The 288358-nt window shown below is 34.4% G+C and overlaps 3 protein-coding genes, 1 non-coding gene and 1 pseudogene across 23 annotated transcripts; 3 read left to right on the forward strand and 2 right to left on the reverse strand.

The window, feature by feature from the left end:
• The first annotated feature begins 28930 nt into the window (after positions 1–28930).
• Positions 28931–41885, forward strand: Usp1 (ubiquitin specific peptidase 1). 3 transcript variants are annotated; one of them, XM_078026398.1, is made up of 9 exons: positions 28931–29156; positions 31936–32174; positions 33572–33692; positions 34349–34453; positions 35149–35309; positions 36238–36929; positions 37623–37793; positions 38752–38953; positions 40401–41885. In XM_078026398.1, the coding sequence occupies exons 2-9, from the start codon at positions 32005–32007 to the stop codon at positions 41134–41136; spliced, it is 2358 nt and encodes a 785-aa protein (XP_077882524.1). In that variant the 5' UTR covers positions 28931–29156; positions 31936–32004; the 3' UTR covers positions 41137–41885. The 3 variants fall into 3 exon arrangements, with proteins under 3 accessions (XP_077882524.1, XP_077882523.1, XP_077882525.1); XM_078026397.1 differs by lacking the exon at positions 28931–29156 and adding an exon at positions 29215–30038; XM_078026399.1 differs by lacking the exons at positions 28931–29156; positions 31936–32174 and adding an exon at positions 29216–30038.
• A 2055-nt stretch (positions 41886–43940) lies between these two features.
• On the reverse strand, positions 43941–236104 carry Dock7 (dedicator of cytokinesis 7). Of its 18 annotated transcripts, none has more exons than XM_040288764.2 (51): positions 235726–236089; positions 218928–219033; positions 217579–217754; positions 217332–217400; positions 214416–214545; positions 214121–214333; positions 213551–213636; positions 208779–208845; positions 207781–207930; positions 197376–197456; positions 196522–196687; positions 192302–192444; positions 188756–188849; positions 187566–187728; positions 153936–154053; positions 150664–150734; positions 146696–146834; positions 145718–145819; positions 134711–134797; positions 130136–130367; positions 127554–127718; positions 126448–126617; positions 120238–120330; positions 118961–119050; positions 118592–118627; positions 117911–118006; positions 116062–116202; positions 115858–115971; positions 113815–113985; positions 112043–112182; positions 106082–106251; positions 104215–104369; positions 93547–93729; positions 93312–93447; positions 90291–90387; positions 87812–87908; positions 85507–85641; positions 84542–84694; positions 80197–80355; positions 79443–79543; positions 77933–78125; positions 76160–76303; positions 73406–73537; positions 71646–71660; positions 64026–64151; positions 62411–62500; positions 62031–62267; positions 61547–61690; positions 60130–60236; positions 47632–47799; positions 43941–44392 (listed from the first exon to the last, which is right to left on the reverse strand). In XM_040288764.2, exons 1-51 carry the CDS (start codon positions 235761–235763, stop codon positions 44347–44349), a joined length of 6435 nt encoding a protein of 2144 aa, XP_040144698.1. In that variant the 5' UTR covers positions 235764–236089; the 3' UTR covers positions 43941–44346. The 18 variants fall into 18 exon arrangements, 17 of the variants coding, with proteins under 17 accessions (XP_040144698.1, XP_040144695.1, XP_040144697.1 ...); XM_040288761.2 differs by having other exon boundaries at positions 43941–44394; positions 93285–93447; positions 235726–236088; XM_040288763.2 differs by lacking the exon at positions 71646–71660 and having other exon boundaries at positions 93285–93447; positions 235726–236090.
• On the reverse strand, positions 53086–57213 carry LOC110599424 (centrosomal protein of 83 kDa pseudogene; annotated as a pseudogene).
• Positions 124164–124237, forward strand: Trnag-ccc (transfer RNA glycine (anticodon CCC)). Its single transcript has one exon. It is a non-coding gene; the product is annotated as a tRNA-Gly (tRNA).
• On the forward strand, positions 168591–176814 carry Angptl3 (angiopoietin like 3). Its single transcript, XM_005337706.4, has 7 exons — positions 168591–169144; positions 169783–169893; positions 171922–172036; positions 173330–173443; positions 173850–173945; positions 175981–176247; positions 176587–176814. The coding sequence occupies exons 1-7, from the start codon at positions 168650–168652 to the stop codon at positions 176769–176771; spliced, it is 1383 nt and encodes a 460-aa protein (XP_005337763.2). The 5' UTR covers positions 168591–168649; the 3' UTR covers positions 176772–176814.
• Positions 236105–288358: the final 52254 nt, after the last annotated feature.

The raw sequence follows: 288358 nt of genomic DNA on the forward strand, positions 1-288358 counted from the left end.
GAACTTGGGGAAATATGCTTTAGCATCTCCAAGTTACTCCGAAATAGTTTAAAGACCAGTCAATGCTATGATGTGAGCGCCACCTACTGCTGGGAAACTTAAAAGCACATCTCTTGGTCCTAGTGGAAAGTTATCCTGCTGATGGATGAACCTTAGATGACAGTAATTTCCAGTTAACTAATTAAAAGCCTGAAACTTTAAAAGCTTTATTAATTTTTCTTTTCAACCTTTAACTTGTTGATTAGATAATTGGTCAAATACCTTCCTGTTTTCCCTTTTAAGTAGAAAGTTATGTGTCTTTCAACTATTTAAGAAATTTTAAGTCTTACAATCAAAGTTATTTTATATGTCATTTTGACGTTTTTAAGTAGTTGTCACTTCTAAGACATGTTTTGGGGGCTTGCATTTATGGGCTAGCACATATAATTTGAATTCAGTCTTCATTGATCACTTTTTTTATGCCAGGCACCAGAAACTGGGGGAACAGAATGTTTTAAAATTATCTCAATATGGGTCAAAAATATATTTAAAAGGGGGTTGGCATGTGGCTCAGTGGTAGGGCACTCATCTAGGGCATTCAAGGTGCTGGATTTGATCCTCAACGCCACAATAAAAATAAATAAATAAATAAATGTATTGTGTCCAACTAAAAAAATGTATTAAAATGTAAATGTCCTGGGGCTGGGGTTGTGGCTTAGCAGTAGAGCACTCGCCTAGCATGTGCAAGGCACTGGGTTCCATCCTCAGCACAACATTAATTAATTAATTAAAGGTATTGTGTCCAACTATAACAAAAAATATTTTTAAAAAACGTAAAGTGTGAAGGAAGATTTTTAAATTTGGGGAATTCTGCAGAAGTGACTTTTGAACTACAGAATGTCAAAACAGATAAGATCTTATCATTTGTCCATTCACTTAGTGCCCACAATATGCCCAAAGACAAATCACAGAGGGTTCATTTTCTAAAGGAGCTCACAGCCTAGTTTGGGAGGCAGATATATAAACAAATTATTTTGTCTAAAATCAGAGAATAAAATTTGTTAATTGAAATATAAATATAAACATCTAGAGTCCCAGATACCCACAAAAAACTCAACAACCAGTATAAAGGACTATCATAGGAGAAAGTACCATGTGAACCGGTCATGCAAAGATGGCATGACCTCATCTTCAGGGAGTCCTTCTGCTGGAGTACTAGTTCCTCAAGGATGAAACTTGGTCTTTTGCAGCCTCTCTACCAGGTGGTACAGAGGAATAAAATTTTATTTTGCCTCACAGTTTCAGAGGTTCAGTCCATGGTTGGCCTGTTTCTTCACTCTGGGTCGGAGGGGAGACAGAATACCATGGTGAAAGGAGAAAGAAGGGCCACACCATTGATGGACCATCATTCTGCCTACCACAAGGACACTCAACCTCAAAAATATTTTCTTTATTCTCCTTCTCCATCTTCTTCTTTTTTGGTACCAGGGATTGAATCCAGGAACGCTTAACCACTGGGCCACATCCCCAGCTCCCTTGTATATTTTATTTAGATACAGGGTCCCACTGAGTTACTTAGGACTTGCTAAGTTGCTGAGGCGGACTTTGAATTTGTGATCCTCCTGCCTTAGCCTCCTAAACCTTTGGGATTCTTAGCCCCTGGAAGGGGGAGGGGGAGGGAGGGAGGGAGGGAGGGAGGGAGGAGGAGGAGGAGAAGGAGGAGGAGGAGGAGGAGGAGGAGGAGGAGGAGATGACAAAAAGCAATAGAACTAGACCAGTAAGGATTTCAAATATTGAAATTATTGGCTAAAACAAATTTAAAGTGAGAATTTTAACCTTTTTAAATAAGTGAAAGATGAAATTTAAAACATGCACAAGGAGCAAATGATCAACAAGAACATGCAGATAGATTAAAACATATAACTTTAAGAAACCAAAAATATCACAAAAGAAATGAAAAAATGCTAGGTTGAATAACAAACTAGATGTAACTAAAGAGACAATTAATGAAATGGAAGATAGATTTGAAGAGAAAATGCAGATGCAGATCAAATGTATGAAAAATATAAAGAAAATTTAAGAGATATGGAAGGTAGTGTTAGGAAAAATTATTAGGTGTAGTTTTTAATTTCTACATTACAGGTGACAGTATTGCCAAATATTTTTCTGCTATACTACTCTACTAGACTCTATTTGCTATTAGTTTTAAGCCATTAGGTTTTGCTCCCCAAAACCTAATGGCTTAAAACTAAAATCATGTTATTTGTTCACTAGTCTGTAGATCAAGAATGTGACTAGAGCTTCTCTGGGTAGTTTTTTAGTCTGCATGGCATTTTCTGGGGTACCTTATGAAACTATAGCCAGATAGTGACTAGGGCTAAAGTATCCAAGACAGCTTCACTCACACATCTTGGCACTTTGTATCCAACACAGCTTCACTCACATATCTTGGCACTCTAGTATTTAAGTCACTTTGGCAGTGGTGACTTAAATACTAGAATCTCTCCATCTTTCTGAATGATTTTCTTTTCTTTTTTTTTAAAGCATTCTCTTTTTTAACGTTTATTTTATTTTATTTTTTAAATTTATTTTTATGTGGTGCTGAGGATCAAACCCAGTGTCTCACACATGCTAGGCAAGTGCTCTATCACTGAGCCACAACCCCAGCCCCTCTGAATGGTTTTCTTAATATACTTAATTTTGGGGTCTCTTTAACAGTGGCTTAACCCCAAGGGAGAGTGTTTAAACAATAAAGAAGGAAACTGCAAGTCTCTTAAAGCCAATTTTGGAAATTACAAAGCATTACTTCTACTATATTCTGTCAGGAAAAACAGGTCACAAGATCAGACCAGAGTCAAGAAGAGAGGAGGCAGAACCCAGAGAAACTACTCAGGGTTTTGTTTTGTTTTCCACACCATTTTTCCTCCCCCAAAATTACTCAGGATTTTAAATGGAACTTTACAAGCTGATTCCTAAGTTTATATGGATGGGTAAAGGCAAAAATTATACAAGAGTAAAACCAGGATATAAGGCCTTGCACTATCAAATATAAAGATTTATTATAACACTATAGAAACTGTATAGGTAATACAACACAAAATCTAGAAACAGACTTATATCTGTAAACTAAATATATGACAGAGGAGTACAACAGGTTCCTGAGGTAAGGCTGGCACACTTTTTTATCCATATGGTAATGTTGGAAGGTGGTGAAACCTTAAAAAGACAGAGACTGTTGGGAGGTGATCATGTCCTTCCCAAGAACTGCCCTCAAAATAGATTAAGGTAGTTTTTTGGAGATGCCAGTTGTTCTTGTGAGTGAGTTGTTATTAAAAAAAAAAAAAAAAACAAAAAAAAACAAAAAAACAAGCTTGTCCTTTCCCTGCTGTCTGGTTTCCTTTCTGGCCATGGGATTTCTCCCTGTCACACATGCTGTGGCCATGATGCCATCCATCATGTGGTGACGCAGTCAAGGGGGCTCTTACCAGAGGTTGAACCCAATCTTGGGTTTTCAGCCTCCTTTTTTTTTCTTACCTTAAAAAAAAATTTGTTCTGATTAGTTACATGACAGTAGAATGCATTTTGACATGTCATACATATATGGAGTATAACTTCTCATTCTTCTGGTTGTACACGATGTAGAGTTACACAGTCACATAATCATATACGCACATAGAATAATAATGTCTGATTCATTCTACTATCCTTCCTACCCTCCGGGACCCTCGTCTCCCTTCACTCCTAATGCAAAGTACCTCTATTTTTCCCCAGCCCACTCCCCCCCACACCTTATTGTGAATTAGCATCCACATATCAGAGAAAACATTTGGCCTTTGGTTTTTTGGGATTGGCTTATTTCCCTTAGCATGATTTTCTCCAGTTCCATCCATTTACCCGCAAATGCCATAATTTCATTCTTCTTTTAAGGCTTCATAATATTCTGTTGTGTATATATACCACATTTTCTTTATCCATTCATCTGTTGGAGGGCATCTAGTTTGGTTTCATAGTTAGGCTCTTCTGAATTGAGCTGTTGTAAACATTAAATGGCTGTGTCACTGTAGTATGCTGATTTTAAATCCTTTGGGTATAAACTGAGGAGTGGGATAGTAAGTGGTTCAAATGGTGGTTCCATTCCAAGTTTTCTGAGGAATCTCCACACTGCTTTCCAGAGTGGTTGCACCAATTTTCAGTACCACCAGTGGTGTATGAGTGTACCTTTTCTGCACATCTTAACCAACATTTATTGTTGCTTGTATTCTTGATAATTGCCATTTTTACCAGAGTAACATAAAATCTTAGAGCAGTTTTGATTTGCATTTCTCTAATTGCTAGAGATGTTAACATTTTTTCATATACTTGTTGATTGATTCTATTTCTTCTCCTATGAAGTGCCAGTTCAGTTCCTTAGCCTATTTGTTGATTGATTGGGTTATTTGGGTTTTTTTGGTGTTGAGATTTTTGAGTTTTTTATATATTCTGGAGATTAATACTCTGTCTGAGGGGCATGTGGTTAAGATTTTCTCCCATTCTGTAGGCTCTCTCTTCATTTATTGATTGTTTCCTTTGTTCCACCTCCTTTTCTTCATGAAATACCCAACATCAGGTATTCTGTTACAGCAACAGAAAACTTACATTTATGTTTTATATATTCTGTCATATTTCTCAAATAGTTCATAATGAATTAACGTATTTAAAAAGCTGACTAAAAGGGTAAGGAAGAAGTGAAGGACACACAAATGACTGCCATTTGTACTCACATATAAATATATGAGTACATTTTTAAAAAATTCTGAATCTTTTGTTCTGCCATTTTTTCCTCTTCTGTGGAATTCTAACTTTTCAAGCAAACTCTAACAAAATCTGTGTTACCTAGACTTTTTCTAGATCTGTTTGAAAGGCCTGAAAATGGAACATGAAGGCTTTCAAATAAATATGCCTGCTTGGTGACAAATCTTGTGGATGCTTATATCAGTTTATCTCACATTCACATGAAAGATTAGAGTGAAACGATCTCAAAACTAGACCTATATTGTGACTTTCTCACTTAAAAATGTGTCTGTCTTTCCTCTAGGAATAAGGAAATTTTGATTATGTGGATGTTCTCAGATCTAATATTTTCTGTTCTTTATTTAGTCATTGCTGAAACTTTGGCCAAATTAAAAAGCTGCCCAGCAGATTTTAACAAACAGTGTGTGAAGCCTGATTTATTTATTTTAAACTATTAATTTTGTTTTAGTTGTAGATGGACACAATACCTTTATTCGTTTATTTGTATGTGATGCTGAAGATTGAACCCAGTGCCTCACACTTGCAAGTCAAGTGCTCAACCACTAAGTTAACAACCCCAGCCCCTGAAGCCTGATTTATTTTAACAACTTGAGGTCCCTTTATTTGGAGTTGCTTTGCTTAATAGATGGAAAGTAACTTGGAATGTCCAACATTGATGACAAAATCCACAGACCCTCAGAAGTCCGTTCTGTGGACCTTCCACAGACAGCAGCCTGCTGGCCTTGCTCTGGTCTAGGATCATGCCACTTGCTGTAGGATCTGCTAGACTAACTTACAGGTAAGAAAAGCTAATAATGGTATTTAGACTTAAGGAAAAACATGGAATAAGATATAGCCACTTCTAACTAGGCAGGTCTTGAAGCAGTAGGCTCACAACTGCAGAGTCAACAGGCAACTTTTTTTTAAAATACTTTTTATGGCTAATATTCCATTGTGTAAATATACTACATTTTCTTTATCCATTCATCTGTTGAAGAGCACCTAGTTTGGCTCCATAGCTTAGCTATTGTGAATTGATCTATTATAAACATTGATGTGGCTGCATACAGTGGTAGTATGCTGATTTTAAAACTTCTGAATGTGTACTGAGGAGAAGGATAACTGGGTCATATGGTGATTCCATTCCTAGTTTTTGGAGGAATCTGCATACTGGTTTTCAGAGTGATTGCACTAATTTGCAATTTCACACATCAATGAATCTTCCCCCCCACACACACATCCTTGCTCACATTTATTATTATTGTATTCTTAATAATTGCCATTTTGGTTGATATGAGATGATATCTCAGTGTAGTTTAATTTTCATTTTTTAGTTGCTGGAGATATTGAACATTTTTTCATATATTTGTTGACCATTAATATCTCTTCTTTTTGAAAAAGTGTCTATTTAGTGCATTTGCCCATTTATTGATTTTTTTTTTTTTTTTTGGTGTTAAGCTTTCCAAGTTCCTTTTATATCCTGGAAATTAACATCTTATCTGAGGTGCGAGTGGCAAAGATTTTCTTTGATTCTATAGGCTCTCTCTTCATGCTCTTGTTTGTTTCCTTTGCTGTGAAGACTTTTAGTTTGATGCCATCCCATTTATTGATTCTTGATTTTTCTTCTTGCACTTTAGGAGTCTAATTGAGGAATTCTGTTCCTAAGCTGACATATTCAAGTGTTAGGCCTACATTTTCTTCAAGATGTGGGTTTTTTGTTTTTTTTTTTTTTTGCCTAATACCTAGGTCTTTGATCCACTATGAGTTGAGTTTTATGCAGGGTGAGAGACAGGTATTAAATTTCATTCTGCTACATATGGATTTCCAGTTTTCCCAGTACCATTTTATTGAAGAGATTATCTTTTCTACAATGTATGTTTATGGCACCTTTGTCTAGTATGAGATAACTGTTTTTATGCAGGTTTGTCTCTGTGTCTTCTATTCTGTTCCATTGGTTTTCATGTCTGTTTTTGCCAATATCATGCTATTTTTATTATTATAGCTCTATAGCATAATTTAAGGTCTGGGGTATTATGATGTCCCCTGCTTCACTTTTCTCACTAAGGATTGCTTTGGCTATTCTGGGCCTCTTATTTTTCCAAATGAATTTCAAGACTGCCTTTTCTATTTCTATAAAGAATATCATTGGAATTTTAATAGGAATCACATTAAATCTATAAGTGATTTTGGTAGTATGGCCATTTTGACAGTATTAATTCTGCTTATGGGAAACTTTTTTGGGGGGGTTCTGGGGATTGAACTCAGGGGCACTTGACTACTGAGCCACATCCCCAGTCCTATTTTGTATTTTTTATTTTAGAGGCAGGGTCTCACTGAGTTTCTTAGCACCTTGCGTTTGCTGAAACTGACTTTGAACACATGATTCCCCTGCCTCAGCCTCCTGAGTAGCTGGGATTACAGGTGTGCTCTACCATGCCCAGCATAGTAAGTTAATAAGTTGTTTTAATGTATGTTAATAAGTTGTTTATTTTTAAAGACATAATTGAAGAATCATTACCTAAAAGCCATGTAAATTGCACAAATGTTTTGCAAACCAATTGAGTTTTTAAAAGGTATTTGAATTTTCTCAAGATTTTAAAATAATTGTTTAGCAAAGATACTTTCTGAGCAGATGAATAAAATCCTTAATCAAAAACACAAATTTTCCATTGAGAAAAGGTAGAAAAACAAATTACTTTAAAATATCTGTGTGAATGAATAAACAGATGAAAACATGTTTTGTGTATAAACCTGAAGAAATTCTTTTATTGATATTTTGATACATTGTGATAAATCAATAAAGCTAAGGTGGTATTATGAATTAAATAATTTTAGCTAATCATCTTGGTTTTTTTTTAATTTTTGTTTTTATGATGCTGGGTTCAAACCAGAGCATGATACAGGCATTTTTATAGGCAAACTGAGATGCATTCTCAGCCCTATATGTGCTTATAAAAAAAAAAACTAACTTAAATGCTTAAAAAAAATGACAACATACAGACCCAAAAAATGGTGTAACACGCTTTCTAAAATTTAATAACTCTTAACCCTCACCTCCTACCCACTAAATATCTCATCCTACACCTCACCCCTAGTTCTTTGTACACCATCAGAAACTGTAAGACCCTTTTGCAAACCTACTGTTTATATTGTAGATAATAATTGAACTCAACATTTCTGTATATGGTGACAAAATTGTAAATGTCTTAATAGCAGATATTTGGTTTAAGGTTGTATATTGTTTGTATTGGAATCTGTTCACATTGTTCTTCCCCTTAAAGGATAGGTATTGGAAACCTGCAGGGATGCTATAAGCCTATAGGGTAAACACTGCAATGCCTCGGATCCACAGTGCTAAAAGAGAAGACATACAGACAACATGAAAAAACAAGTTAAGAAAGTGCCCCCAACAAACCAAGATGTTACATTATTAGGATCCATGGCTAGCATAACAGAAGAAATTACAGAGAAGGAGTTTGGGATGTACATAATTAAAATGTTCTGGGAATTAAAGGATAATATAAGAAAACAAACACAGGAAGCAAAAGATTACTTCAATAAGGAAATACAGGTTCTGAGAACAAACAAACAAACAGAAATCTTTGAAATGAAAGAACCAATAAACCAAATTACAAGCTCAATAGAAAACATCACCAATAGATTAGATCACTTGGAAGACAAGACCTCAGACAGTGAAGGCAAAATATATATAATCTTGAAAAGAATGTTGGCCACACAGTGAAGATGGTAAGAAACCATGAGCAGAACATTCAAGAATTATAGGATAACATAAAAAAAAAAACAAATTTAAGAGTTATTGGGAGAGAGAAAGGCATAGAGTTCCAAACCAAAATATCTACCCCCTAAATATCTCATCCTACACCTCACCCCTAGTTCTTTATACACCATCAGAAACTGTAAGACCCTTTTGCAAACCTACTGTTTATATTGTAGATAATAATTGAACTCAACATTTCTGTATATGGTGACAAAACTGTAAATGTCTTAATAGCAGATATTTGGATCCACAAATGAAATGAAATAATATCAGAAATCTATTCAATGAAATAATATCAGAAAATTTTCCAAACATGAAGAATAAATTGGAAAATCAAATACAAGAGGCTTACAGGACACTAAATGATCACCACAGATCCACAATAAGCCACATTATAATATAAAAATAGATACTACCCTGCATTCTATCAGATAATAAAGGAATAAAATTAGAAATCAATGATGAAATAAAAAATAGAAGCTATTCCAACACCTAGAGACTAAATAATATGCTTTTGAATGAACAATGGGTTGCAAAAGACATCAAAGAAGAGATTAAAAAAAACTCTTAGAGGTAAATGAGAACACTGATACAGCATATTGAAATCTCTGGAACACTATGAAGACAGTACTAAGAGGAAAGTTCATTGCATGGAATTCACTCCTTAAAAGAAGAAAAAGTCAACAAACAAATGACCTATCATTACATCTCAATGAAATCTCTAATGAAAATGCCTAACATGCAGAATAAAGAGAGAATTGCATCTCTAATGAAAATGTCTAGCATACAGAATAAGGAGAGAATTTTAAAAGCCACAAGAGAAAGGAATCAGATTACATATAGGGGAAAAACAATTAAGATATCTTCAGATTTTTCAACCCAGACTCTGAAAGCTAGAAGATCTTGGAACAACATATACCAAGCTCTGAAAGAAAATGGATGCCAACCAAGAGTCTTATATCCAGCAAAATTAAGTTTTAGATTTGATGACAAAATAAAAACCTTCCATGATAAACAAAAGTTAAAACATCCTCTTCAAAATATTCCATGAGGAGAAACAAAAAAAAATGACAATGAAAATCAGCAAAGGGAGGGATTACATCAAAGGAAATACTAATAAAAAGAGAAACCAAGTCAAGTTAAATACCTAAAATAAACAAGTATGACCAGGAGTACAAATCATGTCTTAATAATAACCCTAAATGTTAATGGCCTAAACTCATCAATCAAAAGACATAGACTGGCAGATTGGATTTAAAAAGACCCAAGAATATGCTGCCTCCAAGAGACTCATCTCATAGGAAAAGCCCTCCACAGACTGAAGATGAAACATACCATTCACATGAACTGTGGAAACAAACAGGGGTTTCCATCTTCCTATCAAATAAAGTAGACTTCAAGTCAAAGTTAAGCAAAAGGGATAAAGAAGGACATTTCACACTGCTTAAGGGAATCATTCAACAAGACATAACAATTTTAAACATATATGTCCCAAACAATGAAGCATCTACATTCATCAAACAAACTCTTCTCAAGTTCAAGAGTTAAATAGACCACAACCCAATAATTCTTGGTGACTTTAACACACCTCTTTCACCACTGGATAGATCTTCCAAAAAAGTTAAACAAAGAAACTATACACAACTCAATAATACAATCATTAACTATATAGAATATTTCATCCATCAACAGTGAATATACTTTCTTCTCAGCAGCACATGGATCCTTCTCTAAAATAGACCATATATTATGTCATAAAGCAACACTTAGCAAATACAAAAAAGTAGAGATACTACCTTGATTCTATCAAATCATAATGGAATTAAATTAGAAATCAATGATAAAATAAAAAATAGAAGCTATTCCAACACCTGGAGACTAAATAATATGCTATTGAATGAACAACGGGTTGCAAAAGACATCAAAGAAGAGATTAAAAAACTCTTAGAGGTAAATGAGAACACTGATACAACATATTGAAATCTCTGGGACACTATGAAGGCAGTACTAAGAGGAAAGTTTATTGCATGGAGTTCATTCCTTAAAAGAATAAAAAGTCAACAAATAAATTACCTATCATTACATCTCAAAGCCCTAGAAAAAAAAGAACAAATCAACACCAAAAGCAGTAGAAGACAGGAAATAATTAAAATCAGAGCTGAAATCACTGAAATTGAAACAAAATAAACAATTGAAAAAAATGACAAAACAAAAAGTTGGTTCTTTGTTTTTTTATTTATTTTTATTTTTTTAAAAAAAGCTGGACTGAAGAAGAGAGAGAGAGAGAGAGAGAGAGAGAGAGAGAGAGAGAGAGAGAGAATGAGAGAATTTTAATATTTATTTTTTATTTTTCCGCCGGCAAATATTTGTTTGTATGTGGTGCTGAGGATCGAACCCGGGCCGCACGCATGCCAGGCGAGCACGCTACCGCTTGAGCCACATCCCCAGCCCAAAAGTTGGTTCTTTGAAAAAAGAAATAAAATTGATAAACCCTTAACCATGCTAATAAAGAGAAGGAGAGAGAAAACTGAAACATCCATGATGAAAAAGGAAATATCACGACAGACAATACAGAAATGCAGAAGGTAATTAGAAATTATTTTGAAAATTTATACTCCAATAAAATAGAAAATATCAAAGGCATCAACAAATTTCTAGAGTCATATGATTTGCCTAAACTGAATCAGGATTATATATACAAGTTAAACAGCTCAATTTCAAGCAATGAAATAGAAGATGCCATCAGAAGTCTACCAATCCAAGAAAAGCCCAGGACCAAATTGATACACAGTTGAGTTCTACAAGACCTTCACAGAAGAACTAATTCCAATACTCCTCAAATTATTTCATGAAATATAAAAAGAGGAAACACTTCAAACTCATTCTATGAGGCCAATATCATCCTGATTCCAAAACCAGACAAAGAAAGAAAACTTCAGACTAATATCTCTAATAAACATAGATGCTAAAATTTTGACAAATTGAATACAAAAATATATCAAAAAGACAGTGTGCCATGATCAAGAGGGGTTCATCCAGGGATGCAAGTTGGTTCAACATATGGAAATCAATAAATGTAATTCATCACATCAATGACTTAAAAATAAGAATCATATGATCATCTCAGTAGATGAAGAAAAAGAATTCGACAAAATACAGCACCTTATGTTCAAAACACTAGAAAAACTAGGGATAACAGGAATATATCTCAACATTATAAAAGCTATCAATGTTAAGCCCCAGGCCAACATCATTCTAAAATGAAGAAAAATTGAAATCATTCCCCCTAAAAACTGTAACAAGACAGGGATGCCCTCTCTCACCACTTCTACTTAATATAGTTCTTGAAACTCTAGTCAGAGTACTTAGATAGATGAAAAAATTTAAAGGGATACAAATAGGAAAACAAAAACTCAAGTTATCATTATTTGCTGACAATATGATTCTATACCTAGAAGATCAAGAATATTCCACCAGAAAACTTTTAGAACTAATAAATGAATTCAGCAAAGTAGCAGGATATAAAACCAATACCCGTAAATAGAGGGCATTTCTGTACATCAGTTACAAATCCTCTGAAAGAGAAACTAGGAAAGCTATCTAATTACAATACCCTCAAAAACAAAACAAACAAAAAACACTTGGGAATCAGCTTAATGAAAGAGGTGAAAGACGTCTACAGTGAAAATTACAGAATGCTAAAAAATTAAAATTAAAAATTAAAGAAGACCTTAGAAGATGGAAAGATCTCCCTTGTTCTTGGATAGGCAGAATTAATATTGTCCAAATGACCATACTACCAAAAGCACTATACAGATTTAATGCAATTCCAATCAAAATCCCAATGACATACATCATAGAAACAGAAAAAGCAGTTAAATAGCTAAAGCAACCCTTAGCAAGAAGAGTGAAGTAGATGGCATCACTCTACCAGACCTTAAACTATACTTCAGAGCAATAGTAACAAAAATAGCACTGTATTGGCACCAAAATAGACTTGTTGACAATGGTACAGAATAGAGGACACAGAGACAAACCCACACAAATACAGTTATCTCATATTAGACAAAGGTGCCAAAAACATGTATTGGAGAAAGGATAGCCTCTTCAATAAACGGTGCTGAGAAAAACTGGAAATGTGCAACAAAATGAAATTAAGCCCCTGTCTCTCAAAATGCACAAAACTCAACTCAAAGTGGATTCAAGGACCTAGGAATTAAACCCTGCACCTAATAGAGGAAAAAGTAGGCTCAAATCTTCATCATGTCAGATTAGGCCCCAACTTTCTTAATAAGACTCTGATAGCATAAGAAGTAAAATCAAGAATCAATAAATGGGATGTATTCAAACTAAAAAGCTTCTTCTCAGCAAAAGAAACAATCAGTGAGGTGAATAGAGAGCTACAGAATGGGAGCAAATTTTTACCACATGCACATCAGATAGAGCACTAATCTCTAGAATATATAAAGAACACAAAAATCTTAATACCAAAAAAACAGATAACTGAATCAATAAATAAGCCAAGGAACTAAATAAATACCTCTCAGAAGATCATATGAAAAAATGTTCAACATCTCTAGAAATTAGAGAAATGCAAATCAAAACTACTCTAAGATTTCATCTCACTCCAGTCAGAATGGCAACTATTAAGAATATAAACAACAATAAGTGTTGGCAAGGATGTGAGGAGAAAGGCACATTCATACATTGTATGTGGGACTGCAAATTGGTACAGCCAATCTGCCGCAGTCTGGCTGGGCACAATTCAGGAGCCACTTATCAAAAGAAACGAACTTTATTTTTAGAACCACACACGCCAAACAAAACAGCTCTTCAGGAAAAACCTTCAGAGCCCAACTGCCACCACTGGCTTCCCACAAGCCTCTCCACCTCCCCCACTCCTCCTGCTCTTGAGGCCAATTGGCTGGGTTGCATGGGCGGAGCCAAAAAATCCTCCAATGAGCAGCTCCATAGTCTGAAAGGGCAGGGAAACAGCCCAATGAGCATCACCGCAGAGGAGCCAATCAGTTGGCAGCTAGAGGTTGCTAGGGCCACTGTGAGCCAATCATCAGCTGGAAGTTTGCTGGCAGCTGGAAGTTTGCTGGGGCCCCTTCGGCTGTGGCTCTCAACATCTCCCCCTCTCTGGTTAAACAACAAGCATGTGGCTTAGGAACTGTGCCTGCCTTAGGTTGTCCAATAGTCCATATGGTCCTTACCCGTTATCAGATGAGCTGACCTCAAGGCATCAGCCTCCTGTCTTAGGTTGGTACCACTGCAATCAGATCTTACCCGTCACTGACTACCGGTCCAGTATACAGCCACACCTTTGGATAGGTCTTTGTACCAGCGGGGGGGTGAGGTTCTTTGCCTCACCTCTGTTGGCCCCCAAATTTTAGCTGAACGACTATGACAAGCAGAAGGGAGGAAGACACACCAAGCCAATTGATGGCTCCTTTTGGAAAAATTGTACCACCGATGACATCATCAGCAAAAATACCCCAACACTACCACAAGTCGCTGCACCAACAGATAGTTCACAATGCATACAGGTGAGTTCACAATGCATACAAGTTAAGTAAGTAAGTTTGTAAGTGTGGCATAACATTCTAGCAATGTGTTTTTATCTTTATGTGCTAATAATACAACATCCATATAGTGAAATATTTGTAGTTCAGGATTTTGATTTCTAAGTGGCTGGATTACTTTGTTAACATAAATTTGACACATAGTTGGGCTGTTAGCCATCCCTTGAGGGAGTACTTTCCATTCATATCTCTGATCAGGACCCTCATGATTTAGTGCAGGGATAGTAAATGCAAAATGTGGACTATCCTCAGGATGAACTGGAATTGAAAAAAAAAAACAATCTTTAATATCTACAACTAAAACATACCAGGTTTTTGGGAAAGCAGACAATTGAGGAATCCCCGATTGAGCAGGTCCCATAATAACCATCTCATTACTAATGGCTCTTAAATCTTGCAATAATCTCCATTTACCAGATTTCTTTTTGATGACAAAAATGGGAGTATTATGGGGAGATACAGAAGGTTGTATATGTCATTCTGCTAATTGTTGTTTGACCAGGTCATGGGCTGCTTGTATCTTTTATTTAGTCAGGGGCCACTGAGGAACCCATACTGGTCTTTCTGATTTCCAAGTAATTTTTATTATCTCAGTGGCCCTTTCTGAAAATCCAACCCATGTCTATCCATTCCTTGATCTATTTGTAATGGTGCTGCTATACCTTGTTCTTGTTTTTCTAATCTTTTTCCTTTCCTAAAACCTTGTCTAGTCATAATAGTGGGTGCATTTTGGTTGATGTTATTTGTTAATGTCAAACCTAATTGATCTAGGACATCTTGTCCCCATAAATTTATGGGAAGATGATCCAATACATATGGCTGTATAGTTCCTTCACATCCTTCAGGATCCTTCCAATCTAATACCATTGCACTTCTATGGGGATTAGTCACCACTCCTAGGCCTCGAAGCGTTTGAGTGGCTTGTTGTAATGGCCAATGTTTTGGCCATTCTTGATGAGAGATGATGCTAGGGTCTACACCTGTATGCAGTAGCCCATTAAATTCATGTCCTTGAGTATTTAGTTTTAGCATGGGGTGAGAATCTAAATTTAAAGAAAGCATAGCCCAATCTACACCTGTGGAGCCTAATCCCTTGGAACCTCTTTCTACAGTATGACTGGAAAATTTATCATGTAGGCTGGGTGTTATTAGTAACTGTGCTATTCTATCTCCTGGTGAAATTATTGATATACCCTTTGGAGAACTGGCTATAATTTTTATTTCACCTTCATAATCGGGATCAATTACCCCAGGACTTATCATAAGTCCTTTTAGAGTGGACGAGCTGCGTCCCAATAATAAGCCTACTGTTCCTTTTGGAAGAGGTCCTTTTACCCCTGTGGGAATGATTTGAACTCCCATCTCTGGAGTTAGTACTGATCTGGCAGAGATGCAGATGTCCAACCCTGTGCTCCCTCTGGTTTGTCTGATGAGGGATCTAATGGACAATGTGTCCTGGACACTACCCTGATGGGGTTGTTGGGTTCCTCCAGTGCTCCGTAGATTTGTGGTTTTGGGCCCTGGAGCATTGGGCCCCCCTGTCCATTTTTTGGCAATGGAGCCCGATGCCTTTCTCCACGATATCATGGATAAACATGATATCCTTGTTCGCTTTTTGATAATGGAGTACCCTCTATGGTGGTTTGAGAATGGCATTCATTAGCCCAATGTCTCCCTCTACAGCATCATGGGCAAATACTCGGTATTCTACTCCTTTGATACCTAGTTTTGTTAAACCCTCCTCCTATGGGGCAATTCCTTTTAAAATGTCCTGTTTGTTCACAATTGTAGCATCTTCTTGGCCTGGCATCTAAAGCCTGTTTTACTGCAGCTGCCACGATTTGCCCTTGTTCATTAATGTCTCTGGCATCTAAAGCCTGTTTTACTGCAGCTGCCACGACTTGCTCTTGTTCGTTAAGGTCTCTACATAATTTAATATATGTGTTTAAATCTTCATGTTTCCATGGTCTAATGACTTCTCTGCACCAACGATTCGCTTGCTCATAAGCCAGTTGTTTTATTAATGGCATTGCTTGTTCTGTATTCCCAAAAACTCTGGTAGCTGTTTGAATAAGCCTATCTACAAATTCAGCATAAGGTTCATTAGCTCCTTGTATTACCTTAGATAATTGACCTTGTAAACCTCCATGTCCTTGTAAAGTCTTCCATGCTCTAACCGCCTCTGCAGCAATTTGTGCGTATACGCCAGGATCATATGCAATTTGTTGCTGCTGATCCTCATAAGGTCCCTTTCCTAACAACATATCTAGATTTCTCTGAGGACAACCAGCTGCTGCATTTCACCTAGCCGTCTCCTTGCAAAATTCCTCACTGGCAACCTTCCATAACAGGTATTGACCTCCATTTAGCACAGCTTTACACATATTAGCCCAATCTGCTGGCATCATGTTCAAGTTAATGGATTCAACCATGCTTATAGTGAAGGGTGCTTGAGGACCATAGGTTGTTACAGCCTCTTTTAGCTGCTTCACTGTTTTGAAATTTAAAGCATGGTGAATTCGCTGCCCTCCTGCCTCAAATACAGAGCATGTTAATAGTTGAGATCCTGTCTCAGGATCCCAACTATCAACTGCGGGGGTTGGGGGCCTCCCAGCATATGGAGGTGACGCTGTTGGTTGGACACTTATGTCCTCTGGTGATAGAAAGGTGTTAGTAGCAGTCTCCTGTTGTAATTTTTCCCCTGATGGCTTTTTCTGCTCTAAGCTTTCTTCCTCTATCTGACTAGCTTGATTTTCTCTTTTACTTGATTCTTTTCCTCTTTCTAATTAACTTGAGAGACCTTCTCTTTTACTTGAATCAATATGTCTTCTCCTTCCTCTACCTTTGTCTGAACTGAAGGTTTTGGACTAAGCAAACCAGATACCAACGCCCACAATGTCAATGTGCCAACTGGCAGAGTTCCTGGGATTTTCTTTTCTATTCTTTTTAAATCTTCACCATGATGGTTCCATTGTGATATATTTAACAACTCCTCCTTAAAAAGCCATGGGATACATTTTTGTATTGTATCAACGTATGCCCTGACTGCTCTTGATTTTACTGGGATGCCTCCTTCCTCTAACAATTTACTTAACACTCTTTCGATTTGTTTTTTACTAATTTCTGATCCCATATTTCTACTATAATACAACCCAACAAGATAACACCAAACAAAACCAAGACAGAATGAAATAAAAATGGAATCACACAAAATCATTATATCAGCCTTTCTATCCTCCTGAAATGTCCATCCGTCCTTTCTCCCTATCTGTTCCTCAGACGCAAATATTTTTTCCTCAGATGCGAGCGGTTTTTCTTCGTCTCACTCATCTCCAGGGACAGGCAACTTAAAACAAAAGTGAAACAAAACAAAAGAAAAATCTTAAAATGGCTACCCATCCTCTCACCCTGCCCTCAGGGGCGAGCAGTTTACCTTATCACTTACCCTCAGTCATTCCCTGTGCGGCCCACCAAATGCCGCAGTCTGGCTGGGCACAATTCAGGAGCCACTTATCAAAAGAAACGAACTTTATTTTTAGAACCACACACGCCAAATAAAAGAGCTCCTCAGGAAAAACCTTCAGAGCCCATCTGCCACCACCAGCTTCCCACAAGCCTCTCCACCTCCCCCACTCCTCCTGCTCTTGAGGCCAATTGGCTGGGTCGCATGGGCGGAACCAAAAAATCCCCCAATGAGCAGCTCCATGGTCTGAAAGGGCAGGGAAACAGCCCAATGAGCATCACCGCAGAGGAGCCAATCAGTTGGCAGCTAGAGGTTGCTGGGGCCATTGTGAGCCAATCATCAGCTGGCAGCTGGAAGTTTGCTAGCAGCTGGAAGTTTGCTGGGGCCCCTTCAGCTGTGGCTCTCAACACCAATCTAGAAAGCAGTATGGAGATTCCTTGGAAAACTTGGACTGGAACCACCATTTTACTCATCTATCCCACTCTTTGGTTTATACCCAAAGGACTTAAAAACAGCATGCTACAGTGACACAGCCATATCAATGTTTATAGCAGCACAATTGATAATAGCTAAATTGTGGAACAAACCCAGATGCCCTTCAGTAGATGAATGGATAGAAAAACATTGGTATATATACACAATGGAATTTTACTCAGCATTAAAAGAGAATAAAATCATGGCATTTTCAGGTGAATGGATGGAGCTGGAGAATATAATGCTAAATGAAGTAAGCCAATCCCCAAAAACCAAATGCTGAATATTTTCTTTGATATGAGAATTCTGATCCATAATGGGTGGGGAGCAGAGCATTGGAGAAATGGAGGCACTTTAAATAGGGCAAAGGGGAGAGAGGGTAAGGAAGGGGGCAGGAGGGGTAGGAAAGATGGTGGAATGAGATGAGATGGACATCATTACCCCAAATACATGTATGAGGGCACAAATGGTGTGACTCTACTTTGTGTACAATGAGACATGAAAATTTGTGCTCTATATGGGTACTATGAATTAAAATGCATTATGCTGTCATATATAACTAACTAGAATAAATAAATACCTTTTAAAAATAGTGTAATAATAAGATGCCTTTGCATGGGCATGTGCACACATGAACACATGCCTGTGATAACACATACACAGTTCCTCCATGTCTGTCCATCTGTTCTTTCTTTCTTTCTTTCTTTCTTTCTTTCTTTCTTTCTTTCTTTCTTTCTTTCTTTCTTTCTTTCTTTCCTTTTTGGCTTGGGGTGCTGTATTTTATTATTTTTAATTTTTTTCTTTTTATTGGTGCATTTTAATTATACATAACAGTGGAATTTGTTGGTACATATTGGCATATTCACATATATAATTATTCGTGTGAATTATACTGATATAAATATATATCACTATAGTATGCTGACTTTAATTCTTTAGGATAAATGCCAAGGAATGGTCCTATGGTGGTTCCATTTCTTAGTCTTTTGAGGAACCTCCACTTTCATTTTCATAATGGTTGTACTAATTTACAATCCCACCAAGAGCATAAAAGTGTTCCTTTCCCCACATCCTTTCCAGTATTTATATAACAGTATAATTTGGCCCCAGAATTTCCCTTTTCCCTTTCCTCCTCCCTACCCCTAGTTCCCATCCTCTTCTCTACTGGTCTTTCTTATATTTCTATAAGACCCCCTACTTTTCCTTTTTTTTTTTTTTTTTTGTCTCTAGCTTCCACATGGGAGAAAACATATGACCCTTACTTCTTGAGTTTGGTTTATTTCACTTAGCATGATGTTCTCTGATTCCATACATTTACCCACAAATGACATAATTTTATTATTCTTTATGACCAAATAAAACTTAATAGTATATATGCCACATTTTCTTTATCCATTCACCCATTGATAGATACCTAGCCTGGATCCATAATTCGGCTACTGTGAATTATAAATATAATATCCCTATATAGGGTATAAATATATATCTCTATTGTATACTGGCTTTAATTCTTTAGGTTAAATGCCAAAGAATGGGTCCTATGGTGGTTCTATTTCTTAGTCTTTGAGGAACCTCCACTTTCATTTTCATAGTGGTTGTACTAATTTACAATTGTTATTTGTATTCTTGATAGTTTGATCCTCAGCACCACATAAAAATAAATAACATAAAGGGATATATATATATATATATATACACACATACATATATATACACATACACACACATATTAAAAAACATGATTGACATTTTTTAAAAAGGCTGTCATTTTTGCCAATGTATGTTTTAGCACCTTTGTCAAAGGTCAGATGATTTTGTGGGTTTGCCTCTGTATCTTCTATTCTGTACCCTTCTTGGTCTATGTGTCTTTTTTTTTTTTTTATGCCAGTACCATGCAGGGGTTTTTTTTGTTTTTTATTTGTTTTAGTTGTCAATGGACCTTTATTTTATTTATTTATAAGTGGTGCTGAGAATTGAATCCAGTGCCTCACACATGCTGGGCAAATGTTCTACCACTGAACCACAGCCCTAGTCCTTCATACTCTATCGTATAATTTAAAGTTAGGTATTGTGAGGCTCCTGTCATTGCTTTTTTGGCTTAGAATTGCTTTGGATTTTCTGGGTCCTTTATTCTTTTTTTTTTTTTTTTTTTTTTACTTTTTGGTACCAGGGATAGAACTCAGGAGCACTCTACCACTGTGCCACATCCCCAGCCCTATTTTGAATTTTGTTTAGAGACAGGGTCTCAATGAGTTGCTTAGTACCTCGCTGTTGCTGAAGCTGGCTTTGAACTTGCAATCCTCCTGCGATCCTTCTGCTTCAGCCTCCCAAGCTGCTTGGATTACAGGCATGCACCAGCATGCTGGCTCTTTTATTCTTTCAAATGGATTTTAGGGCTAGTTTTTTCTAGTTCTGTAAAGAACATCATTGATATTTTCTTGGGGACTGCATTGAATCTGTAGATCATTTTTGGTACTATGGCCATTTTAGCAATATTTGTCTATCCATGAACATGGGAGGTCTTTCCATCTGTTAGTGTCTTCTTCAATTTCTTTCTTCAGTGTTCTATAATTTTTATTGTAGAGGTTTTTCACCTCATTGATTTGATTTATTCCTAAGTGGCTTTTTTAAAAAAAAAATTATTGTGAATGGAATTATTTTCCTGATTTCTTTTTCAACAAATTCATTATTAGTGTATGACAAAGCTATTGATTTTTGTATTTTGATTTTGTGTACTGTCTTACATGCCTCTTAAGTGAAGGGGGGAAAAAAGTGTCATTTTGAAACCTGATCCCAGAGACCCTGGTTTCTGAACTGAAAATAAGGTAGTTAAGCCACTTCATTTCCTTTTTTGATAGAAAAGGGAGAATCATATATTTCTTCTTTTTTGTCTTAGTTGTAAATTTTATGAATCCAAATATTTTATATTAAGTGTTTAAGTTCAAAGTTAATAAAAATATATGATATAATAAATTGAGGAAAGTTAACATTTCTTACTGGAAATTTCTTCAGTGCAACAAGTGAAATTTAAAAAGAAAATCTGTTGGTAAAATTAAGCTTTTAAAAATGAATTTTAGGGGCTGGGGATGTGGCTCAAGCGGTAGCGTGGCTCCAAAGATGTGCAACTCTGCATAAGACTTGTCACACAAGGACTCTGGGCTTGGCTGTGGGAATTGCTTTGACCAAAGGGACAGTACAGTAATATGATGACGGAGGGACAGGCTTGTTATATCCTTGTACAGTGGAACTTGCCCTCTTGGAGTGCCACTGCCCTCCTCACTTGGAGAAGCCTGATGTGGCATCTTGGAGGTGGAGGGACCACAGGGAGAGAGAAGCTCAGGGGTCCATCTAAGCCTGACACGGCAGCCCATGTGGGGTGTCTAAGGAGACCAGCAGAAGAGCCTTGTGGCAAAATTGTAGAATCATAAAGTATAAATTGTTATTTAAGTTTTGAACCTACACCAAACCTAAGGTATTTTCCAGGAAGAAGGAAAACTACATCATAATGGTCGCAAAAGCTCCACATTAGAGCTCACCATATTCTTATAACAGTTATTCACTTTGTGCTTTGAATATAGCTCTTGCTGCTCTGCCACTGCAACTTATTGTCTAAATGGATACGTTTCTTTCTCTTTCTCTTTCCCTTCTCCTCCCCTATCTCAGGGGAAATGGGATTATTTTTCTCCCCATTTTAAGTACATTTATCTGTCCTTAAGTACACACCCACCACAGGAATGAAGTAATCAATGAAGAAATAACCAAACTCCCTAATTAACAAGTGAATTTCAACTCCAACAGAGAAACCAAAGTATACAACCTTTGAATCATCTCTTCAAAAGCCCCCTGTTCCTGCTGATGGGCAGAGTCACAGCCTTTGGGCCTGGAATCACCTGTGTTTCTCCTTTGTTAGAAAAGCAATAAGCTTTCTTTTTCCTTTTGCTCAAAACTGTGTCTTCATATTGGTTGGCATTAGGGACAAGGACAAAGCTTTTGGCAACAATATGGGATATTCAAGTTGGTGAGAAAGTACTTTTAAGGATGGACCTGAAATTTGAAATTTGCCAGAAGGAAAGATGCTTTCACAATGTTAACAGAATCCAGAAATTAGTTTACAAGAAGTTCCCACAAGTTAAATTGTGACTTTTTTTTTTTTGCTTCAAAAAGGAAATAAAGATTATACTTAATTAAAACAAGTTAAGGTTGTAAAAAGCCAAGAGTCTGTATTGCTACTCAAAAGAAAATAAGAACTTGGTTCCTTATCAAATACCTAGTATTTATGAAAGTAAATTTTATTCAGAGAAGAAAAACAATACTGTTGTCAGTTTAATTGTAGATCTCTTTCAGGAAGGGTTAAACATACAAAGGATGAGAGAAACTTAATGGCATAAGAAAGGCAAAACTCTCTTCCTATGAACTATAAATAGGCCCAGGAGACTTCCTGCTACCCCCTCACCGGACATTCATCCCACTAAATTGTTAACAAACATTAAGAAGTGGGGCAAAGAATTCCTTTCATAACCTTGAGAGGTCCTCCTACCTGACCCTGGGGCTTGAGACTAAAAATGTAAAATTTGAGACTAGGAATTTAAAATCCTGATACCAGGTAGATTTTTTTTTACCTTTCAAATAGACTTTGATTTGTGAAAGTATGTTTTTTGTTTAGTTAACTGGACAGTGGCTTAGCCTGCTGTTTTGAAGTTGTTTGTCTTTATTAAAAATGCTGGAAGGTCAAAGGCTCTAATATCAAATTTTCCCTTAATTTACACCTAGAAGGTCAGAAGGGTCACCCAATTCAAAATAATCCTATTCCTACTAAGCCTATTTGCTCTGTCATTTCCCAGGAAATGAAATAAGAAAACACAGAGGGGATTTCCCTCCTCTTTTCAAAGTCATATATGAACATGATTTAAAGGGTTATGGGGTTCCAACAAGGATTCCCATTCTCCAAAGCAGCCATTTTCAATTTTTGACTGATTCTTTGGTATTTACTTCCACGTATCTAAATAATGTATTTGTATTTCTGCTTCCTGATTTTTTAGTCATTATCTGTTGACTTCCTAATATGGAAGATGAGGATTTACCTGTCTTTTGTATATTACTGTGCACTTTGATCACAACATATACTTTCTTTTCTTTAAATCTCCCAATACAGTTATACCAAAATTTGCCCATTCTGCCACTCAGGAGGAAGTCATTGATGTAATAGATCAATATGATGCACTATAGGATATCCAGTAGGTCTCCTCAGGCTATTTAGGACTGAAGGTGGGAATTTGGTTAACATTGCCCTGGGACCGGATTGTCAATGTGTCCTTCTGTTTGTTTCCTGGGAATTCCAACTGATTCTGATCCTTTCTTATGATTGGGATAGAAAAGAATGTATTCACCAAAATCAGTGATGCTTTACCAAATATCTGAGGCTGTATTAATCTACTCTGGTAAATGCACCACATCTGGTCAGGCAGCTGCAATCAGGTCCACTAATAGTTTGAACTTGCAGTGATCTACGGTCATCCTTCAGGGTCCATCTATTTTTTGCAGGGCCAGATGGTGAGTTAAATGAGGCTATGATGGGAATCAGCAGCTGTTCCCTTTAATTCATAAGGGTGACACTAATTCCTGTCCTTCCCTCCTGAGATATCATTTTATTTTCTTGATTTAATGGAGTGAGTGTTTGTGTTCCTCCTGAATTCATATGCAGAAGCCCAACACTGGGTGCGATGATATTTGGAGGTGGAGTCTCTGGGAGATAATCAGTTTTCTGTGATACCTTAGTCCACTTGGGCTGCTATAACAGAATATCATAGACTGGGTGGCTTCTGTTGTCTGTAACAGAAATTGGTTTCCTAATGTTTCTTGAGGCTGGGAAGTTCAAGATCAAGGCATCATCAGATTCTATATCTGATGAGGGCCAGCTTCCTAATTCTAAGATGGCTACCTTCTTATTGCAAAGGCCTTCTCTGAGGTTATCTTTTGTAATGGCAACTAAAGCCATTCCTAATCACAAACCAAGGATTCTACCTCCAAATATTATCACATTGGGGACTAGGGTTCAGTGAATTTGGGGTAATAAAAACAGTAGAGCAAGTGAGTTCATGAGGAATGGAATTCCATAATCCAATTTGTATTGTTATAGGAAGAGGAAGAGAGACCTGAGTTCCCTCTCTGTACGCACATGCACTGAGAAAAGACCCCGTGAGAACACAGTGAAAAGGTGGCAGTCTGCAAGCTAGAAAGAGACCTCACCAGAAACGGAATCTGTGAATATCTTGATCTTGGATTCCTTGGCTTCCAGAACTAAAAAATAAGTGTCTGTTAATTAAGCCATCAAGTCTATGGTATTTTGTAATAGCAAAGTGAGCTAAGACATTGTACCATGTTTGGCTGGGGAGGGGAGGCAGTTTCAAAGGCTTCTACTTGGCCTTCCCCATCATAATACCTTTGTATTCCATAGGCAAGGTTCTAATGGGTTTACATCAATTGTCAAATAGGTCAACCCCATTATACATTTGGAGAGTGGGAAAATGACCACTGAATGGGGCTCAGAACCAGGAGACTTACTGAGCTAGACTTACTGAGACTTACTTGCCATGACTCCATTTATTAACTGGTCCGTGTATGTTCCCATTTTAACATCGGGTCATGATGATGCTTCTGGTCTTTGGATATTTATGTCAATTCAGACCCTGTGGCTTCCAGTTCTTACAAATGTCTGGATATGCCAATTTCCCCAGGGTAAAATTATCCAAGTAAATAGCCAAAGATGCCTTTTGGAAAGGACAAGGAAAATCATTACTATTCATACTTACTGAGGTGGGGCAGGAAATCTTTCTCCTGGGGACCTCTTCAGCCTGTGGGTTCCAGGTCTACAAACTGACTCAGGTCTGGAAACTAAGGAATCATGACTTTATTGGGTGATAGTCTTTAGACATCTTGGTCATATATTCTCAATTTTTTTCCTACTTGCACAATTAGGATTTTGTTGGTTGCCTATTTTGCCCCTAAGAATACCATATTCTAGCAGCTAGTTTGTGGGTCAGAATCCCTTAATAGGTCATTATAATTGTGACTCCCTGGCTTCTGGTAATTAAGTACTACCTCTTGACTATCTGTTGTTTTGGGCTCCTATTATTCTCATTGTTATTAGCTAGTCTAGGTTGGCCAGGCCTGTTACCATCAGCCATGATTTAACTTATTAGCAATGCTCATGTCCTTTGTATCAGTGCATTCCTTATGGCCTTGGTAAATGATGTGTCTCTGTTCCTTCCCTCAAAACATAAAGATCATACCTTTCTGGGGGCACATAATATATCCATTCAAGCACACCAACTTCCTTGAACTTTCAATCTCCTCTTGTCCCATTTGCCTGCCATAGCACTTCTGTTATTTCAGTTTCATTCAGTGTGATTCATTGCTTTTTCCATGAGTCTAGGAGCCATTGTAGTAGTGAGCTCACACCAGTTCTTAGAGGTCCTTGCCAAGATGTTAAGTCTTTTTTTGTTAAAAAAAAAAATATTGTTGGGCTGGGGATGTGGCTCAAGCGGTAGCACGCTCGCCTGGCATGCGTGCAGCCCGGGTTCAATCCTCAGCACCACATACCAACAAAGATGTTGTGTCCGCCGAGAACTAAAAAAAATTTAAAAAAAAATTCTCTCTCTAAAAAAAAAAATATTGTTTAGTTGTCAATGGATCTTCATTTTATTTATTTATATGTGGTGCTGAGAATTGAACCCAGTGCCTCACACATGCTAGGCAGGTTGCCTATTTTGCCCCTAAGGATACCATAAGCTCTACCACTGAGCCACAACCCCAGCACCCCACCTGCCATCCACCATTAAGTCTTATATTTGAGAACATTCCCAATGCAACAGAATTTTCCCTGTCCAATTTTATGTTCTTGTTTTATTGATCAAGCATCTTCTGAATCCAGGCATATATACACTCCTTGAGCTCCTGTTGTTACATGCTAGCTAGGTCTTGCATCTTCTTTGGGTAGTTTATCATCAGGACAGCATCTTCCCAACTAGATTGTGCTTTACCTCTAATTATAGGGACTACTGGGCAGACGGCTAGGTGGGATGTGGAAGTGGCGTTGTTGGAGTAGAGTAGAACATGTTCTGCTTCCAAGTAGAACCTTTGCAATATCTCCCAGTATGACAAAATGATAGCTCCTAGTAGGTAGGGATGAGGCACAATGCAGGCACCAGAGGAGCCTGGGGTTTCAAATATTTTAGGAGCACCACCCATATGGCCTCTCTCAATCTGTCAGGATGCTAAGTTTTCTCAACCATGACCCTGAATCATTGGCTTAACAGACTACTATTTTAGTCTTGACCACTAAAATTCTGGTCTGGTGCTCAACTTTCTTCCCTGCAGTTGAGAGCCTCTTTGTGTGCAAAAAGGAGATATTCTGGCTTTCAAATCTGACTTTCATTTGCTTACTAGCAATCCTTAGCTGTTCATTACTGACCGCAGTTTAGTAATAGCTATCTAACTAATCATCCTTACAGTCCCTACTTCTACCATATGTCTTAATTGCCTTGATACATTATGCCTGCTAGTATATTCTCTTTCACCTGCTACATTATCCTAATTGGACCATCACCTTGTGCCAGGGGCTGGCTATACTTCATCTACTACTGGGAAGTAGACCAAAATTTAGGGATTCAGTTTCCCAAATCCTTTTTATTGCCTGTTATTCCAACCAATCCTGGTACAAACTCTTGCAGGTAGACTTCCTTGGAAGCAGACACCAGACAGAGCCTGGTGTACAAGATGTGAAAGGGAGAAGAAACAGAATGAGGAAGATGAAGTCAAATTTCAATAGGGCCAACAAAGTTTTGTCCAACCTGGCAAAAAGCTCTGGAGGGAATATTGCTCCCCAGGGGTGTCCAGTGATGGGTCATAATGGCTAAGCCTTTATATCCTAGCCCTGCTCTCTCATTCATAGCCGACTTTCCTAGAAAGGGGATAACTTTAGGAAAGGGTGCTGTCTGCAGCTGAAGTAGACCCTGAGGAAGTTTACAACTGGAAGTATTCTCTGTAGTTTGGAGAAAGTTCTTCCTTGAAAAGGGATTTGGGGCAGCACATCTTCATATAACCACAAGTGGCAAATCGATATCCAGTGCATTCTTTGTGTGAGGAACCAAAGATGTACTTACTCCATTTTTCACCTTCTGGGGAAATTTTCACCAGCAGAGTTTTTTTTTTTTTTTTTTTTAATCTGGTAAGGAAAAGCATAGCAGAGAATGCTATCTGTCCTCTAATATCCGTTCTATTCTTCTTTAATATTATAACTCATTTTTTGTTGTTGTTATTCTTTTTTGTTACTGGGAATTGAACTCAAGGCCTCACTCATGCTAAGAAAAGCACTCAACCACTGAGCTGCGCCTCCAGCCCTTTTAAATTTTTGAGACTAGGATCTCAGTACGTTGCCCAGGCTGGCTTCAAACTTGTGATCTTCCAGCCTCAGCCTCCTAACTGAGATTATAAGTGAACACCTTTGTGCTTGGCTTGATCTTTACTTGGTATGTAGCCATGCAAAGTAAAATTTTCAACTGAACCTTGATTGATATTGTAAATTGTACAAGGAGGGGTAGTGGTTTCAAAGGGATCTCAAAGAAAGAGGAAACTACAACTGGTTATTCATCTGGATAGTCTGAAAATAGCAATAATTGTTAGTACTAGAAAACAAGGCACTGCCAGTCTATGATAGACAATAGTAACTGAGAGATCTATAATTATATTTTCTATCTTTGTCTTTTTGAATTACCTGTTGGCTCAATTTGGATCCTGATCTTTTTGGATATCTGTTTTATGTAAAATAAGCATCTTGCTCTTAATACATCTAAGTACAATGGCCACTTCTTCTTCGGAGTTTACTCAGATCCAAACATTTTAGCAAAGACCAAGCACTCTCTAGCTTAGTTGTTGGGGTTGTCATCGAAAGTACAGTCTAAGCATCACAGGTAGCCACTTTACAAATTCTGCCACTCCTCTGCTCAGAACCATCTACTGATTCATCTCCTTAGCCTGCTTATAGCCCTGCCTAGGACACTAATCGCAATCTCTCAAGATCTTCTCACCCAGGCTACACCCTAAGCTTCCAGGTCTCCCTATTTCCCAAAATACCAAGCACATCACGTTACAAGGAACTTGCGGTTTCCTCAGATTTCCAAGTTTCACTTCTCTTTCATTCAACACTCTGCTGCATGTCAACTCAGAGGTCTTTCCTAGTTTTCACATCTAACGCACTATATTTTTATCTTTCCCTTTTGTTATTTCATATCGTTTTAGTTAACGTCTGTCTCCTCCCTAAAGCTCTTTTATAGCAGGGAATGTATTTCATTCACGTAGTGTGCCTAGCACCTTGAAATTATGTCTGGCACAAATAGTAGGCGCCTAAAAAACACTTAGTGGATTTGGACTGAATCGATTAACCACAACTACTTGAGTTGTGAGGTTACCTCACCAAGGAAGCTTGCAAACAAAGGGAAGCAAAAACCAGATAAGTCATGCTTTTCAGCTTTTGAGTCCTTAGTACCAGCTCGCGGCGGAACCCTTGGAAGTTACCGCAGTGGGAACTGGGACTACTGTCTAGTGCGGCCGCAAAGGACAGGGCAAACAGAAAACAAGAAGCGAAGGGGCTTGAGGAAGGAGCTTCAGCTCTACAATATTCGACTGAGAATCTGTTGTTATTCATGGCAGAAGCCTGTTTTTATTGAAGGGCTCTCGGGCTGCCATTCCGAACAGAAAGGCCAGGCGCAGAGGAGCAAGCAACCCGTCAGCCATTTTCCGAAATCCGTCTCCCTGGTAACCCCGCCCGAGTGCGTACGCAAGAAAGGGAGGCGGGGCCTGCCGTGAGGGCCTCACTCCGGAAGCCGCACCCGTCGTGGCGTCCCACCGTCCAGGCTTAACAAAACGCACAGCAAGATTTTAACAGTCCGCAGCGAAAGCGCGCACTCGAGCGCCAATGAGAGCGGAAGGAGAGGAACGGCTCTGGAGGAACACTATGTATGCCCAACAATGATTGGCTGGAGCCCTCCTTTCTTCTTTTTTGGTATTGGCCCGGCTTCCTTCTCCACCCATCCAATTGGCTTTTATCTAGGTACTTCTGATTGGCTTCTCCTGGCGGTGGTGGCGGGGGGGACAAGGTTTTGGGATTGTTCATCATGGATTGGCGCATTTGAGCGCCGGGGGTGAGGAGCGGGGGCTCCTTCTAGAGGAAAGGGCCCATCCCATCTTCTCTCTGTCCTGTCTCCCGACCCGTACGCTTTCCCATCCACTCGCGCGCACGAATGGTTAAAAAAAAAAAAAAAAAAAAAGGGCGTGAGGCTCGAGCCCGCCAGCCAGGCCTCCAGTACCTAGCGCGCGCCCACAGCGAGGACCCGCGCGAGCTGCCCGTGATTGTGCCTGCGCTGTTTGAAACTGCAGAACCCGTTAGGATCTTCGGGGAACTACCGTTCCAGCTGGTTCCGGAGCCCGTACGTGCCAGGGCCGAGTGGCGGTCGCGAGACGGCTCTTGCCTTTCGCGTCTCTGCAGCGTGGAGACTAGAACCGGCATTTTCGAAGGACGCCACCTTCAATCGCAGCGCTGGCGCGGGCGGAGGCTAAAACACGGGGGTCCTGAGACTAAGGAAAACGCGCCAAGTTCCCCTCGGTGGAGGAGTGGGAGAGACCCTAGCGGTTCAGGCGCTCTGTGAGCGCGACCACCGCTTGTTGCGCTCCTAGCCATCCCGGGCGGGCGCAGCGGGCGCCACTCCGGGGATGTAGTGGGTGGTGCGCTAGGCAGGAGTGAGCGGCGGCGGCCCGCGTTCCCGCTCTGAGCTGATGGTCACTCCCCCGCGGGAGGGCGATCCGCGATCCGATCTGGTTTTCCTTGGGTCGGGGACCCGGCGTCTCAGGCAAGAACTCACCTGTGGTACCCACACTCATCTCGGCTGGACTCAGCGGCGTCACCGCCGCGGACCTCGCTTAGGGCCATGGCCGGGTAAGAGGGCCTGGGGCAGAGGGGCGCGGAGGCAAGTTCGCGGGCGCCGGAGAGGGGCTGCCGGGAAGACGCGGGGCCGTTTTGGTTCTGTGCTTTGGCCCAGCTGCGGGCCGAGCCTTCTTTGCCCCGGGGGGCGCCCCCTTTTGCAGCCGCAGGGGACTCGGGGATGCAGGTGCGGGCTGGGGGTATGTAGGCCAACTCCGCGGGCAGGGAGGCCGGGAGCGGCGGGGCGGGCTGGAGAGCCCCCGGCCAGTCTCCCTCCCACTGTGCCGGGGAGGTGTCTGGGGGGCACGAAGACTGCCTGGGCTCTGCAGGCTTTGCAGTTTCCTTTCTGTTCTGTAGAGAGGTGCAGGTTAGGGAGGAGAAATGTTTGCATTCATGTTGTCTTGTGTCGGTAATTGCGAAATTTTACCGCGCATTTTCTTAACTTACAGTTTTCTCAGAAGTCTGTAGAACGCCACGTGTCTTAAAGCATTGGCAAAGATGTTCTTAGTTACTTTACGTTTTTTCTTGAAAAATAGGAGTCGTGTCATTATTCAAAACTAATAGGACTGAGATTCACACTGTCATTGGGTCAAGAATGTTTAATGTTGGATTCCTTGTTTTCTGTGAAGTTTGTGTTACAGGAGAAACGTTTCTTGAGTAACAGACCTCCACTTATAAGGAAATGAGAGCATAAAATATGGCACCTAGTAAAATGTTGTATAATTGGTAATGTTAAATGTTTGGTCATTGCTTTGGGGGTCCAGGAGGATTTGAATTGAGATTACTATCCGCTGTTTCAGTTGTTGGATCATTTTTTTTCTTCTCTAAGTTTGGTTTCTCTTGTCACTTAGGGAATTCACTTTCTGTCATTTATTGGAATTGTCGGGGAAAAACCTTATAAGAGGAGAATACTTAGAATACTGAAATTTTTAGTGCAGACTGGCTTTTCATTTATCAGAAACATAAAATGGTCAGGAGAGTAAATAGAATTGGAGACAGGATGGGGAAATTGGCCAACTTTCCAGTTCTTCCTCAGTTGGGTCTCAAAATTGGTTTCACTGCCAAGTTGAGTGAGTTTCTAGATTAGTCAATTGAGTGAAATGTTTAAGGATGGAATTTGAGTGAATTTTGCATAGTTAATTTTACTATTGTTTTTACATTTGAAATTGGTTGCTGAGGTTTTGGGGTCTTAAGTAATTGTAATATTCTATAGTCACGTAATTTCCCCTAGATGTCCTAATGGAAAATACGACTGATGTATAAAATAGCTACCACAAATATTGCCATATTTTCATCATAAAGTTTTACTTTAAAATGGTAGAAAGCTTGCAAAAAGCAAATTACTATCTTCTTGCCTACTCAAAGCAGTTTTTTAGAAGTTTGGAAAACGAATAGGATATTGTGGTTTTTAGATATAATTGAACACCATATGCCTTTCTTTATGAGTTTTGAGACTTTATTCCCCTTTATAATAATAAAGGACTTCTTTCTGTCTGCTACTGTGATTTTCCTGTCCTCCTCCCTTCTTAGCTTCTTACTTCAGTTAGAGATGGCAATTGCTAAGTCAACATTTGAATTAATAAGTTATGATGAAAATTCGAATTTTTACTCCTTAATTCTACTACTTTACTGTAGGTCTAATAAATGGAAAATTTTGTAGTTTGGCCCTCAATCTATGGCAGGCTAGTAAAGGTTTAGCATCACATTTTTTAAAAACAAAGTTAAGAACAATGTGGCATACTCCCTTCATTTAAGCAATAAATATTGCATTTGGTTATCAAATAATTTCCTAGATTATTTGAAAGTTCTAATTTGTTACCATTTCCTTGGTAAATATGTTGTCACAATTGATGATTCGGTTGCCTACACTAATAATGGAGAACTAATGAAACCTTTTCTTTGTGATTAACAGATATAATTGGTGATTACAACTGCCCTCTATAAATTAATTCTTGTCAACTCCTTGGGATTTGAAAAGAAAATGCCTGGTGTCATACCCAGTGAAAGTAATGGGCTTTCAAGAGGTAGTCCATCCAAGAAAAACAGACTTTCTTTGAAATTTTTTCAGAAAAAGGAAACTAAGAGAGCCTTAGATTTCACAGATTCTCAAGAAAATGAAGAAAAAGCTTCTGAATATAGAGGATCAGAAATGTATGTGTCTTATAAGTATTATTTCTGTATTTTTAAAATTCTGAATCAGTGTAGAAGGGAGCATTGAACTTGGGTTAATACCTCCTGAGTGATCTGGTAGTAATAGTAGGGAAAAAATATACATATTCGTATGCTTTTAGGAAGACAAAGTCTAGCAGCATGTAGTAGGAACAGAGCAAAGCTGGTGGTTCCCCACAGGGATCACACCACAGTATAAATTTATTAACATTGTCTTGAGCCATTTAGGATAATTTGGAGAAATGTTAATTGACTAAATTCTCTATTTTAGAGTTTACACTTGATTATTTTTTGTTGTAAGGATTAAAAAAGGTGTTTTTGTTTTTTGTGGTGTTCAAAAGACAACAGTTGTCTGTTATTTAAACTCTGTAGTCATGTAGGTGTGCAGTCATAACTAATCATACCTGCTGGAGGCATACAGCTGTAATTGATATTTAAAATGTACCTAAAAATAAATGTTTTTATGGAAATTCTTTAGTGACTGGCAAGAAATCAGAACAAAATGGAATACTTTATTCCATGTTGCTCTATTCTAGCTCCTTATTCAACATATAGGCACTCTGCTGGGTGATTAAAGTCTATTTGGTCCCATGTACAATTTCCTAGTATCTAGCAGTTATCCATTGAGTTTGTGAACCTTTTGCTTATCAGCATTCATACTTATGAATACTTTGAGGTGCTCTTGTAATAATTTGGCTGTAAGGTTCACAAAAATACTAGGGAACCCACTGTTAAAGTGATGTAAAAACATGATAGACATTAATTAATACTGGGGATTGAACCCAGGGGCCCTCTACTACAATGCTACAGCCCTATCATTTTTTACTTTTTTGAGATGGGGGTCTCCCTAAATTACCCAAGCTGGCCATGAACTTGCAATCCTTCTGCCTCAGCTCCCCAACTCCCTGGGTATTGCAGGAGTGTGCCATGATGCCTGGTACGAACAATTTATTTTTAAGTGAGGGATAAATTCTCTTCATAGGCTTTTCTACTTAATCTTTATTAATAGAACCTTAATGCAGCCTCCTAAATACTTTTTAGTCAGTTTATCCCAAGTTCATATTCAGAATTAAACTACTTAATTGAAACATTACACTAAGTTAAAAAAAAAATCACAGTACCAGTTCTGCAGTTTTTTTACTCTGAAAAATGGGACAAACATCCTCCTAAGGGAATTATTTTGTAGTTTGTTGAGTGTAATAATGATTATTCTGGGTATATGGCAATTTTTGAGTGTAGATTTCTTAAGGTGTCATCTCACTAAAATCATTCAGATTATAACTCTTTTGAGAACAGGAAAATCTAGGGAAGCAATATTTCCATTTTGTTTCTTTAAGATGCTGCTTCATTATGTCTTTCCTCCCCTCTATACTTAATAGTGATCAAGTTGTTCCTGCAGCACAGTCCTCACCTATAAACTGTGAGAAGAGAGAAAATTTGTTACCATTTGTGGGACTGAATAATCTTGGCAATACTTGTTATCTTAATAGTATACTTCAGGTAACTATAATTTTGTTATATACTAAATATTAATAGGCAAAAATGATGTAACAATGTTTCTAAGGATTTCAAGTTATTGGAAGACTTTAATTATGCAGTCCTTGCCTTTATTGGAAGTAAACTATAATAATGGGCTAAAATAATAATGACTCCTAAATTGCAGATTATTAAACTTCTTTTGGGGTGAGAGGAAAATGATATATTAAGTAAAGGTGCAAAAGAAAAATTGAGTAGACTTTGATTAAGTGGAAGTAGCCAAACCTTTAATTTCTCTGCTTGATTCCTGGTATTGTGATATCTCACACCTTGAAACAGTATTGTTTTATATCTTTGTAATGTTACATGTTGGTACTGTCTGCTAAAGGCTTAGTGCTTAATGCCCAAGAGCTATTAATGAAACAGAGTACAAGTTTTTAAAAATATATATTTATATTTTTGTAGTTATAGATGGAAAGAATGTCTTTATTTTATTTATTTTTATGCGGTGCTAAGATCAAACCCAGTGCTTCACAAGAAAAGTTTTAACAAAAAGTTTAATCTTAGAATTTTAGGTAATACTTATTAAAAGTGCCCTACAAAAAACATGGTAATACTTTAATGATTTTAGGAATATTGTTGTTTGTTTATAACACTTGGACAATTTCACTTTTTTATAGGTATTATATTTTTGTCCTGGTTTTAAATCTGGAGTGAAGCACTTATTTAATATTATTTCAAGGAAGAAGGAAGCTCTAAAGGATGAAGCCAATCAAAAAGATAAGGTAAGAAAAAAAAAACCCAGCAAAAGTAATATAAAAAGAAAAATGTAAATTCACTTGTTTACAAGTAGAAAGGTAAAGATTTTTTAAGAGGATTGGAGAGGAGAGTGACAGATTCTCAATAACTAAATGAAAATTGGAATTCTCAATATTGTTCTGTATTCTGTCGGAAAGGCTGTGTTTATCATTCGGGTGAGGTGAATTACCAGATTATCTCCCTATACAGAGTATTTTCTCCATTCCTCTCATTTATTGTTTTATCAAACCTGTCATTTGTATACCACCATCACAGATTTGTCATACTCATGCCACTTATTGTTTATCCATTGTGTTTTTGAAATTTTAGTTGTTTTTTTTGGCTGGGGGGAGGGGGTGGTGGTGCCTGGAATCAAACCCATGGCTTTGTACATGTTAAGCACTCTACTACTGAGTTACACCCCGTATCCTGAACTTTTAATATTTAAGTAAATGTTTAAATAAGTCTTTGGCTAATTAAAATTATTATCCATATAGAAAGTAGCTAAAAATAACATCTTGAAATTACAAAAAAAAATTATTTTTTATACCCAGTAAAATTAGTGCTATAATGTAATTAAGTTTAGAAAAGCTTGTGTATTTAGTGAGACTAGTCAAGGAAGGAAGGTACTTAATTTGTTCATAAATGAAAATATTGGTTTGTGTGGTTTTTTCCTTGACAGGGAAATTGCAAAGAAGATTCTTTGGCAAGTTATGAACTTATATGCAGTTTACAGTCCTTAATCATTTCAGTAGAACAGCTTCAGGCTAGTTTTCTCTTAAATCCAGAGAAATATACTGATGAACTTGCTACACAGCCAAGGCGACTGCTTAACACACTCAGGTAGGTATAGCTTATAATTTTACAATTATAATTTAGCTCGTTTCTTTCTTTTGGGGAGAATGGTACATGAGCAGTGTAGGAATAAAGGGCAAGGAAAATTGAAACTCCAGATCCATGGTACTTGAAAATCCCAGAAACTCTCATAATTTGGGGGGATAAATTTGGTACTAAATTTATTAGATTTGAATTTGTATGAGGCTGTTTATTGTCTGTTCATGTTTATCACTCATATGAACATTCAAATGGTTTCATAATTGTAGGGTATTGCCCCATATCATGTTGATTATATATATTTTGCTTATGTGCCATGTTGTCTTTTGAATTCACAAACACATGTGATCCTAAGGATTTCAGACTAGGAATTATAGGTCTATATTAAAAATGTGTCATATGTATAAATTGTAAGTTCCAAATATTTTATGTGCCTAAAAAAGAACTATTGGTTAACTGGATTAGATTACTTCCCAGTGTTGTGTTAAAACGTGAAACCATATATAAAACTATTATTTTAACAAATTTTTTAATATTGTAGGTCTTTAAAAATTCATCGACTCAATTTTGAAATTGATATAGGTAAATCACATTGTTTTGCCTTTGTTAAGAGGCATTGTAGAAGGGTAGCAAGAGCAGATTTGAATCCTGATTTTTTCATCTTAACTGTGTGTGACTTGGGCAAATTACTTAACCTCTCCACACAGTTTCCATATCATTAGTGGTGGTAATAGGACCTACCTCTAGGAGATATTGTGAGGACTATATATACACATAATATCAAAAGCATTTACAATAAAATTTGGTTTGTGATAGGTTTCATATTAGCTGAATAAGTATCTTAGATTTTCCAAATGAAGTAATTTATAGAAATATTTGTTTTTATATATTACATCTTCACAACTAGAGTAGATGAAATGGACATTTTTATTTATAGGGAACTCAACCCTATGTATGAAGGATATCTACAGCATGATGCACAGGAAGTACTACAGTGTATTTTGGGAAATATTCAAGAAACATGCCAACTTCTAAAAAAAGAAGAAGTAAAAAATGTGGCAGAATTATCTACTAAGGTAGAAGAAAAACCTCATCAAAAAGTGGAAATGAGTGGGATTAGCAGCATGGAGACTGATGGTATGAGGAATTCTGAAGACCATAAAGAAAAACTCCCAAAAGGGAATGGAAAAAGAAAGAGTGACACAGAATTTGGTAACACAAAGAAAAAAGTTAAAGTTTCTAAGGAACACCAGTCATTGGAAGAGAATCAGAGACAAACGAGGTCAAAAAGAAAAGCTACTGGTGATACATTAGAGATTCCTCCTAAAATGATCCCCAAGTGTGTTTCTGAAAATGAGAGTACAAGACTCTCACAAAGGAAATCAAGAGTTAAAATAAATTGGTTGAAGTCTGCAACTAAGCAACCCAGCATTCTTTCAAAATTCTGTAGTCTGGGAAAAATAACAACAAACCAAGGATCCAAAGGACAGTCTAAAGAAAATGAATATGATCTTGAGGAGGACTTGGGGAAGTGTGAAATTGATAATACAACTAATGGTTGTGGACTTGAATCTCCAGGAAATAATGTTAAACCTGTAAATGTTAATGAAGTTAAGTCCATAAACAAAGGTCAGTATAATTCTTAGACTTTGATAGGTAGGAGTCTTAATAGCTGCAGAAATAGAAATCTTCTCTAGATAAACATACAATATAATACATGTGGCTAGAATTTTTGTTTTGTTTGAGAAAGTAATTAACACAGTGTGAACTGTGGTATTTTAAGCACTGTGCTTAGATTAAGTGTGGTGTGTGTATAATATATATGTAATGTCATTAATTATTAGGGTAAATGTTAATTTATGGTTTATAAACTAGGAAAGTCCAATACATTTTAATGGAGACTATATTTTTCTTTTATCTATGTAGATGTAAGGTCATAAGGGAAATAATGAGTAGTTATGCCATTCTTGAACTAGGTTTTCACTTGGTTTTGTCCATATGTACATATCTCAGGGAAAATGCATAGTGTTGATGTGGTTGATGGCACCAAAGTGCCATACATATTCTGGGCTCATTCTATAAGGAGGTGTCTCTGGAAAACAAGTTCAAAAATAACTGACTTTAAAGATAATAGAAATTCATAATTAAAACAAGCTTTATAGGGACTTTACACTTTATCAACAAGGTATCTCTTAATGCTAATAAACACATGAAAAATGGGGCTTTTATTCATGATATAATTTATTTCAGTGAAAAATTGGTTATTTGGACTATTGAAAAACTAATTTGTATAGACGTATATTTTCATTTTTTTTATTTCAGGTGCAGAGCAAATTGGTTTTGAGCTAGTGGAGAAATTATTTCAAGGTCAGCTTGTATTAAGGACTCGTTGTTTGGAATGTGAAAGTTTAACAGAAAGAAGAGAAGATTTTCAGGACATCAGCGTGCCAGTACAAGAAGATGAACTTTCCAAAGTAGAGGAGAATTCTGAAAGTAAGCAAAATTAGTCTCATTGGACCATGGAATAATATAGTTTTCTTTAACAATACAGTTTTAGTGTCCTTGGTCTACTGTATAGCTTTTCTTTTTGGCACTGGAGATTGAACCTGGGAGAGCTTTACCAGTGAATCACATTCCCAGCCCATTTTATTTTTTGACACAGGGTCTTGCCAAACTGCTAATTTGCTGAGGCTGGTCTTGAACTTGCCAACCTCCTGTTTTAGCTTCCCAAGTTGCTGGGATTGTAGGCATGCACCATTGTGCCTAGCTACCCTTTCTACTTACTTAGTTTCACTTGTGTAAAGTATGTTAGAATGGAAAAATGAAGTGCTTATTTAATAAAAGTTAATTTTGGGGATCTTGATCTTTCAAAGCTACCTGTAAATTTTTTTTTAAATTTTTAGTTATAGATGGAACAATACCTTTATTTTGTTTATTTAGTTTTATACGGTGCTGGGGATTGAACCCAGGGTCTCACACATACTAGGCAATCGCTCTACTGTGAGCTACAACCCCATCCCCCTTACCTGGTAATTTTTAACACCATTGAAATCATTGTGTGTCTAGTACAAACTATAAAATGGAGATGTCATGCAAAATAATGAGATTGTTTTACTGAAAATTGGCTATTAGACTCATCTCTTAACAGTGAGACAGACTAGTTTTTGCTGTGTGTATCACATAAGTATTTTTGGCTGACCAATTATAATATTATACTATTTAAAAGATATTTATACAGAGCTGGGATTGTAGCTCCATGGTAGAGTACTTGTTTGGCACATCTGAAGATATGTGTGCTACTAAAGGTGATTTTCTGAAAGTAAAAGAAATCTCTTTAGTTATTTGGAAATGGGGTAGTCAGTTGAAACTGAATGCTAATTTTGCATGTGGAACTTTAATTTTTGAATATCGTATTTGTAAATGAAAGGATTCTTTTCTTTTTCCCTAATAGTTTCTCCAGAGCCAAAAACAGAAATGAAGACCTTGAGATGGGCAATTTCACAGTTTGCTTCAGTGGAGAGGATTGTAGGAGAAGATAAATATTTCTGTGAAAATTGCCATCATTACACTGAAGCCGAAAGAAGTCTTTTGTTTGACAAAATGCCTGAAGTCATAACTATTCATCTGAAGTGTTTTGCTGCTAGTGGCTTGGAGTGAGTATTGTAAATAAAAGCTACAGATGAAGAAAAGCTGCTATAGAGAAGAAAGGAATTAACTTGTAAAGATTGCTTTATTAAAAAGTTCTCTTTAGCTGGGTGTGGTGGCGCAGACAGCGGCTCAGGAGGCAAGGAAAGGCAGATAGTGAGTTCAAAGCCAGCCTCAGCAAAAGCGAAGTGCTAAGCAACTCGAGACCCTGTCTTTAAAGAAAATAAAAAACAGGAGTGAAGATGTGGTCAGTGGTCAAGTGCTCCTGAGTTCAATTCCTGGTACCGCCCCACCCCTAAAAATGTTCTCTTTAAACAGTTTCCTTGTAAAACGCATCAGTTTAAATCCTTTTGGTATGAACACATGTTCTGTTTAGTATGATTTCTATATATATCTTTTTCATATTCATTGTGTAGATGCTAGTTGCAGAATTCAATTTTAGTAGAATCTGATTAAAGCAGAAAAGAAATCTGAATACATTGAGATTTTTTTGAAGGGTAGAAAGGCAAAATTCTGTTTTTAAAGGTAAGCTAAGAAATCAAACTAGTCTTTGAAAAAGATGAGAAATTTTCTTCACTTGAGAATTTAAATGTATAAAAGCTGTTGAAGATAACTATAAAAACTAATTGCATTTTGGATAGTCTTTTTTCTGACATATATGTCATTGCTGATTTCATTTCTTTCCACATTAATGGGTTCTTTGAAAATGACATGAGCTTCCCAATAGCTTGCTCGATTGCATGTTTCTTCTCTCGCATGCACACTATACACAGACATACACATTATTATAAGACGGCATATTCTTTCTTCTTTTTTTTTAGTAGAGCCGGGGATTGAACACAGGGCTTTGTGCATGTGAAGCAAGCATTCTATTGACTGAGCTATATCCCCAGCCCTCAGTGGGCATTTTCTTTGCTACAGTGCTATTTTATTTTTGTTCCCAATCTTGATAAGGGCATATTAAAATAACTAAAATGTAAAGGATTTTTAGTCTCAAAAACTCAGTTTTTTGATTTGGTTTTGTTTTTGGTACTGAGGATTGAATCTAGGCGTGCTTTGCCACTGAGCCACATACCCCCCCTTTTTTATTGGGAGACAGGGTCTTTTGCTGTTAAGTTGCTTAGGGCCTCTGTCCCAAGTAGCTGAGTTCACAGATATGCACCACCACACCTGGCAAACGTTCAGTGGTGTACTTAGGAAAATAAAGATAATGAAAAATTATACATATCCTCCACAAAATACCTGAATATTAGCAATTATTTTAACATTATATGGATATACTATAAATTTTATTCACAATTGAAGTCTTGTTTTTCTGCCTTTTCATTTATTCATCTTAGGCACTACATCTTGAAGGGTTTATTCAGACTTTTACTTGATTTTACATTGGGTATAAAATTTTGAATTTAAAATGGAATTACATGAGACCTTATTTCTTTTTTTTTTTCCCCAAAGGTTTGATTGTTATGGTGGTGGACTTTCCAAGATCAACACTCCTTTATTGACACCTCTTAAATTGTCACTAGAAGAATGGAGCACAAAGCCAACTAATGACAGCTATGGATTATTTGCAGTTGTGATGCATAGTGGAATTACCATTAGTAGTGGGCATTACACAGCTTCTGTTAAAGTCACTGACCTTAATAGTTTAGAACTAGATAAGGGAAATTTTGTGGTTGACCAAACGTGTGAAATAGGGAAGCCAGAACCAATGAATGAGGAGGAAGCAAGGGATGCAGTTGAAAATTATGATGATGAAGAAGTGTTGATTAGAGTTGGTGGAAATACACAGCCAAGTAAAGTTTTGAACAAAAAAAATGTAGAAGCTATTGGACTTCTTGGAGGACAAAAGAGCAAAGCAGATTATGAGCTATACAACAAAACATCTAATCCTGATAAGGTTGCCAGTACAGCATTTGCTGAAAGTAGAAATTCTGAGTCTAACAATACTAATGGGACCCATGAATCTGATAGAAACAAGGAATCCAGTGACCAAACAGGCATTAACATTAGTGGATTTGAGAACAAAATTTCATATGTAGTGCAAAGCTTAAAGGAATATGAAGGGAAGTGGTTGCTTTTTGATGATTCTGAAGTGAAAGTTACTGAAGAGAAGGACTTTTTGAATTCTCTTTCCCCTTCTACATCTCCTACATCTACTCCTTACTTGCTATTTTATAAGAAATTATAGAGTGAGTGTATTTTCCTTGTATATATATTAAACAGACCTGGACAAACATTGGTAAAGTCAATTACATCAGAGTCTAGCTTATCTTTTGAAGCTATTGGATATTATTGGTCTCTCTAGGTTTTTATATAAATAGTGAAATTTGAAATACTGAAAACCATGTTAATTTTTAGAATTCATTTTCCTTAGAGACTAGTGATGCATTAGCTTCTGGGAACAAACTTGTATAGGTTCTTAATTGAATTATATGAAATGGGAAGCATTTAAACACTTGGATTTACACCAATCTTTTGTGTTTGCTTTTAAAAATAAAGTGCTTGTATTTGTATTCTCCATATTTTGGAGTAATTATCTACATGATGTTTATAGCTCTGTGGTTTTTCACTTAAACAGAATCTCATTCAGTACATTTAGTTTTATAACAGGAAGCCAAATCTTTGGTGGGCTGTATCAAGAGGCACAAAGTCTAGAATGTGTATTTACAATGGTCTACATTTTGTGCCTTGAATCACTTTGAAAAGTGTCTCAGAAAACCTAGACAGTCCTCTGTATCTTCATAAGAATTTTATATGTATTTATGAAGATGATTCTGTATTCTAGTAAATCTTTTTGGGCATGGACTAATTTGTATCTCTTCATACTCATATTCTGCACGATGTGTATATAGTACATCAAACTTAGAGGTGTGACCTTAAATTTAACTTTTTTTTAAATACTGGGAGGTCAATAAAATTTAAACTGCTTAACAACTATGTATACAAATGCTCAAATTTTTTTACTTGAACAGAATAAATTGTGTGTGTGTCTGGAGAGAGAGAACAAACATGCATGTTACCTTTAATAATATTCAGTATTTTCTGTCAGTGGACATGAAGAATATCTGAGAAACTGCTTGGTCCGGCCTGGTTATCATACTTAAAAGAGGTTTATAAGAAAAATTTGTCACGTCTTAGTTGCCCTTTAAACTAGACATTTAATGGAATCCAAAATGAGACATATATTTTGGGCACACATAAAAACCTAGGTTAAACTATAATTTTAAATACTGTATACTAAATCAATAAATGGTTAATTATCATATGATTTGTTAAAGGACATTTTTGGTAATAAGATTTTGATTTTGAATCTATAAATGCTATTGGAATAACATCCTATTTCAACAAATAAGAATACCTGGTCAACAAAAAGAAGACAGTTATATTTCCCTACAAGATTCTGTGATGTGATAAAAATAAAGTTGTGCTTCTCCTGCTTTCTATATTCAGAATCACCGATGGAACTTTATAAACAGCTTTTGTGCACTATCTGTAAGATTCTGGTGGAGTAGATCAGGATAGCAACTGGGCCTGGAATAACTCAAAAGATAGCCAATGTTGAGAACTAGTACAGATTCCTGATGTGAAAGTGTCTGCATTTTAAGAAAACACGTAAGAAATTAAGTATTCTGTGTCATACCAAAGTTTGAGTAAAAGGAAGCTTCTGTATTGACTCAGAGTAGTTGGTATTGCAAGACAACAAAACCATAATTATAGAAACCTTGAAGTCTTCAATATAGTATTTCAGACTTGTGTGAAACAGTCCAAACATGTAAGAGAATTGACCCTAGGAGTTAATTAATATGAGAAATGGCTTAGGTGATACTTAATATCCTTATATCTACCCTCTTTCATCCCCAAAGAACAGGAAGACTGTCATTTTTGTGGGTGAGTTTCAATTCTTATTGCCTTTCCTTATTCATTTAGCTCCATTTTCCCCTAATAGATTTCTTTTATTTGCAGTGCTGGAGATTGAACCTAGGGCCTTGCCCATGCTAAGCAAGTGCTATACCACTCAGCCCCCAACCCCAAATAAATATTTGAAGTTATGCCTATCTGAAAATTTTTTTTTGATTCAGTCTTTGAGTTGATGCAGATAAGAATTAAGGATAATTGCCCACTGAATTAAGTTTGAGGGGGAAGATAAACCATCACCTACATATATCAACTAGAGAATGAAGTCATGGTACTAATTCTAATCAGTTCTTACGGGATTCATGTAACTGACCTGTACATCAAAAGCGTTATTTCAAGGGTCCATTCTATAATAATAATACACAAAAACCCTTCCAGAAATCATGACTATATACTGTTTTGAGAAAATGAAAGTAATTAAAATAATATTTTCTGTATTATTTTTTCATAAGAAGTTATGATTTTAAGTGATTTAATTTTGACTAAAGTAGCTAATTTTAACTTTTTAACATGCTTTGTAAAATCTGCAAGTGTCAAAAAGTAAATGACTTCTCATTTAATTGGTAGATTAAAAGGAATAAACTCCAGCTCTGTGTTACCCTTCATGGTGACATAGCTTTAAAACAGATTCCTAATTTATTGGCTTATGTCATTAAAAACTGATGACTGGCCTGTTTAATCTGAAACAAATCATACATTTTAATTGCGGAGAGTCATGAAGTTCATACTAATAACAAAATTGTCATAAAGACCAAGCTGTTGTCATCAGTACTAGCTGTTTCAGTATTTTAATCCTTTATAGACAAGAATTTTATCAGATGAAGTCATTTTTTAATTCTAAATTTCTTTTTTAGGGTATCTAAAATGGATACCCTAAATTGGAAACCAGTTTAAAACTTCATATAAAGCAGTTACCAGTAACTACTACCTTCACCCATTAACACATTTAATTAATGCCTCTTTGGGCCTATAAAGTGACTGCCAATTTTGATTTTAATTTTGCTAGTTTTGAAGCCAGTTAACTTTTCTCTGCCTCTTTCAATAAAGAAAAATTTTCAAAGTCCCACTCATTAAAAATTAGTGTAAACATTCACATATTTAATAGTACCTTTAAAATAAGCATTACTACATTTAAAATGGTTCCAAAATGAATCTATAAATGGTAATATAAATTAAAAAATACGAACTTAAAGTAAATAAATTTAACATTAGCTATGGTATAAATAATGGTAAATCTATAGTGTACCTTTTCGAGTCATTAAAATAGCTTTAAAAAAAGATAACAGTATGTTACCAGAATGTCAGAAACCATAGCCACGATTCTCAAACTTTACAATCTACACTTGGTACCATTTTGGCATTCTTCAATGAGTAAATTAATAATTTCCAGAATTACATCCCAAGTCCTAGTTTTCAAAAGATCTTAACTTCTTTTCATAATGTTGAATACATGGCTCTTTTCAAATGAATAAAACAAGTGCGTTTATTTTAGAGATCCATTTTGCGAAGGCTCATTCGACTGAAGGAATCTCTGGGAAAAAAATAAGAAGACAGTTATAAAAGAACAAAATAAATGTGCCATACTCAAAAAACAAATTTTGTGTGTATACCTTTTAAGATGTTTTACATACTCCTCCCCACCACTGCCAGAGTAATCTCAAAATTTTTGTCACCAGTTATACTGACTTTTGTTCACATACTCTGCCTTATATGTTCTGGGTAACAAATTTCTCCAGAAGTGAATTACAGTAACCAGTTTACCAGGTCTATTGATCATTTATTTATTTGTCTAGTAGGTGCTGCAGATATTGTGATAAAAAAAGGACAATTAGGGACAATGGGAGATTTCAGGAAAAGACCTGGGATTAGAAAATGGCAAAAAAGCAGGTGTTTCTTGAAAATATTAAAAATTTTAAGAATTTTGTCTTAGATAATTTTATATTCTTAGATTACTGAAGACCCCAGGAATCTTTATATGGCTTATATATTGAAAAATTTTATTATTTTATAAAACAACCAATTACATGTTACTATAAATATAGCACTGTTTATTAAATAACTTGCAAGAGATTGTAGAAGAATAGCACTCTTACATATTTCATGTGTGGCTTAATAGAAGGTCTAGATTTTCATATCTGCTTCTGTATTCAGTCTTAAAATATCACATCTCATGTTATATCTGAAAACTCTACCGTGCCCTTGTGATAATGAGAGTGAAAAGGCAAACAATATTTGGTATCAAGATGAAACAAGTTTTGATTTCAGAAACCTTGAAAAGGGCCTTAGGGACTCCCCATGGGTCTTAGATCACCTTTGGGAATCTTAGGCCCCATAGGCCTTACTGCAAAATAACATTCCGTATTTTATAAATCAACAAAAATTAAAATTCTTTTTCCCCAAAAATTCTGAAGTTGAGATAGAAAGGGATGATATTCTTGAAATAACCTCTTGGTGTATTTTTCTTTACCCTTAAGTTGGTTTCTTTTGCTATTAAGGTTAAGCAGGAGGAACCTTATATCTCTTAAGAAAGGAGAGGGCAGGTATAAAGAGATGACATTCAGCTCTGAATCTCAAAGCTTGTTTTTTTTTTCAGTTCCAGAGAAAACATTATTGAAATCTGGTTACTGTTCATCAAGAAAAGGTTTTTTCTAAATGCCAAAAAGTTGCCTGTAAATATTAAGAACTAAAGCTGAGAAGATGGCATAAAGTAGATCACAGAGAAGGGCAAACTCAGGATATGGTATAATGGAGTTTCCTTCAGATAAGAACACAGCCTTTCCAAGGAAAGGAGCTATAGAGAGCGGAAGGAACTGACACTAGGATTAGGCAACTGCTTGACTATCTTGGGGACACAGCACTCTCACCCTCTGGGACCTTTGACTTGGTGGGTAGGACTGGTGTAGGGAAGTGGAGGCAGCAAGAAGGAAGAAGTTCCAAACTAAAGGTAAAACCATTGGGAATTTTGAAAGGAAACTACCTCCTAGAATGTTTCACATCAGAATAGATAATGGAAGCAAGACTTTTTTGTCTGCATGGTAGGGGTACGAGGGATTGAACGCAAGGGCATTCAACCACTGAGTCACATGCCCAAGCCCTATTTTGTATTTTATTTAGAGACAGTCTGAGTTGCTTAGGGACTTGCTTTTGCTGAGGCTGGCTTTGAACTCATGATCCTCCTGCCTTAGCCTCCAGAGCTGCTGGGATTACAGGCATGTGCCAACATGCCTGGTGCAAAACATGTTTTGTCAGAGGATCTAAAATGGGCCCTCTGGGCTCTACTCCTGTAGCTTGTAGAAGAGACTTGAGATAATGTACTTGCTCCCTTGGGGGACATAATATACAGCAGGCACTTGGTAGACTTTTGAATTAATGTGAGAGTAGATTTTTTTTTTTCCCCACTGCTCTTTTAAGTAGAAAAGTAGACCACTAAAAAACAACTAATTTAATGAACCTTTTTTTTTGGTACACAGGAGCACTTTACCATTGAGCTACATCCCCAGCCTTTTTGGGGGGAGTGTGTGGGAGGGGTGGGTACTGGGGATTGAAGCCAGGGCTCTCAAACACTGATCCACATACCCAGCCAACCTTGTTTTACTTAGAGACAGGCTGAGTGCTTAGGGCCTCACTAAATTGGTGAGGCTGGCTTTGAAATTATGATCCTCCTGCCTCAGTCTCTAGAGCCACTGGGATTACAGGTGTGTGCCACTGCACCTGGCTCATTTTTTTTTTTAATTTTCCCAATATGTGGTGCTAAGAATCAAACCCAGTTCTTCACACATGCTAGGCAAGCTCTACCACTGAGCCACAATCCCAGTCCCTCGTGTGTATGTATGTGTGTGTGCACAAGCACCCTGAGGCTATCCTCAAAGTTGAGATCACTGAGATTATAGGCATGTGCTAGCCAGTTTAACTTTTTTATTGCAGTTTAGAATACTCTGATCTAAATTGCTTTCATACAAGTAGCTTTGAACAATCTTCTAAATGTTAATTTATTGGACAACAACAATGTAATACTCTTTTACTCAAAGAAAAGGGTGGTAAAATATCAGTGCCACAATAATTCAACAATTGCATGTAAATTTGAGTTCAAACTATAAAAATTGCAGTTTGTTTTTCTCTGTTTTTGTGCCCTTTTCAGAATTCAGGGGCTAAAAGCAAAATGCCACGCACTGTCCCAGGAACTTTGTAATGCCATTTAGTCTCCACCACAACCTTTTCAAAGTAAATACTATCTTATCACATAAGAAGAGAAATCTAAAAACCAGACTAAATTACCTGTTCAACTAGAATTAGGATTCAATTGTAGAAAGTTCTAAGTTATTTCCATTTCTAATTTGGAGAAAAATACTGAAGTCTTTTTGATACTCATTGGGGTTATTTGTTTTAATACATTTCTAGAATATTATGTACTATTTACTGTCACAGGTGAAGGAAAATGAACGCTTTGTTCTTGATACATTTCTCACAAAAGTACCAGAAAGTGTGACCCTACATTTAAGGAACAGTTTTAGGAGGCTACATGAATGAATGCTGTCCTAGTTAGCATGAATGCGCGAATTACAGGAAGGAAAGTGACTTTATCTTACAGATAAAGTGACTTTATCTTATATTAAGGTATAGGTGATAAAAGGTTTATATTATTTGAACGAGTTAGGTTTCAGGGGGCACAATATCTGAAACCATGTAAGTAAAGTTAACACTAATTCATTATTAAAACAATTCAGATTGTATTTTCCTGAAGAGCTTCAAAACAAGAAAATAAGCATACCTGTGGCAAGTGACAGGCAATACTGCCTTGTACAACTGAGGAATCTTTCTGTTTATCAGTGGCTGTAGAGCCTCTTTAAGGCGATGATAGTTTCTCTCCAGTTCCCTTTGATACTCTTTTTGATCTGGTCCAATTAGGCTCTTATTTTTTCTTAAGGCATCCTCACACCTAAGAGAAAAGGCATGTTATCAAAAGATTTCTTCTGGCATAGTTTGTAGACTTGGTGACACACATATATCTATATCTATCTGTCTATATATATATATATATATATATATATATATATATATATATATATATATAACTATATTAACTATGATAAGGATATTCAGCTTTTCAGCTGAATGTTAATAATCTTTTTATGCTTTAGGTTTAAACAGATAATCAAGTGAATTCCATTAAATCTAACAAACACTTCCAGTTTTCATTAAATTGAAATTTATATATTTTTAATGTTAAATCTGAAGGCATCCTTTTCATATCACTAATAGACTAGAAACTGTTTAAGGAATGTAATCAAATTATGTGGCACCAATGGCATTACTTGTCAACTGTGTTCAAATAAATGTTTTCTAAAATGAACAGATCTGGATGACAATCTTTTATCTAACTTACTCATACACCTAAGAAAAACCTCTGGATCCTGATAAAGAAATAAATTATAATTGAAAAACAATATATACATATCCACACTTGTAGGATGCAGCTAAAGCAATGCTTAGAGGAAAATGTATAGCCTTAAATGTGTATATTAGAAAATAATTTTATTTTCTAAATAATAAAATAATAAAATTGAAAAGTCAGAACTTACAAAGAACAGATTATAAGGGGGGAAATAATAAAATTTGAAAACATGACAGAGTATCAAAAATAGGAGAAGTTAGAAGTCAAGTGCATTATAGTAGTCCCAGTTACTTGGGAGGCTGGACAGGATTAATTAAGCCAAGGATTTAGAGCCAGCCAGGAACCTCATCTTAAAAAACAAAACAAAACAAAAAAAAAAAAAACAGCAATAAAAAAGGGAAAAATTAGTTATTTGGAAAAACCCAAACAACAGACTAAACTTTATCAAGATTAAATGAGGGAAGATCAAATATTTCCTACTAGAAATTTAAAATGGAATATAAAAAAATCAAATATAGCAAATATCTAAACAGCCTTGAAGGATACAATGTACAATTTAATGCAAAAGATTTTTCTAGATAAATATAACAATTATTTTTTAAAAATGTGAATAACCCTAAATCAGTTAAGTCACAAATCTATACACAAAAACACTAAAATGAAAATTTTACTAAGCACTCTAGAGACAAGTAATGTAATTATTCCAGAGTAAAATAAACTTTCAAAGGGGAAAAAAGAACTATTCCTGAGAGGGTTCTCAACTAATTTTTTCAAAGCTAGGATACCAAAACCTAATGAAGACTAAGGAAAAAAATTCTTATTCAATACTACCCATAAGTATGATTATAAAACCTGCAAAGATAGTAACAGGAAACTGTTCTACCTATGTATTAAAAACACACATGCACATATACCATGACCAAGTTGTTTATCTGTAATAAATGGAAGATTAACAATAAGAAATCAATACATGTAACTCACACCACTAAAAGATCAAAGGAGATGCAGAAAAAGTATTTGAAAAAAAAATTTAAAACTTGTCATACTAAACCTAATTAAAACCTTAACCCAGGTGCTGGCATTGTAGCTCAGTGGTAGAGTGCTTGCCTAGCATGTTTGAGGTACTGGGTGTGATTCTCATCACCACAGCTAAACAAATAAAGGTCCATTGACAACTTAAAATATATATATATATATATATATATATAAATATATATATAAATATTATATATATTTATATATATATGTATATAAATGCCCTTCACCTAATTAAAATATCTACAAAAAACCCCTATATTCAATGGTGAAAACATTTCTTTTTAGATCAGGTGTAAGGAAATGATGTCTTCTATTCCTATACAGTATAGCACTGGAGGCTCTAATTATTACTATAAGAAAAAGATTCTACAGATAAATTATTAAAATTAACAAGTGAGTTTTATAAGGTTCTCAAGTAAAATATAAATGAATCAACTGTATTTCTGTATATCAGCAAATGAAATTATTTTAAGTTATTAACAAAAGCATAGAAGTATTAAATACTAAAGGATAAATCAAAAGATGTACAACACCTCTAAACAGAAATTTTAAATAATATTAAGAAAGCATTCAAATTATTCAAAATAAAGAAAATGGAGAAATACATGATATTCATGGATTCACGTCAATAAAGATGTTAATTCTCTTCCAATTGATGAATACATTCAGGCTATTTTGTTTTTTGGATGCGGGGGGAACAAACTGATTCTAAAATTTAAAATTTATATTAAAAAACCCCCAGGACTGGAGTTGTGGCTCAGTGGTAGAGCATTTGCCTGGCACAGGTGAAGCTCTGGGTTCAATCCTCAGCATCGCATATAAATAAATAAAATAAAAGATCCATTTACAACTAAAAACATTTTTAAAAAAGCCCTCAAATAGTCCTTGAACAAAACAAGGTGAGAGGAACTGTTGTACCAGATACCAAAACTTACTATAGAGCTGATATCATTAGCGTAGCATTGGTTAAGAAATGTAAGAGAATAAAGATCCAAGAAACTGATGCATACAAACGGGCAGTTAATTTTTAATTGAGATGATACTGAGAGCAATGGAGAAAAGGCAATCTTTCAAATAGTAATGCTGGGCAACTAAAATTCACTAAGGAAAAGAAACCTGACAGCATATTAAAGAAACAGTACTGAGATCACTAACTGTTAACAGTATGGAGAAAAATCAAACTGATCCCTACCTTGAACCATACCAAAAAAAAAAAAAAAAGGATTCTTTAGAAAACTAATTTTAAAACTTTTTTTTTACCTAATTAGTTCATCTTATTTTTATGTTCTCAAAGGGTTGTCACAATATATTGTAGATATTGAAACTTTCTTTTAATGCTTTGTCGTTAGGATGATCCTAAAAATTTTGATACTTGTGCAATGCAGCACTCAGCTAGTATCAAAAAATTAAAAGGTTATTTTTTGCCCACCCTTTGTTTAACCTATATTTTAATTTTAGAAATACCACCATGCTTTTATTAATTTTTAAATTTTAGTAGAAAAATATTTATTTTAAAATTATGTGTACATAGCTTTTAGAAAAAAAGAATTCAAGAAGGGCATATTTAAGGCAATATGACAAAAATTCAACAAAGTAAAACTAATTTAAAGCTTTATTTCCTAATTAGTTCCTCTTATTCTTATGTTCTTAAAGGGTTGTCACAATATGTTATAAATATCTCTGAAACTTTCTTTTAATGCTTCATCATTTAGGATGATTCTAAAAACTTTGATACTTGTGCAATGCAGCACATAGCTAGTACTTTTTTCTTTTAAATATTTTTTTAGTTGTTGATGGACTTTATTGTATTCATTTATTTATATGTGGTGCTGAGAATTGAACTCAGTGCCTCATACATGTGAAACAAGCACTCTACCACTGAGCCACAAACCCAGCCCAGTAGTATCTTTTCTTGAAGCATATTAAAATATTTTTTGCCAACAGACAGCCTACAGAAAGGGAGACAATCATTACCACCAGCACCTCAGAGCATTAAACTCTAGGATATATAATAACTCAAAAAACTTAACACCAACACAAACAAACAAAAAACCCCCCAAATAATTCAATCAATAAATGAGATAAGGAACTGAAAGGCACTTCACAGAAGAAGAAATGCAAATGGTCAACAAATATATGAAAAAATGTTCAATATCTCTAATAATTAAGAGAAATGCATATTAAAACTACACTGAGATTCCATCTCCAGTCAGAATGGCAATTTTCAAGAATACAAGTAATGATAAATGCTGGGGAGAACATGGGAAAAGAGGTTCACTTTGCTGGTAGGGCTGCAAACTGGTACAACCATTATAGAAAGGAGCAAGGAGAGTTCTCAGAAAACTTGGAATGGAACCACCATTTGAACCAGTTATCCCACTCCTTGGTTTATACCCAAAGGATTTAAAATCAGCATATTAGAGTGATGCAATCATTTCAATGTTTATAGCGGCTCAATTTACAATAGCCAAACTAAGGAACCAACCTAGGTGCCCTTCAGCATATGAATGGATAAAGAAACTAGTATATATACACAATGGAATATTACTCAGCCTTAAAGAAGAATGAAATTATGGCATTTGCTGGAAAATGAATGGAAGTGGAGAATATCATGCTAAGTGAAATAAGTGAGTCCCCAAAATTCAAAGGCAGAATATTCTCTCTTGATTTGCAATGAGGGGAAAGCTAGTTCATTGGAGACAAAGGAGAATGAAGGGAAAGGAGGGGGGACTGGAATAGAAAAAAAGACAGTAGAATGAATCAGACATATCTTTTCTATCTTTACATATAAATATAGAACTAATGTAACTCCACCTCATATACAACCACAATAATGAAATCCTAATTGGAACAAGTCATACTTATTCTATGTACATACAATATGTCAAAATATACCCTCCTAATATTTATCCAGAAAGAATCAAAAAATATTTTGGCCAAAAATAATAAAATATCAATGACACTGCGTTAAAACTTCATGCTTTACTTAGCCTCTTTATTTTACCCCTTTTGATCTATCTGAATTTTATCCAAGAATATCATTCCCCAGGAGATCCAAGTTCCTCTAGTTGTTCTCTTAGTGTTGTTTCTAGTTCTTCTAGTAGAGACAGTTCCCTTTAATGCTGTTCCTCCTTGTGAGGAAGAAAGAACAGTGCCATGCCTGGAACCATGGCTGATGACTGAACACTAACAGATTCTGTAGGAGGCATGTTAGGAACCCAGAACAGACTGCAAAATTCATTGTCTTTTCTGTATGTCAATTAGTCTGTTGGAGCCTTGTGTATTCTTCAAGTGAAACATCTTGTCTACTTAACATCTGATTTTCTTATTCTAATTCTTCTTTCTTTGCCTTCAAGACTTCCACTTTCTCCTGTAGTCTCTTTAATTTTTTCAAAAAAATATTTACTTTTTAGTTATAGATGGGTACAATATTTTAATTTTATATTTATGTGGTGCTGGGATCGAACCCAACGCCTCATGCATGCTAGGCAAGCACTCTTTCACTGAGCCATACCCCAGCACCTTCAATTTGTTTTGATAAAGAGATTTTCTCTTTTTCTGAGCAACTGCAGCTCACTGTAGTTTCACTTTAGCTTGACTATACTTTTCTTCTCTCATGAAGCTCACACTTTTCTTCTTTACATATAAATACACAACTAATGTAACTCCACCTCATATACAACCACAACAATGGAATCCTAATTGGAACAAGTTATACCTATTCTATGTACTTACAATATGTCATTTGTTCTTCTTCCAATGTCTTTTCAACATCTAGTTTTACTTTTTCAATTTGGTTTCTTAAATTTTGGCATTTGTGTTTTAATCTCCCCATCATTTTCTTCAGCATTTGGTTTAAATTCAGCAAGTCATTCTGACTGTGCCAGTGAGTCACCTGGATATGCAAACTACTGATTTGCTATTTCTGAGAATTTTCATCTCTTTTCTTCCTCTGCATTTCCAATATTCTTCCTTGGCAGCTAGTACTTTACATATTAATTCATGATCCTTCTCTACCAAAGCACTTCCTGGTGTTCAAAGGCTGATTTGAGAATTTCACTGTAATGCATCCAGTGCACTTTGATCTTATCCCTTTCTCTTTCTAGCTCACTCTTAACTCTTCTAACTCCAGTTTAATTCTGTTAATTCTAGTTTGTTTGAATGTTTAAGCTGCTTTACCTTACTAGTCAATGTATTTATTTCTCTGTCAACTTTAGGCAATTTACTGACTTAAAGAAGTATTTTGTTTATTGCTCGATTATAGCCCCTTTTCCCAATGTTTAGCTTATAGCTTAACTATTTTTCAGCTTCCAGGGGTCCTACTATAGTGTGCAGCTCCTCCAACTGTTGCACTTGTATTCACCTGAGCACCAGAATTCTCTTTTGCAGAAAAGTCCTTAATTCTAATATTTCCGCCTCTAAAACTTAATTTCTGTGTCAAATGGACTTTTTCTAGTTCAAGTTGCTCCATTCATTTGCTTTCACTTGTGAGATCAATACTAAACAGCTGGTTAGACTGTTCTTTATCTTTCCCTAGTCTTGCAATCTCTGATTCATATTTTTCTTCTTCTGAAATATAGACAAATTCTTCCTTCTTGTGTTCAAATTCTGACTTGAAAACGTGTGTTCACAGCAAAGCTTCTTACATTCAGCTCTACACTCTTCCACTCCTTCATCCAGATTCCCCAAATATTCTCAATGTTGGAGTTTTTAGTTCTTGTTGTCTTTGGGCTCTTAACAATAACAATTTTGGGGGAGTTAATGCGGGTGTGTCCAACTCTCAGAGTCTGATAAGTAATTTTATGAAGTTTACATTGTAACTTTTCATCGATTAACATTTTTTGAAACTCAGATACAGAACTCCACCAGGTGGAAAAAGTGTTGGAAATAGTGTCTACCTTGGTAAGTAAGCTTATAATCATGTAAAAATAAGTTGGGTCTTTCTTATTGTTTTATGTTTTGTTTTTTTTTTCCCCTAGGAGTATTTCCCATTTATTTCTTTATAAGGCAGAACGGCAGAATCTCAAGAGGCCAAATTATACCAGACTCACATAAGGGCCATTCTACAGTTGCACATGAAAATTAATGATGATGGTTAATTTTTCCAGGGCTGGCGGAAGCTTTGGGGCTGATCCAACCCTCCAACTCGGGACAGATCCCCATGCCCTTGTGTAGGCTGCAGAACTGGAGGACAGTTGAGCCAGACGCTTAGAATCCCAACTCAGAGAAATCTGAGTCTCCCAGGAGAGCCCTGAGGGTGCAAATGGTGCCCCCCAAAGCCCTGTTCTTTCTTGGTAGACCTGCCTCCTCAAGGCTGCAGGGTGGCCCAGATGCCACCTCAGCCCACTATCCCCCCTCTAACTTTTAGAAGTCAAAAAGCACAGTTATTACTACAAAGAAAATAATTTCTTCAACATGACACACAATTATAAAGGAAAAGACTAAATCACCTAACCACATAAAATTTAAGAACAAACTAAAAAGCAACAGGCCCCAAGTTCAGAGTAGATACTTGTGATCTTAAAAATGATAAAGCATTACATACCCAGAATACTCTGAGAAGTTAGTAAGGAAAAGATTCCAAGAATAAAGTGGCAAGACTTGGGCATACAACTTTACAGAAGATGAAAAGTGAAATTGCTGAGCAGTCAACCAGAAATTCAACCTCTCAGGTTATCATGAAGTTCGTATTTAATCCACAATCACATCTCATTTCACATCCACCAGATTTGGAGAAATTAAAATGATGGACAATACCAAGTAATGGTAAGGATGTACAACAATACAAACTTTCATACTACTGGTAGTCGTGGATTATATACTTTGGGGAAAATGTGGCATCAACTGGTTGAAGATGGACCTATGAATCAGCGATATGACTCTTAGGTATAAATCCTAGAAAATCTCTTATACAAGTATGTCTAGAAATAGCTATGGGAATATTTGAGTAATATTTTTTTTAACTAGAAACAAAATCAAAAGAACAAAAACAAACCAACCAGGGCTGTGGTTGTAGCTCAGTGGTAGAGCACTTGCCTAGCACGTGTAAGGCACTGGTTTTGATCCTCAGCACCACATTAAATAAATAAAATGAAGGTATTGTGTCCATCTACAACTAAAAATAAAATTTAAAACAACAACAACAACAACAACACAAAACAAACAAGCCTGAGGGTCTGGCTCAATGACCAAAATATTCATTAAAAGAATAAATTGTGGGGCTGGGACTAGAGCTCAGTGGCAGAGCGCTTGCCCACATGTGTGAGGCACTGGGTTCAATCCTCAGCACCACAAAAAAATAAACAAAAATAAAGGTATTGTACTCACTTAAAAAAAATAAATTGTGGTATATTCATCCAATGAAGTATATAAAAATTAAAGTAACACTTATAAATAGCTCACAAAAACTAAAAACAGCAAGTTATTAAGACTATACATATTGAACATTTACATAAAGTTAAAAGGATGCTAAAAAATGAAAAAATAGTTAAAAAGATGTAAAACAAAATAATATATTACTTAGGGATATATTCATTTCTGATAAAACTACAGAGACAAGAAAACAAATGATAAATGAGAAAATTCAGGATACTGGTCATCTTCAAAGGCAGAGAGGGAGATAAGTCAGAGAAGGCTACATGAGGAAGGGATCTCAAAGTAATAATAATACTCAATATCTTAAGCCTGTACATGACTTTTTTCTTACTTTTTTTTTTTTTTTGGGTATGTGTGATACTGGAATTGAACCCAGGGGTGCTTAACCACTGAACCACAGGATTCTCATTATTCCCAGATTCCCAGACCCTTATTTGTGTTTTATTTTGAGACAGGGTCTCACTGAGTTGCTTAGGGCCTTGCTAAGTTGCTGAGGCTGGCTTTGAACTCAAGATTTTTCTGCCTCAGCCTACGGGGCCACTGGGATTAGTATTCTTTAACAGCAAATTGTTACAAATATTATTTTCAATCTATTCAAGATTTAATGAAAAAAAGTTTTAAAAGACAAAACCCCAAAACATAAAAAGTTAAACACATGGAAAAATGTTTATTGTTTTTAGTAATAAAGCAAACTAAAGTACCACTTAAAACTGATTAACAAAAGACAATGTATTTATGTAGCATGACTTAAAAGCAAGGTATGCATACAGCTGCTTTCCTGGCACTGTTAATATTGAGAAACTTGAAATATACTATATATTAAGTGTCAATAAAAATGTTCATATACTTTGGCTTAGTAATTTCACAACAGAAAATTTTTAAAGTGTTTTATTTTTACTTGTACACTTTAATTCTCTTAACTCTCTGAGGTAGGTTCTTTACTCCCATTTTACAAAAAAGGAAATTAAGATAAAGGGATTAACTAACTTGTCTGAACTTACATGGGAGGAAGGTGGAAAAACTGAAAAACCATGATAGAAATTTTAATTCATTTCGGTGAGGTGGTGCATGTCTGTAATCCCAGTGTCTCAGGAAGCTGAGGCAGAAGGATCCCAAGGTCAAAGCCAGCCTCAAGCAACTTAGTGACCCTAAGCAACTTAGTGAGAACCTGTCTCAAAATAAAAAATAATCGGCTGGGAAAATAGCTCAGCTGGTAGAGTGCTTGCCTCACATCACAAGGTCATGGGTTCAATCCCCACCCCCATTTAAAAAAAAAATAAAAGTGCAACAAAATGAAAAATAAAAGGGCTGGGAATGGGGCTCAAGGGTCAAGTGCCCCTGGGTTCAAAAAAGAAAAATTTAAGGGGCTGAGATTATGGTCAGTGGTAGAGTACTTGCCTGGCACTTATGAGGCAATGGGTTCAATCCTCAGTGCCACATAAAAATAAATAAATAAAATAAATTTATTTGAGAAAAAGAAAGAAAATTTTTAAAATTCAACAGTTTTAACAAAAAAAGATGCTTTATAGTACTATTTCACATTCAGCAAATTCAACTTAAAAAATAGGAACATACAAATTGAGAAAATACTATAACCATTAGGATAATAATATTAACTAACTAAGTATTTAAGATTGTATGTATACTATGATTTAATTATGTTAAAACATATATGCATATTGGTATAAAAATCAATGGTAAAATGGAAAAATGTGATTTGGGTCATAAATTCTTTGTAAAGTCTATTTGTAGTTTTTTTTTCTACTTTTTTTTTTTTTAGTTTACAAGAAAACATTTTCTCAACAGGTAAAATAACACTTAAGGAGACCTGTTGACTACAAGAATTCATTACTGTAAAATAAATATATACAAAAAGACATTTGTTTAAAACTGTAGTTGTGTTAAAATTTTCCAAACCAATAGCAAAGACAAAAGGTATCTCTTACTAAATGTCCACCACTTAATGAAGTATGTATTGTTCCTTGCTCACAAAGACAGTGGAATTTATTTTGATATTGTTTTAAAGCCCCAAATAATAAATTCTATAAGTGGGAAAGAAGTTTATCATCACAGGTCATATGTTCTGTTAATCAATTCTATATGAACATCTATACTAATTGTCATGTTAAAGAATTAACATCAAACTCAAAAGCTTCTGCACAGTAAAAGAAATAATCAACAGAGTAAAGAGACAACCTACAGAATGGAACGATATATTTGCAAACTATACATCTGACATGGAGTTAATATCTGGAATTTGTAAGAAATTTAAAAAATTCAGTAGCAAACAAATAAACCTGATTTTAAAATGGGAAATAGACCTAAATACTTATCTCAAAAAATACATTAATGATTAATGTCATTAATCACAAGGAAATGCAAATCAAGACCAAAATGAGATATTATCCCAGTAACAACGGCTATTATCACAAAAACAAAAGATAATAAGTGCTGGCAAGAATGTGGAGAAAAGGGAACCCTGTACTGCTGGTAGGAATGGAAATTAGTAAAGCCTTTATAGAAAACTGTACGAATGTTATTCAAAATTTAAAAATAGAATTGTGATTCAGAAATCTTGCTACTGGATATATATCCAAAGGAAATGAAATAAGTTTGTTAAAGAGACATCTGCACTCCCATGTTCACTGCAGCACTATTCACAATGGCCAAGAAACAGAAACAATGTAAGTTGGTCCATCAACTGACAGAGAAAGAAAATGTGGTACATATATACACGATACAATGCTATTTAGCCATAAAAAAAAATAAAGTCCTATTATTGTGTTAAGATGAAACAAAGTGGAAATCATTATGTTAAGTAAAATAAGTTAGGCACTGAAGGACAAGTACCACGTGATCTCATTTATGTGCGATCTAAAAATGTTGATCTCACAGAAGTTGAGAGTAAGAATGACAGCTACCAGAGGCTGGGGAGAAGACTGGGGAGGGATGAACAGGGAGAGATTGATCAAAGGGTACTAAGTTGTAGTTAAATAGGAGTAAGAAACTCTGGTGTGTTACTGCATAGTAGAGTGACTAAAGATAATGTTAATGTGCTGTGTATGTCAAAAAGTCAGAAGAGAGGATTTTGATTGTTTTCACCAGAAAGAATGATGAATACTTGAGGAAAGTGATGTCCTGAGAAAGTTTATCCTAACATTGCACAATGTATACATGTACCAAAACATCACTTGGTACCCATAGATACATATAATTTTAATTTTTTATGTATCAGTTAAAAATAAATTTAAGTTAAAAAATCATACTATAAAATCTCATTTAATTGTTCCCTTTTCTGTGATCACAGTGTTAATAAAGCAAGAATTATCAGTTGATAAATGACTATTTTCCCCTATTATTTCAAAATTTAATATTTACAAATGTCTATTTATTATGTGCCAAGTATCAGCCTATAAAGATTTTATTTGTGCAGAGAGTTAGGATTGCATGGCTGAGCCTGCTGTCCTTAGGAAGGCCTGATTACAAAATTGGTCCTCCATTAGCCTTTGAGAATTTGGATTTCAGGATTCTCATTATTCTCAGAAGATAAAAATGGCTCACTGTACCAAAACTGCTCATATAAATAGTATGAATTATGTTGAAAATATTTTTTTATTCTGGAGGTCTGGAATTTTGGTACACATTCAGGGAATTGGATATTGGAAAGTGACGTTCTCAATAAAAACGTCTGGCACCATGTCTCTAATGGGGTTCCTTGGTAGACAATATTTCATGCATGTTGTCACAACTTATTGCAGAGGAATTAGGCATACCTTATGCTACTCCACTGACAGAAGACTCTTTGAAGTCTGTACCTGGTTTCCTGCAGATTTCACTACATACTTAGTGGACATAACTTTTGTATCTTTTCAGTGCAATAAATCACAGCAACCAGTACAACTGTGCCAAGTCCTCAGAGTCCACCTGGCAAATCACTGAAACTAGGGGGTGAGCTTGTATTGGTTCATCAAACTTGTACAACCTCCCTATGATAGGTAGGTATCTTTGTTCTTACTTTGTAGACTTCTTGAAAAAGTGAGTATCGTAGAGGTAGGTTAAGTGACCCAGACATACACTGATAAAGTCAGGATGTGAATATTAATTTTTGGCATCCAAGTTTCTTGTTTTAACTTCCATAAGGGAAGGGAAACAAAAACTCACATATTGAAGATTCATAATAAATAGAAGCTTTCAAGTTAGTCTAATAATAGTTTCAAGTTAAAAAATTTCCTAAGCCTTGGCTTCTCCAATCTGTAAAATAAAAAACTATGGCATTACAGAGTATGGGTGTATGCACTGGGAATATACACTATTAAAGAACAATAAACTTTACACAGATTATTTCTCATTGTGAACCACTACTCTATATGTTTTCTCTTTTTAATAGTTAAGACCCTTATATCAAAATGTGGTATTAGACATTCTCAATTTGAAGATCTTTATAGAAGCAGCCTTGAATACCTTTTAGTAAAATCTTTAAAGCAGAGTCGCAGTTTATTATGATGTCTGAACAGCTTTGGGTCGCTGGGTATTTCAGACAGGAAAACCTGAGCAACTTCCAGAGGGCCCTGCAAAATAAGAAATAAAACAGAATAATTTTAACAAAAAAAGATTAATTAGTTGAACAAATATGAAAATCAATCATTTGTGGTGAGAAAAAAGTTATAAAGATGAAGATATTCTATTTAGTGTTTTCAAGGTGTGATTTCAGGCATTTAAATTCTAAATAAGAAATAAAAATCACAGAGACAGAATTTATCCAAATTATTTTAGCACTGAGAATGGTTTCACTTAAGCTTAATGCATGTATGTTTATGCCTTTATTAAAACTCTTCAGAGACAGACTTTCAGATTTTCCTAATTTTATATCTACATTCTTGCCTACTAACTTTTTAGTTCATTATTCAAAGAAACTGAGTAGGAGCTCAAGGACTATTGTGTTGATTGATGCAGTCAGCCCTGGGTTTTCTTTCTTTAATTTATCCTGCATACACAAGTTCTCAAACTACTATCTCCCAATCCACTGATTATTAGACATAATTTTGCCAAGACAGCTTCCCCCAGCATTCCAAAGGTATTCCCGACACTATAAGTTAAATAAGATGATCCTTTGTGAATAAGTTAGATAACTTGGTGGTAAAGCCTCAAAATCATGAACATTTTTTGGGGATATAAGCCTTACAGTGTTTATTTCCATTTCAGAACAGTATTTTTGGCTTTATTCCTTTAATACAAAAAGTAGTTAAGATATAAGCTTTTCTGGATTTTTCTATTCCTTAAGACTGGGCAATGATTAAAATCATTACTAGCAAGAGAATCTGAGAAAACCAACTACAAGGAAGATGGGGATGGCTTCTAAAAGGCATATGACAAAATAACCATCATATCTTGTATTCATGTATTATTAAAATTATACATTATTTTTATATAAAATTATACAAAGTGATTCCATATCATTTATTTCATGCCCAGAACCCACTATCAAGGAGATCTGGAGAAGATGATATCAGCAAGAATCTAAGATGGTAAAGGTATCATGTACATGTGTATACGACTCTGAAAATGAGTCCTCCTTTTTAGATAACATTCCTTTAGTACAAGCTTTTTGAAGAAAGGTATTTTAAGTGACTCAGTTCTTTCTTAAAAGAGTTTGTAAGAATGGAAAAATAATAAGGTAGAGAAGGCAGGTGTGAAAACAACAACTGAGATTACAACTTGTGCTTCACTTTGTCTTCATTTATATTTCAATGTCTTTTGTAATCATTTTCAACACAACATTCTTTCCAGTTGATTTAGTATATATTGATGATTTTGTAAAATAATGAAATTAATCTAAGTCTTATAACTAAAATCACATAGCAGTAGCAAAAGCACTAACCTGATTCACTGTTGTGCCAACAGATCCCTGGAGTACCATCTGAAGCATCTTGGGGTCTGCTGGATCCTGATGTGTTGCAAATGCCAACTCCTGTGTCTTTTTCTGCATGTCTTCTATAGCAACTTCAATTGGTGTTAAGATGATCTGAGTAAAACAGCAACTGTTAGATCATTGTACTGATCAAAAACTATTTAATGAGCTTCGTATAACCAATTAAAATTAGAAAAAAAGTGGACCAATTATAAACTTTCATGTAATAGTGAAGTTCCAAACTTAAAAAAAAAAAACCTTTTAAAGCATAAACTGAGGATGAATTAATTAATTAAAAAGGGAAAAATGAAAGACTGGAAAATGGGTGAAGTTCTAGTGTGTTACTATTATGTGAAGGACGGTACATACCTTCTGTTGCATCCACATTATTATATGACATGACTAGACAATATTTCACTCATTATTTTATTATTTTCCCCATTTACGGACTTACCTCTTCTTTGTGAGTAACATTGACTCTTGTTTTAATATAAGGGAAGGCATGAGAAGTAGTTAAAATGGTCTTTCGTTTGAATTGTTCATGAAGTTCTCCATGGGCTCGACCATCTAAAGTGAAGGGTGTACAGTACATAAAACGACGAAGATTATAATTTTTGTCAAAATATGTGATTCTGTCCTTCATCTCATATGTGTCAAAGTATGGCTCCACGTAGGTAATTTGAATGTATGCCTAGAAAAGGAAAAAGTCCTTCATTCACTGTTAAATCATTTAGAATCTCAAGTAAAATTGCATAGTTTTTTTGCAAAAGCTAAAAGTACATATGTAGGCTTCAAAGATAAGCCTATGTGTCATTGTAGTCTAATCAATCATACCTTGTTAGGATCTAATTTACACTTGTCTACAGGATTAGAGTCCTTGATTACTTCAACCACATCTTCTCCAAATCTTTCTCCATAAAATCCCTAAAATAAAAAAAGGGAAACCTGAGCAAAATCGGGGGATTTAGTAAGTTAATTATTACAAATAATTACTTATTTGAATATTTACTTAATATTCCCATCCATGCACTTTAACAAAAATAAGAGAAAAATAACAACTTTATCCAATAAAAATACAGGATTCCACAAGGGGTTCTTGTGGAAACAAAAATGGAATGGAGTGAAAGGAGGACAAAAAAAACTCATTACCTTTGATGTATAGGATTTTACTTTTAGAGAGCTTGTTGTGGCATGATTTCTTACATACTATGGTTTAATTAATAAGCATTTACTTTTATGAATGATTTAAAGTAGCATTCCATAATTTTCAAATAAAAATATTGACCTGTTGAAGTTTTTACAGATTTAGATTTTGAAAAAGCAATCCTGGGCCAAGAAAAGTGACTTTTTCCCCATGATGGAAGCAGCATGGGCAATGGATGGAGCTATTCAGAAGGGAAAACTAAATCTGAGTGGGCAAAGACACTCCCACCCCTTCCTCCAAAGACAATTTTTTGATTAAGCTTGGAAATCAATATTTTTCAAGACTGACCTAGCTCTTGAAAAATAAAATGTCACAGATTGAGCCAGTTTTATGAAAGTTGAGCCCAGCAAAATCACCAGTAAGAACTTAACATTCAAGAATTAATATCAGGGCTGGGGATGTAGCGCATCAGTAGAATGCTTGCCTATCATGAGTTAGGCTCTAGGTTCAATCGCCAGAAATGGGGTTGGGGAGAAAGACGCAAGGGGTGCATCATCAGCTGAGAATAAAATCAATCCTAAAGTTCTTCTTCTCAAACTGCCCATGAGTACAGACCACCTGGAGATCTGTTAAAATGCCAATTCTGATTCAGAAAGCCTGTGTCGGGGTCTGAGATTCTATAATTCAGATAATGTCACAGGTGATACTAAGCTTCTTATCTATGGGCCACATTTTGAGTAAAAAGACTACAGAAAGGTAGGAAAGAATAATTTTAACAAAAATGATTGATTAGCTGAACAAATATGAAAATCAATCATTTGTGGTGAGAAAAAAGTTATAAAGATGAAGAGATTCTATTTAGTGTTTTCAAGGTGTGATTTCAGGCATTTAAATTCTAAAGATGTGCCACTGAAAACAGGTTAAGCCAGAGATAATGCACTTGGGTGAGAAATTTCCTTGGGTTCTGCTTTTAGTTCCATTATCGGATGCTACTTAACTTCTTGTCTTTTTCCACAAAATGTGGATAATGCATACATTTCTCCATAGGGCACAGCAATTCCAAAGGATATAGGGTTTCTAAAATATGTGTGAAAATGGAGCTTCAAAAAAAAAGTTAATAATATTGTTTTACTGTTGCCATAAAATATCTGAAGGATTTGAAAATATTAAAAATCCTTATACTCTGTAAGAGTGTTTATTTGGCAGGAGCCAGCTTATTTTAGGGATTAAACCTGGATCTGAAAATAGATTTACTAAGAAGAATACAAACTAAAGATGACATTTTATAACCACCACAGCATTCACCTCCAATCTGTGAGATATCTCTGCAAGTTTGGTTATTGCAGGCTCCTTGTAAACAAATTCCTGTTCATCCAAATCCCCGAACTTGGTTCCATAAAAACCAACACGAAAATAGGTGCCAAACATCCGCTTACCATCCTAGGTTTAGGAAAATGAAGAAACTTTAATATAATCTTTTTATTTTTCACATTCTGCTTATATTACTATCAAAACATTGCAAAATGTTTTACTTAAAAATATAAATATTTTTATTATTTTTCAAATGAAGGTAGACCAACATAAACAGTCTTTTTTTCATTTTTTTCTCACAAAAATTATGCAAGTAGGGCTTTTATCAACTGACTAAATCACATATGGTATATTTTTTCAGAGTTTGTTAAAGCTATAACATTGGTCAGGTGTTTTTTTTTTTTTTAAGTCCATATAATCAAAATAAATCCTTACTGCAAGAAAAGATGCTTGGTATAATATGAACTGTGTCTTAACTGTTCTATTATTTGAGTATATTAAAGGTACATTGAAAAACAACACTAACATACTTTCAAATTAGCATTAATGCCTTTACATAACTCTTTACATGTATAAAAATGAGAAAACTTAGGAGCCATATAGTGGACAGTCAGTAAAATGTCGAGGCTTTCAAGAAGCAGTAAAGCAAAAAATCTGCTATCAGTATCCCTCCACTGATAAAAAGTATTTATATGTGGAAGAGTAACTAAAGATAAAACAGAAAGAAAATCTGTAAATGAAATAAAAAATTTTTTGAGATGAGGTTATTGTAAATCCCCCAAACCACTCACTGCATGCATTAATCATATATTGACACCTCTTAAACAAGCACATTTGAAGATAAATATTTGGAAGCTTTCCATGCTATTTTTATAATTCAGACACAAAGCTATTTCTGAAGGATTTTATGGCAGCTCCTATATACACAACAACACATTAAATATTTATACTACTCTGAATTCTCTTTAAGCCTAAATTTATTTTATGTTTATTTTTCCTATACAGTAAAGACTAGAGTTTATAAAGGTAAGTTACAAATGTTATGGGTAATTAAGCAAAATAGAAAATTCTGACACTTAAGTTGATAGTTTCATAAAACCAAGGGAAGGGAGAATACAGTGACTTAAAATATCCCTATATCTTTATTCAAATAAGTATAGTTGTAAAGATAAATGTTTCTGGAGATAAAGAAACTTGAGGTTTCTAATCAAAAACATTTCTTCACAATTTATTTCAAAATTTAATAGACATAATATTAACTGACTTCTATAGCAAATAAAGTCTCTAGGTATAGTAAATGAATTAAAACAAAATTCTATAGAAAGGACAGTAGAATTAATTGGACATAACTTTCCTATCCTTGTATTTGAATACACATGACCAGGGTAACTCTGCATCATGCACAATCACAAGAATAGGATCCTCAATGGAATAAGTTCTACTCCATGTATGTACAGTATGCCAAAATACACTCTACTGTCATAAATGTCTAAAAAGAACAAATAAAAAATAGACCTACCCCCCCAATTTTTTTAAAAACCCACCAAAATACTGATTAAGACCATTAGTACACCAATGGAACAATATAATATTAGTAATTTGACAAAATTAAGAAGGCATTGAATGGGAAATAAAGGCATCTGAATAAAATCACTTAAAAGTTTGTGATTGTTATTTTTAAAATAAGTCTCATACATAAATAATATACCTATACAAAACCAAAAATATTAAAATACTATTATTCTAGCTATACTACTGAGAGGTTTCTAGTTTAAAATACTATTTCAACTCTTCAATATTGTGGCCCTGTAAACATTTGAGATTGGTAATCTGGACTTATTTCCCTTACCTAAACCTTCCAGTTCTCAATTGATCTTCATATGACAGGAATCACAATCCTGTTTGCATGTTATTAGTTTTTCAATGCTACCTTTAAAATATGGTATCCTAGAAATAGACACAATATTGTAGATGTGACCTGACTAGTGAAGATATCAGTAGGATCACTGCCTTCCTAAATCTGGACATTGAATTTTATTCATACAGCATTATGATTTGTATATGAAGTGTCCTCTAAAGGGTTATGTGTTGGAGGCTTAGTCCCAAATGCAGCAGTGTTCAGAGGTAGGGCTTCGGTGGAGGTGACTGGATCATGAGGGATCTGACCTCTTATGGAGAAGTGGTAGAAATTGTAAGGTGGGGCCTAGTTGGAGGAAGTAGGTCACTCCTGCTTCTTAAGAGTCCCCCAATCTCTTGCTCAAGAGAATAAAAAATGTATTCAAATCATTACAATATAAAGCAGTATATGCTACAGCAAAAAGTGCTATGAAGGGAGGAAAGATTAATCTTGTTAGAGCCAAGTCACAAATAAGGTTTTAGTCATAGACTGGGTTCTTGACTCAAAAGAATTGATCAAATGGAGGGGGAAGGGAAGGAAGTGACATTTTAGTAGAAAGAGTGGGAGGAAAAGAGAGGCAGAGTCATAAAACAGAACATACATGAGAGAAGTTATTAATTCATCCATTCAAGCATTTATTGTGTGCTTACTATGTGTCAGCAAACTGTTCTAGATACTTATGATAAATCAGTGAACAAAAGAGACGAAGGAGGTAGGGTAGGCCACATCAAGAAGGTGACATCTGAGGGCAGTCTGAGAGTTATTCACAGGGATCTCAGGAGGAAGTACATACCAAGCAGAGGAAAAGCCAGTGCAAAGTCCCTGAGACAAGAGTCGACCTAGTGCATGTGAAGAACAGGAAGGTGAAGAATGTGGCTAGAGCAGAGTGAGTAAGGGTGAAAGCAGGAGATGATAAAGTCAGAGAAGTAACTATAAGGAGTACTGGAATTTAAAATGAATGTGTGTATGTGTGCGTGCATGTGTATACATGAGTTGGGCAAGACATATCAAGGGTTGAGGCTACAGAAAAACAAACACTATGAGTTTGGATAACTTTAGTTTCAATTTAGAAAGAGTCCTCTACCATGAAACCACTGGCCCTATCCAGTTAACAAAAGCATAATCATAGCTTCACCTTTAGGAAAGACATCACTTCATTTTTATTTCTTCAGTTTTGGGCCATAGGATGATCCCTGTTTCTGTTTTTTTTTTTTTTTAATTTACTTTCCTATAATATAGCCTATGTTTTTCTAGAATGATCTTCCTTTACTTCTATGAATTCTTTCTGAATTTCCCATCACTCCCATACTATGGCTCATTCTTATTCAGCAGTTCTACTTAACTGCTTTCACAGTTTTCTGGGAGGTGAAACTATGCCCCAGACAAAGAAATTCATCTGCCATGTCTCTAAATGATTAAAATCTCTTATGGCAAATCTATCTTCAATCAGTTCTAGTTTTATCTTTATAATGAAAGAGTTCTGTTGGGCTAGTTGTATATTTCCACAAGGATATCACTTCTAATCTCTTTTAGTCTCACCCAGTTGCTTTCCACTATGCTTCCTTTAAGTTAACTGATTTCCATATAGGTATACCAGTTTTTCACACAATGGTAATATCTCTTCCTATTAGATCTATTCCTATTAAAGTACATTTATCACTTCCTTCTAGTTATAGATCTCAACTCGGGAACATAATAAATCGTAGATTTTATTATTCTAAATCTTATTAAGATTTCAAGTAACACTAATAATACTAATGATGATTTAAAAATCATAGTAACAACAAAAATAATGATACTCAACATTTTTCAAATACTTACTCTGTTCTAGATACCTACTGTGTTCTAGACACTGGCTAACTATTTCATATGTATCATATCAATTCTTATTAGAACTCTAAGAGATTGGTACACTTATTGGTACTCTTTACATATGAGACAAAAGTAATTTTCTCTAGATCACATTTTTATTAAGTGGTGGAGCTGGGAGTTAAACCCAATATACTTGACACTTAAATCCAAGTTCTTGATTAAGCTATGTTCCTTATATTCTATATACCAATAAAAACTTTAAGTATGACCTTTGAACTATCATCCTCTTCTCTGATGTTTTCCTTGATAATTCCTGTGAGTTTTCTTGAGTAATTCACTTGAGAATTACCACCCTGTGTTTTATCTTTTTCTGTTCTTTACTGTAATTGTTTTGTCATATTTGCATATCCTTCCTATGTACTCCAGCATAAAATTCAAGTTGGCTTACCTGTCAAACATATTCTTCTAAGATATACCTTACTCCATTACTTAATCAGAAATTTAGTTTTGCCCATTATATATCCCAGTCCAGAAAAAAATAAGTCATGCTTAATATCTACATATTAAACATTTGCTGTCTATATCTTTTTCTTCCACAAAAATAGCATAAGGGGCAGAACAAAATCAGCAGTATAGTATCTCTCATCAGGGGCTCAGTAATGGTCTATATCAATTATCAGGGATGCATCAACTACTAGAAAGTATCTCCTCTTAGAGACAGTAAGATTCTTCCCACTTACTGTGTTTTCCTTAAATGTCTCCATATTTAACTTCACCTTCCTGAGGTACTCAATTGATGGTTTATACCTACATTAGCCTTTTTTTTCCTTGTTGTCACATTTTCCCACTCAGCTGCCTAAAAATACTTGTTTTATATTCCATCCTCTCAACTTAATCTCCTTCTTTCAGTGTACATTTCCTTCCCTTCTGTCAATATAATCAGCTGTTTTTAATTCTGCTCCACTTTTTATTTACTTGGATGAGTTACTTTTTCTCACTCAGGTTTAGAGCAGATTAAAGACTATAAAATTACAGAAGCCATTAGATCAGATCTATGGTCTATCTCTGAGCACATAAAAACCAAATATTGACTCATTTATGTTCATCCAACCCACTACCACTAATAAAAGAGTTAAAACATAGTCATTCTGGATGTTTCAATCTCAAAATTTCAGTAACCAACATTTCTCTGTTGATACAGTAGAGAGTTTAGCTTAATAAAGCTAATACCATCTTTCTAGCCTTTCTGAAGACTATAAGATGTATCTACAAAAGCAAGATATTCTCTTAAAAGAAATATGTTGTAATCTTTAAAAATAAAATGAAGGGTCATGTGATAATGTTATTAGAATTTGGGGTGGATTTTTTTTTAAAGTGTGAACTTTATTGATCACTATTTGGCAAATGGACAAATATAACTTTTGAAAATAAACATGCACACAAAATATTAAACAGTTATAAAATTCTCATAAAGAGATTCAATATTTTTCTTTCTTCTAAAAGTAAAAAAAAATACATCCCAAGAAAGAAATGATTCATCTCCTATAATTTCAAGAAAAATAAAAGGCCTTGTGGAAAAAGTGAACATTAAAGAATCATTAAGGAATGGAAACTGGCAGAGTAGAAAACAGCCACACAATTCCTTGAGGGGTCTGATTTGTTATTTTGAATGGTAAATACTTCACTGAATTGTTAAATATCACAACTCTTATCTCTTTTTCTCCCCATCCCAAAAGTTTGCCAAGTCCAACAATCTGTACAAAACAAAGGAGCATAATGAAAAATGAAACACAGTGCTAATATATAAACCCAGAGGGCTTTTTTCTGTAAATTAGGAGTGAGTTATCAATTTAAAAAGTCTTCCTACAAGGTATAATTTATCCTTATTGGATTTCAATTCATGAAAGTTCTATAAGAACATTAAGAAATTAGCTTGAAATCATAGTTTTTAGGAAAAAAAATGAAATTAATGAGGTTTTCACAAAGTCATAAAGAAAAATATTCACAACATAGGAACTTACCACAATAGACAATAGTAAAAGTAGGGAGTAGGGTCAGCAACCAGGGGCAAGAGAGAAGAGAAAACAGAAAGCATTTTAATTAGGGAAATTTCAAAATAATTAAGCAGCAAATGGTAGCAAACACATTCTTTTTAAAAATGCAAGCATCCATTTAAGTTTTACAAGGGAAATGCAAAAAACAAACGTGCAACAAATTTAGAAGCTACAAAGCTAAAGGTCCAGTAAAAAGTAGTGACAAAAATACAAACAAGAAAATAAATAAAGTCTGTGCGACTTTTACCATGCAATAAACATTATGAAAGAATGGTATTAATGTCATAACCAGTGAAAATAATACCTTTCAGGGGTCGATTTAACATCAAGCAGACTAGTAATAAACTGCTCAGAGGTTTCAATGTATTACTATAATTTTCGTTATACAATAATTTTCATCATAGGCCTAATTTTCAGCCAATTCTACTACATGTTAGACTATCCATAAGGAACTTTATCTTTCACAGATAACCATTGGCTCTTAACTGAACCAATGAAATGAATGATTATATCTCAGGTATTAATAAAGTAATATACATTTAATCTAGAGAATTAAAGTAGATGTAAAGGTTCTGGCTTCACCTAAAGAAAGGCAAAAGGTGGGGACTATTTCAGAAATAGAAGAAAACACTGTCATAACATTCATTCCTAAGGTTTTCTATTTGGGTTCCAAAACAGATATTGCAATGCAAAACCAAACAGAGAAGTCTAAGCTGTTGAGTCAACATAAACCTGACTACAAAGTGAGAGGCAAAGCAGAGAGCTTTATAAATATACCTAGCTTTAAATGGCTGGGGTTATAGCTCAGTTGGCAGAGTGCTTGCCTCTCATGTACCGGTCCCTAGGTTCAATTCCCAGCACTGCCAACACTCAAACACACACACTCACACTCACACTCACACCCCTAGACTTAAATAAACCTGATTTATATTACCTAGTTTTACCTTAGCAAAATAAATTAGGGCATAATTTACAGAATTCTTTCCTTTTCAGAAAGATATAAAACAACAGTTATCATTTTTTTTCCTGAAAATTTCCAGGTAAGATTTGGTTTACACATAACTTTTTACAAGCCTAATATATAAAAGGAAGTACATATAGTTTTTAACATTATCAGAATATGAGATCAAATTAAATTTCAAGTTCTATCTATCTTTTTATCCCTCTCATCACAAACTTTAAACAACAAAAGTGAATTTCTTTCCTCAAGAGGGCTTAAACTCAAGGTGATATGACTCAAGATCAAATTAACACAGTATTTCATCAGTGCTAAGATGCATGGCTTTTTTTGCTCATGTTTTAATATCTCTGTAGTTGGTATTCATCTCTCAACTCACAGGATGCCTTGGTTTAACACTCAAGAGTTTGTTTTTGTTTGTTTTTTCCCTTTCTTAAAGGCATATTAAAGTAATAGTATGTCTTGCAATTTATGGCATCTTAGAGTAGATGAAATATGGTATTTTATATTTATACCTCTGAGCAATAAACATAAATCGACCTCTGTAAAATGAGGTGAAACAATATGGTTAAAAAAAGAAATCTGTGTATAAATGTTGATGAAAGAAATGTTTCAAAGGATAAAAACAAACTAAAGTGATGACAAAGTGGCTCATTTACCAAAGAATCTCATTAGTGTAACATATGGATTTTCATGCACTGCCTACAACCTCTTAACAATAAATTTCTTAAAATAACTTACAGTATTTTAACAAAATTTCTTTGGTTAATGAATTCAGTTGATAGCAGATAGCAACAGAATGCCCACAGCTAGCAGATGTGGGTAAAGCATTGGCATAAGAAATCTGTCAAATCAATCTATTAGTGTCTTTAACTAACTAAAACATTACCTACCTCCCAGCCAGTACTCTGTATAATAAAAAGTAAAAAAGGGCAAGTCATATTTAAAAAAATATATTTAAAAAGAAAAAAAGGCCAAAGGAAGATGAAGAGTGTAAGGCATCATATACCATAATTTCTTCTCCATGAACAGAACATTATAATATTTAAAATAGCATGTTCTTTCACTTAAGACCTATAATAATTTTATAAAGTGCTTGTTCAAAACCTAGAAGTTAAAATATTGCTTTTTGAAATTTGAAACTTTTGAAGTGAAAAGTGGAAAATACTTTTTAAAATCAAAGTACACATTTTGGGGAAAGAAAACCAGATGCTTGTTCCATTTATGTGTCTAAATCAGATCTCCAACTATGGTGAGCCGTGCTTCACTGAAATATCCAGGTAAAATTGGAATATAAATTGTGATTTTGCTCAATATAATATAAAGGGATGAAATTTACTAATATAAAGGGATGAAATTCCTTGGAAATAACTAGCTCTAGATGTTCCAAACTTGACATCTACAATTTGTAATTTATAGCTCTAGAAACTGGGATAAGGTTCCTTCCTTAGTAGATGTACAACTGATTATAAAAAGACCCACCTGTTATGATCCTGAAGCCTAATCAAACTTTAGCAACTATAATATTTTAGAAAGTAACAGAATCCTGGCTTAACAGGATCAGCAGCCCTCTGTTATTTTTAGGTCATATAAATTCATTTATAACTGCTTAGCCCATAGCAAGAAAGAGAAGGCCAAGCTGATAAGATAATAAAGTAGGACTAGTACTGAAAGGAGATAAATTCTACTCTACCTCCTTTGTAGAGAATGGCAGCAGCAGGTAATAGCAGGGTAGCACAGGCAAGAAAACAGAAAAGTGGAGACTGGAGAAGGCTCAATGAAACATTTCAGAGTATTTCAGTGGAGCCAAGAATTTAGTTTCAAGAAAATCAATTGCTAAAACCACACTTAATTTCAATTTTGGTGACAACATGGGGATTACACAATGAACTATAAAGTTCTAAATCATACTGTTATAATTAAATTATATAAGATGTATTTTTTTCATTATTTTCACTAAGTACTACTTTCATATTACAAATATAACAAAAGATGATAATATAAACATCTAGGAAGAATGAAGTTCAGTTGCAGTCATTAAAACTATTAGAAGTTCAGTACAATTTCACATCATTGAATAAAAAATAAATCTAGAAACTTTTTTGGCATCAAAGGAATAAATATCAATTTAAAAATCAGATTCAATTATAACCTACATTGTGAAACAGAAAATAAATCAATATTTTTAAAAACTTTCTAATAAGCAATTTCTATTTATTTATTTATTTTTGGTACTAGGGATTGAACCAGAGATGTGAAACCACTGAGTCAAATCTCCAGCCCTTTTTATTTTTTATTTTAAGACAGGGCCTTGCTAAGTTGCTGAGGCTGGCTTTGAACTTGAAATCTTCCTGCCTCAGCCTCCTAAGCTGCTGGGATTACAGGTGTGGGTCACCATGCCTGGTCTAGTAATTTATTTTTAAAAAACAAAAGAATAAAAAAACAGACTATGTGTAAAGTCATAATGATCATCATCTACTTTAAGCAAATTCATTTTTTGTTAATTAGTCTTTAGCCATTAACCATCATTTTGAGTGCTCACTTATAACCCGATTAAAATGATCACTTCATGGAATTTAGTTTAACATCAGAACACTAAGGCTTTTACACAGTTTTCTCTGCTTATACTTAAGCTAGAAATTGGAATCATTACCTGATGAACAATTTTGCTGAATGCTTCTTGAAGTTTACCATGAATTGTGGATAGTTTCTTTGCATCCCGATTAGCTTCATGAATAGGAATAAGTACTTTGTAAACCTCATTAACTGCTTCATACATGCCAGCCTATAAAAATAATGTTCATAAGACATTGCATTTTTATATTAATAAGAAAGTAAAATAATTGTGATTTATAAATTCACAATATTTCTTCTGACAATACCACTGAAGCTTTTCCAATAGGATATTAAAATAAATACTATTATTTTTTAGTTGTATTAAAATGTATAACAAAATAATATTACACAATATATGATGTCCTCTGGATGGATAGATATGTATGTATGTATGTATGTATGTATACACACACACATATACATATGCATATTTATGTTTCTATATAATTTGAATTGGACATTCTGCTTTTATGTATCCCATAATTACTTCTCTAAGGTATATATGTGTATGTGTATATATACTTACTTCAAAAGATTTTTGTGGAAACTAATTCTGAGCAGAGGAATAAAAAAAATTCAATTATTATACTGGTCATTGATACCCAATTCTACTATAGTCTGATAATCTGGGTCCTCCTAGGAAATTAAAACCATTTACTTTACAAAAATATTAAGTTGACACAGAGAATCTCCTAAGAAAAATCTTCAAACAATTCAATCTTTAACAAAATATGAGAAGGTTTTGAGCCACCAGATTTTCTTCTCCTGGGAGCTAGTTAGTCGGCCACTGGTTGATCTGGTTATAATCAGAGTGGGAGACAAAATGTGTCTGTACTACTGTTTCATCCCTTATCCTTAAAAATGGATTGATACTGTAGAGAGAAGATGGAGATGTATTACAAAAGCAGTTGATGAATTCTCATTTCTTCATAAATCAGCAAGCATACTCTCCCAAGGATATATACATGAGGCCCTTATATTTCTTAGAAGTATATTTAAGCAATAATATAGAAGTATATTTAAGCAATAATATAGCTAATCGTGAAATACATAATTAAGATGTTCAGTAATTATTTAAATTAAATTCAAACAGATTAAACTGAAAAAGAATGGAATTCATAATTATGCAACATGTAATTATGTATATGCAATATACAGTTATATACAAAAAGAATGAAATTATATATAAGCAAAAAAATTCTGTAATATAGGTCATTGTCACCCGATCTAAATGCACTACTATAAATTATCAAAATTACACACACAAGGGTTCGGGGTTATGCCTCAGCGGTAGAGTGCTCACCTAGCACATGGGAGGCAATGGGTTCAATCCTCAGCATCACATAAAAACAAATAAAATATTGTGTTCACTTATAACTACAAAAAATTTTTAGAAAATTACACACATAATATATATAGTTATGCTTACTGAAATATTCTGTAAAAACCAAAAAAGCTTTCTCCCTTGCAGAAGAGGGGAGGAATTGGACAGTCAAGGTCATTAGAGGTAAGACATTTATACTCTTAAGACTAACACAACTACATTTTATTTATTTATTTACTGAATTTTGTGTTATTGGGGATTGAACCAAGAGGTACTCTACCACTGAACCACATCCTCTGTCCTTTTTATATTTTATTTTGAGACAGGGTCTTGCTAAATTACCGAAATTGCCCTGGAACTTGCAATTCTGCTTCTGCTCCTGGGATAGTAGCTGAGATATAGCTGTGTGCCACCATGCCCAATTTCATTACATTAAATAGATGTAGGTGCCAATAATTATGATAATGATAACAGAAAGCATAGTAGTACTTACTTGGACACAGCACTTTACATATTTTTTTAACTCACTGAATCCTAATAACAATTCCATGGAGGTAAGTACTATATGAGTTGATACATAAGAAAAGTGAGACACTCATAGATTAATTTGTACCATGAAGTAATAAAACAAGTAAGTAACAAAGGTAAGAACATTGGCAATATGCCTTCTAAATCTGTGTCATTAGCCAATATACTCCCATAGGATAGGGCTAAGACCTGGAGAAGAAATAACCCATTCCCAATTGGGAAGGAGAGCAGCTTTGTATGTTACCTCAGGCTTCACTCTTATCCTACCATGAACCTCATTATCTTTCAAACCTTGGTGCTGAAACACTGAACACTAAGCAGAAAAATCAGAGAAAGCATCAAGCATAATTTGGCTCTTTTCCTTCTATAAATATACCATCTGAGCTCCATCTTACTGCTTCAATTCTTCACAAACAGATGGGAGGAGATAAGGATTTGGGTAGTCAGGCAAGGGATTCCAAATATAGTTTAGAAAACTTAGACAGGTAAGTTTCAAGACCCCAAAATCTACCTAATAAGGCTAAAAAGCAACCAGTGGGATGGATAGCTAGCTCTAATTTTCTGCTCACCAAGGCAACACCCAACAAACTGGAAAGAAGAGTCTCCATTTCACCCTGTATATAAGCTCTATTTATACAGCCATGTTAGTCCACTCAAGTAGAATTTAAATTACCCAAGAAAGTTTTATTTTATCTGTTGCAGACTATTTGCTGGTTCATAAACAAATGAAAAACACTAGGTAAATGACAAGATTATTAAAATAAAAAAGGTAAGCAATGATGAATCTAGAAAGAAAATATGTTCCTACATGCTAAAGGTATTTGGAGGAAATTATCTTAAAAGAAAGGCAAGATCACAAGTCAGAGAAAATAAATATACATGTCACTGATAATTAGGAGGTATGAAACTGTGGAAAGAGAATGAACAAGAGTCATCTACCATAGAGAAAGAAGCAGCTGCTTGTTCCAGTAATCCCACAAGTCCTGACTCAGTAAAGTACTTTCCAGAGCAGATACCTTCTTCATCTGGAGATACCACATCATCTGAGACTGCAGATTCTTCCAAAACATTAGATGAAATATTCTAGGGGAAAAAATTGAAAAGATTTGCAAAATGGAATTAATTTTGTAGCATGAAAAATGCACATGAAGAAGTAATTAAAGGTGACATATAATTGTCAGCTTAAGCTTAAAAAAATAGGAAGGGCTAGGGACATAGTTCAGAGTAGTAGAGTGTTTGCCTAGCATGTGGAAGGCTTTGGGTTCAACTCTGAGCGCTAGGAAAAAAGGGTAAATAATAAAAAGACTTTTAGTTTTTGAAAATGACAATAAAATGGCAACACTATTGCTAGATAACTTTCCCTCAATAAAAAGTTGTGGAAAAAAAAGATTAAGAAAAATCATGGACTAAAGAATAATATGACTTAGGACACCTAAGTCTTTCTTCTTGATTTAGCTGATCTCAAAGATCTCTATAAGGGAAATTAAAGTACAAAAGTGGTCTCCTGGGTTGCCTAAAAAACACTAAGTTAATAAAAAAAGGGCAGGTGGAATAAAAGCCTTATTACTCTATAATATTATAATAAGCCATTGTTTCTAAATTAAGACATGATACATACATACCTTAAATATATTAACATAAACTTTTACTGTAGATGTACACTCATTGTCAACTTTTGAAGTAGGTCCAAGGCCTTTTCTTTGCACATGGGTATCCAGATCAGAGTTTTATGCAGTTTCTCTTGAGTATAAAGTAAAAACTTGAATTTGAAGATAAATCAAATTATCCTAAATTTTTAGTAGATTTTCCCCTCCATCTTTTTTATATTTGTCTGATACAAAATTAATTCAATAGCAATTATTTTAGAGGTTTACCTTTACTGAATCTTTGCAAAACATTTAATTTAGTTTCCAGACAAGTAATTTTCTTCATTTTAATATCATCAGAAGATATAATACTTAATTAAATTTTGTAATATCCCAAACCTGTCTTCACAGGTTTTGAAGGAAGGCAAAACATAACTGCCTCCTGCCTCCTATTTTTTTGTCATTATAAAGGAATGAATCCAGGATACTCTATTACTGAACTACATCCCCAGCCCTTTTTAGAATTTTGAGACAGGGTATCCCTAAAGTTTCCCAGGCTGGCCTTATACTTGTGATGCTCCTGCCTTAGCCTCCTGAGTTGCTGAGTGTACCACCACACTTGGCCATAACTGACTCTTGGCAAGAAAAGAATTCAATTAGTGGGTCAGAGGAAAGTACCTCTACTAGAGAGTAAACTATCATCTGTGAATTATGATATTAATATATTTTACACAGGGAATGAAGAATGTTTATTTATTTGGTGTGTTTAGTAAAAGCCAACTAAAAATGTGGATTGTAACACATTTTCAAAAATGCTAAAGACCATAACTGGTTACAAAGCAGCAAAGGCAAAAAAAAAAAAAAAAAAAGGAATTATTGATAATTTACAGATAAGAAATTGTAGAAAGAAAGTTAATAAGAAATACTCTTTAAAATGCATTAGTGGAAAAAAAATACATTAGTGACAATGATAGTATAATATTAATGTTAATTGACTTCATCACATTTGAGCTTTAATTTTTGTGCTTTTTTTACAAACTGAAGGACTCTTTTATATACCAGTGAGTAATATTTAGAACACGAACAGGACATACCTTGATTTAATGTATACCTGGCAGACTCCTACCTGAAATGTTACACATCCCACAGGCAGATATTTCCGGTCCTCCAACATGCTCAAATATTCAGCAACAAGTGCAGCTGAGTGGACTAGACATTGTGCAGCTTCAGCATGATTGCTTCGTTCTGAGTGTTTGCCAGCCATGTTTTGCAACCAGGTCAATCGTAGATCTGGAGAGGTCTGGTAACCTTTGGCAATTCTAATTGAAACAGAAATTCTTCTCTATTAGCATGTGCTTCGCAAGCTAGGAGAAATTTTAGATAGCTTGTTCAGAGTTTACATGGGCAAGTTTCTGTTTCTGCATACAAACTATCAAAGTTGTTGTTGTTTGTAGTACTGAGTAATGGGGATTGAACCCAAGAGTGCTCTACTACTGAGCTACATTCCCTGCCCCCAACTTTTTTTGAGGGCCTTGCTAAATCGTCCAGACTGATCTAGAACCTGTGACATGACTTTCTTGCCTCAGCCTCCTGAGTAGCTGGGATTATGGATGTACATCACCATGCCCAGCTATGTCACCTTTACTTTAAAAAGAATAAAGTTGTTTTACTATGTCTCTAATGAGCTGCAAAATGGAAAAGAGAGGGTCATACAGTAAAGAAAAATTCTAAAGTTTTACTACTGATCTATCAAGGTATAAAAAGGAGGCTGGGCACAGTGGCACATGCCTATAATCCCAGTGGCTCGGGAGGCTGAGTCAGGAGGATCGCAAGTTCAAAGTCAGCCTTAGCAGTGGCAAGGCCCTTAACACAACTCAGCGAGACCTCATCTCTAAAATAAATAAATAAATAAATAAATAAACACTAAATAGGGCTGGGGATGTAGCTCAGTGGTCGAAAGCACCTGAGTTTATATGTGAACTACAGATTTCTCAAAATTTGTCCCTGGAATCAATACCTTTAGTCATAACTATATTTAAAGATAATTAGTGGCAAAACAAACATATACTGTATTTTCTTCTTAAATGACTGATTTATACTAATAAAATACAGGTTTCCTAAAATATAAGAAGTCTGGGATCTGGGACACCAACATGTTAAATATGTGTCTATGATTATTTTTGAAATCCTGTTTTTGATAAGCAATGAACAGATATGCATAGTTCTTTTTTTAAAAAATAGCTTAACTGCGGCATAAGTGGTAATAAACTGCAGATATTTAAAATGTACAATTTGCTAAGTTGTGACATATATATACCCATAAGACCATCACCACAAGTAAGATAATATAATGAACACATTCATCAATCTCAAGTTTTTTCATACCTGTTTGTCTATATTCCCTCTTGCTCTTTCCACTTCTTCTCCCACCATTCCCAGTCAAGAACTGCCTTTTATTACTATAGTTTTACATAGTTCTTAAGAGGTGACACAGAAGATCTAAAAAGCAGCTTGGAACTTTTCAATCTACCATTAGAAAATCACTTAAATAACATTTGTACATTTAATTTTTAAAATATAATGTTATTTAAGTCTTACCCATTATATAAAGTATAAGGGAATCAAACAAATATTACCTGTACATTAGATCAATCAACATTTCAGGATCTTCCTGGTGTTCCTTCATTTTAACAGTATCAGAAAGGATCATGTGGAGATTGAAAACCAGATCTTGGACCTGCAACAGAGAATTATACAAAAATGTTTATTATTCATTTACAATCACTAAGTTGAGAGATATTTCAGATAAACACCTAGATATTTCAGAACAAATTATATGATATTGATAGAGTTTTACAGAGGGTAGGAATGCTGGGGTATGGAAAGGAAAGAGTAGTAAACTATATAAATTGCTTAGACCATGTTTTTCCAGTTCTTTCACCTGGAAACATGGAGAGCTATAAGCAGAAATAAACTATAAGGATATAGGGAATAAAAAGTATAAAAGAAAAATTCTGTCCTATGTTTCTGATTTTACTAAAATATAATTTGTAGAAACTTTAGTTTTTAAGGCAAACTACTATTTGACTAATAAGTGGGAGTAATGTTTCATCATAACACTTTATCTGTATTGCCTAAATCTATGGTTTTACTTGTTACAAATATACAGAATTAAACCGAAAGATACTGAGTATTCCCAAAAGGAAAGGTATCTAAATTAAAAAAAAAAAAAGAAAAAAAAGATTCAGTCTTCTCTGAGGCACATGATAAGAGGACTGAAAGAAAAACAAAGGACTCACCAGCAAAAGTGGACATTTGATTTAACAATCAGAAAAGTGCCTATTTAACAAACGTACTTCAATTAATAATTTGTAAAGTAACATTTCTGACCTGATCAGGAAATGTTGTTTCCCTCAATTCCAGATCTTCTTCAGCATATGTCAATATTGTCTTTAAAGAGCGTCTTAAAAATTCTTCATTAAAATTCTGAGATGTGCCCACCAAGGAAGATAGTGACATTGTTACTTGCATTTTAACCCTGGCAAAGTTCTGTAACAGAGAAATGGTCAGGTCAGTATTTAATATAAGAAAGCTTAGAGTAAAAAATGTTTTTTTTTTCCTTTGCCAGAAGAAAAAAAATATTTGATGAAAAAAACACCATTCTGAGTTAATAATAAATTTTACAGTAATGAAATATGCATATTGAAATCTTATCTTTAATCTTAACGCATCTTAGAATCTTACTACAAACTTAGACTCTTACTACGAGTAATGTGCTAAGAAAGAGGGTTAAAAAAAGGCACGTGTTAAGAGTTGAATCAGAATTGTGTCTAGTTCTCTATGTTTATCTATTGTGAGGTATGTTATTAACAATAACACTACTTTATTGATAAGGTTAAGAAGCCTGGCTGACATCACAAAACCCTTAAGTTGTAGAAGTAGCATTTAAACTCTAGTCCATTTAATTAGGTCCCTACTATATGAAAGTAACTTAACATACTTCATGCATTAAGTAACTTAGGGCAGAATCTTTTGGAGTGATGTCTTTAAACATTTAAGATGTACATTCTTCCCTTTTTAGTGTAAATCCATTTCTGTTCCACCATTCCCTGTTATGAAACCACTCTTAGGAGGTTATCAATGATAACCAACTAATTGCCAAATCCAGGATACTTTTTGTCAATATCCTATACTTGACAAATCTTTGTATATTTGGATGTACTGATAATTGATAATTTCCTCCTAGATCTTCAGTGGCACCACTTTATACTAGTTTTTCTATTCTTCACTCCTCTTTCAACTCCTTTGTTCCTTGGTTGTCTTTCTTAAATACCAGTGTACCCAAAATTCTGTCAAAAACCTCTCTTCACATTTGATATGCTCTGATGCTTTTGCCTTCAACCAGCCTAAATATGTATTTTTGTTTTCAAATTTTTCTCTAGAGCTCCAGACTATCCTGTTTTACTAGAGAGCTCCATCCAGATGTTTCAAGAGTACCTCAAGGTCAACATGTCTAACATACCTTGCCTTCCTTTTGATTATCTAACTAAATGATGGTACTATTCTTGTAGTCATGCAGGCTAAAAATCTAAGGGCCATCCCATACTCATTCTTCCATTTTATTGGTATAATAAATCTAATCCATGCTATCCCCAAATCTGTTCTAATCTGTCCTTTCTCCATTCCCAATGCCACTGCTTTAGTTTACATCCTTACAATTTCTTTCTTGGATTACAGTAATAATTTCCTAGTTAATCTCCTTAACTTTTTCTCTTATGTCTTAAGGTCATCTTCTCTGTGTAACACCAGGGATTTTTCTGTAATATGCATATCCTAACACATCACTCTCTCCTTAAAATACTCAAGTGACCTCTCATAGCATTAAGGATAAAATTCAAGTATTCAATTCAGTAAATAAGTCAAACTATACAGTACAAGTGAGAGTACATTGAAAAACAAAGAAATATCTGCGTATAAGTTAGTCTAGGTCTTTGCAAGTATGACTTTATCCCTTAGTATTCTCTCTTCCAGCCTCAAGTATCAAAGAGTGACAAAAGGCTTGTGTTTGCCTGTTTCCTTCTCTTATCTCCATGACTTTCTAATTATACACGTACCATTTTCTTGACTTAAAAAAATTCTATCCACTTATTCATCTGGATAAATTAGATAATCTTGGGTAAATCTTCGCAGTTAAAGCATTTTCTCTTTCTGAAAACCCATTCCTGAGTCATAAGCTGCTCTTCTACGAGCTTACCCAGTGCCCTCTGCTTATATCTCATTATATTAACAACAGCAAGTACTTATTCAGCACCTGCTCAATGCCACACACTGTTGTGTTTTACTTACTATTAATTTATGTAATACTCACAGAACCATCCAAAATAGGTTCATCTATTAGATGAACACTGCTTATTCATATCCTGTCCCATTAAATGCTAAGCTACTTGGGGGAAAAAAAAGGACTCTCCTTTCATCTATGTTTGCCAAACTGAGCACACAGGTGAATACTTTAGTGTCTATTGAATATATGAACCATACACACCATTGCCAATTTTAAATCACCTATTCCTTTTTAGAGGCACTATCTGTTAATAATATGATAAATTGCCCCTTTCCCTCTACTATATAAAGCTTTCCTAAAATAACAGAAAAAAGTATCAAAAAAAAAACTCTTAGTAAAATTTTAGGGACTTTATTTCAAAAACTAAATAAAACCGATAAAGTAACTAGACTCTTTTGTTCTGGATTCAGAAAGAGCACTTGGTACTAAAAAGAATCTATAAAATAAAAATTTTTAAAAAGAGGACTTGTGTGAATAGCAATTTCCTACTACTCCTCCTGAATTTCATGAAAAATAAAAGATGAATAGGGGAAAAAAATCCCATAAACTCTATCTTCATCCAAATGAGGTGAGACCTAAAATCCATAAATTTAAAAAGTGAGTAAGAGTTGTTAAGATAAGCTAAGACAGGAAGTAGTTCCAATGTAAGACAAATAAAGGGAAATAAAGTGAGGAATTCCAGGGCACAGATTTCAGAACTAAAGGGAAAAAAATAATCCCTTTAAAAAGAAAACTTGCCTTAAAGTGAGTTTGTCTGGAAAACAAATAATCTAAAACTCTAGTAGGATTCAAAGATGGACCACTCAGAAAATTCAGGAAGTTAAGAAAGATGTGCATTTTATAGCAAAATCCCAGAAAAACATTTTGTGTGTGTGTGTGTGTGTGTGTGTGTGTGTGTGCGTGTGTGGGGATGGGGGTGGTAGTGGGAACTGAACCCAGAGCTTAGAATATGTTAGGTAAATATTCTACTACTGAGCTACATCCCCAGCCCTTCTAATTTTGAGACAGGGTCTTGCTAAATTGTCCAGCCTGGACTTGAACCTGCAACACTCCTGCCTTGACCTCCTGAGCAGCTGGGATTTTTAGGGATGCATCATGACACTCAGAAATAAAAATACATTCTGGAAGGCACTTCCTATGCATAGTTGGACCAATAATCCAGTTTATTCTGTTGATTAATAAAATGATAAAAAAAGATGAGCAAAACTCACCAGATAAAGAATACAGACATGTATACATTAACAACAGGGATACCAGAAATATGTTTTTGTCATTGTGTGAATCATAGAGTGTACTTACACACACCAAGTTGGCTCTAATATGGTGATATAATATTACAAGACTACCATTGTACAGGTAGTCTGTCATTGACCACAACATTGTTAAAAGATGTATGACTTAATAGAAAAATGTTGTAATCACAGAGATGAAAATTCTAAGGAAATATTTTGCTTTATATTATACAAATTTATGAAGATGTTACTTTTAGGAAGAAAAAAAGGAAATTATGAGAACTCAAGGAAAGAGAGTAAGAATGAAAATCAAATAACATAAAATAGGAGATTAAATGTGAGATGATACAAGAAAACTTCTACTTGAAAAAATTTAAGTGAAGGTGAAATTTTAAAACTGTCAAAAAACAAAAGAATATGATAGGTAAAAAGTAAAGCAAAAAAGATCCAATTTATGTATAACTAGTACAGGAAGGAAACCCAAACACTGGAACAACACAAATATGGAATTTATATTCAAGAAAGTTTCCTAAAATACATGAATTGAAAGTATATATTATATGCCTGAAAAATTCAACAAAAATCAGCCTGTACCAAGAAACATTCTAGGCAGAGGCACTAAGCAAATTAGCAAGACCTTATCTCAAAGTAAAAATTAAAAAAAAACAGGGCTGGAATGTGGTTCAGTGCTCTTGGGTTCAATCCCTGGTATCAAAAAAAGAAAAAATATAACATATGAATATCTAATAAAAACTTAAATGAAAAAAAGGAATTTTTTAAAAACTGTGAAATGCAATCATAAAAATATCAAGCCAAGAAGCCAAGATATTTAAGCCTTTAATTTTCTTTATTACTTTCTTTTTATTGAGTGATAATTAACATTTTAAATTGATAAACATACATTTATATTCCAAAACTATATTGTCAAATGTATGTATATGTATGATATATTTATATATCTACATATATAAATGGTATAGGAAACAAAATTGGAGATTTAGACTTCTGTAAGATATTCACAGAATGAGAAATATCAAGATAATCTAAGATTAGACTCGAAATGTGTAAAATCTCCATGCTCTTCTAAAAAACTATTTAATAGCGATCTATTAAAATTATATTTCATTATGAATCCAAAGAATTTTCATGGGAAAATACTTACATTCCCAATCTCAAAGTTTTGTCTCATGAGTAGATAAAGTGAGGCACTAGCGTGTGACCGGATGGTACTGATACTACTGCTACAGTGTCGAAGAAGCCGGAGGCATAAATCAGCACATTGTTCTGTTTCTTCTTCAAACAAGAGTTCAGGGAACTATAAAAACAATATCAACACTGAATTTACACAGTAAAAATTCCAGAAATATATTAATATAAACCTGAATTGGACATCTGGCAGATCAGCACAGAAACTAAATGGATGGTTAAAGTACAATATTAACTAATGGTTAACAGTGGGACCACAGCCAGACAGATGGGGTTCAGATATTGATGATGCTACTTACCAAGGTTACTAGTCGGGTGACCTTGGACAAGTTTTCTCATCCATAAAGTAGGCCTAATAACAATATCTACATGGGATTGTTATGAGGCTTCGATCAGATAATGTGCAAAAAACATAGTTTAATTACCAACATATAATAGTTCTATATTTTTTACTTTATTAAACAGTATAAAAATATTTTCACTGGCTAAATTTAATCAACAACACTGTATTTCATCTTCTAGGATGACACAAAGATCAAACAGTTACCTTCAAAATTTAAGAATATATAATATTTTTTAGGGGAAAATAAGTATAGGGAAGAAATATTTGAAGCACCTGAACAAATAAATACTTTTCTATTCATCATTGGATAAATTAATTTCACTGGGTTGATTGCTCATACATTACATTTCTGATAAATCAAGTTGAAAAAAGAACAAGGTGAAGACAAAATAAGAAAAGCTCCACATTTAAGATTAACTATTAATTTCAGGCCATTTTCCACATCAAAATTCTTATCTTTTATATTATAAATTGGTCAATGGTGATCCAAATAAATGAGGAAAAAAAAAAACGTGATCTTGGATAACGGTAATAAAGAAAGCAAAGTCAAACAAGACTATAGGTACAAAATAACCTACCTTTGACACAAGGGCTCTCTGGGTAGCAAAACAGTGTTGCAGATAAACAGCACTTTGGTTACAGGCCATGCTATGTAGCAGTACTTTTAGCACTCCACCAAGAATGCTCTCTTTGGACTCTGTTACAGAAACTGTCTGCAATTTAGAAATAAATAAATAAACAGAACAGAGATATACTTGCAATTTGGTCAGGGTGGTAAAATGTGTATAAAAAGCCAAATTTTTATAAGAAAATAATAACAAGTAGGAGGACTTCAAGGAGAAACTGAGTAGGATTTGGATAATATAAGGAGGAAACAGAAAAAAGAGTGGACAGAATTTAAATGAGAAGGAAAAAAAGAGAAGCACACATATAATAGTAAGAAACCATAAAGTATGTTCTAGGGAAATTTGCAAATAAATCTGGACTGACTTGAGATTTATGTAGAAAATAACTAGAGTAAGGTTGAAAACATGGAGTGGTGCCTATGGTAGAGAATTTCAGTTGTATGCCACGGCTATAGCTATTTTCTTTCTTTTTAAAACCATTTTCTTTCTTTTTTTAATTGAGCCATATCCCCATACACTCAGGCCTTTATTGCATTTTATTTAGAGAAAGGGTCTCACTGAATTGCTTAGGACCCCACTAAATTGCTGAGGCTGGCTTTGAACTTGTGACCCTCCTGCCTCAGCCTGCTAGGATTCTTTCTTTAGGAACAGAAATCTTGGATTTTAGCTGGGAACTCTGAATCCAGCTACAGAGAAATGGGAAAAAGAGAAGTTTAATCCTTGAGGTATGCTCTGAGAGGCATAAGTGTATACTATGCTTCTGCTGCACTGACTAAAATGTAGATGTAAGGGCTAAAGACTGAAAAAGTGTTTTGAATTAGCTATCTTGGATTTATTATTTCTTCTGATTCTCTCTCTTTTTTTTTTACTTCAACTAATACAGTACCAAAACATAACAGCTTCTACATCTGAAGAGTTTCCTATCCTTAGGCAATCAAGAAATACTGAATTTTTTATATTTTAAAAAATTTTAAGTAGGGCAATAATAAATAAATTAAGTAAAATATTTTAAGACGAATAATCTCATGGAAAGGTAGAGAATGGATTAAAAAGAATACAGAGTGAGTATTAAGAAATAGGCGGTCATTGACATAGCTTTGAAATAAGAACCTGACAGAGTGGTAGGTAGTTGAAAAGGAATGGAAGTAGAAGGTGAGAGGCATATTTACTAAAACAAATGAGAAATCTTGGCAATTGATTTAAATATTCAATCTTCTACTTGCTGGCTGTGTAATTAAGAGCAATCACTTAACATTTCTGTGGCTAACTATTCTCATCTACCATATGGGGATATTGATGATTTCAACTGTATGTTTTCATTTTGTACAGGGAATTGAGCCTAAGGGTGCTTAACCACCGAGCCACATCCCCATCCCTTTTTATATTTTATTTAGAGACAGGGTCTTGCTGAGTTACTTAAGGCCTCACTAAATTGCTGAGGCTGGCTTTGAACTCATGATCCTCCTGCCTCAGCCTCCCAAGCTACTGGGATTACAGGCATGCACCACTGCTTGGCTTGCATGAGTTTCTTGTAAGAACTCATGAGAGTTAATATTTGTAAGGTGCCTAAGACAGTATCTGACACAGAAAAAAAATAAATAAATGTCAACTGTAACTACTGTCACTAATAGGATAAAACTGACTAGAAGGCTACTAATAGGACCAAATAATATAAATATATAAAAAGCTTAGCACGGTACAGTGGCACACACAAGGCTCAGGCAGGAGGATCACAAGTTAGAGGACAGCCTCAGCAACTTACTAAGGCTCTATGCAATTTAATGGGACCCTGTCTCAAAATAAAAAATAAGGGCTGGTGATGTAGGTCAGTGGCAAAGTGCCCTAGGTTCAATCTCCAGTACCAGAGAGAGGGGTGAGGGGAGGGAGGGAAGAAGACTGTGTAAATTAAAATCCTAGAACTCTCCTGTATGTAAGCATGGCTATGCATACAAGTTTAAGATAGTGTGTAAGGATAACCAAACAACATAAGTACTCAGTGGTCATTTAGAAATGCAAGGTTAAGCTTTGAAGGGGAAAAAAAAAGAGATACAGCTTTATAATCATCCTCAAAAAAATAAACATTGATACTGTGGCTGTGAGAAGAGATATAATTAATAATTAGAGAATCAGACTGCTTAGAACTAAATCTTTAGAAATTACTGATATTTAAATGAAGTTACACAACTCAATAACTACTTTCCTCCTACCTTAATTTACCAAGTCTATACTTTAAATTCCCTCTTCTTTGTGTTCTTACCTGGACAACAATCTCTAATGTATCTAAAATGATTAGGTTTGCTTCAGTAGCCAGATTTCCATCAATTAGTGCTTCATGTTCAATCTCTGCTCTTGACCTAATATAAAATGGCATAAGAAATTATATTTATCTTTTTAAAAGCCATAACCCTAAAAGACTTTGAGGATGCATAAAAATGAAAATCTTGAAAACATTTTAAATATTTGTGTGGATAACAAAATTATTTAAAAAGGCAGTATTTAAAAAATGTTTTTGTTTTATCCTATGATTTGATGACCATGCCAATACACATTCTCTTACCCTACTATAGAAGCACAATGACACTAAAAGTGTAAATATTTAAATTTTTTGTTTTAGCTTTCAAACATGCAATAAACGTGTAATTTCATTATGAAGATTAGTACACTGACTCTAGGTGGTGCTATGTGGATTTGTATTTAGGAATGCTTCCTGTAAAGCAGCAAACATTAAGAATTCATCTTGGCATTCCCAAAATTTTCAAAGTATTTATTCAGGACAAAAGTACTTATTATTTCTCAGGTTTCATCTAACTTTCTCCCAATTTTTTTATACAAATATGTTCATAAGGTAACTCTTCAGTGAGATGAGATAGAATCATACATTAGAAATAAAACTGAAAAAAATCTATGTGAAGTAATAGATATGCTAATTACTTTGTGGCAATCATTTCACAACTGCACACACATATATCAAAACATAATGTGGTACACTGTAAGTATGCATATTTTAATTATTACTCAATAAAGTGGAAAAAGCAAATAAGGAAAAAGAAAGCCATTTGATGCAATTAAGTGGTTTACTTGAATACTAACATTTATATAAATACCACTTAATGGAAATTAAAAATCAATAAAATTATTTATGGGTAAAGTTGACAAAAATTTAGTAGCAACAGATAGAACCTATGTATTAAAGTGGATAAACAACACATAAAACAAAAGTAAAAGGACATATTAAATGCTAACTTTTTGAAGTTCTTAGGTCTGTAATTGTTTTGCGTCTTCACTAGTAGCACTAAACCACTAAAGAAAATGCTTCATGAATTTAATGTTTTACAAATTGAGGAAAATATTAAATACTAATATTTTTATATTAAAATATTAGCTCAGCAGAGTGCAAGTTTAGAAGGCATTCAAATAAAATACAAAATAAAATACAACCATTATCAGAATTAAATTAGAAAAGAAAATATTTAATGTTGACACTTAAAATTTCCAGTGAGACTGCATAAAGAAACACAAGACAGTTTAAGCAAAAAAATAAAAAAAAATTAAGAAAACACCCAAAAAGTCTTTCTCAAACCAGAGAAGAGAAGCTGAGAGAATAAGTTACACAAATGAAAAAATAAAAGTAACACATTAATAATGCCTGGCTGCTTATGACTTCTGAAAACAACAATACATGGAAAAGCAACCAGAAAAATGGACTTGCAGACAGAGAAGTTGAGGAAAGTACACTCAAATCTGAAGAGTTCTCACATATTTATATTACATTTAGTCTCTGATCATTTGAAACTCATATATATATATATATATATATATATATATATATAATACTGATACTGTTAATTCTCTCTCTGCTGGCTCTCACACGGCCTTGTTTCCTGTGTTTTGTAATTTTACTGTCTGTAAGAAAAAATTTCTGGAAGTTTATTTGTGAGAATCTTCTGAGGCTTGGGCTATAAATGTTTACCAGGGTGACCCACCCTCCTGGTTTGCCTTGGAAGATCAGTGCTAAAACTGGGAGGAACCTGGATGAGTAAGTCAGCTTATTTTTTGGGTTAGCCAAGCTAATTGAGGACTAGCAATTACGAATTCTCAGGTAAAAAAAATTTAAGCCCCTCTATGCCAGACTTCCAGCTAGGGAAATCTCATCACAATCCTCTGGGTGGTAAAAAGGGCCGTCCGGGGCTGGGGTGGTAGCTCAGTGGTAGAGTGCTTGCCTTGCTTGCATGAGGCCCTGGGTTTGGTCCCCAGCACCACTTAAAAAAATAAATAAATAAAATAAATGTATTTTTAAAAAGACGGGGGTCGTCCAGTCTAAGTGCATTTCTACTTATTTTTAGCAGTGGAATCGATGTCACTAGTTTGCTTGCATGCTAGAAAGAAAAGATCTGCATTATTTTTGTCTTTCTTTAATTTTATTCTAAGATCCAAGAGGGCAAATATTCATTTTGTAATTCTTTGCAATACTTGAAATTTTTAATTTAGTGTGACATCTAAAATTGTTCAGAAAATAGCTGCTCACTGCACTTTCCCCTTGGATTTGTTGGGGGAAATGGGTTTTGAAATATATCACACATTTCGCTAAATATGTTCTAACCTAAAATTTGAAAATTAGATATATTATCTTTTGAGATTTGAATACCTAATAAATATAAAACTAAAATTAATCATTTTCCTCTTCCATTTGAAATTCAACAAGCCCATAAGAAATATAAATTAGAAAGTTATATTACTTGTCAAGCTTCTCTGTGTTTTGACGCCAATGAGTCATATCCTTTCTCCATCTCAGATTTTCTTGACTTCCAAAGGCACTTCCAGATGGGCTTCTCTCTGTCAAATAAATTTCAAAACCAATTTAAAAATGATATTTCCGTTGAATCACATCTACGTATATCTGTACACATGTAAGAAATGCTGCAGGTCATTAATTTTGTACATAGCCATTTTACCCTTAGTACAAGTGAAAAAACCCCCGACAATGATGTTTTTTATTTGACACCTTCAAAATAGTTACAAAAGAAATGTTTGCTACATGGGATATTTCTTTTAAAAATCATTCTTTTAAATAAACAAAGGTTCTAACAATGCTTTTCTTCCAAGACTTTGCATGATATGATCTTTCTTCCTACCACTTCCCCTCGCTTGCCTCATTACAGTTTTCTTGCTCTCTTTCCTATTCCCTATTAGTATGTATAGTCTCATGTACTCCTGATTTAGGACCTCAGTAACAGCTGTTGTTCCTTTTACCTGATTGCTTTTCTCAGAATTTTCACAAATCATTCATCATTTTTTTCAGAAAAGTCTCCCCCTACTCTCCAACACTTCCTTTCTTTTAATTTGTTTTATTCCTTTCCATAGCACGTATAACTACAAGAATATAATCTACTTAAGAACAGAAATGATATCTATCTATTTTGTACAGCATTTTATGCCCATGTTGATAAAGTGTCTGGCACACATTGAGAGCTCAATAAGTTTCTGTTCAATAAATAAACAAAACAGAAAGAATTCTTTATTACTTCTCTTGGTCTACATAAGGCGGGAAAAGAGGAAGGGGGGGGCGTTCTCTGGAGAGGTTTCTAGATTTGAAGGAAGACTAGAATATTATGGGCTCTTTTAAGGGATAGTACAAATTATTCATAAAAAAATCCATCACAAGTGGAGAAGGCATTGTGAATTGTGGAGAAATATACAACATACTTTAAAGGAATCAGTATAATTTTAAGCTTTCAACCAGAACACTAATGATCTTTTTTGAAAAAGATACTTTAAATTGGTTTAGAGGATGGAAGATTAATGAAAGTGAAAATTCATAGTTCAAACTGAAATTTAAAAAATAAAAAAAACAATTACCATTTGCCAAATGATAAAAAAGTCTATGTACTTTCCTATTTTCTTCCCTTTCCTTTCTTCCCTTCTTTTCCCTTTTTATTTAAAAATCTCTATCTTTGAGAAATTTTGTAAAAGAAAACAAAATACATGCTTATAATAAGGTAGCTAGAAAAATAAATGCATGTAATCTATTTACATTTCTATCATTTTCTTTTTTCCCCAAGAAATTATCTCTCATTTCCTTAGGTGACATAGTTTAGATGTCCAAAGGTAAATAAGAAAAATAAAAGCTTTATTTTTTTAACACAAGAAAAACTTTAATTTTTACATTCAAAACAATAGTAGTTGTACTCAGGCCCACAGGTTAAAAAAAAACAAACAATATAAGATAAGAGTTAATAGTCCCATTCTCTCGAAAAATACACCTTAAAAAAGAGGTGTGGTATAACACAAAGAATACTAATTGGAAACCAAAAGATTCTGCTTCTGTTACTTAGTTTTATGACCTCAGGCAAGTTATTTATTATTTTCTTAACCCAAAAGATACATAAAAAACTATTCACTGGGTTTTGATAATAGTTAAATGACCTAAGTAAATATAAATTTTCATACACTTTTAGAGTGTAATACAGAAAAAATAAGTTTAAAAAACCCTCAAAGGTCCACTGTTACTATATATAACTCAAGTGAAAAAACGATGCTCTATCAATTCCTTCGTAGGCAAAGACTGTGTCTTAGTCATTATTAAATTCCAAACACACACAGCATACAAAAGCTACTTAATTAAATGATCACTATGCTAATATCCTGCCTGGAAACTACAATTACAAGATATTAATTCAAATAAGCATTCATGTTTTATGTTTACAAATATATTCTGTGATGCTAGCATGTGTTATGTACATAGAAGACTAGGCCATGCCCCTGACATTCAGGAACTCTTAACAAGTTAAAACAATATTATTATTTGTATATCACTTCAGAATTTACAAAATGTTTACACATATATGATCACTACAAAGGTGGTAAGATCAGGTAGTTACACCAGTTAGTTAGTTAGTTAGTTGTACAGCATTTTATGCCCATGTTGATAAAGTGTCTGGCACATATTGAGAGCTCAATAAGTTTCTGTTCGATAAATAAACAAAACAGAAAGAATTCTTTATTACTGTAGTTAGTTAGTCAGTTGGTTGCACCTTCTACATTCTCAAAACAATCACAAGGAGATGAAGAAAAGGAAGATGGGGAAATTAAGTGACGTAGACAAGGTTATACGCTAATAGGTAGCAGATCTGGGATTAGAAATAGACCTGTAATGCTACTAAATTGTATTTTCTCCTTGATGGGCAATATTTTTGCCTTCAAAACAAGGTATTTTAATGCATTGTGAAAACTAGAACACTTTCTAACAGTAAGAAGGGATGTGGCATAGAAGGAACCCTAATGTAAATTATGGATTCTGGATGATGATGTGTCAATGTAGATTCACTAACTGTAACAACTGTGCCACTCAGGTGGGGGTGCTGATGATGGGGGAAGCTATGCATGTACCTTGGCAGAGGGTATATGGGAAATCTCTGTACCTTATGTTCAATTTTATTGTGAATCTAAAACTACTTAAAAAAGAAGAGTCAATTTTAACAAGGAGTGGAAATGATATAATAATAATCACAAAAGGGCAACAGGCATAAACTGAGATAAGCCAGAGCAAACTGAAAATTATGTTTACACTCTGTAAATCAGGATTCTAACTTGAATTCCTACAGAAAAATAATTACCCATGTTAATTCAAAATTACATTTAAAATGATCTTTAAGAAAGCATAGGATTATCATTGGTGACTTCAAACAAGATGATTATAATATGTAATTAAAAGAAATGAAAATAACCCTCACCAGAAGGAGAAGATACTGGGTACATACCAAGCTGTCCTCGGCTTCGGCGCACCATTTCTTGCCTTGCACCTATACTCCCAAGAATAGCTTCTTCAAGCTTTGCTCTCATATCTTTTGATTTCTTAAAGGTCAAACTATTCATTCTTTCAAACACCTTTTTCCCCTAAACATTGAAAAGAAAAGGTTTTGAGAAAAATTTCTTCTTTCTTTACCACATTATTTTTCCTTTCTTGTTGTCTGCAATGGTATAATCACCACTTACTTTGTACTCAAAACAAGATACACAGAGATAAAGCAAGTCTAATAGCCGGTTCAGCTGCAGGACGGAGAGGTCTGTAAACCATTTTTGTAGAACTGTTTCATCTGCATTCTTGAGAACCCAAAGTAGACAGATCAAAAGGCTCCGACTTGATTCTGCAGAAAAGGTAGTATGTTGCCTGCCACTCTGAAAACAAAGAGAAGTAGAATGATACTGATAGACCAATGACCATTTCTTATCCTTTTGGTTGTCAATTGTTTTCTTCTAAAAATAGTAAAACAAAAATTGCTTAAAAACAAGAGATTTTAAAAGATCCATTTGATTTAGATAACACATAAAACAATCATACTGAACTTTAAAGTTAAGGATTGAAGTTTAATGAACTTTTTCTGGCATTAAAAGTTTGTTTTAGTCACTGGCAGGACTGTCAGCAAGGAATTTTTAAAATGTTATAATAGAAGACATAAGGGAAAATGTTGATTATTAAAAACTAAATGAAGATATCATGAAATATCAGGCCTGATGAAAATAAAAGAAAAAAGCAACTGACTTGGATTAAGCAAGAGGTGTTAAGAATAGAAAGTCATAACAAAATCATATTCGAGAAGGTTAGAAGACCACTGTTATCTAGGACCATTGACATAAAGGGGAAAAGTCTTAGAGTGTACCAAAGTAAAATGCTATTTTTTACTCATGGCAGATAAAGTCGAAATGCTATATTCAATGTTTAATCTGCAACAGTATATGGTATGTGAAATATAAAAATAAAAACATTTACTGTAACATTAACCACAAAATATACTAAGCACTCCACAAATATTAATTTACTTCCACAATTATATAAACAAGCAAGTTGTATCAATTTTACAGATAATATAAAATGACAATGAAAATGATAAAAATAAAAATTGAAATGTGCTAGACACTATGCTATCACTTTTCCTTATATAACTCACAATAATCCTTATAATAATAACTTCTCATTTCTGGTTTACAGGTAAGAAAACTGAAGGCTACTGGTTAAATAATTTGCCCTAAATCACAAACCACAAAAAGTATGATTTTAGTTAACCAGATTCCAAAGTCTACACTCCTCATCTTTATATCACGTTCTAATATTTGGTTGATAAATATACTAAATAATAATGGGAAATCAGTGAAAGGGATGTTGAGAGGAAAGACCCTGGAAAACTGAACATACTTAAATGGCAGGGTCATGATTTTAACTACCTTCCAGATCTTCTTTCGATTCTGCATGATAAAGGTAGCAGCTAATACTTTCATAATACTTACTTTGGCTTTAGGTAATATAGTAAACACTTTATACATAGTAATTTACTTATCCCTTACAGTAGCAGAAAAATATTATTATCAGAGAAAAATATTATTATCCCATCTTACAGCAAGAAAACTGAGCCATCAGGAGTGTTATGTAATAAACAGTGAGACTGGTATTCAAATGCAGAAAATGTGGCTCTAGAGTCCAAGCTCTTATTCACTATGTCTACTCTCTTTCATGTACTCAAGCACATATAAATGAATTCACCTACATAAATTAACTTAACCACTATGCTGTGCTTCCTGATCTAGGTACAAATAACTGATCTAGGTACAAATAACCTTGAATCTCATCCAAAATCTACAATCTTTCTCATAATATTCATTTGTTTTAAAAGTAGATACTTTTTATAAATAAACTTTCAGATATGCAACAATGCACTGGATTTTCAAGTACCTACTATTTAGAAATGCAACTAAAAAATTATTCTGAACTTTACCAACAGGCACACATTGACATTTCTTATACCCCATATAAACTGCCAACAACATTGTGACAAAATTGAAAGGAAGTTAAAGAAACAAAAAAACTCAATATCTTAACAATGTCAGTTTTTTTCTAAAATTTCTATAGGATCAATGCAATCCTAATCAAAACCCCAGTCAGGAAATCTGATAAACTAATTTTTAAAATTTAACAGGGGAGGGCTGGGATTGTGATTCAGTGGTAGAGTACTTGCCTAGCATGTGTGAAGCACTGGGTGTGATCCTCAGCACCACATAAAAATAAATAAATAAAGGCATTGTGTCCATCTATAACTAAAAAAAAATATTTAAAAAAAAAGTCTTAAGGGGAAGAGCAGAAGCCAATAATATGTAAGTCACTTTGGAAAAAGAACCAGGTGGAATGGTAGCGGGTAGGGGAAATAAATTTGCTCTACCAGATAGGAATGCTGCTAAAAATGAGAATGATAAGGTCAGTGATTTTGGCATATGGACAGACAAATAATCTAAAAGAGAACAAAAAGAATGTCCTATGCATATTTGAAAATATGATCTATGACAAAGCTAAAACTGAGGATCCATGGTGAAAGGATGAACAGTTTAATAATATTGAGACAAATGATTTCCCTGGTGGGAGAAAAAAAGTGGATTCTGACCTTGCACCATTCTATCAAAACTAAATTCCAGATAAAGAAGAAACTTAAATGCAAAAGGTAAAAACTTCAAATTTTAGAAGGAATATACTATGATTCCACTCCTGGGTACACACCCTAGTGAAACCTTTTGTTATTGTTGTTTGTAATAGTCAAAAAGTACAAACACCATAAACTTCCTTTGAGATAGAATATATAATATATAATACTTTCATACTATAGATTACAAACTGCAGTGGTACATATCAACATGAATGCCTCTCATATAGTGATAAAAAATTAAGTCATAGAATTACTCATAGTATATAGTCATAAAAAGGATAAAAATCATGTAAAGGTGAACAAAATATTATTTTGGTATATTGCCAAAAACATTACCTCAAAGGTTCATGTGTTAGAAGCCTGGTCTTCAATGTGGCAACGTTAAAAATTGATGGGACCTAAAGGGAAATCATTACTGATCCCTCTCTGGTCTCTCTAACTTCCTGCCTCACCATGTGCTCTCTCCCTCTCCAAAGATCTCTGCCATAATGATATGTGCCATGTGGTACCTTAGCCAAGATGGTCTTCACCAGAGCTGAAACTGATAAAAGCTGCCTGATCTTGGTCTTTCAGTCTCCAAAACTGTGAGCTAAATAAACCTCTTTCCTTTCTAAATTACTCAGTTTCTCATGTTTCATTCTAACAGAAAACAGACCAAAAGAGAAAATAAAAAAAGGTGGCAAAACTATAAAGAAAAACAAGGAGGGACTTATGTTTTGGACAATGCTGAACAAGGTAAATCAAACCCTCATCTAACTAAAAATAATCAAACTTGAAAATATAAAAAGATTTTTTTGGGGGTGAGGGGGACAGAAGAAACAAACAAAACTTAGAAAACTGAGAAAAATTTACACAATAACCATATTAAGACCTCAATGTTTTGGTTTAATGTAATATCAGGTATAGTAAAGAAAATAATTAGTTAACTAGAATATAGATTAAGCAAAAAGATGGATTATACAGAAGAAGAGAAAGGCAAAGAGGATATGATAAAAAGGATTAGCATATAACTGGAATACTAAGAGAGGAGAAACAGAATGGAGAAGAGGCCATTAAATTTAGACAGTTAGTAGCTGAGAATTTTAAAGAACTGAAGAAAAATTTTGAATCAGATTAAAAAAATAAACTCATAAAGTACAAATCAGGATAAATATAAGAAATTAAACAATTCAACAGAGTGAATTCACAGAAAACCATTCTTGGAAGAATATCATAAAGAAGCAACAGAAAAAACAGATTATCTTCAAGGAGGCAAGTTAGGTCACAGCTGACTTATCAACAGCAGCTATGGAAATGGGAAGACAGTGAGAGCAATGTTCTCAGCTTGCATAAATAAACTAGAATACTCAGATTCTATTTTTTAATCTAAAAAATGAAAGTCAAATAAAACCATATTTCTAATAAGCACTGAGACAGTTTATCACAGGCATAGAAAATTTATCACAGCATAGAAAATTCTAAAGGATATATTTCACAATGAGGAAAAATGATCTCATATAGAAGATCAGGAATTCATAAAAGAACAAAGAACAAAAAACATGGTGAACACACATGCAAATCTAAATAATAACTGGCTCTATATAGCCGTAGTGATAATGATAATTTTAATAATATTTCCATGAGAACTATAATGATATTTATAAATAAAAATGCATGAAAATTATTTTAAATTGGGAGAGAGGTAAGTAGAATCAACCTGTTCTAAGATCCTTCTTTTAATTAATGGGAAAATAAAGATACAATTAATATTATATTTGGTAATTTAAAAGAATAACATGATTTATAATGTAATCACAAAAAGAAAAGAAACAGATTGTATAACTTTCAAATGAGTAGGGAGAAGCAGGTGGCATGGGGAGAAAATGAGGGGAAAAAATCCAATAGAAGTCAGTAAATGAGACAAAAAACCATAATAGGTGAAACAATATAAATTAAAAAGAAAAAGCTAAGTGCATTAAATCTAATTATACTAAATATAATAATTAAAAACTTTAGTGAAAGGGAATGATTACCAGGCCACATTTTTAAAAATATAAGACAAAATCTAACTATGCTATTTATAAGATACATTTTACATATGATACAAGTATATTGAAAGAATAAGGATAAAAAAACTCACGACATTTATAAACACTAGGCAAAAGAAACCAAGATTAACTATACTTTTTTTTTAAAGCATTATACATGTTGAAAAAGGTACAATTCACCTAAAATACACAATAATTTAAATTTTTGAATACCTCATAATCAGGCCACAGAAGAAACAAAAATCTGATGGAACAAGGAGAAATGACTGACTGAAATTGTAATGGGGTATTAGAAGAACAGACAAAACTCAAAAAAGGCTAAGAAGATTGAAATGGGGAGTAACAGAAATATACAGAAAACTGTGACTAAAAATTGAAGAACATTCGTCCATTTTGATATGAGATATTTTTTCAAATTAACCATTTATTATATATAAAATCAATTGCCCAAAATATAACAAACTAATTAAAACCACACAAGTTAAGTCCTCTTTGAGAATCCAATTAGGACAAAAATCACAAATTTTTACAACTAGAAATTTTAAAACATAATAAACAATTCAAAAGAGAGAATCAAGAACATCCCCAAACTGATACTAAAGATACACTCCAAATTTCTAAAGAGATGATTAAGAAAAGAAAGGTACGAAAAGCTAGTCACCGAAATGAAAGGGTTTATTTACATCTACTACAGATGGTATGGACATTAAAGACCATACAAGATATTTAGAACAACTTTATATGCTAAGAAATTTGAATAATTTTTCCATTAGAATAAAATTTACAAAAACTAGTATAAGGAGACAGGAAACTTGAACAGTCTTACAGTTGTGGAAGAAATTAAATCAGTAATTTAAAAACTTTCAAAAAACCCCAGGCACAGATGGTTTCTCCCACAAGTTCTCCAAATATTTCAGGAAGAAATAATTCTAATCTTAAACAAGTACTTGCAAAGAACAGAGTAAAAAGAGGAAACTCTAGCTCATTTTAATTGGTTAACCTAACTTTGAGTTCAAATCTTAAAAGAACATTATGAGAAAGAAAAGTTACAGGCAATCTTACTTATAAACATAAATATATAAATCCTAAATAAAATACCAGCAAGCCAAATATACCAATATACAACCATGAAAAAGCTGAATTTAATTCAGGATTTCAAGGTTGGCTTAATAATAGAAAGACAAGCAGACCACATTAAAAGATTAAATGCAAAATAAATAAGCATGTCAACACATAAAATAAAAGTTTTTGATAAAATTCAATAACTATTGAAGATTGAAAAATAAAGCTCTGGGCTATGGGTAGAGCTCAGTGACAGAGCATTTGCCTACTATGTCTGAGGCCCTGGTTTGATCCCCAGCACTGCAAAGGACAAAGCAAAAAATAAACTCTTCATGAACTAGAGACAGAAGGGAATTTCCATAATACAATAGAGGGTATATTAAAAAATACACACTTATGGAATATATATTTAAGAATGAAATATTAAAAGCTTTCCTTTTAGGGATGCCAGCTACTATAATTTCTATTCAATATTGTACTGGATGTCCTAGTCAGTACAATAAATTATGAAAAAGTCTGAAAGGAAGAAACTAAATTGCCATTATTCTTAGATAATATGATTGTATAAATAGAAAATTTTAATTAACATATTAGTAGCTTAGCAATTCTGATGGAAACAAAAATCACTGTATAAAAATCAGTATTGTTTCAACATAAAAGCAATCAAGAATTAGAAAATAGATTTTTTTTAAAAAAGATAACAGATTATGTTTTTTTCAAAAGATGACCATTAAAAGAAGATCAAGGACCAATATAAATCTATAAAAGATGGGCTAAGTCTCTGTGGTGGAAATCATAAATTTATGTATTCACAGATATTAAATGTAACCTAAACAATAGGGAATCTAATGTGTTCAAAATTAGGAGATTTGATATGTAAGAATATCCATTTTCTCCAAAATTGATCCATAATGCAATACAATATTAACCAAAATCCCCAAAACATTCATTGGGTTTTGTTAATTCTAATTCAGTGGAATTTTTACAAGCTGATTTTAAAATTTGTGCAGAAAAACAGAGGGTAAAAAATCAGCCAAGAATAATTTTTTCTTTAATGTTTAAGGAATTTTCCACACTCTAAACTATATAGGGACAGTACTTCAGAGCAATAAGGAAAACATTCCTTTTTTTTTTTTTTCCCCCAAAGGTGAATGGGAAAATACTCTTTCAATAAATGGTATGAGAGTATTTGGCTAAATAAATATATATGTGAACCTGGACTCCTCAAATTATAGTATACATTAAAAAGTCAATTCCAGATAGATTTTGGAATTATATATTAAAGGAAGAGTTTTTAAAAAGCATTTAAAAAATAACCCAGCAGAATACCTTCAAAATTTTGAAATGAGAAAAAATGTTTTCCTGTTTTCTGTGTGTTTTTTTTTTTTTTTTTTTTTTTTTTTTTTTTTTATGGTGCTAGGGATTGAATGCAGGGCCTCACACATACCAGGCAAGTACTCTACCAATGCCCCCAAATTTCTTAAATAAGGGACAGAAAATAATTTGGGGAATTTTTAAAAAATTTAAATTAGATATTCTAACCTCCAAATTCACAATTTAGAGTATGAAAACAGTCTTGGAGAATAACAGTCTTGGAGAATAACTATTTGAACCATTATACTTGAAAATGGACTTGATCAAGAATATGTACATATACTCCTACAAATTCCTATAAAGGGGCAGACAACTCAACGGAAAATGGGGAAAAAAACCTTCTAGATACTTTAAAAGAGAAAATCTAAAAGGCCAACATACCCATGCAAAAGTGCATATTCTATAAACCACTGAGGAAAGGAAAGCTAAAATGAGATACAACTATAAATTACCATACTGGCAAAAACCAAAGTCTGACAATTCTAAGTACTGAGGAATATGTAAAGCAATGGGATCTTACACTGCAAGTATAAATTGAAACAAACCCTTTGGAAAATAGTTGGGCATAATCTGGTATAGACGAAGATACTAGAGTCTAATCACTCTATCAAATCAACAAATTCCAGTCCTAGAGAATACCCTAATAAATATGTATATATGCATAAATGATACATAAAAGAAAACCTATAAGATTGCCATTTGTAATAGCCCCAAATCACCTACTTATCTAGGAATGGATAAATAAACAAAATTATCTCAGAAAATGAAATATTATACAGAAATTAAAATCAGTGAAATATTGTTATAACTTATAAAAACATGGATAAATATTAAAAACATAATGTAAATCTAAACTATGATATTTAGGAATTCAAACTTAACAAAACCATAAGCAAATCAAGCCATTATTTCATTAGGCAGGATAGTGGATGACTTGGGAGGGAAAGCTGTGGTTGGAAAAGAGCATACCAAAGATTTCTGAAAGATAACCAATGTTCTCTTTTTTTGTCCACAGTGGTATTACAAAGTTGTTTTCTGATGTTTTGAAAACTTGCTCATTTGTGTTTCGTGTACTTTTCATAGTTGGACATGTAAAAAATGAAAAGTACGGTCAATAAAATGGAGAATAGTGGTCATTTTGAGAGAAAGGAAGAATGGAATTAAGGACAACAGACTGGGAACTTCAAAGGTATTCATGGTATTTTATTTCTTAGGATAACCACTGAGTACACTGCTGCTTTTTCTATTATTAGATTTTGTACATGCACTTTTTAACTTTCTATTGTATATAAAAAAATCACCAAAAACACAATTGACAAGAAAAACTAATAAACTGAATTCACTAAAATTAAAAACTTTTGTACTTGGATATATCTGGCTACAATAATCTTGTTTATTTGTTTAAAAGGAAGTAAGCCTTTTATTGTCCCACAGAAAATGTTTGCGGATTTAGATTACTATATAATGACTTATTTGTAAGTATCTTATATTATACAGTTTGTTAGTTGTAAGATTTAAGAATTCACATTTAGGGGTTGGGGTTATGGCTCAGCGGTAGAGCGCTTGCCTCGTACGTATTTGGGTTTGACTCTCAGCACCAAATAAAAATAAATAAATAAAATAAAAGTAATAAAAAACCCACCAAGATTAACATAGAAAAATGTTTTTAAAAAACTTATTTTTAAAAAAGAGTTCACATTTAGAAGGGGTGGGAAGGATAGTGGAATGATCGGACATTATTCCCTATGTACATGTATGACTGCACGAGCGGGGTGATTCTGCATTGTATGGCCACAAGAATGAGAAGTTGGCTCCATTTGTGTACAATGGGTCAAAATGCATTCTGCTGTCATGTATAACTAATTAGAACAAATAAATAAAATGAAAACAATAGATTTCACATTTATAGAAGTACAGTTAGGTTTGTTATCTTGAAAATTTTAAGGACTTTTGCAGCATCAGAAAGCATGCAGCTTGCCCTCTGACAGGCAGCTAGATGGACATTCATGAGATAGAAGACTAAACATCTCATCAATGTCTTTTAAATTTTTTTTTAAGTTGTAGATGGACACGATACCTTTATTTTTATTTATTTATTTTTATGTGGTGCTGAGGATCAAACCCAGTGCCTCACACATGAGAGACAAGCACTCTACCACTGAGCCACAACACTAGCCCCACATCTTATCAATTTTAATAAATTTCTGCAAACAAACAAACAGTCTCAAAACTTTTGCACTTCAAACAACACCATTAAGAAAGTGAAAAGATAATTCATGGAGACAAAAGTTTTGCAAATTAAATATCTGAAAAGGGATTTTATCTAGAATAAGGAACTTTCTGAATTCAATAATGTAAAGAATAATACAATTTAAGAATCTGGAAAGACATTTCTCCAAAGATAAATGAAAAATGTGCCACTGAACACAGGAAAAGGTGCTCAACATCATTAGATCCTTAGGGAAACACAAAGCAAAATCACCATGAGATGCCACTTCATATTCATTAAACATGACTATAATTGAGAAAACAAATAATTATGAGTGTTGGCGAGGATCTGGAGAAAAGGAACTCACATGCATTGTTCGAGAGGATGAATACTGATGCAGACACACTGGAAAAAAAAGATCTTAAAATTTTCTCAAAATGTTAAATGTAGAGATACCATGTTACCCAGCAAATTCACTCTTGGGTAGCTAAGAGAGATGAAAATACGTGTGCACACAAAGACATGTACACAAATGTTCACTATGAAATAGCATTATTTCTAGCAGCCTCAAAATGGAAATGACCAAATTGTTCACCACTGACAAAGAGATATACAAAATTTTGGTATGTCAAGATAATGGAATACTATTTGGTAATAAAAAGAGAAAGAAGCTTTGATACATGCTATAACATGGATGGATGATCTGCAAAAGTATTATATTATGTTCAGTGAAAGAAGTCAAACACCCAAGATCACATGGTACCCAATTTCATTTACATGAAATACCCAGAATAGGCAAATCTATATAAATAGGAAGTAGATTAGTCACTCTCTAATTTAGAGGTTGGGAAGAAATGGGGAATAACTGCTAATAGGTATAAGGATTCTTTTTAGGATGATTAAAATGTTCTGAAATTAATTTAAGTTGAAGGCTGCACAACTCTATAATACACCAAAATAGGTGAATTTTGAACATCTTAATAAAGCTATAAAAAATTGTCAAGGAGGACAAATTTCATAAGTATTACTATATTTTTCTGAAAAAAAGTCATTTAAAACTTTTAGCACTTGAACTTGCTCTATTGGCAGTTTGTCTCCTCTTGGTGCACATACCCTTCTCTTTTATAGCAAGAAAAAATATAGGGACATAGTAAATACCAATTTATAAAACAATGAAAAAGTATAAATCTTCACAGATTAAAAAATATTCTCAACTGCTCAAGTGACACTATATCGTGGGGCTGATAAAGAATAAAAGCATGGATTTTAGAAATAAAGAAAATGAGCTATATAAAATAGGGCAATTTTCAATAATTCTAAATGACAAAAAACAATTTTATCCCATAAAGCTTGATATAATAGTATTTAAAACAATGTAGATATTCTGGGAGTTTTAATGTTTTAATTCAATAAATAAAGCTCAGAGTACTTCTGCATGAACTAATACAACAATCTCTGTTAGTATGGGCACATCCTCAAAAATATCTTCCAGAAAAAAATTTCTGTAGGAGGACTGCTTTACCGTTGATGTGAGGAGAAAACTGCCAGGTCTTGTTAGCTGAGGGACTGATGTTCCTGCAATTGCCATGGCAACTGTTTGGCTTATCATGCTTCCACTCTCACTTTCATAATCATCAGTTGCTATACAAATTGGTCTTCCTCGTTGATTGTGAGTTTCTGAAGAAAAAAAACATAGAACAAAACCGTTTAACTCAACTAACAGTTATTGAGGCCACTATTTCTTTTCCCTATTCTCCATCATTCTTTAAAAGAAAATACTTTTAACATCTACAGTTGATTCTTGAACAATGCAAGTACATGAAAGTATAAAATATGAAATTATAAAAATGTATAAAGATGCAGACCTCCAGAATCAAAAATCCATATGTAACCTTTTTTAACGTAAATTTTGACTTTTCAACAACTTACCTTCCAATAGCTTGCTGTTGACTAGAAGCCTCACCAATAATATAAACAGTTAGTACACATATTCTGTATGTTATCTGCATTTTATACAGTGAAAAATAGGCAAGGACCTTCAGAGATCTTTTTTTTACTGATACATAATTTATTGGCCAGGTGAACTGCTCACAGAGATTGATGATTGTCATACAGCATTTTCAGAAAATATTCACCACACATGAATTCACTGCAACAGCAATAGTAGTCTAGTATGTACTACAGTTAACTTTGTGCAGTTATGATTTAATATTGCATCTCTTTACATTTCTCTCAAATGTGAATGGCATCATGTATACTCTGTGTAAATTTTAATGAATTATATAATGTTTTATAATAGATTTGTGAATATTTTATGGTAATAACTGATAAAATAGTCTATCATCTACATATATTTTATGCATTCATGACATCTGACTTTTTCTCATTTTTTCCAACATTTCTAGAGTATGTGGTCTGTTTTTTTGTATGATTGCAAATCTTTAAAAAAAAAAAATTTCTGCCTAAAGGTGGACCCAGACACTCAAACCTGTTTTGTTAAATAGTCAAGTGATATTTATCATTAAATTTACAATTTAAACATATTTTAAACATGAATTCATCTCTACAGTAATAATTTCTAACTTGTGGAGAACTTTAACTTCCTAGTTTTAAAAAAGATAAAATAATATAAACATTTCTACCTTCAAGTAAGAAAATTCTTAAGAATTTAAGATCAATTTAAGATCAAAATACTGGGAAGATTATACTCAGCTATTAGTCCCTTAAAAAAAAAAGAGTTAGTTATCTTTGTTGTAGCATCATATAAAGTTCTTAATACACATCAGGTATTCAGAAAATGTTTTTGGTTTTATTAAATTGGGTATTCTTTATGAGACTAATTATTAGTTAAAATTTATTCACGGAAAATATTATTGCAACCAAAATTCTACATTTAAGTAAAGTCTAATTTAAGTAAAAATGTAAATATTTAAAGCAAGAGAAATAAAACCGTATGGATTCTAGTTTTTAAGAAGCAATTTAACTTCAACTTATTAACAGTGTTAATAATGAGCATAATTCTTGAAACTCAGGTGAATATTAATTTCCATTATGTACATATATGAATAAAGTTGACACTGAGAGTAGCAGAACATGTCAACTTTCCTTGTATCTTTTTAAAGATGTATAGTACATACTCACAAAAACAAACCTAAAAAGTAGGTATACATTGCTACAAAATTATTATTTTTATATTCATCCTATAAACTACTTACATGGATTTTATAGTGAATTCCTTTACACAGTCAAAAGTTTTTCAACAATATGGTTAAATATTTATTAGTGTATGTTTCCTTACATTTGTTTTGCTAAAATAAAATAATCCTTGAGATATTTTCTAACACTTTTAGACACAAAGCTTTAAAATTTGTCTTAATCATATCAAGTACCTGTAAAATCATATAGCTGTGGTACAGTTTCCATGATAATACCAATCAGAGGTAGATACAACATGGCCACTCGAGCCTTTATCTGGGGGTCAGAGTACCGTGGGTCAGAGTCATGACTGGATAGTAAATTGTGTACCATATTGATGACTTTCTTATGCAATCCAAAGAGTCTATTTAAAAAGAAGAGATGAAGAAGAAGTAGTAGTAAGGTCACAGAGATTAGATAATATTTTTAAAACAAACAGTAAGTCATGGTACTAAATCAATTTTGTTCATTTCTTAACTTTGCCATTTATATGCATGTATTCTCTTTTAAAATAAATAAAACAATATGAAAGTATAAAAATGTATAAATTAAGAACTGGAGAAAAGGAATTACTAAGCAAATTCACTTATGAGTAAAACTGAACATTTTAACTCCTCATTAGTACATTTGAAAATTAAAAATTTTTAAGTGCACTTATAGTAACATTTTTTTCAAAAAATAAATTTTAAATAGCTTTAAACTGTATTTCATCAAATCAGATCTTTTCCCATTTACCAAAAATTAATTCTTTCCTTTTTCTGAAAAAAGAATCTTCTACCTAATGGTCCAAGTAGTCCACAGAATGGTATCTCTCTGACATCTCTAGTTAATAGATTCCCGATCCCCCCTCAGTTTTCACTGAGCTAATACACTAGCAAGGGTAACTCTCCCTTTCTACATTCTTTGTCTCTTAGAGACACTTTGACTATGTAATCATCCTTTTAAAAAATCAATCCATTCTAACTGGCCCTTAATGCTGCACTTAGCACCAGTTTTAGAACTCTCTCTTCTTAAGCCTCTTAACAAACTTGATTGAAGACCTTACCTATATCTTCTTTCTGTATCTTAGGAAAGAAGGACCATTCTAAAATTGCTCTGGCCAGATCTTTTACACATGCCCATCTTTACACTTACCAAAATCATATTTTCTTTTTGTCTCAGAAAACACTGTACCTTCTCTCAAAAAGTAATTTCTAAATATGGTCAATGAACTCCATCTTTCTGTAATAGCTTCAATGGAAGTTCCCCCTCATCAAGTTCTTTCCTTCTTTTTTCAAATAAGCCTTTTTAATATTGAAAAGGTTGTGATTTGATAGCAGGTAGTCCTAATCCAGAGTCCTCGATCGTAAGCATTTTACATAACTGTATATGAAAGCTTCCTGGAGATTTCTTTCTTCTATATTTTTATTCAGAAAATGTAGTTTTAAGCACTGTAAAGAACCACATCTATCAGGCGCATATATCTCAGTTCACACTCTCCAGTTTTCTGACATTTTATCATCTTACATTTTCTCTTCTCAGTATTTTTTTCTGATAGGGAATATCACCCAATCTCAAGGCTTAGATTCTAGAAATTTGCTTCTGTTCTCCCCCTTTTACTTCTTGTATCACCTCAAATGATTCTTAAACCTGCATAGTTATTACTCATCTCTAAGCAACTATCAGACCTAGACTTCAACCTGCCTAAATTCTACCCGTCTGCTTTCTTGAAGCTTTTCCCTAGATTATATAACTCAGTCACGTTCAACTATTAAATATATATTTACGCAAGATCTGTAATGGTCTATTTTCAATGTTTAAGACATTGTCCTTATTTTTAAGGAATTCACTTTAGCCAGAGAGAAAGAGACACTGAAATAATAATAACAAAAATAATAATACAGGGGCTGGGGTTGTGGCTGGCTCAGTGGCACAGCACTTGCCTGGCACGTACGTGTGAGGCACTGAGTTCAATCCTCAGCATCACATATAAATAAATAAATAATAAAGGTACATCAACAACTAAAATAAATTTCTTTTTAAATAATAATACAAATGGTATAATCAAGGGGTAAGTCCTCTAATCTTCTAAAGAACTATGTACCATAAAATTAGCATTTAATCATAGTATATTCTTTTAGTTTTAATTTTCTAACTATATGAAAGTTTCTAAAGAGCAAATCTTTGGGTCTTGGGCTGTAGCTCAGTGGTAGAGCACTTGCCTTGTAAGTGTAAAGCACTGGGTTCAAACCTCGGCACCACATTAAAAAATCAATAAATAAAGATATTGTGTCCATCTACAACTTAAAACATATTTTTAAAAAAGAGCAAATCTTTGGTGAATTATAGAACATATTATGCCACTCAAGGAATTATTCTTGATTACTTAGCAGACAGAGTACAAAGATTCCTCTCAATGATCTAGGACAATATATGCTGCATATCATCTCTATACCTCTCAAGAATGTAAAATTCAAGACAAGAGATGTCTCTCACAATCACTGATTCGTTGAATTAACATATAGTTACTAAATGTCAACTTTGTGCTAGACACAATTCTTAGGCACAGCAGTAAACAAAAAGGACTAGATGCTTGCTCTTGGGCTCCCTGATCTCACATTCCTGTTTTTTTTTTTTAATTAAATTAATATGTATTGGTGATATAACCCAGGGGGGCTTTACCACTGAGCTACATCCCCAGTCCTTTTTACTTTTTATTTTGAGACAGGGTCTTGCTAAGTTGCTGAGGCTGGTCTAGAACTTGTGACCCTCCTACCCCCGCTTCCTGAGGGGCTGGGATTACAGGTATGTGCCACTATGCCTAGTTTCTGAGCTCACTTTCTAATGGAAAGATACAAACCAAGAAAAAAGGAAATATCAGATAAATGTTTTATAAAAAAATAAAACAATGTTATATGGTTAAGAATGATTATGGTAAGGGCAACATGGCTATAATTTAGTTTGAATCATCAATGAAACCTCACTGAGATGTTTTGAGTGGAAAGCTGAGCTGAAGAATTATAGAAAGAAATGGGTATGTTGAGAGCCTAAGGCCAGTTAAGTATTGCTTCAGGCAAAGAAAACTGTAAAGCCATAAGGTGGAAATGAGCTGGGTACATTTCAGAAGCAGGCAGAATGGTTAGATCTTAGAATGAGAGGAGGGAAGAGATTGATGGGAGTAGACAATAACATTTGATTTTATTCTAAGTACTATTTAAAATATATACACACACTGAATATTTAAGCCAGGTAATGACATAAGCTGATTCCCACTTTCAAAAGACCATTAAGGCAGCTGTATAAACAAAATAATTTTAAGGAGGCAAAGATGGAAGTATAATCAGAAAAATAGTAGTGAAGATTCAAAAAAGTGGCTGAATTTGACATATATTTTGGAGGTAGAACCAGTTGAATTGGGTACAGGATTGGGTAATGGATTGGGTTCAAGAAAGAGTAGGAAAAGGAAGAGACAAACAGGAGTAAAAGTTAAGATTATAATCTAACACATTACTATTTCAAGCTCTTCCAATATCTTGTTTAACTGAATGCACAAGAAAAGGTGGTAGTGAACACACTATCATTACTTTTTGGATTGTACAGAAAACCTTTCTAAGGGTCAAAGACCAACGCATCCTAGCTTGAAGAGGCAAAAAAGCAGTAAGAATTCTTTCATCAGTTTTGTGTTTACATGAACTTGTGCTAAGGAATTGATTCTGGATGTGGAAAAGAAATCTCAGTGGAGAAATATTTGACTGCTAAAATGTTCCATTCTTTATAGCAGATACTACTGAGCTCCTATTCGATCTGTGCTCCCCTTACCTTTCTTCCTCCTTGAACTAATTTTGTTCAGGTCTACATTCCTTCCCTATTGCTCAGGACAAGCTGACTCCATCTCCAATTTCAGGAGTAGATCCTGATCAGATCAGTCCTGCTACTTAATGGTTGGCTGCTTTGTGATAGTCTGAGAAGAGCAATCAATTCATTGCTCCCTTAGTTGAGTAGGTCTCACAATAATAATAGTATCAAAAGTCCTATGGGCCTAATATTGTATTTCGAGACATAGGTGACTTATGTTTGGGCACCAGCTCCTCATCTGGTGCCCTGTAACAGACATACCACTGAATCTAAGGATCATATTTAAGCAGAACTAATCTAATCCACCCAGGAACCTGCATAGCTTTGGTGACCATGGCAGCACATGACAGGCAGGTGAGCCAAATCAGTGTAAAAACCCTATCTTTCTTCCAAATATGAAATAATAAATTTACCTTCCTTTAATAAAGCCAGTTTGAAGGAGAATTTTCTACTTCTTGCAACCCCAAATATCCTGATATATTAAGCAAAAATACTGGGAATAAAAGTTCAAATGAGATATACCAGTTATTAAAGAAAGCTAGTATATTCAAATTGTTTTCAAAACAGCTTTTTTCCCAGACAGTGGATCCCTTTATTTTTCCCAAGTGACATCATATTCATTTGTCAAATGCCAAATATGAAAGTGGTAGCAAGCAGGATTGGGAGATCCAGAGTTTCATCCACTTAGTTTTCCCTCTCCACATTCCAAAGTCTGCACACACCTCATTCCACCCTACATAGAAACCTATTAAATACCTCTTTAGAACCATACAGAATGCAGTGTGAAAACTACTGTTTCAAAAATATATTCCAAATATAGGAGGTTGCCATTGTTAAACCATTATTTAAAAAAACAAAAGGCATATCTTTCATGTATAAAAGATTTGGCCTTTAAAATATTTTTGAGTATTAACTATGGCCAGGACATATTGCTAAGAACTTCATAAGCCTCCTCTTTCATCTGCTCCTCAAATAATCAAAGAACCCTAGTGAAACCTGTTTAATGGTAAATCTTGTTTTATGGAAACCTTATATGAGGTTGATCTGTATTATAAGATTAATGATCATATTATCAGAAAAAAAATTTTAATTGAACCAAATAATTCTACTCAGGAAGCTGAGGTACAAAAATCACAAATTTGAGGCCAGCCTAGGCAACTCAGTGAAACCCTGTCTGGAATTAAATTAATGATAATGAACCAATTAAAGAAACCATAGATATAAGAAGGACCTAACAGAGTAGAGGAAGGGGGTCAGGGGAGGGAGGAAAGAAGAGAAAAGGGAAATACTGAGGATTGAAATGGAACAAATTATGTTATATGTATTTATAAATATGTCAAAATGAATCTCATTATTATAACTATAACTCATTATTATAACACTAATAAAAGCAAACAAAAGAGCCGGGGCTATATCTCACTCAGTGCTAGAGATATGCAAGCCCCTGCTTTCAATTCCCAGTACTGAAAAAAACAACAAGCAAATCCATTAATCAAATGTATTATGGTCAGTTTCTGGTTTTGTACTTTTTAAAAGGAGACACAATTTTTCTATGTTACCAATCCTCCTGCCTCAGATTTCTGAATAACTGGGACTATAGATATGTACCACTGTGCCAAAAAAAATATTAAGACGAACATTGCCCATAAAGGATACTAGACCACAAATTAACTACCTTCCTTCCTTTCTTGTTTCTGCTTCCTTCCTCCCTTCTTTCCTTTGCTGTGGGTTGAATCCAGAGCTCCCATTCACACATGTTAGGCAAGTTCTCTATCACTGAGCTGTATCTCCAGGCCTCATTAAGCTATACCAATAAATTTAAGTTATTGAACAGTATCCCTTCTTTTCAATTTATAAAAAATCTAAAAGTAATCATAACATTGGAAGCTTTGAAAGTCTAAGATTTGTTTATGGTGAAATTTTTGAAATAAAATAATACATAGAACTTTCTTCACGAGGGATATCATAAGAAATTAGTCTATTTTCCTTAAATAAAAAGTGCCTACTGTATTTTGGTAAGTCTGAGTCCATCTACTAATATACACAATATATTTTATGTACAATTAAAAAAGAAAAAGAATGCTATGAAATAAACCATGCTGGTTTATTATCATTAATATTATTTTCATTAAAACTATCAGTTTTAAGGCAAATCTCAAATTCAGAGGCAACAAAATATGAAAAAAAAAGTATCTTTCTTTGAAGAAATACAGAAATTATATACATATGGAACTTGGTGAACAGAAAAGTAGAGATTCTTGGGCAGTGTGAGATGCTTCTGTCCCACTCTCCATTGTACAGGCAAAAACTGGTCTACTTACCCTTCAGCATCAGGATCTAAAATAACAGCCAGCTCTGTTAACACAAGGCCTGCCAAATAATGCTGCTGGCGGAAAGGCACAGACAATTCAAACATATTTGCAATCTTCTGGTCTTGTACATTTGTGGAAAATCCAGAACTCTGTTGAGGAGTGAAGTAGAACAAAAGTATAACAGCTGTGCAACAAAATATCCTACAGTGAGAGCAGCACAACGAATGAAATGTTAGCATGACTAAAAAGAGATAAACAGTACCTGGGATAGCTTATTTTATATTAGTATTAACAGCATTAGAGAAAGAAACTGCTTATTTTTGGTATAGGAAACCATGACAAACCATCTCACTAATGTAATCATTTTATTATTAAAATTGATTAATAGAAAATTTAATTAATTTCCTTTCTCTCACACAGAAAATCTTCTATTTGTTTTCTTTTTTATTCTCTAAGTCGCCTAACATTCACAATATCGTATTCTCAAGGGGAATAAGGCAAATGTTAGAATATACACTCATCCCAGAGTACAAGAGAAATATTTATAGTCAAGGGTACTGGTTTTTGTACAGAAATCCCAAATACCAAGTTATTTTTTACAGAATATATTACCTCTAGAATTATTATCTTAAAGTTTCTTAAAGTTTCACTATTGTAAAATAGTATTCTTCCAAAATATATTTCATATTCAGAATCACACATGAAGAGTTTTAAAGAAGAATAACAGATTTCAGATATCTCTATAGAGAAATCGTCTCCTAATAAATACATAAAACTCAGGTTCCCTCTCAAAAGAAATGCTGTGAGAATTTTCTGGCTAAATGCAATATTCAGTAAGGAGCCAGACAAACAAATGTTTCATTACAGGTTTTCCACATCTTGGCAGAAGATAGGAAAAGAAAGTAAAAGATCAGTTTGATTCACTATAGAAATGATGTGCTAACCAAGTAGAAAATTGTCAATGGGTTGATCCAAATTTGTTGCAAAGATAAAATGAAAAGTTGTGGGTGCTTTCTGATGTTTTTCAGTCTTTCAAGGGGAATTTAACTATTTCTTTTCATCAAATTCCACTTGAGAATTTAATATCTTGAAAACAGAATTAAGTTCAACTTTGACTTTAGACATCGAGAGCTTAAGAAAGTAGCTTGCTTACCTCAGGAATAATATAGCAGAAAGAGTGCTTTGCCAGGAAGGAGGAAAATCTCGACTTCTTTAGTACTAAAACTATAAAAATCCCTTAATCTCAATCTATATGAGAGGATATATTCACTAATTATTACAATTACCCTTTTTTATCATTAGAGAAACTGCTAGCTGTTTATATCAAGTGCTACCCACTGAAAACTAAATGTTCATCTAGTTTCCTTCAGGTTTTCTAAATACAAGTTAGGTGGGGCTTGGCAAGCCTACTCTGCAATTTGATTTCTTTCTCTGCTTAGTTATGCTTCATCCTCCCCACCTTCCTTTCACGGGTATCGATCCTTACTAATTATCATGTACCCACAAAGTAGAGGCATAGACTCTAAAACAAATTCTTGGTACAAAGCTGCCATTTTTTACTTAGTAAACTTTCTGTTTCCATTTTCTTAACTGTAAGGTAGGGATAATAATGGAACTTACCTCCTAGAGTTGTTCTAAGGATTAAATGAGCTAACATTCATAATGCATTTGAAACTAAGCCTATCATACAGCTATTACTCAATAAGTATTATCATTTTTCCATTGTTTAAAACCTTTTCACAAAGGTGAACTTTACAGGTATGCTTACACACTTTGCATACCTGAGATGTTGCAGAGGAAACAGAAGGTGATGGAGATGCAGGTGGAGTAAGTAAGCTGCAGGGTAAGTTCAATGTAACATAATGCTCATGGCTGCAGATGATTCGTAGAAAATCCAACCTCAAAGACACCAGGACACTTGGATTTGATAGTGAATAAAGCTTTGAAGACACCTTGTAAGTATTGTGTAAATAAGACAACATTAATCGATACGTTATTTTTCTATCACTAATATTAGAATGACAGATAAAAGAATTAAAGGATAGTACTCAGTGAACAGTTTTGGCTTTTATAATTTTAACAATAGTATCAGCTTTTTTCAGAGTTACCACTGAAGTTAAAAATTTGAAACTAAGGAGGGGGGATAGTAGGGGATAGGAAAGGTAGCAGAATACAATAGTCACTGATATGCCATTATGTAAAAATGTGAGTATGTAACAGATGTGATTCTGCAATCTGTATTTGGGGTAGAAATGGGAGTTCAAAACCCAACTGAGTCAAATGTATGAAAGATGATTTATCAAGAGCTCTGTAATGTTTTGAACAATCAATAAAAAAAATTGAAACTAAAAGATTTACTGTATAAATGTATTTCACTAACCTAAAAGTAATATTACCTTTAGCATTAATAAATACTTCTTGAAAATCTACTTTGTGAAGGAAAAATATACCAACAAAATAACCTAATATCACTAAAAATGAACTATCTACTCTTTTTATAGCATCTTTCATTCACCTATATTTATAATATTTATAATTGACTATTTTCCCAGCTACATCATAAGCTATTTGGGAGTCAGATGATAAACTGACTTAAAAGTTTCAGTATCGGGGCTGGGGATGTGGCTCAAGCGGTAGTGCGCTCGCCTGGCATGCGTGCGGCCCAGGTTCAATCTTCAGCACCACATACAAAGATGTTGTGTCCCCCGATAACTAAAAAAAATAAATATTAAAAATTCTCTCTCTCTGTCCCTCTCTCTCTCACTCTCTCTTTAAAAAAAAAAAAAAGTTTCAGTATCCCTAGGGACAAGCTCAATGTTTGGCAAGTATAGGGGTTCATACATCAAGAATAAGACAGGATGACTTTTGGTTGCAATGGAATATAAAATTCTAGGAAAAAAGGTAAAACAAAAACAAAGTTTTGCAAATATTTCAAGTAGGTCAGTGCCCAAGTATAGTTAGTTAACTCTATTAAAAGAAACAATAAAGACATCCAATAAACAGGTCTTCAGAATTTTAAATTTCATATCGCCAAATAGAATTCTTAACCAGTAGTTACCCAAAATTCATCTGTGGACCATGTGGGAAGTGCTTCATAAGTGCTTCATGTCTCACACTACCCTTGACCTCCAACTAGGATTAAAACTTAATAATTCTGCAATGGGACACAGAGATCTATATAATTTTTAAAGTTCCTTTAGAAGTTACTTCTGGAACAATGATATGACTCACAACCACGTGCCCTGTCAGGACCAACAATTAATATTTCCTGAAAGGCAGGTTTTATTAATCAGTTCATAAAAATTTTAGAACAAAATCAGGAGTTTGTGGAAGAAGTCCAGGATGCTTTAAGTTAACTAAAGCCAAGATAATGAATAATATTATGGACTTCAGCAGACCTCTATAAGGTCAAAGATTATAGAGTAGGAGAAATATACAGCAAAATGCACCTACTTTAAAAACTTACTCAAAATACAAGCAATTCAGTTAGCTGTTCATGCTGTATAAATGCTGCCCCTGCCTGGTATCTTGAGGCTGCTTTATATTACTACTGATCTGACTATCTGCTCCAGAAGGGGAATTAAAGAATCATGAGTGAACCACTACAACTCAACAGAAGCCACTGTACTAATAGCAAAACATGCCAAAGTGCTTGTGCCCTGATAAAACAAATGTATATTTACCATAGTAATAACAATACATTAGTTTATGCTACTTTTATGTTTTAATACCAATAAATGAACATGCTCTGAAACCTCCAGCTCTGGAAAGAGCTAACAGCATTTAAAGTACTTTATGACTAATTACTACTTATTATATATTACCTGTTTATAGCAGGACTTTATAAGGCTAAAGACAAATCCTCTGTCCATAACAGACAATAGATCATTGAGAAAGAATGCAAGGCTTATATTGAGTCTCTCAACCATTTCTGTGTCCTAGGAAACGGAATATAAAGCAAAAACCAATTAAAGTAGGTGGTTTAATCTTAGCTTGAAAAGAGATAAGTGGAAAAAAGTTATCACTACCTTCTGAAATCGGGAAACTATATCACTAGCAATTGTGCTGACAAGAGCAGCAATGTCATCCATGAAACGTTCTGGAAAACGACTTTTCCTTGGAGCATCAAGTTTATCATTAAAGTATAAGTGGTGTACCATACTTTTTACCTGAAAAAACATATAAGCCATTTGTTTAATTTCTTATGATTTTGCTTAACAGTTTTAAGAATTCTAAACACTCAGGCACAATACAAGTTAATCACTATATTATCTTCATAAAATTATTCTGGATTTCAACAGAAAAAACAGTCAGTATATATCAATAGAAAAAAAATCCTTTAAGAAAATTTTTAATTAACTTTGCTATTCCATATCCCCAAATTCTAAGCTTTGAAAGGTTAGAGACTCTGTCTTCACTGTAGTGTTTTTAGTATCTACTTAAAGTGGCACATGGTAGGAATACAATACATACTTAATGATTAAATATTAATAATAAAATATTAGATAAAAATTAACAGTGATTTATGTTCATAGAATGCTTTTAGATAGAATCTTTATTATAATGCTGTCATAATGATAATAAAGAGATTTAAACTTTAAATTCAAGGAAATTGAAGCTCAAGTCCTAAGGTTAGTAAACAACATAGCTAAGTCTTGAACTGGTCTTTTGACTTACATTTAAGAAATCTGAACACAGTAGAAAGAATTTTTTTTTAAAAAGGTCAAATTTTAATTTTTATATTATAAAAAAGCATATGATTTATAAATTTGGTACTTATCATCTAGGAGGAAAAATGAGTTTTCTGTCACTTATATATGGTCTCTTTACTTCCTTCCTTCCCCCTTTCCTTTCTTTATCCCTCACTCTTCCCCACTTTTCTTTTTTCTTTCTTCCTTTGTTGTGGTTTTGTTTCTTATTTATTTTTATCTACTCCTTTTTTGGAAGAAAAGTTTCAATGATATCCAGCTTTATAGAGATAAGGAGAAAGAAGAAGTTCCTTAGTGCCAGCATGCTTGTGTTTAAATCATAGTTCTGCTACCTCTAAGCTGTATATATTTAGATTAAGTTACTTAAATTTTTCTGTATCCTGGTAATATGCTAGAATATTGTACCCAACTGAAGAATATTTTTTTAATTTGGTATGTGTACATATATACATGTTTTCTTATAACTATATTCATTAATTAAAATATTAGTTCATTTATTTGTTTTTAATATCATCGAATTAAACAAAAGATGTTGTTTACTGGCTGTAACTGACTTTTCCCTAAGAGCTTTCTAGGTATAATAATGGTGATAGACATTTATAATGCTCATTTTACCTTTGTTTGATATAAAATCTACAGCACTGCCATTAAACACTTGTATGTCCAGACTAGGAGAGAATATAGCACAAGTTTCCTGGAAAAAGACTGCTAGCTTCTGCAACTATCCCTGTAAAAAGAGTTAAAATGAACCTCATTTGGCAGGGAGTGTACCAGGGATTGAAATCAGGGGCATTCAACCACTGAGCCACATCCCTGGCCCTATTTTGTATTTTATTTACAGACAGGGTCTCACTAAGTTGCTTAGCACCTTGCTTTTTGCAGAGGCTGGCTTTGAACTCACAATCCTCCTGCCTCAGCCTCCTGAGCCACTGGGATTAGAGGCATGCACCACCATGCCCGGCCATGAACCTTATTCTTTACAATTTCACCTCAAACATGCTGAGTGTCACAGTGTTTATTCAGAAATGTAATACATATAATTTTGTCTTAAAGGTATGTATAAGACCATAAGATGTGCAACAGAAAATACTTCTAAGATAAAAAATGAGCTAACACAAAATTGTTCACCAAGGGAAAAAATATTAAGGGATGTGTTTAGTTCACTCACCATTAACTCAAAAAAGAACCAGGCTTGTTGCAAAGCTGATTCCCGAACACTGCCACTGCAAACAACCCACTGCAAAGCCAGCTCCTCGTGAAAAAGCTATCCAGAAGTAAATCCAAAGTTATTATCAAAGTCAAATCTGATGATAACATAAGCCAAATAATAATGCAAGTACAAATGAAGATAAAATGAGGATAAGCAAAAGAAGGCATGTGAACCATTCAATGATGCAGTGAAGACACCCATTAACGAAACGGCTATTTATGCATGTAAGACAGTGGCATGTTGAACAGCTGAAAAAATTACATGTTATCTTGGAGTAAAATGTAATTTTAAAAGGACAGCTGGGAACTAGTCTCCTAAATTGTACCTGCAAACAAAAACTGGACCAAGAACTCACAGTTACAAATAAGATCTTGTTTGTGTCTAAAATACATATTTTAACATACACAAATACACTCATGAACTTTGCTGGTACAATTTAGGAAATACCTTTATTTTTTTAATTTTGCTAGAAGTCTTTAATTTTCAAGTGTTCAAGTGTTCAAAATCTTTTTTCAAAAATCATAGAAAATCCCTGCATTATAATGGATATGCATACAAAGCATTTGCAAAGTAGTGTATATTAATATGAAAAAGGACTAACAAAACTGTGCAGAAGGGAAGCAAATTAACATATCTTACTAAGAGTGAAAATTTTTCTAACTCATCTTCCTTTCCCTGGAGATTTAAAACACAAAACAGAAGCAGTTACAGAAACAGAATTAAGAATTGATACATTTTTTGGTACTAAAATTTGATGATCAAATTTGAATTAACTAAACCCTAAATTAAACAGTCAATCCCCCAAATAAAACATTATCTTTAAGTAAAAGAGCTCACATTGGAGAAGTACTGGTTAAAGGCATCAGACAAGCAGTGCTTGCTAAGATGTATTTTTAAACACAACGTCATTGTTTTAATATCTCTTATTGATGATGTAAAGAAATTTTGCATCTATATAGTTGATGGAATCATATTCCCCCTCTATGATTTGTCTTCATATGAATCTACCTTTTTAGTTGGTAAGCGTCCCGTTAATGTTTGTAAGAAACTTGACGTCTCTGTGTGCGAAGACATACGATTACAACTTCGATCCATAGCCTATGGAGTGAAGATGAATGAATGACCAGATAACATTAACATTGCAGTGGATGACTTTGCAGCTCAAGGATTATGCACAATTTAAAAATAGAGTTTTATTATGGTTTCAACAACCATCTATTTTATTGCTCATTTCATTTACAATATTTTAAAGTGTTTTAATAATAATATATGATAAGTATCAAAATGGCTTCCATATATTTTTTGTTTGTAAAAAAATAAATATTTTAATGACTACTATTTAGAGTGCTGCAAAGAATGAAACTTTTATCTGTGTGATCTTTATACATGCACATTTCTAGTAAAAATATATAAAAAGTAAAAACATACTTCTCAACTGGTCTGACCAAAAAAGAAACCAAGAATTTTGTATTTAATAAAAAAAATAAAAAGTTAAAATTAAATTTTCATTTTTCACTATTATCAAAAGCTATCACTGAAGTATGTTATGTAGTATAGCAAATACAAATCATTTTTAATATTAAATGGAATTAAAATTTTTCTTTAAGAATAAGAGACTTTCCTCCAAAGCTAAAACACAGGTGAGAAGTATATTTAGAGGTATCATGCAGGTATTAGCTATCAAGCAACTAGTCTTAAGTAAGCAAAACCTAATTCAACTAAATTATAACATTTCATACTTTGCAACACTGTACAAATTAAAATGAATTTTTGCTTCTGTCATTTAATCTTATAGCATGGGGATAATACATTGTTCACATTTAATTTCAACTTACTACCCCTCTTTGTATTCAGTGATTGTGGAAAAAAAAAGACAGTGAATGCTAAACAAAAATGATATAATAATAGCTACTCTTTAAACCAAAATCCAATAGGAAAACTGTTGGGTTTTTCCACAAAAAATATTTGAAATTCCTACTAAAGATGTGCAACCCCTAAAGTAGAAACTGTTATAAAAGCCATCAATTGCATAAGCAGCAGGCACTGAAATATTGACAGGGAGTATAGGAGGAAGGACAGGAGAAAGGAAATAGGAAAGGAGAACATTACTGGTGCTATTGGTGGTATTCATGCATAGTAGTTGGAAATGTGCTAAGGAAACAAAAATACACACTTTAATGATTAAAAAAAAAAGCAAGCCACTGAAATCATAGTATGTAATAAAAAGTAATGTTCTAAAGGGAAACATCAGCAGCCAATAAAGAAACCTCTAATGTAAACACCACCTGTGTTGATTCTGCACTTGGACTGGGGTTGGATCCCCATGGGGCAGCTTTTGGACCACCAGTGTTAACCCAGGAATTGGAGCGATCTAAACCCTAAGCATATAATAGAAAGCAGTTGGAAAGGAAAGAAATATTACATGTTGCATGCTATAAATTATTCTTAAAGAAATCCAGACCTTCCAATGCAAACATGTTTTTAATTAGTACTGTTAAAGCAATCAAAATTTTAGGCACCTATAGAGTATTAGTTCACCAAAATTATATTATTATGTAATATAATTTTTTTAAAAAAGATAACCAAGAATATTAAGTACAGCATTTAAAGGGCCAAATACTAACAACTAAAGTTTTCATACCATCACCCTCTCAAATTCTTATTAAAGGTAGGTAGTTCAAATTAGCATCAGAAAATTTTCTCTGAACTAAACTGAGATTTAAAGGGAAAAAAATCTAAGAAAAACATTTCATTCTATGCTAAACACTAATTTAGTTACATTTCTCATCAGAACTACTATATAATAATACTTCACATTTCTATTTGACCATGCCTCCTCTTTCACTTTCTTTTAGGGACTAGGAAAAATGAAGTAAAATATTATGAAGAAAATTATCCTAATATTTTTTCCTTCCTAATAATAAAAGTAGATTTGGAGGGGCTGAAGTTGTGGCTCAGTGGTAGAGCGCTTGCCTAGCACATATGAGGCCCTGGGTTCCATTCTCAGCACCACATAAAAATAAATAGAGATAGATAGATAGATAGATAGATAGATAGATAGATAGATAGATAGATAGATAGATATATTCTGTCCATCTACAACTAAAAAATAAATATTTTTTTAAAAAAGTAGATTTGGAGTTCTGTTTTTTATACAAGAGTTTATTGTACTTGTTGTAATTAAACATAATGGGCTACTATTTTACATAAATATTATAAGAAAAATATGCTGGATCTGTTTATAGGACTTATATCTTTATCACCATCTTCATTAATTTATAGTTTCTTTAATTAATTAATGGGTATGATTAGAAGTGAATTATGTCTGTCTTTATGTGAAAGGGTTACTATGATACCTGGTGCAAAGCTTTACTTTATTTCTTAACCCTGACAGATGACCAGAATCACTTAAAAGTTTTATAAAATCAAGATTCTGGGCCCTACCTCCAAAAATTCTAATTCAACAAACTGAGCTAAGGAAATGAGAACCTGCTAATTGGAACTGGAGCAAGCTATAAGGAATTTTTAGAGGATTATCAGGGGGGTGGTGGTGGTGGTGGTGGTGGTAGTAGTAGTAGTAGTAGTAGTAATAATAATAATAATAATAATAATACAACCCAAGACAAGCTGACTAAAATATTAGAGCATGAGTATGGACCCAAACCAGAAATCACCAAAGGAAGGTCAGCCAGGTAAAAGAACACACAAGAGTTGTAATAGTGGCAATCAACTTCTAGACAGTAGTGTCCTTTGGGAGGCTTAACAACAGCACCTATGTGCAGAGCTCTACTTCAAAACAATTAAATCAAGGGTTGCTGGATGTGAGGTCCCAGTATTTTTAAAATATTTCAAGAGATCTTCAAAAGATGAAGAAAAGGCAAAGAAAGAACTGTAGCTATTTAGGAGTTAGGTTTTAGGAGGAATATTTCCTTTGCTTTTTCCCATTTTATTTTTTTTTCAAGTATATAGAGAAGTTGAAATATGATACAATAATCATCTATTTCTTATTTTTTTACAACAATTGTTTAAAATGGGAATGAAGTTTCATCCAGGTTCTTTTGCTTATTAACTACAAAATCTAAGATAAACTACATAGCTCCAGGAGAAATGATAGTATCTTCTTCAAATTCTAAGGATCAAGTTAAATAGTAGAAGTAAATTAACAAATGCAATGTCTTAAATATAGTAAACTCTCAAAGTCAAAATTAAAAAAAAACTTTCCATACATGTTTTATCAAAAAATACTTTGTAACAGAGTAAATTAAATATTATACAAATACCAGTAAAATTTGATAAATAATAATTTATTAAAAATAAAATCCCTGCCTTCTCAAAACTCCTTTATAATATTTCTAGTTAGACAAGTTAACACGCATGTATTTCAGGTAAGTTAAAACAAAGGTTTTCACTATTTTCCAAAATTAGGTCTCTACTGTATAAGCCTAAGGTTCTTTCTGCCATATTAGATTTTTACAATCATTTCTCATGTTACAAAAGTAACAAAATATGAACATCTGAGTTTTGCAGAATTATAAATGTGTTTTTCCCTCCTATAAGTTTCCACAAAAGAAACAACTTAATCACCCCTTCAAGCTCCTTTTTAAGTTACTGCTTAATAATTCTCTTATTTAAAGCTAAGGTATATGATAATCTATAAAGTGAGAATAAAAAAGTATCTGTTTACCACAAACTTTATTTCATGTATACAATACTGATGATCTCAACAGTTATAATTATATAGTAGAAGAAAGAGGAGGAGGAGGAGGAGCAGGAGGAAGATGATGATGATGATAATGATGATGATGATGATGATTGATGATGATGATGATGATGATTGGTATTGAACCCAGGGGGACTTTACTACTGAGTTACACCCCTAACACTTTATTTTTAGACAGGATTTTGCTAAATTGCTTAGTGACTCACTAAGTTGCTGCGGCTGGCCTTGAACTTGTGATCCTTCTGCTTCAACCTCCTTAGTCATTGGTATTACAGGTGAATGCCCCTGTGCTCAACTCAAAGTTAACTATTTAAAGAAAACCTCTGGCCAATTATTTTTTAAAGCAAATAACTTCCAGAGTTACAAAGCAAATAATTTGAGAATTAAAAAGCTAGTTAATCACATCAAACAGCTCTAATTAAGCAAATTTTGACTGATATTTACTAGTGTAACAATTTTATGTTTACAGATCCACAAGGAATAAAAAAAAGATAAACTTAGGTTAGGGTTAGGGTGTGCGCATGAATGTATTTGAATGGTTTTTTTGATTGCCAAATTCCAGTAACATTTTTATTGTTATATATGGTTGTGGTGCTAGGGATTCAACCCAGGGCTTCAAACAAGCAAGGTAAGCACTCTACCACCAAGTTGTACTCGCAGCTCTCATTTTGTCCCATAGGTATAGAAAAGTTCCTTGAGCAAGGCCCATACTACATGGATTTGACATCAATATTCATGTTATAATACAAAGACTTTGCCTTATATACATAATATCTCAGTGCCTAACACAACAGATTCTCTCATTTTTCACAAATAAAGCAATAAAATTCACTCCTGAGGTAACCATATGCTTATATAACTGAATGTTAAAATACTCTTACTATGACTAAGAAAACACAAGTATTTGGGCAAAATAAATATAAACAAAATCTCCAAAATATATGTTTACAACTACTAGAATAATAAATGCCTATTGTATTGTATAAATATTCTCAAATTTTAGATGTTCTGCATTCAATATTAGGAAATCAAATATAACCAAAACTTCCCTAAGGTCAAATCTTTAAAGATTTTTAAATACATAATTAATAGTAAGGCTGTGAGAAAAAGCACAATTTGATTTTTAAAAATTTTTAGTTGCACATGGACACAATACCTTTATTTTATTTATTTATTTTTATGTGCTGAGGATCAAACCTCGCATAGGCTAGGCGAACGAATCATTGAGCCACAAACCCAGCCCCAACAACTTGATTTTTTTAAGAAGTAATTTTTTCTTGCTCTGGATGCTCCATGCTTACAATCATCCATTGGATAAATATTTATTAAGCATCTTCAGTATGCTTCACATTTAGTGCTTTATAGACATGTCAGTGAACAAACGAAAAATAAGATAGTAGCAGAATACTAGAGAATTTTTTTTTAATGAGTGAATAATAGCATGCCTGTATATGGATGGGAATAATTCAAAATATAGGAAGAAACAGGGCTGGGGATATAGCTCAGTTGGTAGAGTGTTTTGCCTCCCATGCACAAAGCCCTGGGTTCAATCCCCAGCACCATCACCAAAAAAAAAAAAAAGTGTGTGTGTGTGTTTGTGTGTGTAGAAATAGATAATGCAGGAGAGAGATGAAAAAACTGTTGGAGTAAATTGTAACTATAGGTAGCAGTAATAAGAAATGGGAACTTGTCTACAAGTGGAAGGAATAAATTTAGAAAGAAGGATAGGTCATCTATAGCAGATTATTAAGTAGTCAGTAGTAGGTAGGTAGCTATGATAGTACTAAGTCTATGAAATTTTTCTTCTGATAACTTCAGTTTGTCCAGTGAAACTGGAGATAAAGTGAAAGGGAAGATGAGGAGAGAGGTATTACAGGGTTTGAGTAACATACTATGGCATGAAATCATTTCTTAGGAGAATAAATGGTGAGCAGCATATGGAATACAGAATGTAGATTCTTTACATTTTCTGAAATACAATTATATACCATTAATATTAGGGATTATAACTAAATGATAATCCAATATGGAAGTAGCTAATAAGACTTTTCCAATAAAAAAAGAAACAACACATAAACTATTCAAATAAAACTTAATTAGGGGAAGGCTGAATTGTCATAAGACAAATTCTCATCTTGTGAAGGCTTTCTCAGAAATTAGTTTATGTCCCATTTAATGATCTTGAAAAAAGGCAACAAATCATTCCAACATATATATCTCTTTGTTATAAATCCTGAGGTTATAATCTATCAAACACATCTATAAGGAATAACTCGAGAATTATGTTAAATGAGGCATAATGCAAATCTTACAGAAGGGGAGACACTTTAAAAGTAGAACCTTGAGGAATATGCCGTCTATAGTAGAAATTTTCATAATTTATAAATATAGCATATAAGTAATGCTAAGTACTACCTGTTACAATGAGATATGATCAAGAATGAAAACAAGAATTAAAAAATAGGAATTATTTTTCTAATCATGAAAACATTTGTTAGCAAGGAGCCTTCTCTTTCTGCAGTTGCTATATTACTCAGCTTACTCTGCAGTGTCCCTATATACATCTACACATTGGTCTCCCTAGGAGTTCAAAAAGTCAAAGTTGCTTCATAAGAAAGACATTCATACAGATCTTACTGAGATGTTTTAATCACTATTTAAATTTTAAGGCTGCAAAAAAAAATCTAAGAAACTACAAATTATTTAATATGAATGCACCTTACTATGTGTTAACATTCCTTAATGTAAATTGAGCTTCTGAGTGTAAAATTTCTGTAACTACATAAGCTATCTATATTTTTATACAATAAAACTGTAAGAATAGTTCTGTTGGTTTTGAGTAATGTTCAAGTATTATTATCTAACAAATCTAGGTCTTTAAAACTTTCATAGTAGTTCAAGTTAAGAGTTGAACATGGATCCTTAATCCTTTATTAGTTAATCCTTTATTAATTCTCTTCCTATCCAAATCAACAGAGTAAAATGCCAAGGAAAATAATATGTTCTTTTCCAATAGCAAAAAATAAGAAGTAATATAGCCAAAACACATGATATGATTTATTGGCCTTGGTTTTTGCTTTGGTCTGTCTTGCTTAAACTCTTAAGTTATGTTCATGCTTTACATGTAGAAATGTAATAAGTATTTGGGAGGGTACATAATAAAGATGGATGATTTGAACAAAATATAGCCAGATCTTATACTATATGGCCTCTTTCTTGTTGTCTGGGATAATCATTAATCATCATTAAAGAAATCATACTTTTTTATAAGTCTAGTGCTAAATTCATAGAGTCTCCTGTGAAATGTGGTTCTAATACTAATCAAGGTTAATTTTTGAAAGTGTGGTCTCATAGTTCACATCAATGATGGCATGTCTCTTATACATCAGTCACATAGGTCCCTTTTAATTGTAAAGAAATTCAATCTAGCCATTTTTCACACAATAGAGTAGGATGCAGATGACAATAAGTTGCATGTAACTAATTATCCTGGATACATTTTAGAATTTGGCAGGTTTTTTGTTTTTGTTTTTTTTAAGAGAGTATACCAACCAGTTTGTACTAGCAACTATATTTGATAGAAACATAAAATAGTCTTTTTTTATACTAGAAGTACAATTTCTTGCTTATTCCTATATCAGAATAGAAATATACAATTTCTGACTTATTCTTAACTCATATATGTCTAAAAATTAAAAATAAATTAAAATAATTGAGCATTTCTAATTTGTTCATAAACTGAAAACCAAATTTATGATGCATGTAGTCAGTTTACCTTACTGCCGATGATTGACCGAACTTCATCATCTGGTGATGTTGGAGTCCCAGATATATCTGGGTTACTATTACTAAGGCTTCGAGAACGATTTAAATTAAGGCTTGCAGGTCTCACAGCAGATCTAGCCATTGTGGCATAATGCACTGATCCTCCCAAACCCCCAGGACCTGGATTTGCATATAAAACAGCACAAAATTAAATTAAGAAAATTACTCAGGGAAGGACCTGAAAAGAGTCTCTGCCATTATATAAAAATTTGCAAAGATCATAAATTGCTTTTGTTTCGAAACAAAAATACTATATTTAAAAAAATACCAACAGAAATAAAACACCTAAGAACAGTCAATAGTTACACAAAAAAATTCCATTTTATAGCAGTTGACAAAACTATATGAATTATAAATAAAATAATTATTTCTTCAGTTTCTAAATTACACATTACATGTACAATAAAAGCCAAAATGAATAGGAAACACACATGCATACATTACCTTCAGCAAACACGTCAGCAGGTTGAAAGTATATACATGATAATCATTAACTAACTGAACAATTAAAAGGTTGTTCAAATTAAGACATCCCCCACAACTACCACCACTATCCCAAAGTCATACAAAAGACAAGCAACTACTTGTGGCCCCAATACTCTGAAAGGCTGTTATTTTACTGATCAAGAAGAAATGAGAGCTTTTCTAGAGAATAATTTTTTACAATATTATAGGTTTCACTGGGTTGTTGAGGAACTGCTAATCTCCCATGTTTCTTCTTTAATGCCCACCAACATTCTGACTGACAAATCAGGTTTTTTTATCTTAACAAAGAATTTTAAAGTACTTTCAGAGACATAGAAGTTATTTTCAAGGTCCATTTCCAAGAATTATCTTAACCAAGATCTCAATTCAAGTTAAAGGAATCTGTATAAATAACGACACTTAAAAGAATAACCTTTTCAGCAACCTAGCATGATGAATGGTATTTAGGCAGTATCAATAAACATTTGCTATCGAATGCACACATAACCTCATGGATTAAAAGAATGTTTCAATCTTGCCATGAACACTTAATTTATGAAAGACAGTTTCACAGGAAAAACAATAAAATACCTGGTGATGGTGAATTAGGGTAAGAATTTGGAAGGCGAAAAACATAATAGATATATGAGGCAAGAAGGCTATTTCTACCATGCTGATCATGATTTCCTTCCAAGTTTTTGTGAAGTCGATTTATAATTGATGCCATGGCTTCAAAAGATGCTTGACCTAGATTAACTTTTAAAACGGAAGAAAATAGTTTAACTTTTAGAATCTAAGTTCCATGAAAACCAAGATTTTATTATCACTATAGGATTTAAGAATCATGATTACACACAGCGAGTATATAAAGATAATATTTGATACTAATTTTAGTGATGGATTAGCTGAACCAAAAAGATTTTTGCAAACAAAATGAGAAAAAAATTATTTTACAAATTTAATATGAAACTGTATGGGCTTGATTGGTCAAAAACCAAAACATTACCCAACAGGTATCTGTTATTTCATAAAACAATACAAAGTACATGATTAAAAAAAACTAACTTATATATCCCCTTGAAAAGCAATTTTTCATTTTAAAGATGACTCTGGAAGTCTAAACTGCATACAATAAGCACATATTACTTTTGTTTATAAAATTAACAATATCAAGAAAAATGATTAAAACTACTAAATATATGAAAAGAGAATAGCTGAATAAACAACAGTTGAAATTAGTGCATTTTTATAAAATAATTAGAAGGGAAAAGGGAGCTAGAAAAGCAGATTGACTGTATAGCATTTTCAATGCCTGGATAAGCACTACCTATTCAGTCATTCAAGTCAGTATATCACAAGAAATTTGCAAAAGTGGAGAAATTCTGATAGCACACTGAACATGTAAACCAAATAGTCATTTGGAGCAATGAGCCTCAGATATTGTAATGTATTTAATTAAGACAGTAAATTATGAATAGATAATGAGGCCCAATTAAGCTTTCTAAAAGCAGAATAATCAAACTAAATGGTTATTTAGTAATATTACTCTCTATATACTGAACTAGAAGGGAAAGAGACCAGAAACAGAAACCTGAATGGGGTTTAGCAATTCTACCTGTTCCTAGTTAATTCCTCTCCCTGTTTGTTTTCTCATAGTAACTATTTCAAAGAATCCTCAAACTTCAGGTCTACCTTATGTCCTTCTTAGCAAATCTTGCCTTTAATCTCACAGAAGAAATATATAAAGCATGAAATTCCTCAAGTTTTTCAACAAATTTATCAAAAATGGAAACTACTTATATCTCCTCTCCAAAGGAAACAGTGCCCCTTCCCTGTATGAATGATATTATGAACTTTCACTCTTACCTCACAAACTTGCTTTAATAACTAAATCTTTTCTTATTTCAAATCTTATATTTTTCTCAAATATATCCATTCTTACACCCTAATATGCTCAAATATCTCCATTCTTATTCTCTAAATCAACTCTGCTTTCTCTTCTAAACTTCTTAAATTATTTCTACCTTCAATTAGACTAAATTGTTTTTGTAAATTTTACCAATGGAGACTCTCAAATATTCCAGGTAAGAGTTGAGGCACTCAAGAGCCTGTTGCTTGAGATATGCCATACCAGCTGAGCGACCTTAGGTAAAAAATTTAAACATTATGTTCATCACTTTACTTACTCATGAAATGATGGTAATAATAGCACCTACTACATAGGGTCGTTGTGAGGATTTCATACAGTAACATAAATAAAGCACATAGCACTATTCCTGGAACATAGTAAGTGCTATCCAAGTGTTTGTTATTATTGTTATTACTATATTTTAATTTATACAATCTACAACAAAGAACAATGCTGGCCTGTTTTTTTCTTAAAAGCTTTTCCTATAACTTTTGTAACAGGATCTTTCTAATCCCTTAATTGAACCTTTCTTCATCTTTTTTGTTCAGTAGGAGTTGTTTGTTTTGTTTTGCAATCAAGAGACTGATCCCAGAACCTTATGCTATTAGGCAAATGCTTTACCACTGAACCTCATCCCCAGCCCAACCCAATCTAATAAGTTAGTTCAAGTTCAACTTCTTTATAGGACTTGGGTAGAAACTGGGCAAAAGGAGAGGAGTAAAACTTGGCAAGAGTGAGGATAAGAAACATTGCTCCTTCTAGAACAACACAGAAGAAAATGAAAACAGTGATTTTGAACAAAGGAAGGAAAGAAGACCCATATTCAATGGAGGACAGCAGATGAATGAAAATGCAGATGTGGTAGATTATATGATCTTTGTAAAATGTAATAGGCTTTCTCCATTTATCTGTTTTCTTAACTAGTCCGTGAGATCTTCAAGTTAGGAATCATGCCTTGGACAGTGACTATCAGTATCAAATATGCAGTAAATAAGTAATTGATGAATGCATAAATTAATGAGTTTCCATAATTTGAAACTTATTTTCCATAATAAGTCTATATGGCACATTTTATTTTTAAAAAGTAGTTATTACTTTCTGATGACATAAATAAACAACCTCCCCCAATAAAACAAGCCTTATTATCAGCAAACAGGAAGCAAGGCTTCTCTTTTTTTTAAATAAAGTTAGAAATTTCAAATTTATAAATTTCATGTTTCATCTCCAAGTTAAAAATTAATTAATTAATTAATTGATTAATTACCTATTTGGCCAGCAATGACAGGAGGTCTGACAACTAAAAGTATCAGTTTATCAAGCAGAAGATGAAGAAATCGGACCACTGGTTCCAACTGTGATAAATTCAGCGCTGAAATACTGCTCTTCAATTCATTTTCTAAGTTATTTTCCATGATTCGCATGTCCCCAATTCTGACTGGGAACATATGTTCATCCAGAGCATTAACCAGAGCAAAAAATTTGTCGAGATAAGGATCCTAAAACAAAAAATAAACAAAAGCACTAAACAATTATAACTATAAAACTTCCCAATCCTAAAGGGCTGTGGACCACTTATCTCTCATATTAACTGCTAATACATACACACACACATAAACATACACACACACACACACACACACGTATGTATATATATGAAAAACATCTATTCTAATTATTGTAGGACAGCTGCCTCCAATATTACTGGTTACTCAAGAAATTTATTAATAAATAAATAAATTTATTAATACTATTAATACTAATGAAGGCTTTCCTCTTTCAGTTTGGAGCTCAATTACTGTGGCAGGTATCTTACTAATCTACGTGGGCCCATTATTAATGTATTGTCTCTCAGCGCCAAATCCACACCTTTGTCATACTGGAGCCAGTTTCTTCAAACTATACTTCTCTTTTGTTAGCTGCTTATGGTCAGGCTCAGACAGTAGAGAGTACAGGAGGCAGTCTGGAGGCTTGAGGAATATAAAGAGACTTTCATTCCTCTTAGTTGTTTTACAGGTGATGTCTAGGAGATGTGAATGCTGCAGCTCAGAGGTGAGAGACATGGGAAGAAGTGGTCACCACAGTAGTGGTGGTTCTCGTATTTCCATAGTAAGGATTCTCCACCAAGTTTCACTGCATAGCAAGGGATGTGTTCTTATAACCATAGCATCCCCTCCTCAGAAGTCTGTCAGCCTCAGGATCCTTTCTAGGTGTCTAAGTCCTTCCTTGATGCTTTCTGTTACTGTTATCTCTGTTATCCTCATATAATTATCTTTTACCCCCATTTATTTAGCAAATCATCTTTAACCTACACAATAATTATTTGCCTTAAAGTTCCCACATTCAAATTATTGATGGATTTGTCTCCCAACTAAATCCTGACTGGTATTATTAAACCTATGTCTACATGGCCAACAGAACCAGTCTTATTTAAAGCAGTAGAAGCTTACTCTCCCAGGTTTCTTTATACCTAGAAATAACCATGTGCTGATCAAGGAGGTGTGAGCAAGTCTATTGAACTAGGGGAAGATTTACATTTACTTCACAATGAAATTAAACTTCAAGAAAAGGTAGCAATGCTGCTCAGCTTCACATTTAAAATTCTAATATAGTTCTACATGTATGTATTTAAATGAATAAAAAAAAATCAATTGAGTTCTAACTATATATTCAGTATATTTCAAAGAATTATAAAAAAATTTATAAAACATCCTAAGAAAGAGTTGTCTTCAATCTTTTTAAAAGGCTATAATATTTGATCAATTTGTTTTATTTTTTATCAATTTTTATATTATTGCAATATATTTCAAAAAGTTACAAGTAAAATATAAATATCATAAAAAATCTTTATTACTTTCAATTGATCCTTTAAAAAGGTTATAATAGGGATTGTGGCTCAGTTGTAAAGTGCTTGCCTAGCTAGCACATGTGAGGCAGTGGGTTTGATCCTCAGCACCACATAAAACTAAATAAATAAAATAAAGGTATTGTGTCCATATACAACTAAAAAATTTATTTTAAAATGGTTATAATAATTTCTCTATTTGTTTTATGTAGTTTTCAAATTAATAAAATTTTTAATATTAATCTTCAGGACTGTGGGTGCCAGGATGCTTGCTAAACAGTAGACAATTGCACTTTATTTTTCCCCTACATTCTATAGATTCTGAACTAGTTACATAATATATTTTGCCCTAAATTCTTTTCTGTCACATAAGGACAACACATAATCTGTATTCAGAGAAACAAACTTAGGAGTAACCATGTACTGACAACTCTAAAAAAAACCTAAAAACAATTATAGAAATGGCAGAAAAATCAGCATGAAAAAGAGAGTACTTGTATATTTAGGAAGACATAATGTGATATTAAGAATTCTCCTATAAAAGGAAAGAATATGTTCAACAGTATACTATCAGGTCAATCTTTTCACCAACCAAGGAACAAGATATATGGGAAGCATAGGACACATCCACTAACATCAGAAAAGGAAAAATTCCATTGGAGTTACTCTGTTATGGGGTCTTACTTGTGTGCTGCTAAACAAAACCTAGAGATTACCAATTTTTTTTTTTTTCTAAACAGCATAGAGGTGCCATGTCTTTATTTTCCCCTACCTCAATGTGCAGAAAAGAGTTAAAAAAGCAAGCTTAAGACTGCTATCCTAGAAAGGCCTGCTTACATGGTTGATCTTCATTGGGTATCTGTGAACTTGGATTTCAGGCTGGTTTCCACTGCTAGGGAATAGCTCACATGCCTAAACTAAGTAAATAGTATGCTTTATGGTAAACACCTGCCTTCCTTTGGGGAGTCTAGAATTTTAATATGTTTTAGGCAGACAGCCCATAACACTGGCCCCCCGAAACAACTCTACAAGCCTCTACTGTACCTCCTTCGCAGACAGCATTTTACATATGTTCTTTCAACTTGTTCTACGTGACTTCATCAGATAAGGACTAACTTGGGCCTTGTTTCCTGAGGATTCCTCCCAGGTAGTTTTTCCCTTTGTTGACTATGTCCATCCTTTCTTTAAAATAAATCAGTTATGAGTATTATTTTATGACTTACCCTGCAAGTCCTCCTAGCAAATCACTGAACCTAAGGTGGTTTGGAGAAGCCCTCTAAACATCCCTTGCCTTTATAGGTTGGCAAATCCCTGAATTCTATTTTAAACACTCACCTCTTCTCATTCTACCTTTCTCCCTAGAAAATCACATTCACCAATTTAATTTCACCTATCACATTTGTTCTATCACTTTCAACCCCAAACTTCCAAAAAATTACAACTACCTTTAGGACATTTCCATCTGAAGTGCACAGATACTTCAAACTAACAAGTTCAAAAGTAAACTCATATTAGCTCTATAACTGCTCTCCTTTCTTTTTTAAAATTTTTTTGTTCTTTTTAAATATCCATGACAGTATATTTTGACATACTATACATACATGGAGTATAATTTATTCTAATTAGGATCCCATTCTTGTGGCGGTACATGATGTGGAGTCTCAATTGCTCACTTTTCATATGCTCTACTTTTATATGCTCCAAGTTTACTCTACTTGTACTTTCTGTTAGTTAGAAATTACTATCTACCTAGACTCTAAACTCTATGATATTTAAGGTTCTTCCTAATCTGTTATCAACCTGGGCTTCTATACTCATCTATTATGATTTCCTATGCACTTTAAATTGCATTTATACCAGATTACTTGCTGGTCCTTAAACATAGACTACTTACTATCACTTTGCACTTGTTATCTGCTCACCTGAGTTGCCACTCTCCTTTTCTCAGTATGGTAAATTCTACTTGCCAATGCAACAACTCAGTCCTTAGCAGAACAGACAACTTTGTCCTCCTACTTGAAAGGATTTAGTCAAATTATCCATACCATTAGTACCACAATACTAATTTCCATAGTATTGATTTTATTATAATATCTTCCCATTTCCCCTATTTCTTAAATAAAAAAACTCTTTTTTGAGGGAGAGGGCATCTCAGCGGCCACTGAGCCACATCCCACATTTTATTTAGAGACAAAGTCTCACTGAGTTGCTTAGCGCCTCGCTTTTTCTGAGGCTGCTTTGAACTTGCAATCCTCTTGTCTCAGCCTCTTGAGCCACTGTGCCTGGCTAAATGGAAATCTTTTGACAGGTAATATAGCTGACGTCATAGAGCTTACTTGCCATATATGGAGGAGACACAATAAGTATGTCTGTGGGAGGGGATACACGAGAGAATTCAAGAGCGTGAAAATGCCAGAGACACATACATACATGTACTCAGTAGAAAACACATGGTCAGCTGACACAGAGTGATGGGCTTGCGATGTCTAAATGAGTTGACAAAGAATGTAGTCTTTTTGAAGTAAAAAAAAAAAAAAAAAAACTCTGAGAAGTCAAATGAATATTAGGAAGAAAAGAATTCTAGTCAAAGATTAAGGTATAAAATCTTAGAGAAGAAGTTGGTGTGTTCCAGAAAGTGTAGATTTGGAGTAAATGACTTTTAAAAACTACTTCCATTTGAAATAATTAACCTATGAAAAATAAAGTAAGTTGGAAGATAGTTTTTCAACTCTAAAACTCTATCATTTACCAGAAACTTAGAAAAAAGACACTTAATTGTTCAAAATAAAGTCAATGACAATTGTTAAGCAAAATGTTTGCTTTTATTAAGTCAATGACTTTCTGCTTATTCCTTTAAAAAACAAAACAACTTCTAAATATTTTTAACTGACATACATTCCTATAACTCTGAGGCAGATTAAAAAAACTGACATAGTTTGAGATAATTCTTAATTAGTTGAATAAAAGTTAATCAAATAGTTATTAAAATTCACTTACTTGTGTGTGGATAGATGAAACAGCAACAACTTCAACATTAAACACACCTTTGTGATTATCTACCCATTTCATGCCAGGTAGAGGAACCTGAAAGATCATATCACAGATGCTTTAAAAGTAGGTTATCAGTTCAGTAAACAAACAAAAAAATTAGAACAATTCAATTAGAAAAAAGTACTGTGGAAATATATTTTAATCACTGTAAATCAATTAAATACTTAAATTTCATTATTACAAAATTAATAATTTTACAAAAAATTAAAGGGCTCAGGAGCAAAAACAGAAATGCCCCAAATTTCTACCTTTCCAGAGATACCCCTTAATATCATTCCAAGTCTTCATCTTTACATATAAACCTTTCATAGTTAATATCAAACATTATTATTTTAAAAACTATTTCTCACATACTATTCATTATGAATCTAACTTACACCAATAAATTCACATATACGATATAATTTTAATGGCTTATAGCATTCCCTTTTATTTTCAGTATTCCTATTGTGTTTTCACTGGGCTTTAAAACATTCACAAGCAAAGGAACTCTTGTCCTAAGGATTATAGGGTTTTTTTCCTGATGTATTGCTAGTAGTATCAAAATTATTTCATAAAAATCATTTTTAAAAGCAAATAAATATATTCTCTCAATTCCTCCTGCTAAGTGCTGCTAAAACTCCTGGAACATGGTATATAAAATCAATGGAAAGACTGAAAAGTGCAGATGAGAATGAAGATGAACTGGAGACCTAAGGATACAAGAAACTATAAGGCAGTATTTCGTGGGTTTTATTTTTGCCTTACATATCCAGAACTGGGTGCTAGAGAGAATGGCAATCCAGAAGTACCAAAAGACACAGACAAGCAATGCCCCAAGAAAAACATTTTCTTTATAGCTAAAGCCAGCAATACTCCAGACAATCTTAAGGGAACAAATCTTGGTCCACTCTCATTTCCCTGGACTGAGGGAAGGGCCCAGGCTAAAAGTTAGCTATAATGAGGTACCCAAACCAACCACACTTAGGTGGTATTTAGAAGACACAGATGGGAGCCCATTCCCTTCTGATGATAACAATTTGCCAATTAACCCTGGTATCAGTGGAGACAAGCAGAGAACAGTAATAAGGCACCCCGCCATACACACACCCCCAAAAGGGAGTTGTCAGTAGAGGCCTAGCAAGGAGGTTGCAATCCCATCTCTACCTCACATTGATACCCCCAACCAACAAACCCCAGGGAGTGAAAGCAGACACTTTGGGAAATTTGGACTTCATCTATCCTGGTACTAGTGCCTCCCTTTCCTGCTATTAAGACAAAATATTTAAACAAAATTTAGAGTCTCATAATACCCAAAATATCCATGATATAACTGAAAATTATGCATCATACCAAGGCTAGGAAAATCTTGACCTAAATGGGAAAAGACAATCATCAGACACTGGTAATAAGATAACATAGATGTTGAATAGATCTGGCAAGAATTTAAAAGTAGCTACCATTAAAAAAAAATGATTCAATAAGCAATTACAAATAACCTTGAAATGAATGAAAAAAAACATGAACAGCAAAAAAGAGGGATTTCTTTCTCATGGTTTTTCTTTTTATATGTATAAAGAAAACCAAATGAAGTCAGTTTCCCATTACAAATTCTATCACTAAGTAAGATATTCAATCTCTCTACTGAAGCCAATTACAAAGTGAAACATTTGTGAAAAACAAAGATGCTAGAACAAGTTGAAACCTCTCAAAGCAAGAAACAATATTAGCTCTTTCAACCCAAAACACTTGTTTTCAGCTTTAAAATACAAGACATAAGTAAAATGTACATATATACTTCTTTAAAAACAATTTGCAAAGTCTGGTCAAGGAATCAGCAGCATAAATGTCATCTGGGCACACTATTAGGAATGTAAATACTCAAGTTCCAACCAATACCTACTACATCAGAAACTGGGGGTAAGGTTCACAGCTAGAGTTACAACAAACCTTCTGGGTAAATCTGACACAAGCTAAAAATAAAACTGCTACCTTGAATTACTATAACGAGCAGTAGCAATAGCAATGACATAATAGTAGCAAAACATCTAAAGCACTTTCCATTTAACTGTCACCATTCTAAATGTTCTCCATCATTCACTTATCAATATAATTCATTATTATAGGTATTAATTATTCTTCTTATTTTTACAGAAAATAAAGATTCGATACAAAGACTGTCTTCACAAATACCATAACAAATTACTATTGATTGGGTAGCTCAAACAACAGAAATGTATTTTCTCATAGTTCAGAAGACTGGATATCCAAGATCAGATGTCAGCATGATCAGTTTCTGGTGAGAGATCTTTCATGGGTTGCAGGTAGCCACTTTGTTGTTTATGTCCTCACACTGGTGCCAGCAGATATCAGGGAAGTTGTCAAGTTCTCTATATCTCTTCTAACTAGACTACTAATCTTATCAGGGGCCCTACCCTTATGACATCACCTGAACCTAATTATCTCCCAAAGGCTCCATCTCCAATACTATCACACTGGGGGGTTAAATCTTTACCACATGAATTCTGCGGGGACAAAACTCAGTACATAGCACTCTGTCCTGGTCCTCTCCAAATTATGCTCTGGAATACGAGATAGATTCATTATTTCCAAAAACCTTGGACATTTACCTCATTCCAGCAACAAGCCTAAAGTTTAAAGTCTCATCTAAATATCATATAAGTCAAATATGGGTGAAAATGGAAATACAATTCATCCTAAGGCAAAATTCCTCTCTAGCTATGAACCTGTGAAACCAGACAAGTCAGGAATTTCCAAAATACAATGGTAGGACAAGTATGGATAGGCATTACTATTTCAAATGAAAGAAACAGGAAAGGAGGAAGGAGTGACATGTCCCAAGCAAATCTAAAACCTAACAATGCTCCCAAGGCTCAAGAATAATATTCTGTATTGCTGTTGTTTTAAAGAAATATTATTGTGTATGTTTAAAGTATACAACATATTATGGGATACATAAACATAATAAAATGGCTACTGTGGTAAAGCAGATTAATATTCATCAACTTACCATTTTTTGTTTTGTTTTGCTACAACTTACTCATTTATCAAGAATCTCAAATTTAGTATGGCTTTATCTTTCTTAACTATAGTCCTCATGAAGTGAGATGAATAATAATTTTTATTCTGACCTGGCTTATTTCTTTTAGCATAATGTCCTTCAGACTCATCCATATTGTAGCAAATGGCAGGATCTCCTTTTTAAGGTTGAATAGTATTACATTGAATATATACAACAATATCTTTACCCATTCATCCACTGATGGACACTTAGGTTTTTTTTTTCCATATTTTGGCCATTATAAATAATGTTGCAATGAACACAGGAGTGCAGATCTTTACAAGATAGTAAATTCATTTCCTTGTACATATGCCCAGAAGAGGGACTGATGAGTCATGGCAGTTCCAACTTTTAGTTTCTTTAGGAACCACCATATTGTTGTCTGCAAGGGCTGTACTAATCTTTATTTCCATGAAGAGTGTACAAAAGTACCTTTGCCTCTTCAACTCTGCCAACATTTATTGTATCTAGTCTTTTTTGAAAGTATCAATCCTAATGGATAAGAGATGATATTAATAGCAGTACAGACTTGCATTTCCCAAACAATTAATGATGTTAAGCCTATTTTCATATTCCTGATGATGATTTTTTTTTATTTGAAAAATATCTACTAAATCCTTTTCCCAGTTTTTAATAAGGTTATTTTTCTAATGTAAAGTTGTAGGAGTTCTTTAAAAATTTTACGTATTAACACCTAATAGATGATTTACAATTATAATCAAATATATATGAGTTACAATTATTTTCTCCCAAGCCTTAGGTTGACACTACATTTTTGTTTTGTCATTTCACTTAGTTGACTGTTTTGTTTGCTATGTAGAAGCTTTTCAGTTCAATATAATCTCATTTTAATTTTAAACATTTTTTATTATTTATTTTTATTTTTGCTTTTATAGCTTGAGATTTTGTTTATTGATATCCAAAATACTGCCATGGTAAATGCCAAGGAACTTTTCACCCATGCTTCTCTTCCAGGAATTTTAAGATTTCAGATCTTACATTTTGGTCTTTTATTCATTTGGAATTGAGTTGCAGGTATGCTATAAGATAAAGTTCCAATTTCCTTCTTTTGCATGTGGAAATACAGTTTTTCCAGTATCATTATTGAAGAGACTATCCTTTCCCCATGTGTCTTCCTGGTTTCCTTATAAAAAATTCATACACTATATGTTTGGGTTTATTTCTGGTATCTCTAAAGAGTATTCTTTGGATTGATGATCTGCTCTCAAGGCTCGTTGGGACAGCAGCATCACTTCTTTTGCTCCAGGATGGATCCATTCCTGGCACAGCCAGCAGGGAAACTGGTCCCCAACACTTTGCCCTAAGCTTTAGGCAGAGGCTGTTGGATTATTGAAACCAGGGCAGTGACACTGGTAATCTCTGAGGCACTATTGGGATCACTTTCCTCTTCTTTTTTAAATTTTTTCTTTTTTTAATTTTAATTTGTTATATGTGACAACAGAATGCATTAAAATTCATATTACACATACAGATCACAATTTTTCATATCTCTGATTGTACACAAAATAGTCATATCCTTCATGTCTTCATACGTGTACTTAGGGTAAAGATGACCATCACATTCCACTGTCTTTCTTACCCTTGTGCCCCCTTCCTTCCACTCCCTCCTATTTCCCCTTTGCCCTATCTAGAGTTCATTTAATCTTCCCATCACCCCCACCCCGACAACATATTATGAATCAGCATCCTTAAATCAAAGAAATCATTCAGCATTTGGTTTTTTTGGGATTGGCTAATTTCACTTGGCATTATATTTTTCAGCTCCATCCATTTACCTGTAAATGTCATGATTTTATTCTCTTTCAATGCTGAATAATGTTCCATTGTGTATATATACCACATTTTCTTTATCCATTCATCTATTGAAGGGCATCTAGGTTGGTTTCACAGTTTAGCTATTATAAATTGTACTGCTATAAACATTATTTGGCTGTGTCCCTGTAGTATGCTATTTTTAGGTCCTTTGGGTAAAGACTGAGGAGTGAGTTAGCTGTCAAATGGTGGTTCCATTCCAAGTTTTCCAAGGAATCTCCATACTGCTTTTCATATTGGCTGCACCAATTTGCAGCTCCACTAGTAATGTCTGAGTATGCCTTTTTCCCCTCATCCTCACCAACACTTATTGTTGTTTATATTCTTAATAGCTGCCATTTTGACTGGAGTGAGATGAAATCTTAGTTTTGACTTGCATTTCTCTAATTGCTAGAGATGTTGAACATTTTTTCATATATTTGTTGATTGATTGTATATCTTCTTCTGAGAAGTGTCTGTTCAGTTCCTTAGCCCATTTACTGATTGGGTTATTTGTTTTTTTGGTGCTTAGCTTTTTGAGTTCTTTATATACCCTAGAGATTAGTGGCCTACCTGATGTGTATGTGGTAAGAATTTGTTCCCAATTAGTAGGCTTTTTATTCACCTCATTGATTATTTCTTTTGCTGAAAGAAGCTTTTTAATTTGAATCCATCCCATTTATTGATTCTTGATTATTAATTTTTGTACTATAAGAGTCTTATTAAGGAAGTTGGGGCCTAATCTGACATCATGGAGATTTGGGCTTACTGTTTCTTCTAACAGATGTAGTGTCTCTGGTTTAATTCCTAGGTCCTTGGTCCATTTTGAGTTGAGTTTTATGCATGGTGAGAGATAGGGGTTTAATTTCATTTTATTGCATATGGATTTCCAATTTTCCCAGCTCCATTTGTTGAAGAGGTTATCTTTTCTCCAATGTATGTTTTTGGCGCCTTTGTAAAATATAAGATAACCATAGTTACGTTGGTTTGTCTCTGTGTACTCTATCTGAACCACTATTTTGGTGCCAATACCATGTTGTTTTCGTTAGGTCTAGTATAGTAATCACATCTACTTCTCTTCTTGCTAAGGATTGCTTTAGCTATTCTGGGTCTCTTATTTTTCCAGATGAATTTCATGACTACCTTTTCTATTTCTATCTGGAATGTCATTGGGATTTTGATTGTAATTTCATTAACTCTGTATAGTGCTTTTGATAGTATGGTCATTTTTACAATATTAATTCTTTTTAAGAACAAGAGAGATATTTCCATCTTCTAATTTCTTTCTTTATCATTCTGTAGTTTTTGTTATAGAGTTCTTTCACTAAGTTGATCCCCAAGGTTTTTTGTGGTTTTTTTTGGATGCTATTATAAATGGTATAGTTTTCCATGTTTCCATTTTAGAGGATTTGTCACTGATACACAGAAATGCCTTTAATTTATGGGTGTTGATTTTTGTATCCTGTTACTTTGCTGAATTCATTTACTAGTTCTAGAAGTTTTCTGGTGGAATTTTTTGGGTTTTCTAGGTATAGAATCATATCGTTGGCAAATAGTGCCAATTTGAGTTCTTCTTTCCCTATCCGTACCCCTTTAATTTCTCTCAACTGTCTAATTGCTCTAGCCAGTGTTTCAAGAACTATGTTAAATAGAAGTGGTGAAAGAGGGCATCCCTGTCTTGTTCCAGTTTTTAAAGCAAATGCTTTCAATTTTTTTATAATGAAAATGTGCAGCATACAGAATAAGAATAGAATCTTAAAAGCCTCAAGAGAGAGGAATCAGATCACATATAGAGAGAGATCAATTTGTATCTCAGCAGATTTTCAACCCAGACCCTCATAGCCAGGAGATCATGGAACAACATATACCAAGCTCTGAAAGAAAATGGATGCCAAGAATTTTATTCTAGCAAAATTAAGCTTTAGATTTGATGATGAAATAAAAACCTTCCATGATAAACAACGAAAGTTAATAGAATTTACAACTAGAAAGGCTGCAGTACAGAACATCCTTGGCAAAATATTCCACTTTCCTCTTCTTGAAGAACAGTACATTCACAAGCAAATAGTTTTATTTCCTCTCCTGTCAAACCCAGGAAGGCCAAGAATCTTCCTTCATTTCATCCAATAATATATCCTTTAGTTCAAACTGGCAGTGTATCTGCTTATATTATCCCATAAACTCTTTATCACATGATAAAGAGCCTTGTTATTATCATCAAAACATGCTTTCTCAATTTTAATAAAACAAATAGGCTAAGATTTTTATAAATTTGCCTTTGGGTTTAACAATTCCTTTTCCAATTAATTTCTCTGCTTTCACATTTTCTCCAGTCTGGAGGAATCATGCTGCTCCTTCAACATCACTTTCCTTTAGAAAGCTCTTCAGCCAAATATCCAGTTTCATCATATGCTAGTTTTATGTTTCATAAAACAAGAGAACATAGTTCAGCTAAGTTCTATGCTACCTTATAACAAGGATTATCTTTTCTCTATTTTCTAATAACATGTTCCTCATTTACATTGAGATCTTATCAGAATTAATTTTAGAAACTAACCTTGCATTTGCAAATCAACTAAGTAAAAACAAATCTAAAAATTCCACAAAAGCATATTTTCTTTTGAAAAATTTCCTTTGAAATATACTATATCTGATAAAAGACCACATTTTTATGCAACCAAGCCATATCAAAAAGCCTTCACTAGACCTTAGAAGATGGAAAACCTCTCATGTTCTTGGATAGGCAGAAATTATACTGTCAAAATGGCCATACTACAAAAAGCTCTATAAACTTATAATGCAATTCCCACCAAAATGCCAATGACATTCTTCACAGAATGTCACATAAAGCAGTTATGAAACTCATTTGGAAGAATAAAAGACTCACAATAGCCAAAACAATTCTTAGCAAGAAAAGCGAAGCAGTAGGCATCATAATACCAGATGTCAAATTATCCTACAGAGCTATGGTAACAAAAGAAGCATGGTACTGGCACCAAGACAGGCATGAAGACCTACAGAAGACACAGAGACAAACCCACATAAATACAGGTATCTGCTACTAGACAAAGGTTTCAAAAACATACATTGGAGAAAAGAGAGCCTCTTAACAAATGGTTCTGGGGAAATTGGAAATCCATATATACTAGAATGAAAATTAACCCTATCTCTCAACCTGCACAACAATCAACTCAAAGTGGATCAAAGACTTGGGAATTAGACTAGAAACTCTGTAACTACTAGAATAAAATGCAGGCCCAACACTCCAACATGTCAGCTCAGGAACTGACTCCTAAAGACTCCTTTAGAAGTGCAAGAAGTAAAATGAAAAAAATCAGTCATCAAACTAAAAAGCTTCTCCACAGCAAAGGAAATAAGAGCATGAAGAAAGAGCCTACAGAATGGGAGACAATCTTTGCCACCTGCTCCCAGATAGGGTATTAATATGCAAGTTATACAAAGAACTCAAAAAACTGAACACCAAAAAAACCAAATAACCCAATCAATATATGGGCAAAGGAAATAAATAGATACTTCTCAAAAGAAGAAATATAAATGGTCACCAAATATATGAAAAAATGTTCAACATCTCTAGCAACTAGAGAAATGCAAATTAAAACTACTTTTGAGATTTCATTTCACTCAGGTCAGAATGGCAAGAATACAAGTAATAATAAATGTTAGTAAGGATGTGTGGGTTTACTCATACATTGTTGGTAGGACTGCAAATTAGTGCAATCACTTTGAAAACCAGTGTGGAGATTCCTCAGAAAACTAGGAATGGAACCACCAAAAGACCCAGTTATCCCACTCCTCAGTATAAATTCAAAAGATTTAAAATTAGCACATTATAGTAACACAGCCACATCAATGTTTACAGCAGCACAATCCACAATAGCTAAGCTATGTAGCCAACCTAGGTGCCCTTCAACAAATGAATGAATACAGAAAATGTGGTATATATACACAATGGAGTATTAGCCATAAAGAAGAATGACTTTATGGCATTTACCAGTAAATGGATGTAACTGGAGATTATCATACTAAGTGGAATTAGCCAGTCCCCAGAAGTGAAAGGTCGAATGTTTTCTGATATGAGAAAGCTAATTCAAAACAAAGGGAGGGGAATTAAAAAAAAAAAAAAAAAAAGAATGTAAGATCAGTAGAGTAGACAAACGGGAATGAAGACAAGGGAGTGAGAATGGGATAGGGAAAGGCAGTGGAGTGATTCTAACTTAACTTTCCTATGTATATAAATACATGAATATACCACAGAGAATCTCATCATCATGTGCATCCACAAGAAACTAATCAAAAAATATATATAAGTACATACCAGAAAGATCCGTAGAGTAGGGAAAAGGGAACAGGGAGATGAAGGATGGGAGGGAAAGGAGAAGTACTGGGAACTGAATTAGAAAAAAATTATATTCCATGTTTTTATAATTATGTCAAAATGAATCATATTGTCATGTATATCTATAAAGAGCCAATAATTTTTTTAAAAAGGAACTCCTCAAAGGATTGTGGTATACAGACAAGTTTGAGAATCACTGTAATAAATGAATAATACCATTCTTTTAAAAAAAAAAGGCTCCACTAAAGAAATTTCAAATGTGAAGTCAATGACAAATGATACGAGGAAAAATTTTAAAAGAAGAGGTGAAGTAGTAGAGTTTGCTATTTAAGACAGAATAATCATGGATGACTTCTCTGGAGACAAGACATTTAAATGGTTGTCTGAATGAAATGACAAGTAGACCTTGTGACAGAACACTGCAAACACAGGGGACTGCAATGGCCTAAGATGGGAATGAACTTTGTGTGTCTGACGAACAAACAGCAAAGGCTGGGTGATATGTGGTGAGAGCTGAGTGAGTGACAGAGAATGTTGAAAACAGAGGTCAGAGCAATAGTTGTATTGCTTTTCTTTTTTAAATAAAAATTCAAATTGTTTATAAATGCATTTTTTTCTTTCTATTTTTCTTTCTGCCATACTGGGAACCGAACCTAGGATCTTTCACACACTAGGCAAGTGCTCTACCATAAAGCTACATCTCTAGCCCTTTTAATTTTAAGACAGGGTCTTACTAAATTTTCCGAGATGCCCTCAAATTTGCAGTTCTCTGGTCTCCGCCTCCCACATAGCTGCAATTAAAGGTATGAGCCACCATGCCAGTTTTTAGTTGTATTTTGAAAACAAATGCCATCAGAAGAATATACAAAAGGCAGAGTTCATATTAATGTTTACAACCAGTTAGTCAATGTGATTTAGAGAAACTGGTAATCATCATGGAAAAGTTGTCTCACAAGCCACTTTGGTTTTTGAACAATGGCTGCTGATTCATAAGAGTTTCCCAGTGTTTTTATTTAAAGAATTTTAAGTCAATAATGCCATTCATCAAAACTGCTAATATTTCTTGTATTGCATGTTGATACCTACTTATTTTCACTTACTTGATCCTCATTTTCAAAAAGATACTAAAAATTAATTCAAATCTGGTTTCTTTCCTCTAGTCTTTTAGTGAAATCTAAAACTATTGAAAGGAACATTCAGCTATGTATGGTGTCGCACCTCTATAACCCCAGTTGCTTGGGTAGGAGGCCCATGAGTTCAAAGCCAGCCTCAGCAATTTAGCGAGGCTCTAAGAAACTTGTGGTGAGATCCTGTCTCAGACAAAAAGAAATGAAAAAGAAAGAAAGAAAAAGCTAGGGATATAGTTCAGTGGTTAAGCACCCCTGGATTCAATCCCTGGTTCCAAGAAAAAAAAAAAAGCAAGCATTCGTTTATTTAAAGAAGCTTCTCATATTACAATACGAAAATCTTGCAAATTTATTTTTCTTTGAATTTACATTTCATATATAATTTTGGCTTTAAAATGAATATACTTATTTTAATTTAAAAAAAAGATTAAAGCTTCTAAGTTTCATAAGAAGAATCTTCATGTAAGGGAAATAATATTACTTCCTTATCTACTTACAGATAGAAGAAATCGCAAGGTTTTGTTTGGTGAAAACATTTTTATAATGAATAAGCCATTACATTCAATTTGAAGAATTACAATATGAGAAATACTGACCTCAGGAGATAGTACAGAATAAGCCTGTGGTGGTTTTTCTAGTGAGACTGGTAGGCAAAACTGGCCAGTCTTCAACCGTCCATTCTGAAGCATTGGTATCCACTTTTAAATGAAAAGTAAACAATTTAATGTGTTTGTTATAAAAATAATTACTGTCCTAAGAACTTGGTATTAGCTAAATTTATCTCTTATTACCAAACATAAGGCAGTTTAATTATATAAGTAATAATTACATGTTTTCATAATTTCTCTAAAGGCAATCAATACAGTTTTCTGCTACTAGACAAATCTAATGACATTTTATCAAGGAGGATCCTCAAAACATTACTACTAACCATTCAATGTATAATATAGGGGGTTCTTATTTACCTAAGAAAAAGTTAATCCCTAAAAAAGGATATGAAGTGAATCAATTTTAAAACTGTGATAAGTTTCAAAGTGAATAATGAAAGATTAATCAGCCTATGAATGCTGATAGCCAAACTAAAAGTATAAATGCAAATTTATTTTCTTACAATTCACAAAATTCATGTCACCAATGCAAGAAACAAAAATAATAAATCAAATGTTGGTTTCCTCTTCTGGGTGGAAACATGATTTTTCTGACAAAATTATATTATAGCACATGATCTGAGTTTTACCTTGTATTTCAAAGATTTCTGATAATTATTCAAGAGTTTTAATTTCTTTTGTAAGAGTTTATTTTATTAATTTTACAATCAAACCATTCTCTCCTTATATTGCATTGTTGGGTAAACACTCAATGTTCAGGATCAACATCTATATGTTTATACAAGTTAATCAATTTATTGATTCATTTATCGAACTAATGAGTATTATCTTGTTATGATGATTGTCTTACAAATGCAACTTATAACTGTATGGAATCAGGGAATATTTAAATAATAAGAAACATCAATTATTATCTTAAGTATCATAAGTATTTTAAGAGCTAAATATTTAATAAAAAGGACTTACTGTATATCCAACTGGGGTTTCAAGAGGAGTATTCTGTTTTTGTTGACAACTAACATGATAGAAAGTAAAAAGCAAGTGATGATGATCAGTTAAAGTAGCAGGAAGTTTAACCTTGACTTCTTCATGAAAATCAGGAGACCTTCATACAAAAGAATAAAAACAAAAATCAGTAATCAGTAATTTGCCCAAAATAATTACTGCATTTGTATATTTGAGCAATTTTTAAATTAATTTTATTATTCATGCTTTATTTTTCCTCTAATCCAAAATATTTTTCTTTATTTCCAAACTCCAAATGATCAAATTCTATTTCTAGATGAGAGAGCTATCACTATTTCTGAAATTTCTCATCCCATTTTTATTAGTGGGTAAGTAATCCTACTGCTCAAAAATTCATTAATTATTACCACCTTGATACCGAGACCTATATTGCATTGGAATCTGTATATAAAAAGAGATTTACGTAGAGCTTTTTATGTTTACGAATCTATTCTGACACACAGAGAAAAAATAATATGAGCTTTATAAGTGTGTATTTTAAAACCATTCCATAGAAAAACATTTTTTCTTTTGTAGGAGTACCGTTTTATATTAATACTAATTTGTATCACCTTAGAAAGAAAGAAAGAAAGAAAGAAAGAAAGAAAGAAAGAAAGAAAGAAAGAAAGAAAGAAAGAAAGAAAGAAAGAAAGAAAGAGATCTCTCTAAAGATACCCTAATATGAAGATAAACTCTCTGTGGAACATCTTTATCAATTATTCTACTGTTAACAAAATAAAAAATATTACCAAAATATGGACTAGAATTGACTTAAATAAAAACAACAGCAAGAACAAAAAGATAAAATCAGGGAACGTTCAAAAATTAAGTTTGTCCCACAGTTTAGAAGTGCTCCTACATACTACAAAAATATAATAAATATCATGTTTCATCAAACATGTTTCATTATATTTTGTCTCAACATCCACAGAGATGGGGCATTTTTAAAGGAAAGCATGATTGTTATTCATGATATCCATTTAAAAGGGACAGAACCTTAGCATCCCAACCTTCCATACTAAAATTTATATTTATGAAAATGCAACTAAACCATACATCTCCACCCATCCTAAGGCTGTCCCATCAATTACAGTTTTTTTCTCATAGGCTAATTAGTCAAACATCCTTCCCTCTCAAATAAGCCTCAAAAACATGTTAATAGGTATGGATTTGGCCACAAAAATACTAAGAGGATCTAGGCTTTAAATAATACTAATAAGAAAGAGCTGATGATGCTAGCCATCTGAGAACTTAATGACTTTGGAGGGGGGAAAAAGGCTATAAATCCTATTATTAATCTCACCAATTATCACTGAATTATGAAAAAGTTGAATTTATGAACAATGTCAGACAGTACTGCCATTTTAATGCCACTAATGCTAGGAGCAAAATAATAATAATAATAATAACAACAACAACAACAACCTAGACGAAACAGAAATTTTAAGAAATTACTACCTTCTTTATCAATATCTTTCCTAGAATTGAGTGTTATGGTTCACTTTTTCCTGAATTCACATTACATAAAGGCTTCTGTGAAAAATTAAGTTATCTACAAGAATTACTCATTCAATGAGTAGGTTTAATTTGTCCGACTTTAGGCTAAACACTGTTACTTCTGTGGTGGTCTTAAAGATAAATATAAACAAACAATTACCCTCAAAAAGTGTTTAATTTAGTAGAAATATAAATAAGACCCAGATATCAATAGCTATGCTATAAAACAGGGGTTGGCAAACCTTGGTTCAAGGGCCAAATCCAGTCCCCTGCTTAGTTATATACAGCCTGAAAATTAAGAATGGTTTTTACGTTTTTAAATAGTTAAAAAAAAAAAGATAATATATTTCATGACACCTGAAAGTTATATGAAATTCAAATTTCAGTGTCCATAAATAAAGCTTTGCAACATAGTCACATTGATTTATTTGCAACTTTAGTGTCTATGGTTGCTTTTGTGCTACAGTGGCAGAGTTCAATGGGTGCAGGAGAGGGCTTATGGGCCCAGACCTAAAACATATACTATCTATGACCTGGGGATGCAGCTTAGTGGTAGAATACTTGCCCAGCATAAGTAAAGTCCTTTACCCAGTTCAATGTCCAGCACTGGGGAAAAAGAAAAGGAAGAAAGAAGAAAATGTTTGCCAACCCCTGGTATGCAGTATAGAGTATGCAGGGTTAAGCACTTTAAGAACAGAGAAGAACAGATTACTTCAAGTGTGAGATCAGGGGATTACCTACCGTTGAGGAGATGTTATTTGAGATAGCCAATACAGAATGAGTAGGAGTTCAATAAACACAAGGAATTGTCACCACAACAGAAAAGAAGATCCAAGAGAGGACCAGAAACAGGACAACACAAGACATCTGGTAAGGAAGCAGAAAGATCATCAAGACCAAGAGAGCATTGGCTATTAGGGAATAAAAGAAGGAAGGCAAAGCTGTTTAAAATTTTGAGCTGGACCAACTGGAAAAATGGTGGTACCATGAACAAAAATATAACATTAGAGATGGAATCAGGGACAGATATACAACAACTAAAAAGGCAGCAGAGCACCTTTTGAAATGAATATTTCCAGTAGGTCAATAAAAATACATGCATGCGCCTCAGAAGGAGGGTTAGTACTAAAAATAAAGAGGTGGAAACAATCCATATAAACATTAAATTAGAAGCATTTTCATTGAATGTAACTCTGAGAGAAACAAATGAAATTATTGAGGAAGAGAAGATACAGAGAAAAAGAGTTAAGAACAAAGCCTTAGTGTTTTGTGTAGAGTGCCTATACATATGGGATAAAAAATTATTATTACTAAAAAGAAAAAAGAAAAAGAACGTTTTAAGAAGTAGAAGAAAACTGGCAAATAGCCATAAAATAAAGGTGAGAAAGAAAAAAAAGTTGTAAGGAGAGCAAAGAAAACACATATTATACAACCGCACTAAAGAAAGATGTGTTGTTACTGTTTTCAGTCAGGGAAACATATTTGAGAATAAGAGTCAAAGACAATGAAACAAACACTGATGATGCAAGAGAAGGAAAAACTGATTGGAACTATTCTGGAAGAGGCTGGATGACCAGTGTTAGAGAACAGAGGTGGAATAATTCACATTGAGCAGGAAGTGGGCCATTACTACTTTTGAAATATAAGGAAAGGCAGAAGTGCATGGTAATAATTGGAGATGAAAAGTAGAGAAGTTATGAATCTCGAGTTGGATGGTTTTCATGAACATAATAAGAGGAACACAGAGAGTAAAGCAAAAAGAAAAGGAGGACCTAGAGGAAACTCCTGCAGCTATTCTTATGTGAGAGAGGTTAAAATAAAAAAATAAAACAGTGACAATAAAATTATGAAAAAACAGTGATTCAAAAGAAGATAAAATAAATTAATATAGCTCTATCACATGACACAATAACATCAATTTGCAATATCCTTGATTTGTGCAATTTTGTGATTTTTTTCCAACAGCAGTCAATAATCCCCCCAAAAGAAAGCAGAAATTAAGGTTAACCAAAATTAGCAATTTCCCAAGGAAGTAAAATGAAAAGTTATTATATCAAAGGATTATTGCATGTTGAGAATACCAACAATTTTATAGTGAGTTTAAGCTTAGTGAAGAGTTAAATAAAAACTAGAAAGTAGTAGGGGAAAACAACAGGAATAGATCAAAGGATCAGAGACGATAATGACAATAATAGTATTGTAAAAATGCAAGGATCAGATAATTAGATAGAAAAGATGGTTTTTGTACAAAATCTTATATTTGAGATGTCTCTGGAGAATGGCTGTGCATTTACAGACGAAAATCATAACTTTGATGTCAGCCTTAAATTTGGCAGTCAGCGCAGCACAGCATTTGGTAAACACACTAATGTGAGTGCTAACAATGCCACTGAGAAGTGAGTAACTTTGAAAGAAATATTTTAATTCAGTACCTGTTATGATATACTACGGCTGTATAGGCTTCCTTTGAAAATTCTGAACAGCTAGATTTACCAAAGATTACCTGTAACAAATAACAGCATGTTGAAACTTTGTTGTAATAAATGCTAGATGTTTCATATCTATGTAAGAATTTGTCTGATTTAATAACTTTGAGAAAATTGGGCAAAATTGGCCCAATGAAGAACAATGTGCCTACCGGCGTTCATTAAGCTTAATTGCTTAACTATAAATTTCTGTTCGATGATAGACCCATCTGACATTCAAACATTCAAAAAGTTTCTATCAATCATACTTCTATCTTCTGAGCAATAAGGTACATTTGTTTCCTCTTTTCTTAAAGAAAGTGAAAACTTCATTATTAAACTGAATGTAGCATATTATTTGGAATTTATATAAGAAATATGATTCTAGAATGGTGGCTTTTTCACTAAAACAGCAGAGTCATTCTGAAAGTCATATATAAATATTTATAAATGATATAAAAATCCCATTATTAGCTCAAGTTATGTATCCTTTGCTTCTAGTATACCCTGCAAGCTACTATACAATGGAGAAGCTCTGTTCTTATATTCTCACACATATGTTATAAAAAAAAAAAAACCACATTAAAAAAAATACAGTATTACTTCTGGAGAAAGTTCAGAGATAAAATAATTCAGCCTTATATATCTGCCTCTTGAATTCTAACAGGAATACTGTGTGGTTAATTAGGGCAGCTGATTACAGAAATGGCTTAATGATATCAAGGTCACAGCTATTATTTCTATGAGAGACCATTAGACATGCAATGTTACCTAGCCATAGATTAAAACTCTTAAGTCTGGCTAGCCAACTTTCATATGCACGAAAAGGAATGTGGACACATCAGTATAATTCCATCAACACAAACAGTAAAACAGTTCTACATTCATTCCTATGTAAAAGGATTAACTGGCTATCACCCTTTATTAAAATCGAATATGAGTAAGTATTCCTGCTTCTTTTTGTAACATTTTAAGCAGATCCTTTAATTTTAAGGGTATATAAAATAAAATAACTATGATTCTCCTAGCTAAGCTTTATTAATGAAATACCTTAGTATGTTTTTATAAAATGTTCCAAGGAAAGAACTGTGATGTTTATAATTTTAAGATACTGATATTATATAATCATAGTATTTCTGAGGATCTATTTGAATAGTCCTTATTTTAAAAAAAAATAAGCAAGCACATACTCATGTGTATATACTCTTTCAAGCCAGTTACTCACATAAATATAAAAGCATTATATTTCAGATGATTAATAACACACAAGTAAAACAAATGTAGTATCTTTTATCCCTCAGAGAGACTATCACTTTTCACAAAATAACTTATCTTTGTAACAAAAATGACATAAAGTGGAAGGTGTTCTTTTTTTTTTTTTTTGACCACTGAACATATTTTTAATCATTCAGTAACATGGCCTGAGCATCAATTATCTACCAATCACTATGCTAGGCATTATTATACAGATATGAGTAAGACATGAAGACATGGCCCCTGCTTTCAAGGAGCTCACAGTGTAATGGGTGAGATGAAGAAATAAACATATAATCAGAGTGATACAGCCTGTGAAAGGGAGAAGATGCTATGGTAGCACCAGAGAGGGAGGGTCTAACTGCCAATATAGGTGGAGTACAGTAGGGGCTCTGTAGAAAAGGCTAACACAAGAAGAATTTGTTAGGCAAACAATAAAAACAGTTTATTGTACATAATCTACATTACTTATGAACTCAAATTCATACAGCAATTTATGTATGGTGAAGCAATTATTTTCACAGTCTAGTATCTTTTCATCAGTTATGATAGTACTTTCATTTCTTCAGTGGAAATGGAGAGCTAATAAAGTGGGTAAAATGATAATTTCAAACCTCAAAAATAAATTCTACATTTAGTCAACAAATATTTATCCAGCATGTATTATATGCAATGATCTGAAATAGCTGCCATGGGAGAATACAAAGATGAATAATTTATGCTCACTGCTGTCAAGGTCATATAAAAATGCTGATAAAAAAGGGACTAGGGAAGAAGAAAATGTATCTTTCCTACTAAGTGGAGACTCAAAAGAACCTGATTAAAAGATAGACAGGGCAGGATAAAATAAAATTCTTAACAATGCACCCATTCTCAGCTAAGCATTTCATTTTTTTGCTTCTCAGAGAGTGAACATTTATCTATAGTCATAGCTGACTTCTATTCCGTGTTACCAAGTTCAGTTGAGCCAAAAATCTACTGTCATAGAACATGCATCCATTAGTGTTCCCCAAATACTAAGTGACAATTTTGGCAGTCAAGAAACTTTCCAGTCTGGCCTCTGTCTACTATTTCTGGCTTAGCTCGCACTGCTCTGGCTCACTGGCAACTCCTGTACTTGGCACTGTCAGAGACAATCCTAGAACTGCTTTCCTTCCCCAACTCTCCAGACCCACTAATATTAACATCATCAAGACCTTTGGTTTTAATACAGAATTACCTTTCTTGTGCTTGTTACTTCAGTGAGGCATTCTCTCCCATCTCTGAACACCTAATCTTTGGAATCCCTATACCAATTTTCCAATGATTAGCAAATATCCTGGTTGTCAATATTGGCTGCAAAATGTACACCTTGAGGAGATTTTAAAATATTGATAACTGGTTCAGATGCCTAGACTATGATTCAATTCAAGTGAGATTCAGCCTGGTTGCCAGTATATTTTTAAAAGTTCCCTAGATGAATCTAATATGCAGTCAAGTCAGAAATAATACCAGTGTTTCTCAACCAAGACAGAAAGAGCTATATTATATTAGAATTCCTGGGACGCATTTTCAAACTATAATACAACGTTATATACCCCATCACCTCTCACCTCCTTTTCTGACCTTTCACTCTAAAGGGGGTTGAGGAAAATCAGAACCACAAAGGCCAGAAGTAAAGCTGTCTGTATTTTGATAGAATGCCCTCAGTGATACAAATCTGAGCCTCTTTGAAAAGCCACTATTTTTATGTATTTGTTTTATATTCTCTAGATTACAAACCTTATTCATCTTTGTATCTCTGGGAGTGCCTAGCATATTCAACTCCTCAAAAAATAAGTTAGACTTTAAATAAATGCATTACTGTCTGTATAGAAAGTGATGCAACTGGAAATCTGGTTTATAATAGCATATTAATCTCCATTTTGGAGCTGCCAACCAAGTGATATCAAAACATCTACTTGAATCATTTATGAAGAATAGAAACAGTAAAGAACATTTCTTACCGGCATGGCATTGCTTGGATCTTCCCCATACATAAACTGGACTTTCACTGTTATATTTCTGGCAGACCCTTGACGATTGGCAAAATTAAGACTCTGAGGATATATGTAGAGAAGATTTCTGTGAAAGCAACGTTATAAATGATAGTGAATACATAACGAAAAGCACTATGAATCACAAAAGAAACATGAAAATACTAAATTATTAATATTTGTAAGCCACTGGGCTAAAAAATTTCATGTATATTTTACTTGATCCTTAGAGCAATCATTCCAATCCACAGCATTCAAATATATCCTGATTTTGCAGATTAATTGAAACCCAGGTTAACCAATTTTTACACACAATTAGGTAAGTAAAAAAGCCGAAATTAGAGTACAAGTCAGACTTCAAAACTCATTATCTTTCATCTACAAGAGGCTTTTGGGAAATAAATGAGAAGGGACTAACACTTTATTAAGACAAGACTATTCTAATATTACCTGAGTACCTCTAAGCAAATATAAGTAGGATGGAATTTATAAATACAGTTTTTGTAGAAATGTGATTAAGGATTTAAGAGGTATGATATTCCAACGTATTGTTAAAAAATATATTATAATATAGTGGGTATAACAGAATTAGGTAATTACTGAGGCAACTGCATTCTACCCTGCACTTATTTGACTTCTTGTCCAGTTCATGACTATGCATTTTAATAGTACCTGCTGCTGTCAACATAAAGAAGAGAAATAATTCAAGATACTAAAAGAAAGAGCTAAGTTTAAAAAAGAGAGAGAGAGAGAAAGTAAGTTAATTTACCTGAAGACTAGTGTTTAGAGCTAAAAAATAAGACTTCAAGAATAATAATACCCTACTAATCAACTGCTTGGGCAATGAATATAGGTCTAAATTTTCTGGAGGGTGGTAGGGCAATATAGAAATTTTAAATGGATCTTTGACTCAATGAACCCACCTCAATTAGTGAACAGTGATAATCAATGCCTAAACCCACGTGCACCCAACTATGCACGTGTATAAAGGGGTATCTTGAAAGTAATTCATTATAACATTATTCATAATTATAAATAATTATATTGAAACATAATGTTTATTAGTATGTTAAACATCCCTAATCTAAAAATCCAAAATCCAGATCTGATACTTTTGAGCACTGACATGATGCCATAAGTCTGATGGTTCAATGTACAAAAATTTGTTTCATGCATAAAATTATGTAAAATATTATATAAAATTACCTTCTAGCTATGTGTCTAAAGTATGTATTAAACATAGATGAATTTCATGTTTAGACTTGGGTTCCATCCCCTAACATATTTCATATGTACATATGTACATGTAAATATTCCAAAATTTTTTAAAAAATTAAAATCTGAAAAACTTCTGATGGTAAGCATTTCAGATAAAGGATCCTCAATTTGTAATGAACTGGCTGATTAAGCTAAGATAAATCAATAAGAAGGTATACTATGGAGTCTCCAGAATGATGATATGTACCAGTATTAATCAATGTAGAAATGAATACCTACTGTGATGAATGGAGATACCAAAGTAGGATATATAGTGACATTACTGTATTTACGGAAAATTCTCTGTGGGCATCTGTGTGTAATGTGGTAGGGGAGGGAAAGGAAGAAAGAGAAAATGAATAAAATTATATTTCTAAAAAAATAATAATGATGACTTTAGTTTCTTTTTTAGTTAACAGTGATGGCCTAAATTTATTTTTTATACTTTTTCATTTTATTTAAATTATTACAGTGAAAATACATGACCTTTGCAATTTAAAAGGCAATAAAGCAATTTCAATGATGGAGGATGGAACTGCCTTTGACAAGGAACATATACTCTAGAAGTACTAAAGATTAAGAAGAGTCAGTTGTACTCAAAACAATCAAAAGTCTACGTCAAGTGCTGTCCATGGGTTACATGTGGGTCACCACACATGGAGCCTAGTTGGAGAAACATCTGGTGTCTGGGAATGGCCAGTGGACATTTTCTCTGGTCAATGCCCAGGGACAATGAATTTCTATCCTGCTCTACAGTGGCCCTCACATCATCTGAGATGGGTATGACCTGCCAAGATCAATTAACCTGCTGACTGCAAGACATCATGAAGCAAAACTCTGCCCTTGAAACCTTATCCCTCCCTTTGATGTACTCCCTTAAATAAACCACTGGAACCATCTTTTCTTTGTCTAGCTCCAGCACCCATGTGGACTAGACATATCAGGGGCTTCACTATTGTAAATATATTTCTGACTATTCTTGTTTTGTTATTCACTAATTATTTGAGACTTTTAGTTTTAGGCTGGCTTATATCCTCCTGGGCAATGACACACTAGCCCCGTGAAGTGTAAAAGGCAAATATGAAAATATTATGACTGGTCAGTCTGCTAATCAAAAAAATCTAGAGATCAAAAACGATCATGAGGGGCTGAGGATATAGCTCAGTTGGTAGAGCCTCACATGTACAAGGCCATGAATTCAATCCCCAGCACTCCCACCACCACCACCATACACACACACAAAGATGATTATGACTAAAAACTAAAGTCATCAAATAAAATCTGTACACGGAATATCTGACTTCCCAACAAATGTCATACATAATAGTTGGGCACTAGTAAAGTAAGATTAAGAGGCCATTCCCTAGTTTTGAGGAACATACAGCCCAATGGGACAAAACTGCCTATAAACAGACTATTCCAAAAAAATTAGTGTTATGAGAGAGGTATTCAGAAGCTTTAGGAGGAAAAAATAAGTACTAACCTCTCTGAATAAAGCATATTGGTTTGTGTCATTTTTTTCTCCAGAACATAGATTTTAATGACTGCATCCCTTTATTGTTATTTACCATATTCTTAATTAAATCTAAAGCCTTGGTCATATTTAGATTTAATTTTTTTAGCAAGATACTTCATAAAGGATATCATGCTTTTTTCTACCAGAAAGAAATGCTTGGTTCTTTTTGTGTGTGCAATTAGTGAACAGTGATGATCAATGCCTAAATCCATTAATCCACTAAGGGTTGCTAAAAGGTAATTTTATCATTCCTTCTTTATTTAACATCTGGGACACCTCTGTAAAGGGCACTTTCCCTCACTTACTATTTGCTTTGCCTGAGAGCCATTATATGACAGTCATGAATAAATGTTTAATTCTTTTCCATTATTTTCCAGTTTTCAAAGCAATAAGTGGGTATATCACAACCCTCTAAAAGGGATCAAGCACTCTTTAAAAAAAAAAAGCAACTTTATTTACTTATAGATTAAGTTTTCTTAATGGGCTTCAATACATTCCAGTTATTATCCTTATGAATATTCAAAGTGTCCCACCTTTGGCAAATAAAAAACAACTGAAACTGATTGTAGACTTAGTTATAGAGGTATTTGAGAACTTCTTCCTCTTTCTAATGATAAGACAATCCAGGTTCTTCTTGTACATTTTCTTCACTGACCTGGAATCTGTCATTTCTCTAACAAACTATGGTTCTTTTAAGTAATAAACATTTTTTTCAAACCACTTGAATCATTCATTGTGGTTTAGTCATTTTTATTTTTAGGACATTTAAATACAAAAAGAAGAAAAATACTTTTATTTTATTTTATTTTTATTTTTTTTTTTAGAGTGAGAGAGGAGAGAGAGAGAGAGAATTTTTTTTAATATTTATTTTTTAGTTCTCGGCGGACACAACATCTTTGTTGGTATGTGGTGCTGAGGATCAAACCCGGGCCGCACACATGCCAGGCGAGCGCGCTACCGCTTGAGCCACATCCCCAGCCCCAAGAAAAATACTTTTAACATTAAATAAGTTCTGAGTCCATATTTATTTTATCAATTCAAATCAGAACTATAAAGTATGTACTTAATTGTTTTTTAAATATTTTTATTAGTTATAGATGGACAATGCCTTCATTTTATTTATTTTTTATGTAGTGCTGAGAATCTAACCCAGTGCCTCACACATGCGAGGCAAGTGCTTTACCACTGAGCCACAATCCCAGCCCTGTACTTAATATTTTTTATATTGTATCTACAATCTTTCCTATGCCAAGAATCATCTTCGAAGACATCAGTATGACAGAATTAGAATTATGTCACTTAATTTGTGTATTCCAAAGTTCTGTGGTCAGACAGGGTTAAGCCTGACAAAAACTCGGACATGGTAGCCACAGTCTAGAAGGGAAACTAAATGATGTAGAAACCAAAGGAAGAAAAGAAGAACAAAACAGGTAATATCAAATGCTATTCAGAGGCCAGGCATGGTGGTGCATACCTGTAATGCCAGCGACTCAGGAAGCTGAGGCAGGAAGATTATGATTTCAAGGTTAGCCTCAGCAACTTTAGAAAGGCCCTAAGTAACTTAGTGAGATCTTGTCCCCCAAAAAGGCAGGGGGGAGTGGGTGCTGGGGTCTTGGCTCAGTAGTAAAGCTCCCTTCAATTCAATCCCCAGTATCAAAAAACCTAAAACAAAAAACAAATGCTACTCAGGGGCCAAATGAGATAAAAACTGAAAAACATCCATGGGATTTAGCAACATGAAAATCATTCATAATCTCACATTGAAAACAGATAAAAGTAGGTTCAGGAGTAAGCAGGGGAGGTAAGCAAATTAAATAAGTAAGTAAAATTCTTAAAAGTGTTGCTCAGAAGGGGAAAGAGATAATTCAATAACTAGGTACAGAAAATGGGCACTTCTTGAAGTCTTTTAAGGTTGGAAAATTTAGAGTTTGATTAAATTCTAATGAAAAGAATTCAATTGAGACAGAGTTTGGAAATATTAGAACAAGAAAGTAAGATTCCCAAGATAACAGAACAAGAAAGTAAGATTCCTAAGATGGTGAAAGAACAGTATCCAAAGTATATAATAATGTCTCAACATTCATTATGTCTATAATTCCTTATAACAAACATGTACTTAGTTTCCAAAGTGTGCTCGGTAGTGACAATACAGAGTAAAAGATGAAATCCTTGACCTCAAAGAATTCATCGTCCAAAAGGAAAATCAGAAAAAGCAGATAAATACAATGTAGTATAATAAGTACTGTGAACAAAGAATGACACTAAAGCCCACCTGTGGATGAAATAATCTGCCCACAAATTTCAATGAGTAAGTTTCAAGATAAAACAGACATGTAAAACACACAGAAAAGTAAAATATACCAGCCATGCCCCTGTAATTTGATTACATAATCTGTCATAATCTTGTTCATTTATGTATTACTTAATTTTAAAAACATAACTTCTCTAATAGAGCCCAAACTCCATGAGGGCAAGACCTTGTATATCTATTTAACTGCTATATTCCCCATGTCCAAAATGATACTTCATATTTACTGATAAATGAGTGAATGAGTAGTACAGAACGCACATGAAATTTAGTGATTTAATATTTCTAGGAATTGAAATTCCAGCATAAATAGAAACGAACTGAACATTATCTATAAACTATGTTTGATTTTCACTATAAGCAATGCAATTTTAAACTCAACTTATCTGAAGAAGGCATGCGATTGAATCCAGATTATTTTCCCTTTGACTAAGAACACTACTAATAAATTCCCAAATGAACCAGTAAATCTTCACTCTGTATTTCAAAATATTCCATCAAAGTAATTTCAAATCAGCAAAGATAAGGCAGATTAAAGAAAAATGTTAAAGATAGATAACTAGACACTTAGGGGAGAAAAGACAAATTTATATTGCATTCCCTATTGCAATAAATTCCAAATTAATCAAAGGCTTAAATAATAAAATCATAAAGCAGTAGAAGAGCTTTACAGAAACCCGATGTTATAGGCAAGAAAGCCATTTCTTCACATAGCCACAAAAAGCATAAAACAGGGATACCCAAGATGGCAGAATAGAGGATGAAACTAAGAAAGCCGATAGGCAGCTTCTCCACAAGGTGGGTGAACATAAAAAGGGCAGGGGAAACTTTACTGGAACCTAAAACTGGACATTCAAAGCAGACCAGGGACACAGGACATTGGAAATAATAAAATAAGGAAAAAGTCCCCAGCAGCCACATTGCCACAGCTCATCCAGAAGCTCCAGCCAGAGTGGTCCCTCCATGAGCATTATGTAGAAGAGTAAGGGAATTAAAGGAAACTGCATTTTTTGGAGTCCGAAAAGTGTCTGGGTATGGAGCATTTAGAGATCAAAGACATTGCCCAACAAACCTGAAGGACTACTTGCTGCACAATATCTGTGTGTAGGAAAAGAAGTCACCATCTCTCCAGACAGCGTGTGGAGGACAAAGGAAGGAACCATTTTGAAGCTGCAGTGTGGAGGATGGCAACTGAGGGAACAAATTCCTAACAAACCCAAGTTTGGCCCAAAATACAGGCCCAGTAAACACACACTGCATGGCACAGAGTGTGCTTAAGTGACCAAAAGAAAATCAAACATGTAGAGAGGTTTACATGGGATACAATGGGTTGTGGAAACACACCTGGCTCTACACTCCCCCTCCACAATCTTTTCAATGAAATAATGTCAGAAAATTTCCCAAATCTAAAGAATAAAATGGAAAATCAAATAAAAGACCTGAAATGTACAAAATTGCAACAGACCCACATTAAGGCACATTATAATGAAAATATCTAGCATATAGAATACGGACAGAATTTTAAAGGTTGCAAGAGAAGATCATCAAATTACATATTAGGGGAAACAAATACAAACCTCATCTGATTTCTCAACCCAGACCCTCAAAGCTAGGAGGTCCTAGAACAACATATACCAAGCTCTGAAAGAAAATAGATGCTAACCAAGGATCCTATATCCAGCAAAATTAAGTTTCAGATTTGAAGATGAAATAAAAACCTTCCATGACAAACAAAAATTAAAAGAATTCAGAACAAGAAACCCTGCAATTCAGAATATTCTCCACAAAATATTCCATAGGATGAAATGAAAAAGAAAAAAAAAAGTGAAAACCAGCAAAGGAAGAACTAACCTAAAGGAATAGTCAATCAAAGGAGAAACTAATTCAAATTAAAAACTAGAAACAAACCAAAATAACCAGGAATACAAATCATATCTCAATAATAACCTTGAATGCTAATGACCTTAACTCAGATTGGCCTTAACTCCAATCTGTCAGAGACTGACAGATTGGATTAAAAAAACAAGACTCAAAAATATGCTGTCTGCAAGAGACTCACCTCATAGGCAAAAACCCAGAAACTGAAGGTGAAAGGATGGGAAAACACACAACACTCACATAGATCACATAAACAAGCAAGGGTTTCAATCCTCATATCAGATAAAGTGGACTTCAAGCCAAAGATAGTCAGAAGGGACAAAGAAGGACATTTCACACTGCTTAAAGGAATTATTAAATATCAACATGACATATCAATCATAAATATTTATGCCTCAAACAATGGAGCATCTACGTACATCAAACAAACTCTTTTCAAGAAGCAAAGTGGCAGGATATAAAATCAACACACATAAATCAAAGGCATTCCTGTATATCAGCAACAAAACTTCTGAAATGGAAATGAGGAAAACCACTCCATTCACAATATCCTCAAAGAAAATAAAATACTTGGGAATCAACCTAACAAAAGAGGTGAAAGATTTATACAATGAAAACTACAGAACCCTAAAGAGAGAGATAGAAGAAGATCTTAGAAGATGGAAAAATATACCCTGTTCATAGATAGGCAGAACTAACATCATCAAAATGGCGGTATTACCAAAAGTTCTCTACAGGTTTAATGCGATGCCAATTAAAATCCCAACGGCATGTCTTGTAGAAATAGATAAAGCAATCATGAAATTCATATGGAAAAATAAAAGACCCAGAATAGCAAAAGCAATTCTAAGCAGGAAGTGTGAATCTGGAGGTATAGCGATACCAGAGTTCAAACTGTACTACAAAGCAATAGTAACAAAAACAGCATGGTACTGGTACCAAAACAGGCAGGTGGACCAATGGTACAGAATAGAGGACACAGAAACCAATCCACAAAATTACAACTTTCTTATATTTGATAAAGGGGCTAAAAGCATGCAATGGAGGAAGGATAGCATCTTCAACAAATGGTGCTGGGAAAATTGGAAATCCATATGCAACAAAATGAAACTGAATTCCTTTCTCTCGCCATGCACAAAAGTTAACTCAAAATGGATCAAGAAGCTAGATATCAAATCAGAAACACTTCGTCTGATAGAAGAAAAAGTTGGCTACGATCTACATACTGTGAGGTCAGGCTCCAAATTCCTTAATAGGACGCCCATAGCCCAAGAGTTAACAACAAAAATAAATAAATGGGACTTACTTAAACTAAAAAGTTTTTTCTCAGCAAAAGAAACAATAAGAGAGGTAAATAGAGAGCCTACATCCTGGGAACAAATTTTCACCCCTCACACTTCAGATAGAGCCCTAATATCCAGAATATACAAAGAATTCAAAAAATTAAACAATAAGATAACAAATAACCCAATCAACAAGTGGGCCAAGGACCTGAACAGACACTTCACAGAGGAGGACATACAATCAATCAACAAGTACATGAAAAAATGCTCACCATCTCTAGCAGTCAGAGAAATGCAAATCAAAACCACCCTAAGATACCATCTCACTCCAGTAAGATTGGCAGCCATTATGAAGTCAACCAACAATAAGTGTTGGCAAGGATGTGGGGAAAAGGGTACACTTGTACACTGCTGGTGGGACTGCAAATTGGTAAGGCCAATTTGGAAAGCAGTATGGAGATACCTGGGAAAGCTGGAAATGGATCCACCATTTGACCCAGCTATCGCCCTCCTCGGATTATTCCCTGAGGATCTTAAAAGAGCGTACTATAGGGATACTGCCACATCAATGATCATAGCCGCACAATTCACAATAGCTAGACTGTGGAACCAACCTAGATGCCCTTCAGTAGATGAATGGATAAAAAAAAAATGTGGCATCTATACACAATGGAGTACTACGCAGCACTAAAAAATGACAAAATCATAGAATTTGCAGGGAAATGGATGGCAATAGAGCAGATTATGCTAAGCGAAGCTAGCCAATCCTTAAAAAACAAATGCCAAATGTCTTCTTTGATATAAAGAGAGCAACTAAGAACAGAACAGGGAGGAAGAGCATGAGGAAGATTAACATTAAACAAAGACGAGTGGGGGGGGAGAAAGGGAGAGAGAAGGGAAAGCATATGGAAATGGTAGGAGACCCTCAATGTTACACAAAATTACATAGAAGAGGTTGTGAGGGGAAAGGGGAGGAAACAAGGGAGAGAATTGAACAACAGCAGATGAGGTAGAGAGGGAAGATGGGAGGGGAGGGGAGGGGGGATAGTAGGGGATAGGAAAGGTAGCAGAATACAACAGTCACTAATATGCCATTATGTAAAAATGTGAGTGTGTAACTGATGTAATTCTGCAATTTGTATTTGGGGTAAAGATGAGAGTTCATAACCCAATTGAGTCAAATGTATGAAAGATGATATATCATGAGCTTTGTAATGTTTTGAACAACCAATAAAAAATATATATATGTAAAAAGAAGCAAATAGAGCACAACACAATAATACTGGGTTTGAACATTTTTATCCATATATGTGAATACAAATATGAATATATATATAAAAGCATATATTAAAATATTTAAATGGATATGGATTTGTATATTGTTATTATTCTTTTGAGATGGATGTTTACAATTTTGGTAAGACACAGGATATGATTATATAACTGAATATATATGAAAATTTATGGGTAGGATTTTGGTTGTCATTAGGGTACATATATATATACATATATATGAACATATGAGCATATACAGAATATATATGTAAAAATACATATGGATATTCAAACTAAAAAAAAATTTAAAAAGGAAGGGTCTGAAACTAAAAGTTATATAAAAGAACTTTGTAGGTACGGAAATATTTTAGAATGGAAAATTAAAGGAGAAAAATGTTTCTTGATGAGAAAGTATTTTGTCTGATAAAGTAATATTCTTGGGCTAAAATCTAAGATGAAAGAGGACAAAACTAAGGACGTAAATCTGTGAATGCCTAAGTAAGTCACAAAAGGTTTGGAGAATGTAGATCTCAAAAAGTTTATGTTTGTAATTAAATTGGCCATAATTAGCACAGTCAGTTAAAGTTATTTGAACTTTGATGTACTGATATGATGCAAAGTCTGAAAACCTGATCTGCTCTTATCTATCGATAAATTTCTTGTATTTGTTAGGTTTTATAATTTGGGGAAACAACGTCTTGAAGGAATTAGGATTTGTACCTGTTTTAAAGTTTTAAAGGATTACTTTGTGACTGGTTAAACAACAACTGTTATTTAAGTTATAACAATAATGAAAGTTTATATAAGCTTACTGGCAGGACAACCAATATACATTGCATCTGACATACAAGAGCCACACTGTCATTTGAAGACCTGTCTTATATCTGTTTGCCTTTAACTAAGTCAATTTCTGATTATTAACACTATTTGATAAATGTATTAGAGATTTAAGGCTATCCTTTGATTTTTTGTTAACCCATGCAGACTTGTGATTATTGTTACTGTACATTCTGGATTTTAAATTATACTTTAAAAGTTAATAAAATATCATGAAACTTAAAATTTAAAGCTTCTATACAGAAAGTGATACTATAAACACAAATAGAAGAAAAATGACAATTTTTAAAAAAACTATTTGTTATACATAAGACAAAGAGTGTGAGCATCCATAATATGTGATTATTAAAATTAGTTTGAAAGAGGCAAATTTTTAAAAGGAGGGCAGGATGGGGAAAGATTTATGTACATACACAACTAATTCAAAAAGAGAAAAAAATGTGGCCAAAAAAATCTAGATTTATATTTGCCTATTAGATTTATCAACATTTTTTTTGTCTTTTTCACTCAAAGCATTGATAAAAGTATATGAGAAAAAGAAACTCATATTTTCTTGGTAGTGATGTAAATTGGTAGGTTCATTGAGGATAATCTGACAAAAGCAATTATATTTAAAAGTCAACATCTATAGCCTATGTGAAAATATTTGTCCACCTACATAAAGACATATTTTCTATATATACTACTTATAATTAGAAAACCAGAAAGAATTCAAATCATCATTCATGGGAAGGTGATTAAGGTTAGATCCATCCATATAATAAAAGATTGTGTCGCCATTAAAAAGAGCACAGTATACCTTAAGGCACCCATATGGAAATAGATTTTAAATATTTAGGTCTTGAATTTTTATAAATACATATACACATATATGAAATAAGTTAGATGTAAGATCCCATTTGTGTTTTTAAAACACAAAACATTAGTAGTGAAGAGTCAGGATTTTCATTTTTTATACATTTCTAAAATATCTTTTGAGTTTTCACAATTAGTACTTCCAGCATTTAAAAAAAAAAAACTGGGCTGGAGGTATGGTTTAGTGGTAGAGTGCTTGCCTAGCAAGTACAAGTCCCTCAGTTCAATCCCCTGCATTACAAAAAATAAATAATTAAAAATTAACATTTATTAATAGTGAACATAAAAACCGTAAGATAAATAAATTACTCCCTCAAACTTCTGGATCTACACTAATAAGAAAGTCTACTGAAAAAACTGATTACTTCATATGTAACTGGCTCTGAGATACTACACTGTAACCACAAATTTTGAACACACAGTATAAAAAATTTGAAATAATTAATACTTTTTTTTAAAAGAGAGAGAGAGAGAGAGAGAGAGAGAGAGAGAGAGAGAGAGAGAGAGAGAGAATATTTTTATTTTTTTTTTTTAGTTTTCGGCGGACACAACATCTTTGTATGTGGTGCTGAGGATCGAACCCGGGCCGAACGCCAGGGTGCTACCGCTTGAGCCACATCCCCAGCCCCCCTAATTAATACTTCTACACTGATCACATGTTGCAATGATCATTTTTTAATGTACTGGATTAACTAAAATATGTTACTAAAATTAACCTGTTTCTTTAGATTTTTATTTACATGGTTACCAAAAATTTTTAACTATAGATGATCCCCAATTTAAATATAAGTTAAACTTTAATTATCTGTTCACTTATTTCCAGCATCACTACCCTTGTGCTTCAGGGCTGTCATTAAGTAAAATAAGGGTTATGTAAACACATGCTCTGGGATACATACCATAACAGTGGATACAATAAACTAAGACAGCTGAGGTAGCACATACAGCAGACAGTGTGCACAAAGGGATGATTCACATCCTGATGGGATGCAGTAAGCCAGCACCAGATTTCATCATGCTACTACTAAAAATGGTGTACACTTTAAAGTAATGACTTGGTGATTTCTGGAATTTTTCCTGTAATATTTCTGCACCACAGGCGACTGTGAAAAATTGAAATGTAAGGAAAAAAATCATGTATAAGGGTTGTTCTACTCCTCTAATTCAAAATCAAACTGACATGACTAAAGATGAAGAAACTGAAGAAATACAATGTATAAAAAAACAAAAACTACCTTGTATTTTATTTGGAGTCCACCTCCATAAGATTGCATAACCTGGAAAAGCAAAAGGACTTTGCTTTGCTTGGAAGTTAAACAATTTAGGCTGCTAAATGTCCTAAAATTCTATGTACCTAGGAAATTTTGTACACTGATTAGATACTACAAATCCTTAAATCAGGATCTAACTTTGCTTAATAATATTTTATTTTCTTTGACAGAATTTTTTATTTTTATAAATTACTGGTCATATTTGATCAAGGTTCTATTTAAATAAGCACAAGTTCAAGCAAAGATTAGATTCTGTCTTTAACAATGTGTAGTCAGGCAGAAGACACTGAGAGATAGGTATAATATCATTTATAAAGTTACTATTTTCTTTACATTTTTCCATGTTAGTTAATGTTAGTTAATATCTAATAATGTATAGATTATTAGATATTAGATATTAACTAATAATTATTAGTTATAGTGATTATTACTCAGCAGGCAATATTAAGTGCTTTGAAAATATTCTTAATCTTTATACAACCCTATAAAGTAGGTATTATCTTTACTCAACACATTAAAAAAAACAGAGATGCTAAGTAATTTGACCAAGAGTAACAAAGCTGAAAAATAACAGAGCAAGTATTCTAATTTAAGGAGTCCTGCTTCAGAATCACACTCTTTAATCATTTGGTATATTTAGTATCTAATATATCTAATCCCTTAATACTAAATCATCAAAAGAAAGGGCCTCTATTTTTCAGCAGGTAGAGAATTTTGAGAATGGTTCATTTTATAAAAAAAATGCTTGGCAACTTAAAATTTAAACTGAAATTCATTTTGTCAATACTTTTCTCTTTGTTAAAAAGGTATTAACTTTATGAAATTTTTGTTTTAATTAGATAGTTGATTATATATACACCAACATACACCAGCTAAAAGTTTCATGTGACTTATTAATACTAACATGGCTAAGTTCTTCTTATTTGCCAAACACTGTTTGAAATACTCCATACTTAAAAAAAAAATTCTCATAACTCTGTGAATTACATACTATAATTACCCCAAGTTTACAGAAGAAAATACTAAAGTATGGGGACATTAAATAATTTGGCCAAGCCCAGACATCTACAGCTGGCTTTTGAAGTGAGACCATAGTCTGATTTTAGAATCCATATTCTTAGTAAATTAAATCTATAAATTTATTTTCTCAAAAAGCACTTAATATGAACACTCAATAAATAGGCACAAGTTCAAGCAAAGATTAGATTCTGCCTTTAAATAAAGAAATAAAGAAAATAAATTAAGAAATAACTTACAATTTAGCATTTAATATTTTTTCTTTTAACACTAATTTAGAACAGTGGAACATTTATTTTTAGACCTATTATTAATCTTTTGTTTGGGTTAAATTTATATTATCAAAATTGTTGTTAAGCTCACCACAGAAAACCTGAGAAGAATTTATGATGGGAAAATTGTTTCTGACTTTGGAAGAATTTAAGAATTAATTCTAGTTCGACTTTAGAAGACCATACATATTTATTGGTAAGTACTTCAGTAGATATGTAGAAAAGAGTTTAGCACACAGAGATATAGAATATAATGGGGAAAGGAAGAGAAGTACCTTTATTGACATTTATTATGTATGAGATTTGTCAAATATACAAAGATGATTAAGACATATGTGAAGCAAAAAGACATATTAAAAATAATTATAGTAACAAATAAGAGAATACACAATTATGTGTTAGCTTATTCATAAACACAGCATGGGGCACCATGACACCACCTGAAGGAAATGAGGACAGCTTCCAGAGAAAGCATTTTGGGGATACATGATTGCTTCTGTAAGAATTAAAATACAATTTGGAAAATGCATACTTAACTCATTAATTTTGCCTCAATTTTGAGGATAAATTACCTGTAAAAACAAGTTCTTTTTATTTTTAAAATCATAAAATACTAATGTAAGCTTTAAAAAAAAAAGTCAACCCCTTAACACTCAAAGCACAGTTTACAATACAGCAAATAATTTGAAATTACTTATTAAGTTAGTTGCTCATTTCCTTGATTTTACTTAATATTGATGTAACTCAATGTGAAAGGTTACATTTGTGCAAGTTAACAGAGCTTAACGATTAACTATATTCCCTTGCCAACCTTACTGTTTATATGGCAAATAGTGGTATATATAAAGAAGTCTAGGTATGCTTATGGGAGAAAAATAGTTCCAAATTGCTTAAAATTGAATAATTGGGGTAAAAATGTACAAAATTAAGCTCTTTCTTTTTATAGTTCCTCTAGTTATTTGTTCCAGAATTGATCAAGACAATTCATCATTTGATTCTATATCTTCAGAACCAAAATCAAGATTTGCTATGCTAGATGATGTAAAAATTTTAGCGAATGGCCTCCTTCAGTTGGGACATGGTCTTAAAGATTTTGTCCATAAGACTAAGGGCCAAATTAATGATATATTTCAAAAACTAAACATATTTGATCAATCTTTTTATGATCTATCACTACAAACTAATGAAATCAAAGAAGAAGAAAAGGAATTAAGAAGAACTACATCCAAATTACAAGTCAAAAATGAAGAGGTAAAAAATATGTCACTTGAACTCAACTCAAAACTTGAAAGCCTCCTAGAAGAAAAAATTCTACTACAGCACAAAGTGAGATATTTGGAGGAACAATTAACTAATTTAATTCAAAATCAACCTGAAATTCAGGAACATCCAGAAGTAACTTCACTTAAGGTAAGTAGAAACCAACAACAGTTCATGATTTTTTAGTGTGGAGTTTTAAAATAATTGTAAGACATACTATTTGAAATACTTTGTTGCATTGTTGAAATACTTTATTTTTTTAAGGAAATATAACACATAGAAAATAAATTTTCCCATCATAAGTTAAAGTTGGTTTCTGCTTCCCTACTATTATATATGAAAAATAAACTTTACATTTCATATGAAAATTGCAAGTGAATTAAGTAATAAAACTTAGAACACCAGATTGTTATACTATTGGCAAATAACTGGATATAAGTAAAAAAAATTGAAGAAATTTAAATATAAAAACTATTTTTCAGTATTCCAAAGTAGATACATGTAATACAGTCTATGGTAGATTTACTATTATTAAAATATTGTGTGTAGGGTATTTCTTTTAATTGAAGTAAAGTTCAGAAAATCAAATTTTAGAGATGACACTTTTTAATGTAAGAACAAAATTATGTATTATTTTCAAAAAGCATACAAGGGAAAATGATCACCTCTATTCATTTTTCTAATCCACTGGTAGTTAAAAAAAAACAAATGGTGATAGTTTAATAAATAAAAACTTTTAACAAAAAAGAAAGAAAGAAAATTTTAACTAAACTACAAACTATGTCCAGACTTTTGTAGAACAGCAAGATAATAGCATCAAAGACCTTCTCCAGACTGTGGAAGAGCAATATAAACAATTAAACCAACAGCACAGTCAAATAAAAGAAATAGAAAATCAGGTAAGTCAATATTTAAATGGTATGTCCACAATCTAAGCATTCTAATATAAAGAAAAATAGTACAAAAACATTAATTAGTAATATTTAAAAGCCATGCATTGAGTTAAAGAAACTGGTAAGAAAATATTCCCCAAGTTTATAAAACAAATATCACCATGGATTTCAACTAAACAAACATCATTTTAGTAGGTAATACTAATTTTCAAAAAAAATTTGCCAAATACTTTTAATTTCCATAATTACCTTTATATTAAATATTACTTTCTAAATTCTTTTTTATTATAAATTTTTGTTATTATTCAACGCACCCACTCACAAAAGCGAAATGGCACCATTACACAATATATATTCTATTTATACATTAAATACACAATAGTGTCCTCCCCATCCCTTAGTAAACTACAGACCAAAAATAATATTAATATTTGTCTTGATTCTTTTAAAAGAAAGGCCACTTTAACTTTTATTATATTATTCTTGTTATTGCTATTAATATCCTACTATACCTAATTTGTAAGTTAAAATTTGTCACAGGCATGTACATACAGGGAAAAAATTGTATATAGAGGGTTTGTCATTATCTGCCATTTCAGGCATTCATTGGGAGGTCCTAGAAGATAAGATAATGGATTTCATGGATAAAGGGAAATTCTGTATAGAGAAATCAAAGCAAATTTCTGGTTGGAAGAAGTCCCTGATCATCTAACTTCTCAAATTTAAATTATAAAATCAAAATTCAAAAAAGTTAAGTGACTTCAAGATCACTTTACTTAAAAGAAAAGACTAACATTCAGTAACTGAATTTTATAACAGATTCTTACAAATTAAGTTCTAGGAATGCCATTTATGCCAGTATCAAAAAATTAACAGTAGGGCTAGGGATGCAAATCAGTGGTAGAGTATTTGCCTAGCATGTCAAAGGGCTCTGGGCTAGATCCCAGCACTGCTCCCCACCCCACCACATGCAAATAATAATAATGCTAAATATTGGGACTGGGATTGTGGCTCAGTGGTAGGCATGTGTGTGAGGCACTGGGTTCGATCCTCAGCAACACATATGAATAAATAAAAAATAAAGGTATTGTGTCCAGCTATAACTAAAAAAGTATTTTAAAAAGAAAAAATAATAATGCTAAATATCATATTCTGCTTTTCTCATCATCAATAAGAAAAGCAATCAATTGCAAGCCCAGGCTTTAAATAAAATAGTATATTGAAATACATTCAAAGGTCTGCCAATTTCTACAGATGTGTTTACAGGTTAAAAACTATCCAGAGGGGCTAGGGTTGTGGCTCAATGGTAGAGCATCTGCCTAGCATGTGTGAGGCACTGGGCTCGATCGTCAGCATCACATAACAATAAATTTGAAGGAAGGTATTATGTCCACCTATAACTTTAAAAAAAAACTATCCAGAGCTGGGTGCAATGGTGCATGCCTGTAATCCCAGCAGCTGAGACAGGAGGATCACAAGTTCAAAGCCAGCCTCAGCAACTTGATGAGGCCCTAAGCAACTTAGTGAGACTCTGTCTTTACATAAAATAATTAAAAAAAAAAAAAAAAAAGAAAGAAAAGGTCTGAGAATGTTGCTCACTGGTTCAGCATCCCTGGGTTCAATCCCCAGTACCAAAACAAAAAAACTCAAAACTATCCAGAAAGCAGTGTTGTGTAGCCTTGTTCAAATTATGTGTTATGTCTTTCTGACAAATCTGAGACTCAATTAGACCTACAATCGAGAGTGATTAAATTTAAAATCTGCCTGTGTTTATGAATAGAATATTAAGTATATCTTTTATATAAATAAAGAGAACATACTAAAATATTTTAAGCAAAACTTCTGGCCTTCCTGTTTTTGTTTTTTTTCTTTTTTATGCATGCCTGGGGCTTGTTGTTATTTTCTGGTTTTGGTTTTGCCATAATATTGTGAACTGAAAGATACAAAGAAATTATACTTTTGATATCCTTAGTTCAGACTTATCCTAATTATATATTATCAACTTTTAAAAGTAGATATATATTCTTTTATCAGCTCAGAAGGACTGGAATTCAAGAACCCACAGAAAATTCACTTTCTTCCAAATCAAGAGCACCAAGAACTACTCCCCCTCTGCAGCTGAATGAAACAAAAAATACAGAACAAGATGGTAAGATCATTTGATGGGTTTTCTTCTTGAAACCATTATCATCAGAATCCTTATACTCAAATCTAGACTAACAGTAGAAGGCATATCCTCCAAATACAAAACACCAATTTAAATTGGCTCCTGGGTTTTTCTAACACTATAAAAGGAATTCTTAGGACAATAAGCAAGCTATAAATATGAACTTGATATTAGATAATATGGCATGATTATCTTAAATGTGATTATGGTATTACAATTATGAAAAGAACAACTTCAACTTCGCATTTAAGAAATGCATGCTGAAATATTTATGGGTTTGAGTCATGATGTTCGAAAACTACTTCCAAACAGCACAAACAAAATACATGGTTCATTTGTGATTGTGTGTGTGTGTGTGTGTATCTGTGTGTGAAGCATACATGGTATGATGTTACCAATGGTTGAATACAAACAAGACTATGGTGTTTTCTTCAATAATTCTTTTCATTTTTCTTTTTGCTTGAAAATTTTCATAAGAAAAACAGAAGTTGCAGGGAACAAAGTTTCCATTCTCATCTAAACTTCAACAAAATGATACATTTATGATTTACTCCTCAGTATGGTGTTTTACTTTGTTTTGAGATCGGGTCTTGCTAAATTGTCCAGGCTGGGCTCAAACTCACAATCGTCCAACCTCAGCTTCCTCAGTAACAAAAATTATAGGCATGTGCCACTACACCAGTCTCAAAACAATATATTCTTATAACATTCACTTTTTTATGTAACTCACTTAGAAAACAAAGGTCTACATTGCTAGTTTTCTCCTTGTAAATTTACTCCACATATATCTGCTAACTACCTGCTATTCACCAAGCAGGTACTAAGTTTCTGTACTTAGTTTCAAGCGCATTTCTGCCACCTAATATTCATACCATGTCTGATGATGATGATGATGATGATATTTGCTCAAAATTCTCATTTTGCCACGTTTCTTTAGAAATAATTCAGGTTGGGGGATTGGAGTCACAACTCAGTGGCAGAGTACTTGCCTAGCATGTGTGAGGCACTGAGTTCGAGTCTCAGCACCACATATAAATAAATAAAATAAAGGTCCATCAACAGCTAATAAAAATACTTTTAAAAAGAAATAATTCAGGTTGGTAATACTATTTTTATATTCCTTGCATAATATAGCCATATGGAAAAATGCCTTAGCATTCATGTTCCTGAAAAAAATTATAGTCATTACAATTCCATGAAACTGCAAGTAAAATCTCAAGTTCCAAAGATATTCTTCTTACTAAATCTTCTATGATAACATTTTGTTGATTCTAGGCATTCCTGCTGATTGTTCCGACATTTATAAAAGAGGTGAACGTACAAGTGGCATATATACCATTAGACCAAGCAACTCACAAGCTTTTGACGTCTACTGTGAAGTTAAATCAGGTAAAACCTGCCTAAGGAGAAAATGGACAGTAGTAGACAGTTCAAGTTATTCATTATCTATTAGAAAGACTAAGCCTGTTCTATTTGTGGTTAAATATATATAATACAACTATATATTACTAAAACTTGTTTATTTATTCATGTATTTATTCAATATCCTCCATTTCCTCCTTAAAAGAATCTGAAGTGACTACTGTCAATAAATTTACCAAGAAAAAATTCATTAGTTGTTCTTCCCTTAACTGTTTGGGACCATAATAAATAATATGAAGTGTATCACCATACACTTACCATATATTACCACATTAACTTACAAAGTCATCAATTAAAACCAAACTCAAAATATATTTTTATATCTGTCAACATCAATCTACTAAACATATACAATTTCACTAATTATATATAGGTAATCCATGGACCTTAATTCAACACCGAATAGATGGATCACAAAACTTCAATGAAACATGGGAGAACTACAGAAATGGTTTTGGGAGACTTGATGGTAAGATGATTTCATTCAATCATTCATTCACTTGTTAATTTAGAAATATTTTTTAAAAACCTATTATAGGGGCTTGGGTTGTAGAGCACTCGCCTAGCACATGTGAGGCCCTGGGTTCAATCCTCAGCACCACATAAAAATAAATAAATAAAGATATTGTGTCTAACTACAACTAAAATAAATTTTTTTTTAAAAAAGAACCTATTACAGACTACGCACTGAAAATACAGCAATGAAAAGTAACTGTTCCAGTCTTCATAAAACTTATTAACAAATAATTACACATTTGTTACTAATTATATTTATTATAACTGTCATTATTTGAATTAGCATTATCACAATTACATGTCTGTTCTTAATTATTCTTATCACAACTTAATTTGATGGTTTATAATTATCATAATTATAATTATTCAAGAAAAATTTGATTAAGTGCTAAGTGCTTTGATAAGTGTTGCTTATAAATGAGCTGCAAAGATAACTATTCCTAGCACTAGTTATTATATTCTTCATTAACATTTTAACTATTAATTAATTAAAAGTTAGAAGAGGACTGGGGGACTAGCTCAATGGAAGAGTATGTGCCTAACATCATGAGGTCCTGAGTGTGATCTCCAACACTATAAAACATCATGTTAATAAAATAAACAAGGGGACAGGAAACTGTCAGATATTCAGTATGAATTTTAAAATTCTAATTATTTAAATATTATAAATATATAGTATGGAATATGATTAAAATTGATTTAGTTAACTCAACATTTATTCTATTTTGATCACATAACAATATAAAATAAGCAAAAGTAATAGACACTAAAAATCCTAAAAGTACATTATAAAAGTCCATGAATCATATATAAGTGCCCACTTATAAACTGGAAAACAAGCCAGGCGTGGTGGCGCACACCTGTAATCCCAATAGTTTGGGAGGCTGATTCAAAAGAATCACCAAGTTCGAAGCCTTAGCAAGGTCCTAAGCAACTCAGTGTAGACCCTGTCTCTAAATAAAGCATAAAAAAGAGCTGGGGATGTGGCTCAGTGGTTGAGTACCCCTGAGTTTAATCCCAAGTACCAAAAAGGAAAAAGAAGAGGAAAAGAAAACAAAGTAGAAAACAAATATTATTATATCAAATTTTAAAATACTCACTACTATTTGACCATTTAAAATGTTTTATATCCAAAGTGCCAATTAAATCCTTAGTTAGAAGGTAGATTCAATGATAAGTTTAGTAGCTCCAAGTCTTCAAAGAGTGAGTGTAACCCAAATGTAAAGACTGATGGTTAAGTCCAGAATGCTTATTTATTTCTGATGAGAAAGTAAGCCATTTGTAGTAGTATTTACAATGCTTAAATGAAGCTTTCTAACAATATCAGTAAGGAAACATGGACTTTTTAAATTAAATAATTTCATAAAGATTGTGATAAAAAATAATCTATTAATAGTTGTACTACATTTTAAATTCCAAACAAAAATATATTTTTCATTACAGAGAAAAGATGTATGAGGCCCCGTGTTCAGTCTCTAGTACCACCAAAAGAGGCAGGGTATATTCTTCTTTTCTATGAAGAAAACATTTATCAAGCAAATACTACAGGCCCAGTTTATATATGGTAAAAATGGCACCATCATATTATCCAAGTCCAAGAATACTTAACAAGCCTCTTGACTATGTAGGCATTAACAAAGAGCTGACAGTAAAGCTGGTGGAACAATTTAGACATAAGATATTACTCTACCAATGACCAACCCTAAAAAATATTAAGACTATTATGGAATAGTGTCATATGTGTCAGATGTGAAACATATGGCAATACCCATTTTAGAAAAAAAGGATAATCAGACTTGAAGCAGATCTATTAATATTTTTAACATGCTTAGTGTATAAACTATCTTTGATAAAATTGTTTTTAAAAGAAATACTTTGAAGGACTCTAGAAAAAAGACATACAGCACTAAAATCACTTATTCACTTACAGCAGTTGAGGCCTGATCTGTAGCTAACAATTCACAGATTTTTAAAACTCTTCTTTTCAGGAGAATTTTGGTTGGGCCTAGAGAAAATATATTCCATAGTGAAAACATCTAATTACATTTTACAATTTGAGCTAGAAGACTGGAAAGACAACAAGCATTATATTGAGTATTCTTTTCACTTGGGAAATCATGAAACCAACTACACACTACATCTAGTTGAGATTGCTGGAAATGTCCCCAAGTCACTCCCAGAACACAGGGATTTGACGTTTTCTACGTGGGATCACAAAGCAAAAGGACACTCCAACTGTCCAGAAATGTATTCAGGTATCATTTTTTTATATCAATACTTAATTTTCACATCTTCAAAATACCTTCCTATGGTTTTAGCTATTATTCATAATGTCACAATTCTTTCAAATCTAAACCATTACCCCCCAAAAATATTAATTCTAGTTCAACTAGGTAGTTTACCTCTAATATCTTAGGAGGCTGAGATATTCTCTTTCTGGTATTATAATAAAAGTTATACAGATTATTTAAAATCAGGATACATGCATCTACAACACTGTAATGTTAACAGAAATGAAGATCTATATATGGAGAAATATAATACCAGTATATATGTGTTTGTAATCCATTAAATTGCATATCTATCTTCTTTAGGAGGCTGGTGGTGGCATCATGTATGTGGAGAAAACAACCTAAATGGAAAATATAATAAACCAAGAGCAAAATCTAAGCCAGAGAAGAGAAGAGGAATATACTGGAGGTCTCAAAATGGAAGGTTATACTCTATCAAATCAACCAAAATGTTAATCCATCCAGTAGATTCAGAAAGCTTTGAATGAACTGAAGCAAACCAAAAAGCCAATAAATTAAACATTAAACTCATCCCAAGTTACTGTGGTTTAATAATCTGGTATTAAATTCTTAATGGAAGCCTTGAGAAAATTTTCATTTTAAAGTCACTATCAATTTAAATTAAACATCATCACATCACTCAAAGAATAACATTTTTCTCAACCAAAATTCTTATGATACTGTTTATTCATATATTTTGTGATGTGGGAATAAAACTTAAATGGTTAAATCTAAATCATAAATAATGGATGAATTTTTAAATATCATTTTTAAATTAGTTATAAAAGTTACAGGCTAATTTCACAATTTCCCCAACTTAAAAAAAAAAAGTTTTCTTGTTAAAATTCTAAACATGAATCAATACAACAGACTAACAAGAGTTCTTAAATATGACAGTTAATTTTAAAATTCAGTCATAGTACATGTGGAAACCTGTAATATAAATGATAAGTCTGATGCTTTATTTTGCTACAAAATAACTTGGAGTAAATGTTTGATATGGTTTACTTAACCAAGATGAAAAACTGCATTCAAACAGGCTCAATGTCTTTTACAAATGTAGTAGATAATGATTACTAAGTCACATTGACTTTAACATCAGGTATCATTGTACCTTAACATATTTGTTAGCTTATCTATATTGTATGTATTTCATATATTTTAACACTTAATACTGTGAAAACCAATAATTTTAAATGGATTTTGTCAGAACACAATAAGAATGAATGCCTTTGAGGCATTAAGTTAAACTATAATAATAATGTATACCCCCTGGACATGCTATGAGTCTAACATGTCTGTGTAGATTTTAAGCTGAATTGACAATCATAACACATTATGGAATGTTAAAATAGCATGACAATCATGTATGTATGTTTAAATTTTAATAAAGACTCAGTCCCTAAATTTAGAAATTTAAATTCTTATAGTTTTTTAATTGACATTATAATAAACATACAACTAAGACATTTCTAACTTAAATAATTTAAAATCTAAATCTCCACAGATTATTATACATTTTTTGATCATAACATCACTTGCCAGTATTTTTTTAAATAAGTGTTTTTTTTTAAAAAAAAAAAAACTACCAAGGAGAAGTAAACTTTTAAATTAAACAGTTTTTAAAGGAGATGGTACCTAAGTTATATGGTGACTTAGCACAGGCAATATTCAGCATTGTATATACTAAATTATTAAATAAATGTCATATCTTATGTTACTTAGTAAAAAAAATGCTATATCTATGTGAATCCTACATAAATACTTCCCTCCAAAGAACACAAAAGAGTAAAGGAAAACACAGGCTATAATTTTCAGAACTGCAGCCCAAGCTATCAACATTTACATTGTTTTTAGAGCCAGATACAAAAATGGCTCCCTCACCACCACCGAAATGCAAAGCTATCAAATGCAAAATTAGCATTATATAATATGCCAGTTGCTTCCTCAGTTTTCCTTTTTTTTTTTTTTTAATTCTCATACAGTATGCTTCACTTTGTTCCTTTTAGGAATACTAGATTGGATTTTTATCCATAGAAAGCTCAGATTGAGAAATAATTATGGTAGAGAAAGAGTTTCTTCATTACAGTTCATAAAATGATGTCCTTTTGTCCTCACTACTTTGCCAAAAAGGTTTGTATTTCACCACAAACAGCTATCTAACCTAATGGGTCTTCTCAGCCTACTTTCCCTTTGATATCTCTAGAACTTACTAATATCAATATCCTCTTTTTTGTTATTATTATTATTTTGGGGGTGGGGTGATGCTAGAGATTGATCCCAGGGCCTTGTGCATGCTAGGCAAGCACTCTACCAACTGAGCTATATCCCCAATCCCTTTTTGTTATTTTAACCTTCATTTTGCTTCCATCTTCTATAGTCTTCTCAAATTCAACATATCAAATAAATTCACCAGCCACTTACTGTCTCTGTGATCCCCTTCAACCCTTTCTCTCTTCTGTTGTACACTTAACACTTTCCTCCCTAACTTCTTTATATCCATTAATATTTCTACTAAGCTCCCAGGATTTTTCACTTAACTTTGTAAACAATGTATACCATAAGCCACCAAGTCCAATACAACCTTTTTTGGAAATGTCTCTTAATCTGATAAAAACTTTTTTTCTCAAGTACACACATTTCTCATTTCAGGGTCACCTTTTACAATCCATTTATATTCTTTTCCATCCTACAATCAACACGTTTTCATGCATATGTCTTTTCTTTCCAATAACATAACTCATGGTAGTCAATTAACTCATTCATTCTTCAAAAATATATTCATTAAGCAACATTTATTAAATGTCTCTTTTACAAAACCTATCCCATCTCAATGGCTTAGGACTAAGGCAGGAGAATTGAGAGTTCGAAGTCAGCCTCAACAATTCAGCAAGGCACTAAGCAACTCAACAGGACCCTGTCTCTAACTAAAATATAAAAAAGCGCTGGGGAAGTGGCTCAGTGATTAAGTGCCTCTGGGTTAAATCCCAAGTACCAAAAACAAAAACAAAAAAAAAAACCCCTGTATTCCAAATTTGTATAATCATATATTCTCCCTTCTGTTATAGATACTTAAATTTCCTTTTGTATTTTCCCATCACTAATAACCACAGCATTGCATTTATGCACATACTACTGGGTTATTATCCAATACTGCAGCTTTCAAAACTGCAAAGAAAGGGATCAATTGGCACTTTTATCAAAGTCCAAAGTATTCTCAACACAAATCAACTAGGGCAAAATTACTCAACTGGTGCAAAATGTGCAGTTCAAGGTCATAAAAGTAGAACTAATAATCTCCCATAATAAACCTTTGTTAAATGAGGTGTCAATAACATTTTAGAAAGTACAAAATGTAATTAAGGAGTCCTTCTAAAATAACAGAAGTTTTTCTAAAGCTTAAATGTGTTTAGCCATAAGAACAATAAAATAGCTAACAAAATAAAAAGGTTTATTTGAAAGAGCAATAAACTACAATCTTAAAGATGTAAGGTCTCCGCTATTGATCTTCAAATAAACACTAGTCTCAGTTTGTACATCTAGAACATAATAATAATAATGATCTGCCAAATCTATTTCATGTAGTTTTAATCAATTCTGATTCTGTATTTTAATATAATTATGAACTATTATGTTTTAAACATATGTATATATTTTTAAAAATTGGGTCTTAGATAGCACCACATTCCTTCATGGAAATTATATTTAAAATACTCTTAATTCTTAAGAAAGCAGAACAAAACTGTTCTTTTCACAGTCTGCTGTTTCTGGAACTTTACTTCTTTCCTCTGGGACTCTAACATCTTCGATATACCTTCAAAGGCAAGCCTCTAAAAACTCCTGAGTGGTCATATTAAAATGTTAGGAAAGAGCTCTCAACTCAAGAGTTTCTCTAGTTAAACTAGAACCAATTAGATAAAAGAGTGTTATATCTAGGGCAAAATCAAAATAGCAAGTGTGACATTAGTATGAGACATCAATGAATACTAAAAGTAAAAACAAAAACCAATATCCTCTAAAACAGGGAACTATACATTTAAATGGGAAAAAAAGTTCCTTAATTTTCAGTAACAATCAGATGAAGTTTGCACTTCCTTAAATTAAGAATGTAAGAAACTAATAACCTCAGCAGTATTTAGCAGTACATAAGACTTTATCATGAATAAAAATCACACATTTTTATATCAAAACTATTACAAATATCTCAAAATGTTGTTGTAATATATTTAGAAAATAGTTTTTACATCTCAGGCTATATCTTATTATTTAATTCATTAATAAAGAAAGATCACAATTTTAATATTTTGATATTAACTCAACATAATTTATTTCTTTTATTATCCTTTGAATTTTATTTTATGCACTTAAAAACTTTATTCCAAAAATGAAGATCACAAGATTCACAGAAATAAATAAATAAATTATGAAATGGGCTCCAATGAAAGATCTAACATGGTAAAATAACCTAGTTTTAGAAACATGAATCACATGGTTCTCATGTCACAATGGAGAGAACAGATATTTACTCACTCTGACCTGTCAAGCTAGTTCTAGAAACAAAATTTTAGGTTAAAAAGTTCAATCAGTCTATAATAAGCTCATTAAACTCTTCAAAAAAAACTGAGAATAATAAACCCATAAAGAGATCATAAAGCATTTCATTTGTTATTATGGCTAATTTTTTAAAAGTATCTGTTAGATACATATTGCAGGACTTAACAACTGAAATGCTATGATGGGTGCATTTCTTTCAAGTCTGACTGGAGAGAGAGAAAAGGATAAGTTACAGATGAAACAAGAATGACAAGTCGGGCACAGGCACAGTAGCACACGCCTGTAATTCCAGCGACTTGGGAAGCTGAGGCAGGAGGACCACAAGTTTAAAGCCAGCCCTGTTTCAAAAAGGTCGAGGGAGAGCTGAGTTGTGTCTCAGTGGTAGAGCACCTGTCTACCACATGTGAGGCATTGGGTTTGATTCTCAGCACCATATAAAGGTATTGTGTCCATCTACAATAATTTTTTTTTTAAAAAAAAGGTCTAGAGATGTGGGTCAATGGTTAAACACCCCTGGGTTCAAACCCTGGTACCAAAAAAAGAATAACAATGGTAACAGTAATTAACTACACTTTTCTCATTATTTGTATATATTTGGAATTTCTATTTTTTACTTATTTACTTACTTATTTACCTATTTATTTATTTTAGTTGTTGATGGACTTTTATTTTATTCACTTATTTATACGTGGTGCTGAGAATCGAAACCAGTGCCTCACAAGATGCAAGCACTCTACCACTAAGGCACAACCCCAGCCCTATATTTGGAATTTTATACAACAAAAAGTTTGAACTATGTTCCAGTTAGTTCACAAAAAAAACAGATTTACTGAAGTTTATTAAGAGATACTCCTGTGAAGGTCAAAAACATCATCTACCACATCTTTTTTTATTTTGTTTCTCACAGTAATAGTTATGACATCTGTACCACTTTATTCTTATAATCTTGGTAATATTTCTAGCCATAGTCTCCTCCAAAAAAAAAAAACTGGATAGAATAACAAAAGTTCAGCAGGTTTAATTACACCTAGGCTATTGTTGGGAAAGAGACTAACTAAAAAATCCTGCCAAGAATATCATGTGCTCTGTGGACACATCTGTTAAAAAACTGGATGTCAATAAAACACATAAGCATTTGCTCAATTAGATGTACCTTGATCTATTACAACTCAAATGCAAGAATGTTGGCCAAGTAACAATTTAGCACACAAGTAACACTGCACAGGATCTACTATCTAACTTTCAGATGATTTAAGATATTCCATAAAGATTTTTTTTCCTGCCAGTAAGAAAGGGCTTATTGTTTGGTTGTGATAAGGTAACAGTCCCATTGCTACCTCTTCTATGATACAGTGATAACATTTCATTGATAAAGGAATCATTTGATGTAAACCTCACTTGTTTGGCTCAACAAGAAATATGTCATTTATTTCCTGAAATGACTACATGTCTATATATCCTTGTTTACCGTGGTAAAGGATTTAAAAAGACCAGGTCCTCCTGGGTTAATCTCATCTAAAAATAAGTGACCAACTGTATGTGGAGAAAAATGTCACTTTGTTACTTAAATGTTAAAATCTCTAATGAAATTCCAATAATGTCTTTAAAAACATATTTAAAATGTATATTATAAATAGAATACATTAAAATATAGTTTAAATTGACAGTACAAATAAAAACTGGAATTGAAAAATATTAAATAATGGGTTAATAAATCAACAATTAAATAAGTGAAAAATATTAAATAATATTAAATAAACCTGTCACTTTCAGGATATAGCTCTTTTTCTTCTGCTTTTTCATTTCACCTCAGTCAAATGTTTGATTCAATCATGCCCATTTATTCACATGAGAATTTTTAAATCATTTTTACCTCATGAGACACTTTATAATCCTTTTAAGTTCTTACTAAAACAAAATACTATGTGTTATTCTTATCTATGGGAGGTTTTCTAGACATGCTAAAGTTGTTTTTTTTAAATAAACTATAAATCCTCTCTATGAGACCAAATCTTTCTAACGGTATAAAGTAGAATAAGCACTGTACATGATTTGGTTTTCAGGCATCATGGACACTAAAGGTTCAAATAACAATACAAAGCAGACCAATGCTGACTTTGATAATCTCCCTTTTTCACCCATTCTCTCTTTTATGTATATCTTAAAAGGCCAGAATCCTTGTTCTTTTCAAACCAATCTCTCAAGTTGTGTAACACAGGGATAAATGTAATCTAATGATGACAACGATAACTAATTTCTATGGAGCACTTCGTATATGCCAGCACTTTACAAGTATCTAATCCTCACAAATTTCTAAGACATAGGTAATTTTATTATCACCATATTAAAAGAAGAAAAACTAGTCAATCTTACTTTTTAAGAAACTATTTTTTAAATGAAATAACATTATAAAATGAGTTCTAGGAGTTTATCTCCCAACTTTTCACAGAATATAGTCATGTCATTTCAAGCAACACAAAAATAATTATTTCTTTATATAATGTGGAAAATGACTATATAAAAGAGCACACTCAACTTTATAATCACTGTGTCTTTTTTTAAAGTTTTTTTTTAAGATGAACACAATATCTTTACTGATTTTATTTATTTTTATGGAGTCCTGAGGATTGAAACCAGTGCCTCACATGTGTGAGGCAAGTGCTCTACCGCTGAGCTATAACCGTAGCCCTTCAACTGTCTTTTTAAAAAGAGAAAGATACTTCAAGCAAAACAGTAGTAACAACAAAAAATGCCAACAAAATATAGTAACCACAACACTTCTTCTGTATTTTCATGAATTTAATTTTTTATTTCTCTGAAGATATCCTCATACTAGAAAATTACAAATCTCTTTTTTAAACAAAATAATACATCTTTCTTGTTTCAAGAGCTCTCACTAGTAACATATTACTAACATAGCACTATGATAATTCCTTTAAATAAGAAATTTAATAACTTTGATATCCTATTTTGCAATTTATCAATGTCTGTTAGTAAGTACTTTACACGAGTTCCTTATAAACTGTATATAAGCAGAATTAGGTTACACAAAACTCAATCTGAATCAAATTTATTTTGACAAAAAACATTAACACTTAAAGCAATATTCATAACTCCATAATGAATCGCCACATCATGTACAACCACAAGAATGTGATTTAAAATAGAATAAATTATACTTCATGTATGTATATGTCAAAATACACTCTACTGTCATACATATCTAAAAAGAATGAAAAAATAAATTCACCTAAAAAAAACAGTATTCATATTCATAATATATTAAATAGGAATGTCAAATCTTCCTGATGAGCTTAGCTAATTCTGTCTTCTCTGGGAATAAACTGTTCACTCATGAGAGAAGAAAAATTCTTACTTACACATAATGAATGTTTTTTTAAAAAGTTTTTTGCCTAGAATATATTTTTAATAATAATGTGGAATTGTATTAACTCTAGAATTAATAGAGTATTTAGACAGTCCAAATTAAATGTCCCAAGATATAGTCAACAATCTCTCAAGATCATTCCCAACTAATATGCTAATGATTCATTCCTTTGCCAGAAAAGTTTACTCTAAGAATAGAAACTAATTCTAGTTTATAAACTACCAACTAGTCTTACCAATACTATTTCAAATGAGAAAGCATTTATCAAAAAAGCCAACAGCAAATCCAAATAAACAAGTTATCTTAAATAGCTACTAAGACACACTTATACATTCTGTATAAACTCAAAACAAAACCATAGTAACTTATAATTTATAAAACCATTAAAATCTTTTGGTGTGTTTACTTTTCATCTCCTCTAAGAGATTATATAATTCTTCTAATTATAAAATTATTCTAATTCCATGTCCTTGTAAATAGGCATGTACACAACTTGTCAAATAGTTTGTTCTATTTTGTTTCTTTTTTTTAACTTTTTTTTTTGTAGATGGAAACAATAACTTTTATTTTTTTATTTTTTTAATGTGGTGCTGAGGACCAAACCCAGTGCTTCACACATGCGCTCTACCACTGAGTCACAACCGGAACCCCTACTTTGCTTCGTTTTATAGCTACATAAATAAGTACACACACATACACATATGTACACAATTTTTTTTTCTTTATCATATCTTCTTGTTTAGCTTGCAAGCCCCAGGAATTGAACTCACATTATCAAAAAAAATTTATTATTATTATTAAAAATTTTATTTATTTATTTATTATTATTTATTGTTATTATTATTAAAAAAAAAGTTTTGTGCTTTGCACTCATCCAAAAGAAAACAGGTATTATTATCTCACATTTTATTAATATGAAAACAGTGGCCAATAAAGTAATTATCCTTAAGTTGCTGGAAGCAACCTTTGAAATGTGCGTGAACCCAGTCAATACAGAAACCATTGGTAGGAAAGTCTGGTATCCTGGAACTCCCAGCAGCAGCCAGCATCCCTGCTGGTTTGAGACTGCCTAGTACATGTGACTTTCTATATAGCTCTGCCACAGGTTCCGCACAGGACCAGAGATGGGTGGCTTGCCAAGATGCCAGTCAACATGTTTGCTGCAAGTCCCCTGCCACACCAAGAATCAAGAATCCTCTTGCTGAAACCTTATCCCTGCCTTTGATGTAGTCTCCCTTAAATGAAGGACAGGAACCATTTTTCTAGTTGTTCCAGCTCCTATGTAGACTGGAGGACCTATCAGGAGCTCCCCTTTTTTGAACCTAATTTCTGGCTCTGGCTCTTATTTCTTTACTAAATATTCAGACTTTCTTTTTCTCAGCTGGCTCATCACCTCCTGAGCAAGAAACTACCCTGGAGGGGTGCTAGCTGACCCATAACGTTGTCATCCAAATAGTAAACAGTTACATCTGTATAATTTTTAAACCACATTCTTCTACCACTCTACAGTTTCTAATATTTTTTAATTGATAGAATAAACATTTATTGTATACTTTCTATGAGGTAGAAAACTATGCTAGACTCTGGAAATATTGTGGTAAATGAGACAAAACAGACCCTGCCCTTTTCAGTTTTACACTCAAGTGAGAAAAACAAAACAAAACAAAAAGATCATTTAATTATATGTTATAACCCCAGATAATGAAAATATAAATAGGGTAAAGAGCCAGAGGAGGAAAACACTGGATCTTTTTAGTTAGGATGATAAGGAAAAGCCTCTCTAGAAAGTGACATATAAGCAAATGCATGACTGATAAGGAAACAAGTCATGTGAAAATATGAAGAAAACAAAAATGGCAGAGCAAAAGCAAATGGAAAAACCTTAGGCAGAATGGAATTGTTTGTTCAAGGATGAACAGAAAGGCCACTGAGGTAAAATGAAGGAGGTAAAGCAGAGTGAAATTAGAGAAAGGAGCCAGATCAAGAAGTCTTATAGACTACTATTTTTTTAAAAAATCCTGTTTGCTTTTAATGGAAGTCACTTGAGAGTTTCAGACAGAGAAATGAATAAACTTATAACCTTTAAAGATCTCTTCAGCTGTAATACAGAGAAGTGACTGAGTTGGGGATAGAAAAAAAATAGCTATTCAATATGGTAGCTTCCAGTCCCAAGTGGCTACTAAACATTTGAAATGTGGATCATTTGAACTGAAGTGTGCTTTAATAATAAAATATACACTGGATTTCAAAAATTTTACTAGGAGAGAAGTAAAATACCAACTTTTTACATTTATTACATGTTGAAGTGAAAGCAATAATATTTTTATACACTAAGTTAAACAACATAATTAAAATTAATTTCACTTGATTTTTTTTTTAATGTAGCAACTATAAAATCTTAAATTACAAATGTGGTTCCCATTGTATTTCTACCTGATAGTGCTGTTCTACTGGTGCCTTAGACTAAAATTTTTAAAAGGTGGAAGTGATAAGAAGTATTGGATTCAGGATATATTTTGAAAGTAAAGCCTATAATAACTTGGCTGAATAAATGCTGGGGTAAGGAAAAGAGAGAAACTGTGATTTCAAAATTTTTTTCTTCAGGAATTTGGTAACTAGTAGTAAAATACTTTAGGATGGAGAAGTCTAGCATGAAAACTCAAAGTTCTGTTTCAGAATATCATATCTGAGCTGCCCTGTTGGATATCTCAATAACAGAGTTAGGATCTCAGAATTCACAAACAAAAAGAGCATCATTCATCAGGAAATGACACTCCTCACATTGTGTAGCATTCTGCCTAAGAAGTTATATCCAACAACTTTGTGCCTAGTATTCTCTAGGTAGAATACGCCTAACCCATATTTTTGACTAATTGTTAGAAAATAATGTAAGTATGTAAATTTAATTCATGTATAATATTAGATTCTGCTAATAATAAACATTTGAGAAAATATATGAGTTAGGAGTTCAAATGTTTTAACCTAACAGTCCAGGTATCAAATGCCAGCCACCACTGTACTAAAGTATGGTGCTCAGCAATATTTTTAAACCCTCTATCCCTTGGTTTATTTACCTCTAAAATGAATTATCTTATTTAATCCTCATACACAAAGTATGAGGATTAAATAAGATAATTCATGTAAGGTAATTTACCTGGTACACAGTAACAACTTAATACATAACAGCTATTAACCATTAAATAAAAAATTTCCATCGCAGTGAGAGATGGAATAAGTAACAAAGCTATAAAAGTTTCTTTCTAGGTTTACTTTAGTATATACAATATAATACTTTAGAATATATAATACCTTATCTCAGCAGTCTCCAAAAATCTCTTACCTATAAGTAGTGTTTGGAACATAGACATCCCTTGCAGGAAACTCCAAAATTTCTCTGGTAGGTCTGACTCTACTGTCGGGATAAAGCTTCACTTGAAGCAGCTCTGGGGTTAGGCAATAATGAGGATTTTCGGGTGCAGGAGAAATGTCTATCTTCAGCTGAGCTACATATAAAAATGTAAGAACAATGTAATCATAATAAATAAAAATTCAATGACTGGCATATTTTAGATCTTAACTGTCCCCCAAAGGCTCTTGTGTTAAAGGGTTGATGGCCAACATGTGGTATTATTGGGATTGGTGGAACCTTTAGGAGGTGGCGCTTAGTGAAAGTAGTTAGGTCACTGTGGGTGGGACCCTGAAGAAGATACTGAGACCCAGCCATTTTCTCTGGTTTTGCTTTACAGTTGCCATGAAGTAAGCAGATTTGCTCTACCGCATGTTTCCCGCCATAATGCACTGCCTCACAACAGGTCCAAAAGCAACAATGCCAATCAACCATGGACCAAAACCTCTGAAACTAAAAGCCAAAATAAATCTTTTCTCCTTTTTAAGTTCATTTTTCTCAAATAATCTGTCACAGTTATAGAAAGCTGACTATCATAATGATAAAAATGATTTGGAAAGAATTGAGATCCTATTTTGCAGAAAGTCTGGGAAGAATACTACAGAAGCCAAATTACTATCATCTCAGACTTTAAATCATTTTATTTTATTGAGTCTCGAACTTGGAAATTATTAATACATGCATACATGTATATAACTTAACAAATGCTTTCTGAATAATGAATGGAAGAAATCAATAAGAAGTTTAAAAACATACAGTAATAAGCAACAGGTTCAAGGCTAAATGATTTATTTTGGCTTAGTAGATTTCAAAACAGCTTTACTCTAGAATGGTTTGTTCTGAATATTTAGCATTCCATGTGCACATTTTTCCATCTAGAAAATAATTTTAAGCCAGAATATTACTCATCATTTTCATTTTAGAACTCAAATCATCAAAGGTACTAAATCCTACATATAAATCATTAGAACACATTATAGTTGATAAGGTGAAGAAGATTGACAATTATTGAGCATAGAAATATGTATGGGCCAAATAAGTGAAAATAAGGAATGCATAACTGTAACTAATATATTAGTGATAACAACAGTCATAACCAAACATACTCAAATATTTAAAAATACCTGTAATAGGTCTCAGTCGCCGTAAGACAGAAGATGGCCTTCTCATATCAGCAAGGAATTTATACAGATCTTCATCACTTAAACGGTCTCCTTCCTGATTTAAATGATAGAGATAGAAGTACGTGGTAAAACAAATATAGTAGACAGAAATACATTTATACTGCTTGCTAATTAGCATGAAATTCTTCTATAATGCTGTCAGAATGAAAAATTCAATTATTAAGTATAAATGTCTCAACTCATTCTCTTTTCTGTTGGTCTTTCAAATTTTACTGAGATTTATGATAGCATTATCTTTCTTATTTACTTATAGTCCATTATCTACACCTATAAAGTACTAGAGAACACTATAAAATATAGAAAATAAATACAAGTTAGAGGTAGGTGAAAAGAAAAAAAGGAATATAGATATAAAACAGAATCAATAAGCAATGTAATGTAAAATGCAAAAATCTACAAGTCTTATAAATTTGTTATACTTGAGTTCATATTTGTCTTTTCAACTTTATATTACCTAATTTCTCAAGTGCAAAATCTACAGATTAAGTTAAACTTTTTTATAAAAGAAAAACAACAATAAAACTGCTGTTAAGGAAAAGCATAACTATCCTGATACTAAGACTATGAGAAAAAAAAATCTTCCAAAATGATCTCAATCCGAGACAAAAAGTGGGCAAAATCTAAATAATATGAAATTTTCAATTTAATGTTAATATTTTCTTTTTTTTCTTATAATTAAAATAGTTCGAGGTTGATTTTTTCCTTTACTAAGAGTCAGTATTTAAACCAAACCACCTGCTTTTGACATTTCATTTTCTTATTTGTATACATGCTTATTTGTATAATGTCCTGTATTTTATGTAAGACTACTTTGTAACTGTGAGCTTCCCTAGAGACATTTTCCATTTGTTCATTATTATATTCTAACTGGGAACAGAAAAGATCTTCTTTTATCTCATTATTTGGGAAATGATTTTTAATTTCTAAGTGGTTATAGATTTTTTTTTGTTGGTACCTTTAAACAGTTTTTACTCTTTTTGGGTTATGGTTGGAGAATTTGACTATATATAAAGTTTTTTCAGTTACCTAAGATAAAGGTTCATTTACTAAAAAATAGTTACTGAAAGAATAAATCCTCTCCTTTTGACTACAGAATTAATATAGATGGTTAAATGGTCCTTATTCATAATACATTCAGATTATCTCTAGACTAAATTACTTCCATTTACTTAACCTATAAAATTATATTACTGGCCTCTACCATTTATGTCCTATTTCTGTGCCTTTAGCTGGTTGTGGCATAATTCCCTCCTCTAGATTTGGCCATGTGCCTTCCTTTGGCCAGTAAGTAAATATGTGCAAAAGAAACTAGAAAGCATTTGCACAATTTAGCTTGCCCTCTCTCTCTCTTGAATTTCTGGCACTGCTATGAGAACCTGACCAAGCTAACCTGCTAGAAGATAAGAGCAGACATTCAGAGCCATGGAACAAAGCTGAGTCATTTCAGTATAACCAGCAGAAGTCAGGCTAGATCCACTGATACCAGCCAACCTTCAAACACTAGTTTGCTGGAGTAGTCTAGCTGACACTTGCCCCCTCATCATTGCTTGTTTACTGTTGTGTACTCCTGAGACTACAAATAACTCATGAAGCTGTCAATGTATAGAATAATGTCTCTAAAACAAATGTGTGAGTTTGACTTTGTTTTAAAATCTTAATATACTTCTAATAATTTTTGGCTTGAAACATTTTATATATAAACACTCTTGATAACTAATCATCCCAACTGTAGATAATAATCTCTCATAAAATAGGGGAAAAACTGCTTTCTGTGTCTCATTTAAGGGAAATTTGTGTCTTGAATTCTACTTTGCTAAAACTGTATCTCTGCTTTTTACTTAATTTGCATTTGTGTAATGTATAATTTTCTAGCTATTTAAAAATACTTATAAATAGCACATGCTCATGGCTAAATAAATTTAGTACAGAATTTCAGAAAACAAATTACAAATGCTTTCCTTTCTATTTCTCTACACTTCTAGTAATCATTTAAGTTTTCAGAAGTACTTAGTGCTAATTTCCAGTTACCAGTATTGCTAAGTAGGATGATTATAGATAACAATAATGAACATCAAATTTTAAAAAGAAGTATATATTGTAAGTTTTCACAATAAAGAAAAGATAAATGTTTGAGGAGAGAAATCTTTTAACCTCATTTAAAGATATTACACTATACACATATAATGAAATACCATATTATCCCCATTAATATGTATAATTTTTGTTTTTATATACAAATTTTAAAATAAATCAAATTTAATTTTTAAAAATAGTGTCTGTTACAGGATGAATGCTCCAAATATAACTGTTGGCTAAACAGGAGAGGGGTAGACGGCTTATTGATTTTGGTTTACTGCACCAGTTCAAGGATATAGAAGGTTGATGAAATAAAAAGAAAGCTATGTAAACAGTAGCAGAAGTGACACAGCAGCTGAAATAGAAACAGAAAAAAGCATCATATCTCAAAGATTGTGTTATTGTTTCAGATTACTCTACTGCCCTGGTTTCCACCTATATTTGTCCTATCACTTCATTCAGGTAACACTCAGTTATAGCCTTCTCTGGATGCTTTCTTTTATAACTGTCCATAATAAAAAGACCCTTACCACTTTATCATCTGCTTTTTATCCATTAGAATGTCTCACAGGAGTCACCTATGAATACCACTGACCTGTTTCAGAGAAGGGAGCTTCAAGTAGATTGCTGTCAATTCAATGCACATTCTGACCTTATCCTCTCAAATTATAATTAGAGAATTCCTTAAAATACACCTCAAAATAAAGAAGTCTGAGATAATTCTTAGCATTTTCCTTCAATCTAAGTTTCCTCTCTATTAATAAATGAATCTATACATCTTCTCACTTAGGAAAAAACTTTCAAAATTTGTTGATCCTGATTGCAATATAAAAATCCATTTTACATCAAAACCCAATATACTCATATACACAAAATGGCTCCCTAAGCAATATTTAACCACAGGAAGTACGACACACTATTATTTTTTCTGCTGGGTATTAACTTCTAAACTGGTTTCCAATACCACTAATGGGTCATGATTGGCTTGTAAAAAATACTGATTTGATTTGAAGTGGAAGGAACAGTTTCTTATTCTTATAGCTTTTACTCTTATTATTTTTTAAATTTTATCCTTTCTTTAAAGTTAGGCTGGGAATATGGCTCAGAGGTAGGGCACTTGCCTAACATGTTCAAGGCCCTGGGTTAAATCCACACTACCACCATTAAAAATAAATAAATAAATAAAAGTTCTAATACTAAAAAATTGTGCTTTTATGTGTAATAAGGATTGTAATGCATTCCATTGCTGTCATGTATTTTTAAAAAAATTTTAAAAGTTCTTAGAATCACACATGATTCTAAGAATCACAGAATGTACATGTATGGTACAATTATTACTTTCCTAAACTAAAACTAAAAGAAATTTATACACAAACATCTTCCCAGAACTCCTACATGACAGAACAATACCTGCTTAAAAAAATTGGTCACTGTAAGAGTAGCAGGTCGAAAGCTGGTCAAGTTGCAAGAATCATCTCCACTCGTTGTCCTTTCAAGTGATCGTCTGCCAACAATACTAGAATTCCTCCTTTCAGACCAGGACCCTTTTCGTTCTACCAAAGGGAAATAAAATAAGACAATCATTTTCATAAAATTTTAAATTTAAAGCAGCTTTCAAACCTAGGGAAGAATCCACTAATACACTAAAATTAAAAATTGTAGCATATTAGAGAGATTAGGAAGAAATCTCTTGAATCTTTTGGCTCTCTTTTTAAAAGACTATAACACACAAGGAGCTATGTGTATGATCAAAGATATATTACAAAAAGCAGCTATGGAGGAGATAGCTACTCATTTATATGACATATTTGCCAAAATGGAAATTTATTTTAGACTTTACTAAGCAAGAGAGAATTACATATTCTTTAAGCACTTATAAAACATTCTCCAAGACAGTCCATATAATAAGACATAAGATAAGATATAATAAATCCAAAAGAATCAAAATCATGAAAAATATGTCCTCCAAAAACAGTGGAGTTTGGGGCTGGGGTTATAGCTCAGTAACAGAGCACTTCCTAGCATATGTGAGGCTCTTAAGTTCAATCCTCAGCACAACATAAAAATAAAGAAAGAAAATACAGGTATTATGTCCATCTGCAACTAAAAAAAATATTTTTAAAAACAGTAGAATTAAATTATAAATCAATAGTAAGAAAATGTGAAGAATTCACAATTGGAAGTGAAATAGCACTTGGGAATAGCCAATGGGAAAAGAAGGGATATACACAGGAAATTATAAAGTAAGATGTATGAAAATAAAAATGAAACAAGTGGAATACTGAAAGCAGTGCTCAGAGGAAAATGTATAGCTAAAAAAATGCCTATATTAAAAAGAAACATTTCAAATCAGTAACATAATCTCATACTTCAAGAAACTAGCAAAGAGAAACTAAGACCATAGAGAGCTGGATACAGAAAAGACAATATCGGAGTAGAAACTGATGAAATAGAAACTAGAGAAAACAACAGAGAAAAATCAATAAAACAAAAATTTATTTCTTCAAAAAGAAAACATTCACAAACCTTCAGCTAAATTAATGAAGAAAAATGGAAAAGCTTACTATACTAATGTCATAAATTGAAGAGCAGTATTACTACTGAATCTACAGGTTAAAAGAAATATATATATCAATATTATAAACAAGTATAGGCCAATACTTAGATAATATTCAAACTTACATGAAATGTACAAATTTTCAGAAAGATACAAGGTACTAATAAATCTGACTCAAGATAAAAGAGAAAACTAAAACAAGTGAAGAGGTCTAATTAGTATAGAAGAACTTACCACAATAAAAGACCAGGTCAAGAAAGCTTTACTGGAATTCTTCCAATCTTTGAAAGAACTAATAACAATCATCCAAGAACTCTTCCAAAACACAGAAGGAACACTTCATACCCCATTCTATCAAGCTAGTATTATCCTGACACCAAAACCAGACAGAGGTATCACAAGAAAGAAAAACTACACATCTACAAAGTAAACCATATGAATAAAGATGCAAAATACCTGAAAACAATAACTAGCAAACACATGGAAAAGATTATATGCCATGACCAAACAGGACTTTCCCAGGAATTTAAAGTTAATTTAACATCCAAAAAATAATCAATCAATGCAATAGGGCAAAACATAAAAATCATTTCAAGAGGCAGAAAAAAACATTAGAAAAAATTCAATCATCTTTCATGATAAAAGCACTAAAAAAAAAAATTAGGAATAAAAGGGAACTTCCTCAACCAACTAAAGCACATCTGCCAAAATCCTACTACAGTCTGGGATTTAGCTAAGTGACAGAGCATATGCTTATCCTGGGCTCAATCCCCATCACTAAAGGAGGGAGAGGAGAAAGAAGAGGGAGAGGGAGAGGGAGAGGGAGAGGGGGAGAGAGAAAGAGAGAGAGAGAGAGAGAGAAAATCCTATAGCAAACATAGTGCTTGATGGTAAAAGACAGAATGAATACATCCTAAGATCAGGAGTGAAACAAGGATATCCACTCTTGCCACTTCTACTTATCTTTGGAGATTCTAGTTAAGACAATTAGAAAAGAAAAATTTTTAAACGCATATAGATTAGAAAAGTAAACCTATTTTTATTTTCAAATGACTTAATTTTATATATAGAAAATCCCAAGGAATCTAGAGAAAACAAACAATAACAATTAGAATTAACAAATTTAAAAAATGTTTCACAGTATAAGATCAATGTGCAAAAGTCAAGTATGTTTTTATACACTAAAAATGGTCATTCTGAAATCTAAATCAAGATGATAATTCCATTTAAAATAGTATCAAAAGGCAATAAAATACTTGGGTATAAATGTAATAAGGGCAAAAGATATACTGAAAACTACACAACATTGTTAAAAAAAAACTAACAGATTTAAATAAATGAGGGAAAACATCCCATGTTCTTGGAGTCAAAGACTTAATATCATTAAGATGACAATAATTTATAAATTGATCTATAGATTCAATGCAAGCTCTATCAAAATTCTAGCAGTCTTTCTACAGAAATTGACAACTAATCCAAAATTTCATATAAAAATACAAGGAAGCCAAAATAATCTTGAGAAAAGCTAACAAAGTTAGAGGCCCAGTTTTTTCAATTTCATAATTTGCTAAAAGCTAAAGTAATACAGTATAGTATTGGAATAAGTTTAGACATCTAGATCAGTAGAATGGAATTGAGAGCCCAGAAATAAACCTACAATCTATAATCAATAGATTTTTGACAAGCATGCTAAGACTATTCAATGGGTTATTTTAATAGTGTATGGACAAATAAAAAATAATAAAGTTAGACCCTGATCTTGTGTTGTATATAAATTTTAGCTTAAAACTGATCATAACCCTAAATGTAAGAGCTAAAACTACAAAAGTGTTATAATAAAACCTAACAGTAAATTGTCTTAATCTTGGGTTAGGTGTCAGTTTCTTAGATACAACACCAAAATCACAGTGACAAAAATAAATAGAAAAATTGGACTTCACCAAAATTCAAAACTTCTATACTGGAAACAATACCACCAAGAAAAGAGAATCCAAAATAAGAGAAAATATTTTCAAATCATACATTAGATGTGGGATTTGTATCCAGTACTTGTAAAGAACTCTAACAACTCAAAGACAAGAAGAAAAAAAATCACATTTAAAAATAAGGCATCAATTAAATAACAAAAAGACAACAAAGCCATTAAAAAATGGACAAAGGATAATAATCTATATTCTTCAAAGAAGACACACAAAAAGCCAATACACACAAAATGATGCTTAGTATCATTAGTTATCAGGGAAAGGCAAATCTAAACCATGATGAGATAACACTTCACCTGAGCTAGGCTGGTTGGTTATAATCAAAGAACAGATAACTAAGTACTGGCAAAGATTTTGGAAAAATTGGAACTTTCATAAATTGCTAGCAAGATGTTTGAAAGTGCAGTCACATTAGAAAATAATATGGTAAATCCCCAAAAGGTTAAACAGAATTATCATACGACTAACTATATATTTAAGAGAAATAAAAATATATGTCCACACAAAAGCTTGTATATGAATAGTCATTACAGCATTTATTCAAAATAATCAAAAAGTGGAAACAATCCATATGGCTATCAAATGATAAACAGATAAACCAAATATAGTATAGTAATACAATGAATTATCATGGCAATAAAAAAAAGGCAGTGATACATGCTACAAATGGGATGAACCTTATGAAAACATGCTAAGTAAAAGAAGCTAGCCACAAAAGAACTCATATTGTAAAACTGCTTGTGTATAAAATGCCTGGCATAGGAAAATCCATAAAGACAGAAAGTGTATTAGTGGTTATGTAGAGCTGGGTTTGGGAATTAGAGGAGAACGAGGAGTACCTGCTAATGGGTACAAAAGTGTTTCAAAATTAGATTGTGGTGATGGTTGCAGAACATTGTGAATATAACAAGAACCATTGTATTATACTCTTTAAATAGGTGAATTGTATGATATTCAAATTATACTTCAATAAAAGTGTTAAATGAAAAAGAAGAAAAAAATTATTTCTATGCCACAGTGTACAGTATATAAATAAGACTATATAAGAAAAAATAATACATTTAGAAACATTTTATATAAAACATGCTTACCTCCAGTACTGATTTCTACTTCTGTAGAATCTCTTTCTAAACTCCCAGCACTGCTAACAATATTCATCAAATGGATGGCAGTCCAAGCAAAAGGCATGCGATATTTCCCAAGTCTTTGGCAAAACTGATCAGCCTGACTTTTCAGCTTCTCCAATTTTTCCTTATTCTGCAAAAAAGAACTTCAAACATTATTAAGCTTGAAAGAAATCAATTAGATGTTATTTAATACTATATAAAGGGGTAGGTTAAGAGTTTTAAATTTTCAACAATGATAAGGAAAGGCAAATTATACTTTTCAGAGATCAAGTAACAACGCATTATCTTAACCATTCAACAATCTCAATTCATTCTACAAAGATATCCCCTGAAACAAATATTAAGGTGGCCTGTAAGAGCTAACCAATGGTCTGACTGAAAACCTCCCTAACATACACTTTTCATATAGGATATAGGATAGACAGTATCTTACCTTAAAAATTAGGGCTGAAAAGAGATGGAAAGAGAAATAAAGGGAAATAAAAAGGAAGAACTGGGAGTAGTGGCACACACCTGAAATCCCAGCAACTTGAAAGGATGAGGCAGGAAACGGCAAGTTTGAGACCAGCTTTAGCAATTTAGTGAGGCCCTATCTCAAAATTTTAAAAAGTAAATAAAAAGGGCTGGGAATATAACTCAGTAGGTAAGCACCCCTGGATTAAATTCCCAGTCACCGTGATCCCCAAAAAAGGAAAAAAGGAAGTAGGATAACAACAACAACAAAAATGACATAATAGTGAAATTTATTATTTAATATACTTTGTATTTACTGTCCCAAATTACAACAGTAATAATGTGAGGGGGAAATGTCATTCTACCTTGGTGGCATCTGCTTCTTTGAAAATCATATATGGTTCTGCACACTCTCCAATGTCTCCTTGCTGTAGGACTTTTTCTAGCTGTAAAAGGGAAAATGTAAAAATTAATTAAGCTTTAAAAAAAAAAAAAAGTCAGTCTAAAAAATGCAAGGATGGTTCAATATACAAAAAAAAATCAGTGCATTAACAAAATGAAGGCAGAAAATATATATGATCATTTCAATTAATACAGAAAAAGCAGATAAAAAAGCAGATATAGAAAAGTAGATAAAAGTTAACATCCTTTTCTGATAGAAACATTCAACAAACTAGGAATACAAGGAAAGAACTCAACATAATAAAGGCAGGATATGAAAAACTCACAACTAACATTGTAACCAATGGTGAAAGACTGAAAGCTTTTCCTCTAAACCCAAGAACGAAACAAATATGTCCATGGCTTGCTTGTTCTACTCAACGTAATGCTGAAAGTCAAAGCCAGAGCAATTAGTTAAGAAAATGAATAAAAGGTATCTGAAATGGAATGTAAAAATTAAAATGATTTTTGCAGATGACATGATCTTTTTTTAAAATATATTTTTAGTTGTAGACGGACCTTTATTGTATTTATTTATTTATTTATATGCAGTGCCAAGAATCAAACCAAGTGCTTCACACATGCCAGGCAAGTATGCTACCGCTAAGCCACAGCACCAGCCCTGACATGATCTTTTATGTACCAAACTCTCACAGATTACACCTCCCACACACACACACAAAAAAAACTATCAAAACTAATAAGTAAATTCAACAAATTGCAGGTTACCAAAATGACACATTAACAATGAGGAACTGCAAAAGAAAATTAAGAAAACAATTACATTTATAACAACATTAAAAATTTAGAATAAAATATTTAGGAGTAAACATAAAAAAGAAAGTAAAAAATTTACATAGTTAAATGAAAGTAGACACAAATAAATGGAAAGATATCCCATGTCCATGCACTGAAAGACTTAGTAACATTAGGATGCCAATAATACCCAAAGTAATCTATTATTAATTAAATCTCTATCAAAATTCCAATGAGTTTTTTTGCAGAAATAAAAAAACCCATCTTAATATTCAGAAAGAATCTCAAAAGGATCCGAATCATAAAAAAAAAAAAAAAAAAACACCCTCAGGTGAAAAATTAAAAAAAAAAAAAAACACTTGAAGGTCTCACATTTCCAGATGTGAAAATTTATTGCAAAACTAGAGTAATCAAAACAGTATGGTACTAGACATACATACAGACAATGAAATAAAATAAAGTTCAGATATAAACTTCATGTATATGGTCAAATGATTTTAGATAACAGTGCCAAGACCACTCAACAGAAAAAAAAGATAATTTTTTTCAACAAATATTGTGGAAAGCTGGATATCCAAATGCAAAGAATAAAACAACACTTACCTTACACCATGATTACCTTACACCAAAATTAAGTCAAAATGCCAAATTATGCTATGTGCATGTACAAATACATCACAATGAATCCCACTATGTATGTACCAATTATGTACCAATTATGTACCAATATAAAACTAACAACAAAAAAAGAAAATCCGAAATGACTTTGTCATATAAGGCAAGTTAGAGAAAAATATCTCAATAAAATGGATATATACATGTCACACTCTATATGAATGGGGAGTGAATGTGCTTTTGAAAACTTAGTGTAATAGAAAATAAAGTATAATGAATTCAGTAAGTTTTGTCAGTTGCCAGATACTTTATGGTCTCATAAAAGAAACAGTGTGGAATTTACCCTGACACAGTTATGGGCATTTTGAAGGAAACCTGTTTTTCATAGTAGAAAATGAGTTGATATATTTGTACAATATATTTTCTCAATAACGTACTGGGTACTTAACAACACCACCCTTTCACTTACACCTATATAGATAAAACAAATTCTCTTCTACTTAAGGAGTTTCTATCAAGTAGTACAAAAGCAATAACAAAAAATTAAGTCAAATGGATCAAAGACTTTGAAAATCAGACTTAAAACCATGCCAGGCATGATGGCGCACATCTATAATCCCAGTGGCTTGGAAGGCTAAGGAAGGAGAACTGCAACTTCAAAGCCAGCCTCAGCAACTTACCAAGACCCTGTCTTAAAATAAAAACTTAAAAAAGGCTGGGAGTATGGCTCAGCCCTTAAAAAATGACTGGATTGAACTCTGGGTTCAATCCCTGGTAGGAAAAAAAAGGACTTTAAGCCATAAAGTCCCTATAATAAAACATAGGGGGAAACTTCATAACCCTGGACTTGCAAATGATTTCTTAAAATATGACACAAAAAGCACAAACAATACAAGTAGGTAGATAAATTGGACAACACTGAAACTTACATTTACTATATCAAAGGACAAAATAAACAGAATGAAAAGGTAATGTACAAAATGAGAGAAAATATCTGCATAGCGTACATCTGACATGAAGTTAATTTCAACAATATATATATATAAAAAATTCCCTACAATTCAACAACAAAAACTTGATTAACCTACAGGCAAAGGACTTGAATAGACATTTTTCCAAAGAATTTACACAAATGGTCAACAAACATATGGAAATATGCTCAACATCACACATTAGAGAGATGCAAATCACAATGAAATTATCTCACATCCATCAGGATGGTAGCTAACAACAGAAAATAAGTGTGAGTGAGGATGAGAAGAAAGTGAAACACTTATGCACTATTAACAGGAATGTAAAATGGTAAAGTCACTATGAAAAAGAGTATGGAGTTTCCTCAAAAAATTAAAAATAGAATTTATATAGTAATTTTATTTCCAGGTACAGATTCAAAAGAATTGAAAGGCCTCAAACAGATAATTATATATCAATATTCATAAAGGCGTTAGTTACTATAGCCATACAGAAGAAGCAGAGTGTCTATCAAAGTGGAGAATGGATTAGAATGCTATATATATATATATTTTTTCACATACATTTACAATGAAAAATTATTCAAAAAAGGAGGAAATCCTAACATACATTACAACCTACAGGAACCTTGAAAACATCATGTTAAGAGAAATAAGCCAGTCACAAAAAAGACAAATACTGCATGATTCCACTTATAAGAGGTAGCTAGAGTAGTCAAATTCATAAAAACAGAAAGTAAAATGAGGTTGGCAGGGGCTGGGGAAGAGCATCTAACAGGGAGTCATTTAGTGAGTATAGAGTTTCACTTTTGCACAACAAAAAACTTCTAGAGATGGTTTCACAACAATGTGAAAACAGTTAATACTGACCCACACACTAAAAAATTGTTAACATGATAAATTTTATGTTATGTGTAATTTTGCACAATTAAAAATGTTTTTAAAAGCAGTCAGTCATGAATTTATTTCCAGTTAATATAAAAAATGCAAAATCCCAATTTAAAAATTACAACTCACAAGTGGCTAATATAATAGTTACTACTTACCATACTGCTCTGAAATGTCTCCCTTTCCCCCAATAGAATTTTTCAGGTTAAAAAAAATAAAAACTTATAAATACAATAGCACAGTCTGATTACAGCATGTATTAAGAAGGAATTGGAGCAACTAAAATTCTGAAACACTGCTGATGGGACTATACTTTGAACAAACCATGCTAGGAAACCAGCTGTTTTCTAATAAAACTGAAGATATAAATACATGATGTTCAAGTAACATAACAATATTCCCAATAGAAATGCAACATATTTGTACCAAAAATCATGTAGAATAAAAGGAAAAGCTAAATGACAGGGAAAGAAGTCAAAGTACAAGTTATCTGGTGGAAGTATGGGCTACTCACTAGAAAGAAACAAGAGAACCCTCCAGGATGATGACGGTACATAACTTAGGCTCAACAGCGATTATACTGATGAATACATATGTAAGAATCATCATACCATTTACCTCAAATATGTATACTATTCAGGGCTCAATGTACTTTTTGTATTTCAATTAAAATTGATAAACATCAAGTTAAATAACTCAAACTCATATTCATTGTTGGTAGGAACATAATTATCAAAGAGATTTTGGAATCTTGTTTGGCAGCATCTACCAAAGCTGATATACAAACGTCCTAAGACTCAGCCCTTCTACTCCTAGGAATACACTAATTAGAAATTGGTAAAACTATCTATTTTCATAGACTGAAAATATTCACAGACTCACCAATAGAAGACAAAAACTTAAATGATCCAAAATGACCATCACCAATAAAATGGATACATTATGATATATATAGACCATAAAATATTACAAAGCAATAAAAATTAATTTTAAAACTGTTGCTTACAACAACATGGACTAATCACATTTTGGTCCCATTAATAACAGTCCTCAAGCTTTGGAAAAAGGAGGAAGGAGTAAATAGAATAGGTTACAGGAAGGTTCCTGAGATTCTGCCAATGTTTATTTCTAAACCTGGTTGGCTGGTCACAAAGTGTATTCATTTGGAGAAAATTAATTAAGTTATATATTTATAACTTCTATAATTATGTCTTCAAATAATTAATTAATTAGTTATTTAAATAATTAATTAGTTAGTTAATTAAATAATTTTAAGTGAACATTATGAAAATTTCCTTACTGTAATCCAAGTTTTTGTTTGTCTATTTGTGGTTTTCTTTCAATGTTTTATATTTTTTTGTTCACCAAAATGGAAAGTGTACATAAAAAAAAAAATCCAAACATAGTGGTGTAACCCCTTCACATATTTGTCAGAAAATAACTGTACTAAAGAAGGAACATAAAAATAAGCAAGGGGCCAATAATTCTGGCTGACCCAAACCTCAATATCCTAGACAGAAACAAACTCCACTAATAGTCCCAATTCTTCACCCTTTTTTCCTTCCTTTTGCTATATGACACTGCAGTTTCTCCCTATAATGAGACCAAGTATATATTCCAATTCCTCGAGCTCATGTTGTTATGTGACCTGCTGTTGGTCAATGGAATGTCAGCTGGCCCCATGTAACCAAAGACTTGAAAAGTGCTTATGCAACTCTGAGTCTGGCCAGAATATCTTGCTGGAAAAGAAAACATCCAAAAAACACCACCAGCCAAATCATCAAACTCTCAGCCAATCTACAGACATTGATGCATGGGTATCACTATAGTGTGATGACTTTAATTCTTTTTAATTCTTTCCACCTGGAAAGAGTACAGCCTAACTGACCAGCAGACAACTCAGATCCGTGAACTGTACAAATGTTTATTGTGGTACTCACTAGAGCACTGTCTCTTTGTTCTTGTACAGCAGTAACCATCCAATACAAATGCCTGGGTAAAATTTCTCTCAAGAAACAAAAAACACCCTGATGAGTCATAAATGAAAAAGAAAATATCCTAAATACATTTCCTTTAAAATTTAAATAATAGGGCTGGGGATGTGGCTCAAGCGGTAGTGCGCTCGGCTGGCATGCATGCGGCCTGGGTTCGATCCTCAGCACCACATACAAACAAAGATGTTGTGTCTGCTGAAAACTAAAAAATAAATAAATATTAAAATTCTCTCTTTCTCTCTCTTACAAAAAAAAAAAAAAAAAAAGACACTGTAGGAGCGTGAGGTCGAAAATAAAGCCCCTGGGAGCCAGGTTTTAGAAAAAAAAGAATAAAATTTAAATAATAATTTCACTTGGTGTTTTTCTTCCTGCAATTAGAGAAAAATCTTTAGACACAAGATTATACTCTATATTTGTACCACATTGATTTTTCATTAATATTATTTCATTATACATTTCTGTAACATTAAAAGTTCTTCAAAATTGTGGTTTTTAATGGACATAGTATTACATCACATGAATGTACAATGATTTAAGCCCTTATTTCCTTATATTGCACATTTGCATACAATTTTTTTATTCTTATTCCTATGTAAACCATTCATTCCTATGACAACAAATCTTGTCACTAATCTCATTTTCCAGCAACCAATATTTCAACCACTATCTATCTCTATATTACCAGCTAACTTTTAGCATGTAAAATAACTATATATTTTTTTTATATAATATAAATCTTTACTTGCAGTACTGTTCATTTAACTACAATTTATTTTAACCTAAATTCATAGGAATATACCCACAAATTAGGACATTATTCCTGTGGGTAAAAAGAATTCATTTCATGAAAATCCATTTCATAACCTTATTATAAAATTCATTACCTTTTTATGATAATTTTATATAAATAAAGATAAAGTGATTAAGGAATATATTTTAGGCTACTCTCAAGTCAAGGTCAAGTTAAAGTAAATTATTCTTTAAGTTACACAAAGCTAAGTAGCTTAGTAACTTCAGAATTTATAACTCTTTTTCTTAATCAGCTGACACTCAAATCATAATGCTCCTTGACATGATTTAGCTTTAAATATTAATATGATTTAGAAACTGACAAAACTATAGTATGGCTCTTGTGATGGTTAATTTTATGTGCCAATTTGGCTAAGGTATGACACTCAGTTGTTTGGTCAAACACAATCTAAATGTTGCTATGAAGACTTTTTTTAAGAAGTTGATTAACATTTAAAGCAGGAGACTGAAAGTAAAGCAGTTTATTGTGTGGATGGTCTCATCTAAGCAGTTGAAGGGCTTGCAAGCAAAGAGTTTTCCCAAATAAGAAATTCTCTTTAAAACTGGAAACCCTGCCTGAGTTTCCAGTATGCTTTCCTGTGGACTTTGGACTCAAGACTATAAAATCAAATCTACTCCATTTTGCCTCTCTTTTCACAGTTTTAATTGGTGCATTATAATTGTACATAATGATAGCATTTGTTACTATGTATTCATACATGCACACAATATAACAATATAATTTAGCCAACATGTCTCCAACACTCTTCACTCACCTCACCCACTGATCCCTTTCCTCTTCTTATCTCCCTTTGATTTTCACTAGAACTGAGCCCACCCCCAACACACACACACACACACACACACACACACACACACTTTTCCTTTCCTTTTTTCCTCCTTACAACCCCTGACCTTCTGAGTTTGGCTTATTTCACTTAATAGAATGGTCTCAAGTTGCATCCATTTTCCTGAAAATGACATAATTTCATTCTTCTTTATGACTGACTAAAACTCCACATTTCTTTTTTTTTTTTTTTTATTGGTTGTTCAAAACATTACAGAGCTCAAGACATATCATCTTTCATACATTCGACTCAATTGGGTTTTGAACTCCCCAAATACATAATACAGACTCACTTCTGTTACATACTCACATTTTTACATAATGGCATATTAGTGACTGTTGTATTCTGCTACCTTTCCTATCCCCTACTATCCCCCCTCCCCTCCCCTCCCCTCCCAACATCCCTCTCTACCTCCTCTGCTGTTGTTCAATTCTCTCCCCTTTTTTCCCCCCACCCCCTTGCCCCTCATAACCTCTTATTATTTTGTGTATCACTGAAGGTCTCCTACCATTTCCATATGTTTTCCCTTCTCTCTTCCTTTCTCTCCCCCCATTCGTCTTAGTTTACTGTTAGTCTTTTCCTCATGCTCTTCCTTCCTGTTCTATTCTTAGTGGCTCTCTTTATATCAAAGAAGACATTTGACATTTGTTTTTTAGGGCTTGGCTAGCTTCACTTAGCATAATCTGCTCTAATGCCATCCATTTCCCTGCAAATTCTATGATTTTGTCGTTTCTTAGTGCTGCATAATACTCCATTGTGTATAGCTGCCACAATTTTTTTATCCACTCATCTACTGAAGGGCATCTAGGTTGGTACCACAGTCTAGCTATTGTGAATTGTGCTGCTATAATCATTGATGTGGCCGTATCCGTATAGTGTGCTCTTTTAAGGTCCTCAGGGAATAGTCCAAGAAGGGCAATAGCTGGGTCAAATGGTGGATCCATTCCCAGCTTTCCCAGGAATCTCCATACTGCTTTCCAAATTGGCCTCACCATTTTGCAGTCCCACCAGCAGTGAACAAGTGTGCCCTTTTCCCCACATCCTCGCCAACACTTATTGTTGTTTGACTTCATAATGGCTGCCAATCTTACAGGAGTGAAATGGTATCTTAGGGTGGTTTTGATTTGCATTTCTCTGATTGCTAGAGATGTTGAGCATTTTCTCATGTGCTTGTGGATTGATTGTATGTCCTCCTCTGAGAAGTGTCTGTTCAGGTCCTTGGCCCATTTGTTGATTGGATTATTTGTTATCTTATTGTTTAATTTTTTGAGTTCTTTGTACATTCTGGATATTAGGGCTCTGTCTGAGGTGTGAGGGGTAAAAATTTGTTCCCAGGATGTAGGCTCTCTATTTACCTCTTTTACTGTTTCTCTTGCTGAGAAAAAACTTTTTAGTTTAAGTAGGTCCCATTTGTTTATTCTTGTCATTAACTCTTGGGCTACGGGCGTTCTATTAAGGAATTTGGAGCCCGACCCCACAATATGTAGATCGTAGCCAACTTTTCCTTCTATCAGACGCAGTGTCTCTGTTTTTATATCTAGCTCCTTGATCCATTTTGAGTTAACTTTTGTGGCTGGCGAGAGAAAGGGATTCAATTTCATTTTGTTGCATATGGATTTCCAATTTTCCCAGCACCATTTGTTGAAGATGCTATCCTTCCTCCATTGCATGTAAAACTCCACATTTCATTTCTGAATAAAACACCACATTTTCTTTATCCATGCATCCACTGATGGACACCTAGGCTGGTTCCATAGTTTGGCTATTGTGAATTGTGATGCTATAAACATGGGTATGAGGGATGGGTTGTGGCTTAGCAGTACAGTGCTTGCTAGCATGTGTAAGGCACTGGGTTTGATTCTAGGCACCATATAAAAATAAATACATTAAACAAAGGTATTGTGTCCAACTACAACTGGAAAAAAAATTTTTTTAAATACATGGGTATGCATGGGTATCACTATAATTTGATGACTTTAATTCTTTTTTCCCCTTTTTGTTGATTCTTTTTAATTATATATATTGGGATTCATTTTGACATAATTATAAGGGTATAGAATATAATTTTGTCTAATTGAGTCCCCAGTATTTCCCCTTTTCCTCCCTAATGACTTTAATTCTTTAGGATAAATACCAAGGAGTGGCATAGCTGGGTCATATGGTAGTTCCATGAGTAATCTTTTAAGTAACCTCCACGTTGATTCCCATAGTGACTATACTAATTTACAATCCCACCAATAGTGTAGAAATGTTTCTTTATCTTCACATCCTCTCCAACATTTATTAGTATTTGGATTTTTTTTGGGGGGGGGGTACCAGGAACTGAACCCAGGAGCACTTAATCACTGAGTCCCATTCCCAGTCCTTTTATTTTATTTTTTATTTTGGAACAGGGTCTCACTAGGTCACTTACAGTCTTGCTAAATTCCTGAGGCTGGCTTCAAACCCATGATCCTCCTGCCTCAGCCTCCAGAGTTGCTGAGATTATAGGCGTGAGCCACTGCATCCAGCTATTGTTTGGATTCTTGATGACTGTCATTCTGATTTGCAAAAGATGAAATCTCAGTGTAGTTTTGATTTGCATTTCCTTAATTGCTAATGATGTTGAACATTTCTTCATATATTTATTGGATTATTTGATTTTTTGGTATAAAATTTTTGAGTTTTTTATATATTCTGGATATCAATCCTCTGTCAGAAGAGTAGTTAGCTAAGATTTTCTCCCATTCTATAGTTTCTCTCTTCATATTCCTAATTGTTTCCTTTGCTACACAGAAGCTTTTTAATTTGACAGCATCCCATTTATAAATTCTTGACATTATTTCCTGAGGTTTAAGGGGTCCTACTGAGAAAGATAATGCCTGTGCCTATATGCTGTAGTGTTGGCCCTAGTTTTGTTTTGTTTTTTTCTAGAAATTGCATAGTTTCTGGCCTATGTCCTAGGTCTTTGATGCATTTTGAGTTGAAAATCAACTCAACTTTTACCTGAATTTTCAGTTTGCCCACCTGCCATATTAATCACAATCTTATCAACCCCCATGATGATATGAGGCAATTCCTTAAAATGTATCCAGTTCCATTTTTCAGAGAACCCTAATAATTCCAGCGGCTGTAATTCCAGCGGCTCAGCAGACTGAGGCAAGAGGATCACTAGTTCAAAGCCAGTCTCAGCAAATTAGAGAGGCCCTAAGCAACTCAGCAACACTCTGTCTCTAAATAAAATTTTAAAAACAACTGGGATGTGACTCAGTGGGGTTCAATGTTTGGTATCAAAAAAAAAAAAAAAAAAAAGAAAAGAAAGATAGCACCTACCTATAGTGTATATCCACATTGTGTTACAGAATATCAAAAGGGAAAAGAACTAATAAGTAAAAGTCAAATCTCTGCCCTTAAAGAGTTAGCAATATTGATTGAAGAAAAGTATACAAACATTATATAATAAACAAATATATTTAACATTATTCTTACCTTTATTACAAGAAAAACATCTTGGGAGGGATAAGTTATAGAAAAAATAGCTGATCGTGCCAGAGTGGTGATGGCAGCAGGTGGTACATGAGGACGTAACAATCCTTTCATCTGCTCAGAATTAAGGTCAAAATAAAAGTTTTCTGAAATCTAAAAAATATATTCACATATTAAAATTTTAAATCTGTATGTTTTTTAAAAACTCACAATAATCATACATACTGAGTTTTAAAATATTTCAGACATTAATCAGGACATTATATTCTAACTTGCAGTTTATCTTATGTTATTGAGACCAATCTTTACATTAAATCAAAGCAAAAGAAATGGAAAATTTTTGGAAAATAGAATAAATATTTTAAAAATTCTATAATTCCAAAGAATCCTCCTACAAACTCTTTGGATTAAAAATATAACCTCTAATAAAACATCCAAGGAAATTATCACTGAGAGGAATGACTTCAAACTGGGTTTTTAAAAACAACATGAAGAATGTATCAGCAGTTTTGATTGAGATACAAGTTACTGGAGCAGAGTTCTGCTTAAAAAATCATTATGTCATATGTTCACAGAAGAAGTCAGAGCCTCAGCTCTTAAGATTTCTACCATATATTATGCTTATAATACTAAATTAGGAAATGCCACTGAGCATGGTGTGCATGCTTATAATCCCAGTTGCTTGGATGGCTAAGGCAGGAAGATGGCAAGATTGAGGCCAGTCTGAAGAATTAGTGAGACCCAGGCTGGAGCTGGTGTTCAATCCTTAGCACCACATAAAAATAAACAAATAAAATAAAGGCATTCTGCCCATGTACAACTACAAAAAAAAAAAAATTTAAAGAAAATATTTAAGTAGTCTTGATAAGTTTCTATTCCCTTTTTCAAAAGACACATGTTAATAATTTTTTTAAATTTACTTTATTCACCTTCTAAAAAAACTTAAAAATAGGTTTTTGAAACCTATGATTATGGCTACAGTCAAATTTATATAATCTTACCTTTTTCTTTTCCTTGACATCATATAAAGCCAAACTTGCAAAAATGGGTTCAATTTCAATCTCAAATCTTCATGAAGAAAAAGGATAAAATAACTTTAAAATACATATAGGAGACATAGCCACAGAGAAATTTTGATTCCAAAACTAAATTACCTTAATACATTGCACATTACTATATTTGTACCTATGCCTACACTACTCCTTCTTCCTAAAATACACTTTTCCATACTTGTCTTTCACAGCCTAAATCAAACATTACTTACTCTATGTAATTCTCCTTAATATCTCAAACTTCCTAAAAGCCTCATGGTATGTTATGTCCATTTTGTGTCAATAATCACTTTCTAACCTGTAATTTGGTTTACATACAAACATATAAATTAAAATATAAGTATATATGGTCAGTTTTCAAAAAATTTAAAACTAATCACCTAATGTTTCTCTTTCAGGTTATGAATCATGGATTGAATACAAAACACTTTAAAAATACTTAAAAACATTCAGAGTAAAACAAAAGCATCCAAAATTCCACAATGTGGAAAGAGCCATAATTAGTGGTTTAGTACCTAATCCATCCAGACCTTTCTTAAACAAAGAGTGTCAGAGTATACATAATATTTAGTAGTTTGATTTTTTAACCTAACATTTTTTATATTAATTAATTTTAATGAAGTATATATGACAGCAGAATGCATTCTGATCCACTGTACAAAATTGCAGAACAATTTTCCATTTCTATGGCTGTACATGATGTAGCATCGCACCATATGTGCAGTCATACATGTACCTAGGGTAATGGTGTCCATCTCATTCCACCATCTTTCCTGCCCCCGTCCCCCAAACCTTACCACCCCTTTGCCCAAAGTTTATTCATTTTTCCCATGCCCCTCCTACCATTATGGATCATCACCCACTTATCATAGAGTGCATTCAGCCTTTGTTTTTTGGGGATTGGCTTACTTCACTTAGGCAAATTTCCATGTCAGTAACATTAATCTTATTTTCAATGCTGGTATAATAATTCCCATTTTATATCTATGTCAAAATTTATTTTAACTGTATGCTTGAGATGTTTAATTCATTTCCAAGAACAATTGCCTACACAAAGTAAACACTGAGTAAATACTTATTAATTGAAATAATATGTAATGTGAGGTTAATTAAACTAGAGCAATAGTTCTCATCAAAGGACAAATTTGACACCAAGGGACGTCTGGCAATGGCTGTAGACATTTTTTGTTATCACAACTACAGCAGCAGTTATTACTGGCATTTAGCAAGTAGAAGCCTAGGTATGTGACTAAACAGTCTACATTATACAGAGTTGATGCTGACAACAAAGAATTATCTACACAAAAATGTCAATAGTGCTGAAGTTGAAATAACTCTGCATTACACTGTTTTTGAATTACAAGAGTATCAGTATCTCCTTATAGGAGACAGACAACATATTCACATAGGGCTGAGTTTAACAAAGAGCCATTTAAAAAGGTTTGGATAAATCTAGGGAAAAACAATGCAGAGTACCACTCCCTGGGGCTAGCAACAGTGGGAATCATCATCAACTCAAGGCTGAAAAAGAACATGGAAGAAGTAACCAAAAGAAAAAAAAAATAGTAGAATCCAGGGCCCTTCATAGAAACTATGAGGAGAAGGAAGAAACAAGTTAAAGTGACTCAGAAGAAGAGAGTAAGAGGAATTAATACCTCACATGATCTACTCTCTTCCACCCTCCAACTTCCTCTTAATGTCTCTCTTAGTAAAACTCAACCAGAAACTAAAAGCAAAGGGACCTTAGACAGATGTGGGGGCACATGCCTATAATCTCAGCTATATAGGAGGTGGAGGCAGGATGAATGCCAGTAAGTCAGCCTCAGCAAATCTGCAAGATGCCCTCTCAAAATAAAAATATAAAAAGGACTGGAGATGTTGCTCAGCAATCTCAATACTATAAAATAATAATAATAATAATAATAATTTTTTAAAAAAGAAAGAAAAGGAAACCTGATGATCCTGTCCATGTGTGTGTCAGTCTCTATAAAATGTTCTCTGCATCCTCTACACTTGATACTGTTACTGCAGCAAGCAAATAGTACTGCACTAGATTTTTTCCTACGTTTTTTCACATATTTACTGACCATTCAGATACTTTCTTTTTTTTAATATTTTTTTTTAGTTGTCAATGGACCTTTTATTTTTATTTACTTATTTGTATGTGGTGTTGAGAATCGAATCTAGTGCCTCACACATGCTAGGCAAGCACTGTACCATTGAGCTACAATGCCAGCCCAGACACTTTCTTTTGATACATTTTTCTATTTATTATTTAACTTTCTCCTCAGCAATGGGTAGTTCTTTGTGTATTCTGAATATCAGCACACTGTCCAAAGTGTGTATGGAAATATTTTTTCCCTTCTCTATGGCTTGTCTTCACTCTTGTGCCTTTTGATGAACAAAATCAGCTTTAATAAAGTAAAAAGTATCAATGTTTTCCTCCAAGGGTAGTGCTTTCTACATCATATTAAAGAATTCCTTCCTTTCATGAAGCTACCCTTATATGTTTTTCTAGAAAGTTTACTGTTTACCTTTCATATTTAGAATCTCAATCTGTAAATAACTTTTTGGAAATGGAGAGAGGTAGTGGTCAAGTTTACTTTTGGCACATACAACAACAACAACACACACACACACAAACACACACACACACACACACAGAGTGATGAATGTATTCTTAAGTTTCTTGTGATAAGTTACACAGACCTGTGAACATAACAAAACCCATTGACTTGTATAGTTAATGAATGAGGTGAATATACTGGTGCCCTGTATACTGAGCAAATACTGGGTAAACTACTTAATAGGGGATTGTATCTAAATAAAGCTGCTTTTTTTTTAAGTGGAAACACCTCCAAACTGTTGAACAGATAAACAAAATGAAGTATACCCATGCAGTAGAATACTGTTCAGCACTACAAAGGAATGAATTACTGATCATGCTACAACATGGATGAACCATAAAAACAGTATGCTATGTGAAGAAACCTTTACACAAAGTCTATACACAAAAAGCCATATATTGTATACTTCTGTTTACATGAAATATCACCTACATAGGTAAACTCACAGAAACAAAAAGCAACTTAATGACTGGCAGAGGCTAAGGGGAAGAGGGCACAGGGGTGACATTATTAATCTCCCTAGAACTTATGTTAAAGCCTTAACACCAAAGTAACTGTAGGTGAGGATAGGGCCTTTAAGGAAGTAATTTACATTAAATGAAATCCTAAGATTGTACACTAATCCCATGGAATTGGTGTCCTTATAAAAGAAGGAAACAACAGAGACCTCTCTTTCTGCGCATAAAGGACAGAAAGGCATGTGAAGACACAGGGGAAAAAAAGGCAGCTATATGCAAGCTAGAAAGCAAGGCCTCACTGAAAACCAACCCCCTTCTTTAAAAAAGTTATGTGACTTCTGACATCATTAAGGTGACATCTTACATTCATATTCTGCTTTACAAAGTGCTTTCTCTTATTTTATTTCATGCTGTCTTCGGAGTAATTCTATAAGGTAGATATTCCAGTCTCCAGAACTGTGACAATAAATTTCTGCTGGATAAGCTACCCAGTTTATGGTATTCATACAGCAGCCCAAGCTGACGAATAAAGGTATGGAGTTTCTTTGGGGTGATAAATATATACTAGAATTAGACAATAGTGACAATTGCACAATACTATGAGTATACACTACTGATATGTACACCTTAGATTTTGTGATACATAAAGTATACTACAGAAGAGCTGTTAAAAAAAGATTATAAATTTGATTCAGTTAGGCGTCCAGATATTCAAAACACTCGACATACTTAATCTTACAGGTTTCTGGATAATTTAACTAAATATATGAAGACTTAGATTTTAAGGAAAGAAAGTTTCCAGAATTACACACAAAAGTTGTCTGTCACTATAAATTGCTGCTTTTAGAGATCTCTATGAATTAATTTAAACTTTTTTCCTGAAGTCAGAACTCACATTTAATTTATAATATGAATATGTTTTAATGAAAAGAATATGGAGTTTGTTTTCCAGATTGCCCAATATTGATCATGCCAATGAACTTCTGCTAATTCCTTTGAATCCAGAATTCCTCATTTGTAAAATGAAGAAAATAATATCTTACAGAATTACTCTGAAGACAGCATGAAATAAAATATTTGTAAAGAAGAATATGAATATAAAATGTCACCTCAACGATGTCAGAAGTCACAAAATTTTTTTAAAGTTAAAAATATATAATTCCTAATTAGAATAAATTAAATAAGTAAAAAATATATATATTTCCAAATACATACACACACATATATGTATACTTCCAAGTCTTCAAGTATATATACTTCCAAGTCTTCAAAAAACAAAGCCTACCATGTAACAAATATAAAATTAACTCTTTAATGAAAAAAAAAGCTTATCTTTGTACTTCTCAATCAAGAACAGTGTCAAATAAATAATATTTCAGTGAATGTTTTTCCAATCTTAAGACTAATTGTACAACTAAGGCTAAGAGTTACCTTCACCTCGGAACCAAAAATGCTCTAAAGCTTAACTTCAGATATAAGCATGAAGGCAGAACAGCATTTAAAATTATGTATAGGACAATACTTCTCAAAAGGACATACATACATGTATAAAATCTACTAAGATTTTGTTATACTAGTAGCCAAAATATCAAAATATTGCCCCAGAAAGCTATATATAAAAGAAATTAATACTCACTTAAGTGATAAACATTTCACAAGAAGTCTTTGACCAAAATGTTCTTTGGGTACATCAGGAATACTAAGTCGTTCTATTGGTTCTTCCTATAATTTGACATGCAACACAAAAATAACATCTTTATCATATTTCAACCCCTTGCAATTTATTTTTTAAAAAACTTATTTTACTAATCTAATACTTTTAGTCTTCAAAATTTAACATAGTAAAGAATAAGTTCTTTGTCCATAAACAGAAGTCTTTGGATCGTGTGCTCGTTTCAAAGAAATTACTCATTGAGAATTTTCACCACTGAGGGTGTATGTAGCTCAGTGGTAGAGCATCTGCCTTGCATGTGCTAGACCCTCGTTTCAATTTCCAGCACCAGCATTCACACACACACACACACACACACACACACACACACACACACACACAAATTCAGTAGTATAAAAGTATATTTCATTTATAAAAATCATATGTGGGTTTCTAGGTTTTATTTTCTACATTATTGTAATTCTACTTATAAATCCTACTCCAAAAATGTCTATTTTAATACTCATTTTTTTCTTTGTATATAAACGTCTATACCTCATCTGGTGACGGATGCAAACCAAAGAGTTCTTTGTGACGGTTTGATTTCCTTTGGTCATCATTCTGGCGGTCTATTTCTTCATTTGGAGTTCGATCAAGTAAATTAGGAAGCAATGCATCAGGAAGCGAATTTTTCAAGTCAAAGATACTGCAAGCCCAGCTACCCCTTGGAGTATCATCTATTGACATTGAACGTCTTTTAAGATCATCCTGTCATACAAAATGTTAAATATATTAATTAATAAGTTATCTTAAAATATTTTTTACAGTTATTTAAGAATAAAATCATTACTTGTTCATCCTGGTAGTTATTGCCATCTGGAGCTTCATCAGATTCAAAGACCTGTTTTGGCAAACCTTTTTGCCTTTCCTTCTGTTTATCCAATGTATTAGGATTAAATCCTGTTCCCAGCTTATGGTATCTATTCAAAATAAAACAAATAAATATCAAATTTTTTTATTTTTTCACTTTTTCAGCATCATCATGTAATAAGCCAAATGTTCTCATTATTTCTTCACATAAAGATCTATTCTAAAAGTTTTAAGTATTTAAATATTTAACCAGAAGTTCAATAAAATTTCCAATCAAGGTTCCTTTAATCCAACCCAAGAGCAGGTGTACAATTTAAATTGTATTTCTAGTCTAAAGACTTGGTCAGTAAAAAGCTGAGAAGCCGGGTTAAAGAATAAAATGGGAAAGAAGAAATACATTATATTATTAATAATATAAACTTTAAAAGTGTTTCATGTGTATATGAAACACTGAAATTATTCATAAGGTTTTTGCCATATATCATTAAGTAGAAAAAAATTTGAACTAAAGCTACAAACTTGTAAAATGAAAAAGCAAGATCTGCACACCTCTATATATCTATATTATTAATTATATATGCACAGAGAACATGCTAAGAACAACTCTTTTTTTAATATTTCTTAGTTTTTGATGGACCTTTATTTTTTATTTATTTATATATGGTGCTGAGAATCGAACCCAGTGCGTCACACATGCTAAGCAAGCACACCACCACTGAGCCACAACCTCAGCTCCAGAATAACTCTTAAATTAATGTAAATTTCTTTCCTGTCAATATCATAGCATATCAAATAAGAACTGATAAATAATTTTTATTCATGATTCTAAACTACATAGAGTCAAAAGTTTTGAGGAAATACATAAATTGGGACAAAATAATTATAATTACCAGCAGATAGTATGGTTCCTGCTATCAACTAATTTGTGAAATAATAAAAATTCATATTTTATATGATTCACATCGTGCCTTGCTGCCACAGCTATTAAAAGGGCAGTTACATGATGTGCACAGTATAACCACAAAATATCAGAAAGCATTTCTCTGGAAGAACTAAAATAAAGATACTTAGTATAATAATATGAAAGGTTTATTCAGCAGGAGAATCTTATCTTTCATGAAATGTTTCAAGTACTTCAATCTGTGATGTTGTATATGTAATGTGCTTTGATAAATCAAAATAGTCTTTCATTCTGTCTTAAAAAATGGATAGTATGAAATTGAAGAGAGCTTCAAATGACTCATAATCAACACTCTTCTTTATCATCTTGTTCTCTAGTCAGTTGCTATGATGAGGCTCTACACGATTACCCATCCGACTCCATACAACACCATTTTTCTGACCTCATTTCTTAGCATTCTCACCCTCAATTTTTCTGTTCCAGCCACAATGACCTCTTTGTTCTTCCTTGAATATTTCTAGCATGCTTCCAATATGTGGTTTTCATGTGCGGTTTTTCCCTCTGCCTAAAAACACTTCTCCCAGCTATCCATAGGACTTACTCTCACTTCCTTCATTTGAGCTCAAAAGGAGCATTCTGTCCTGAGCTATCTCATATATTGAAACTTTAAAGGAGAAAAGTACAAAGTGCCCAATAAATACCCAACACATAATAAGTCCTCATAAATGTTAATTCCCTTACCCTCTTATTTAAACCAGCCTTAGCAACACTATTATCAGAAGAGGCTATGATTCTGAGACCAATGTATTTTACAACTAACCTATTAAGACTTTGGATTATAGGTTCCCAACATATATGCAAAGAAATAAAGACTTTTGAATTACCTGACAGAGGAAGTGTTTTCTTTGGTAATGTCTAAAATTTGGCTACTAGAATTTTTAACCAATGTTTTAAGTTCACAGAAAGAGTTCTTCTACATAAAGGGTAGCAGACAGTGCTTTTATTAGGTCACACTAAAACTAAAAAGCATGTCACCAGGATCCTCCAGAATGACACACAATATCAAGCCCAGAGAAATAAGACAGTAGCTATGATGATGAAATACGCAATGGATACATCACTTCTGCTAGTACTTTCTGGTATAGATTCCTTAATTTGTGAAAACTCTAATGCCATAGCAGAATTCTCTACTACTGGTTATTACAACTCCTTTAAAAATAAAACAGGGCTAAAAAGATTCAGTATGAAGAACTTGCTTCATTATGCAAACTGGCAAGGGGAAATTAATTGTGTTTTGTTTCTTAACTTGAACTGGTATTTTGAACACAATCCCTTACAAAAATAAATTATGTGGTAAAACAAAGCATTTTTTCACCAACATTTACCTGCGTGGATGTATATGTCAAGGACCTGTAAGTATTTAGATAGTTTATAAAGAGCAGAGATCTTTCAAATAGCTAAATCTGGAAAACTGGCCATTAAGCTTAACTATGAAACTTTCACTAAATTGGAATCTTATTAAGAAAAACAGATTACTCATTAATAATATCTATTCATGATTTCATAAAAGAATTATACTTACAAATCATTATTATTCTTTTTTAAAAAAGAGAGAGAATTTTTTAATATTTATTTTTCAGTTTTCAGCGGACACAACATCTTTATTTTATTTGTATGTAGTGCTGAAGATCAAACCCATTGCCGCTCGCATGCCAGGTGAGCACGCTACCGCTTGAGCCACATCCCCAGCCCCCATTATTATTATTATTGTTTTATGATAATATAGAAATATTATTCCCACAAACCAAATAGAGGAAAGTAAACGGAAGTAATTATAAAATTCCAAAGGAGAAAGTATTTTTATACAAGATATTTTCTTTTGCTTCACTAACTATTTTGTTATGAATTCTCGAGCCTCATAATTATTAATCTACCTTAATCCATTTATAAATCCTACTCAATATTTTTATATATTATAATAAACATACAACTTACTTTCTGATCACAATGGCCCAGTCTTCTGTATAACTTCTTATACAATCTCTAACATGAGGATCCATTTCACTGTTTTAAGAAAGAAAAATTTTTTGTAATTTAGTTAGGAAAGCAATGATAAATTTGGTTGCTGTCCTTCTTGTTGTTAAAATAGAAAGTGGAACTACCAAAAGAAATAGAATCTAAATAACATAATGAAAGAGAGCCTTTTCTATTACACTAAAACCCCAAATAGGTGTCTTCTTACCTTTCTTCAGGTACAGCTGAAACAAGGGTTCTACAGTCCCTGGGACTATAAACAACTTCAATATCATCTGGAGGAAATTCAATTAAATCCCGTAAAGGGCCAGAATCCACAGCTAAAGGATGAGTAATGAGGTAATCTTCTAAATCAACTGGATCCACTGCTTCAGTAAGGGGCACCTTTATAAAGAAGGGTGAGAATGAAAGGTGGGTAGATAGGAAGAGGTAAAAATAAGAATTTTAAAATTTCCCATAAAGGAAAATCATTTTTTAAATATAAAATGCTTTAATCTAGTTCCTTCTATCATTTCAACAGGATGATCAGCCAGAGGCTCTAAGGAAACCACAAAACATTGGTCTTACACTCCTTTATGCTTTTGGTCATACCCTCTTTAACCTTCTTGCTTAGACTTTGCCCATAACTCTCAAATAAAAATAGTAATAATAATTCACAGTCATGTTAAACTTTACAATTTTCAAAGTATTCATAGGAAGGATTCTTTTTTTATATCTTTGGAGCTTTTATTGCTAAGTTTTCTAAACAGTCCTCTTATTTTATTTATTGTTATGTTGATTGCTCTTGTAAAAACATGACCAGACTGTAGTTTGGAACACAATATTGATACAAAAATTCTCTTCATCCCAAACCACAACTCTGTATATACTACTTTGCATGAAAAAAATTTAAAAGTCTCTGCAAATGGATTAAGGACCATAAAATACAGATTATCTGGGTGGGCCCCCAACAGAATCATATGTATTCTTATAGTAAGACAGAGGAAGATTTGGGTCATATAAACAGTGAAAAAAGCCAAATGAAGATGGATCTGAGAAAAATTTGAAGACTCTAGCCTTAAAGACATAAGACTCAAGGAATGCCAGAAGCCTCCAGAATCTGAAAGAGACAAGGAAACGATTCTCTCTAGAATTTCTGAAGGGAAGTGTGCCCCTGAAAAAAACTTGATTTCAGTCCAGTGATACTGACTTCAGACTTCTGTCCTTCAATACTGAGAGAATAATCTTCTATTACTTTAAGCCATCCAGTTTGTGGTAATTTTTTATAGTAGCCATTAAAAAAAAATACACAAAGCCTACTAAAAGTATTTACTGGGCTGAGGACATAGCTCAGTGGTAGTATGCACAAGACCCTGGGTTCAATCCCCAGCAGAAAGAAAGAAAATAAAAGAAAAAAAAGAAGAAAGAAAGGCAGGCAGGCAGGCAGGCCAGCCTGCCAAAAAAAAAGCATCAAGTAAAATTTTGAGACCAGTGATAGAAACTAATTTATTGGCTCTTATCTTTCCTCTACTTTTGCATGGTCTTGCCAGTAATATACCTGTAAAACATGCTACTTACTGTGGTGTGATGGGATATATTGCCAACAATGTTGAGGTTTTTCAGCAGTTGGGGAGAACCACTGTACTGTCCAGAGATCTGTTTCCTAACTTCGGCTGCCACAGTTCTAAAACAAAAAAAGCAAATACATTCTATACATTTTTTTTATTTAAATAGGAGGAAGTACATTGAAGATTCACTTAAAGAACAATCAAAATCTCAGCATATTAATGCCTATAAATTTAAAATATTATAGGAAATATATAATTACCTAAATATTATAATTACATTAAAACATTTTTGTTATGCTGATGTATGATAAAAAGTTAGAGCCAACTTATATAAAGCTTTTTTCAATATGGCATGTTATGGAACATATTCTATTTTTACTTAACCAATAATGTTCCAAATTAATAGTTTTCCATATACTGAATCTAATTTACTTCTCCAACCTTTCAGGTCCTTTCCAAATAACTGCTTCCTAGTATACTGTTTCCCTTCTATATTGACTAACCCAATTCTTAACTAGTTTTAAGGGTAAAACACAAATACTAAGATCATCATGCAAATTTATTATAGACTATAGCCAAAAATACCACACTTACATAAACTCTTCAAACATTTACCAAAATCTAACTTGTATTTTCTTCCCAGTTATTTTCTCCATTTCATGTAATGCTCTATAAAAAGAGGCAGTGTTTGTATTCATCTTTTTTCCTTTTATATATTTTTTTAATATTTTATTAGTTGTTGTTAGAGCTTTATTTATTTTTATGTGGTGCAGAGAATCGAACCCAGTGCCTCACACATGCTAGGCAAGCGCTCTACCACTGAGCCACAACTCTAGCCCTATATATTTAACATATGATACTCAAAAAAAAAAATGAATGTTTAAGCCCTATGAAATATATAGTGCTACTAACAAACTGAGCAAACTACAAAGGCACTACCATAATTTAAAAATAAATCTTGCTGACTATGGTAGCGCACATCTGTAATCCCAGCAACTCAAGAAGCTAAGACAGGACGATCCCAAGTTCGAGGCCAGCCTCAGCAATTAGCAAGACCCTAAGCAACTTATTAAGACCCTGTCTCAAAATAAAACATAAAAAAGGGCTGAGGATGTGGTTCAGTGATTGAGAGCTTCTAGGGTACTGCCTGGTACGCCCCACTCAAAAAAAAAAAAAAGGATATATCTTCATTTGGAAGATTTAGAACCCTTTATTTGGAAAATAAAGATTAAGGTTTAGAATTTCCAAGATTTCAAAGGTAGTTGTTAATTCTTAAGGGTACACTAGCATTTTGATATACTTAAATAAATAGCATTTCTAAAACAAAAATATTTTTATTCAAAAGGATTAATAAATCATTAATCTTTATATTCCTCAAATTCCACCAAACTATAAACCAAAACATTCAGTAATTCTTAAATCCCGTAATAATGTCCTCCATTATATTAGTTTTATTAAGCAGACAATGTGACTTGTGAATTCAAAACAAAGACGAACATCTATGGATTTTGTGCAATTATATTCCTGATGTCAATATCTAGTTTCTACCCTATAAAATTTCTCTATTTTTTTATAAAACTTGTCTTCTGTTCTTTTTTCCCCAAAATAAACCCTACTTTCTTCCTGTCATTCCAAGTACATAAAATGATACAAACTCAAACGTCCTACTTTCTGGGCCAGTTTGGTGACATTTGTTTTGGAGTGCTCTTAAGTTAATGGTTGAATTCAGAGCCATGAACATGATGGTTCCCATTAGAATTTCCAGGTAAGTTTCAAGAAAACCTCAATTTCTAAAATTTATCCAGATTTAATATATAATCTTTCCCCCTACTTCTCTTTAATATCTTTTTTCTTCTTTTACACTTAATCATTCCACACAAATTTACTGTGCACTGTTTTGAGATGAATATTCAATTAGAAATTTTTAATTCAAAGATAAAAGTTATCATTGTTTAAGGTTCAAGATACTGAATTAGCTCAATTTTTTATAGGTAACTTGAAGGTCACTACATCATATCTGTGTTTTAAAAGGCTAAGTCGTTATGCATAATGCCAAAACTCAGAAGCAATCTGTCCTTCAGTAAGTAAATGGATCAACAAATTGTGGTATAGCCATACAAAAGGATACTATTCAGCAATATAAAGAAATGAGCTCTCCAGTTCAATTTACAATAGCTAAGCTATGGAACCAACTTAGGTGCCCTTCAAAAGATGAATGAATAAAGAAAATGTGGTACATACACATAACAGAATACTTCTCAGTCATAAAGAATAATGAAATTGTGGCATCTTCTGGTAAATGGATGGAGTGGAGACTATCATGCTAAATGAAATAAGCCAATCCCAGAAAGCCAAATACTGAATGTTCTCTCTGATATGCAGATGCTAACTCACAATGGCTAGGGAGGGGTAGAGGTTCATTGGATTGGAGGGGTAGGATTAGGATGGGAATGGGAAAGACAGTAGAATGAATCAGACATAACATTCCTATGTTCATATATGAATACATGACCACTGTTAATGCCATATCATGTACAATCACAAAAATGGGAAGTTATACTCCATATATGTATGATATGTCAAAATACATTCTACTGTCATGTATAACTAAAAAAAATTAAAAATTAAGGCCAAAAAAAAAGAAAGAAAGAAATGAACTTTCAAGCCATGAAAAGAATATTGCTAAGTGAAAGAAGCCAATCTGGAAAGGCTTTATATGATTCCAACTATATGACACACTAGAAAAGGCAAAACTGGAGAAAGAAAAGAAAACAGTGATTGTCAGGGGTTAGAGGGAGAAGAAGAAAGGATTAATAAGTAAGTAGAAAGCAAGGTATATTTAGGGCGGTAAAATTATTCTGTAAAATACTGTAATGGTGGATAAAGGCCATTATATGTTGTCAAAACCCATAGAATATACAACACAAAGAGTGAACCCTAATGTAATCTATGGACTTTAGTTAATAATAACATATATTAATATTGATCATCATTTACAACAAACATAATACACTAATGCAAAATATTAATAATAGGGGAAACATGGAGAGGTAGGGAATCTACACATTCCACTAATTTTTCCACAAACCTAAATCTTCTCCCCAGAAAAGTCTATTAATTATAAATTTAAAAAAATATATAACAACAACAAAGGGGAATGAAGACAAAGGAGAGGGTCAGGAATAGGAAAGACAGTGGAGTAATTCTGACATAACTTTCCTATGTACATATATGCATTCGCCACAGTGAATCTCTACATCATGTACAACCACAAGAGTGGGATCCTAATTGAATAAGATGTACAGCTCTCTACCACTTTCAATCCCCAATCCTAGTAGTCCTCAAGTGTAACCACTTAATATTTTCCTGGGTATGCTTCAAGAAAAAGATGTATACACATCAGCATAAAAAAATCCTTATTTTTTTTAATGTCCATACACAGCACCTAACAATAATCTTTTCTCGATACTTTACATCATATATAATAATACATCTTGGAAATTTTTCTCCATTAGTACATAAAACTAAATATTTGTGGAGTACTTACAGCATACCATCTGCTAAACATCATTTAATTTTCAGAAAAAAAAATCTTATGAAGTAGGTATTACACAATGATACTGAAGCTTCAAGAGGTCATTGTGGTCACATACCTAATAAGGAATAAAGCCCAGATCTGAATATAGAGACTCTATGTTTTAACTACTGATCCCCTTTCTATCTGCTATAGAACTCATGCTATTAATAAAGTGGAACTTATTAACCAGTCTCTCCTGATGGACACTATGATTATTTTTAGTTTTTACAAAGACTATCACTAGAATGGAAGCATCAAGAAGACAGAGATTTTTGTCTGAATGGAGAATTATGGGTGATTTTATTTTCTCTATTAGGCCTTCTGTATTCCAAACTTACCATAACACTATTATTTTATGAGAAAAAATAGATCTTTCAGATAAATTTTAAGAATAAAGTAACTTGCCTGATCTTATGAAATGTAGAGGAAGGGTTTGAATTCATATCTGGATACCTAAGGCCTCTTTCCATGGAAGTAAGTTTCCAAAGATAAATGGTTCTAACTATATTCTGTTTTCCAAAGCCTAGCCTATGAGGTAAATTAAAGATACCCAGTGAAAATGCTTATTATATATACTAACATATTATTAATAGGAATAGTTACAATGACTGTCGTCACTGTTATGATCTGTCTACTATCTTTCATGGATGGCTAATTAAAACCCAGATTTGAGGCATTATTTTTATGTTGCTTGTCAGCTAGAGTTCTGGTTAAAGTCTTCAGAAACATGGAGAACTGGACCAGAGTAATCACTAAAGGCTAAAGAAAACTGAAATACATACATGTTGACATAAAAAAACTAAAGAACAATAATAGACCTTCTAGAGCTGGGGTTGTGGCTTAGTGGTAGAACACTTGCCTAGCGCATGTGAGGCACTGGGTTCGATCCTCAGCACCATATAAAGATAAATAAACAAAATAAAAAATATATGTCTATCTATAACTAAAAACTTTTAAAAAGAATAACAGACCTTCTATATAATATCTTAACATTTAAAAACCAGCTCCTTTCCTGAAGGAAATTTTTTTTAAAAAAGATATCAGATGTCTCATGTATCCCATTTGACACTATTTTTAGGATAAGGTTTAAGTCAAAGATTTATAAAGCATTGAATTAGGGAAACCTAAACATCTTCAACACAGTGATCCATAGTATTCACTCTACCTCAATTTCCTCAACTGACACATGGTAATAATATTATTTCATACTTCATGTAATATATTAAATTGTAATTACAAAAATGTTCAAAAATTTAGCATCTGTGAATGTTAATACTGACTTAAAACTGGCAACCAAAAACAGAGGGGAAAATCTTCTACTATAAAAAGTTAACACTCCTGGGCTGGGGCTGGAGCGCTCAGTGGTAGAGCACTTGCCTGGCACACGTGAGGCACTGGGTTCGATCCTCAGCACCACATAAAAATAAAATAAAGGTATTGTGTCCATCTACACACACAAAAAAAATACATATATTTTTTAAAATTTAATACTCCCAAAAGGAGATAAATGTATCTACCTTATTTCATAAAAGTAAATCCAGAATTTTCATACCCACAAACACAAACTGAATCCTGATGTAAACTGTATACAGTTAGTTGTGAAGTCCTATTTATTTGAACTCTTAAATACTCCTCAAATCTGTTCTCTCCTTCCTTTTCCTACAGATCTGCCTACAAATAACATCATACTTAATGGTAAATATCTGAATGTTTTCCACTTAGATCAGGAGGAAAGCAAGGATGTCTGATTTTACTACCTTTACTCAACACTGTATTGGAGGTTCTAGCCAATGAAATGGGACAGGGGAGAGGTAAGGGCATTCAGGGAAGAAATTAAAACTGTTTACTTACTATAGACAAAATTATCCCATATACAGAAAATCTAAAGAATGCACAAAAACTACTATAATTAATATACAAGTTCAGTAAGGCTAGAGGATACAAGTTCAATGTTCAAAAATCAATAGTATTTACAAATACTAGCAATGAACAAACCAATTCTTTAAAAATTCCATTCATAATACAGCTAAAACAAAATACACAGAAATAAATTTCACAAAAGAAATACAAGCCTATATATTGAAAACTTCAGAATAAATAAAATCTGAATAAATGAATAGAAACTCCATTTCAATGAACTGAAAGACTTAATTTGTTCAAAGAGCAGTCTCTCCAAACTGACTGACTGACTGAGGCAACCTCTATCAAAATTCCAACAAGATTTTTGTAGAAACTGGAAAACTTTATATTGATATTGATCCTCAAAAGTAATAGAAATGAAAAAAAAAATCCAGAATAGCCAAAACAAATTTGAAATAGAAGTTATAAGCTGGAGGACTCAACATATTTTAAAACTTACTATAAAGCAACAGTAATCAGAACAGTTATAGTATAGGCAGGCAGATCAATAAAACAATAGAATGTCATGAAATATTCTCTCACATTTATCCTAAACTAATTTTCTTTTAACTCAATACATATATACATTGTGGAAATGCAAAAGAAAAAAATCCAGAATGATCAAACCAGAATAATTAAGATTTCAATCTACTTAAACATTTACTATTTCTTTGTGTTGGGAACCTTCAAACTTCTCTCTTCTAGTTCTTCACAAAATGCGTAATAAATTGTTATGAGCTATAGTCACTGTTCTGTGCTGTAGAAAATTAGAACCTATTCCTTCTGTGTAACTGTATTTTGGTAGCTGTTGGGGTAAATGTAAGTCAGTGTTAGAAGGCTCAATGTTTCTAAAGGTAAACAAGAAGGATTCCCAGGAATATGTCATGGGGCAAGGAGGAGGGAAATTGGTCACTTCCATAATCGTCAGCGTGTAGGTGGGCATCAAAGCACAAAGACTCTGGTTGTGAAGTAAAGTCAGGTATTTATAAAACATTTGACCGAAATGTTGCCCAGTCAGCATGTGATCTATCCCTTATACATTCTCCCGGCTCATAGATGCAGGGCAGCACTCCATTTTTGTCCCAGCCTCCTGCCACAGAGTGTGTAATAATATAAAATGTCCAAATCCTCTCTACTGAGTCCCCAAGTTCTTTCTTTGGGATCAAAGCCCTGGGGTTGAACAGTATAAGTTATCCAACCGACCTCTACCCCACCCCACTGCCTCATTTCCCCTATTGAGCATATTCTACTCTTCACTTCTTTGAAATCAACTTTTTTAACTTCCATGAGTGAGAACATACAGTACCCAAAATATACAAAGAACTAAAAAAAAAAAAATAACCTAATCAACAAATGGACAAAAGAACTAAACAGAAACTTCTCAACAGAAAAAAACGTAAGAGATCAAAAAATACATGAAAAAATGTTCAATATCTCTAGCAATCAGGGAAACACAATCCAAAACTACACTACGATTTCATCTCACTCCAGTCAGAATGGCAATCATTAAGAACATGAACAACAATAAATGCTGGCGAAGTTGTGGGGGAAAAGGAACACCTGTACATTGTTGGTGGGACTGCAGACTAGTGCAGCTACTCTGAAAAGCAGTTTGGAGATTCCTCTGAAAACTAGGAATGGAACCACTATATGACCCAGCTATCCTACTCCTGGGTATTTTCCCAAAAGATTTAAAATTGGCATATAAATTAACACAGCCACAATGTTTACAGCAGCACAATTTACAATTGTTAAATTATGGAATCAACCCAGATGCCTGTCAACAGATAAATGGTTTAAGAAATTGTGATACACACACACACAGTAGAGTTCTACTCAGCCATTAAAAAAAGAATGAAATTATGGCATTTGCCAGTAAACGGATGGAAATGAAGAATATCATGCTAAGTGAAATTAGACAAAACTCAAGAAACTCAAAGGTCAAATGTTTTTTCTCATGCAGAAGCTAGAGAAACAGGGAGGGAAGGATAAGATAACAAAAAGAAACAATCAAATACAAATTAATAGATAAGCAAAAGGAAGCCTAGTAGAGCAGAGGAAGGTCAGGGAAAAAGGGAAGGAGGATTGGAAGGAAAAGGGGATGGGAAAAGGAAGGAGTGATGAACTGAAATCAATTTCCATGCATGTAAGAGTTTGTTAGGATGAATCCAACTACTATGTATAGCTCTCCATGCATGTATGAGTTTGTTAGGATGAATCCAACTACTATGTATAGCAACAAAGCTCTAATTAAAAAAAAAAAACATAAAAAAAGAACTTTTGCAATTTGGAATCAAGGTAAGTAATCCAATTTAAAATAAGCAAAAGACCTGATAGATATTTCAGCAAAGAAAATATGTGAAAAACCAATAAGCACATAAAAATATGACTGGTCATTAGTGAAATGCACAATGAAATATCACTCATCAGACTATCTATAGTCAAAAAAGGACAGTCAGGCATGGTGGGGCACGCCTGTAATCCTAGCAACTCAGGAGGCTGAAGCAGGAGGATCACAAGTTCAAAGCCAGTCTCAGCAACTTAATGAAGCCCTAAGCAACTTGGCAAGATCCTGTCTCCAAAAATAATAATAATTATTATTATTTTTTAAAGGGGCTGGGAATGTGGCTCAGTGGTTAAGTGTCCCTGGATTCAATCTCTAGTACCAAAACTAAAATAAAATGAAACATAAAAAGGGCTTGGGGACTGGGTTGTGGGTTCAGTGATAGAAAGCTTGCACATGTGAGGCATCGAGTTCAATCCTCAGTACCACATAAAAAATAAATAGTTATTTTGTCCATCTACACCTAAAACTATTTGGCGGGGGAGGGGGTTTGGGATATGGCTCAGTGTTAAGCCCCCATGGGGTCAGTCCCTCATATCAAAATTTAAAAAGTATTTTTTAAAAGGAGAATAATAAAAATACACAAAGATATAGAGAAATAAGAACCCTCACACACTGCTGATAGAAATGTAGAAAGGTACAGTCATTGTTAAATAATTTGGCAGTTCCTGAAAAAAAATTAAACATAAATTACCATGTGACCCAGCAATTCTATTCCTAGGTGCATATCCACAAGAACTGAAAACAAGTGTTTGAACAAAAGTCTGCCAGCAAATGTTCACAGAAGTACTAGTCACAATAGCCAAAAGTAGATTCAGTCTAAATATCCATCAACTGATGAATAGACAAACAAAATGTGCTACATACAGTGGAATATTATTTAGTCATAAAAAGAATGAAGTACAGATACATGCTATAATATAGATGAACCATAAAAATAGCACATTAATTGAAAGAAATCAGACACAAAAAGCTACATATCATATGACTCCATTTACATGAAATGTTCAGGAAAGGAAAATCTAGAAAGCAACAAAGAGAATTATGGTAGAAATGAGGAATAGCCAAAAACTAACACAAAGGATTTGGGGGGAGGTGGTAAAAAATTATCTAAAGCTGGGTTTTGGATGATGGATCTGCAATTATAAACTCACTAAAAATCACTTACTTGTATATTTTAAGTGGATGAATTTTATGGTAAATAAAATGTACCTCAGTAAAGATGTATTTTTGTTGTTGTTGTTTTTTAAAGAACCTGGGTATAGTTGGGATTCTTCTGTGTAGATAAGGGAAAGAAACTGTATTAGTTAGAGAAAGAACCATGGTGGAAGAGCTGCAAAACTCTGCACCACAATCCCTGTATCATTAGCAAAAATTACGAAATCATTAAATCCTTAATATGAGTGAAGGAATTAATTCAGTTTTCTGGTGAACACAGATGCAGAAGAAAGCATGAGAATGCCAAAATTCAAATAAAAAACTGGCAGATGTTCTTGGGAAGGCTATGAGCTAAACTTTTATAAAAAAAAAAAATAGAGGAACAGGGAATCCACAACCAGCTTTCATCAAGTAATATTGTATTGTATTCCACCAGCTCCATTTAAATTACAGATAGGAGAGCTAGCTATATATCCATAGATTGAAATAATTATAGCGATGTGGAACTTAAAATGACTGATTTTTAAAAACATTGGTTGTTTTGATGTGACCAGAATGCTCGTCTTCCTCTTTACATTAGAAACCCTTTCATTCTGGTAACAAACTCATTCCTTGAGATTTGGTAGGGGCTGACCCAATCAAATCTCCCTCCCAAGTTGTATAGAAGGGCATGAGACTTCAGACTGAGCAGATAACTCTAGATCCCTAAATAGAGGACATGTGACCCAAGGCAGACCAATAATCAAGCCTTTGAATCTTTTCTGCTGGTGGGATTACAGCCCAGAACTGAGTCAACTCTCAGAATAAAATCATTTCATAAAAAAACTATCCAAAAAAATGAAGATAACAGGCCTGTTTACATCATTTGTACCACTAAACCCAAGGTATTCAGCCACATGAGTGAACACTTGTGTGTGTAAATTAATCTGAGTTGGCATCAATGCACCCCCTCCCCCAAAAAAACTCCCATGATAAAAAGACATTGAAAAAGTAGTGAGACTTCCAGAACTGCCAAAGGGATTCAAATGAAGTAAGGAGAATTAACTCTCTGTAGAGATTTAATTGACTGGAATACAGAAGAGGCAAATAAATCCCTCTTTTTTTTTCTATACTCCTGTATACTAATCTGTGGAATCCTTCCTCTTTCCAGAGATATGGCCAGGCATGCACACCCCGCCAAGCAATCTCTCTCTAGCTCTTTGTGAAGCAGTGGCCAAAAACATGGAACTGCCTTACTTTGTTTCCCATCTTTCTCTGTCTCACTTCCCTTTTCAATCATTCCAGATGCCCTGGGATTGTACTTCCCAAATAAAGCATCAATTCTTAAGCCATATCTCAGACTCTGTTTCTAGGGAATGTTTCTAGGGAATCCACCCTGAAAGAATTGAATTCCCTAAAATCTACCAAAAACTCTCAGCAATCATTAAGCTTAGTAGTGAAACATAAAAAGTTTTCCTTTTAAGATCATAAAAAAAACAAGAATGCTCAATATAAATACAATGTTGAATAGAAATGGGAATAATCTGCACAGTAATACAAGTTCATAGTATATTTTATTTTCATCACTATTAAATAAACTGAGATAATCAACTTATAAAGAAAAAAGATTTGTTTTGGTTTACAGTTTTGGAAGTTCTAGTCCATGATCAGTTGGAACATTTGCTTTGGGAGTGGGATAAGGCAGTATATCATAAAAGGAGTATCTGGAAGAGCAAAATTGCTTACCTCAAAGCCAGGAAACAAAAAAAAAAAAGAGAGAGAGAGAATATGGAAAAGACTAGGGCTGTATCACCCTCTTCAAGATCAACCTCCAATAACCTAAATACCTTCCAGTAGACTCCACTTCATAAGAGTTCCATCACTTCCCAATAGTACCAACCTGGGGACCAAGCCTTTAACACTTGGTCATTTAGGGGACAGTCATGATCTAAAGTACAGCAAACTGTCTAAAGGACAAAAAAAAAATAAAATAGGGCTTAAGGGTTTGAAAGAAATAAAAATTTGTGATTCCCAGATGACCTGGTTGTCTACATAGAAAAAACAAAGGAATCTAGATTCACTTTTAAAATTAACAAGAATTTAGCAACGTACACCTGGATAAAAAAGTTGGTATATACCTAGGAATAAGTCTAACTAAAAATAGAACCTTATAGAGGAAAACTATAAAATTTCATTGTACAAAATAGAGACCTCAATAAGTGGAGAGATACACAACGAATCATGGATTGGAAACTTAATATTGAAAGAATATCATTTCTCCACCAAATTTATGTATAAACTAAATGCAATCTCAATCAAATTCTATCAGGTTTTTGGTTTTTATTTTTTTATCCCAGTATTTTATTTTATTCTGGTATATTCACAGGGCTAAGAACAGCCAAGATGCTTTTTTAAAAGTGGGGGAGGAGTTGGTCTACTAAATCTCAAAGTTGACAATAATTGAGATCAGTTACAACTGGTGAAAAGACATAAAACCAGACTAGTGGAACAAAATAGAGAACCCAGAAAAGACCCACAAATAAGAAAACTTTATAACAGAGGTAATAGGTCTGGAAAAGTTTGGCATCACCAAATAAACTTGATAAGTACACTGTTATGATGAGCAATAAGTATCCATGGCCCAGCAATTCCACAGTTGAGTACACCCTAGAGAAACTCGTGCATATTTGTACCAGAATATATGTATTACAATACTCTTAACAATATTCTTTCCAATAGTCAATAGTCAAAAACTGGAAACAGGGATGGAGATATAGTTCAGAGGTACAGCACTTGCCTAGTATGTGAGGGACTCAGGGCATAATCCACAGAACCATGAAAAAAAAAATAATCCAAATGTTCATCTACTATAGAACAAATAAATTTGTGATATATTTATACAACAAAATACTGTAATTTCAACAAGTCATAATATAATGAATGAATCTTGTAAATATAACTTTGAGCAAAGAAACAAGACAGAAAACATACAAACGTTCCATATAATTCTGTTCAAATACCTCCAAAACCAGAAAAATATATATATATTGCTTAGAAATGCATTCATAGGTGGTAAATACAAATGAGATGGTTATTCCAAAAGTCAGGACAGTCTAAAGAATGGGCAAGACATTCAAAAGAAGAAAGCTATATCAAAAAGAAAGAATAGCAGAAGAGTTCTACTAATATAAATGAGCATTTATGGGTTATTATACAAGGAAAATAACCAGACTGACTGGAGGAGAAAGTGTAAACTATAGAATTAGCCCTAAAGAAAAACCAGATTGTGATTACCTCAAAATACAAGCAAAAGTTCAGATCTGACACAAGAAAGCACTCCTGAAGAAAAGGCCATCATGAAAGCCACATTGGAGGGAAACTGTGCAACATACCTGAATTAGAGGATGGTGAAACCAGATCAGCTAATGAAACATGCCCCAAAGAGCCAGGTGGGCATTTGTTCAAACACTTCTTATGTATTTAGTATCCACAAGACTCTGCTAAGCTCTAGAGATAAAAAGTCAAAACCTAGGGGGCTGGGATTATAGCTCAGTGGTAGAGCACTTGCCTAGCATGTGTAAAGCACTGGGTTCAATTCTCAGCAACACATATAAATAAATAAAAATATAGGTCCATCAACAACTAAAAAAAAAAAAAAAATTAGGAAAAAAAAAGTCAAGACCTAGACCTGCCATTAAAGAGCTCTCAAAAGTAGTATAAAAATGGAGGTACAGGCAGTAGAGAGAACAAGAGAGCTTTTTCTTTAAAAAGTATCTCATGAAATCAGTATAAGGAAAAGAAAAAAGTCAAATATTCTCAACCCTCAAGAGTTCTGTAACTCAAATCTACATAAGATCAGCACATCCATATGGTTGAAGGATGTATGAGGAGGAAAACAAACAGCAAGTAGTCATGAATGTACCACATACATAGGAGCAATGTGACTAGAAAAGAAAAAGGAATGACTGGTTGACAGTTCTTTGTTTTATAAAGAGAAAGGTAATCACAAGATAATTCTTATGATTGAAGGGAAAGATCTATTAGAGGAATAAATTAAAGAGGCTAAAAAGTGTGTAGTTCAGTGGTAGATCAAGAGTTCAGCATGCAAGGCACCAGGTTTCATCCCCAGCAAAACACATGCATGCATATACGAACATGCACACACACGAGCAATGTCAGAAAAGGGGAAAATACAGAATCAAGTTCTTTGGCAAATGGCAATGAAAAGGTTTCAAAGTCAAAAAAAATGAGTAAATTTTAGGGAGAAGAGATCTTTCAAGTTCAGGAATGATGATTAAATGACATATTGAAACAGTAGTATGCTTAGGTTAAAATGAACAACCTGTGTTGAACTCAAAACTTTTCAGTAAAAGATGAAGTAGGGAAACCAAAAAATGATATGGATTGAACCTCATTCAAAATAAGACATTAATTCATAAACAGCCAACTCTTAACTGTTCTAGTCTCCCTCTGACACTACTATGTAGCTCAGGAGCAAAAAAATATGTTAGATATTCAGCACTACAAATCAGTGATATAATGGCTGGGGGTTTTGCATAGTGGAAGAGCACTTGATTGGCATAAGTGAGGTCCTAGGTTTGATCCCCTGCATCACCAAAAAAAAAAAGTAAAATCAATATGGAGGAAGTACACTCCATTCTGTCCCTCTCTAATTCCATTTGTCTCTAACTTCTTTCTTCCGAGCCACTTTCTTTCACCTTTACCTTAGATTCCAGGAACCACAAATCTGATTGACAAGCTACTCATAAGTAACAGGGAGCCTAGCAGAATAGACCACTCTGAGATTGTCCACCTATGCAGAAGCAACTACCCCATCACTGAACCAAAGCTGCCTCACTAAGCAAGAGCAATCTCATTTGGGGAACCAAATCACCCTCTCAAGTGATGATGACCTTCCCAGAGCTTCACAGAAGCAGTCCTGAGATAATAATCAACCAGACCATGTCCTAACCAAGATGACCTACTCTGCCAACTATACAAACCCCAAGTCATGCAAACCTCCAATCCTTACCTTTTTCTTTGTGAGTGCCTTTAAGAAAGATCTTTGGTCACTGAACTACTAGATCTGTTCTTCCTGGTGTGGCTCCTGATTAAAGCTCCTTTCTTGCCCTTGACCACTCATCTCTTTGACTGGCATATTTGAACAGGTAGTCCAGCCTGGTCTTTTGAGACCCCAGAAGCCAGGCAGGGCCTCCCACCCAAGGACTCCAGTATCATATACAAAAAAAAAAAAAAAAAGGGAGTTGCATGTGTCCAAATAGAAAAACAGGCAGCAATGAAGCAGTTGATAATATATGATAATATATGGAACTATGCATTGAACAAAGTGGATTCTGCAGACTGAAAAACTGGGACCATCCACTCAGTTATTAACAGCTACAAGACTAAAAACTGAGTTGAGTTAAATAAGCCCATATCCAGAAATGAAGATCTGACAAAAAAAATAATTCATAAATTCTGCTACTTAGGCAGCAAAACAATACTCAATCAACAAAGGGAAGACTAAGAAAAAAAAACATAACTTTTGGGATGCTAACAGTCATAGTGTTAGAAAGCCTGAAAGAAACTACCATGGAAAATGTGTTACAGAAAGAAAATATAGTCAACAAAAAAAAGAGTGTAATATCTGAAATCCAAAGACTAAAGTTTGAATACCAATTTAGGCAAATAATACCATTCTTTAAAAGCCTTAATTCCTGATGTGGAATATGGTAGTAGTAACAATAGCAAATAATATACACATAATAATAGCAGTAGCTAAGATTTTTTGAATGCTTATGTACCAGGCATCGTTATAATAAGTGTTATGTTTCATTCAATTCTAACTTTAATTTTATGGAGGTTTTTAATCCCCACTTTTCTGATGAGGAAATCAACACACAGAGAGATTATATCACTTGCTCAGAAATACACAACTATTTTTGGTATAAGCAGAATTTCAACCTGTGCAATCTGACCCCAGAGCCCATATACTTTACTATGTACCTCTGCCTCACTGGGTTATGAAGATGAAAAGGAAGTAAAAAGTGCATTAGTGGGTAAAAGTGTTCATCCTCCTGTTGAATATGAAGTGATAAGACAAAATCATCCAAATAGAATCCTAGGTCATTAATCTACAGTCAACATAAATGAATGGGCCTTAACCTCAAAAAGCAGACACAGACAAAAAGGCAATTACTTGATATGCTCCTTTCTATGAGGAGCTGAGGTAAGTAGTTTTATTAGTGATACTTAGTGATACATGAATAAAGAACATTCAGATATCACTAAATAAGACTCAAAAAATAATAGCACTAAATGCAAAGTGTTTAAAAAAAAACTGATCCAGAAAAGAGATCAGTATAGTTATTTTTAAAGTAAAAATTTCTGTAAAAAAAAAAAAAGTTTCAAACAGTGTTGAGAGCCACTAGATGTTTCTCTTTAAATGATTTTAAAAAATTAAAAACGTTTAGGAAATGTTAGCAAACCAAAAAGATTCAGAGCCACAGGGGGAAAAAGGTCAAAAAAAAGTATTTCAGGGGCTGGAGTTATGGCTCAGTGGTAGAGCACATGCCTAGCATGTGTGAGGCTATGGGTTCGATTCTCAGCACTACAGCTAAATAAATGAATAAAATAAAAAGGCCCATCAACATCTTAAAAAATATTTTTTAAAAAAGTATTTCACGCATGTTTCCTTTCTTGGAACATCATAATCCACAGAAATATTATTTTATTAAAATAAAATGTCTAATGCCTGGGCTGGGGTTGTGGCTCAGAGGTACGTGCAAGGCACTGGGCTCAATCCTAAGCTTTATATATACATATAGCTTAGGATATATATATATAATCCAACCAGAAATTTTAAAAAATAATAATTATATTTTTAAAATATCTAGTGCCTGATACATAAGTACATTCTACAATGAAATTCTACAAATATTGGACTCCTCCCACCATAAGTCAATTTCACTTTGGAGAGTGGAAAGAAAAGTGGCAACCAACCCACTACAAGTGGGTAAATGCTCGGAAACCTCAACCTTGATCACTTGCTTACTTCCAGATTCCTATAGTAAGGAGTTGCTTTGGACGTTGCAAGGCCAACGTCCAAAGCACACTGTCTATCATCATCTTCTCTGAGGGTATGAGAAACACAGGCGCACATTTAAATTCACATGCTAACTAATAACGTTGTCCTAGATCGGGGGCTGCACACCGTATTCTCAACTTTTCATTGCAGCCACATGTCTAAAATCTGGGTGCGCAAACCCACTGTGAACCGGGCCCCTGGGCGCAGGGAGGGTGCCTGTCAGATTTCCCCGGCTGGGTGCGAGACGTGAAGGAGCAGCGGCCTCCCACCCGCTCGCCAGCCGCGCGCCGCTCCTTTTGTTGGGGTGGAGGAGGGCGGACCCCGAACCCTCCGGGATCACCGGGAGGCGGGGGGAGAGAGGGAAGGGGGGCCAAACGCGGCGGCGGCCCCCGGCACTCCGGGGGTGGGGACACAAAGAATTTGGGCAGTGCCGGCTGTCGGACGCCGAGCTCCCCCACCCGCCCTCCATGAACCGCCTCAAAACTCCAGGCCCGCGCGGCCGCGGAGCCGGCAAAGGCGAGCGCGCCGTCCCCCGCCTCTGCAGCCAGAGCGGGCCAGGGCTGAAGGCCAGGGTCGCAGGGCGTCAGGAGGCCTCGGCGGCGCCCGAGCACCCCGCAACCCCTCCGCCCTCCGCCTGCCGGGCAGGGCCGCGGGATCCCCGCGCTGGCGCCGTCGCCCGCGTCGCCACACCCACCCTCCTCCTAGGCCTGGCCGGGAGCGCTCTGCGTCCGGCCGCGGCGGCGCTCCCAACGCCCGGGATGTACCTGCTGATCTTCTGGGCGAAGGCGCGGCGCTCGGCCATGGCTGCTGTGGCGGCGGCGGCGGCTGGGCGCGGGCCTCCTCGCTCGCGCTCCCTCCCTCGCGGCCTCCGCCAGTCCCGGCTCCGGACCCTGGAGGCTGGGGCTGGCGGCCGGAGCCGGGAACGAGTCCTGCCGTAAAGCTCCTTAGAGGCGCGCACTATCAAACCGCTCCTCCCCCAGCGCGTCAATCCCGGCGGGAGCCCCGGCTTTGGTGGGCGGCTTCGGCCGGCGGGAGCCTAGAGCAAGAAGGGGGCGTGGAGGGACCAGGACGCCGGCCCCCGCCGCCTCACTGTCGCTGGCCCGCACGGTTGGGCAGACCGCCGACAGAAGCCCAAGGGGGCAGCGACCTTGCGCGTCAGGAAAATAAGATAACCAAACGCGTGGGGGGAGCCTGGCTTTCCCGAAAAGGAAGGAAAGGAAATGGAAGATGGGCTTTGCCGAGAGGGCTGTGCTTTGCCGCTCGGGAAGGCTGGATCTGTGTTCCTGCAGCGCTCATCTCCCAGCACTTGAAAGCACTTTTCTGCCTCGACCGCTGGAGTGGGGTCTAACTAGAGGAACAATGGGCGGGGGGATTGTTTTTTGTTTTTTATAGAAAAGGGGCCAGAAAAGACTTAGCTCCTGCAGAAGTAATAGTAATAGGCGACTTGTGGTGCATAACCAGGCACCAGATCAAAGTTTTACACGCATGATTTTATGTGTGTTATCTTCACAACAGCGCTTTGAAGTAGATTGTTATTATCCCCATTTTAGAGAGAAGGAAATTGACTCAGAAAAGCTAAGTGACTGGCTCGAGGTGGCACAGATAGTAAACTCTTCCACTGAGGCACACTGAGGTTCAATCACAACCCAGGTGTTTCGTTGTTGCTTGTTTGTTTGTTTGTTTTTAGGATAGTTCGTTTCTATGTTACTTCTTCCGAGTTCATTACTAACTCCTTTTGGGTATCATTATATCTATCTATCTCCAGAAGAACGTTCATATTCTTCACCATTTTGCTGTTCTGTTAAATAACCTCAGTGTTTACCATTGAAACTGACTTTGTCCATAAAATAGATAGTGGTCCCTTATGCCACTGTAATCTCATAGTGTCCAGAATGATTGGTTCCTAATGCATATTGACTGATTACTGAAATTATGATGAAACTAAGAAAAATACCTTGGTTTATTGTGGTAGTGTTCCTCTTAAATATTGCAAGAATTTTGTATCTGTATTGATTTATTGTCATTATATTCCCAGTGTATTCTTATGGCACATGTTGGGTACAGTTCCCTCTTTTTTAAAATCTGCAGCTTGGAGCTATTAGGTCACTTGCCCAGTTACACAGTGAGTCAGAGGTGAAAGCCTCCATTACTCAGGACCATAACTTCCTGTCTAGTGTTCTACTTGACTGGAAGAGTTTATTTGTATAGCATTGCTCATTCTAGTGCACGGCTTTTTAACGTACTTATATACTGGGGGAAAACAGTCTATTCAAAGAGAACACATATTTGGCTTCTTCCTAAGGGTAGAACCCATCTAGATGTTCTAAAGAGTACAGATAAACAGTTTGGCTTTCAGAAAGTTTAAGACCATGGAGAACGATGAACTAGCTACTCAAAGAAGTATAAGCCTAGATTAATACTGTACCTAACCTTTAAGACCCTCCATGATGGAAACCCAGTCCTATCTACCACTTCCTTGCTATGTGACCTTGGGCAAGTTACTTAACCGCATCTCTAAAATGGGGAAAATTATACCTGCTCAAAAGGGGGTTGTGAAGATTCATTACGTTAACTCATATAAAGTTCTTAAAGCACGACACATGGTAAGTACTAATTGACCAGCTGCCATTATTATTGTCATTGTGCATCCTATGCTTAAACTTGTCCTGGATGCTTGATATTCCCTGAATCAGTTGTCTGCACTCATGCTCCCAGCCAGATGTTGTAGGCCTTTATCTCTGCTAGCCAAACATCTTTTCAGTACTCTCTTAGAGACTGACCACATTTGCTTTGAATAGTTCTTTGTATACATGACTCACTAGTTGCCAAAGTGTCTGAAAGGACATTTCATGCACTTTGAAGCTTACTGGAAACATTCAGAACAGGAGGAGGACAAGCAGGAGCCAGCTGTGAACTGGGCAGACAGAGTCTAAAGAGCACTCCAAGCAGAAGGTATGGCACCCACCTCTGAGGAAAAGACCAAGTCCAGTGTGAGCTCATATCCGTGCCCCACAGAGGTTGAGTCACAGGGAAAGACATAGATAGAACAGCAATGGGAGTGAGAGTAGAATTGCTGTGGCTGACAAGCACCCACACAATAGACCAACTCCCCACACCACATCTACACACACACATACACATCAGTCTCAATTCACCATACTTCTGAAGAACTGATTCCCTTCCCACCAGTTTTGAGGGTGAGCATGTGACCTAGGCCTGGCCTAGCAGACCAGCATATCCCCCTAACTTCAGTGTCTGTTTTAGAGATAGGCATATGAATCAAACCTAATTGGACTAAGTCAGAACTAAAAATGGCATTTGCTGAACATAGAGACTCAATATGAAGAAGGCCTACCCAATAGTGAAGCCAAATGCACCAAGGAGGAAAGCAAAACAGAATTGAAAAAGATGAGCTCCTTCTAGCCTGACATATGAACCTTGGACTTCGCTGTTTTGTGTCGGATTTTGTTTGTTTTTTAAGCTTGTTTGAGTTGGGATTTCTGTTGTTAACAATTGATAAGTCTTACCTGATACGGGCCTTCATTCATCTGATATTTATGAAATATATACAGGATTAGGCCTCTGTCCTCCAGGAGTTGAGTCTGGTTGAAGAGACAAATACACAGTCTGTTAAGTGTTGAAAAAGGAAAACTTTAGCTATGTGAGTATTGTTAAGTTCTAGATAATATCAGCCTTAGCATCTGGTAAGACTAGATTATCAGGGCTGGGGTTGTGGTTCAGTGGTAGAGCACTTGCCTGGCACATGCAAGAACCTAGATTTGATCCTCAGCAGCACATAAAAAATTAAATAAGTGAAATAAAGGTATCGTCCAACTACAACTAAAAATTACATATTTTTTAAAAAGAAAGACTAGATTATCAGCAGAATGTTTATTTGGTATGAAATGGTGAGGGCTGGATGCCTTCTTTTAACCTTTGCAGAAAAGTGGTTGGAACTCTGGAAACATCGGTGGCCTCACCACTGGATGGGGGATTCAGGATATAAGTTCCCCATTGATAGGAAGATACTAACAAAATAACATATCAGGGCCAGGACTGGTTTGGCAGAGTAACATCAAAACAGAAATTTTTAGGTTTTTTCATTAGACATACAAGTGTTCTAAATTTCCTAATGCAGAACACTTAGGGATATGGCAGGAAGCAGAAAAGGACAAAGGAGGGAAAGTCATATGAGTTCACATTCCAACCTTTATCAAGCTCAAGTTTCCCTCTTCGGAGTAGTACTAAGAAGGATTATAGCTGGGGCACAGTCAAGGTTCTAAGGCAACTACACAAAGGAGTAAAAGTGTGTCATGAAGGATAACTTGGGTCATAAGAGAACTTTTTCTGGCTTTGCAGTCCAATTATGTTCTCTTTCAGGATTTGGGGGGCATAAAGATTGTTTTCCTTTTTCAAGGTTGGCCCTTAGGAAATACCACTGATTCATACAACATAGATATCCCTTCACCGGAAGCCTCTAGCAAGGCCAAATGAGCATGGCCTAGAGTAAGGGAGGACTGGGGCATCCGGCTTGGGTTTACTTTAATCCCAAACTAGAGTTTTGGAGTTGGGCAAAAAAATCCAAGCTAGGTATACTTTTGCCTGACATTATCATCTGTCCTCACACCCTCTCCTGATACCTAGCAAATGTGATTTTTTGCAAGAGACAATTCAAGAATCCTAACCCTTGCCATACTTCCCAACAAATAGCACCTGTGTTTATTCTGTTTCAAAACTCACTACAATAAATAATACTCACTAAACTGTTCAGTTACAGCCTATTAATTCTATGTACCCAAATCCTCTTCACCACTGAATTTCTCACATCTAATACACTGCCTAATCCACTGTAATCTCTCAGTAAATGTTTTTGTGTGGACAGCCATGAACTAAATTATTTTCAGATCCTACCTTAACTTACATTTTAACCCCCCAAAAGCACTTGGATACAAGTAGTATATTAGAGAAGTATTGCTAAGAAGCTGGAATGATGGAATGGAGAGAGTGGAACAGAGGAGGCAAAGTCAGCAAATGGTGTATTTTTGTGGTGTTACCACTGTGGGTAACCAAGGCTTTCTTGCCTAAGGTGAAGACTGTACTTCAAAAATGTCTCTCTGATGCTAGGTATGCAGCTAATGACTTCTAGACTCCTTGGTTAAAGGCTTACCCTGGGGACATTAATCACCCCCATATTTCATGCTGCAAAAAGTCAAAAGATGTGGGTGTTTCAGGTGGAAAGCCAACAGTGTGCATGAAAACTGTCTATCACAGCTGCAACTAAAATCAGATTTGTGGATGAAATATGGAGCATCATAGAACATACTTGCTACTTATAAGAAATAGAACCTCATGGTTCTGCTGCTTTGCAGAGTGAAAGAGTTAAAAGTTCAGGACACCCCAGCCAAAATGGCTCACAGTCAGGCTCAGTCCTGGGCCCTGAATGTTATTTTGCTAGTATCTTCCTATCAGTGGGGAACTTTAAAAAGAATTAAAAAGTTCTTTTTAAAAATTTTTTTAGTTGGAAATGGACACAATACCTTTATTTTATTTATTTATTTATTTTTATGTGATGCTGAGGATGGAACCCAGTGCCTCACACATGCCAGGTGAGTGCTCTACCACTGAGCCACGACCCCAGCCCCCCCACCCTGTAATGTCCTTCTTGAGAGAGCTGTATTTTAAGTGGTCATATGATAAGGGGAAATTCTTTGACTTCTAGCTAAGAAATGTAGACTCTGATGAAATAATGAGTCTAGACCTCTACAAGCCAATACAATAGCCACTAGTCACATGTGGGAAATAAAATTTAATTTTCAGTTGTATTAGACATATTTCACAGTATTCAATATTAATACATGGCTAGAGATTACACTATATTGCACAGTGCACAGACTGAACATTTTCATCGTCATAGGAAGTTCTATTTGACAGCACAGACCCATGTATTATAGTTGCTAAACCATTAGGTAAGAACCTATTAGTTGGGCTGGGGATGTGGCTCAAGCGGTAGCGCGCTCGCCTGGCATGCGTGCGGCCCGGGTTCGATCCTCAGCACCACATACCAACAAAGATGTTGTGTCCACCGAGAACTAAAAAATAAATAAATAAATATTAAAAATTCTCTCTCTCTCTCTCTCTCTCTCTCTCTCTCTCTCTCTCTCTCCTCTCTCACTCTCTCTTAAAAAAAAAAAGAACCTATTAACTTTAAATGGGTGGGTTAGGCTGGTAAGACTAGAAGTTGCTGATGAACACACATACACACTGAGTCCCCAGTGGCCATGTGTCTGCTCATATGAAGTAAAGGGATGTGTAGGATGTTGACAGCACAAACCATGAAATACACCTGGCAGAAATTTGAACACAAATCTGGTCAAGCCTCTAAATCTAACTATCAGTTTATAGAAAATACAAGAAAGGGAGTGAGAAACACATTAACACTCTCAAATTACAATCAGCGAAGTTCAGAATATGGGAAATTCTGCAGGACATGATGAGGTTCATGTATGAAACATGGGGCATCATAGGACATATATTCAAGAAATAAAAGGCTGTATAACTAATTAGAACACATAAAATAAATAAATGGCAAAGAAATTTTAAATTAATAATAGAAGAACACATTACTAAAGGTAAATTAGATGGCATCAAAATTTAAAGCTTTTGTGCTTCAAAAGACACTTTCAAGAAAGTGAAGAGACAATGCAGGACAAGTGATTTGTGCAAATCACTAATCTAATAAGACAGTGGTATCTAGAATCTGTAGAGAACCTTTACATGTCAAGAATAAAAAAGTAATGGCCCAATTTTATAATGGGCAAACTATTTGAATAGACATTTCTCCAAAGAAGATATGCATATGGCCAGCACACATATAAGAAGATGATCAATGCCATTAGCCATTAGGTAATTGCAAATCAAAACTACAGAGAGCCTCTAGGATGACTAGAATCAAAAGAATGAAGATATGAAATTGTAACCTTCATATACTGCTGGGAATGTGTTTTTGTGCAACTACTTTGAAAAAGTATCTGGCAGTTCCTCAAAAGATGAAGCAGAATTATCAAATGACTGAGTAATTCCTCTCCTAGGTAGTCATCTAAGAGAAATGTGGACACAATGTCTATACAAAAACTTGTACACATATGTTTTTAATAGCCAATTAATAAAAACACCCCAGATGTTGGCAAATGAATAAGTAGAATGTGGTATGTCCAACAATGGCATATTATTCAGCAATAAAAAGAAAGTACTGAAATATTGCAATATGGAATGACCCCAAAAACATTATGCTAAGTAAAATACGCCAGTCACATGTTTTTGTGTAGAAAGCATATAATTTTGTTTATATGAAATGTCCAAAATAAACAAGTCCATAGAGACAGAAAATAGAGCCGGGAGAAGGTAGGAATGGGAAATGACTGTTAATGGGCATAAGGATTCTTTCTGGAGTGATGAAAATATTCTAAAATTAATTGTTCTGGTCATACACAACTCTCAAAATACTAAAAACTATGAATTGTGTACTTAAAGTATATGAGTTGCATGTTGTATGAAATATATCTCAATAAAACTGTTATTAAAAAAAGAATAAAATAGACTTTAGAAGCATATTACAAACGGTTCTCCAGAGAAAATTGTGTGTGCATGTGTGTGTGTAGACATTCACAAAGGGAGATATTTATTATAAGTAACTGGCTTATGGAATTATGGAGGCCAAGTCCCAAACCCCTGCAGTCTGCAAGTTAGAGACCCAGGAGAACTGCTGATATAGTTTTAGTACAAATCTGAAGGCCTGAGAAGTGGGAGAGCTATTTGTATAGTAGCTCAGGGGTAGAGCTCTTGCCTAGCGTATGTGAGACACTGGGTTCAATCCTCAGCACCACATAAAAATAAATAAATAAAATAAAGGTACTGTATCCATCTACAACTAAAAACATTTTTTTAATTTAAAAAAAAGGGCTAAGGTTGTGGCTCAGTGGTAGAGTGCTCACCTAGCATGTGCAGAGGTCCTGGGTTCAATCCTCAGCACCACATAAAAATAAATAAATAAATAAAGGTCTTGACAACTACAAAAAAAAAGAAAAAGAAACCAAGAGAAAGAGACATGATGGATGATGGTTATGCAAAGAAAGGAGACAGAATCCTTTATTCTTTGCAGATGCAGACTTAAGTATTTATGGATGAAATTATATAAAATCTGGTGTTAAGTTTAATAATAATCCAACATGGACTTGGACCTAAGTTGGTAATTGTTGCAGCTGCATATTGAGAACATGGGGATTCATTAAATCATTCTAAGTTGAAAAAAAAAAAAGGCCCCAAAGTGAGATTGATTTCAGAAAGAACAAGACAAAGAGACAAAGAAAGAAAGAGTGTTGAAAGCTCAGATAATGAACAAATTGTGTAGCCAGACTTAAAAGATCTAAGCAGCAAAGGGTTAAGAAAACAAAACAAGTAGAGGAATTATTGGGTCTAGGACCGGTTTGAAACCAATGCCAATGGCACCCTACTGTCCCGATTTTGTTCCATTTCACAGAGTTAAGAACCACAGACCTTCAGGGCATTATTAATTACCCTATAGATTGGGGTAGAGCTGAGCCCAGAATTCTGTAGGAACAGTAGGGCAGATCTGAAATAAGCAGATCTGACTCGAAGAAAGGAAAAAAGCACAGAGTTCAAGAGAGTTAGAAAGGCTCTATCAGGTAGAGATGCTCTATGTGTTTGTAGGTTGTAGACAAGGACTTAAGGGCGAGAGTAAATTGTGAAAATTTAAGACACTCTTGATAATCTTGAAGAGACAGAGGTAGCTTTAACCCACTAACTTGGGAGGGAGGAAGAAGATGGAAAACCACATAGCATTATAGAGGTGGAAATAAGACAAGTAAAGGGTGAAAGGCCAAGGTTCGTCGTCGGAGATTAAAATGCACACACACAGATAGCAGTGACAAAGATGAAGCACTTTACTGGTTATAGCTTATATAGAAAGTGAGAGTCAGTTATCTTAAACCAGGAAGCTCCCAGGGCCAATCATAGTAAAGGTCAGGTCATCACCTACGGTCCACGCACGTCTGCCCTGCATAAGATTCATGGGGGGCACGAACTGTCCACGTGTACGGAAGATGGGAGGGCCAATTAGAAGGTTTTCAAAACAACTGGTTATCCACCCACTGGCAACTTGCCCGTGCCCATCGCCATGTTGCATTAGAGGCTCCTTATCTGAAAGGCCCAGGGGAGTTCTAGCTGCCCAATGGCAATTTGCCCACCGCCATGTTTGAAAGGCCCTGGGAGTTTTTAGGGAGATTCCCAACAAAGGGAGCTATATTTGCATAACATTTCATTGTCTCATTAGGTATATGTAAGGCTACTTTGTAGGCTTCTATCATTACATGACCAAAGGTGACAATCCCTTTGTTATGTAATATAACATCGCTTCATATCTATAAGTCCTGCCCAAATGAAAGGAGAGAGCTTAAAGAGAACATGTACACCAGGGACAGGAAACTTGGAAACCATTGTGGAATCCTGCCTGTCCCAGACAGGAATCAATCTGAATCTTGAATAATTGCTATAATTTATTTAGTCTGTGAACTAAGAGTTGAGGCCTGGTAAGGGGATCTAGGGACCATATTGAAAACTTACCATGAAACATGGACACTTGAATGAGGAAGGTGCCAACAGTTAAAATTCCTCTTGATAAAATTGGATTCAGGGAATGGTGTTTTAGTTCTGGTTCAGTCACAGTCTATGTGACTGAGCAAATCTTTCTGGGCCTCACTTTCCTCAGCTATAAAATAAAGGTGATGCCAACAGATGTTTGCTAAAGGTAAATAAAAATTCTGTTATAAGCATCAAAGCATTGAGACAAATATGAAAAATAATTGTAGAATTTCCCCCGCAAATACTTCTTAAAAAAATGCATAACTTGGGGCTGGGATTGTGGCTCAGTGGTAGAGCGCTTGCCTGGCACTGGCAGAATCCAGGTTTGATCCTCAGCACCACATAAAAATAAAGGCATTGTGTTGTGTCCATCTACACCTAAGAAATAAATATTTTTTTAAAAATGCATAACTTGTCCATTCAGGGATTACTATAGCCTTGTTTATAGGTAGAGAAAAGGTAAACGATGACCCCTCAAGAATGCTGCCAGACACATAATTATGGATCTAAACTGGATTATTATCTTATACATTAGCTTTGATATTTGCTATTTTAATATGTTTGCAGTTTGTTTTAGTTTACTCGTTTTTATTATTTTTTATTTTTTTTAGTTGTAGTTGGACACACTATCTTTATTTTTTATTTGTTTATTTTTATGTAGTACTAAGGATTGAACCCAGTGCCTCACATGTGCTAGGCGAGTACTCTACCGCTGAGCCACAACCCCAGCACCTCACTGGTTTCTTTAGTGATTTAGCTCTATAATATCACAAGACTTTTATAAACAGTGGGATATTCTATCAAATCAATACTAAATCAGATTATGACTCTGCTTTAGTCCCTATTTCTGGATTTAATAAGTTGTCTAATATCATTTAGATTCACCTTCTTCTTTACTTTTCAAATAGAGATTATGCTAGATATTTGTGAAAGATTCTGCAAAAATAGCTTTAAAAGCTATAAGTAGAAAGAACTTAAATGTTGCTATAAAAGTTCATTTCTATTTGACATGTGTTTTCAAAGGACAGTTTTATGTACAGAATTACTAGCCAGCTGTTTAAGTTTGTTGGCTCTGTAAGTTTGCATACTTTTAGCTTCCTGTAGTATATAAGCTTATGAATCATAGATCTGGAAGGAACCCGAGAGCTTATCTGGATTAATTCAAGTGAAATGAAGTGATTTCACCTAAAACCATCCAAAAAGTCATAGAATCAGGTACAAAACTTAAGCCTGTATGCTCCACTTAAATGCTATTTTTCTTGACTCCATGGAATCTATTTAGTCATTGACTTACTCACTAAAAAAATATTTTTACAGGGCTAATCTGTGCCAAGGTTTTTGCTAGGGTCTGGGGATATATATACCTATGAATGAGAGAATAGTTCTTGCTATCTAGGAAGTAATGACTGATGGGGTAGGTTAGGAGGGAAGTAAACAGGCAATTCTTTGATAAATGCATGCAGAGAACACTTTGAGGATACAAAAGGATACTAATAGCTGATCCTTCAGAGGTCAAGAAAGACTTCCAAAAGGAGGTGACCTGAATCCTAAAGGAAAGTAGAAACTATCAAGGCAGGGAAACTAGCCAGGGAAGGGAATGGGGATTCTGGGCAGAGCAAAAAGCATGTACAGATGCACTGAGATTTGAGGGCTTGATTTATTCTGTGAAACTACAAATGGTTCTGTGTGGTAGGAGCTTAGAGTATAAAGTAGGGGTGATCAGAAGTGAGACTGAAAAGATAAAAACAGAGGCTATTTTATGAAGGGTTTGGTTTGCCAGGCTAAGGAATATAAAGTACACACTCCAGGAAATGGTATGGGAAGTGGGGGATGGCAGGGCACGATACAATCAAATTTGAATTTGGCAATGATTACCCTGAGTTTAATGAAGGAAACAAATTGTGCAGATTGAAGAGGAGTTCAAATTGGGGCAAGAAGTCGCATCAGAAGGCTGCTGCATTCATCCAAGTATATTAGTCTACAGCACTGGTTACTGTAATTGAAACCCCAAATAACAGTGATTGGCACAAAAATAAAGTTCTTTCCTCACCTAATGTCAGGGGCCACCGTGAACAGGAGCTTTGCACACACCTTTAAGTCCTCAGTAAAGAGGACTGGTATTGCACCATTGCAATGCAAATGGACTTTACCTAAGCTCGGATAGGAAAGGTGAAGAAGGAGTGGGTGTCACCCCATGAGGTTGAATTACACTCATTTGTTTGTTTAACCCTACCCTTTGTCCTTTTTTTTTGTGTAGAATGTTCCATTTTTCCCCCATTAATCAAACCCTGGTTCAAGGCATGCTCCCTCTCTTTCTTGCCTGCCTTGCTTCCTTTGTGGGAGCTGGGTCAGAGGGTCCTGCACAGAACCCAAAGAAAAGGGTATTTCTCTGTCTGCATGTTATTAATTCATGCCAGCCCAGTTCTCCTGGAGTGCCCCTGACTGGTTTAGTAGTGTGACAGACAACCTAACAATCTAGGGCTAGTTAAGATCATGGACCCTGAGACATTGCCCTTATATGCATGTTCCAACATGGTTCACCACCACTACAAATGCATTACATCATAAGAGAAAGAAAAATGACACAGGGATGCATAGCTATAATTATCTCAGCAGCTTGGGAGGCTGAAGCAGGAGGATCACAAGTTCAAAGTCAGCCTCAGCAAACTTAGCAAGGCCCTAAGCAACTTAGCAAAACCCTGTCTCAAAATAAAAAATAAAAAGGACTGGGGGTATAGCTCAGTAGTAGAACAATTAACAAAAAGCAGACTATTATACTGAGTAAAAGCTTGTCAGAGAGAGAAGAGATTTGGGGAGTAAGTGAAGAATATAATTAAGTTTTGCATAAGTCAAGTTTGAAGTATATGTAGGACATTCAGATAAAAAGGTTCCAGTAGACTGAGTTTGAAATCATCAGCATCTACAGGGAAATTCAAAGTATGAAAGCAGGTGTTACTTGAGTATGAGAGAAGAAAGAATGTGTGAACTGAGAAAAAGAAAAGGTTGAGGACAGAAAGCAAGTGTTCAATGAAAAAGGTGGAGAAGGGATAGTGAGGAAGAGGAGGATAGGAAGAAAGGACAGTGGAAGTAAGAAAAGAACGAAGTGATGTGTCATCAGAGAAGTCAAGGAAAGAGAGTTCTTCAAGAAGAATGAATAATAAAACTACTCAGGAACAACTTGGAAGATATTCCCAAGGGAAATGATGAGCAAGCCACAGATTTCTTATAGTAGGATAGCCCCTTTGTAAAACAAGGGAATCTAAATGTCATAGATTGTTGGGACGATAAAGCTAAATCATTCAGGCACTGGGCACATAGCAAGAACTCAAAGATTAGCTATTTGTTTTATTGTTTACATAATTAGTACTATTTTGAAAGCCATCTGATAACCACCTGTTCTTCACTTCCTATTCCCTATTCCTTCCTCCTCCTTCCCCTTCCGTATTTCTCACCAAATGTATCTCAGTGAATAATACCTAGTATTTTAAGAGCACTGAAAAATAGCTAAACTCTTTCATTTTCAGCCTTTTGGGTATGGTCGAGTCTGCAGAGTAGGCTACAATACAAACTCAGACTTTCCAAGCAGATTCCAGCCACTTTAAAAATTTTTCTCTACTGTGTCCTAGTTCTTTCTGCATTTAGACAGAGTTTTACTATGAGTCTCCTTATACCATGTTTATTTTTTTAAGACTTTACACTTAACCAGAGGAGGGCTGGTAGTGTAGCTCAGTGGGAGAACATTTGACTAGCATGCACATGGACGTGGGCTCAATCTCCAGGCTGGCAAAACCCAATAATAGTAATTCAGTTTTGCACAAGTCAAGTTTGAAGTATATGTAGGACACTCAGATAGAAAGGTCCAGTAGATTGAGTTTGAATTAATCAGCATCTATAGGGAAATTCAAAATATGAAAACAGATGTTATTTGAGATATGAGAGAAGAGAGAATATCTCAACTGAGAAAAAGAGGAAAGAACAGTCACCTTGGGAACTTCATTATGTTACATAAGTTCAGTCACATGCTCTGTAGTATTAAAAATTACAATATCCCAGATCCTGTGGCTTAAACATGGGCATGCACCTGAGGAACTTCCGGATGATACAGCCTAAACATGGAGGACTGAGGAACTTCCAGATTCTAGAGCCTAAACATGGACACACACCAGATGAACTTCTGGACCTGGGGGCCTAAACATGGGCTCTTGAGGAACTCCCAGATCCTAGAGTCTCAACACGGACGTGCACCAAAGGAACTTCCGGATCCTAAACATTGACATGCACCTGACGAACTTCCGGATGCTGCGGCCTAAACATGGAGGACTGAGGAACTTCCGGATCTGGGTGCTTAAACATGGACATGTACCCAACAGACTGCCTGATCCTAGGGCTTAAACATGGACGTGCACCTGAGGAACTTCCGGATCCTATAGCCTAAGCATGGACGTACAACTGAGGAACTTCCGGATCCGGGGGCCTAAACATGGATGCCTGAGGCACTTCTGGATCCCAGAGCCTAAACATGGATGCCTGAGGAACCTCCGGATCCGTGGGCCTAAATATGGATGCCTGAGGAACTTCCAGTCCTAGAGCCTAAACATGGACGTGCACCTGAGGCACTTCCGGATGCTAAGGCCTAAACATGGATGGGCGCCTGAGGAAATTCCAGATCCAGGTGCCTAAACATGGCCGTACACCTTTGGAACAGATTTTTCAAATGCTCCTTTAAACTTAGAAGCTAAAAGTGTTGATTTTAGTAAAGTATTGTCCATCAGAGGCTAGGAAGGGAAGGCCACAAAGGGGTCGAGGGAAACAGGAGAGTGAGTATTGAAATTTAGTGAAGGAGGAGGAACAAGTTCTAGTATTTTGTGGAAGAGGGGATATGATAATTCCCAATAATTTATTATGTATTTTGTAAAGAACTAGAAGAGTTCAAATTTTCCAACAAAATAAATAATAAATATATGAGGCAATGAAAAATTTTTAAAAATTACAATAATATTAGAGGTGTAGCATTACAATATTATTATGTGGCTTAAGTAAATGTGTACCTGAAATTTTTACCACAGTGTTAGCCAGGTGCAATGTTAGTGTCTGTTACTACTCTGATTCTAGCCTCCCAAATTCTTATTCTCATTCCAGTACTTTTCTCTTTTGGAGTCACTGTACCTGTTTACTAAGTTCCAAATCAACCCCGCCTGTTTGGTTACAGTGCTAGAAATTCACCTAGAGCCTTGGGCATATGAGGCAAGCACTCTACCACTGAGCTATATCCCCAGCCCAATTTCTAATCTCAAAAAAAAAAAGGTTTCCCGTTCAACTCAGAACAAATATAAAGAATGTTTTTTCCCACCAAATATAGGCATAATTCTAATATTGTGTAAATGATGCTTTTATTATGCAAATGATGGAACCCACCATATCCTTTCTATGTCTGAAAGAATATGAATGAGAGTAAAAAGATGTTGAAATCTTACCCTCTGTGTGGATCATTAACTGTGAATTCTCTCTTGTTGGTAATGGTGACTTTCCATTACTACCTTTATCATAAGAACACAAATTTGAATACCTTCTATGTGCCTAGTATTTTTCGCTATGCTAGGGATTTACCAGTAAAAAAGGCTGAATAGGGAAGAAGATGTATAAATTGAAGGAAAACTAGAGTTTAGGTGAACCTGGATGTTGAAGCTATGGATTCAGTCCCTCTCTTCTCTTGTGAATAACTCTGCTATGTTCCATGATCAGCAGGTACTTTCTATTCTCTTCATGACTTTGGTATGGCAAATCACTTCTCTCAGCCTCCAGATATATACTGAAAATAGAATCCTACATGTACAGGATGAGTGAAAAATCAAGGATAAATTCTAAGCTCAGTTTTCTTATCTATAAAATAAAAACAGTAATATCTTATAAAGGGCCCTTTTCTCTTTATAAGCATTTTTTTATAGTAATGAAAAGCTGACTAACATAGGTTCTATTTTGCAACATTAATCATGGTAGTAAAAAAGTTGAAACTTTTTAAATGTCCAACAATATAATTCACTCGAAAGGCATTTGCAAAGGAATATGTTATGGCATGTCATTTGAAGTTTTGGGAGTATCTCTGTAAGAATATCCCTCTATTTGCATTCTGACAACAGCCTCTCTTAAATAAAAAATGACAGAATTAAAGTCTGTGCTACTGTTTACACATGGATATTTGTCTCTAAAAGAAATGCCATCTTATTTCTTAGGAAAACTCTGGGAATCAGTGGGATAATCATCATTTATTGTCTCCTGGCTCCAGACTAGCCCTTTTTTAATTGTTTTTTGAGAAATAGATCTGGGCTCTGTAAATATATTTCCCTGTAACAGCTGAACCTGTAGTCTTGTCAATAGAGGATGATGATGGCAAGACATTGCAGGAAGAAATGAGTTTTCCCTTCCTTGCCCATGAGCTCGCTCAGCAGGTCCTGTATCACTTTTGGCTTCCCCACTGCCTGGCTTCTGCAGTACGTGGTGGCCAGCATCGTCTAGCAGTCATGAACTTCCCCTACCACTGTCTTTGGGTCGAGCACCTCTGGTAAACATTTTTCCCAGCAACCCAGAGGGTAGATTTCTGGCAAATTCCCATCAAGTTCCATCCCACCAGCACAACAACCACAATGATTTATTTGCCATCCAGTGAGCCACACCCATGCCCTCTCCAAGAAGATCAATAGCATAGCCCTGTGGATGAGAGTAAAATTGTTCTTGGCACTTTATCTCAGTCCTAGAAGAAGCTCCTTATATTTGCTATTTCTATTTTTATTTAGAATTCCCTTTACTTCTTACTAGCTAATCCCACATTACTTTCATTACCTTCTTTATGTCACATTTATATTGAACTTACCCTCCTCAAATTTGTTGTGTGATTTTTCTTTTCTGATTGAATCCAGAATAATACATCAGCTCTAGATAAAGCTGTTTTTATATTAGGAAAATCCTAGGTAAGAAACAAGAAAATAGAATGCTCTTGCAATATAAGGGTCTTCCAAAGCCAAATGACCCTTTTGTAGATAGCCAGTAGGGTTATTGATCGGGAGAAAGGTAGTTGGAGATGCCGCCATCTGGAGCTGAAACCTGCTAGAGTCACTTAGATATTCAGAGAATAGTGAAGACTGAGGCTGGCGGATGAGCAGCTGGCTCTGTTCTGCCCACATGGTTCCTCTCCCTAATGTCACTCTCAAGGCTTCCTTTGGCATTTACTTTTTGCCATGTCTCAGAAATATTACAATGATAACAAGGTCACCCTACTCAAAAGAGTATCTCTACACTCCTGTTCACCCACTTATGCCTCTCACCTCTTCCTGGAAACTAGAAGTTAATTTGATCCTAGATCACAGATGATACAACTCTTCTCCTTCCATAGATGCATCCTGGGCAAGCACCAATCTTAACCCTCCTTTATAATAGAAACACAAGTGTCATTCAGATTTACCTAATGTTCTTGGAGTTAAGTGGATTGTAGAGTCATTCCAGTGTAGATTGACTGGGAAGTGACTCAAAGAGACAAAGTCTAACAGAAAGTACAAAAGAAGCTGGTACTTTAAAAGATGGGCTTTTTAAAAGTGACCTTTTATTCCTTTTGTTTATGTTTCTCTCTCTCTCTCTCTCTCTCTCTCTCTCTCTCTCTCTCTCTCTCTCTCTCTCTCTCTCTCTCTCTCTCCTCTCTCTATATTAGGATTGAACCCAGGGGTGCTTAACTACCTAACCACATCCCCAGTTCTTTTTATTTTTGGTTTTGAGGCATGGTCTTGCTAAGTTGCTGAAAGCCTTGCTAAATTGCTGAGGCTGATGTTGAACTTGTGATTCTTTTGCTTTAGCCTCCCAGATTGCTGGGATTACAGGTGTGCACCACAATACCCATCGAGATGTGGGCTTTTCTAGAGACAATGCCTCTAAAACATCTTCGCTAATACTTAAGTAACAAAGTTAGTCTCCTCGCTTCTTTTTCTACTTATATCCATACCCAACCTTATACCCAACCTTTCTGAGAGTTCCTCTTTTTAAAAATCTCCCTTGATGGGTCTGGGGTTGTGGCTCAGCAGTAGAGCACTTGCCTAGCATGTGTGAGGCACTGGGTTAAATCCTCAGCTCCACATTAAAAATAAATAAACAAAATAAAGCCATTGTGTTCATCTACATCTAAAACATTTTTTTTAAATCTCCCTTGCTATGTATTCCCATTTAATTGGTCTCCCCACAACACCCCTTTTCTTTCAGGTAGTTGGAGAGAGGTTGAATAAGGAGCCATGGGATTTTTCCCCTGGCCATTCCTCTAAGGATAACCCTAGCTGTATGAGAGGTATATTAATAAATTCAGAGCTGCTCATCTTATTCTTTCATATGGTGGGAGACTGAATTTAATAGATACAGTGGGTATGGTGAGTTTTGGGCTATCTGAAATTGATCCTTTCTTCTGATAGCATAACACTTGTTTCTTTGGAGAGGCTGTCCCTCAATCTCTAGCCATATAATTAAGATTTATCCTACTTTTAGCTCAGAAATTGTTTGTGAGAAGATCTGACCAATCTAAGTGCCATATTTCCTGGTCATGGTTTTGATGATTGGTTCAAAGAGAATCATGTGATTCCATAAGACTGAGGCTGGCGGATCAGCAGCTGTCTCTGTTCAATGAATATCAGAATCAACTATTGGGGAAAAAAAATTCTCTTTCACTCTATTTTTTAAGCTGATAGGCTATAAGTGGAAAGCTGAGGGTAGTCATCTTGCCTATTTGTGGATGAAGTTGATAAGGAGGAAAGCGGAGAATATTTTCCCAATGCATTGTTTAAGTTTGTACTGTCCAAAATGGTAGCCACTAGCCACTATGGCTGTTCAGCACTTGAAATGTGGCTAGTATAAACTGAGTGTGCTATAAGTATAAAATCACACTATTTTTGTTTTCTTGGTTTTTGGTGGTGCATTAAGCCCAGGGCCTTCTACATGTTAGGTAAGCACTCTACCCCTGAGCTACATCCCCAGCCCCTCAAATTGGGTTGTAAAGTTTTATTAAGAATAAAAGAATGTGAGCCAGGGTTGTGGCTCAGTGGTGGAGCACTTGCCTAGCATACATGAGGCACTGGTTTGATTTCAGGGGTCACATAAGAATAAACAAATAAAATAAAGTTATTGTGTCCATCTACAACTATATACATATAAATTTTAAAAAAGAATTAAAAAATGTGCTGGGCTGAGTGGCGTATAATCCCAGCAGCTGGAGAGGCTGAGGCAGGAGGACTGCAAGTTCAAAGCCAGCCTCAGCAACAGTGAGGTGCTAAGTAATTCAGTGAGAACCTTTCTCTAAATAAAATACAAAATAGGGCTGGGGATATGGCTCAGTGGTTGAGTGCCCCTGAGTTCACTTCACAGTACCCACCCTCCAAAAAAAAAGAATGTAAAGTTAATTACTAATAACTTTTTAATGGTTTATATATTGGAATTATATTTTGTATTTATTGAGCTAAATATAATATATTAGTAAAATTAATTTTACTTATTTTTCTTATGTTGCTAATACAATAGTTAAACATTAAAAATATGGTTCATATTAATGGCTTATATTATATCTGTATTGAATAGCATTGGTTTGAGCACTTGGATACAACCATACCCAAATTGATTATAACTCTGGACTAATCTAAGTCAATAAATTCATAATTTTGCTTAAGTCATTTCAAGTTGAATCTTTGATACCTTCCACTCAAAGAGTTTTAATTAACATATTAGTTAAAATAATTAGTTCAGCAAATATGTTATCCTTCAACTACTTTCCTTATCATAGGGAGAAGATGAACTAAAAAGAAACTAAAAATGATACTAAAGAGAAAACCTGACTCCTTGGAAGCCAAGAAAAGAGTATGTGCTTTGAAGTAGAAAAAAAATCACTTGATTTTGAATTCCCTCTGTTTAGACTGGTTCCTTATATGAACCCTCCATAATAGAATATTAAAGCTTGAAGTTCTTATAATCCACACTCATTAGTGCTTTGCAAAAACACAATTTCCACTTGTCTGCATGAAAGAATTGTTTTAGTTTTGGTTCTTCCATTGTAGTTTTACTTGTGTTCTTGCTGATGTGTAATTTTATTGAAGAATGATATGAACTATAAAAACATTAATTAAAAAAATAATTTTCTCTGCAAATGTTTTAGGTGTAAAGTATGTGAGGACATACTTTACACCTAAAACATTTGCAAATAAAATTTTCTAAATAATCAACTTCCAGGACAGAAAAAAAAGTGAAAAAAATGTCCTCATAACAAATAACATAATCTAAAAATCAATGTATGTTGTTTTTCAGTAGAGTTATGGGTCACAAATTAATATAGGTATTTTTCATTTACTTGAGCTAAATGTGAAAATCTCTAAACCCAATGGACCTTGGCAAGCATGCATCAGATATATAATGGAAACATATCTGGATTATTTTCATAAATCTGTTATCTAGTCACACCTTTGTCAATGGTGAATTAAAATCAGCAATAAAGGACAGAAGTGATAAAATTGTATTCAGGAAGATGCCTATGGGATGGGGGAATGCAGATACATTGACTTACAATTTTATATATGCAACATGAACTTTAAAAATGAGGGAACACAAAGAGTCTACCAAAGAGAGAATGATTTTTTATTTCTTAGCATTCATCATCTGTGACTTAAAGAAAAACCTTATAACCATCAAGGTTTTTCTCTAGGATAATCAAAGGATAATAAACTGGAAATGATTACTTTTAATTCAGTTGTATTCATAGCTCCCCTAAATGCCACAGAAAAACTTTGGTTGTTGTTCTTATTATTGTTTTGTGGTGCTGGGGAACAGCAAAGAACTTTTTGAATGATCGAATTTGAAGACAAAACAATATTTCATATAGGAGGTGTAATTTTTAGGTAGTTGGTGAGTATTTTTTATTTGTTCTTTTTAGATGTACATAACAGAATGTATTTTGACATATTATACATACATGCAATATAACTAATTCTAATTAGGATCCTATTCTTGTGCTTGTACATGATTGATGTGGAGTTGCCCTGGTCATGTATTCATAGATAAGGATAGGAAAGTTATGTCTGATTCATTCTACGGTGTATTCTATTCCCATCCCTCACCTTACCTTCATTCCCCTTTGTCTAATACAATGAATTTTTATTTTTCCCCTCCCACCCTTATTTTTGTGGGTTAGCATCCACATAACAGAGAGAACCATTTGGCCTTTATTTTGGGGGGACCAGTTTAATTCACTTAGCATGATATTCTCCAGCTCCATCCATTTCCCAGAAAATGCCATAATTTCATCCTTCATTGTGTATATATACCACATTTTCTTTATCCATTCATCTGTTGAAGGGTGCCTAGGTTGGTTCCATAGCTTGGCTATCTGGCTGTGTCACTATAGTATACTAATTTTACATCCTTTGGGTATAAACCAAGAAGTGTAATAACTGGGTCAAATGGTGATTCTATTCCAAGTTTTCTGAGAAATGTCCATACTGCTTTCCACAGTGATTGTACCAATTTGCAGTCACACCAGCAATGTCTGAGTGAAACTTTTTCCCATTATCCTCACCAACATTTATTGTTACTTGCATTCTTTTTTTAAAAACGTTTTTTAATTGTAAGTGAACACATTACCTTTATTTTATTTTTATGTGGTGCCGAGGATGGTACCCAGTGCCTTACAAGTGGGAGGCAAGTGTTCTAGCACTGAGCTACAACTGAACTACAACTTCATCCTTGATAATTGGCATTTTGACTGGAGTTAGATGAAATCTCAGTGTAGTTTCAATTTGCATTACTGTAACTGCTACAATGTTGAACATTTTCCCATATATTTGTTGACTGTATTTCTTTTTCTGTGAAGGGCTTGTTCAGTTCCTTGCTCATTTATTGATTGGGTTATTTAGATTTTGTTTGTTTGTTTTGGTATTAAGTTTTTTGAATTCTTTGTATATCCTGGAGATTAATGCTCTATTTGAGGTGCTGGTTGTAAAAAATTTTCTCCAATTTTGTAGTCTTTCTATTCACATTCTTGATTTTTTCCCTTTGCTGTGGAAAAGCTTTTTACTTTGATACCATCCCATTTATTGATTCTTGATTTTACTTCTTGTGCTTTAGGAGTCTTATTGAGGAAGCTGGTTCCTAAGCTAACATGAATGAGAGTTGGGCTTACTTTTTCTTCCAGTAGGCACAGGTTCTCTGGTCTAATGCCTAGGTCCTCGATCCACATTGAGTTGAGTTTTGTGCAGGGTGAGAGATAAGGGTTCAATTTCATTTGCTACATATGGGTTTCTAGTTTTCACAGTACCATTTGTTGACGAAGCTATCTTTTCTCTAACGTATGTTTTTTTGTGCCGTTGTCTAGTATGAGATAACTGTATTTATGTGGATAAGTCTCTGTGTCTTCTGTTTCATTTGTCTTCATGTCTGTTTCTGTATCAATATCATGCGTTTTTTGTTATTAGCTCTGTAGTATAATTTAAGATCAGGTATTGTGATGCCTCCTACATTACTTTTCTCACTAAGGATTGTTTTGGCTATTCTTGGCCTCTTATTTTTCCAAATAAATTTCATGACTTCTTTTTCTATTTCTATAAGGAACATCATTGGAATTTTAATATGAATTGTATTAAATCAGTATAGCACTTTTGGTTAGTATGGCCATTTTGACAACATTAATTCTGCCTATCCAAGAACATTGGAGACCTTTCTGGAGAAAGGAAAAACAACTGGAACAAGACAGGGATGCCCTCTTTCACCACTCCTTTTTAACATGGTCCTTGAAACCCTAGTCAGAGCAATTAGACAAAAGAAAGAAATTAAAGGGATATAAATAGTAAAAGAAAAGCTCAAACTACCCCTATTTGCCAACTACGTGACTCTAAATTTGGATGATCAAAAAAATTCCAACAGAAAGCTTCTAGAACTTATAAAAAAATTCAGCAAAATGGCAGGATATAAAATTGATACCTATAAATCAATTACATTCCTATACATCAATGATGAATCTACTGAAAGATAAATCAGGAAAAGTATCCCATTCATAATAGCCTCAAAACCAAACCAAAACAAAACAAAACAAAAAAACCTTGGGAATCAATCTAACAAAAGAGATAAAACAACTCTACAATGAAAACTACAGAACACTAAAGAAAGAAATTAATGAGTATTTTTTTGGAAGCATAGTGTTCTTTTAAAAAAGATACACTTTCTAATCATGAAATTCATTTGGAAAAATAAGAGAACCCTAAGTGTAAGAGCCAAAGCAATCCTTAGCAATAAAAGTGAAGCAGGAGACATATTTCAGACCTTAAATTATACTCAGAGCCATAGTAACAAAAATGGCATGGTATTGGAACCAAAACAGATATGTAGACCAATGGTACAGAATAGAAGACACAGAGACAAACTTACATAAATACAGTCACCTCATACTAGACAATGACACCAAAAACATACATTGGAGAAAAGACAGCCTATTTAACAAACGGCACTGGGAAAACTGGAAATCCATATGTAGCAAAATGAAATTAAACACTTACCTCTCACCCTGCACAAAACTCAACTCAAAGTGAATCAAGGACTTAGGCACTAGAACAGACCTTGTGCCTAGTAGAAGAAAAAGTAGGCCCAAATCTCCACCATGTCAGCTTAGGAACTGACTCCCCTAATAGGACTTCTAAAGCACAAGAAGTAAAATCAAAAATCAATAAATGGGCCAGATGGGTGCGCAACTGTAATCCCAGAGTCTTGGGAGTTTGAGGCAAGAGGAGTGCCAATTCAAAGTCAGCTGCAGCAAAAGCAAGGTGCTAAACAACTCAGAGAAACCCTGTCTCTAAATAAAATACAAAATAGGACTGGGGATGTGGCTCAGTGGGTGAGTACCTTGAGTTCAATCCTCAGTATAAAAGAAAGAAAGAAATAAACAAGAAAAATCCAGAATCAATAAATGGGATAGAATCAAACTAAAACTAAAAAGCTTCTTCACAGCAAAGGAAGCAATCAATAATGTGAAGAGAGAGCAGAATGGGAGAAAATCTGTACACATTCACCTCAGATAGCATATTAATCTTAAGGATATATAAATAATTCAAAAAACTCAACACCAAATCAAATAACCCAATCAATAAATGGACTAAGGAACTGCACAGGTACTTCACAGAAGAAGAAATACAACTGATCAACAAATACATGAAAAAATGTTCAACATCTCTATCAATTAAAGAAATGCAAATCAAAACAATGCTGAGATTTTATCTCACTCCAGGTAGAACAGAATGGCAATTATCAAGAATATAAGAAAAAAAAAAAAAAAGAATGTAAGCAACAACAAATGTTAGTGAGGATGTGGAGAAAAAGGTTCACTCAGATATTGCTTGTGTGACTGCAAATTGGTGAAACCAGTATGGAAAGCAGTATGGACATTTCTCAGAAAACTTGGAATAGAATGACTATTTGACCCAGTTATCTGCTGAGAGCCACAGCCGAGTCGGAATGACTCAAAGGCCAAATTTGGGGGCCAACAGAGGTGAGGCAAAGAACCTCACCCCCCCACTGGTGCATAGGCCTATCTACAAGTAAGGCTATATGCTGAACCAGTAGTCAATGACGGGTATGATCCAATTGCAATTGTACCAACCTAAGACAGGAGGCTAACGCCTTGAGGTCAGCTCATCCAATGATGGGTAAGGACCATATGTAGAACTGGACAACCTAAGACAGGCACGGTCCCTAAACCACATGCTTGGTGTTTAATTAAACAGAAGGGGGGAGATGCTGAGAGCTACAGCCAGGTTGGATGCTTGGTATTTGTGCCAGAAGGGAGTGGTTGAGAGGTGACACCATCAAGCCATTGAGATGATGATGGTTATATTAAGCTGTGTATTCAATTGTATATTAGACCCCTGTTGTCCAGCTGGGGGGGGTGCCTGCTACTTTGGAGTTCTCCTGGGGATTCCTGGAGAGTTCGAGTTGGTTGGGGAAGTTCCGGAGGAGGGATTTCCGGTTGGTGGTTCCTGGAAGGGCCACGTGGGTGGTGTTCGCGGGAGTTCAGGCAATAAAGGGGTTCCTGCGGCAGTTATCCCACTCCTCGGTTTATACACAAAGGACTCAAAATCAGCATACTACAGTGATGCAGCCACATCAATGTTTATAGCAGCTCAATTTACAATAGCTAAACTATGGAACCAACCTAGGTACCCTTAAACAGATTAATGGATAAAGAAAATGGGTATATATACACAATGGAATATTACTCCTCCTTAAATAAGAATGAAATTATGGCATTTTCTGGTAAATGGATGGAACTGGAGAATATCATGCTAAGCAAAATAAGCCAATCCCAAAGAACCAAAGACCGAATATTCTTTCAAATATGTGGGTGCCAATTCACAATGGGGGGCTAAGGAAGAATAGCAGTACTATGGATTATGCAGAGTGGAGTGAAAGGATGGGAGGAGGTATAAGGGTAGGAAGGATAGTAGAATAAATTAGACATTATTACCCTATGTGCATATAGGATTACATGACTGATGTAACTCTACACCATATACAACCAGAAGAATGAGAAGTTATACTCCATTTATGTATGATGTGTCTAAATGCTTTCTATTGTCATGTAAAACTAATTAGAACAAATAAAAAAAGAGGGAAGCTTTCATGAAAGAAGAAACAATCTTACAATTATCCCAGTGCTGAACAATTTTGTAACTATCTAAGTGCCATTTATTCAAAATCACTATCACCACCACCACCACCACAACAGCAGCCTATTACTATTTTTTAAAGAGCAGGTATACAGCTATAAGGCAAGAGAAGAAAATAAGATAAGGAAATAAAAGGGATAAAAACAAAGAAGTCAAATTATCACTGTTTGCAGATGATAAGATCCTATACATAGAAGATCCCAAAAGCTCCACCAGAAGACTGTTAGAACTAATAAATTCAGCAAAATATGAAGTATCAAAACCAACATACAAAAATTAATAGCTTTCCTATTACCAATAATGAATCTGCTGAGAAAGAAATCAAGATAACAATCCCATTCACAATAGCCTCACAACAAACAATGACAACAAAAAAGAACCCTAAGTATAAATCTAACCAAGGAGGTAAAAGACCTATACTGTGAAAACGATGGAACGCTGAAGAAAGAAATTGAAGAACGTACAAGAAGATGTACAAACCACTCATGTTCATGGATTGGCATAATTAATATTGTTAAAATGGCCATATTACCAAAAGCAATGTACAGATTCAATGCAATCCCTATCAAAATACCAATGATATTCTTCACAGAATGAGAAAAAACAGTCCCAAGATTCATTTGAGGGAATAAAAGACTTAGAATAGTAAGTAAAAGATCCAGAATAGCCAAAGTAATTCTAAGTCAAAAGAAGTCATGCATCACAATACCTGACTTTAAATTACACTAATTACACTACAGAGCAATAGTAACAAAGACTGCATGGTACTGGCATAAAAACAGACACATAGACTGATGGTACAGGATAGAAGACACAGAGACAAACCCACACAGATACATTCATCTGATCCTGGACAAAGGTGCCAAAAATATACATTGGAAAAAAAAGATAACCTTTTTTAACAAACGGTGCTGGGGAAACTGGTTATATATATGTAGAAGAATGAGACTAGATTCTTATCATTTTCCCTGCACAAAAGTCAATTCAAAATGGATCAAAGGCCTAGGAATTATACTAGAAACTCTGCAACTCCAAGAAGAACATGTAGAGTTACATACACCAACATAAACATGGGCAATGACTTTCTAAATAGGGACCCCTAAAGCTCAAGAAATAATGCCAAGAGTTAATAAATTGGATGGCATCAAATTAAGAAGGTTCTTCATAGCAAAGGAAACAATTAAGAATGTGAAGTGAGTTCCTACAGAATGAGAGAGAATCTTTACTAATTAGTTTCCAGACTGAGGATTAATATCCAGAATATATGAAGAACTCAAAAAAACTTAACATCAAAAACCCAAATAACCCAATTAATAAATTGGCAAATGAATTAAACAGACACTTCTCAAAACAAAAAATACAAATGGCCAACTAATATATGAAAAATGTTAAACATCATTAGCAATTAGGTAATACAAACAAAAACTGTATTTGTCTCCAGTTCGAATGGCAAGCATCAAGAATACAAACCGGGCATCGTGTCGCATGCCTGTAATCCGAGTGGCTCAGGAGGCAGCAGGACCACAAGCTTGAGGCTAACCTCAGCAAATTGGGGAGACCCTCAGCAACTTAGCAAGACCCTGTCTCAAAATAAAAAATAAAAAGGTCTGTCAGTGATAAAATGCCCATGGGTTCAATCCCTGGTACCAAAAGAATTAGAAAATACAAACAATAATAAATGCTGGAGAGGATGTGAAGAGCTTGGAACTGTCCACTGAACTTTCTGTTTTTATTTTTATAATTATTTGGAAAATCTTTATTTAATTTGAAAAACCAATAGCTAGCCCCTTTTCTTGCTGAACTGAATCAATGGAAAAACAAGACATAAAAGTAAGGCAGGTGGAACCAAATAAATTGTCTTTATTATAGGTAAAGCTTTGCTTGGAGAATTAATGTCTGAGCAAGTATGCTTTGTAATAGTGAGTTCAGAATTATTTGGATGGTAGGTATACTCAGTTGCAGGCAGTGCTGGAACTAAGCAGACCCATCCTTTACCACCAGTGCCTGTTGCTACAGGAGCAGGAAAATAAAAAGCATGTGCTTCTTCTCTTCAGACATATTCTGAGAGAGAGAGAGAGAGAGAGAGAGAGAGAGAGAGAGAGAGAGAGAGAGAGAGAGAGAGACTAAGCTGTTCATGTCCAGTTTCCTTTTTCAGACCCGCTGATCACCCCCAGGGTGGAATGAGTGCAACACTGGCAGAAGATCAGGAGCACTATACTAATAGATACATGAATGGGCTCCTGTCAAAAGGAAGAAACATCAAGAACCAGAAAGAAGTATTTAATGGCACTAATAGCATACTCACAGGTTAAATACATTTCTTTGTCTAACTAGAGGGTCCTGACGGACTGATGGATAGCTCTTTCTAAAATTCTTGATAAAAATGTATTTTTTCCAATTCCTTATAATGTTCAAGAAATTACCCTGACTATACTCAGATTTTTAATAGTATCATCATTTTATCATTACAAAACAATTATACTAAGCACCTACCTGTATGTAACCTTGGGATAGACACCTTAATCTGCCATTGTACCGCTGCTATGATTTCAAGAGAGGACATTTATTTTAATAGATTATGAAACATGAGTGTATAGATGAGTTCAGTGCTAATGAAAGTTCCCAAAGGCCGTTATCTATCATTCAGCACTACTCTTAAATTTAGTGGCTGGCACATAAAGGGTCTCAATAAATATTTTTTTGGGGGGTAAAAGAATAAATGGATCTATTTTCCCAAATCCCACACCATACTTATTTTGGTATTCCATATCTAAGATAGTATTTACAGGAGGGTCTTACTATTTTCAGAGAAAAAATGTTCCGGAAGATTTTCAAATGGGAAAACATTTGGACTGTGTGTATGACTTCGAGGAAAAAGTGAAGAAAAGTCGTGGTGGTGACACTGTAATCCCAGCTACAAGGGAGGCTGAGGCAGAAAAATCACAAGTTCCAGGCTAGTCTGGGAACTTAGCAAGACCCTATCTCAAGATTAAAAAAAAAAAAAAAGGGCTGGGATATAGCTCAGTGGTAGCGTATGCCCTTGGATCCAATCCCTAGTAACCCCAACCAAATAAAAAATACATTGATCTTTTTTGCACATATTATTCTCTCCAGAGTAGTTTTTCATCTCCATTTCCCCCTCCTCCTTTTTTCCTTTCATTTTATTCTTCCAAAGCTTATTTCCTTCCTATCCTTCTTCTCTTCCTTTCTTTCTCACCCAAAGAGGGACAGACATGATACAAGAAATAACTAAATCGGGGCTGGGTTTGTAGCTTAGTGTGAGCACTTACCTCACATGTGTAAGGCAGTGGGTTGGATCCTTAGCACCACATTGAAAAAAATGAATACATAAAATAAAATAAAGATATTGTGTCCATCTACAACTAAAAAATTCTTTTTTTTTAAAAAAAAGAAAGAACTAAATCAAGTTAGAAGGTCCCATATGCCTTAGAGGAGTTCGTGGCGCTCTGGACCTGGGGGCTTGAACAGATTGGAGAAGACTAAAATCTGAATTACAGTAGATGGGGTAGAGAGAGACGATGGGAGGGGAGGAGATGGGGGATAGTAGAGGATAGGAAAGGCAGCAGAATACAACAGACACTAGTATAGCAATATGTAAAACAGTGGATGTGTAACCGATGTGATGCTGCAATCTGTATATGGGGTAAAAATGGGAGTTCATAACCCACTTGAATCAAAGTGTGAAATATGATTTGTCAAGAACTATGTAATGTTTTGAACAACCAACAATAAAAATTAAAAAAAAAAGACTAAAATCTGCAAAACCAATTGCAGAACCAATAGACCTTGCTCTTTAATGCTAAGGAATCATGTTTGGTTACTAGTGAGTCCTGTGAAGATTACAGGCAAAATTACAAAGTAGGCAAAGTTCAGTGGCTCCCATTTACTATCACATCTGCTTTTTCATTTCTGTTTCTTCAAGGACTTCTGGTCTTTATAATGCTGTTCTCCTGATCAAAGTTCTCCATCCTGCTTCAGGCTCATCTTCCCCAAAGCATCATGTATAAAATGCTACCTTCTTCCTCCATGTTTCCATGTTAGTCAGAAGTATCAGACAGAAAGTGTAAGAATATGTTCTGCTAGTTTAAGCAGAAAACAAATTTATTAAAACACATTATCACTGGCTTCATCAATAATTCTAGACCAGGAAGCTCCCCCACTCCCACTCCCCAGCAAGGAGGGTGTGAAACTTCTGCTTTCTTGAACTTTCGTTCTCTGCTTGCTCCAGTGATAATTCCAGCACTATGAGCTCTCTATCAGCAAGAATAAGAGGAACAGCACTTTCTGTGCTTTCTCCCCTTGATTGTTCCCAAGGTCAATTTCTGCAATCTCTCGTCACAAGAAGACTAGGAGGTGTCTGCGTGTTCAGAAGGGAAAGTGAGCATTCCATGTGACTTCTAGCTTGACTTGTTTCAATGATAATCCTGGCTCTGTAATCTCTTCTTGGAAATAGATTATGGGCCACTGTCAGGGGGAAAAAAAAAAAACAAAAAACAAAAACAAAAACGAAGAAAGGCTCTCCTTGTGCCTTCTCTTCTGGTTGACCTTAGAGATAAATGCCTGAAATTTTTCATTGGAAGCAGGAAGAAGGACCTGTCTGTGCCTGTGAAGAAAGTGAGTACTCCCTGCCGTTTTCTCCCTGACTTGCTTCAGTGATAACTCCATACCACAAGTCTTGCTAGGAGAATGACACTTCTGCTTTCTTGAACAGGAGAACGAGCACTCTCTGCTCCTTCTTTCCTAGTTGACTCCAACAGTAAATCCATATTTACAGACTCCTGGATGCAGTGTGTACACACAAAAAGCACTACAAATTTGGCATCCTTCACTCAAGAGACTGGCTCCTAAATTGCCCAATTCTCAAGAGTTGATGGAACTCTGTACTTCTGAGTCTCCTAGAAAATAAAAAGGTGACTTTTAAATCTGCAAACCTTAAATGATTATCTCCCCATGGTCAAAGGAAACAATTTGATCAAATGTACAGACATCTGCCTCAGATTGTCTTCTTGGTGTAGGACAGAATTAGTGGGAGATAAACTTTGGCTCTTAGCTTTTCTGTAAGGCAAGAAGAAACTGGGACACACACACATCTGACATCTCAAATTCTTAAGTTGAAACACAAGGGATTGGTTTCACAACTTTCAAGGCAATAGCATGACTTGACACTCTCTAATTTGAAGGAAGAGCATTTAGAACAAAGACAGTAGATTGGACAAGTACAAAGGGTTTAGAATCACCGAGGTTCTCTGGCAAAACTGATGAGGAGGAACATCTCCTCTATAAGACTCTTATAAAGGCGTTAGGTAGACTTAGGTAGTTCTTTTATCTAACATGTCTAAATCAACACAGGCAAACAAGGAAAGTGAAAAGCAGGGATTTACCTGGAAGGGATTTTTTTTAAAGTCATAAATATGTTCACCAAAGTAAGGAAAACAATGCATGGACAAACTGATAATTTCAACAAAGAACAGAAAGAATACATTAAGTGAACTCAGAGATTCAAGAGAAGGATCAAACAGCAAACTAGATCAAGAAGAAGAAAGGATCAATGACCTGCTTGAAGGCAGGTCATTAGAAATCAACCAATTTGAGTATAAAAAGAAAACAATGAAAATGAGAGAAAATTTTAGCCTAAGAGACTTATATGGACACCATCAAATGGAATAGTATACACATTATCAATGTACCAGAAGGAGAAAAGAGAGAGAAAGGGACAGAAAAAATAGTCAAAGAAATAACAACAGAGAATTTCCTAAGTGTAGGGAAGGAAAAAAAAATCTAGATCTAGGAATCTCAATGAACTCCTAATATGATGAATCCAAAGACTCTCACACCAAGACCAAGTCACATTATGAACAAATTGTCAAAAGTTAAAGACAGAGACTATTGAAAGCTGCAAGAGAAAACAAGTTACATACAAGTCATATATATTTATATAATATCAGCAGATTTTTCATCAGAAACCCTGCAGATCAGAAGAGAATGGGATCATAAATTTAAAAAGCTGGTAGAGCAAAATTGCCAACCAAGAACACTAAAGGAAAGGTACCAGCAACAACAACAAAAAAAGACAAGACTGTATCAAACTGAAAAGCTGCTGCACAGCAAAGGAAACAGAGTGAAGAGACTCCCTGACAAACTATACAGCTGGTAAGGGGGCTAATATCCAAAATAGATAAGGAACTCTAACAAAAAAATAAATTTAAAAATCCACAAAGGTTCTGAACAGACATTTCTTTTTTTTTTTAAAGAGAGTAAGAGAGAGAGAAGGAGAGAGAGATAGAATTTTTAATATTTATTTTTTAGTTCTTGGCGGACACAACATCTTTGTTGGTATGTGGTGCTGAGGATCAAACCCGGGCCGCACGCATGCCAGACGAGCGCGCTACCGCTTGAGCCACATCCCCAGCCCTGAACAGACATTTTTTGAAATAAGAACTATGAATGGCCATCAGTATATGAAAAAATGCTCAACACTCTAATCATCAAGGAGATGCAAATTAAAAGCACAATCAGATATACCTCCTACCTGATAGAATGGCTTTTATCAATAAGATAAATTATAACAAATGTTGGCACAGATGCAGAGAAAACAATGCTTGTACGCTATTGGTTGGAATGTAAGTTAGTACAACCAAGTTATGATCCAGCAATCTCTCTCTGGCCATGTATCCAGCTGCTTTTTTTTTTTTTTTTAAATGTGGATTGAACCTAGAGTCACTTTACTACCGACCACATACCCAGTCTTTTTATTTTTTATTTTGAGAAAGTGTCTTACTAAGTTGCTTAGGGCCTCACTAAATTGCTGAGACTGGTCTCAAACTTGTGATCCTCCTGCCTCAGCCTCCCAGGTGGCTAGGATTACAGACCTGCGCCACCTCATCTGGCCTGATTGTGTATTTAAAGGAACTGAAATTAATGCATTAAAGAGACTCCACATTCCCAAGTTCATTACAACATTATTCACAAGAACCAAGATATGGAAACTACCTAAGTGTCCATCAGTAGCTGAAAAGACATAGAAAATAGGGAAATATCTATCTATCTATGTATTTATCTAATCTACCTACTATACAGAGCTTAACATATAAGAAGATTCTGTCATTTGTGATAAAATAAATGTAACTGGAGGACAGTATGCCAAATGAAATAAGCCAGGAACAGACAAATTTTGTATGATTTCACTACACATGGAATATAAAAATGATGAGCTCAGAAAAAGGTAGGCTACCAGAGGCTAGGGATGTGGGGAAGAAATGGAGAAATGTAATATGTTGAACAAAGGGTACAAAGTTTCATTTAGATTAGAGGAATAACTTTTAGCAATGTATTGTGCTGCATGGTAATAAATAATGTATTTTAAATTTTGAAATTGTTAAATAGGTTTTTCATATTCTCACTACAAAAAATGATAAGTTGTTGAGGTGACAAATATATTATTTAGCTTGAAGTTTTATTTAATATGTACATAGATCAAAACATCACATTGTACCCCATAAATATACACAATTATAATTTGTTCATTAAAACTTAATTGGAAAGGAGGAAGAAAGAAGGAAAGAAAGAAAGGGAGGGAGGGAGGGAGGGAAAAAGAAAGGGAGGGAGGGAGGAAAGGAACCTTAGGTATTTCACAGAATCTTCTGAAAATTGGAAGAACCAGTCTTGAAAGGCAGTGCCCAAATCAGATTGCAGAACTCTACCAGGGAAATGTCACTGCTTGTACACTGACTAATGTGGGACATGGACCCTGCCAACAGAACCTCTAATATTGTTTCCTGGGTGTCTGGATGCACCTGCCTCACTCTTGCTGGCCTGAGTATTGCCTGCTTTTTAATCTCTTTATCCTTCACAAAGTCCAGTACAAATGTATCTGATTACAAGCTTCTAACTGCAAGGAGATTGAGAAACATATTCAATATATTTCAAAATATACTGAGCTTTCTCCACCCTCTCTACATTGGCTTCTATTCAATGTAGTAGAGAACTATATTTATTTATATTTATAAACATATGTATAAATATATTTATATATGTGTGGATAGATGGATAGATTAAACTCTCAATTCCTATTGATCTGAACCCAGTATTCAGCAGATGGAAGTAATTCACAGTGACATGTGAATAAGTGATGGTTTTGATACCTCTTTAAGAATTAAGGAAGACAGGCAGGGGATGTGGCTCAAGCGGTATCGTGCTCGCCTGGCACGCGTGGGGCTCTGGGTTTGATTCTCAGCACCACATAAAAATAAAATAAAGATGTTATGTCCACTGAAAACTAAAAAATAAATATTAAAAAATTCTCTCTCTCTTTGGAAAAAAAAGAATTAAGGAAGAGCTTATTAGCCCAAATAAACCCCTGGTTGTGGAAATATGTGTAAGGAGGGAAATAATTCTACTGTTCCTTTTATTTCTTTTTTGAAATTGTGTGTTAGTTTGCCTCTTTTAAAAACCACTTTATTGACATGCAATATGGTTGACATGCAAAAAATGTACATAACTTTGATGAATCTTTTGTTTCTTCATTGAAAACATGTTTTATGGAGCTTACAGTGTACCGCACAGTAACCTTGAGGATTGCACACCTGGCCCAAGCCCTAAGAATGCAATAATCTCATTTGAAATAAAGAAAAGTTAAAATATAAGTTAACATAGTAAATGCAGAAAATAGTGATCATATAAAGGGTATTATGCACATTTGTATATAGAAAGTATTCCTATAATATATACATTTAGGAATATGCATTCCCAAAATGTATATCCTATTTATAGGATATTACCATACATTTTAGGGGTGCAATTGGGAGTGTTTCCTGGAGAAAAATTTAAGCAGATATAAAGAGAAATAATCTGGAAATGAAACTGGGAGAGGAGATGTATATGGAGGAAGGCTCATGCAATTTGGTTTCACTAGAGGAAAACTAGCAGGTAACATCGGATGAAAGATGAAATGGCAGAGATGGGCTGGAAGAAGATCAAAAATTACCTTCTTAACTAGAGTGTGAGATTTTAATGATCTTACATTCTAGTTAAGAGAAAAACTTTAAGAATTCAATTGGGGCCTGGTGAAGCCAGATTTAAAGTTAGGTAGTCAGTGTAGTTAGGTAAATCTGGTCTGATATCGAGTAAAATCTAAAATGGAGGCCATGTTGAGAATGAATTCCCGGAAAAGTTGAGCAACTCTCGAAATGTTAATGAAATCTAGGAAAAAGCCCAAAGAAGAGTTAATGAACAGCCCCCAGCAAACATGAAGATAGCCCATCCCAAAGAAGTGTTAATGAACAGCAAACTTGAAGATGCTGACTGGGAAGTGCCCAGATTACTTCTTTGGCCCCCCTGTGTCCCAACCCTTCGGGCCTTCCCACCTACATTCCATCACTGAAAACTATAAAAAGTGGAACACATTCGCCCTTCAATGGATTCCATCTCTTGGGTCCCCTTCTTCCTCCGGGAGAAGTCTTTTCTGCTGTCCCTTAATAAACTTCTAATTTTCTACTCTGACCTTGTCTCGGCGTACTTCTCTGGTGTTATTCTTCAACATTGGGGAAGCAAGGACTTGTCACTGGTCAACATCAGTAACATATTGGAGGTCCCACCAAGATTCTACACCGAGATTCTACACTGAGGGAAGCACCTCTCAATGCACCCCACGTCTGGAGGTGCATCTTTCTCTCTCTTTCTCTTTGGAGGGTGCAGTGGGCACCCGACGGCTTCTTAGATGCAATTAGTGCAGCCGCCACTCTTCAAGACTCGGGTGAGAGGTTTCTCGGCCTAGGCAGCTCTCAATCACCTGTTCGGTACAGAGCAGGCATGTTGGGTTCTGCCAAAGCCGCTTCCAACTTTTCTGTCTGGGCCCGGAGAGCAATTGGCGTGAGTACACAGTGTCCCCAATCCCGACCTGCCTCAGATGCATGGAGGTGGAGGAAGGAGTTTGAAACAACTGTGGAATTCCGGTCTGGGCTACACTCAGACGTATTCCTAAGGTTCCTTTCTCTTGAGCCCCCTCCCAACAGCCCTCAGGGGTATCTAGGGTGATCGGTGGATGAATGGCACTGAGGGAAAGCCCCAATCACATTTGCCTCCGTATGGGCTACGCAACACTCCCAAACCGGCATCCATTCCCTCCTGGATGCTCCCTTTCCTTCATCGGTCAGAAATGTTAGCAATTCAGGTTGTAGGACTGAGAGAAAGGCATGGGATAATTAGTAAAATCTTCCCAGGTTCCCTAAGGTGCATAGGTAACTTTCACTAGTCTGTTTTACCACCCCAATATTTAAAATGTGCTGTGTTCTCTTTAAGCTGCTAGAGAGACATTTTTAGAATCAATGGTTCCTTTAGTCTACAGAGCAAAGGCGACAAAAGAGCGCACGATTTTCTTTTGCAGTGGGTTTTTAGTAGCAGGGAGGACATCAGTAAGGCCCTTAAGTCTGAATCCTCCCAGGGTCTTTGGCACAGGGCAAACTGAGACCCTAGCACTTTCCCAAAGGGGACCAGAAACCCCTTGGCAAAGCAAGATGAGAGATGGGTTTTTAGGACTCTTTAGGAAGCTCCAGCTTAGGGAGATGAACAGTTTTCTCCGGTGCGGGTGCCTGAGTCCTTTTTTTTTCTCTTCTCACTCAGATGGGAGCTTCACTCTCCAATATGCCAGGTATGCCACTTACCTGCATATTGAAAAATTCGGATAAATTTGACCCTCAGAAGCTCAAGAAAAATCACCTCATTTTCTTCTGCCGCCAGGCCCGGCCTCAATACAAACTCCCTGAGGGAGAAACCTGGCCACCAGAGGGAAGTATCAATTTTAATACAATTTTACAGCTTGATAAATTTTGCAAAAAGGAAGGGAAATGGTGTGAGGTGCCGTATGTTCAGGTTTTCTTTGCCCTAAGGGAAAATCCTAAATTATGCCAACAATGTAAAGTAGACTTAGCCATGATATCTGCCATGAAGAGAGAAAATCTTGGGGACTCACCTACTGAGGAGAAAGAATCAGGAGAACCCACAAAATCTCCATTTGCTGTTAGTGCACAACAACAGCCTTCCTGTCCCCCATATCCTGGCATCCCTGCGTCTGCCCCAACAGACAAACCAAATATATTACCTCTCCAGGAGATGCCAGGAGGAGAATTTGGGCCAATCAAAGTACATACTCCCTTCTCCCTTCAAGACCTAAGGCAGATAAAAACTGACTTGGGGAGATTTTTGGAGGACCCAAATAAATATATTGAGGTATTTCGAAAGTTATGCCAGGTATTTGACCTCACCTGGAAAGATATTATGCTATTACTCAACCAGACCTTGACTTTCAATGAGAAGGAAGCAACTCTGAGAGCAGCCGAGGAATTTGGGGATGAACTACACTTGCTCCTTCCCCAGCAGAACAGACTAGGAGCAAACCTAATTACCCATCTGGAGGACAGGCAGTTCCCAGAAATGATCCTGAGTGGGACCCAAATGACGAGCAAGATGCTTGGAAAATTAGCCATTTCCAAGTGTTGGTCCTTGAGGTCCTTAGGAGAATCAAAAAAAAAAAAGCCCATTAACTATTTTAAGATTTCAGAAATTATTCAGGGCCCCCAGGAAAGCCCTGCTATTTTCATGGAGAAACTCAGAGAGGCAACGAGAAAACACACCACCGTGGATCCTGAATCCACAGAGGGCCAATTACTTTTAAAGGACAAATTTATCACTCAGTCAGCCCCAGACATCTGGAGGAAGTTACAAAAATTGGCATATGGCCCTGATCAATCTTTAGATAACATCGTGCGACTTGCTACTTTGGTTTTCTATAATAGAGATATAGAGGAAAAGAAGGAGAAAGAGCTCAGAGACAGAAAAAGAACTGAAGCGCTGGTATTCGCTCTTAGAGCAGTAAGCTCCCAGGGTGAAGGAGGAAGACAAAATGCTCCTCAATCCACAAAAGGGACTTGTTTCCATTGTGGAGAGGGAGGACATTTCAAACGGGATTTCTCAAAAGCCAAGTGTCCACCTCAAAGGCCCTGCCCTAAATGTCAAGGCAATCATTAGAAGAGTGACTGTCCTCAAGGGCGTAGGTCCTTGAAGCCAGACTCCTCCACACAGGCCTGCTGGGGCCCGGGCTCGATTCTGGCTCCTGTGACTCCTATCCTGCATGTGAGTCCTTAGTATGATTCTCCGTAGGGAGCCGAAAGGTCAACTTCCTTTTAGATACTGGCGCCAGTTATTCTGTGCTCACCTCTTATCCCGGACCCCTTTCCTCTAATACTGTAACCATACAAGGGGTGTCTGGACGGCCTATTACCAGAAGGCTTACTCCCCCACTGAGTTGTGAGTGGGACGGGGTGATGTTTTCTCTTGCATTTCTGAATGTCCTACCCTTTTATTGGGAAAGGACTTACTTTCAAAACTTCAGACATCCATTACAATGAATTTAGGACTTAGAAGACCATTATGTTTGCCTTTATTAGAATGTGATATAAACCCTGAAGTGTGGGCTACTGAAGGCAAAATTGGAAGGGCAAAATGTGCAGTTCCAATCAAAATAGTCTTAAAGGACCCTCTGTCTTTCCACATCAGAGACAATATCCCCTATGCCCAGAGGCAAAAAAGGGCTTATTAAAGATCATTCAGAACCTCAAGAGACAGAAACTTTTAGTGCCCTGCAATAGCCCATGTAACACACCCATTTTAGGAATTCAAAAACCCAATGGGGAATGGCGACTAGTTCAGGACCTGAGAACAATTAATGAAGAAGTTGTTCCTCTCCACCCTATGGTTCCTAATCCATATACTCTGTTATCTGAGAGTCCAGCAGCTGCTGCTTGGTTTACTGTGTTAGATTTAAAAGATGCCTTTTTTTGTATACCCTTAGACTCCCAATCACAATATCTGTTTGCCTTTGAAGAGCCAGATAGTGGATCTTAACTAATTTGGACTGTTTTACCCCAAGGTTTTAGAGACAGCCCTCATTTGTTTGGCCAAACCCTAGCTAAGGATTTAATAGAGTTCAGAGATAAGACATCCCTGACTATCCTACAATATGTAGATGATATACTTTTGTGTGCCTCTACTGAAAGGGAATGTCAAAAGGCTACCAAAGAGCTTTTAAACTTCTTAGCTAATAAGGGTTATAAAGTCTCAAAGAAATAAGCTCAATTATGCCAAGAACAAGTTCAATATTTAGGATTATAGCTTGTGAGTTCCTTGAGACCAAGGAACTCACAAGCTAGGACCAGAAAGATTAACCCCCATAGGACAATATCCTCTACCTCAAACCATAAGACAACTTAGAGGCTTCCTAGGGATAACTGGATACTGTAGGCTTTGGATCCCTGGATATGGTGAAATAGCTAAACCTCTCTATAGCCTCCTCAAAGAGACACTACGCTAAGGAACCACTTCCCTCATATAGGAACAGGAACAGATTAAAGCCTTTAAGGCATTAAAAGAGGCCTTACTCCAAGCCCCTGCCCTCAGCTTACCCACTGAACATAAATTCAACCTATTTGTTACTGAAAGAAGAGGAATAGCCCTAGGAGTGGTCACACAAAAGAAAGGACCAGTTCAACAGCCAGTAGCTTATCTCAGTAAGGAGCATAATCTTGTGTCTGGAGGATGGCCTCATTGTTTGAGGGTAGTAGCAGCTGTGGCCTTGCTAGTCCCTGAGGCAATTAAAATCACCCTGGGAAGAGACCTTATAGTCTACACCTCCTATGATCTCTCAGGAATTTTAAATACAAAAGGTGATCTATGGCTCTCAGACAATCGCCTTCTAAAATATCAAACCCTACTTTTAGAAGGACTTGTAACTCAAATAAGGACTTGTTCTAATTTAAACTCAGCTACCTTCCTCCCAGAGAAATTAGAGGGAAATCCTGAACATGACTGCCAATAAGTCCTAGATATAAATTATTCAGCTCGGATGGACCTTCAAAACCTTTCCCTATCCAATCCAGACCTCACCATGTTCACAGATGGGAGTTCCTTTATGGAACAAGGAGAACGCAAAGCTGGATATGCTGTGGTGACATTGCATGACACCATAGAGGCACAATATTTGCCCCCAGGCACAAGCTCACAACGAGCTGAATTGATAGCCCTAACAAGAGCATTGGAAATAGGGAAACAACAGAGAATTAATATTTATACTGACTCTAAATACGCCTACCTAAGCCTGCATGCACATGCAGCAATTTGGAAGGAAAGAGGATTTCAAATGACTGGGGAACATTTATAAAGAACTATGAGCAAATCTTAAGACTGCTAGAGGCTGTCTATTTACCCAAAGAGGTAGCAGTAATTCATTGCCAGGGACATCAGAAAGGGATAGATGAGATAGCAGAAGGGAACAGACTAGCAGACCAACAAGCCAAGGAGGCTGCTAAGGGAAATTCACAGATAACTACCTTAGCCCCTTTGATGTGGACAGGCCCTCCCCAGAGATAAGACCTCAATACATACCCAGGAGGAAACTAACAAGGCACTATCTAAAGGAGGTATTCTTTTATTTTCTGGGTGGATTCAAATGGAAGATGACAAACTTTATTTACCTGCTAATTCCCAGTGGAAGATTTTACATACCTTACATCAATCTTTCCTCCTAGGAGAAGAAAATACTCTCAAATTAGAGATATTTAAAGGAAAAGATCTTTCAAAGACTATCCACCAAATAGTCAAAGCCTGTGACACATGCCAAAGAAATAATCCACTTAATTCTGCCAAAAAGGCCCCAGGATTACAAAGAATGGGACAGTTCCCTGGAGAAGACTGGCAACTTGATTTTACTTATATGCCTAAGAGTAATGGATTTCAATATTTATTAGTTATGATAGATACTTTTACTGGATGGACTGAAGCCTATCCCTCCCAAACTGAACAAGCAGGAGAGATGGTCAAGGCGTTATTACAGGAAATAATCCCAATAATCCCAGGAAATAATTTGGGTTGCCTCGAAGTCTGCAGAGTGACAATGGAGCAGCCTTTTAAGGCAGCAGATATTTGATGCCTAAGGCAAGATATCCAAAGCCTTAGGCATCAAATATCATCTCCATTGTGCTTGGAGACCTCAATCCTCACAAAAGGTAGAAAAAACTAATGATATTTTAAAAAGACATCTAAGGAAACTCACTCAAGGAAACCACTACCCATGGCCTAAGGTGCTTCCTTTAGCACTGCTCAGAATCAGGAACACCCCCCAAAATATTAGGGCTCAGCTCATTTGAGCTCTTATATGGGAGACCATTCCTAAGAAATGATATCCTTAAAGACCAAGAAACTGCAGATCTAGTGACTCATATCACAAAGTTGGCCAAATTTCAGGCTGAAATTCGCAAATATCCTATATCTGAGCCAGTTACTTCTCCACCTCTATATGAGCCTGGAGATCTAGTTATGATTAAGACCATACTTTCAAACTCTCCAAACATAGACTCTATTTGGAAAAGACTTTTTTCTGTAATTTTATCCACCCCTTCTGCAGTAAAGGTGCTGGGACAGGAGAATTGGATCCACCACTCTCGGATTAAGGCCTGCCATCCCGAGTCGATACCCAAAGACACTTCTTCTTCCCAAGAAACTGAGGAGCGATACTCCTGCACTCCAGTAGAGGACCTAAGATATCTCTTCTTCAGAGAAAATGGTGATATGTAAACGTTTCCTTCTCTCTTTATTTGCTACCATAAACAGATCAACTGAGGCTAACTCTTTTCTAATGTGGGCTCAACAATATGCTACTAGGTTACAGAAAGATAATTGCTGGATATGTGGACTATTACCCCTTTCCAGCACTTCTGGACTACCTTGGTGGGTATCCCCTTTACTAGGAAATGACTGGATAAATTTACAATCCTTAATGTTACAACAAAAGAAAGAAAAACCCTATTTACAAAATGCCTCTCATGCAGATATTAATTTATGGCCTATAAATGAAACTTTATCACAACCTGGTCATGGAAAGATTTTCACTTTAAACCAGACCAACCTTCAGACTTCCACTACTGTTAAATCCCATATAGGCCCATCTAATTCTCTCCTTCCACCACCCTCACCATCAATATGTCACAAATAGAAAGATGGTTACTATCAGATTTGGGATGGAGATTTATGGCTCACTCCCACTATTGGGCATTTAAACCAAAAAGCCCCAATCTGTTGGGAACAAGGAAGCCATACCTATGACACATGGTCTAATGCTACTCGAGAATTAGGATGGACCCCAGAGTCACAATGCCAACAAATTATAGTTTTACAAGCCAATGATTGATTTGGAACAAATTGGCTTTTTAGACCTGAAACTATTTGGCCAGCACCCAATGGGACTCAATGAATATGTGGAACTAACCTATGGCCCTGGCTTCCCCCAGGCTGGACAGGAAGATGTACTATTGGGTACCCCTGGATGCAGGGGAGATAGACCCCAAATATAACACAGCCAGCAAGCCTCCCCAATCTCAAACACAGATGGGGACAATCTGTGTATCATTGGTATGATCATCTAGCTTCTCTGTTTATCCCACAAATTGGTTTAGAAGATGTAATGAGACATGTGGAAACTTTAAACAATTATACTCAAACTGCCTTCCATGATGTTAATACTGAATAATCCTTAATACTGAAATAACACTTATGAGGAAGGCCATCTTACAAAATCGGATGGCTTTAGATGTCCTTACTGCAGCCCATGGTGGTATTTGTGCCATTACTAAAACTGAATGTTGTGTTTACATCCCTGACAATTCTGGCAATGTGACAAATATCCTTAAAGATTTACATGCTCATATAGAAGCCATGTCCTCACCAACTTTGTCATGGAAACAATACCTTAGCTCCTGGTTCTCTGGTACTTCCTGGTGGAAAACATTGTTAGTCTCTGTCTTTGTCATTATACTCATTGGCATATTCTTGTGCTGTGGCATTTATTGCTGCATCAATATGGTTCCAGTACTAATGAATTCTTGTTTCTCTTATAGACCACCCATCACTCAAATGGCCTTCCAGCCTATTACTTCTCAATCAGACTTCTATCATGGACCACTCGATAGACCCGATTTTTAAAGGGGGACTCCAAATTGCTTGCCCAACATCATCCCCTTTCAGCCTGAAGAAGCCAGAACGATCTTCGCCCCCTTTCCTTACAGCAGTAAGGAGTTCCCAAAATTAGAGGGGGGAATGAAGCCAGATTTAAAGTTAGGTAGTCAGTGTAGTTAGGTAAATCGGGTCTAATATGGAGTGAAATCTAAAATGGAGGCCATGTTGAGAATGAATTCCCGGAAAAGTTGAGCAACTCTCAAAATGTTAATGAAGTCTAGGAAAAAGCCCAAAGAAGAGTTAATGAACAGCCCCCAGCAAACATGAAGATAGCCCATCCCAAAGAAGTGTTAATGAACAGCAAACTTGAAGATGCTGACTGGGAAGTGCCCAGATTACTTCTTTGGCCCCCCTGTGTCCCAACCCTTTGGGCCTTCCCACCTACATTCCATCACTGAAAACTATAAAAAGTGGAACACATTCGCCCTTCAATGGATTCCATCTCTTGGGTCCCTTCTTCCTCTGGGAGAAGTCTTTTCTGCTGTCCCTTAATAAACTTCTAATTTTCTACTCTGACCTTGCCTCAGTGTGCTTCTCTGGTGTTATTCTTCAACACTGGGGAAGCAAGGACTCATCACCAGATAACATCAGTAGCACTGGTGTGGTGGTACACACCTTGAAATCTCAGCTTCTCAGAAGTCTGAGGCAGTAGGATTACAAGTTTGAGGCCAGTCTAGGCAACTTAGTGAGTCCCTATCTCATAATAAAAAATATGAAGGGGTAGATGGGTTGAGGTTTGGCTCAGCAGTAAAGTGCTCGCCTAGCACTTATGAGGCTCGGAGTTTGATTCTTAACACCATAAATAAATAAAGGTATTGTGTTAAAAAAAAGTAAAGGGCCAGAGATATAGCTCTATGGTAAAGCATTTGCCTAGCATGCATAGGTTCTGGGTTCAATTCCCAATAAATTCCCCTTTCCCCCAAAAAAGAATTTGAGAAGGGGATAAGATGATTAAATTGTTTTAGGTAAATTGTTCTGTCTAATGGATGGAAGAAGGATTTGAAGGGGTTCAACACCAGAGATCTGAAGAATGTGTTGTTGGAAGCTATCCGGCCAAAAAATTCTGAGGCCCTGAGCTGTAGTAGTAATTTTAGGAATAGAAAAAAGGGGACATGGCTAATAAATGATGTCATCTTGGTCTTAAAGCGTGATTAGTAGTCAATAGGGCAGAGAGTCGAAGAAGGACATTCCCAGGCAGGTGGAGAGAAAGGGAGGCATGGAAAAGCAAGGAGTGTTTTGAGAAATGTAGAATAATTTAGTGTGGTTGGAACACAGAGTCTCTACAGGGGAGGAAATGCTGGCTTGGTAGTCAAGAGGCAATTGATGAAGGATCTTCTATTAAGCTTAGGAGTTTGGACTCTTTGGTAGCTTATGCTTGCATACCTTCTACACCCACCCTTTTCTCCTTTGAAAGATTTAGGCTTCAAACTCCATGGGGTGCAATCAAATCAAGGAATCATTGGTAGGAGAGTCACCACCCCTCCAGAAGTACTCAGAAACATAATCAAGAATTCTCAAACTGAGAGAGGACATGTAGTTTCTTTATAAACCACATTTCAATCCTGTAAACCTCTCCTCCTAAATTACCACTGCATTACCTGAATACAGGCTGCCCCTGAAGTCCCTAATTTCATTGCATTGACTGAGGCTTTAGTGAGCCTATTATTGGAAAAGGAAGCATTTGTGCTTCAAGTACAGGAAATCACCAAACAATTAACTTCCGTGGACTCCTGGGCCTAGGTCAAATGCCTGAGTGTGATTATCTTTGTTTCATGTCAGACTATTGAGGAAGTGTTTTACAGGCTGGAATCTTAGCTTTACTTGGTTGTTTTGAGTCATTGGAGTCCACTGTGAGACCTTAAATGAGACAACTATCTACAGCAAAATATGAATATAACAGAAAGAGGTGTATTAAAGGAAGGGAGATTTTTAGAGAGGGTGGAGAGCTCTCTCTAAAATACTCCATAATTTGGGTATTCAGAGTCAGAAGGGCCACTTATGCTGCCTGGAGAGAAATTAGCATGGGAAGAAAAGGAAATGGAAATAGTTATTACATGCTGTGGTGAGGGAAGACTAACCTCTTGGAGGCCGAGGAGTTGGTGTGGGTTGGACCCAGGGCCGGTATTATGGACAGACAGGGCAGTTGGAAAACTTTCCTGACCCAGAATATGCCTCAAAGGGAAATGCCAACGAAACCCCTAAAAAGAAAACAGAAAAGCACAAAATGAAGTGAGATGACAAGAAGGAGCTTCCCCAATGTCACAATATTTTCCAATAATCCATTTTGAATGAATCATATTGCTGATTGTGGGAAACTATTCATAGTCTGGGACAATGCTGTATATTACAGTGATAAACTGGGTGTGTGGCTCAGTGAAAGACCAGTCACTTAGCGTGCTTGAAGTCCCGGGTTCAATTACTGGAACTGTTTTTAAAAAAAAGGACTGTAAACTGATTATTATTATTTTTAATGAAGAAGGGAATATGAGATAAGGGTACATACAGGCTCAGTTTAGACAGATGGTTATCTTTTTTGTCCTGTTCACATAGTAACTGCTCAGCAAATGTATTTGAATGAATGAATTATCATCCCCATTTTTCAGATGAGGAAAGTGCTTCCAGAGATATTAAGCAACTTGACCAAAATGACAGTTTTTATATGATATAGTCTTCTCATTAGTTCGTTTCTTCGCCTCCTCTCTTGCCCAATTCCTCTCCCTACCCTCATTCTCTTTAGCAACCATAGTGATTGTTCTCAAGTCACAAGTGGATTTGGTTCACAGAGCAAACAGCTTTTTGCTATAGTCCTCAGAGCCCTATTCAATCTGACCCCTGGCTGCCTCTCCCGCTGATTTCTCACCATTATTCTTTATTATTATGCTTCAGCTGCTCAAACCTTCTTCCTATTCTTTAAGGTTTATGAACATTTCCTGTTTTTGAGTTTTGTGTTTTCCTGGAACACTTTTTCTTTAAATATTTGAAGGCTCAGCTTCTTTAAATTTTTGCACCAATTTCTTCTCTGAAGTGCCATTTAGACTACCCTATATAAAAATAAAAATACTGTCACTCTAACTTTGTCCTACTTTAATTTTCTTCATAGTATCTATCAATATCTAACATTATAAGATTTAGTAGTTTTTTTATCTATTTTTTCCTCAAGCCTCACCATGAGAGGTTTCAAATTTTTGCTAATCTGATGTATGTTGTATACCAGTGAGTTTTAATTTGCATTTCTTACTATGAGTAAAGTTGAAAATCACAGAAATATCCTTCATAACTATTTAGTAGAAATTTGTTTTTTCTTCATTTTAGTAAATATAAATACTATAGAACCTTTTAATAAAAGTGTTATTTTCATATTAAGTATTTTAAGTACACTTACTTAATTATTATTTATTAAGTACATTATTTCTTTTTCTTTTTACCTTTTTGTGGTGCTGGGAGTCAACCCCAGGGTCTCACACATGCCGGGCAAGCACTCTATCACTGAGTCACATTCTTAGCCCCTATCCACCTCTTTTTGCAAAAGATTTGAGAAGTTTAAGAGACATGAAAAATAGTAGTAAATTATAAATGAAAGAAGAAAATAGGCTGAGAAAAAGGTGAATACTAATGTTAGGAAGTACTATGAGAAATGGAATGCAAACCAATAATGTGTCAGGATCATGGATTTTCTTTAAATTACTTTTAAGGCAAATGAATAATCAAATAAACTTATAGAAAAATAAGGCACAGATACCTTGAGAATGAACAGATGGAAATGAACAGAGCCAATCAAGAAATATTTCAAGAAAGAAAGATCAATGGGACTAACTCCTGACAGGATCAGTTGGGGTCATCCTAAAGTTAGGATTTGTGGCCATAGGGGTTTCTCAATGTATTTCAGAAGAGAAATTTCCTTATCAGCACAGGCACATTAAAGTAAATTTTGTCCAGCCATTAACCCATGTTAACACAGGACTGACATACACATGAAGCCCCCCCGAATAGGATAGCCACCGAAACAATTCCAGAGAGGACCAACTAGGGTCAAAAACTCCCCTGTCCTATGTGAAGGAGACAAACATCTGATTAGTAAAGACTGCAGAAGGCAGAATGCAATTCTGGAGAACATCAAACAGCAATAATTTTGGAAGCAGCATTATTTCCCTTGACGTTCTCTGCTCAGAGACAACCCATTCCCCCCACCCCCTGCTCTTCGCTTGAGCCTTACTTTGCCTTCTCTTATAATAAAATTCTCTCGCTTGACTTTTCATGTCTGTCTTTAAATTTTCTTTCATCAGGTCCCAAAAACCGAGTCTTGGAACTTCACCTCCCCATTCTTCTGTGACACTAACATGATAACCATTGTAAATTATTGCATTTAAATTACATTTTTCCCCACAAACTTCTTAGTATTAACCAGTATAAAATTATTTGATAATTTATGTCATAAATACAAAGATGGCCCCACGTTATCCTCAGTCCTTACTATTTATGCCCTCATGTATGCACCTCTCTTTGAATGTGGATGGGACCGGTGGCTTGCTTCTAACCAATGGAATATGACAAAGATGATGCCATGTCTGTGCATGATTGCATAATGTAAGATTGTAACTTTGATCTTGCTAGTGGATTCTATTGATTCACCGGTGCTCTGATGAAGCAAGTCACCATAAGCAAAGACCAGGGAATTGAAGGCTGCCTCCATTCTACTGTGGACGACCTGAGGGTCTCTGTCGGACATCCTACAAGAAAGTAGATGCTGCTCACAGCATGCAAGCTTGGAAGGAGGGCCTTCCTCCGTGGAACCTTTAATGAAACCCCATCCTCGACTAACATGTGACTAAAGTCTTATGAGAGACCTTGAAGCAGAGGATTAAGTTAAGTCATGCCCAGATTCACAACTCAGAGAAATTGTGAGACAACAAATACTCTTTTAAGCCATTCAGTTCACGATAATATTGTTACCCAGCAATAGATAGCTAGTGCAATTAAAGTGTAGGAGATGTCACATCTCATTATTTTCCTTAGGTTAAATTAAATCCATTGAGCCTGTTAAAGTGGTAATTTAACCTGTAATCTTTAGAGGGCTCTACCTTATCCTTCATAAAAGAACAGTTACATAATTTGAAACACCAATAGAGAGGGGTGTGAAGAGAGTCCATTTCCTTCCTGATGAGACGCACATTGTCCACATTATTGTTGTAAACCATTCAAAGGTAAAGATAACATCTCCCTCCTGGTCAAATTCAGCAACTGGGACTTCACTCAAGAGGAAAGGCTGCAGTTTAGGGTTCAGATGCATGCAAACCCATGTCCCTCAAAACTCCTGCAACTTCTAGTCCCGTGAGGAAGCCCAGTGTCGATCCTCACAGTGGGAGGACCTATGACAGCCCTGTTCCTACTCTACAAATCATCTGTAACCCAGCCCCTTCTCTTTTAACTCTGGAAGATTTTCTCCTGAAGGTCAATCCAGCAAGTCTCCAAGACTCTACATTTTTTTAAAAAAAATGTTTTCTTAACTCAGTGAAGAAACCTAGACCTCACCAAACAGAATACAAAGTCCTAGCTATCCTATTCCAAGACAGGGGGGGGGGAATGATCTCACATTCTTTTATGATGATTCCTCAGCAACTAGAAGTCATTTCATTTGTCACCGAGGTTACTAACCGCACAGTTGGCCAAGGCAAGATGAAAACACACGCTCAATCATGAAGTCCTAATTATTGTGAAAGATTCCATTTCCTCAAGAAAAACAAGACTAGTTCTAAATGCTATCTGGAATCTTTCGTTTTAAAAACTAAAAGGGCAGCAATTCTAAAGTTTGTAAATTATAATCTACTTAAAGTCCAGATGTAGATGAAATCCATGCTAGTGACCCTAGATTTAGGCTAATTAGGGCACAGGATGCCCCAAAACATTTGTAGGTAGAAGAGGATTGGCTATGTGGTGGGGAACTGTTTTGTGAAGGGACTTGAAGACATTGTGAAGGAGATATATTAAAAAGCCAAAAGTAGATTATTTTTTCCAGTGCCAAGGATTGAACCCAGGGCCTCACACATGTCAGGCAAGTATTCTGAGCTGCACCCTCCAGTCCAATGTAGATATTTATATTTCACAGACTTTAAAAAAAATTAATTTATACTGTTTACCACTGTGGTCTTTTCTATTATAGTTTCTGAAGCTCTTCTATTTTTTCCTTTTAATTATGTTAGAAAACATTCCATATTATCTATTAAACCAAATCCAGGGTTTTTTTTTCACAGAAATATGAATTTAGTTTTACAGCAGTTCAAAAAAATATTGCCCCCTCCCTTTTCCCCCTTGGCCATTTTCTCTGATAATGCTGTATTATTCTTCCCACTCAAAAGCCAAGAATGACAATTCAACTACTTCCTCCCCCTACACACTTACAGGAAAGAATAGAAACAATTCTGTCAACTCCAGCTGGGGCAGCACAGATGCAAGGAAGCTTTTCTTAGAATTTTGAATCCTGCATGACTCTCAGTGTAGGTGCTTTCCAACAATTTGGATTTATTTTTCTTGAATTCTGTTCTTGCTGCAGAAACCCTCAATTGTCTAACACTGGTGGCATTTAGTAATCTTTGCCAAGTTTAATTCCAATTCAGTTGCTTGGAAGGTTTTAATGACCAAGAAAGTTTTGTAAACCTCCTTGTTTGGTGTAATGGGAATTTGCTCAGGAAGCATGAGTCAGGCTCCCTCCGTACCTCTCAGCAAAATAAGTTGATTTATTTCCTTTAAACTGAAGGCAGTATAACAAATATGACCATCATACTTGTCCCCACCCTCGTACAAGTTAAATCTGCGGCATTACAGGAAGCACTATTTGCCTTAGGAAGTGTATGTATTTCTGATTGTACTCAAGGTCATTTGGTGGTAAGCAAACAAAAATGTTTAATTTTAATAATTATGCTTCTATTTTAATATGTATTAGGACAATATTGAGTATGTCAATCCATAAATTCCATGGATGTTATTGCCTAAGGTTTGGCTAAATAATAACAAAAGAAGTCCAAGGAAAATAGGAAGTAAATGATAATATAATTGGCATGCAGACAATAGTCAACTCCTAAATAATGGTGTATAAACAGCCAATATTTTAGAAACACTGTCCAATTAAAATATACTGGGATTTGTTTCAAGGTAGAACTATTTTGAATTCATAGTCTTGCTATTAAACAATTGTATGCTTTAGGAAAATTCACAAAGCTCTCTGAATATCTTCATTATATAAGGATAATTCTTACCTTATAGAGTGTAAAGCAAACTTACTTGTATTAAATCTAGTTTTTATAATAAGCATAGTGTGTGCTAATTAAAAGGTAAACATTGGTAGTTTCTTATTTGATTCTTCTAGACTCTGTCATTTTTCTTAAATAAAAATCTTGCAGCCATAAAGCAAGTAACTAGCTCTCCCATCCAACATTAGTGTCAGAAAATGCTGGAACATGTGAGAAACAGAAAATCTAATGAATAGGGCACTGTTTTAGGAAGAAAGAGATCTGACTTTCTCCTTGGACTTCCTGCAACAAGTGACTTAACTTACAAAGCAACCACGAAAGCAGGCATGTGACTATCTGCCTTGGGCCTGAAAAAATAAACCATCTCACTCTTTTTGGTGATGTGTGTTTGATTGTCACAGGATTGTTTTCTGAATTAGGAGGCTATTATTCAAGTTAAGTTCAGGTCAGCAAACACTTTTTTTTTTTTTTCAGGAACTTAATCTGTATCAGGCACAAGTGCTAATTCTCTGACATAAAAATTAAAGAGGCAGGGTTTCTGAGCTTTACTCATTCAATAAATATTTATGAGGTAACTATTGAGTAATAGAAACTGTGAGTCTTGGGGAATCAAACAGAAACAATCATGGAATTATTGCACTCATACTCAGGTAATTTATAGTATGGAGATGATCATAGTCAGTGTTGTATTAATAAGGGTTTAGCAACCAGTTCTCAAAAAATAAACAACAACAACAGCAACAAAATCAAGTAAACATGTGCCAGTGTGTACCGTAGTTTACTAATATAAATGCACAAAATGTATAAATAATAATATATAAAATAATCTTTGTTGAAAAATCATTATGACCAATTGATTCTCATGGAATGATTTCATTGGTTTTTACTGAACTCTGGCATCTATGGCCAACCTGTGGTTACAACTGACAAATGAGTGTGGTATGTCAGTGAATGTTAGTTGACATTTTCATTTAAATTAAAGTATAAAATGAAAATGAAAAAAGAAAAAGCAGAGCTCACTTGTCTGTCAATGCATTCCCATCATTGCCACTTTTAAGCTACAAATATGGCTTCTCTAAAAATAAAGTGGGAAGAGATAAGGCACACCATTGTCTAATAGTTCCATTATAAAGATACTGTGGATGTAACTAACCTTAAGAATATAGATATTAGGGGCTGGAGTTGTGGCTCAGTGGTAGAGCACTTGCCTAGCATGTGTGAGGCACCGGGTTCGATTCTCAGCACCACATAAAAATTAATATAAATAAAATTTAAAAAGGTATTGAGTCCATCCACAACTAAAAAATATTTTTTTAAAAAAGAATATAGATATTAGTAAGTTCACCAAAATAATTAGGAAGTGATGAGTTTTGAGTATTTATTACCTCTATCTATCTATCTATAGTAGATGGACACAATACCTTTATTTTATTTATTTTTATGTGGTGCTGAGATTCAAATCCAGTGCCTCAGGCGTGAGAGGCAAGCATTCTACCATTGAGCTACAATCCCAGCCCCCTACCTTTGTCTTCAATATAATTTATTTCATCATAAATTGTAATGAGCATGGTGAATTTATTTTTTAATAATTTTTTAACATCTGACTCACAAAATTTCTGAAAATAAAACCATCTACTCTTGTGACCCAGTAGGAGCTGGCTCCAGTACTAATGTTATAAAATCTTGAATATTAACATTTACATTTTCTCTTTTCTGTACTTTTACTTTTTGCCAGTAGCTCAGAGCTATCCATACTGCCTTGAGAAGAAATCTGACTGCTATTGTGAGAACAAAAACAACAAGACACTAAAGTCTGACCACACAGTAGATCCAACATATGCATTCCTAGTAAACTGACTCCAGAAACGGCATAAACCAAGAAGGTCCTAGAGAAAGAGAAAGGAGACAACACAATAACATGGAAGCAGGTGAATAAATGGGAACAAATGTTTTAGTCTAGGGAAAATTCAAATCTCAACTTAGAGAGGAGGTAAGCTGTTAAAATATATTTTTTTCCTTTTTAGTTATACATGACAGTAGAGTATATTTTGACATATTATACATACATGGAGTACAACTTCCCTTTCTTTTTTTTTTTCCTTTTTGTAATAGTAGATGAACAGATTACTTTTATTTTATGTCGTGAGCTGCCACAAAGGAGCTGTGCGCCCCCTAGCTTTGAGCAATGGAAATGTGAAGACTGGTTTCCCTACTGGGGAAGCAGGTGGATCCCCATCTCTGCTCAACAAGGGAGTGAGGCTTTAGGAGTGAGAATTATCCAATGGAGTGGGCTGCCTTCTTGTTCCTTCTAACTTTTTTGGATGGAATTTTCTATCAAATGGCTCCCCTTAATAAATAGGGCTTCAGAATGTGCTCCCTCTCTCTTTTGTCTGCATCTCTTGCTTCCTTTGTGGGAGCTGGGGCCGAGGAGCCACTAAAATGCCCCAAGAAAAAGGTATTTTGGGGGCTGGGGATGTGGCTCAAGCGGTAGCGTGCTGCCTGGCATGCGTGCGGCCCGGGTTCGAGCCTCAGCACCACATACAAACAAAGATGTTGTATCCGCCAAATACTAAAAAATAAATATTAAAAATTCTCTCCCTCTCTCTCACTCTCACTCTCTCTTTAGGTATTTTCACTATCTCTGTGTGATTATTTCATCCCAACCCAATTCACCTGGAGTGACCCTGACTGATTTAGTCACATGCTGTGGCAATTTTATTTGTTTATTTATAGGTGGTGCTAAAGATGGAACTCAGTGCCTCACACATGCTAGGCAAGTGCTCTGCCACTGAGCTACAGCCCCAGCCCCAACTTCCCATTCTTGTAGTGGTATACTGGTCATGTTAAAATAAAATTTTCAAGAAAGGGGAGGTAGTAATGAGGTGATCCATTCTGTGAAGTGAATCTCTCTCTCTCTCTCTCTCTCTCTCTCTCTCTCTCTCTCTCTCTCTCTAACACACACACACACATACACACACACACACACACACACACACACACACACACACACACACACCCCTAAGGAAGTGGTGGAATAAAAAGAATAACTTTTGGGGAAACCTTTTAGAAATAGAATCAAAAATAAAATGAAAGTGAAAAAGAGATGGAAAACCAAAAAGAAAATTGAAAACTTAGTTTAGCATCTAAATAATAAAGGAAAGAATCAAGAAAATAAAGGGGGAAGTGACTCTCAAATTCAGGAAAATTTCCCTCAGCTGAAAGACATGACTTTCTAGAGTGAGAGCGAAAGGAAAGCGAGGAACTGGGAGACAGGCAAGCAAGAAATGAAAGACAGAGACCAGACAGAGATACACACGAGGCTTTATTTGTCAGAGCTGACAAATAAAGGCCATCTCTCCATAGACAGAGAGAGCTAAAACAGGCTTGGGGTTCAGGACTTTTATGGGACAGGCTCAGGGATTAAAGGCTAAGGGATTAGAGCTCAGGGATTAGGTTCCTAATTAGGCTCAGGGATTAGGTCCTATAGTGGAAGGTTAAGGGTGGGGTTGGTGTGAGGGAGTGATGAGCCTTTCTCAGAAATGCCCTTGGGTGTGAAAGTGAAATTTTTCTTAAAATGGCGACTGTCACTTAAGATGCCGACTGGATGCTAAGCAAAAACTTTACAGAGAGGACCTACAAATGATCTACACAATAGATCTGAAATGATGCCAAGGCACCTTATACCAAGGCACCTTCTG

Source organism: Ictidomys tridecemlineatus, chromosome 11 (assembly GCF_052094955.1).
Source record: "Ictidomys tridecemlineatus isolate mIctTri1 chromosome 11, mIctTri1.hap1, whole genome shotgun sequence".
Classification (NCBI taxonomy): Eukaryota; Metazoa; Chordata; class Mammalia; order Rodentia; family Sciuridae; genus Ictidomys; species Ictidomys tridecemlineatus.

Coding starts and splice junctions, on each gene's coding strand:
- Usp1 (XM_078026398.1), top strand. CDS start 32,005: ATGCCTGGTGTCATACCCAGTGAAAGTAATGGGCTTTCAAGAGGTAGT. Junction 36,930..37,622: donor AGTTAAGTCCATAAACAAAG/GTCAGTATAATT, acceptor TTTTTATTTCAG/GTGCAGAGCAAATTGGTTTT. Junction 37,794..38,751: donor AGTAGAGGAGAATTCTGAAA/GTAAGCAAAATT, acceptor TTTCCCTAATAG/TTTCTCCAGAGCCAAAAACA.
- Angptl3 (XM_005337706.4), top strand. CDS start 168,650: ATGTACAAAATTAAGCTCTTTCTTTTTATAGTTCCTCTAGTTATTTGT. Junction 169,145..169,782: donor CAGAAGTAACTTCACTTAAG/GTAAGTAGAAAC, acceptor AACTATGTCCAG/ACTTTTGTAGAACAGCAAGA. Junction 173,444..173,849: donor CTACTGTGAAGTTAAATCAG/GTAAAACCTGCC, acceptor AATTATATATAG/GTAATCCATGGACCTTAATT.
- Dock7 (XM_040288761.2), bottom strand. CDS start 235,763: ATGGCCGAGCGCCGCGCCTTCGCCCAGAAGATCAGCAG. Junction 113,986..115,857: donor TAAAGTCCTGCTATAAACAG/GTAATATATAAT, acceptor AATACTTACAAG/GTGTCTTCAAAGCTTTATTC. Junction 106,252..112,042: donor TTAGATCCTGATGCTGAAGG/GTAAGTAGACCA, acceptor CTTTTTAAATAG/ACTCTTTGGATTGCATAAGA.